Source organism: Schistocerca nitens, chromosome 1 (assembly GCF_023898315.1).
Source record: "Schistocerca nitens isolate TAMUIC-IGC-003100 chromosome 1, iqSchNite1.1, whole genome shotgun sequence".
Lineage (NCBI taxonomy): Eukaryota > Metazoa > Arthropoda > Insecta > Orthoptera > Acrididae > Schistocerca > Schistocerca nitens.
In genome coordinates, this window is record NC_064614.1 from 473,684,576 (window position 1) to 473,972,933 (window position 288,358).

Consider the following 288,358-nt stretch of genomic DNA (forward strand, 5'->3'; position numbering starts at 1 on the left):
GGGTGTAACGGATCGTGCAGCCACGTCTCGATCCCTGAGTCAACATATGGGGACGTTTTCAAGACAACAACCCTCTGCACGAACAGTTCGACGACGTTTGCAGCAGCATAGACAATCAGCCCGAATACGAAGGCTGCGGTTACCCTTGACGCTGCATCACAGACAGGAGCGCCTGCGCTGGTGTACTCAACGACGAACCTGGGTGCACGAATGGCAAAACGTCATTTTTTCGGATAAATCCGGGTTCTGTTTACAGCATCATGATGGTCGCATCCGTGTTTGGCGACATGGCGGTGAACGCACATTGGAAGCGTGTATTCGTCATCGCGTATTACCCGGCGTGATGGTATGGGGTGCCATTGGTTACACGTCTCGGTCACCTCTTGCTCACATTGACGGCACTTTGAACAGTGGACGTTACATTTCAGATGTCTTACGACCCGTGGCTCTACCTTCATTCGATCCCTGCGAAACCCTACATTTCAGAAGGATAATGCACGACCGCATGTTGCAGGTCCTGTGCGGGCCTTTCTGGATAGAGAAAATGTTCGACTGCTGCCCTGGCCAGCACATTCTCCAGATCTCTCACCAATTGTAAACGTCTGGTTAGTGGTGGCCGAGCTACTGCCTCGTCACAATACGCCAGTCACTACTCTTGATGAACTGTGGTATCATGTTGAAGCTGCATGGGCAGCTGTACCTGTACACGCCATCCAATCTCTGTTTGACGCAATGGGCAGGCGTATCAAGGCCTTTATTACGGCCAGAGGCGGTTGATCTGGGTACTGATTTCTCAGGATCTATGCACCCAAATTGCGTGAAAATGTAATCACATGTCAGTTGTAGTGTAATATATTTTTCCAATGAATACCCGTTTATCATCTGCATTTCTTCTTGGTGTAGCAGTTTTAATGGCCAGTAGTGTATCTGCCTAAACGGCAGAGAAAACGAGCCTGACGTGGAGGGGGGGGGGGGGGGGGCATCGAGGCTTAAGTCGATGAGTTCCTCACTACTTTTTTGTTTCAGGTTACATATATTTCACTTCATTTATTAAAGGAAAGAGAGGAAGTTTAACGTCTGTCTGATGTGGATTAATGTTCAAATTATAAAGACGATAAACCTTCTTAGAAATCTTCAACGATTTTCAATCGCCGTTCGAAAGAGGAAGTACTTACACGGATCTTACCTAACATACTTACTCGACAATTCTTGAGCATATGTTTCCTAACAAGCAGCATATCTCAAACTATTACTGAAATGTGTTTCTCAAAAAGTCTTAGAGATGTTTCCTACTTTAACATGGGTGGCCTCCGTGGCTCTAAGGAGCAGAAGGTCACACGCAGACTTCAGGCACGCCCTGTAATCACCGCTGACGCACTTTAACCGGTGGCATTGCTGTTCCACCACGTGGCACTCCGCCGTTGCGCAATGGTAGGCCGTTTATCTCTGAGATCCGCAGCGCCGCTTCTATCGTTTGTACTGTGGCAGCCGAGAGGCGTCTCAAGCGACGTTGTAGCGTTCGCTGAGAGACCTCACGTTGATCTATTAGCTTCCGACAGCAAAAAATGTAGCGAAGGGTTTCCTGCATTTTAGGAGGAACCGCGCCGTTGCAACAGTATCTGTGAGTACCTGGATTCGACGAAGTTACTTACCTATAAGTATGGTTATTTTTATTGCTTTACAACATTTTCAAATGCTTTAAAAGTTACACTTTGCTCTAATTGTGAGGTAGCTTTAATGTTTTAAAACGTCACACAGGCAAATGTGAGGTACGTTAAGCGTACTTCTTCAGTATTTCAATAATAAGCAGGCAACTACACCGAGCCGGCAGAAGTGGCCGAGCGGTTCTAGGCGCTACAGTCTGGAACCGCGCGACCGCTACGGTCGCAGGTTCAAATCCTGCCTCGGACATGGCTGTGTGTGATGTCCTTAGGTTAGATAGGTTTAAGTAGTTCTAAGTTCTAGGGGACTGATGACCTCAGCTGTTAAGTCCCATAGTGCTCAGAGCCATTTGAACCATTTGAACTACACCGAAAGAAATCGAGTAAAAGATGAAACTTAATTTTATTGTGTACTGTGTAGAGGTAGAAGATAGGAATAAATAAATAAGAGATCACATTATCAGCTTTGCTCATAGATTTAAACACTTACATGTCTTACAAGTTACGAACAGAGACGGAAAGTGCTTAAGGTCTCTTCCTTTAATGAAACTGTCACCAAACGCCCTCGCAAGTTTCGTCACCGTCTGTACTTTTTGAATCAGTGATTATAAAATAAAGAGTTCCACCTGAAGTTATAAAATTATTGGTAAGATTCACTCGACAACTGGATCCAAGATTTAACATTAAATTTTTCTAGCGTGACCGATAGACAACCGGGTAGCAGTTTTTATACTGACATGTAATTAGAGAGAAAAAAGTGACGAACAGAGCCCAAACTCGAGACTTCGTCGTGGCGGCGTCTGATGCGGCGCCGCACATGCGCAACACTAGCGCTGTCTGTCAGAGTATGCGCATGCGCACTCAGCCTCATACTTGCTCCGTAACCGGCGAACGCGCTTTCTTTTCTTCCGCTCTTGATTCTTCCGCAAACATCGTAAACCGCTTGTCTTATCTGCCCAGTAACAGGAGGCAGTTACATGCGAAACTCTCGTATGTTTTCTTTTTCTGCAGCTTTCGTATGGCCAGGATAGTTCAAGCATTTTTCTTTCATATCAGTATTATGGTCGAGATGGCGCAGTCGTTAGCCCACTGGACTTGTATTCGGGAAGCCGACGGTACAAAACCGCGTCCAGTCCTCCAGGTTTAGGTTTTCCGTGCTTTCCTTAAATCGCTTCAGGCAAACGCCAGGACGCTTCTTTTCACATGGCACGGCCGATTTCCTTCCCTAACCCGAGCTTCCACTCCGTCTCTAATGACCTCGTTGTCGACGGGACGTTAAACACTTATCTCCTCCTCCTCCTCCACTTTCAGCATTGGAACTACACTCCTGGAAATTGAAATAAGAACACCGTGAATTCATTGTCCCAGGAAGGGGAAACTTTATTGACACATTCCTGGGGTCAGATACATCACATGATCACACTGACAGAACCACAGACACATAGACACAGGCAACAGAGCATGCACAATGTCGGCACTAGTACAGTGTATATCCACCTTTCGCAGCAATGCAGGCTGCTATTCTCCCATGGAGACGATCGTAGAGATGCTGGATGTAGTCCTGTGGAACGGCTTGCCATGCCATTTCCGCCTGGCGCCTCAGTTGGACCAGCGTTCGTGCTGGACGTGTAGACCGCGTGAGACGACGCTTCATCCAGTCCCAAACATGCTCAATGGGGGACAGATCCGGAGATCTTGTTGGCCAGGGTAGTTGACTTACACCTTCTAGAGCACGTTGGGTGGCACGGGATACATGCGGACGTGCATTGTCCTGTTGGAACAGCAAGTTCCCTTGCCGGTCTAGGAATGGTAGAACGATGGGTTCGATGACGCTTTGGATGTACCGTGCACTATTCAGTGTCCCCTCGACGATCACCAGTGGTGTACGGCCAGTGTAGGAGATCGCTCCCCACACCATGATGCCGGGTGTTGGCCCTGTGTGCCTCGGTCGTATGCAGTCCTGATTGTGGCGCTCACCTGCACGGCGCCAAACACGCATACGACCATCATTGGCACCAAGGCAGAAGCGACTCTCATCGCTGAAGACGACACGTCTCCATTCGTCCCTCCATTCACGCCTGTCACGACACCACTGGAGGCGGGCTGCACGATGTTGGGGCGTGAGCGGAAGACGGCCTAACGGTGTGCGGGACCGTAGCCCAGCTTCATGGAGACGGTTGCGAATGGTCCTCGCCGATACCCCAGGAGCAACAGTGTCCCTAACTTGCTGGGAAGTGGCGGTGCGGTCCCCTACGGCACTGCGTAGGATCCTACGGTCTTGGCGTGCATCCGTGCGTCGCTGCGGTCCGGTCCCAGGTCGACGGGCATGTGCACCTTCCGCTGACCACTGGCGACAACATCGATGTACTGTGGAGACCTCACGCCCCACGTGTTGAGCAATTCGGCGGTACGTCCACCCGGCCTCCCGCATGCCCACTATACGCCCTCGCTCAAAGTCCGTCAACTGCACATACGGTTCACGTCCACGCTGTCGCGGCATGCTACCAGTGTTAAAGACTGCGATGGAACTCCGTATGCCACGGCAAACTGGCTGACACTGACGGCGGCGGTGCACAAATGCTGCGCAGCTAGCGCCATTCGACGGCCAACACCGCGGTTCCTGGTGTGTCCGCTGTGCCGTGCGTGTGATCATTGCTTGTACAGCCCTCTCGCAGTGTCCGGAGCAAGTATGGTGGGTCTGACACACCGGTGTCAATGTGTTCTTTTTTCCATTTCCAGGAGTGTATTTTCGAAGGAAATGTTATTTATTTCTCTATATTTTTTTATATGTCCCCCTTCCTAGTTGATCCGTCATTGCAGCAGACTGCTATATGGAGAGATAGGCTTCCGTCCGAACTGTTGACAGAGATTTTCGTTTGGCGGGGGACTGGAGCGGTGACCATTCAAGAGCGGTAAAGCAACTTGATGGATACTGAAAACGAGAAGAAGCGGACCCAAGTTGAATGCTACCATTAACGGCTGGGAGAGCATACTGGCTGGCACTCTACGTATAATAATGGACAATAACGCCGGTAAGCAGGGAATAGCACAGTGGTTCATCAGCATCGCATTGTCACCTGCGCTTGATTAGAACATACTATTAATCGACTTTTTTAATAGATCTGCTACGCAAGTCTTGTCTTTAACTAAAATCTATGACGTGTTTGCAACCCGTATTCCGCATTCAGTGACTCACCCACTCCCTGTTGAATGGCAAAAGACTCTCCCGCGACAAATTACTGTTAAGTGTTTATTTAGAGAGCACTCTTATGCAGACGGCAAATGGTTCAAATGGCTCTGAGCACTATGGGACTTAACATCTGCGGTCATCAGCCCCTAGAACTTAGAACTACTTAAACATAACTAACTTAAGGACATCACACACATCCATGCCCGAGGCAGGATTCGAACCAGCGACCGTAGCGGTCACGCAGTTCCAGACTGAAGCGCCTAGAACCGCACGGCCACACCGGCCAGCTCTTATGCAGAGATGAAGAAGCTTCCACAGGACAGACTAGGAAGAAGAGTCGCTTCAAACAAGTCTTCGGACTGAAGACCACAACAGCAACATTCACAAGTGCCTACGGAGTGCAACTGTACTCGGGCTCGTTCACTACCTATTTTTCACGTGGCTCATCCGCAAAGGGGATTGGTAGTGAACGGTTGCATTTGCGCCCCTAATACTGACTCATATATTGGCTAGCCTTTGAACAGCAGTGAATTGCATACACAGTTGTCTACACCACAATCTTGCGCAAAATGAGGTGCACTATACAAGTTCAGATTGAAACTTATTTATTTAAAACATAAAACAAACACTTAAAACTCTGTGGTCATGCATATTAAAGTTCACAAATAAATCCGATCTGGATAAATAATAATCGGTGCAATTTGTACACGTGGTTTATTGTCTCCCATCTACACACTTTCACGTTGTTCCTTCACAGTTTGGTCACATACACTGGCGTCCATGCTTACACTCGCGGCAATTTGCTGCTCCGAACTTACCACCACAACGGACAACGACCAAAGACCACATTTTCTCGCTTATATCTCCAGTCCTGAGTCGGTTCACGTGACACTTCATTAATCAAAATAATTCCTAAACATGGCCACAATTCGTTTAAAATTTTTATAAGATTTAAGTACTTAAACCTAAATTCATTATATAATTTCACACACATTTATCACCACATAATTTTATAATTCCTTGCAATTAAAAACACAAAACACTATGCAACGGAACTACGAACACTCATCAAAACACAAAACAAGTATTTTCATGTCCATTTCGCATTACACGATTTTCACTCTGCATTTAACACATAATTTTATTCTTAAGTATGGAAAATTAAAATCAGAACTAATTTATGACATGCTATCAGATTTACATAATTAGAAATAACTCCATGTTTTGGCACAGTTTCACCCTCTCCCTTCATTTAATGACGTCTTTGCACGAAATATGAGACATACAAATATTTTATTGATTGGCGACTCCATAGTGTCCTGTGCACTACGACCAGATAATGGGTATACTTGGAAGGAGAGACAGCATTGGTCGTATATTTTTGTTTATTATCGCAAAATCGATTTTCGGTCACTTAGTGACCATCTTCAGTGCTGTAATATATAACTTAAATTAGTAAGCACTGGTGTCAATAAGCTTACGGCGATCACATAGACTGCTTATTGACACCAGTGCTTACTAATTTAAGTTATATATTACAGCACTGAAGATGGTCACTAAGTGACCGAAAATCGATTTTGCGATAATAAACAAAAATATACGACCAATGCTGTCTCTCCTTCCAAGTATACAAATATTTGTCTGGCACTACAAAGATTGAAACTGAGTGGTGTCTTCATAATAAAATAATGGCTTACTTTGCAGTTGTTCTAAACATCTTTATAACTTAAATCTACTATGAAACGTTTTGATTGAAGTACACCAGCCCAACATATTATTTCTGCTGCTGCGTTTTAAATTTAAATTACGAACTGCTTGGAAGAGCTCGTTTTCACATGACTTCTATTTCAATGATCCAAGGATTCATTACAAGCACACCCTACATTATTTACTTAAGTGCAAAGTCATGTGCAGAAATTATGTGCAGTTATGTAACCAAGTAATTTAAACCATCTGAAACTGCTGAATGCTGCCTTCCCTTTATTAGGGAAAGATGAGTCTATAAATATATTGACTTGTCTTTGTGCTTTTCACATCCCATCCATTTTTCCATAGCTGATATTTGCATTGACAGCAAAGCTGCTGTGTGGCCATATTATCCCCCGTTACCTTACAGGAGTTGTAGAATAAGACCGTCTGAGAGTAACAGGAGAGACAAGCCACAGATCTCTAGAGACAGTTACTACCGTAAAATACCTAGCAGTAAGCATCCGCCGGCCAGAGTGGCCGAGCGGTTCTAGGCGCCACAGTCTGGAACCGCGCGACCGCTACGGTCGCAGGTTCGACTTCTGCCTCGGGCGTGGGTGTGTGTGATGTCCTTAGGTTAGTTAGGTTTAAGTAGTTCTAAGTTCTAGGGGACTGATGACCTCAGACGTTAAGTCTCATAGTGCTCAGAGCCATTTGAACCAGTAAGCATCCACCGCTGTAGAATGATGACATAAAATAAACAGGAGGAAAAGCAATGGAGTCTGAGATTCACTGGAAGAATCTTAAGGAAATGGATTTCACCGTTGAAAGAATTGGCTTTCAGAACACTAGTTCGACCGATTCTTTGGTATTGTTCATGAGTTTAGGACCGTTACTAAGTAGGATTAATAGAGAGGACGGAAAAGAGTAACGAAGAGGGGCGCGTTTCGCACAGTACTGTTTACAAGGCGTGAGATGCTCAACAAACTCCAGTGGCAGACACTACAAGAGAGGCCCTGTGCAACGTGAAAAGATTTACTGTTGAAATTTAGGGAGTGTATTTTCCAAAAGCGTCGGTCAACATTTTACTTCCTCCCACGTACGTCTCGGAAAAAAACACGACGAGAAACTGAAAGAACTTGCATATGATGCATAGCTTTACCGGCAACCATTCTCCGCACGCGCCATTGCCGCTGCTGATTGTAAAGTGCTTCGGGACACTAATGTATAACGTGATTACTCTCTTACTCAACCCCCACGACGAAGTCAGTGTACCACTGCTTTCTACGTCTACAGTAAATCCTGTATGTTATTGTGAGAAAGTGTTCTAAATGTTTGATTATTTGATTAGCATGTACGGGTAGCTGGACGTAGATACCAATCCGTTAATTACATAGTGGCATGTGGGAAGTCATATAAAAGTTACATCGAGGCTAGCCCACCGGCTCTTGGTAATACGCCGGGAGGATTCGCTGCCGCGTTCCCGGAAGCGAACGCTTTAACGCGTTCGGCTATCCGATCGGGACCAGCGCAGCATTTGAGAATGGAACGGGAGAGGAGCAAAATCATAACGGTGCCAGAATACCCTCGCCACACACAGTAAGGTGGCTTGCAGTATAGTAGATGCAGATGTAGATCAACGTCACGTACTTAACTTGATGAGGAGAGCGCAACAGAAGAAACTGTTAAACTGTGTTTTCAAAGACCTATGAAGGGGTTTTCTGCACATGGGCTCCCCTATACTTCGAAAAATCACACTACATTTAATCATATGCATCAAGTAGAGCAACCTATGAATGTAGCACATGAACAGAAGTCACAGCGTACAGCTGAAAGTACACTCCAAGCCAAAAAAAGTCACCACGAAGGAATTATCTGAAGGGGACGGAATTCGGCAGATGTGATCAGACAAACAAATAATTACAATTACAGGAATGTTGGATGATAAATTAAGAAGAAAGAGTTTCACAAATTGAGCAAGTCACAAACGCTTTGGTCCACCTCTGGCCCCTATACAAGCAGTTATCCGGCTTGACGTTGATTGGTCTAAGGGATATCCTGCCAAGTTCTGTCCAAATGGCTCGTTAAATCATCAAAATCCCGAGCTGGTTGGAAGGGCCTACCCATAATGCTCCAAACACTCCCAATTCGGTAAAGATCCGTTGAACTTGTTGGCCAAGGCACGGTTTGGCAAACAGGAAGACAAGCAGTACAAACTCTCGTCGTTTGCGGACGGGCACTATCTTGCTGAAATGTAAGCCCAGGATGGCTTGCTATAAAGGGCAACAAAACGGGGCGGAGAATATCGTCCTTGCCATGGGCCACAACCAAAGTGCTCCTGCTGTGAAATGAAATAGCACCTAAGATCAGCCGTGGCTGACGAGCCTCATGGCGGGCCATTAGTCTGGTTGGTATTCCAGCTCTGTCGGGACATATCCACACACCTCTTTGCTGGTTACTTGGGCTCAGTTCAAAGCGGGACTCATCAGTGAAGACAATAATGCTCCAGTCAATGAGATTTCAGTCATAATGTGCCCAGTTCCATAGAAAACGGGCTTGCTGGTATACTGAGGTCAACGGTAGTCGGCGCAAGGGACGCTGCGAGCCGCCTGTTAGTGGTCCTTGTAGTCACTAAAGCACCAGTTGCACATCGAATCGAAGATAACAAGGAATCCGAGGCTCTGGGTGCTTCTTTGACAATATTTGAATAATATTTCCGCCATTTGACTTTATACCTTCGTTATTTTATATTACTATCATGATTTCGGCATTAATCCATTATCAAATACAACGATGTTGGGTGCAAATGTACTTCGTTAAGTGAAGTCATTATCAGGATCTACTGAACTAGGTGTACCAACGTGCAGATAAGTACAAAATCAACGAAATAATTGGCAGACAGGTAGAGAACATGTTTTCCAGCCACAAAACCATTGAGCCACAGAGTGAGCATTAATACAGAAGTTAAACGTGCAGTGACCATGTAAATGAATAAACAAAATATCATGTATGACTGTGACACTATAGGCAATTCAGATAAGAGAGTACTGGCCGACCAAGTGCAACAGGCATAGAACTGGTTGATTCAAATGTCTCTGATCACTATGGGACTGAACTTCTCAGGTCATTAGTCCCCTAGAACTTAGAACTACTTAAACCTAACTAACCTAAGGACATCACACACATCCATGCCCGAGGCAGGATTCGAACCTGCGACCGTAGCGGTCTCGCGGTTCCAGACTGTAGCGCCTAGAACCGCACGGCCACTCCGGGCGGCGGCATAGAACTCCATCCCACAACTGACATCTGGTACCTGTACAACACAATGCATGCATATCTGCATGCTTGCATTCAACATCCTGGCGGATTTACTGCTTATTAATGTACCAGCATTTCACATTTGCAATGGTTTATTCGTGATAACATTAACAAGTAATCTTGCAATGTTAATCACTTAAATATGTTACCTAGACAAATGTATTCCCGCAAATAGCTGTTAACTGATGATTTATTCATGACCGGATTCGCTGCGTTGAAGCAGCATCTTCAGGAGCTTACACACAGAAAGGAAAGCGTCCTCGTAATCTATCTATTTAAAAACTTTATTAAGGGCAGACTATGAAAATAAACCCAAAGAAAAACTGCTTACCGTAGTGGCACATAGATTAGCACACGAAGATGCCCGCAACCCCATAAAGAAGGGAACTGGTCATCAAATAGTAACTGGCAGAGCATTCCGGCTGCTAGCGCAGGGGATGAGGCACTGCGGCAAAAAGAACCATAGTTAATGCAATAAATATGATTAAATGCCGTGGCTGCCCATATTACGAAGTTATATGTAAATGTATATGAGTCTTGTTCCTGGAATAAGAAATTGAAAATTTTTAGTTTTAAAGTAACACCAATGAGTCAAACTGTTATGTTTACAGGGAAGTTTTTATCAACACAAGACGGTGTCACAAACAGCAGGTCAAAAGAGCCGAGTGAAATGGCAGAGCTGGGCCCTTTGAGGAAGGACGAAGACGGAAATGCCCCGGACAGAAATGTCATGGACAGTCTGCTGGAAGCGGTGGGCACGCGCGGCCGCTTCCAGCAGCGCTTCAACTGGACATTCAACCTGCTGGTGATGACGTTCGCCGCCATGCCGTACGTCAACTTCGTCATCGCGCTCACCGTGCCCGACCACTGGTGCCACGTGCCCGGCAGGGAGTCCACCAACTACACGCAGCAGCAGTGGAAGGCCTTGCACATACCCAGGTGAGAATCGCATCTTATCCGTGAAGAGACTACTCGTATTTCAGTAACGAAATGGACGATTTGCTTCGGCTGTTGCCCAGTCCAGGTAGTACGACACTGTCTTTCTATTTTCAGACAATTACTGCGTGACGTATTCGAAACCTAAGAGCCGTTTAGTCATTATACACACCTACTCCGCTTTTCCACATAATGTCGTTTACTTCTAACGAGGAGAACACGACAGGTGCCAGAAACTTCGCTCACTGTTGTTACCGTCGAGGCTTCTTAATTTTGTGCCCCATGTTCAAAACCCGATAACTGGTTTTTATTTATTTTATTTTTTGTTGCTTTCATTTATCTACCCATGTCCGTAGAAGGTTACTACACGGATGTTTTACAGTGTATATTGATATAAAGTTGTCGTTAGTCATCTAATAATTGTATGTCCGATAGATGAATAAAAAGCAGAATGAGAAAATTATTTGAAATTGTTTTCGGTGAAATTCCTGTAGCGTATCTTGATTCATGATAAATCGCAAGCGCCAGTTTTCGGGAAAGTATTCCGTTATGCTTGGTTTGCCGTGAAATTATTGCCAATGAGCGAAATCTTCTCGAAATGTTAATGTTTCTTTCCCGAGTGAGACTGATATGACGAAATGTCATTGTGGCAAACCTGCCTTCGCGCGATGCTCGTGATGTTCGGAACATCTGTGTTTCGAATGTATCTACGATCGCTACCATCGAAGGTAACGCACCAAATCTTCCTAAAGAAAAAAAAAATGAATAAAATATAACAATTGATATAAGAATAAAATATCAAAATATGAGAATTTAAAAAGATTGTAACCTCTCAACATACCATACGCACAAATGTTACATAATAAATGTCTGCCACTCATTATGAAATCCAGTTGTAATTTTACAGTTAATATAAAGCTCCTGTATCACCTAATCTGATACGAAACATTCGTGCAGTAACCTTCTGCGGACATGGGTAGATAAAGGAAAACAATAAAAATAAAAAAAAAGCAATAACCGGGTTTCGAGCACAGGGCGCAAGATTAAGAACCGGCGACGCCAACCACTGAGCAACCAGTTCGTCTATGGATGCGGAATGCTGAAAACTTTGACCGTCGTTTCTTGAGAAACGGTAGAGTATCTACCTATAAGCCGAGACACGGGATCGCTTATTTTTACTCTTATTCGACTGAGCGAAGTTCCTGGGAAATCAAGTGATGGCACTTGTGTTTTCCTTGTAAGTACTTTTCGTAACTTCGGACTAGGTTTTCCAACCCCTCTCCATATAAGTTCTTCGTTTGGAAAATGAACAGGCAGACAGTGGTAGACGTGCGTTCCTCTTCAAATCATTGTCAACCAAGAAATTGTTTCATGTGCAAAAAGAGGTAGTAGTGCGAGGAAGCGGGTGAGAAGAATAGCAAAAAAACAAAGAACTTCCATCTGGACAACAGCGGTCCTCTTTGTATAGGTCGGTAAGCTTTTCTGTCCTCATCTTGCACACAGTTTTCGACATACGAAATTTTCCGTGTCAGTCGAGAGAAAATTCATGAATCAGAGCACCAGCGCTCAATAATCGACCAGACTGCAGGTTTTGGTGAGGTAGCTGCATAATGTTAACGTTCTAGACCTGTCACTGTGCTCATCATGTACCTACTTAAGATCGCTTTAAGGCCTCGGCAAAGCTGTCTATCAGTTGCTTCACTTATGACTGTAGGCCTATAAAGTAGGTATGTCCCCTCATGAGTATGTGCAACTTTAGATCTATTAGCACACAAAAATCGAATTGCAGCACGCAATTCTTAACTGGCGGCAGCAACGATTTTCAGGGCCATACTCGTTTGCTTTCACTCGCAAACGACTGCCGAATCAAAGTAATGACTTCGGCGCCTTCGTAAACTATCTATAAACACCGCTGCCTCCATGTATCTTCGTTTTTGTTTTTTTTTTCCTTTATTGTTATTTTTAAACCTGTTTACAGGCAGGCCAGCACCAGCATACTACGCCGCTCTTTGGCCTCAGAGAAACACAAAAGATACAAATGAAGACATTGAGAGAAAAAACATGGTGGGCATAGAAACGGAGACAAACACTTTTTAAAATACTTGGAGCCGTTCACGGGCGTAGAGTCCAAGATAAAATTTGTTCAGACACTTGGACACAGACAGAGACGAAAATTGTCACACGCGAACGTAGGTGCACGAAACGAATAACACTGAACCACTTAAGCACCAAACGACGGCACACACAGAACACGAGGCGTTGATCTCCGGCGCGCGAATGTTCACTAACCGTGTACGAGTCCGGGGACCTGCCAAGAGAGGAGGAGGGGGAGTGGGAGAGGGAGAGGGGAGAGCAGATGCCATGGGCAGCGGAGATAGGGGGAAGGGAGGAAGGGGGAGGGGAAGCCCGGGGGAAGAGGGGTGGAGGGAGGGGACGGGGGAAAAGAAAAGAGAAGGGAGGGAGGGTGCCTAAAGGAAAGGACACAGGAAATGGGGGGGGGCAGGATCAAAGTTGATAGGAGGGGTAGATGGAGGGGAGGAGGACATCATCAGGGAGGGGGAGCTGGCGGAAGCCACCTGGGAGAGGGTAAGGAGGGTGGAGATATGGAGACCAGGTGGGACGTGGGAATACAGGCGCGGCAGTGGGCGGGGGTGGGAGAGGATGGGTGAGACAAGCAGATGAGGAGGATCGAGTTTGCGGGAGGTGTACAGGATCCGTATCCTTTCAAGAAAAAGGAGGAGGTGGGGGAAGGGGATGAGATCATACAGGATCCGCGTGGGGGAGGGGAGATGGATGCGATAGGCGAGGCGGAGAGCATGGCGTTCAAGGATTTGGAGGGATTTATAAAAGGTAGGGGGGTTGGAGATCCAGGCCAGATGGGCGTAACAAAGGATAGGGCGGGTGAGGGATTTATAGGTGTGGAGGATGGTGGAGTCCAGACCCCACATACGGCCGGAAAGGAGCTTGAGGAGACGGAGTCTGGAGCGTGCCTTGGCTTGGATTGTCTGTAGATGGGGAGTCCAGGAGAGGCGACGGTCGAGGGTGACGCCAAGGTAGTTAAGGCTGGGAGTGATGGCAATAGGACGGCCATAGATGGTGCGATAGAAATCAAGGAGGCGGAAGGAAGGGGTGGTTTTGCCTACAATGATCGCCTGGGTTTTGGAGGGATTGACCTTGAGCAACCACTGGTTGCACCAAGCGGTGAACCGGTCAAGATGGGATTGGAGAAGGGAGCGCTGCAGGGTGGGGGCAAAGGCAAGGAAGGCGGTGTCATCGGCAAACTGGAGGAGGTTGACGGAGGGTGACGGCGGCGGCATGTCCGCCGTATACAAAAGGTACAGAAGGGGGGAGAGGACGGAGCCTTGCGGCACACCGGCGGAGGGGAAAAACGTGTAGGAGTCGGTGTTATGGATGGTGACGTAGGAAGGATGGTGGGAGAGAAAGGAGCCGATCAGACGGACGTAGTTAATGGGAAGGGCGAAGGTTTGGAGCTTGAAGAGGAGACTGGAATGCCATACGCGGTCATAAGCTCGTTCGAGGTCCAGGGAGAGGAAGATTTCGGAGTTACGGGAATTAAGCTGGTCGGAAAGAATATGAGTGAGGTGAAGGAGAAGATCGTCGGAAGAGAAGGATGGCCGAAAGCCACACTGGGTAACGGGAAGGAGGCGGTGCTGGCGGAGATGCTGGTGGATTCGGCGGGTGAGAATAGATTCCAGGACCTTGCTGAAGACCGAGGTAAGGCTGATGGGACGGTAGGAGGAGACGGCGGACGGCGGTTTGCCAGGTTTAAGGAACATCAGGATATGGGAGGTTTTCCACAGGTCGGGGTAGTAACTGGTGGACAGGACTACATTGTAGAGCCCTGCCAGGGTGGAGAGGAAAGAGACAGGAGCTTCCCGAAGGTGACGGTAGGTGACACGATCGTGACCAGGAGCGGTGTTGCGTTTTGTGCGGAGTGTAGCAATGAGATCCTGTGTAGTGATAGGGGCATTGAGTTCCGTGTGTGCAATGTTGTCCAAGTACTGGAAACCAGGTGCGAGGGGAGGGATAGAGGTGTCAGTTCGATCGCGGACATCCGGGAAGAGGGAGTAATCGAACTGGGGATCATCGGGGATGGAAACTACATCGGAGAGGTAGGAGGCAAAGTGATTGGCCTTACTAAGGGAGTCAGGGAAGGGGTGATCATCATGGAGAAGAGGATAGTAGGGGGAGGGTTTAGTTCCGGTAAGGCGACGGTAGACTGACCAGAACTTGGACGAGTTGATAGGTAGGGTAGCATTTAAACGGGTGCATGTCTGTCGCCAGTCCCGGCGTTTCTTAGCCGCGAGCAAATTACGAATGTGTCGCTGGAGTTGCCGGTGGCGTCTTAGTGTGTCCGGCTCACGCGTGCGGAGGAAGGCACGGTAGAGACGGCGGGATTCACGGAGGTATCTTCGTTCTCAGCTGCCAACATTTAAATACAAGCGGACAGCTTTCACTTGTCAAATACGCCCCAAATTCGTGGATGATTCCATCTAATTGGCAGTTTCGGTGACGCTTTTTCTTTGTGTTTTTTCGTGAATAACTTTTTGAGAGGGGCTTTCAGTAAGTAATGCAACACATTCATTTTCTCGGACAATTTCAGCTGAAAAAAATGCAGAATTTCTTTTGAGGCGTTGTGGCATATTTCCGCTTCAGCCCCAATCGTTTCATGAAGATGCGACAGGTGGCGGAGCTGTACGTATCCTTCAAAATGGCTTCTGTAACGAATGTGCGTCCAGGCAGAGTTTCTTTTGGTGGAAAACCAGAGCATCGCAGACATTCATAGACTCTTGCAGAATTTGGGTGGAGACCTGGCAGCGAACAAAAGCATGATGAGTCGAGAGACTCGTCCACCAGTTGGAATACTCAAAGGGATGTTCCTGCTGCGTTCCTCGCCGCCTACTTCTTCAAACCCCTAACTGCCAGCACTGCTACTGTCTACATCCGATCTAATACTTCTATTCCCTATGATTTCCTCACTCACGTCTATTGTACGCTTCCCACCTACAGTATATTACTCCTGATGACTTTAACATCCATACTAGAACCATGCGGAACTCTGTAAGTGGCGTCAGATTACAGATTCCCTCAACTGTGACACTGTCCCCGTCCCATAATACACTGTTGGACGCCTGACTGCAGAAGTCCTCGATCTAATTGGAAGTGACCACCTACGTTTCTTCCTCACCATATCCTACACACTACCTCATCCTCATGCACTCCATCCCCATCTCCGTCCGAAAATGGTCCACGACTACTCCCAAGCCAACCGGAACGCCTACTGGAAATCCATAGATACCCAGCTGGGAAGCCACCTGCTAACCTTCTACCAATCCGCCGATATGCCCCACGCCACAGCCTTTCTGCAGCAGACCTTTTCAGATGCTAGCTCCGCCCATGTGCCTATTAAAGCTATATATGCTCATCACCCCACTCTCTCATCACAAACCGTAGATCTGTATGAGTCCTGTCGCTCATATCGCTCCTTCCTCTGAATTCGTCACCAGGATATACTCACGCACCACCAGCAACTACAGCGACACATTAGAAATTTACTGGCGCCAGATATGCACCAGGCTCAATGCTACACTCCCAGTTAACTCTTCCAAGTACTGGAAAGCATTCCACTGACTTACTGGCACCCAACTCATCCCTCACTACCCGATCCTTCCCAACAACCTTCCCTTAGCTTCCTATCTCTCCAGAATCTTCTCCATCCATGATGACCCTCACTTTGACTACTTCTAATTTCCTACTGTCCATGAACAAACAGATATCACAGTCCCATTCCTAATGCCCAGCTTCTGATGCTTGAACAATGCACCAGAAACAGAATTAAACACACCAATCACAGCACAGGACATAAACAAGTACTTCACAGAAAACGCAACACATCCCCTGGTTATGACCACATGACCCACCACCACCTCAAAGAATGTCCTATTTCCTTTCTCATCACCCTTGCAGCCCTGTGTAACACTATCCTCTCCTCAGGCTACTATCCCAACTTGTGGAAAATCTCCAAAATCCCACTTTTCCTCAAGCCAAATGGACCCCCCTCTCCCCCCCCCCCCCCCCGTTATGTCCTCATAACGCCCCATCAGCTTCACTCATGTTTAGCAAGGTATTTGAATCCATCCTGCCCCATTGCATCCACCGCCATCTGCACCAACATCATCTGCTTCCTCTCTGCTGATGATCAACTCCTGAACCTCACCCATCTCCTATCCCAACGTCAACAACTACAACTCCACCATCTTTGTCTCCCTTAATATAGAGGAAGCATAGAACTGCATATGGTGTTCCGGTCTCCCTTTCAAATTGCAGACTTATGCACTTCCCATCAACTATGTACACCTTATTACATCCTTTCTCTCCAATCGCCCATCCTATGTCCTTCTTAACAACACCATTTTCCATACCTTCCATCCCACTGTAGGAGTGCGCCAAGGTTTCATTCTCTCCCCTCTCCTTTGCCTCTTATACACTGCTGATATACCCAAACCATCTCCTCCAAGACGTCTCCTTCAGGATGTTGATGATACCGCTTTCCTCACTTCTATGCTACACTCCAAAAGTCCCAACAATCCCTCCAAATCCATCTCGATCACTTTACCTCCTGGGTTAGCCAATGGCTCCCTAAGATTAATCCCTCCAAAACCGAGGCAATAATTATATGTCGCACTACACACACTTCCTGTCGCCATTATTTATACCTCATCGATTATGACTGTCCCCTCTAGCTAACTGATACACCAAGATACCTTGGACTAACCTCTGACCAGCATTCAGTGTGGAAAGCTCACCTACCAACCATCCTACTTAAAGCCCATTATAGACCAAAGCTACGAAAACTACTAACTGGCCAAACATGGGGCTACACACCTCCACCGTCCTTCACATGTATAAATCCCCAATCTGCTCCATCCTTTGCTCTGCATGGATACTCGCCATTCCCAGGTTCTATAAGTCCCTCCAGATCATTGAACGTCATGCACCCTGCCTCATTTTCTGCATCTTTTCACCTTCCCCCACAAGGATCATTTACCAACTCATCACATTCCTGCCTCACCTCACTCACATTGAACACGTCTTAACAGTCTACACCATCCACAAACTCGTCTCCAATAATCCTATCATTTCCCCTCTAGTTTCCAATCATACACTGCCGCTCCTTTACCAACCACTAACCCTCCACTACACACCCTCTATATGCTTGCCCAAAGGAACTTCAACCATCTCATCCTTCCAGATCATGAACTACCAGCTATAGGTCCAACCCACATAATCCACCCTATCAGAGCTTCCTCTTCCTCCCCTCCCCACATATCCTTACCCCTTTTGACTGTTCAACCTTTCTTTCTCCACCTACTTTTCCCAACAACTATTAGTGTCACCGGTCTCCCCCTCTGTTCCACGCCCTCTTCTGTCCCAACAGCCACTTTTACCCCATCGCTGCAATGCACCAGTCCTCCATCCTTATATTACCCCATTCCTGCCCTCTTCACCAGTCAACCTTTTCCCTTTTAACAACTGACCCCTATCCCATGGCAGGTACTTCCAATTTCTAGTGACAGAAAAGTGCTTCTTTTATATATCAGTGTTTTGGCAACATGATTTTAATCTGTGATTATTGTATTCATTTTGCCTTTTATTATTACTATTTTTAAGTACCAGTCCAAAAAGGCATCCATCACACATCTCAAAAGTTGCATTGTATTTTTCACCTTCAAAAAGTTTTAAATTATCTGTATGTATCTCCACTATTTGTTTCTTAGTTGTTCATTGTCTTTATTATTTTATTGTCCATTCGCTGAAAAGCGAGTTGACTATACCGCTCACAGCCCCCCCCCCTCCTCCCGCACGTATGGGCTGCGAAGGGATGAAATAACAGTAAAGAAAAGTCTCTCACCACCTAACATAAGACCGTAAAGAGCAATGAGCTCGGCCCAATGACGGATGCACTCGGTGGGAAGCAGTGCATGGATGACTGTCGACCAGTTGAGTGGTAACACGCAGACATTATACAGGTCCTGCCAGTAAGGTGGCGTAAGGCCATTGCAGTGAATAGAAATTATTTTGAAAAATAGAGTTTTGTAATCAAAAAGAGTGGCGAATAATATGATGTATTGAAATCCTATATAATACCAATATGGTGGGAATTTGAGGAGATGGGACCTGGATAAACTGACTAAACCAGAGGTTGTACAGAGTTTCAGGAACAGCATAAGGGAACAATTGACAGGAATGGGGGAAAGAAATACAGTATAAGACAAATGGGTAGCTCTGAGGGATGAAGTGGTGAAGGCAGCAGAGGATCAAGTAGGTAAAAAGACGAGGGCTAGTAAAAATCCTTGGATAACAGAAGAAATATTGAATTTAATTGATGAAAGGAGAAAATATAAAAATGCAGTAAATGAAGCAGGCAAAAAGGAATACAAACGTCTCAAAAATGAGATCGACAGGAAGTGCAGAATGCCTAAGGAGGCATGGCTAGAGGACAAATGTAAGGATGTAGAGGCTTATCTCACTAGGGGTAAGATAGATACAGCCTACAGGAAAATTAAAGAGACCTTTGGAGAAAAGAGAACCACTTGTATGAATATCAAGAGCTCAGATAGAAACCCAGTTCTAATCAAAGATGGGAAAGCAGAAAGGTGGAAGGAGTATATAGAGGGTCTATACAAGGGCGATGTACTTGAGGACAATATTATGGAAATGGAAGAGGATGTAGATGAAGATGAACTGGGAGATACGATACTGCGTGAAGAGTTTGACAGAGCACTGAAAGACCTGAGTCGAAACAAGGCCCCAGGAGTAGACAACATTCCATTAGAACTACTGACGGCCTTGGGAGAGCCAGTCCTGAAAAAACTCTACCATCTGGTGAGCAAGATGTACGAGACAGGCGAAATACCCTCGGACTTCAAGAAGAATGTAATAATTCCAATCCCAAAGAAAGCAAGTGTTGACAAATGTGAAAATTACCGAACTATCAGTTTAATAAGTCACAGCTGCAAAATACTAACGCGAATTATTTACAGACGAATGGAAAAACTGGTAGAAGACGACCTCGGGGAAGATCAGTTTGGATTCCGTAGAAATGTTGGAACACGTGAGGCAATATTGACCTTACGACTTATCTTAGAAGCTAGATGAAGGAAAGGCAAACCTACGTTTCTAGCATTTGTAGACTTAGAGAAAGCTTTTGACAATGTTAACTGGAATACTCTCTTTCAAATTCTAAAGGTGGCAGGGGTAAAATACAGGGAGCCAAAGGCTATTTACAATTTGTACAGAAACCAAATGGCAGTTATAAGAGTCGAGGGGCATGAAAGGGAAGCAGTGGTTGCGAAGGGAGTGAGACAGGGTTGTAGCCTCTCCCCAATGTTATTCAATCTGTATATTGAGCAAGCAGTAAAGGAAACAAAAGAAAAGTTTGGAGTAGGTATTAAAATCCAGGGAGAAGAAATAAAAACTTTGAGGTTCGCCGATGACATTGTAATTCTGTCAGAGACAGCAAAGGGCTTGAAAGAGCAGTTGAACTGAATGGACAGAGTCTTGAAAGGAGGATATAAGATGAACATCAACAAAAGCAAAACGAGGAAAATGGAATGTACTCGAACTAAGTCGGGAGATGCTGAGGGTATTAGATTAGTTAATGAGAGACCTAAAGTAGTAAAGGAGTTTTGCTATTTGGGGAGCAAAATAACTGATGATGGTCGAAGTAGAGAGGATATAAAATGTAGACTGGCAATGGCAAGGAAAGCGTTTCTGAAGAAGAGAAATTTGTTAACATCGAGTATAGATTTAAGTGTCAGGAAGTCGTTTCTGAAAGTATTTGTATGGAGCGTAGCCATGTATGGAAGTGAAACATGGACAATAAATAGTTTGGACAAGAAGAGAATAGAAGCTTTCGAAATGTGGCGCTACAGAAGAATGTTGAAGATTAGGTGGGTAGATCACGTAACTAATGAGGAGGTACTGAAGAGGATTGGGGGGAAGAGGAGTTTGTGGCACAACTTGACCAGAAGAAGGGATCGGTTGGTAGGACATGTTCTGAGGCATCAAGGGATCACAAATTTAGCATTTGAGGGCAGCGTGGAGTGTAAAAATCGTAGAGGGAGACCAAGAGATGAATACACTAAGCAGATTCAGAAGGATGTAGGTTGCAGTAGGTACTGTGAGATGAAGGAGCTTGCACAGGATAGATTAGCATGGAGAGCTGCATCAAACCAGTCTCAGGACTGAAGACCACAACAACAACAACAACCAATATGCTTTGAGAAAAAAATGGCTTTACAGTAGTAAAAAGTCAAATTGTTAAAAAGAGGAAGAGTTAAGAGACAGTAGTTGACATATTCTCGAGTGCCAATATGTATGTTCTATTTTACCGCTTTTTATTGCTGTAATGCCTCTTATACGTTATAAGGTCATTACAGACTTCAACTATTGTATCCCCCCTTTATTTTACGCTGTTTAATTAATCATTGAAAACTAGTGTATGCCTATATTAGCGACATCGGGTGAACTTACAACACAAACATCTTGTGGCTACTGTACAGCAGCTCGTTTTGAACAGAGTGCTACTGACAACATGACTCGTGCATATGCTGTTATTTATATATATTTGACGATGCTGGTGCCGATTTTGCATTTAACATTTGACGATGCCACTTTGGGTGCAGTATATTAGGACTTTGTTTTTATAAAATAGGTATACCTCTTCATACTTAAAGCGCACAAATGCATATATATGTCAGTTGTACCTTTCATTATGGTCTATTTACTGTTCTTAAGCTGTAGACAATCTGCGAGTGTATTTATGTTTTTCCCATTTTTTGCTGCACATCTGATGATGGTCATTATAGACCGAAACTGATAATCCGTTAACAAAAAGTTTGTGACCATAGACGTAAATTAAAGGAAAATTATTATATATACGGCTCACTGTTTTATTCGCGACAATGTCGCAACCTGTAAATCACTTACGATTGAAATAAATAGGAAGTACAGTGAAGCTAAGGCTAAATGGCTGCAGGAAAAATAAGAAGAAATCGGAAAAAATGATCGTAGGAAGGACTGACTCAGCATATAGAAAAGTCAAAACAACATTCAGTGAAATTAAAAGTAAGGTTGGTACCATTAAGAGTGCAACGGGAATTCCACTGTTAAACGCAGATGAGAGGGCAGAAAGATGGAAAAAGTACTTTGAAGATCTCGGTGAAATTTGGAAATTTGTGGTAAGTTCCTATGGAACCAAACTGCTGAGGCCATCGGTCTCTAGACTTACACACTACTTAATCTAACTTGAACTAACTGTAACTGACGCTAAGGACAAGGATAACACACACACCCATGCCCGAGACATGACTCGACCCTCCGAAGGGGAGGGGGGCCGGGGGGGGGGGGGGCGAGGAGCCGCACGAACCGTAGCAAGGCGCCTAGACTGCGGCGACCTCTGTGATAGGGAGGACTTGTCTCACAACGTGACAGAAGAAATTTGATTCGACATGGAAGGCATAAGAGATCCGGCGAAAAATTCAGAATTTAAAAAGAGCTTTGGAAGACTGAAGCCCAATTAAGTCAGAAGGAATAAGTTCCATCCCAGTTTCTAAAATCATTGGAGGAAGTGGCAATCAAACGACCATTCAATTTGGTGTGTAGAATGTATGAGACTGACGACATACCATCAGGCTTTCAGGAAAATATCAACCATTCAATTCCGAAAATAGCAAGAGCAGATAAGTGCGAGAACAATCTCACAGCTAGACTAACAGCTCATGCTTCCAAGTTGCTGACAAGAGCAATATATAGAAGAATGGAAAAGAAATTGAGAAACTGCTAGATGACGAGGGGTTTGACTTTAGGAAACGTAGAGGCACCAGAGAGAGAAGTCCTGATGTTGCGCTTGATAAGGGAAGCAAGACGGAAGAAAAATCAAAACACATTCACAGGATTTGTCGACCAGGAAAAAGCATTCAAAGATGTGAAATTACGCAAATGTTTGAAATTCTGAGAAAAATAGGAGTAAGCTACAGGAAAAGCTGAGTAGTATACAATATGTACAAGGTCCAAGAGAGAGCAATGAGGCTAGAAGACTAAGAACGAATCGTTCGGATTAAAAAGGATGTAAGACAAAGATGCAGTCTTTGGCCCCTACTGTTCAACCTATGCGTCTAAGAAGCATTGACGGAAATAAAAGGAAGGTTCAAAAGTGGGATTAAATGCAGGGTGAAGGGATATCAGTGATAAGATTCGCTGACGATATTGCTGTTCTCAGTGAAAGTGAAGAAGAATTACAGGATCTGTTGAACTGAATAACAGTCTAATGAGTACAGAATAGGGAATGAGAGTAAAACGGGAAAAGGCAGAAGTAATGAGAAGTAGCGGAAATGAGAACAGCGAGAAAATTAACATCAAAATTGGTGATCACGAAGTAGACGAAGTTAAGGAATTCTGATAGCTCTGAAAAAAAATAACCCATGGCAGACGAAGAAAGGAGGACATAAAAAGCAAAGGGAAAGAGGGCATTCTCGGCCAAAAGAAGTCTACTAGTATCAAACGTAACCCTTCATCTGAGGAAAAAAATTCTGAGAATTTACGTTTAGAGAACAACATGGTACAATAGTGTACCATGGATTGTAGGAAAACCGGAACAGAAGAGAACCGAAGAGTTTGAAATGTGGTGCTATAGAAGAACGTTGAAAGTTTGGTGGACTGATAAGTTAAAGAATGAAGGTGTTCTCCTCAGAATCGGAGAAGAAAGGATACATACGGAAAGCGTTGATAAGAAGAAATACGGGATGGTATGATACGTGTTACGACATCTGAGAATAATTTCCACGTTCTATAGGGAGCTGTAGAGAATAAAAACTGTAAAAGAAAACAGAGATTGAAATTTATCCAACAAATAATTGAGTACATAGGGTGCAAGTGCCACTCTGAGCTGAAGAGGATGGCACAGGCGAGGAATTCGTGGAGGGCAGCATCAGATCATTCAGAAGAGTGACTAATTAAAAAGAAATTACAGAGTGCAGATTCCACAGGTGGATGTTTATATGTGAAGTCTGTACCCTTTACAGATGCTAGAAAACATTTTATGAAAGCCCAGTGAGCCAGAAGAAAACAATGTACGACACAGTTAGCTGCTAGATCTCAGAGGTTCTTCAGCGACATGGTGAATGCCGTTTAATGTGTTGGCAAAATTCATTTGTGATTTATTTGTGTGTTGTGACATGAGAGTATCACTCTAGTGTACCCTCTGCTTAGAATGTAGTGTCACGTTTTTTTGTGACGAGGAGAGGGGAATGAAAAATTATATCGGTACCTAGGTGTCTCCCCGACTCTCTGTATTTTGGTTTAGGATTTAGACAAGAGCATCGACACGAAGCCTGCTGTTCATGTGGGCCAGCGACCAGAAGCGGTTTGCCACCATCTCCTTGCCTGTGGTCAGTAAATTACTGTGACAAACTTTTATTCCGCTATCGAGTACCTCGGGTCGTGAGCCATGACTCTATTCTGCTAGAAGCCATTTTGGCAGCTTGCGCGCCCAAAGTATCGGATATTTAAGTGCCTGCGACCCTGATGATGTATACGGGATGTGTTGTCATTTTTGTTTTGATGATTGTGAGAGAGAAGGAGATGCACGTAGTCCATTTCCTGCGGATCAAATATACGGGTTCACTAAGCTTAAAATCCCATCTAAGAGGCGAATGACCAATAACCGTGTCGCTTATACTCACTGTTACACTATGGACAGGCTTGCAATTTAAATCTCGCCTTTGAAGCGAACTGTGTCGATCAAGACGTTGCATCACTGCCTCTCCTCCCTCAACCGGCCAAATACTCACGATGTCAATGTCTTCTATCGTCCACGTTCAAATGGACAACCTGCGCTTTGGTGCTCAAAGCGCAGGTTGTCCATTTGAACGTGGACGATAGAAGACATTGACATCGTGACACAGTTCGAATGTGCATTAGCGACAACAGCAATAGGACTGCGTTTGTCCATGGTGAATTTGACTTAACGCAGGGTTCTAATGTGCTTCTCAATAACTTGATTTTGTTATTATGTTATTGTACAACGTCGGTGATGATAATTCACGTTATACAATGTTGCTTCAATCATGCTGCATGTCTGAAGACTGCGTGACGATCCACAGCTCCTCGTCGAATATTACGAAATTTTATTCGAAAATTGATAAGCTAGATGGACTGGACAGTGCAAATTCCTTTTTGAACAAAAGATTTTGCAAGAATATCTCGACTCCCAAAGTTTTACGATAACTCGAAGAATTGTTGCTCTCTAAAATGTTGTTGTGCGTAATTTATCACTACTATTCATAATTTTACAAAATGAACGTATCAAAACGAATATTTATTGAATATTTTTAGTACCACGTTCAAATATGACGCTTTATTGAAAAGATTAGTGAAACGGTAAAAAAATAAAACTTTCAACAAATTCCAGTGATCATTCGAGATAAGGGAAAATAATAAGAAAAATACTCGAAGGAGAAACTCTGAAAGCAATATTGTACGTGATGGCGCCTAGTAAGTCCAGTCCCCGTTGCGTATGACACGATGATTTTTGGTTTTGCCAAAGATTGTCTGCTACCTTTTTGTTCCTAGGTCTGTCTCCGTCTAGGTTTAGTGTAATCGACCCCGCAAATTTTCTTTATTTTAAAAGCAATGATAGTAGAGATATACGGGTAATATACGTGGAAGCACAGAGAACGATAAGCAAGGAAAACTAAAAAAGTAGTACGCCAATTAAAAACATCGCCCATCAAAGACGCGCTCTTCGCCCTTAATTTTCAGCTTGTACATCCAAGATGGATTGACCAAAATAAGGGAAAGATTCGGAATAGGTATCAAAATTCGGAATGAAAGGATTTCAGCGGTAAGGCTGACATTGCTTCCTCGTTCTAGTAAGGAAAAATTATCTGTTGAATCGAGTGAATGGTCTACTAGGCACAGAATATGACTTGATAATAAACGAAAAGAGGCGAAAGAAATGAGGAGTAGCAGAAACAAAGTTAGCGATGGACAACATTATAAGTGGGTACCGCCTAGTAGAGAAAGTGAAGGAATTCTGTTACTTTCGGAGCACAATAACACATGAAGGACGAAGAAAGAAGAGTAAGAAAAGAGGGCATTCCTCGCTAAAAGAAGTTACTAGTATCAAACTTTGGCCTTAATCTGAAGGAGAAATGTCTGAATATGAACGTCCCTTGGCTTGATCTGAATCATGGAATACGGCAAAAAAGGAAAAGAAGAGATTCGAAGCGTTTCAGAAGGGTGCTGAAAATTAATTGGATTCGAAATATTAGAAATGAGGAGGTGTTCGACAAAATCTACGAGGAAGGGAGCATGTGGAAAACACTGGCCAGAAGAAGGGATATGGTAACAAGATGTGTGTTATGGCATCAGGGATAACTTCCATCGTACTAGAGGGAACTGATGTGGACAAAAACTGTAGAGGAAGAAAGAGATTGGACTACGTACAATAAATACTATCTCGACGAATGGATTGAACCCAACTTATCAGAAAAAAATGTCATTATTCATGAGAGTCAACAAGGTAGAACTAGCCTATCGACTATGAACACCTACAACAAGAAACGCCTGTCAGGCAACCTGAAACGTAAGCACTACACATCAATTACATGATCAGAAGCCCTGTGTGCCATGGAATGTCTTTCTATTAACCGGAGAGGTCTGATGGAGAAATTGGAAGTCAGAGAGAGGATAATCCTCAGCAAGGTCCTAGGCCCGGTAGAAGAAGATGGGGAATTCAGGAAGCGGCTTAACTCGGAGGTCTACGAACATATCGAGAGGCTCTCTAACTGTGCAATAAAAAGAAGGTAGCTTTTTATAGCCATGCTGCAAGATTGCCTCCAAACAGATGTGTTCACCTTCTGGCAAAACAAGAAGGTTCGCACCACTTGGCTGACAGAAACCGAGAAGAACATTAAAGAACTGGACATAACCGATCTCCAGAACAGACAGTCTGTGAGACACACCCTGAAGGAAGTCCGAGGATTTCAGGAAAAGCCCCGAAGAAGAAGTATCCCCTGGACAGAAGAAAGGAAGGAGTTACACCGGCAGAGGATGCGACAGTACTGGGCAAAGACCGAAGCCCAACAGTTGAACAAGCGTGGTCCAAGGTAGGCCCATTCGAAATAAGAAGAAGAAATAGTTTGTGTGGCAGCTGTTGTCATACGAAGAGCTTAGCACAGAAGAGGAAGTCGTAGCGCCCCGCATCGTACCAGTTAGAAAAGTGATGACCCAATAAAAATTGTAAAATTTAAAATGTTTTCTTTAAACACCGAATTTCTTGCATTCTTACAAAGGTAGTATGTAAATCATCGACGAAAGATTCCTGATACCATAAATTTCAATAACAGATTTCTGTTTCAAACCAGTCGATATTTTATATTAAAAATCATTATTTTTCATAAATCAAAAATCCGAACTGTCAAAAATACTGATGTTTTACTTCCGCTATATCGTCATCATCGATATAGCCTGACGACCTATAGGCAACTCGATTTATCCGCTACACTCCAGAAAACTTTTCCACGTGTACTGTCGTACTAGAAAGTATTCTAACGGCCTGAAATACGTTCAGCCTATGCATCCAATATAACGTAACTTCCTTGCAGGTCCTCTAATCCCTTTCCGGCAATGTCGTTTGACTATACAAAAAGGTTGTTTACTGTAAGAGACCACTAGATAACACTGCTCTGTATAGCAATCAATCGCGGTGCAAATTAATGCCACGATACTGTAGGCATTAAAAAACACAGTATTAGCGATGAGACAGTCCTTAACGCTTGTAAAATAATATTTATTAAAATAAAGACATTTCAAAGAAAGTTACCAGTACAGTTAGTTTTCATACTGTATCATATAAATCATTCAGTAATCTTTAGTCAAAACTACATGGCTCAGCCACTTTAGTGTGACCGAAGCCTACGTTAGACGTCAATGTGCAGCAACCACTGACAAACAGCAGTTGGAGCACTAGCAGTGGAGGGTAAATAGAGCGGGACGCAGAAAACAGTGCAGTCTGAGCCGTGCGTGGCTCGTGTTCCCGCCATCATGTATTTTACAACCTGCTTTTAACGTACCTCCAACTCACTACGTTAATTTAAATTACTACTATCACTGAGTTGCTGCTTTGCCTGGCCGTTAGCAGCGCGTATCGATATATACCCTCTCGTAGTATCTTTGCTCGATGGCTGTTACTTCTCGGTCGTTGTGTGTCGTAAGCAGACCGGGTTGGCAGTTCGCGTCGCGAGTTCGGGTCTGCCAGTCGGTTGGAACGTGTCTGGAGCGCAGTCCGGACCTGCTGGTCGGGGTTGCAATGCGGTACTAGTGCAGTCGGGTTGGAGCAGTGAGGTCTGCGTCGACATGGCTCGCCCGACCATTGCCGCCACGCATCACTTGAGCCGGGCCACGGTCTTGGTGGATCGTCGGTCGGTCGTCCTACCGGACGACGCGTTTTGGCTCGCCGATCGTTCATGAATCGGCTGTGTGTGTGTGCATCGACTCCCGATTTGTCTTCGTGCGTGGTTAGTTACTGTTTTGTATCGTTCAGGTCTTCGTGCAAGTATTTGTCAGGTTGTGTGTGTAGCTGTCCTGATTTCCTTAGAGAAGTTATTTTAAATGTTGTCGGCGTACTGGCTCTGAGAGGTCGGTCGTCTCATCGGACGACGTGTAACTGGTTCTCTGAACTCTTCTGGGCCCCTTCAGAACCCGGGACTTCAAAGCTGAGTGTTGTTTTAAGTACCCAAGCCTCGTCCATTCATGTTGTGGTTCGTTTCGGTGGTTCGCTGTTGGAGACGTTTTCCTGTGAGCAACACTGAGTGTTTGTACATATTTGATTGTGGATAATTACGCCCGTAACATTTTGTGTTTGAGTTCTCATGTGAAGACTGGTGGCAAACAAGCCGTTTTGTCGGTCGGTCGTGGCTGTCCCCTGGTTGGGTTCCGACGGATCGAGTGTAGTTGTGCTCACCACCTGTCTCACCTAAGTGAGCGAGGGCAGACCGACCTCCTCCCTGGAGGCTTCTGAGTGCCGTTGTCTTTATTGTCTTTCCCACTGGTGTTTAATTATCTTGTTTCAGCTACTTAAAATTTAAGGCTTATGGTTATTTTTTCTGAAAAATTTTGCAAAATTAATTGTGGGCTTTCTGCCTTGCAACTTTATTCTTAAAATTATCTTTCAAGCTTAAACATTGCGGCCTTCTGCCTTTAAAAGATTATGGTAATATATTTTAAAATTTTGAAACTTAATTGTGGCCTTCAGCCATTTGTATTGCGCCTTGCATATGTTTGTTCTATCTGCTTTGCCTTTAGGCGTTCCACCTAGGTGTGATATATGTGTTTTGAATTATTTTATTTGCTTTGTCACTGCATTTTTATCTTGTTGGTGTATAAGATTTCTTGTTTCCAGGCCTTCAACCGTGAAAGAGTTGCATTTGGTAAAGGTTCGGCTATGTGCCGCTTTGTTGGTAAATGTGTTATTAAATTACAAAAAAATTACAATTAGGAGGTGAAACTGACCCCAACCTTATTTGGCCCTTTCCACAATCCTAATTACCTGTTCTGCCCAGTGGATTTAGCGGGCGTTTCACAGTCGTTGCCGTAATGCAACAAGGAAACGATTAATCTGACGTGCAAAAGGGCGTGATCGTTTGCTAACCCTGTAAACTGTTCGCGTGGCGCCGTGGTTAAAGTATAGCGTGCGTGGCGAAATGGCGCCGAGGCAAAAGTGGTGCACCGCCGGCCATAGATGACCGGGACGAACGACGGCTGCGGAGATGCATACGAGCAAACAGGCGCGCAACTGTTGGGCAGCTGATCACCGATATGAACCATGGCACTATCAACAGTGTCTCCTCAATGATCGTTCAGCGAACGTTGCTGCGTATGGACCTCCGCAGCATGCGGCTGTTTCCCCCATGCATGCCGACTGCTGTTCATCGGCGAAGAAGGTTGGAATTTGCACGCCAGTACAGCAACTGGACGTCCACTGAGTAGTGACAGGTGGCCTTTACACATGAATCACGTTCTATGCTACATCAGGCGGATGTCTGAAAGCAAACAGTAAAGGAGCGTTATTCCCTGGGGAATGTTTTCGTGGCATTCCCTGGTCGATCTCGTCATTCTTGAAAGCGCAATGGATCAACATAAGTATGTATCTATCCTTGGGGACCATGTCCACCCCTACATGCAGTTTGTTTCTCCTCGGCACGACAGCATCTATCAGCAGGATAATCCAAAGGGTCACACAGCTTGCAGTGTACATGCATGGTTCGAAGAGCACCAGGATGAGTTTACCATACTCCCGTGGCCACCAATCTCCCCGGATTAAAACCCAATCGGGAATCTGTGGGACACCTCGATCACGCTGTACACGCGGTGGACACTCAAACGAGCTATGGCGCTGGAGTCGGTACGTACGTTCGTATGTTCCAGAACCTCACTGACTCTCTTCCTGCAAGTCTCGTAACGGTCCGCGTAGCTGCAAAAGATGGTTATTCAGGCTTTTGCCATTTGGCCACGTTAATGTGACTGGACAGTGTAAATTCTTTTTTGAATAAAAGATTTTGCAAGAATATCAGGACTCCCCAAGTTTTATGATTACTCGAAGAATTGTTGCTCTCTAAAATGTTGCCCAAGTACCTATTAACCGTCCATCGCTGATTAACGAAATAACAAGTTAGAAAAACTGCAGCTACCAATGTCATGCGCTCCATGAAAATTTCAACGCCAAACACGAATGACTAGTGGTTTCATAGTACTCATGGGGACAAGTGGATTTATGTTCAGTTCCAAAATCACCTTTAACTGTTGTTATGTAACACGAAGGATATTAAATGTCTAAGGTATTAATGAGTAGCTAGTTTTGCCAATGTGTGAACTTTAAGTGACATCACGAACTGTTTTGTTCAGGATATGATTTCGAACCCAGCACCTATAACCAACGCTAACTAAGCAAAGCTTTCGCACCCGACCGAGACTCAAACGCGGCAAGAATCGTGATCAATGACTAGTCACAAAAAGAAGGGATATATCTAATGTTCGGCCAGTATCACTTAGCAAGTCTGTACTTGTAATTACGTGACGAGAATTATTGTAATGGGCGGGGACTCATACAGTAGTTATTATCCCTATCAAATAACCACGAAAGATGTTAAATATTGTTTCATTCAGAGGTAACAAAGCGTGTGCATGTTTAAATTTGAAATAACCTCACGTAAAGCTTTGTGTTGGATGCTTTTTAGAACCTAGCACTTAACCAGATTGTTAACTGAGCGCAATCAAATGTCAGATATCGTATTTATTCACCAGTATCGAGATGTTTCAACCTGGAACGAAGAGAGGAAAAATTATTTCTATACGGAGAATCGAACGTGGCACCTATCGCCGTTGTTTTTTAGCAGCGAATAGACATTACACATCGTTACCATTCACAAGTAGTGAGATTTACATTCTTTTGAACTAGAAATAACATGTCACAAAGTTCTGTGCGGACTGGGAGTCGCATCCTGCACATATCGTCGTTGTTGACTACCCGCAAAGAGGCGTCAATTGTCAAATTCTTTTTCACCAGTTGCTAGGAATGGCGTGTTACAGCTTCAAATGACGTAATGGAAGGTTCCGACTCTCTATCGTTATTGTTGGCTAGGCACGAAGAGATGTTAAAAATCAAAATTATTTTTTCAGTAGTAGTTAGGTGTGCAGATTGTAGAGCTTGAAATGTCATTATGAAAATTTTTGTGCCAGATCTGGAACTGAATCATCATGAAAGGATCAAATCCTACGAAAGGATAGATCCGAAGTCAAATCCCAGTCCAGCACCAATGTTTTAAACGTTTGAAGTTCCTATAAAATAAGAAATACGTACCCTTTGATCTTACCTGACGATTGGTTCGTTAATTGAACTAAAATTTCTAATGTAAGAAAGGTTGTTGGTGGCTGACTTTCTACTCATGGCAACTTTAGTCCCTGTCATGAGCGAATATAAGCCGACTCTGCTCCAGTCGACAGTGAAGGTTATCATATTTAATCGTGATTTGCAACCATGGAGCTACCGCACGTTCTTCACTTGTCGTTACCAGATATGAAGGGAGTCTGTTCGTGCTGGTTAGAAATCGTAGTCTGAAGTGGAAACTGAACCCATACCATCTCACATACCAAACTAGGATCAATCCAACACACCACTCAACTCCACATTTGGCTGGATCACGATTTTGTCATAATGGAGGATGCGCCGCACTGGATAAGAGTTAACTATTCACAAACTCAAGCTGATTCGCTGTGATTGCAATTAAAAATAATTGAAGTTCATCTGAAAATACCTATGGAGATCAAAAATAGTTCATGATGGTAAGCTAGTCGTACAAGTTCTTCATTTTAGCTATTTAGTCTGCAGTACGTATGTTTTTGGATAGGGTCCGCCTTTAGCATAACACAAATTTGTTTTTTAACCCAAGCATGTTTCACTGCAGCTGCAGCATCTTCAGCAGACCCTATCCAAAAACATACGTATTGTTAAAGCAAACACGGAAAAAAGAGCTTCAGCCCCGAGCTGATTATTAGTCTGCCCTGTCAGCTGTGACAGTGGCACGCAGATAAAACTACGTGCGTAACAAAAAAAGTACAGTAGAAGATTAGGGACACACCTCAAATTTATTCGAGTTCCATACAGAGCAGTGTTCTCTAGTAGTCTCTTACAGTGACCATTTTTATAGACAAAGGACTGTACCGAAAAGAGATCAGAGGACCCGCAAGGAAGTTACAATACGTGGGCTGCATGCATATTAGGCGGAATCATTTCCAGTTGTTTGGATTTTTTAAAGCGTGATGGTACATATATAAGGTACCACCTTCATGAAGCCACCTGCGAGGCGCACTTTATAGCACGCTTCTAGTGGCTGACAGTTCTCGCACACTATAGTTGGTGTGCGACTTGATCCTGTTCCCCCAACCGCATAACAGCATATAAGGAAAGTTGGTATGCTTCATAGTTCTTGTTCGTCCTTCGACTCCAAATGTCCGTTCCGTGCTTAGAAATTTCCACAGCTGAGTTGGTCTATCACTTGCACTAGATTAGCAGGAGCAAGGCAAGGGTTCGAGCCCGGTACTGACACAATGTGTCAGTTGTTTTAATGTACGAGGAATATTTAGTCTGATCTTCCTTTCACCTTTTGTTCCAGGAAGGAAGACAACGCGTCTTTCGAGAAGTGCCTGATGTTCAACTCGAGCAGCGACGAGCCCATTCCTTGCCAGCACGGCTGGGACTACGACCGCACGTGGTTCTCGCGGACGGCGCCCTCGCAGGAGGACTGGGTGTGCGAGGACGAACTCAAGGTGGTCAACGTCTTCTCCTTTGGACAGCTGGGCGAAGTTGTTGGAACGCTCGCCTTCGCACATATCGGAGATATGTGAGTGTCGTCATTACGACAGACGCCATAATTTCCGTTCAGACGCTTCACACTTGGCAACTACTACTGCTGAAATTATAGTACATGTAGTTTAAATGAACACTTTTTCTCTCCAATGGAGCAGCTCCTGTTTGTTTTTCAAATAGCACAATAAATTGAGACCAGTACAAAGACGTTCCAGTGGTGCTGGTTAGTTGCTTTTGTATCATTCTTTCAAAGAAAGGAAGGAAGATCTGTGTTTACCGTCCCGTCGACAGCGCAGTCATTGAAGACGGAACATAATCTCGGATTACGAAAAGAAGGAAATCAGCCGTGTCCTTTCAAAAGGAATCATTCTGGCATTTCTATGGAGCGATTTAGGGAAATCACGAACTTCCGGATGGGAATTCGAACCCTCGTTCTCCCAAATGCGAGTCCACATTCTTTTGAGACAGATGGAAATGAAATAAGCGTGTGGCACCGGCGGTCGGGAGGTCCCATTCGGGGAAGTTCGGCTGACAACTGCAAGTCTTACTTCACTCGACGCCACACTGGGCGACTTGCGCGTCGGTGATGAGGATGAAATGATGATAAGGCTAACACAGCAACCAGTTCCCGAGCGGAGAAAATCTCCAACCCTGGGAAGCGAGCACGTTACCACCCAGCTATTTTGAGACAGATGTCCTCGAAATACAAATTACTTGCAGTAGACACCAATAAATTTTATTAAACTTATACAGCTCAGGAAGTAATACAGTACAAATGAAGTTACGTAGGTGAAAATAAGGAAAAAGTGGCTTTTATTTTACTTTAAAATGTACAGGGGTTGGACAAAAATATGGAAACACCACCAGAAGTGTATACTTGAACATAAATGCCGATGCTAACCAAGCTTGAAGGTTGCGCTGTTGTATTTGACGACGTACGGCACTTGTACAACGTCCTCAATCCGTTGCATGTATTAGTCGTAGTTAGAACAGTGTTGGGTATAGATGCAAATGCGTTACGTTGAAGCCAAGTGAACTCGAATTTGGGCAAACTGTTCATGCTCGTACGGCGGCCGCTTCCGTAATCAGGGTAGCCGATGTGTTTGGTGTTTCAGGAGGCACCGTACCGAAGATTTATACCACACGTAGGTACAGCGGAAGAACATGACCCATTAGCCGCACGGGGTAGCCGTGTAGTCTGGGGCGCCTTGCCACGGTTCGTGCGGCTCACCCCGTCGGAGGTTCGAGTTCTTCCTCGGGCATGGTTGTGTGTGTTGTCCTTAGCGTAAGTTAGTTTAAGTAGAGGGTAAATCTAGAGACCAATGACCTCAGCAGTTTGGTCCCATGAGAACTTACCACAAATTTCCAAAAACAACATCATTCATTAAGTTACATGGCGGAAGAAAGTGGATTTAAGTGATCGTGATAGACGTCGTAGAAGAGGATTGTCACGAAAAATAATAGGACGATATCTGCAGAAGTCACTACAGAACTGGTTGTTGCATTCGCGAACCCTCTCATCACGGAAACAACACGAAGGGAGCTCCATAGGCAGGAAATTTGAGGCAGGGCTGGAATTCGAAAACCACATAGCAGTAATGCAAATGTCCTTGAGAGAAAACGTGGTACCGAAACCACAAACCTGGACTATGAAACAATGGAAGAATGTCATTTGGTCGGATGAGTATTGTTTCACAACTTTTTCAATTTTTGGCCTAGTTTACATCCCGAGAGCGAAATACGGCAGGGTTTCGGTGGTGATTTGAGTAGCCTTATATTGGCATTCCGTGGGCCCCATGGTTACTCTACAAGATCGTATTGCTGCGACGAATTACGTGGCCCTTGTGACTGATCAGCTCCACCCCAATTAATAATGTCTGTTTCCCAGTAATGCTGTGCTCTTAGACGACAGAGCACTTTTTCACACAGTTCGCATCGTCCAGGACTGGTTTTGTGAGCACGTTGATGAAATTTCGCATCTGCTCTGGTCACCGCCGTCACCAGATCTCAATATTATTGAGCCTGTGTGGTCTACTTTGGAGAGAAGGCTGCATCATCGCTATCCACCTCCATCATCGAGGCGCTAGTCTTGGCGTTATTTTGCAGGAAGAATGGTATAAGAGTCCCTTGAAATCCATAGAGGACCTGTGTTTAGAAATTCCGAGATGTTTTGAATGCCAACGGTTTTCCCACACCGTATTAAGCATAGCAATTTGTAGTGCTTTTAGTGTTTTCATATTTTTGTCCACCTCCATCATCGATGCGCTAGTCTTGGCGTTATTTTGCAGGAAGAATGGTATAAGAGTCCCTTGAAATCCATAGAGGACCTGTGTTTAGAAATTCCGAGATGTTTTGAATGCCAACGGTTTTCCCACACCGTATTAAGCATGGCAATTTGTAGTGCTTTTAGTGTTTTCATATTTTTGTCCACCCCTGTGGTTTTGTTCGGAAAAGATTTACATTTCACAGCACGGCCTTGAGTTGCAGACTCAAATATTTTTTTTATTATTGAGAAAGTGCATCAGTTGTTGCACTCCGAATAAAACTTCTTAGAAATATAGCCGATTTTTTAAAACTAATTCCATAATTTTCATCTACTGTCGACTTCTCTTACTTCTCTATAGTGGTACACATATGCACAATCTTCGTGTTTCTTAGCTCGAATATCATCTATATTACTGTTTCCAGAAGCTCTTTTATCAGGTTGAAGAACATGTTTGCAGTTTCAGCTCAAACGTTTACATATATTTCGATAAACACATTACTTCATAAATGATGCAGTCATATATAAAAATAAAATGGAAATAAATCGTTATATGAAGTGACAGTTCAGTGCTTCATGGGTTTAGTATAGTAAAGCCCAATAGGCGATATTCATCACGTATCTATTCAATATGGCTCTAAACGCCATGTTGTACATGAGGAAAAGATGTAGTTTTTCAAAACAACATATTTCATTCCCTAAGATTTAAGAAGAGCTATTCAAGAACTGGAAAAAAATGACATACCGATTATGGCGCCGGTGTTGCATTCATTTATGGCGTCTGTAGATCGCCTGCTCTATTTCAAAATTGTAATGAGTCAGCTGTCCCGAGCTACGCAGTCCGTACTCAAGTTGACATTTTTAACTTCTATGGGGATAGACTGCCAGACAGTACTGCATAACTAGCATACGTCAAAAGCTGTTCCAGTCCATACTCCACAACAGTTCACAGTTTTATAAATAATTGTTTCTTATAGTGAAGAAAAAATGGTTCAAATAGCTCTAAGCACTATGGGATTTAATATCTGAGGCCATCAGTCCCCTAGACTTAGAACCTAACTAACCTAAGGACATCATACACATCCATGCCCGAGGCAGGATTGGAACCTGCGACCGTAGCGGTCGCGCGGTTCCAGACTGAAGCGCCTAGAACCGCTCGGCCACACCGGCAGGCAGTGAAGTAGAAACATCGAGAACGTCTAGCGAAACAGAAAAACAAGTGGCAGCCACCTATGTTACTGCACTATGTTCGATGGCCACTGAGTGAGTGTCTACTTGAATATACACTACCGGAAAAAAAAATTAGTACACCTAGAAGGCAACGTCACGTCGATTTTGATCTGATGACAGCGAAGCCATTTGGGGGATAGTAGATGTACCGATAATGATTTCAATGTCGTCCGCCAACAGACAGCGCAGTGACGTAGCTACCAGATTGCCACATTTGTCTACCCTTTAATAGGGAATGCAAGGCTTAGTGTGGCGCAAACGTATAAAGCAAGCAGCTAACTATGCCACGGAGACGCACTCGTCTTCCTACAGCCAACTGGCGAATTGTGGCCTTCTTAGTGACGAGATCGACCTTTCGGAGAATTGCCACACAAGTAGGATGTGCTGCGTCAGTTATGCAACGATGCTGGTATCAGTGGTCACGAGAACATGCTCATACACGTAGAGGAGGTTCTGGTCATCCATGCAGCACAGAGGCCCACCAGGATCGTCGTATTGTAAGGCCAGCAGTGGCTGATCGTAAGCTACCACAGCACGTAAGTGAGGGCTTTTGAACCCAGACGTGTCAACCCGATGTGCTGCGAACCGGTTATCAGCAGTGGGGCTACGGGCACACACACGCTACAGCATAGACGTGCACGGTTCGACTGATGCCTGAAAGGACCACTTGGAAGATGGAATGACGTGCCGTGGTCTTCGGTGATTAAAGCAAATTTGCCTGCACGCAAGTGATGGTCGTTTGCGCTGATGACGTCGTCCTTATGAGCGCTGTCTCGTAGAGTTCATTCGTCCAAGCCGCATTGGTCCCATCCCAGCCTTTACGGAGTAGGGAACGATAAGCTACAACTCTCTCTCAGCTTTGGTGTTTCTGGAGGGGACGCTAATCACCTCAGGGTAGGTGCAGAACGTTGGTAGACCTGTTGTTTTGCCGTTCTTGCAACAGAAAAGTGATGTGCTGTTCCAACAGAATAATGCTCGCTCACACACTGCCCGTGAAACTGAAAGTGCTCTACAAGACGTGCAGCAACTTGTCTGGCCAGCACGATCTCCGCACTTGGCTCCAATAGGGCACGCGTGGGATATGACGGGACGAGAAGTGACTCGTGCGACTCGTCAGCCAAACACGTCTGAGAGCTACTGGCAATTGTAAATAAGCAACAATTTGAAAAGAATAACGGTTTGTGGCCCTTGCTTTGCGAAAAAGTAACCCTTTGTATGCCTCAGATAATTTTCTACTTTACCGATATTTTCCAGCCTTTTCACATAGCGCCCCCGATGTAACGAAATTATCAGTCACTCTACTTAAACAGTTCATCGTCTAGGCAATTCAACGATTAGAGAGTCCCATTTCTTTGTTCTTGCCGATTTTTGCTTGTTCATCAAATGACAACTGTTTTCCGCTGGTATTGTCATAATCGTCATTACATACACAACATTCACTGTCATTAATGGGGTCTGCATCCTATCTGCAGTAAAGGCACGTACGCACACATTAACACCGCACGGAGCCGACTGTCGTTATACCGAGTTCCAACTTCTACCACCTGAACCGTTGATGTCTTTTTATATACTGTACTACTGACATCAACTGCGATATCATTTTACTGCATTTGTCGGCATACTGGGTTTCATACCATTGCATATAGATTGTGCACAAGTATTCCAATCGAGAATATTAATTTTCCTGTGAATATCTATCCCTTTATACTGATTCAACTACCGTATGCGTTGTCGAGAGTGTCGGCTATCCCGCACGTCAAGAAACATTGCTACTCTTGAGTCGACACTCGTACAGATTCGTATTAATGAGTAAACCTAACAGAAATACGGAGACCCGTGTGATGTGTTCATCTCCTGGTGCCGGGCAGGTGGGGCCGGCGCACGGCGTTCTTCCTGTCGGCGCTGACGTCATCGGCGACGCACTGCCTGATGGTGGCCACGGCGCACTCGTACCCGCTCTTCGTGGCCGTCTCCACGCTAGCCAGCGCCACCAACGCAGCCTCCTTCCAGGCGCCGCTCACCTTCAGTAAGTGCATCTCCGTAAGCTGGACTCCTAATTTATCCAACGAGAACATGAGAAAATCTCTCGACCTGGCAGGTAGATCACAAGTGAACTCATCGTAGTCTGATGGTTGGTCTATACACTTGGCCCAACGGTAGGATACAGAGCAAAGTGCAGTTGAGAGAGGTCTGTAACATATCCATCTGCAGCTGTCGTAATTTCATCATTGGGCTCAAAACGGTACCCACCCATCAATTTCTTTAGATGTGGCAACAGGTATATGTCGGACGGTGCTACATCAGGTAAATAGGGAGGATGTTCAAAATTGAAGAAAAGAATTCTTACTTCAAATACTTCAGGTTTCCGACTGTCAAATCTCGTTTGTAGATAAGTGGATTGTCTGAAAGAAAAATGATTACTGTATTTTGCAATCCAGTTCACTTCTCGCCCATTCAAATGGTTCAAATGGCTCTGAGCACTATGGGACTCAACTGCTGTGGTCATCAGTCCCCTAGAACTTAGAACTACTTAAACCTAACTAACCTAAGGACATCACATACACCCATCCCCGAGGCAGGATTCGAACCTGCGACCGTAGCAGTCCCGCGGTTCCGGACTGCAGCGCCAGAACCGCACGGCCACCGCGGCCGGCTCTCGCCCATTCAATCTTCCGCATGGTCAAGAAGATATATATATTCAGCAGGTATTGTCTTCCCCTTTCCAACGTAATCATACCATGTCAAATGGCTCAAATTGTTCTAAGCACTATGTAACTTTACATCTGTTGTCATCAGTCCCCTAGACTTAGGACTACGTAAACCTAACTAGCCGAAGAACATCACACACATCCATGCCCGAGGCAGGATTCGAACCTGCGACCGTAGCAGCAGCGCGGTTCCGGACTCATCCCATATCACACATATGTTATATATAAGAAAATTTGTGAAATATTTTGTAGATCAGAAATCAAACCCACATATACTTAGAGACATTTATTTACTTGGATTACAGTCAGAAGTACAGCTCTAAACAAAAAACAAAAACAGGGAAGAAAATCAAACCATAAAAATCTGGCACTCTTCCAATGAATAAACAACGCGAAATGTAGTGTGAGGAGGCTATGCTAGAGGCGTTCAATGAATTCGAAAGTAAAGTTCTATATACTGACTTGGCAGAAAATCCAAATAAATTTTGGTCTTTTGTCAAAAACAAAATGTCCAGACACACTGTGGCCAAAATTGTACTGAAACAGAGGATGACAGACTAAAGGACGAAATACTAAATGTCTTTTTCCAAAGCTGTTCTACAGAGGAAGACAGCCCTATAGTTCCTTCTCTAGATTGTCACACAGCTGTCAAAATGGTAGATTTCGAAATAGATGACAGAGGGATAGAAAAACAATTAAAATCGCTCAAAAGAGGAAAGGCCGCTGGACCTGATGGGATACCTGTTCGATTTTACACAGAGTAGGCGAAGGAACTTGCCCCCCTTCTTGCAGCTGTGTACCGTAGGTCTCTGGAAAAGCAAAGCGTTCCAAAGGATTGGAAAAGGGCACAGGTCATCCCCGTTTTCAAGAAGGGACGTCGAACAGATGTGCATAACTATAGACCTATATCTCTAACGTCGATCAGTTGTAGAATTTTGGAACTCGAATTATGTTCGAGTATAATGACTTTTCTGGAGACTAGAAATCTACTCTATAGGAATCGACATGGGTTTCGAAAAAGACGATCGTGTGAAACCCAGCTTGCGCTATTCGTCCACGAGACTCAGATGACCATAGACACGCGTTCCCAGGTAGATGCCGTGTTTCTTGACTTCCGCAAGGCGTTTGATACAGTTCCCCACAGTCGTTTAAAGAACAAAGTAAGAGCATATGGACTATCAGACCGATTGTGTGATTGGATTGAAGAGTTCCTAGATAACAGAACGCAGAATGTCATTCTCACCGGAGAGATGTCTTCCGAAGTAAGAGTGATTTCAGGTGTGCCGCAGGGGAGTGTCGTAGGACCGTTGCTATTCACAATAAATGACCTTTTAGATAACATCGGAAGTTCACTGAGGCCTTTTGCGGATGATGCTGTAGAACATCGAGAGGTTGTAACAATGGAAAATTGTACTGAAATGTAGGGGTATCTGCAACGAATTGACGCATGGTGCAGGGAATGGCAATTGAATCTCAATATAGACAAGTGTAATGTGCTGCGAATACACAGAAAGAAAGATCCCTTATCATTTATCTACAATATAGCAGGTCAGCAACTGGAAGCAGTTAATTCCATAAATTATCTGGGAGTAGGCATTAGGAGTGATCTAAATAGAATGACCATATAAAATTAATCGTCGGTAAAGCAGATGCCAGACTGACATTCATTGGAAGAATCCTAATGAAATGCAGTCTGGAAACAAAGGAAGTAGGTTACAGTACACTTGTTTGCCCACTGTTTGAATACTGCTCACCGGTGTGAGATCCGTACCAGATAAAAAATGGCTCTGAGCACAATGGGACTTAACTTCTGAGGTCATCAGTCCCCTATAACTTAGAACTACTTAAACCTAACTATCCTAAGGACATCACACACACCCATGCCGAAGGCAGGATTCGAACCTGCGACCGTAGCGGTAGCGCGGTTCCAGACTGTAGCGCCTAGAACCGCTCGGCCACCTCGGCCGGCCGTACCAGAGAGGGTTGATAGAAGAGATAGAGAAGATCCAACGGAGAGCAGCGCGCTTCGTTACTTGAGCATTCAGAAATCACGAAAGCGTTACGGAGATGATAGACTCTAGTGGAAGACTCTGCAAGAGAGACGCTCAGTAGCTCGGTACGGGCTTTTGTTGAAGTTTCGAGAACATACCTTCACCGTGGAGTCGAGCAGTATATTGCTCCTTCCTACGTATATGTCACGAAGAGACCATGAGGATAAAATCAGAGAGATTAGAGCCCACACACAGGCATACCGACAATCTTTCTTTCCACGAACGATACGAGACTGGAATAGAAGGGAGAACCGATAGAGGTACTCAAGGTACCCTCCGCCACACACCGTCAGGTGCCTTGCGGAGTATAGATGTAGATGTAGAATGCATTTCACTGGTTGGTCTCTTGTTCCCACCCCACCCCCCACTCCCCCTAAAGTGCGGGCATCTGGGATATAGGGGTATTTGAATTTGACTTGTCGTCCAACTCTCGTACGAACGACAGCTGTTGTGTCGGTGTGAGCACAGTTGTGACTGTTCGGTAGTCCTCTAGCATCTTGGCACTGTCTCTTCAGTTCGACTGGATGTAGGCTCGCCTGACAATAGATCATCCTGAAATGGAGGAGTACTTTCGTACTTCAGTGATAGTAAGGTCCATGTTGGTTTCACTCTTTCAGTGGACACTGACAATTTTTGCATTTTGCGAAATTCCTATAGTATGGACATTACGTCGCAGTACATGGTAAGGCCCAATATAAGGAGGTTGTAGGAGAGCCCATATTGTGTCTGTGCGCAACATGACGTGCGAGCAATCTGTCAATGCTCTGTGCATAGCAGCGGTAACTACGTTTGTTGTTGTAGTGGTGCCTTTGCGAGATAGTCGCCAGGAATTCTCAATGGTTCTATATAAACGATGGTAGCGCCTCTGTCCAACTCTCTCGGTGACACATGATGGCGTCTTCAGTGTTCTGTGCCACCTTTCCACGATCCCGTTGCTTGCCGGGTGACAACTGGTTGTGTGGTGACGCTGGAATCCACACAGTCTAGCCAGTTCATTGAACAGATTAGATTCGAATTGTCGATCTTGATCTGTTGTAATATGTAGGGAGCACCCGGAACGTGCTAACCAATGTGCAACAAATGCTTTTGCTATTGTCTCGACTGCTACATCTGTCACTGGTGTAGCCTCTTCCCATCTCGTACATCTGTCTACTGCCGTGAGCAGGTATTTATAACCCTCTGAGGATGGAAGTGGATCCACTATGTCGAGGTGAACGTGACCAAACCTTGCCGGCGAACCTGCAGAATTTCCGACCTCTGCATGAACATGTCGTCCTACTTTACAACTCTGGCATCTTGGCGTTGTCTTTTCAATTCGAATGGGTGTAGGTTCGCCTGATCCTAGATCATCCTGAACTGTAGCAGTGCTTTCGTGCTTCGGCGATGGTAAAGTCCATGCTGGTTTCACTCTTTCAACGGACACCATGGCAGTTTTTCCATTTTGTGAAATGTCTATAGTATAATCATTACGTCGCAGTACTTGGTAGGGCTCAGATCAGAAAATTGCTTGTTCAAATCACGTCGGAGTCACCAATCATGTAGGTCAGAAATGGTTCAAAATGGCTCTGAGCACTATGGGACTCAACTGCTGAGGTTATTAGTCCCCTAGAACTTAGAACTAGTTAAACCTAACTAACCTAAGGACATCACAAACATCCATGCCCGAGGCAGGATTCGATAGGTCAGAAATAAACCCACATATACTGAGAGACATTTATTTACTTGGATTACAGTCAGAAGTACAGCTCTAAACAAACAACAAAAACAAAGACTTAACATCAAACTATCAAAATCAGCTACTCTTCCGAGGAATGAAAAATGCACTTCACTGTTTGGTCTCCTGTTCCCACAATTATGTTTCTTACTACTTCACGCTGAGACGGCTGGACGGATTAACTTACATCCTGAACTAACACATAGACTACTTTATAAAGTGTATTGTACAAGATATTTATTGCTTTGAAGAACGCGAAATGTTGAACAATAAGCTATTTACTCATTGACTTTTGAACTGGATCATACTTGTGAAAATGCTTTTATTGTTTAATATGTCCTACAAAACACGATTCAACTTAATGAATACAATGCCTATAAAATCCTCAAAGTGTTTAACCCATATTTCCATACAAGCGCATTTTAGCAGCATTACAAGCTTTTCAGCCTGTTTCTTGATCAGCCTGTACACCTTAAACGAGATCCATTACACGCGTGGAGTCATATCATCGGTACTACCTCTCCAAAGCTACAAAAAACTGCACTTCAATATTTTAGCTACTAGCTACACAGCCGTCTTCTGGAAGACTGTGCTCAAAGGGAGGGTATGTTTGTTCTCTGTTAACGTCGTGATTGTATAAAAGAGGAACTTCTATTTAAAATATTAATTTACAGTCTATAGACGAGATGTTGTGTGATATGTAATGTTAATTATTTATTTATTTGTTGATTAATAAATATGATCTTAGATGTACACTGAAGAGCAAAAGAAACTGATACACCTGCCTAATATCGTGTAGGGCAGCCGCGAGCACGCAGAAGTGCCGCAACACGACGTGGCATGGACTGGACTAATGTCTGAAGTAGTGCTGGAAGGAACTGACACCATGAATCCCGCATGGCTGTCCATAAATCCGTAAGAGTACGAGGGGTGGAGATCTCTTCCGAACAACACGTTCCAAGGCATCCCAGATATGCTCAATAACGTTCATGTCTGGAGAGTCTGGTTGCCAGCGGAAGTGTTTAAACTCAGAAGAGTGTACCTGGAGCGACTCTGTACCTATTCTGGAAGTGTCGTGTGTCGCATTGTCCTGCTGAAATTGCCCAAGTCCGTCGAAATGCACAGTGGACATTAATGGATGCAGGTGATCAGACAGGATGCTTACGTTCGTGTCACTTGCCAGAGTCGTATCTAGACGTATCAGGGGTCCCATATCACTCCAACTGCACACGCCCCCACCATTACAGAGCATCCACCATCTTGAACAGTCACCTGCTGATATGCAGGGCCCACGGATTCATAAGGATGTCTGCATGCCCCTACACGTCCATCTGCTCAATACAAATTGGAACGAGACTCGTCTGGCCAGGCAATATGCTTCCAATCATCAACAGTCCAATGTCGGTGATTTTGACGGACCCAAACGAGGCGTAAAGCTTTGTGTCGTGCAATCATCAATGATGCACGAGTTCGCCTTCGGTTCCGGAAGCCCATATCGCTGATGTTTCGTTTAATGGTTCTCACGGTGACACTTGTTGATGGCCCAGCACTGAAATCTGGAGTAATTTGCGGAAGGGTTGCACTTATGTCACGTTGAACGATTTTCTTCAGTCGTCGTTGTCCCATGCTTGCAGGATCTTTCTCCGGCCGCAACGATGTCGGAAATTCGATGTTTTACTGGATTCTTGATATTCACGATACACTCGTGAACTGGTTGTACGGGAAAATCCCCACTTCATCGCTATCTCGGATATGTTGTGCCCCATCCCTGGCGCGGCGACTATAGCACCACGTTCAAACTCATTTAAATCTTGATAACATGCCATTGTGCAGTATTAACCGATCTAACAACTGCGCCAGACACTTCTTGCCTTATATAGGCGTTGCTGACCGCAGCGCTGTATTCTGCCTGTTTTCATATTTCTGTATTTGAATACGCATGCCTGTACCAGTTTTTTTGGCGCTTTAGTGTATTTGTATTTAAGTCGATTTTAAAATTATAGATATTCTGGGGTCGATTATTACCAGACATCGATGTTCAGAGGTCGATGATGAGATAGAAATAAAAATTGATGATTTGCCAACATCGCCCATCCCTAACTGAGATAATGTCTTTTACTCTGAATTCATCAAATAACTTACAAAAACTGTGGCTTTTGAAAGAGAAGAACCTTTAGATGACAACTTCAGTCCGCCACTATAGTGACGGCACTCAGATTCCGTTCGAAATCGTAAAAAAAGGCCTGAATGGAAAGGTTTCACTTTCATTACTTTGACTGACATCAATGGGATGCAGTGTGAAAAAGTAAAATGGAGACTTTTCTACCATTTCTCAGGAACAGAAGACTGGAACTGCAGTTTAACGTCTTGATGACGTCGAGGCTATTACAAACGAACCACTTCTGATCACCGCATGTTGTTCGAACTTGCTACAGTAAATTAGTTTAGATATTAATCTCACAAGCCAGAACATTAGTCACCCATTAAAGAGCAGAGTGGTCGCTTTGGTGCGCTGGTGACGGTATAAAATTTCCAACAAATCTCTGTACATCTAATGTCATTAAATAATTCCTCCAGAAATACTATGATAACTGTCTCAAGTGAGAACATCGATTGTTAAGGTGTCACGAATTATAATTTATTCAAACACTCAGTAACAATGAACACTTTTGATGACGTTCAGCATTTCAGTTTACATGTCACAATTTGCTACCGATAGGTTGCATACTGGAACTTAAGCAATGACCGATCGCGGCATGGACACGCTATAAAAGCATTAATACGGCCACCGGACAGTGCCGACGAATGCACTATCCAAGCTCGCTTCACTTCGCCCTAGCCGAGAGACGAACTGCAACTAACTGGCACCACAAGAATAACTGGTCCCCAGCATATTGTCAACAAGCAGAGAGTAGGTTATACTGGTAGCCACGGGTACAACACGCTCAATGGAGAACTTGAGCGATAAATATATAAGTCATTAACATACGGCAAGTACATTGCCATGTGAGGACACTGTACCCTCACGAGCTCTATACCTGACAAAAGTCATGGCAGTGAAGTGATACGTATATGCCAGTTGGCTGTACGGAATCAGCGCAGTAACATGGGTGAACGTGAGACGTCACAAAATGGTAGAAATGTGCACTCGTGCTTGGACGTTCCCATAAGTATACCGTGAACAAAGTTGTGTGTTCTGTTGGTATATCAACGCGGACTGTCCAACGCGCCTCAAGACTTGGTCTACCGCCTTCAGTCATGTGACGGCTTACGAACGGTGGTCATGAAGAGACAGGAAGCGGTGACGAGCTTCATGCTGTCACGTCTTCGTATGAAGCATTTCTATAACGATTGGAATTCACGATATCCAGTGTGTTTGGCGCTACACGATAAGTTCGCTTATTTGGATAAGAGCGTATGGAGCCTGAAGATGGCAAAATGAATTGCTGAAACTGTTTGCTTTGAGAATAAAATAAAATATATTAAAGTATACGGCTGTTGGTGAAGTTTATTGACATTAAAAAGTTTCGTACCTTGTCAAAGGCAATCTCTTTCAAATCGGACAGGTGTAAATGCTGTCGGCGAGTGCAGATCCATCTCAACGTTTCCGATCGAACATTGCGAAGGGACCAGCATGCAGTGGGTATATGGAGTCGCTTACCTCGCATAAAGCCATTGATCACTAAAAAAACTAAACTCCTCCCGCACATGCCATGAAGGCCCAAAGCTACCGACTGGCCGCCGTGTCATCCTCAGGCCACAGATGTCACTGGATGCAGATACTGAGGGGCATGTGATCAGCACACCGCTCTCCCGGTCGTAGGTCAGTTTTCGAGACCGGAGCCGCTACTTCTCAATCAAGTAGCTCCTCAGTTTGCCTCACAAGGGCTGAGTGCATCTCGCTTGCCAACAGCGCTCGGCAGACCGGATGGGCACCCATCCAAGCGCTAGCCCAGCCCGACAGCGCTTAACTTCGGTGATCTGACGGGACCCGGTGTTACCACTGCGGCAAGGCCGTTGGCAAAGCCATTGATCGCAATGGCACACAGAACTGCTCGTCTTCAATAGCCAAACAACACAATCACCAGGCAGTACTGGACGCGTGTAGTGTGGCCCGACGAGTGGTGATTCCGCCTCTTTGCGAACGAGAGAGCCTCCTACCCATGGCCGAGCCTTCATCCGCACAAGCGACTTACCATCTGCCGCCCTCCCCCTCCTCCATTTTCCCTCGTAGACTTTCACCAATGTTAGTTTCCGCCACTAATTGTGATACACGCTTCATACTAATCTCGCAGCTTGTCGCCCCAAGCGGTGGCCACTAATACGTCCCGCATTAAGCCCGGGGTGGACGTACATGTTTCACAATTCATATTAGACACCTCTAAAGGTTGTAGAGGGGACGTAGTATATCAAATTTTACAAAGGAACCCATGCCCGGAAACGTCGTCCAGCGCCGCTACAGACCGTCAAAGCTATTGGTGCCGGCACCTGTAAATGTATGTATATACAGGGTGTTCCCATGATAATGTTAAAAACTTTCTGAGATGATAGAAAAGGATAAATGCATCAATTTGAGGTAAGCGTCCCCGCATCGGAAACGAACGAGTCGAAAGCTATAAGCAAAAACGGTCCTGATACCTCTGCCACTGGAATACATATACTGGTACTGTTGCTTCTCATATTGTAGGGTAGGCAACTGTCAGAGGAGGTAGTATGGACCAAAGCGAGGAAAAAATGTCTAGTAAACATGCGCTCTAAAGTGCATATGAGCACTTTTTCAATAAAGGAGATGTGTTTCATAGTAGCAAAGATGAACAATGCTCATAGCTCCTGTGGTTGTCCGCAGACGAATCTGGTTCCAGCACGATGGAGCCCCGGCTCACTTCAGTCAAAACGTCAGGAACCGCATGGACACTGTCTACGGCCAGCAGTGGATAGGACGGAGCGGCCACGGCGTTCTCGCGGTCTCCCGGTTTAACCTGCGTGGATTTTTTCTTGTGCGGTCATATGAAAAGCTTGGTGTACGAGAGCCCGTCACATCTGAAGTAGATCTAGTTGCCCGCGTGTCTGTTGCTGCTGGACATGTGATCGGCATGCCTGACGCCTTTTGTAATGCTCACCGATCCATACGCCGTAGCTGTGAATCGTGTATCACTGTTGCTGGCCGCTCTTTCGAGCAGCTCTTGTAAACTATTAATAAATTCTGGTGTCATTTGTCTTTATACGCCTTTTCAGTATCTGTGAGTCATACTGCTGTACGAGCTAGCGCTGTAATGTGTCATTACTACACACATGTTCATACTAAATCTGCTTATTTTGGTCCCCTCTTCCTGCCCTTACATTTTTGACGTATTGTTTAGGACCACTCCGTATATATAAATTCTTGAGATTTTTTATAACCAAGTTTCCCTATTATTAAATTTATAAAAATTATATATTACACATATTAAAAATACGTATATAAAAAAACGCGTATTCCAATGCAACGTTGTGTCAAAACTGCAAAGCATTCGCTCAAAAATTTTGAGAGAGTTGAGTTTAGGAACATTTATAGTTTCTGCGTAAGTACAAACGCTATGCTCGTTTCTTCAAAACTTCACATCTCCGGAACTTCTTCTCGGATTGCTTTGAAATTTTGATACAACATTGCACTCGAATATTCACGTGTCTTCACATACCTATTGGAATGCCATTTGGTATATGTGTAATATATGAGTACTAAAAGGAAAACGTTAGAAAAATGTAAATATTGGTTTGCTTAAAGTCGTTAATCCCCGAAAGTTCTTGACCGATCGCTTCTTATTTTAGATGGAACGTTGGATTCTAATACTGGCGTGTTGTTGTTAGGTACCTAATTCTTCAGTGATATATAAAGATTTTAAATAAATCGGAAAAGTACATTTTGAGATTTTTGGTAACAAAAGTTTTCCATTTATATATATATATATATATATATATATATATATATATATATATATATATATATATGGTGGTCCATTGATAGTGACCGGGCCACATATCTCACGAAATAAGCATCAAACGAAAAAACTACAAAGAACGAAATTCGTCAAGCTTGAAGGGGGAAACCTGATGGCGCTATGGTTGGCCCGCTACATGGCGCTGCCATAGGTCAAACGGATATCAGCTGCGTTTTTTTTGTTGCTTTTTTTAAAATGAACCCCCATTTTTATTACATATTCGTGTAGTACGTAAAGAAATATGAATGTTTTAGTGGGACCACTTTTTTCGCTTTGTGACAGATGGCGCTGTAATAGTCAAAAACATATGGCTCACAATTTTAGACAACAATTGGTAACAGGTAGGTTTTTTAAATTGAAATACAGAACGTAGGTACGTTTGAACATTTTGTTTCAGTTGTTCCAATGTGGTACATGTATCCTTGTGAACTTATCATTTCTGAGAGCGCATACTGTTACAGCGTGATTACCTGTAAATACCACTTTAATGTAATAAATGCTCAAAATGATGTCCGTCAACCTCAATGCATTTGGCAATACGTGTAACGACATTCCTCTCAACAGCGAGTAGTTCGCCTTTCGTAATGTTCGCACATGCATTGACAATGCGCTGACGCTTGTTGTCAGGCGTTGTCGGTGGATCACGATAGCAAATATCCTTCGACTTTCCCCACAGAAAGAAATCCGGGGACGTCAAATCCGCTGAACGTGCGGGCCATGGTATGGTGCTTCGACGACTAATCCACCTGTCATGAAAATATGCTATTCAATACCGCTTCAACCGCACGCGAGTTATGTGCAGGACATCCATCATGTTGGAAGTACATCGCCATTCTGTCATGCAGTGAAACATCTTGTAGTAACACTGGTAGAACATTACGTAGGAAATCAGCATACATTGCACCATTTAGATTGCCATCGATAAAATGGGGGCCAATTATCCTTCCTCCCATAATGCCGCACCATACATTAACCCGACAAGGTCGCTGATGTTCCACTTGTCGCTGCCATCGTGGATTTTCCGTTGCCAAATTGTGCATATTATGCGGGTTTACGTTACCGCTGTTGGTGAATGACGCTTCGTCGCTAAATAGAACGCGAGCAATAAATCTGTCATCGTCCCGTAATTTCTCTTGTGCACAGTGGCAGAATTGTACACGACGTTCAAAGTCGTCGCCATGCAATTCCTGGTGCATAGAAATATGGTACGGGTGCAATCGATGTTGATGTAGCATTCTCAACACCGACGTTTTTGAGATTCCCTATTCTCGCACAATTTGTCTGCTACTGATGTGTGGATTAGCCGCGACAGCAGCTAAAACACCTACTTGGGCATCATCATTTGTTGCAGGTCGTGGTTGACGTTTCACATGTGGCTGAACACTTCCTGTTTCCTTAAATAATGTAACTATCCCGCGAACGGTGCGGACACTTGGATGATGTCGTCCAGGATACCGAGCAGCATACATAGCACACGCCCCTTGGGCATTTTGGTCACAATAGCCATACATCAACACGATATCGACCTTTCGCGCAGTTGGTAAACGGTCCATTATAACACGGGTAATGTATCACGAAGCAAGTACCGTCAGAACTGGCGGAATGTTATGTGATACCACGTACTTATACATTTGTGATTACTACAGCGCCATCTATCACAAAGCGAAAGAAGTGATCCAACTAAAACATTCATATTTCTTTACGTACTGCACGAATATGTAATAAAAATTGGCGTTCCTATTTAAAAAAACGCAGTTGATATCCGTTTGACCTATGGCAGCGCCATCTAGCGGGCCAACCATAGCGCCATCTGGTTTCCCCCTTCAAGCTAGACGAGTTTCATTCTTTGTAGTTTTTTCGTTTGATGCTTATTTCGTGAGATATGTGTCCCGGTCACTATCAAAGGACCACCCTGTATATACAGGGTGTTACAAAAAGGTACGGCCAAACTTTCAGGAAACATTCCTCACATACAAATAAAGAAAAGATGTTATGTGGACATGTGTCCGGAAACGCTTAATTTCCATGTTAGAGCTCATTTTAGTTTCGTCAGTATGTACCGTACTTCCTCGATTCACCGCCAGTTGGCCCAATTGAAGGAAGGTAATGTTCACTTCGGTGCTTGTGTTGACATGCGACTCATTGCTCTACAGTTTGGGCAGGCATTGTTGGTGATGTCTTGATTGGGCCCCATGCTCTTCCACCTACGCTCAATGGAGCACGTTATCATGATTTCATACGGGATACTCTACCTATGCTGCTAGAACATGTGCCTTTACAAGTACGACACAACATGTGGTTCACACACGATGGATCTCCTGCACATTTAAGTCGAAGTGTTCGTACGCTTCTCAACAACAGATTCGGTGACCGATGGATTGGTAGAGGCGGACCAATTCCATGGCCTCCACGCTCTCCTGACCTCAACCCTCTTCACTTTCACTTATGGGGGCATATGAAAGCTCTTGTCCTCGCAACCCCGGTACCAAAGGTAGAGACTCTTCGTGCTCGTGTTGTGGACGGCTGTGATACAATACGCCATTCTCCAGGGCTGCATCAGCGCATCAGGGATTCCATGCGACGGAAGGTGGATGCATGTATCCTCGCTAACGGAGGACATTTTGAACATTTCCTGTAACTAAGTGTTTGAAGTCACGCTGGTACGTTCTGTTGCTGTGTGTTTCCATTCCATGATTAATGTGATTTGAAGAGAAGTAATAAAATGAGCTCTAACATGGAAAGTAAGAGTTTCCAAACACATGTCCACATAACATATTTTCTTTCTTTGTGTGTGGGGAATGTTTCCTGAAAGTTTGGCCGTACCTTTTTGTAACACCCTGTGTATGCCATGTATAAAAATATAAACGGAAAACTTTTGTTAGCAAAAATCTCAAAATGTACTTTTCCGATTTATTTAAAATCTTTATATATCACTGTAATAAACGTTACATCATTGTGATAAACGTTTAGACACATATAGACTACACACTTAGTAATGTATATAAAAAAACCATACGGTAGCGGAATGTTGTTAACAAACAGGGAAGCTGTATTTATGGCTTACTGGTTTATAACTAGAATACTACTACAGAATCTGAATTTGCATTAACAGTAAACAAATTTCAAGGTCAAAGAGAGGCGGGAAGGGGCGGATGGACAGAGAGGTGGGAGGAAATGGACACAGAAAAGGAAGAAGGAGATGGAGAGAAAGGGAGGAGGAGAAGATGGACAGAGAAAGGGGGAGGAGATGATGGACTGAGAGAGGAGGAGAGAGGATGGGCAGGAGGGGATGAGTGAGAGTGTGTGGGGAAGGAGAAAATGGACAGAGAAAGGGGGAGAAGGTGATGGACAGGGAGGGGGTGGAAAGGGGGTAGGAGGAGATGGAGAGAGAGGGGGGAGGGGGTGATGGACAGAGAGGGAGGAAGGCAGGGGATATAAACAAAGAAGGGGGAGGGGGAGATGGACAGAGACAGCAGAGAGGAGATTAGGATGTGTAACCATTTCCTAGACATGTTAGAAACGCATGCTTTCTTTTTTCTTTCTTTTCCATTTAAACGGACTGAGCCACAGCAAAGCGTTGTTGAATACAACTAGCTAGCTTATAATTACGTGAAGCCTCTAGAGTATACTGGTCTGTTCCTATAGAGAAATGCTCGATGTATCTAGCAAGTAAATAATTCTTTACTTGTACATAGAGTAACCTCGACGTACGTGCCGCCCACAGGCATGGAGGTGTGCGACGAGGAGACTAAGGGCCGCGTGATGATGATGCAGTGCCTGGCGTGGACGCTGGGCATGCTGGTCATGCCCATGGTGGCGTGGCTCTGCCGCGACTGGGTGCCCTTCATGCTCGCCACCTCCATACCACTCGGGCTCGCCGTCTTCCTGCACAGGTAAGCCGTCGCCGACAGTGTGTGTCAATGTAGCACTAAAGTACGAGAAGCGACTGAAGGCTACCTCATGCCTAACTGTTCGAGCAACTTACGTGACTTACTGCATAGGTCAGCAATTATTTTCGCAAGTTATCACCATTTAGATCAATCATCTTCCTAACTCAGAAAAGTATGTAAGAGCAATGCAGCATACCCGATAAATAGTTTCCTGCAAGCCCTCTTTCGAAAGTCATCAATCTAACCATTCCTCTGTATCTGACAAATTTGTAAATATGTTAGAAGGAATTGAAAATACACAAATAAAACTTAAATATCCTCGAAAACGACACCAGGCAAAAAGAAAAGTACCACGTCAATTTAGTAAAGGTACCAAGTGCCACTACAGATTGTGCGATACAAATTTAACCCTATGCTTACCAGAAAATTTCCACAGTGTTGCCTACCAGTCGCGCTGCTCAGATCCGTGTTGTTTAAACTGCCATAAAATGTCGCTATTTTGACCACTTATGATGTGAATGACTTTTGAAGTGTAAATACTTTTTAAATACTTTTATTTACTTAAATTTTATATTTAAAAACTTAATTCCTATAATCCATTAAATTTCGGGCATGCAGCCGCGCAAATAAAATTTCTTCTACTGATATTTCGGCCGCGTATCGTCCGGCCATCTTCAGAGAGAGTCACAAGACTGACGACAGGGTGCCAAGCACGGCCTTATATGCTCCACCGCGGCGGTACTTCGCATGCGGGTCACAGATGCTGGTCGGCGGCAGAGACATACGCTTACACATGCGCCGCCTGTGGTGAAGGCGTACGTACATTCGATGTGCTTATCGATGTTTGATCGGCGGCGGTGACACGATGACGACTTCTCTGCAATTTAATTACTCCAAGAGCCGGATTCCATGCTTTGTCCAAATTAAAACCATTATCTCTGTTTATTAAATTGTTTGCTAATCGAATTTCTATAGCTTCCTTGAATACAGATTCCCAAAAAGAAGAGGTGGATGTTAAAATCTTCACATCACTGTAATTCATGGAATGACCCGTATCAATACAATGTTCGGCCACAGCTGACTTGTCTGGTTGTAATAAGCGTGTGTATCTTCGGTGCTCCACACACCTCTCATGAACGGTGCGTGTTGTTTGACCAATGTATGACTGCTCACAATTTCCGCAAGGAATCTGGTACACACCCGCCTTACGAAGCAGTAAATCGTCCTTCATAGAGCCGAGTAAAGCCGCAATCTTCGTGGGGGGCCGGAAGATCACCTTAACACAGTGTTTCTCAAGAATACGGCCTACCTTTGAAGAAAGAGCACCCACATAGGGCAGAAACGCCCTAGATCTGAAGAAATTACCATCTTCTTCCCCATCACATACCTGCTTTTTAGGTTTTGCATCGAATGCTCTACGAATTCGTAGAGCATTCGATGCAAAACCTAAAAAGCAGGTATGTGAGGGGGAAGAAGATAGTAATTTCTTCAGATCTAGGGCGTTTCTGCCCTATGTGGGTGCTCTTTCTTCAAAGGTAGGCCGTATTCTTGAGAAACACTGTGTTAAGGTGATCTTCCGGCCCCCCACGAAGATTGCGGCTTTACTCGGCTCTGTGAAGGACGATTTACTGCTTCGTAAGGCGGGTGTGTACCAGATTCCTTGCGGAAATTGTGAGCAGTCATATATAGGTCAAACAACACGCACCGTTCATGAGAGGTGTGTGGAGCATCGAAGATACACACGCTTATTACAACCAGACAAGTCAGCTGTGGCCGAACATTGTATTGATACGGGTCATTCCATGAATTACAGTGATGTGAAGATTTTAACATCCACCTCTTCTTTTTGGGAATCTGTATTCAAGGAAGCTATAGAAATTCGATTAGCAAACAATTTAATAAACAGAGATAATGGTTTTAATTTGGACAAAGCATGGAATCCGGCTCTTGGAGTAATTAAATTGCAGAGAAGTCGTCATCGTGTCACCGCCGCCGATCAAACATCGATAAGCACATCGAATGTACGTACGCCTTCGCCACAGGCGGCGCATGTGTAAGCGTATGTCTCTGCCGCCGACCAGCATCTGTGACCCGCATGCGCAGTACCGCCGCGGTGGAGCATATAAGGCCGCGCTTGGCACCTTGTCGTCAGTCTTGTGACTCGCTCTGAAGATGGCCGGACGATACGCGGCCGAAATATCAGTAGAAGAAATTTTATTTGCGCGACTGCATGCCCGAAATTTAATGGATTATTCATTACGCCGCGAGAAGTTGAAAATGCACAATTCCTATGCTTTCACTAGTGGTTTTTATTCTTACTGCAAATTTGTGTAAGGTCTGCAGACAACAGCAGAATGTCCCAAGCATACAGGTTTGGTGCGCTTATAACATGTAATTTGCTTTTCTATTTTTCTTCTCTAAACAATATGCACATCTTCTTTTCTTAGCTGTTGGTTTCACTGCCGTTCCTGGATCCGTGCTACTAATGAATTCATTCACTTCTTTACCCCTGCTAGTTGCTTTTCCAAATTGATGATGTAAGTCCGACATCTCATTTCTTAATAATCCAGATTATGCATTCATTACACTTACATCAATCATGTTGAAGAAAATCACCAATGGCCAGGGCCTTGTTTTTCCCTTCACACTAGCATCCTATCTTTTGGTCCATGGTGTCAACATCGCCCTTTGTGGCATTGTCTGTCATTATAACTTCAGGCTTCTTTACTTATGATGATGACACGGTTGGTTGGTCATGAAGAGAGCTAAGGACTGGAATAACTTTGTTTTTCTTAAGAATATAAGAGGCTCTCATCACATCTAGTTGAAAACCAAATAAGTTAGAGTATACTTCACGTCCTTTAGGTGTAATAAAATCGGCGGGCAGTTCAACTTTGTTTTTTTCGGATAGTACCGATTAGTGTCAGATGTTTTGACAGCAAATAATGAGCTAAATTGAGAGATGTAAAAAAAATTATGACAGGTGATATTATGTTCAGACTTTTCAGATTCAATCACTTGGGTTTTCAGTACATTCTCTCTAAGTCGTACTGTTCTGGTTCCTTCCTCCTTTCCTAAATACACGTTCATCTTCCAGCACAGGATCGCTGCACTGTCACAAATTGCCCAGAACTTTATTCCTTATCTACCAGGTTTTGATCGGATGTATTGTCGAAATTAACAGCGATCTCGAAATGTAACCTACTGTCCATCCAGGATCATGCACCATCCTGGAATGTGGCATCCCTAAAGGGTAATTTCCCTCATCTCAAAAACTTCTCTGGTTCCAATTTGCTACTTGACCTGTGTTCACTTTGGGTTGCTGGATTGTCAAATTGCAACGCCCTGAGAACATCATAGAAGCGGTTGTGAGACATAATTTTACTGAAAGTAGTCGGCCATTCTCAGTATTCCAGAGCTGATGATATCTTCATTTCTTAACTTGAAAACTCCAGTCAGGAAAAGAACACCAAAGAACTTTCTCATTTCATGAATATCCATGTCCACCCAGTCCTCGTAAATGATTGAACGTTGCTTGCTAGTCCACGTACACATTTTGTCAATGAGGGATATACGAAAGAACAACATAAAAAAAGTTCTTCCTTATCACACTTACTAACCGAATAACTTAGGTCCCTGCTCTTCTTTCAAACCACTCTTCTTTCTCCGCTTGCCAGACATTCCAACTTGAGGAGCTGTAGCCCATATTTTATTCCCATAACGAGAAACAATAATTCACACTCAAGAGAATTTCCATTAAATTGTTATTCTCCATCTTTGTAAAGGGATTCTTCATTATCTCCATCTTCGTGAAGTTCTGAGTTCCCAGCGACAACTACCACATTATCATCACCATTGGAAGATTCGCGTTCACTAGGTGGGTTTTCAGAATCAGGAGACTGTTCCAGCAATTCCCCTATCTTCTCACGTGATAGTCCTCTTCTCCATAACATTTTTAGTTTGTTGAACAGACAACTGTTATGAAATAACGCACCAAAATAAACATATGGTTGTCACAAGGAGGACTGTTGAACATCTGATGTAACAGATGGTGCGAGTTCTGTACGGGAGCAAACGTGCACCAACACTTTAGCACAAAGCCATAGGTTAATTTTTATAATTGTTTCCAAAATTGTGACTAACTTAACAAATTAGGAAAACTCATAAAATTTCATTAAAATAAAATACGTAGTTACTAATAGAGAAGGTATGAAACATCACGGACGGACCTCTGAAGCCCGATGGTAGGTAGGAAGTGCACCAGACAGTGAAAAGCAAAATAAGTACGAGTAATATCCATCGACAGGCAGTGTTTGTATGTGTAATATGTGAATGAAATACTGTAGTTAAGAAACATAAGTTGACGTCAGTCCGAAAACGGCATCCATCATAAGGCAGCATAATTAGTAACAAATATCATATTTCGTAATTTGCTGCCCAATGTTATATGCCTCAGCAATTAAACGAAATGTAAATTCCTTTCATTGACATTTCTCATCAGTGCAACAATTTAAGGAAATAAATTTCCCACGAAAGATATTAATTAGTCATGTTGAAGCGACATATCTCCATAGAGCTACGAGGGAAGATCGGAAAGTAACGCACAATAATTCTATTATCAAAAAGTTTAATAGGTAACAAAACAAAATCACAATTGAACTTACATATTTTACCTAATTTTCCACACGGTCACCAACGTTCTCATCATATTTCTCCCATCGTGGTACCATTTGGTTGGAGTATAGCTATCCGCGGACTGCTGATTTCACTTCCGCTTCTGTCGCAAGGCGTTGGCCGGTCAGATTTCTTCACGGGACGAAACAAATGAAAGTCCGACGGTGCAAGGTCAGAACTGTATGGTGGATGCTGGAGAGTCTCCCACCCAAATTCGGCGACTTTCTCACGAACGAGAGTAGCAACATGGGGGCGAGCATTATCGTGAAAGAGTTTGACACCGTCAGCATTAATGTTGTGGCGTTTGTCACGAAGTGCACGACGCAACTAAACCAAAGTGTTAGTGTAGGCCGCAGCATTCACAGTGGTCCCGTGTTCAGCATATGCCAAAACACTGTCACAAGCACTTTTCTACCGGACTGAGTCACTCTGAATTTTGTTCGTACTGGGGAACCAGAACGTTTCCACTCCATAGAGGCCTGCTTGGTTTCGGGTGTGTAGCGCTACGCCAACGACTCATCGCTAGAGACTTTCTTTCAAAAAGTCGTACCCTTCTGCAGCGTAACGCTTTGAGTGGTCCAAGATTGTCATCATTCGCTGTACCTTGTGGCTGTCTGTCAGGTTCTTAGGCGGGCGCTAACTTTACGAAATTTCGACTTGTCATGAACATTATCATACACCGCATCTTGAGAAATATGGAACTGCTGCGATAAGGTGCGCAGTTGCACACCCCAGTCTTCCTAAATTGCTGCCTCAATGGCTCCAACATTCTGCGCGGTTGTAGCTGTTACCGGCCGCCCGGAGCGTGGCGAATCACTGAGGTTTACATGGTCCTCTTGGAAGAATGTACACCACATGGAGACATTGCTATGGCCCATACTGTCGTCCCCATACACGCAACTTATATCCCTGTAAATTTCACTCGGTTTATACCTTTTGGTCTTCAAATACCGAACTACACTTCGCTGCTCTTCGTCAGCTGACAACAGTAACATGCACGCCATGTTAGTTCCGTAGTTCAGGCCTCCCTCGCTAGAGCTACACATGGAAACAAAATACCCCAAACTTCAAACTACATCGTCGTAAGTTTCAACAATCCGACTGCAATACCAAGGGAGGAAAAAAAATTGTGCGTTACTTTCCGATCCTCCCTTGTATTAACGTCCATAGAGTAGACTTGTTGACAGTAATTAAAAAGGTTTCTAGCCTAACAAATAAAGAATGACAGAAAGTTCATAATACCAATTTATTTTTCAATATAATACCCGTGTACACTAATACACTTGTGGGCACGCTCTGATAACTTTTACAAATCATTCAAATAAAAGGTCTTCCATTTCGAGTCCAACGAAGCGTTTACAGCATCAATCACTGCATCATCTTTGTCAAATCGTCTTCCTTTAAGTTCTTTTTTTAGATTTGGGAAAAGTTAAAATTATGATGGAGCCAAATGTGGAGAATATGGCGGATGACGTATCAATTTGAACCCGCATTCAGGCAGAGTTTCCAGCGTTGCGAGGGCTCTGTGCCCCGATGCGTTGTCCTGATGCGAAAGAACTCCGCGCACTAATTTTCAGCGCCTTTTTTTCTTTCTCTTCTCTCAAACGGCGCAGAAGGGTGCAATAGTATGATGCACTGATAGTTACGCCCTCTTTTTTAATCCACCACAATTACCCCTTCTGCATCCCAGAAGACCGATGCTTACCGGCTGATTTTTGTACCTGGAATTTTATGTTAGTGGTTGAAAGATGTTTCCATTGTTGTATGTTGTTTTGTCTCAGGATCAAAGTGGTGAACCCAAGTTTCGTCCATTGTCACATACCTTGCAAGAAAGCCGTCTTAATCCGCTTCAAATTGCCGAACGATTTCTTCACAACACAGTACATATGCATTCAAGTCTTTCGGGACCACCGAGATGAAACTTCCCGCATTCCCAAAATATCCACAACAATGTCATAAGCACGCTCATGGCAGATTCCAAATGTTATTTCAATGTGCTGCAACACTGTTCGACGATCCTGCAAAATCGTGTCGTCAATTGCAGTCGCTGTTTCATCAGTGGCAATGGTGACAGGTCCTTGGCGCATCTTTCACACTCGTATTTCCACGTTTGAAGTCAAACACTCAGTTTTTCATTGTTGCATAAGACACAGCGCTCTCCTTCAGGGGACCACAACCTGCCTATCTAACCCCTGTTAATTTAGGCAAGTATATGACACATTTCTGAAAAAAAACTATTTGATGCAGGACCTTAATATTTTTACTGTATGTTACATGATGATAATAGAGTCAACTGTACTAAAATCTATTTTCACCAACTGCGACATAATCGCTTATACAAACAGTGATCCAATACTGTAAAATGCTTTTTTATTTCAGTCTCTGATCACAATATGCATTCTTTAGACGATGACCGGTTTCAGTCTGTAATGACCATCCTCAGATCTTTTTTATACCATGCCCATAGGATGCGGCCTATTCTACACCATACATATGTGACGATGCTATGCTGATTATATTTATATGTTTTGACGATGCCATTATGGCCTTATCACTTTAGGACATGGTGTAAAAAAGATCTGAGGATGGTCATTACAAACTGAAACCGGTCATCGTCTAAAGAATGCACATTGTGATCAGAGACTGAAATAAAAAAGCATTTAAAATCTATTTTATCCATTTTATAGTTTTTCACAAATACTTCTTTTAAATTTATTAACAAAATATATAACGTTTTTTCTGCAGAAAATATTTTTTGTGAACTTCCTAATGGGGGAATATTAATGAATGGTGCTTTTTATGTTGTACAGAGTCTCTGAAAATTTAATTCGTTTACCTATGATAGTTCCTGATATAATGGGGCATATGTACTGAAAATTTTAGTTTGCAGGAAATTGACTTTAAAGAAAAACCTTTTCAAATTTGTTACTTACAGTTAATTAAAACTATCCTGCTGCATATGATGGCCCTTCTTTGGCCTCTGGCAGGTCTTCCAGCTTCTTTTTCACCTCCCAGGATGTTTGTCTTGCTTTCTTGGCCATGTTAGACACAGACCTGTCTGCATCAGCTATCCTCATTTTATCGCAATGTTGCAGCCCAGTGATAATATTTTCACCAGGATTAATTCCTAGCTTTTTCAGTACCCAACACTTTCCAATATTACAACAATTGAATGTAATAGCAGCATCATGAACTCCTAGTTTCACTGTATGTACGCCCACAAATACAGTTTTAGGAAGGCGGTTCCAAATTATGCTGTTGAGACATTCATTTGGATTCTGTGTCTGCACATGCAGACATTTCCTTAGAAGGTGAGGATTAGCCAAGACTCTGAAAATAGGTTTAATTGCAGTAATAACAGCCGCAGGAAGAGAATGCTGGTGAGAATAAGATTCTCCAGTTGCGTGAGCCCTATTGTATTTGCACCACTAATTTTCTCCTGATGGACACAATCCATGACATGGCTTATCATCAGTAGAGGACTTATGGAAGAATATGGCCCAAACATCTCTCTTCATTGCCTCCAGATTTTCTTTTTTTCTTTTAATTGCCTGCCCATAGTATACCTGCAAGTTTTCTACAACAACTACTCGCAATCACACTTGAACAAAACTAATCGTGTGTTTGAAAGCGTGTTGTTTACAAACAGCAGAAACAAAACAATAGCGTCCGTTGCATTCCAAGGATAGCCAACACACTCGGGAGTAAAAAAAAAACCTTAAAGTGCAATGTAGGGGATATAAAGATCTAAAATATATGCAGAAAAGTGAGTGACAGAAAATGGGCGTGGCACATAAACACGCCTCGCAGGATTAGCCGAGCAGTCTAAGGCGCTGTAGTCATGGACTGTGCGGTTGATCCCGGCGGAGGTTCGAGTCCTCCCTTGGGCATGGGTGTGCGTGTTTGTCCTTAGGATAATTTAGGTTAAGTAGTGTGTAAGCTTAGGGACTGATGACCTTAGCAGTTAAGTCCCATAAGATTTGAAACGTCCCCTTAGAAAAATTATAAATGACTGTGCTTAAACCGACACACAATATTTTTAGCGCAACGCAATCTGACTTTCAAAAATCCCTACAAAAGAATGGCCCTGACTAACAATAACCTCTACCTTTCATGAATCACTTACCTCACAAAACTCTTCGTTACTTAAACTGCTGCAATACAGCAGGCGCCACTACTGCCAGCTAAATAAAAGATTCTAACTACTGAAGGCACGAATTACTGATAGGCATAGTTAGCAAATGAAAGATTTTGATAGAGAACAAGTAATGTATTTACCTTTATTGTGTAAAAGTCATAATATATATCAGTTCATGACATCCAGTCTTACAAATTTACTGTCTCTGTCCAGATCATCCGCTCTCTAAAACTCCGCCATCTCTCTCCCCACATCCACCACTGCTGGCGGCTCACCTCCAACTGCGCAACGCTACTCGCTGTTAACAGCCAACTGCCCAACACTACAATGGCGAATATTGCAACAATGCCGACCAGCCTCAGACTGCACACAGTACAGTCAGTGATTTTCATACAGAGCGCTAAACAGCCTACTTACATAGCCCCCATGCTCCCCACAAAAAATTTTACAAATTTTTTTGGGCAGTGGCCAATACAGATTTGAAAAAATTTTTCATAATTACAAAAACAAAGACATCAAATACACACACTTATTTATACAATGTTGGTCAAAAGCTAAATTTTTCCTACAGTCCGTAATGACAGTCCTGATCATTCATCACAGTAGTAATTACAGGTTTTTTTCACAAAGTCTCATTAGTAAAAGAAAATGCACATGGAAGTAGTGGATTTCCATGCTGCCTTGAAGAAGTAGTGTTGCCCTTCCAACGGAAAGACAGTGCTGACTCTTGACATGCAGACAGGTAATGGGCCACAACAGAGCAAACCCACAGGAGAGTCAGTCGAAGTTGAAGAATATTGGTAGGTAGGTCATCACAGAGCAGACCACTGTAGTCCTGTTAGAGATTACGGTGTTGGTGGGCCACCAGAGGTGCAGACCCAATGCAGTCCTTGTAGAAATAATGGTATTGGTGAGTCATCAAAGGTGTAGACCCACTGTAGTCCTTGTAGAGATGGCTAGCAGCCATCCGTTGCGACTGTGCAGGTGCACAATCACCATCGAAGAGTCTTGTGGACAATATAGCAAGTCCATGAACCACCACTTGTGCACTCACAAAATTTTTTTTTGAAATGTCCTTAGAACCAGCAATGCTGCTAACCAGTCCCTTGCTGAATTATCAACACACGTGCAAGCACTAACAGTCCTTTCTTTTCACATATTGTGCATATACTATGACGAACAGAAATGTGTGCAGTGAAATGAATGCTTACAAGTTACTTAATTTGATGAACTGGTGTAAATTACAATATTATAACATGATAATACAATTACAAAGATACAGAAAACATCATTAAAACATAGTAATACAGATAACATTCGTAGTAATACAGGCTTTACAAAAGAATAGAAATAGACATATAAATCAGTGTTACAGGAACTATGACATAAGTAAATACATAAAAGGTCAGAATAACTTTCGAAACATCAGCTTCACACGTGAGCATTAAAACAACGCAGAATAAATTATGTCTAAACATCTTTACAAAGTAAATAACATATTATAAATGCAAATTATATTTGAGGATAACAGTATTCCTCATCATAGTGAATGTTGCTGAGTATTAGAAAAATTCTAAAACATAAGTCTTATCAGATAAATACATAAAGACAAGAAGAACACAAATACACAAGAGTACACAAACACATAGCGGAATAACACCAAACGACAGGTCAGGGTTTGTTTTCCGTGTGACATTTGGTACTGCAGTCCAACCCAAAACTTAATTCCATAGATCTTTCGTCTTATTTCAACATTTGTTTCCACCAAAAAATCCTATCCAAGCATGCTCTCTGTATTTAATGTTCACATATTTCTTACCTCATAATTTATTTTCCATTATCTTACCTCATCATTTATTTCCAAGAAAATCCTACCTAAACCTATTGTCCCTAAACCCTACTTTTTTTGTTCATATCCTCTTTCAAAATCCTTTTTTGGGCAAACCATTTTCTTATAGCTTCTTAATGCATTTCATCCAATTCATCACAAATCGTTCTCTTATACAGCCTACCCCATCTTAAGCTAACTTAAATCTACTGAGCTCAGATTCTAAACTAAGGGTCGAGATATGCAGCAGCACAAAACAATTAATCAAATAGCAATGACAAAAAATGCAAATTGGCAAAGCAAGCAGCAATAAATATAAATTAGGAAAGCAAATGCAACATTACAACTAACATAAGGCAATGTGCGGCAAACAAGAAAAATAAATCAGTAGTAAAACTGGCTTAACAGAGTAATACAAAGTGAAATTTAATAGCACTATGCCTGGCAAATAGCAGCAGCAAATGCAATAACTTATATCTAAACATGACAAAGCTCAACCAGGAAAATATTACACTAAAGATGGCCATATCTAATACCTATGTCACATCTTAACACTAGAGCGATGCATCACTATAACTTACTCTACCAGACAAGTTACCAAGTCACTGACAAAAATTATGTATGCAATTCCTGTGAAGTGGAAATGTCTTTTTGTGCTCCCTTTTGATTTTTTTTTAAGTAGATTATAAAATTATTATTTACTGAATCTGCAGGCATAAAATATCTATATTAGTACATCTATTAAATTTTATTTTAACCAATGCTGCAGTGCAGCTAGAAACTAGATATTAAACGAAATGAGCAAATATATACAAAGCAATGTGTGAAACGTCATTCACTAGGCAAATGGCGTCTCCAAAGGCTGTAAAAAATTTCTCAACTAGAAAGACAATAGATGTAAAAATGTTACTCATCATTTCATTAGGCAATTTAGTAAATATCATAAATTGAGAGCTCCACAGTGTAATCATATGTTTTCAAGTTTGGGTGTGTCGTAATTGTGATGCTTTCTACAAAGAAATGTCAATAGCGAGGACAATGGCCTCTTTTTTTTCGCCACCTGTGCCTCTGAAAGGCACACACTAATGGCTTTTTGCCAGGCGACTATCACGCAGCTGGGTGCTTACAGTGCAATACGTCAAGGTGACCTACCTTCCTTACCGAAATATTTACGACATCAGTTTCCGCTACAGTGACAGTTTGGTACAAATAAAATTTCACAGGTCGAAATATTTGCGTTACAAATCTGTAGAAACAAAATCTTATAAATATAACAGTGTCCAAAAAAATTTTGGCGGCATTGTGATACATTCACGCATATACAAACATTTCATAACTCTTAAAGTACGATTCTTGGTTACCAACATCCTTTTTCACAAAACAGAGTCGCTAACCACTACTCATTATTCCTTACCTTATTACACATATACATATTCGTCGACACTTCTTCAATATTTCATCATAATAAATACATAGCATAATCACATTCCTCATATAGCATCAGCTTATTGATCATAAACATACCTCAACAGCATAATACACATCGTCATTGTAATAATAACATCATAACACCTCAGTCAAATCTCAAAAACGTCGTAGCTTTCTGCAATAACTTAAAAACCTATAAAAAATTCTCTGCTCATTTCAATAGTGTCATCTACCTCAATTGTACATTAAAAATCATGATCCCATACCAAATACGACATTCATAGCTCTCATACTATCACAGTGGTTCCGAAAAAATATGAACAGTTCACAAAGTATAGAAAAAATACAATTTCATAAGTAGTTACCTAAACATCTGTCACTGATGTAGTAAAAAAACGTTCATTTCTCTGTTAAATAATCAGATAGCTGTGTAATTCTGTGTTAGAGAAATATGGTACCGATGTGTAAAGTTGTATAAGCAAATACTATATTAGCTAGGGCTCCTTGTGCTTTCCAAACACATGGTACACAAAGTAAGCGTGTAACCCCCTGAGTATTAATGTAATTATACCCTCAGGTGTTGCAGTTTACAGCAATGGAATGAAATGTATCACGGAAAACTTTCTTTGTAATTCAAAAATCTTTAAAAATATATGTTTTAATTACAAAATTAATCACTCAAATGCGTGTCCTGTTGCGCTAAATGCGCGTCTTTTCATGCCATTTACTTTTGATGTCTTTCCAAATCGGATCTTTATCTTGTTCATGAGCAATGTCCTTTAAAGATGTGGTGATGAAGTTTTCAAATGCGACTTTCTGAATGTAAAGAAAACTGAAATTTTTCTCCAGGTTGCCTTCTGTGTTACTTTTCTCAAGCCCAGCCGGTGCGCGTGACAGTGCGTCCGCAACAATGTTCTCCTTGGCGGGAATGTAGACTACTGTGAAGTGGACTGAAATTTTTCTCCAGGTTGCCTTCTGTGTTACTTTTCTCAAGCCCAGCCGGTGCGCGTGACAGTGCGTCCGCAACAATGTTCTCCTTGGCGGGAATGTAGACTACTGTGAAGTGGAATTCTTGCAGAAACAATGCCCAACGTTTTAACCTGTCATGATTTAATTTTGAAGACATAATAAATTGTAATGCACGATGATCACTGTATTCTTTTACGTGCTTGCCAGAAAGAAAGAAACGGAATTTGTTAAATGCCCAAACGATAGCTAAAGCTTCTAATTCAGTAACGGAATAATTTTTTTTTCAGATTTTGTTAGCACTTGGCTAGCAAAAGTAATGGTTTTCTGAAGAGTAGTGTCATTTTCTATGGCTGCTTGAAATAAATGGGCACCAAGACCGACTTTAGAAGAATCCGTGCTAAGGAAGAAATCTTGTGACAGAACTAGATGAGCTAGTATTGGCGCGTTAAGTAGCGATTCTTTCAAAGAATTGAATTCCAACTGTGCCTGTTCGTCGCAGTTCCGAATAGTATTTTTTCCAGTGAGAGAACAAAGTTTTGGTGTAACTAGAATTTGCATATTCAGAAAATGACGGTAAAAATTTACGAGACCTAGAAAACTGCGGACTTGTTTTTTTGTGGATGGAACTGGAATGGCTCTGATTGCTTCTAACTTTTCAGGATCCGGCTGAATGCCTTCAGAAGAAATAATATGTCCCAAAAACCTCACCTTTGACCTACCGAATTCAGACTTTTCCTAGTTAACTGTAATTCCAGATTCTGCCAAAATACGTAACAAACTGTTGAGGATGCGATTATGTTGTTCCCATCAGGCTTTTGCTATTAGAATATCATCCACATATAAGGTGATATGACGTTTTAAGAAATCAGGTAATATGGAATTTAGCCCGCGAATGATCGCTGCCAAAGAAATGTTCAAACCAAAAGGAAGTTTCCGAAATTGATAACAAACGCCGAAACAAAGAAAAGCTGTGTATTTTCTATATTCTGGATAAAGTTCGATCTAATAAAAGTTGGATCTGAGATCAATAGAAGACAACAATTTTACACCATTAAAATTTTGAAGAAGTTCTTCCATCGTTTGCGGCCTGTCTGTTTCAGGAACGATGATAGTATTGATTTGTCTCGAATCTAAGACAAGTCTGATCGATCCATTTTTCTTCTCAATGGATTGTTGTATGAGCTCACTGCAGGCTCAATAATGCCCTCGTCAAGCATAGATTGTATTTCTGTTCTAACACGGTCCCTATAATGTGCTGGAATTATGTATGGTCTAACACAAAATTTAGTATGCTCACGAAATTGAAATCCCTTGATTGTTCCTGTTTTGTGAGTAAAAACTGTGGAATATGCTTGTAAAATCTCAAAAAAGTCCTGCCTATCAATGTCATTACAGTTCTCAATTGTTTGAATTTTATTCTGAATTAACTCATTAGGATCAAATATGCCGTCGATATCATCCCTGTTAGTACTTGCAGAATGATTGTTAGTGTCTAGTTCCGTCGATAATTCCGAACTGTTGGCTAACAGAAGGTAAAGCCGATTAATTTCCTCGTCATGGTTTGAGAGCCAATCTTCAAATTTCAAAGTTATTGACTTACCTTCTTTCTCTAAACTTATTTCAGCATCGTGAAAGTTTAAGATTGCTTTGTATTCATTCAAAAAGTCTACTCCCAATATAATTTCCGTCGACAATAATGGAACAGTAAGAAAGTTCATAGAGAAGCTGTGGCTTTGACAAAAGAATTCTAAGTTGGTTTGTTGGCGTACATCTACACTTTTTCCAACGATTGCACCTTGTAATTTAATCTTACGTAACGGAAGTGTGGGGCAATCGTTCGATTTGTTGCATTTGCTAAAGGCTGTTTCACTAATTACTGAAATGGGACTGCCAGAGTCAAGTACTGCCGTAAATTTAACGTCATTTACTGTAATGTGAATTACAGGATATGCAATGTTGTTATGTTTTACATCGTGTTCCTGGAGTAAGATGTCCCTAACGTCTTCCATTTTTACGTAATTACTAGCCACGGCAGCTATGTCATGAGCTTCATAAGTACGTTTTCTGGCTGCCAGCAGTGTGTCATTGCCTATTGTCTCTTTGTTGGCGCGCGTCGTTATTGGGATTTGGAGACCTAACTTCTACAAATTCACCTTGTCGAGAGGGCCCTGCCATGTTTGAATCCCGCCAGTTCTGTCGTTTTCTCGGTAGTTTACATAGTTTCTTTTTTGTCGGTCATGTGGTGGAGAATTTCTCCCAGAATCGTAACTGCGCGGTGGACCGTTGCGTCTGACGTTATTCTGTCTCCCTTGATAATAATTATTTTGGTTCCCATATTGTCTGTTTCTCTGATTGTCTCTGTGATAATCATTACCGCAGAGAGGTGATCTTTCCCTGTAATTGTTACTGCTCTGCCAACGGTTGTCATACGGGTGGTGTCTGTTTTGGTCACGATTTACGTTGTAAGAATAGCCTTGTCGTGTCCACTCATTATTTCTTTCATCGCAGAATTGTGATGGATGTGACCTGTAATTGTTGTGTTCCTGTTTTCGCGTCCTGCGATTGTCAGTGTCAATTTCCAAGTCTTGTAATAGTCCCTGAAAAGCTTCAATGTCGTCTTTTAATATTTTTTGTGTGTGATCTAAAATTTAAAAACCTCTCTCACACCGGCCTGATTTAGCTTCACCGATCAGGATAGTAAAAACATGCGTATATTAAGGGAATTTTCATTGACAAAGCAGGCTTATCACACAGTTCAATACTGTTCTATCCTGATTAAATTGAGCTTAACTTAAATTCCATAAGGCAGTGAAGCAATTTCGAAGTCTTGGTGCGACGAAAATTGTCAGTCGATCTCCTGGAAACATTTGTAATAATTGTTAACTTTCGGTGATCACGTGGGGAAGACCGGAGATCTGCTGGTAAGACCGTGTTAGCCTATTTATTTGAAGTAACTGGATATCTTGAGAATACAAAACGGCTGGTTCGTCCAGTGTAAATCAGACGTTCCCCACTGATTCCGTGCAACACAGCGCAGTAAGCAGACACTGTCAATAATAAACAGTTAAATAATACGCAAACACACTTACTTTAGTTTAGTTCATGTATTTAATTCCTTCTCATACACAATCTCATCAAGATGGCGACTAGCCCAACAATACATACATATACATCCTCCTTTCATGACTAATCGGCAAGAAGTCCTCTTTCTTTTCATAAGAGAAAACATAGATAGCAGAGAAGCTATTCCATGGAGTAAATGGACGCTCCAAGGAATAATTGGACTTGAAACTACTTTGCATTGATAATCGGTAAGATAAGAAGAGATATTTCGAGATATGTACTGAGTTATATAATTTATAAAATTTCTGAAAATATCGCGGAGAGACCGCTGCAAGAGACATTACATCGCCCCTCGCAGCGAGCAAAGTTGATATGTATCCACTTTGCGAGCTAACTGTTGGCTTAGCTAACTCGTTAGAAATTGTGGAACATACGTTCCTATAAATTTTAAGAAGTTAGTAAGATTTTTTTTTATTACAAGGATTGAAAGAGATTTGGTATCTTCGTTACCTAGATACCTAGTTGTTGCTTTCACGTGTACTGGGGCATACCCGCATCCCACGTACACAACCAGGGAAGATGGACATATTGTTGTTAATCAGGTCTACCTATTCAGGAACTGGCCTTCACAGGGAAAGCCCGGAAAACCTGGAGGCTTAGACCCCAACTGGGTATCACAGATGATAGGAAAGACAGAATAATTTAGAAATTTGAGTTATCTAGAATTCATAGGAAAGATAAAATCTGCCTCATAACCAAAAAAAAAAATCTTTACACATGCAAATTTTTTACAATCTTCTGAAAAATTTTCTTCATCGATGTCCTGCTGAACTGCGGTGAAACTGATCGAACAGGAACATGGAAATGGCATGGAGGACAGGCGTCGCATTCGCGTACCGGACAGGAGACATAACGGATTTGAGAGACCAGAAGGAACCTCAGGAACAGGTACTCAGGATTGTGGCATGAAACAAGGAATGGTCAACTATTAAAGATTCCTGGAAGAGAAGGGTTAGTCGAATTTCTCCATATTCATTTTGAACTCAAATATGGACCTGATCCATCCAATCGTCCATCTGAGGAATGGGAAAATCCATTCGTCTTATACTTTCCACACCTAGGTGTCTTAATCGATACTGTAGTTACACAATATCACAACTCCAGATCGGAAAACAATTTTTGAAAACATGGATAATTTCATTCATCTTCTTGAGTAAGCCGAAAGGTTCTAATCCTGGTTTTAATTTTTTTTTTTTTTTTTTTTTGGCTTTTCCAGGTGGAAGTAGATCTGAATCTTTCCTAATTTGGTTTCAAGTACGAATGTGGATAGCATGTCAGAATATTAAAAACTTTATTATTTGAGACAATTTCCAAAAAAAATTATATCTTACTCATACATGATTAAAATGAAATTTTGCTGAAAGAGAACGTTTAATTAGGTCTTGCTGCATGACCTCTCCAGCTGAAATTAATCTTAATTAGTATTTATTGACGATCAAATTTTTCTCTTTTATACTCCAAATGCCGCATTTTCTCATGAAATATATGAATGCAATATAACAATAAACAAATCCAAGTCGAAAATGACACATTATTACAAATTCAATGAAGAGCTTTCTTATTAACTCTAATTTTATAGACACACACTAATCTGGTTAATTAAATTCTCTTGAATAGAATTTAGCTCACGCCAAAAAAAAAAAAAAAACCAGCGAGTCTTTATCTGTGGACAGTAGCAATCGATTCTAATTTCCTAACGCGGTTCATTTGTTCTCCTGTGAACTGTCAGTTTACAAACACTAACTTCACACGCAAGCGCCGTATTCGATCATATAGTTTCAGTAAACTTATTCTCACTGGAGATTAACACTCCCTGAATGTATATTATTTCACACGCACAAGCGTCTTTGGTGATCCTCGTGTAGACAGATAATCCGTAAGTCTTCACAGCAGCAATAGCTACAGTTCCACTTACTTTTCTAATATTCCTATACTATCACAGAAGCAATCGCATACTGTTCATTAAACTATCACAGATGCTTGGCATGCTGTCATTTAACCTATCACAGTAGCTGAGGCATACTGTCCTTCGCACTTCATTTTTAACACCCAAATACTTCATACAGACTTTTCATTTAATTTGAAACACTTTCCTCAAAAGTACCTCTTTAGGTCTACATGGGGAAATAATCCTTTTATTCTTCCAGAATCCGAATATGCTAATACATACGCACCAGGATTCGGTATATCAACTATTATATATGGACCTGTATAAATTAGATTCCATTTCCTGATGGTCTTCTTCAACCTTGATGACTTGATGTGTCTTCTTAAAAGAATTTTTTGTCCGATATTGAAAGTCTGAATCCGTTTGATGTTTCTGTCATGGATTTCCTTTCACTGTCTTGCTTGGACTCGCATTCGGGAGGACGACGGTTCAATCCCGTCTCCGGCCATCCTGATTTAGGTTTTCCGTGATTTCCCTAAATCGCTTCAGGCAAATGCCGGGATGGTTCCTTTGAAAGGGCACGGCCGATTTCCTTCCCCATCCTTCCCTCACCCGAGCTTGCGCTCCGTCTCTAATGACCTCGTTGTCGACGGGACGTTAAACACTAATATCCTCCTCCTCCTCCTCCACTGTCTTGCTTTCTCCGTAATATTAATGAGAGCATTGCGAATTTTTTTCCCATGGCATTTTGGTGTCCTCGAGTTTAGGCAAGTTATCTACCCAAACGTTTCTTTCGTTATCTCTGAACATCAGTTCATTCGGGGTGAAGTTTGTAGAACTATGATGTAAATTATTATAAATCTGCTCAAACTCGGTCAAATAGTTTATCCAGGTAGTTTGTTTATCATGACAGTATGTTCTCATGAATCTGTTTAGTTCTCGAAAAACCCGTTCAATTAAATTCCCTTGTGGATGATAGCAAGATGTAAATATCTGTTTTATTCCTAGTTGTGATACTAATTTTCTCCATAAATATCCAGTAAATATCTTCACATTGTCGGAGATTATAGATTTTGGAATCCCTGCATGAGGAATGTAGACATTTACAAACTTAACTGCGGCAGCTCTTGCAGTTGCTGATTTTATAGGATATAGTTTAACATATTTTGTAAACACATCACAGAATCTAATAAAGTACTTAACACCACCTCTGGCTCTAGGAAGTGGTCCACAAATATCACATGATATAAGTGATCTTGGTGCTTCAGGTATTATTGAGTGAAGCGCAATTTTATTTCCCTTGTTGTCCGGCTTAGCCTTTTGACAGAGAATACATTTCTGGATGACTTTGTGCACTTTTCGCCTTATATTTGGGAAGTAACAATAATATCTAATCTTATTAGCACACTTTACAACATCCCAACATGACCCCAGGTCAAATGTGTAAACCAAATTAATCGTTCTTCATATTCTTCGGGTATGCAGACACACCACTTTGGATTTTCAGCCTTCCCAGATTTAAAAAATAAAATATTATTCACAAGCCGGTAGTATTCCAAAGTGACCATAGGATTTTGTTGATTGAATTGTCGTATTATAGCATTCCATCGTCGATCCTTCCTCTGAAGCTGAGCCATTGTCTTTCATAAATGAATATAATATAACTTGTAATTATTTTCTTGAAGAAGAAGCACTGGAAATTCTGCCTTATTATTTATATCCAGTTCAGATGTTATTCCTTCTGGAGATCTTGACAACGCGTCAGCTATAATATTTTCTTTTCCGGCTACATGAATAATTTGAAACTGATATTCTTGCAGCGCCAGCGTCCACCTTGACAAGCGAGGATGCAGCAACTTACAAGTTTGTAAAAAGGCTGGTGATTGGTGGTCACAATAAACGGCTATCCTTGAGCCATATACATAATAATTAAACCTTTTCAAAGACCAAATAACTGCTAAAGCTTCCAATTCCGTAGTGGTATATGCTCTTTCACAGGTGGATAAAACTCTGCTAGCAAATGCAATTGGACAAAAGGTTTTTACACCATCTATGTACCTAATTTGAAATAAACAAGATCCTAATCCCACATCTGATGAATCAGTGGCTAAACAGAATCTGACATTCATATCAGGGTGGTATAATAACGGAGCATTTATCAGTTGATCCTTAATTTCACAGAAAGCCTTTTCACAATCATTAGACCATTGCCATGGTACATCTTTCCTCAGGAGCCGGTTCAGTGCTTCAGAGTTCATTGCTTGAGTTTTAATAAAACGACGAAAAAATGAAGCCAAGCCTATAAAGCCCTTCAGTTGTCTTCTGTTTCTTGGAGTTGGAAAATTTTTTATCGCACTAATCTTCGCTTCTGTTGGAAGAATGCCTTTTGCATTAATCATATGTCCTAAGAATTTAATTCTCTGTAGAGAAAATTGGGATTTTTTTTAGATTTGCCGTTATACCAGTTTGTTTGAACACAGCAAAAATCCTCCTAATAAGTTGTACATGTTCCTGCCAAGTTTTAGAGGCAATTAATAGATCGTCCACAAAAATTGTTATTCGACTACGTAGTTCTGGTCCTAGGGCATAGTCCAACGCAGAAATAAAAACTCCAGAGCTGATATTGAGACCAAACGGAACGACCTTGAACTGATAGCTTCTCCCTCCATATATAAAAGCAGTATATTTTCTTGAGTCCTTGTCTAACTGCACTTGCCAGAACGAACTTCTCAAATCAATACTGGTTAAATAGGATACATCTTGAAATTTCTGTATTAACTCATCGATGTTCTCCGGATGTGTGCGCACAGGTACTATAATTTTGTTAATTTCCCTTGCATCTAATACCAATCGAACTTTTCCTCCTGGCTTTGGTACAACAAGCAACGGAGAACAATATGGGCTGTTCGACGGTTCAATAAGATTCCAGTTTAACATTTTTTGTATCTCTTCCTGAACTGGTTGTTTTAATCGCCAGGGAATGGGACAGTGTGTGCGGCAAAATGTCTTATGGGGCTTAATCTGTAATGTACAAACATATCCTCTAATAATTCCGGTCTTTTCATCGAAAACTGACTCATATTCTGTTAATATATTGAATAATTGTTCCCTCTGACTATCCGTTAGGCAATCTGACTCAGCAATCTTCTGTTCGACTGTTTGTCTGAAATCCTCTTCTTGAATTGACTTGATTGGTAGTCGGTACATATTATTATTTTCAGCACAAATCAACTGCATAGCAGCACCACGGAAATATCGCTCATACACTGTCTCCTTTCTCAGTAAGATCAGTGTAACAAATTGATCTTCGATTTTAAAATGCACCTTTCCTTCTACCAAGTCCAACTTGCAACTGCAGACTTGCAAAGTTTCAGTGCCAAGAATACAATCTACTAACAACTTTTCCACTACAAGGAATGTGCATTGTTTAGCTACATTTCCCAATTTTATCTCTATAAGCGTTTGTATCTTGACGTTCCGGGATTTTGCTCCCACTGCACCTATAACTCGGCAATTTTGTACTGGTAGGACAGGGATTTTCTTAATTTTACTAATTCTGCGAAACAAAGTTCCGGATACTACGTCTGTAGATGAAGCTGTGTCCAATACGACATTGGTTAAAATTCCTCCCACTTCTGTGATGATCTCAGACACAGGAACCCTTTTATCTTCGACTACACAGGCCTCTAAGTGTCTCGTCAATTCATCTGTCATTAATTCGCCTTCATTATATCTCAACATTGCCACGGAATTAATTTCGTTTAAAACAGGTTTGCCCCTTTTGTATTCCCTGGCCGACTTTACGGAGCATAAAGCGGCCTTCTTCAGTTTAAACGTCGATTAGTATTTCCTCTTGAATCATCTACTACTTCTGTTATGACTGGTTGTTGTTGATGACTGGTTGTGTTATTTGCTTCAAATCTAGGGTCAGAATTTCTGTACGCATTATTATTATTTGAAGACTGCTGGTTCTGGTAATCTCTTGCATTTCCAAACATTGGGTTGTATCTGCAACCCGTTCGATTGTCTCTGAATCTGCCCCTCGCAGCACTGTTATTGAAATTTCCATTTCCGTTGCAATTGTTTCCGTTGAATCTCTGACTATTCCTAGTATAATAATTATTAAATCCGTTTCCGTTCCGGTTTGCGTTTGGCGCCTCAATCGCTCTCCTCTGCATAACCGGTTGTCTTGTCCGATGTTCATCTTCCTCGATCATATCTATAGTGTCAAGCGCAGTCATGAAAGAGTCAAGGTCATGCTCATTAATATACAGCATTCTATTTCTGATGCTGGCCGGAAGTCGAGATTTTAATATGCCAATCACGTCTTGTAGAGGCATAGGCTTATCCCAATACCGCAATTTGTTTACATATTTCTCAAGGTATTTCTTTAAAGACCCACGTGAAAAGGAAAAAGGTTCTGGGTATAATACCTCCTGCCTTAAACGTTCTTGTACTCCTTCAGACCAGTATTTGGATAAAAATGCTCGTTCAAAATCTTCATATGTGTCCCAGGTTGATATCATATCAGATGCCCATATAGCTCCTGACCCCTGAATATAACCGGTCACGAAACTAACCTTTTGCCACTCACTCCAATTTTTTTTTTTTTTTTTTTTTGGCAGTACTCCCCTAAAACTTCTTATAAACACTACGGGATGAACATTTTTCTTGTCTGGGTTGTAGATCTGGAATTGACGTTGTTTCAACATTTTCTCCTCAGTATTGCTTTTACAATTACAGTCATTATGACTACCCTCATAGTGTTGTGATTGATGTTGATTGCAAAAACGAACGTGTGCATTAATGTCCCTGTCTGTACTTGGTCGGGTAAATAATGTAGCTTCATTGATAGATCTTGTTATGGGTTCATTTCCTTGCGTGAAACACAAATCTTCTGGAGATAGATTTAAAGATCTCTCATTGTTTTCTTTCCATTGTCTAAGATCTTCGCCTAGTTGTTCTTTGGCTTCTCGAAAACCTTCATTGAATAAATTTTCTTCAGAACTCTCGGTCATAGATTGTATACCTGCTCTGACCGTATGTTCAATATTGTCTGAAGAAATGCTTTGCCTTTCTAAACTTAACTGCGAGAATTTTCCCGCGAGAATGTTTACCTTATGAACAACCTCGTCTTGTCTCTCCTTTATGTTATTTACAGATTTATCCAAATTTTGGATGTCCTTCGGGATCTTGTCTTGTGATTGTCTCAAATCCTGCATATCTGCTGACATCTCATTTACTTGTTGCTTTAATTCATCTTGAACTTCAATTAATACCGGAATTACCGCCATAGAACATTGCATCTGTTCTTGTGCTTGAACTATCTGTGGAACTGACTCGACCTGCTCTTTAATAGTATCAAGCTTAGTAGCAACATACTCAGTTAGCTCTAAGCGTAACTTCTTCGCATTTTCGTTACACTGCTGAGTGACTTGCTCAATTTGAGCAGCTAATTTTAATTCTGTCTTTTCATTCTGAATTTTCAATTCTTCCGCAGTTTTATTTAATTTATCATCAAGTTTCTGAAAACTCTCTACTAATTTATTATTTAATTCCGCTTGTTTAGCTTCTAATTGCTCCTGGACTTTCACTTGATTGGCTGCTAATTGTTCATTCATTTCCCTTTTAATCTCTATTTGCGCTTTAGTTAATTCCCTTTTAGTCTCTATTTGCGCTTTAGTTAAGTCTGTTACATTTTTGGCTAACAGTGTTAACTGCTGCATGATTACAGTCAATGGGTTTATTTCGTCCTGCTCAGATGACATCGAAACACTTAAGCTTTGTTGTGGGGCCTGACTAACGCTGACGCTAGGCACTACTTCAGTTAAGCTAGCGTCTAATGTTTCACTAACCTCAGAAACAGCTGAGGGCTGTTGTGATTCGCTCTGCTGTTGCATTGCCATTTTATAAGCCGCCCTAGTACGAACCATTAATACACAGAACAACAAATATATAAAGTCACTCGCATCTGAGTTAGTAATGTCAGTGACCTAAACTTTGCATAATACTCACTTATAATAAACACTTCCTGTCCAAAGTTCAACCCAACATTCACTTAATCAATCTAATTCAAACCGATAGACATTTAAATAGTTATTCTAAATTTCTATCTACAAAATTTTAATTGTATATTGTCTGGCCTGAACGACGTTCTCGTAGGTTGTCGCGAAATTGTGACTTCTGGAACAGGCCTCGTCTTCTTTTCTCTCGTGCACATGCAACATAAAATTCACACAATGTTTAAGTAATGCTCAAAAATGAGTCCTGTCACAGTGAAGCCAAATTTAATATTTTTTGTGTGTGATCTAAAATTTAAAAACCTCTCTCACACCGGCCTGATTTAGCTTCACTGATCAGGATAGTAAAAACATGCGTATATTAAGGGAATTTTCATTGACAAAGCAGGCTTATCACACAGTTCAATACTGTTCTATCCTGATTAAATTGAGCTTAACTTAAATTCCATAAGGCAGTGAAGCAATTTCGAAGTCTCGGTGCGACGAAAATTGTCAGTCGATCTCCTGGAAACATTTGTAATAATTATTAACTTTCGGTGATCACGTGGGGAAGACCGGAGATCTGCTGGTAAGACCGTGTTAGCCTATTTATTTGAAGTAACTGGATATCTTGAGCATACAAAACGGCAGGTTCGTCCAGTGTAAATCAGACGTTCCCCACTGATCCCGTGCAACACAGCGTAGTAAGCAGACACTGTCAATAATAAACAGTTAAATAATACGCGAACACTCTTACTTTAGTTTAGTTCTTGTATTTAATTCCTTCACATACACAATTTCATCAAGATGGCGACTAGCCCAACAATACATACATATACATCCTCCTTTCACGACTAATCGGCAAGAAGTCCTCTTTCTTTTCATAAGAGAAAACATAGATAGCAGAGAAGCTATTCCATGGAGTAAATGGACGCTCCAAGGAATAATTGGGCTTGAAACTACTTTGCATTGATAATCGGTAAGATAAGAAGAGATATTTCGAGATATGTACTGAGTTATATAATTTATAAAATTTCTGAAAATATCGCGGAGAGACCGCTGCAAGAGACATTACAGTCTGCCAAAATAATATGTCGTAAATGTTCAGGCAATTTGATTAAGCAAATGCGGATGAGTTCTGAGGGGCTGTAATGGTTTGACAGGTACTGATTCTTGTGCAAAATGTCTTCAAAGTATTTCACAAGACTGGAAAATTCAGATTGTTCGAAATGTTTCATCATTATGATGCTATGTTTTACTCGGTCTTGTGTAGCTTGAGACCAATATGCTGAGAGGAAGGCATGATAAAATTCTCCTTCACTGTGACAATCGTGAATGACAGATCGCATTCTCTAAATACCTACACATAAATTCTAATCTGTGCTCTAATGGCCAGTTTGGAGGAAAACAATGAGAGAATTGATGGAGCCACTCTTGTGGATGAATGTCGTTGCCAGAATTCTTAAATTTTTTGAATTTACGTGTAGTAATGAACAGCTTATAGTCAAAATCATCGTGTCGGCGAGTCGCATATCGGTCATTGTTACGTCGTGTCGGCGGTTCCATCTCAAAATTCGGTGCACCTTGCCAATTTCTTTCATAATTTCCGAAATGCCCTGTGTTATTATTTTGCGGCTTTTCCGTATTTCTGAGTCCCTCTTCCCATGTTGGAGCGCGAGTGTCCTCTGAAATATGTAATTTTTGTATTACTTGTGCCAACTGACCTTGTACTTCGCGGATTTCTCTTTTGTGTTGCGTATTAATTTGATTCTGATTTTGTTTAAATTTCTTAATTTGTTCATACTCTTCTGTGTCAGTGATGGTTACAGGTCATCATCTACCTTTGTAGATAAGTTAGTGAACTGATCTGAAAGTTCGGCTACTTTCTCCGATAGTGAACTATTTCCTCAGTGTGTTTTTCTGAACCAAGTTTCAGAGCGTCCATTTGTGTTGAAATCGTATCTACCGTGTCCTTTAAGTTTTCCTGAGTTTTTGAAAGTTGCGTAACCGAATCGGTAGATGCAACTGAGTCAATTTTGGCTTGCACGGTGTCGTGATTTTCATGAACAATAGTTTGCAGTTCTTTTATGGCTGCTTCGTGATTCTGTAGTGTATTTTCATGACGGGAAAAAATAGGTTGGAAATGCTCACAAATTTGTGTTTTTACGTCATTACAGACTTTTTGACATTTCGATTCGATTTTATGTAACTCAGTAGTTAAATCTTCACGTGTTTGTTCAAGCGTGGTGTCTAACTTTTGAAGATTTTGTTCCATTGCGTCTAACTGTTGCTGTGTTTGTCTCTGGTGTAGTTCCATTGTGTCTAACTTTTGAAGATTTTGTTCCATTGTGTCTAACTTTTAAAGATTTTGTCCCATTTGTTTCGGATTTTGTTCAAGCGATGTGTCTAACTTTTGTAGCCTTTGTGCCATTTGTTGCATTAACTGTAATAAAAATGCACTGATGTCTGTAACATGTTCCTCAGAGCTATTCGGCAGTGCATTTGAGCCGGCAATATTCGCATTTTGAAAAGCAGAAAATGTGTCTTGACTTATTTGAGAAAACGGTGAGGACGCAAAATCTGAATCTACAATATTTGCAAGATAGTGTCCTGTCATTTCGGATTCCTGAGGCGAGCTGTTGCCGACCGATCGATCGATAATGCTTCCCTGTTCACTAATTGTTTCACTGACTACACCATTATTTGCAGCCCGCCTAATTTTCCTATGCACAATTACCAAATTACTACTTTGAACATTAGTTAATTCATTACACGGTGGCGCTAATACACTGCTTTCGTCTTCACTGTCATTTCTCAGTCTACTTTGGAGCCTAGCATTACGTTTTTCACACGCCATTATTGTCGCAATATTTCACACGATAACACAGAAAAGCATAATTTGAAGAGCAAAATAAGAAAACACATTAACATAGCACTGAAAATAATATGTAGTTAATTGCAAGCGCAGCTGCAAAATACTTGGTGCAAATATACATGCATGCCACAACTGTTTTACTGTACAACAATGAAAAACTACAAAGGAAATTCTCTCTATAATTACGCGCTAGCAATAAACAATAGCTACACTAATTACACAAACTAGAAGAAAAAATCAAAAGATTCCAGTGAGGTATCCTCGGCTAAGGGTCGACATATGAAACGTCCCCTTAGAAAAATTATAAATGACTGTGCTTAAATTGACACACAATATTTTTAGCGCAACGTAATGTGACTTTCAAAAATCCCTACAAAAGAATGGACCTAACTAACAATAACATCTACCTTTCATGAATCACTTACCTCACAAAAATCTTCGTTACCCGAACTACTGCAATACAGCGAGCGCCACTACTGCCAGCTAAATAAAAGATTCAAACTATTGAAGGCACTAACTACTGATAGGCATAGTTAGCAAATGAAAGATTTTGATAGAGAACAAACAATGTATTTACCTTAATAGTGTTCAAAAGTCATAATATATATCAGTTCATGACATCCAGTCTTACAAATTTACTGTCTCTGTCCAGATCATCCGCTCTCTAAAACTCCGCCATCTCTCTCCCCACATCCACCACTGCTGGCGGCTCACCTCCAATTGCGCAACGCTACGCGCTGTTAACAATATTGCAACAATGCCGACCAGCCTCAGACTGCACACATCACAGTCAGTGATTTTCATACAGAGCGCTACGTGGCGTTACCGATATAAAAACCTAAACAGCCTACTTACAGATTTGACACACATTTGAGCACATGAACACACGTGGTACGAAAATGCTCTTTAAATGCGCGAAAAAAAAAATTTCAGCAAAATTCTTTTGAGAGTACTTAAATAAAACCTTAATCTATCTAAATATGACGAAAACCGAAAATCGATTTTTTTCGACCTGAACTACGTTGTTGTCCCCCTAAATGTATTCCGCATGACCTCCGAAATTTCCTTGGGCGTCATTCCCTTCAAATAAAGATATTCAGTCACAGCACGGTTCTTGATCTCTCGATATTCGCCATTTTGCTTACACTATGGTATACAATGCATCCTAGCGGCGATACTAACGAAGCTGGAGCCGCGAAATTTGACTTGCGTACCCTCAAAAAGTCACCATAAAAGTAGGTGGTGTTGTTTGTGAGAGACATTACGGTAACTATCTAGGGCTAGAAACTTTTCGACCTCCCCACGAATTCGTGCAGAGCGGCGTTGTTCGATTCCTCCTCCCCCGGCCGACCGAAGTGGCCCAGCGGTTCTAGGCGCTACAGCCTGGAACCGCGCGACCGATACGGTCGCAGGTTCGAATCCTGCCTGGGGCATGGATGTGTGTGATGTCGTTAGGTTAGTTAGGTTTAAGTAGTTCTAAGTTCTAGGGGCCTGATGACCTCAGAAGCTAAGTCCCATAGTGCTCAGAACCATTTTTGAACCTCCTCCCCCTGTCCCCTCCTCCCTTTTCATTATTAGTCGTGAGCCGGCCAATTGCTCATGGCTGAGGCGTGAGCTGGAGCCAGCTCTCGCACGATCGGATCGGTGAAGAGGCCTGGCCTAGTGAAAACATTTTCGACAGTTCCCACTCTAACTGACGTCAAGAACCGGCGTTCCCGGTATCTCCGCCTGTTGCCTTCCACCTCTGCTAGACCCGTGGTGCTGGTTGCAGGCTGTTCCCGGAATCGCCGCGCTGGCTGGCCAGCCGTGGCGACCACGAGCGCTGCCTGGAGTCGTTGCGGGAGATCGCCCGCGTCAATGGCACGGCGGTGCCGCCCGGGGCGCTCCAGCAGCTGCGCCACTCCAGCGTCGGCCGCGAGAAGTCTCTCGGCGTCGCCAGCCTCTTTTCCAGTTGGAGGCTCATCCTCAACACGCTGCTCATATCCACCTGCAGGTGACATAAACTTAACTCTTATCTAAAGTCGTGCGGGATTAGCCGAGCGGTCTCGGGCGCTGCAGTCATGGACTGTGCGGCTGGTCCCGGCGGAGGTTCGAGTCCTCCCTTGGGCATGGGTGTGTGTGTTTGTCCTTAGGATAATTTAGGTTAAGTAGTGTGTAAGCTTTGGGACTGATGACCTTAGCAGTTAAGTCCCATAAGATTTCACACACATTTGAACATTTTTTTCTTATCTAAACATCACATCTCCGTTTATGTATGATCCTCCCCATCACATCACAAATAATGTTCACTCAGACCTTCTCTCTCACGGAACAGTTAATACTTTATGATACATAACATGATGTCGACATCACAACATAGTGCCATCTACAAGTTTCTGTGTTACAGTTCAACAGCCTGTTGAAACAGAGCAGAGGGTGGTCAAACGTTTTCGTCACAAAAAAAAAGAAGTGTCTGCTACCTTTAACGTAACTGCAGCTGGCTGGGATCAAATACTTGAAAGTCAATTAATGCACCAAACTTCATATAAAGTTACTGAATTACGTTGATATAATGCTGTAATAAATATTCTTGAAATTACCCACTTAAATATTAATATATCTGCAGAAAGTGAAGCAGTAGGTGAACTCATCGAACATGTACTTCACTTGACTGACCTGCATCGAAAAGATGATCTGCTGCTGTTGCTGTAGAAAAGAAAGTCCAAATCCGGGTATATCAATAACTGACCAAATTGAGCAATTTGCTCACAGTAATTTGTGCCACACTTTTTTTTCTTTTTCTTTTAATTTCGAAGAAATATACTCCCATCTTAAAGTCATCCATATAATGAGTAAGCATTAGTACATCTGAGCTAAATTGTTACGTATTTACAAATGAGACCGGCACAAGGGCCACCTCGGAAGTTCATGCAAATCTGGCATACAACACTTGTCCCGCAAGGACATTATACACATTAAGTTACAATGTCGGCGTTTATTAAAAGCAGAAAATTAATGAAGTACAATGAAATTTGACATATATCTGAACAGAAAATAACATAGTATGAATCGTAAAATAAAATGCAATTGGGCGTCGTCAGGAGTGGCCGAGCGGTTGTAGGCGATTTAGTGTGGGACCGCGTGACCGCTAGGGTCGCAGGTTCGAATCCTGCCTCGGGCATGGATGTGTGTGATGTCCTTAGGTCAGTTAGGTTTAAGTAGTTCTAAGCTCTAGGGGACTGATGATCTCAGAAGTTAAGTCCCATAGTGCTCAGAGCCATTTGAACCTTTTTTTTATTTTTTTTTTTTTTTTTTTTTTTTTTTTTTTTTTTTTTTTAGTTAGGCAGCAGATGAATCCTGTTACAGAGCATTCCCATTCACAATGCAAATGGTCAGATGTGTAGATATAACAACACATATTGCATTTAGCGGATTACATGATAAACATCGAATGTAATTTTCTTCTAGCATGTTTCCTACTTTCAGAAAAATATACTTGATTTCAATAATAACAGTCTTTCTAAAAACAGTCTAGAAGTTACTTAAAACACCAGAGGTTGAAAATACCGCTTTAGTTCTAAAGATGTTTTATTATCACACGGCCGGTTTCGGGCTCTTATAAGCCAATCTTCTGGTGTCGTACTGGAAATAGCAAGAGACGGGAGATAATTTTCAGATGCAGCAATACACATAAAAAACCAAAGATTTCATACATAAGTTATACAAACATTTGAAAACCGCCGGTCGGGCTAGGAGCTGTGAAACCTATGTCTGGCGGTCCTGTCACGGTTCGCGCGGCTTCCCCGCCGGAGGTTCGAGTCCTCCCTTGGGCATGGGTGTGTGTGTTGTCTTTAGCGTAAGTTAGTTTAAGTTAGTTTAAGTAGTTGTGTGTAAGCCTAGTTACTGATGACCTCAGCAGTTTGGTCCCATAGGTCCATACCATAAATTTCCAAACCTATGTCAGTGCGAAAGTGACACCAGACAGTACTACGGAAGCCTGCCTGGGTAGGGAAATATACAAATAACATCAGGACACTTACACTTGGTGCTGTTGAAGTGCACTAGGAAATGCTGTTGACGTGCACTAGGCGCGGAGTGCTATCTATGAGCGCACAACAGGGAGTAGCGGATACGAAAGAGGCAGTAAACTGGTAAACCAGAGTGGCAAAAGTGCTGCCATCTGTTGACGGAGAGAAGAACGCGGGGCCACTAGCCAGGCCGTCCATAATTTGAATTAGTGGTTTACATTTAAAATGAAGAAAAAACAAAAAAAAATATCTAAGATATACACGAAATAAGTTAAAAGTGCATCATGCGTAGTAAAGGGGCGTATTGAACAGGTCAGTACAGAACTGTCGTAAAACTGAGTGGGAGCTGCGATATAAAATTTATATATAAACCGTAAAGCACAATGAAACTTCCCTTTTACATGAGTGGCAAACAAGTTTTTAATTTAGTGGAGATTTATAAGTGCCAACGTGGAACAACACGCCACAGTCATCAGTTAAAAGAACATACACATGTGTCACTCCTGTTTACAAGCTCTCGTTAGTGACCTACGGGGAAAGTAGCGAAACCTTACAGTCAAGACTGTCTGAAAGTAATATGCCAATAAATAGCTAGCAGCAATAGAGCTAAAAGGACACATTAGAAGTGGGTCAATTTAAAACATGCTAACCAACAGTCGACAACTAATTGAGGTTTACATAAAATAAGACCTGAGACTATTTTACATAATGAAAGACAGGTAAATTTTTAATTAGTGGAGGCACAGATAATGCCACAGCACAATAATGCACTATAGTCATAAGACAAAAGAAAAATATGCAAATTTCTATTAAGAGAGGACAATTTTACAGCCATGTAAAATGAACTGGGCGGATCTTGCGGACCTCACTATAGAAACAGGATTAGGCCATACTTTCGTTAAGCCTATTGAAGGCTACAAAAATAATGGCAAAAAACACTGACCCAGTTAAGAAATATACATGTATGGCATAAAATAATAAGGACCAGAAAGAGAAAGAAATGAGGCTGGATACTGCTTCAAAAAAGAAAAGTTACTTAGCAGGACTGCATGCTTAAGCGCAGTTTGCTCGTTCAAAATGCCAGACAGGTCATGGCAAATGCTGCGAATGATTTCTGTTTCTTCTAAAATGTTTAAAATCTGGCCCTTACGTTGAGTATGTAGAATGCTGCAATTTATGTTTATATTTGAAATGGAATGGTTGTGATCCTTCATGTGGTTAGTGAGAACGGATTTGTAATTGTTAATATCCTGATGCTTTCTGAACCGTATGTTAAAGGAGCGGCCAGTTTGGCCTACGTATGCGGAAGGACACTCACTACACTGGATGCAATAGACTCCCGATTGTGCATAGCGACTGTGTTATCTGGTTTCGTGATACTTCAGTAGGTGCCCGACCGTATGTGGGGTGTAGAAGGCGGGTATAACCCCGTCTTTTCTAAGCCATTTGCCAATCCTGTTCTGTTAGAATTACCGTTATTAGTAGATGAAAGGGTAATCCCATACAGATCATTGGAAGCGGCCTTCGAATTCATTCGCTGATAAAGAACATCAATAACATTTGGCTGGTAGCCATTAGCATGTGCTATGAATTTAATCCAACTCTCACTGGTAATTTGAGAGAGGGACTCTGGCCGCGCGGTAAAGCATATCACGAACAGTGACCATTTTTTGCTGCTTTGGATGCACTGAAGAGCAATGAGTAATAAAACTAGTCATAGATGGTTTTCTAAATATGTTAAAGTGAGTGTAAAGCCAGAGTGGTATTCTATTTTATTTAGAAACTAGGGGTGCATTTTGTTAACGTTGTGTTGAAAAAGCTGCAGCTGGGCATTGGTCACGTTATACAAAAGTATGATGTCATCGATGTATCTTTTGTAGCATACTTCTCTTTGAAGGTGTTGTGGGTGGACTGAAGAAAACTGATGTTCAATGTGATTGATGTAAATATTACTTGTTATACTGGCAATGGGGGATTCCATGGCTGTCCTGTCGGTTTGTCCATATATAGTGTCTTTGAAGACAAAGTAATTATGGTGCAGGATAATTCTGAGCAAATGAAGGAATTCATTAATTTTTTGTGAATCTAGACGAGAGAACATTCGTAAGTTGGATTCAGTGGTAGGGATCACCTCTTTAATAGAGATATTCGTGTACATGCTTACAAATTAGAGACTTGCTAGATTCATATCAGTGGTTACAGTTACATGTTAGAGGTGTGTAATTAACTTCTCTCTGTTCTTGACGGCATGATCATCATGGAAAAAATAATGCTTACTGAGGAAATTTTGCGATTCCTTAGCCAATAAGTAATCTGGGGCATTAATGGCGTTAATAATTGGCCTTAAAGGAGCCTGTGGCATATGAAGTTTCACGACGCCCCTGAAAGTGGGCGTTCTCGGATTCATCGATGTTAAAGCTTTTTTAAGAAATGGGGTTAACGACGCATATATTTCTTTAAGTGCCTTCTTAATTTCCGCGACGAACTTAAATGGTTCAAATGGCTCTGAGCACTATGGGACTTAACTTCTGAGGTCATCAGTCCGCTAGAACTTAGAACTACTTAAACCTAACTAACCTAAGGGCATCACACACATCCACGCCCGAGGCAGGATTCGAACCTGCGACCGTAGCGGTCGCGCGGTTCCAGACTGTAGCGCCTAGAACCGATCGGCCACACTGGCCGCCCGACGAACTTATCTGTGGGTTTGAATAAGTACGTTTTGAACATATGGGCTGGAGAGGAAGTCCTGTGTTTTCCGTACGTAGTCGTCCTCGTATAAAACTAGTAATGTGTAGCCTTTGTCCTCATGTACAATTATGGCTTGGTTCTCCTGAAGCTTCCTGTTAATGTCGCGCAAAATAGATTTTTCCTGCGCACGGATATACTTCTTGTGGGGATTCCAGTGTTTCTGATTTTTATGATTTACTGTGCCAGGTTCCAGTGCATGGCTTTATTCAGTTTTTGACAGACGGAGTTTTTTGTGGGGTTATCCGATTTAGCCTGCTCCAGGACAACGATAGTATGCGCCACCAACAAAGAGGCCGTATTTTGATTAAATGGGGTTCGGAGACTATGGGCCATCCATTTATTTAGCAAACACATTTTCTCGTGAATGATGCTAGTTTGGTTCCCAAACGTATGGTAAAAAACTAAAATCACATTTAGGAGCTACTTCTAAATCAAAGTCAAACCTCACACCTAATCTTTCCAGCTTCCTGCATAAGAACTGGTAATATTATCCTTTAGACAATCAATGAGATACATAAAATGGGTATATGCGTCATCAAAAATGAAATGGGTCAGTTCCTTAGAAAATTTAAGGTGCATTACAAAGGCATTCTTATTTAAGACATTTTTTTTAATATTAACTTCTAATTTCTTTAATAATAGCAGTTTCCATGAGCTGCTGAATGTAACATGTTGAGCTACCAGTAATTCTATTAAACAGTCTTCTGATAACGTTGGGGATCATGTTATATGCTAGACACGTTTTATTAAAATTAGTAGCAGCTGAAATCAGACAAAGTCTCTTGAGAAAATTCAGAAATTAGGAATATGTTCCACATGCCCTGCTCATTTTACTGGAAACAATCCTGTTGGACGAACACCCGCAACTGAGCATTATACCAGAGGTTGAAAATACCACTTCAGTTGTAAAGTTGTATTATTATCACCCGGCCGCTTTCAGGCTCTTATAAACCCATCTTCTGGTGTCGTACTGGAAAAATCGAGAGAGAGGAGATAATTTTCATACGCAGCAATATACACAAAAAACAAACGATTTCATACAGAAGTTTTAAAGACATTTCAAAACCTCCAGTCGGGCTAGCTGCTGTGAAACCTACGTCAGTGCGAAAGGGACACCAGACAGTACTACGGAAGCTTGCCAGGGTAGGGAAATATACAAATAACATCAGGTCGCTTACAGTTGATGCTGTTGCCCCCGAGCGCCACGGTGGATGTGTAGGCGCAGTGTGCTACCTATGAGTGCACAACACGGAGTAGCGGATGTGAGAGAGACAGCAAACTGGTAAACCAGAGTGGCAAAAGTACTGCCATCTATTGACGGAGAGAAGAATCCTGGGCCACTAGCCCGGCCGTTAACAATTCGAATTAGTAGTTTGCATTTAAAATTAAGAAAAAACAAAAAAATACGTAATAAACACACGAAATAAGTTAAAAGTGCATTATGTGTAGTAAAGAATAGTATTGAACTGGTCAGTATTAAACTGTGGTAAAACAAAACAAAAGACATCATGCATTTGTATAATGGGACCAATGCCCAGCTGCAGCTTTTTCAACATAACTTTAACAAAATGCTCCCCTAGATTCTGTGTAAGATAGAATACCACTCTGGCTTTACACTCCCATTTTTAGATCTGGAAATTTCGTTAAGTAATGTTCAGATTAACATATTTAGAAAACCATCTATGACTAGTTTTATTATTCATTGCTCTTCAGTTCATCCAAAGCAGCAGAAACTAACAGATGTTCATGCTATGCTTAACCACGCGGACAGAGTCCCTCTTTCAACAGGTAATTGCCAGTGCGAGTTGGATACCATTAAATTTATAGCACATGCTAGTGGCTGCCAGCCAAATGTTGTTGATGGTCTTTATCAGCCGCTTCCAATGATCTGTATGGGATTACCTTTTTATCTACTAATAACGATAATTCTAACAGAACAGGATTGGCAAATGACTTAGAAAAGAGGGAGTTATAGCCGCCTTCTACACCCCGCATAAGGTCGGGCACCTATTGAAGCACCACAAAACCAGAGAATACAGTCGCTATGCACAATCGGATGTCTATCGCATCGAGTGTAGTGAGTGCCCTTCCACATACATAAGCCAGACTGGCCGCTCCTTTAACATACGGTTCAGAGAGCATCAGGATATAAACAATTACAAATACGCTCTCACTAACCACCTGAAGGATCACAACCATTCCATTTCAAATATAAACACCAACTGCAGCGTTCTACATACTTAACGTAAGGGCCCGGTTTTTAAATAATTTAGAAGAAATAGAAATCATCCGCAGCATTTGCCATGATATGTCTGCCATTTTGAACGAGCAAACTGCACTTAAGCACGCAGTCCTGCTGAATAACTTTTCTTTCTTCAAGCAGTGTCCAGCCCCATTTCCATCTCTTTCTGGCCCATGATTACTTTACGCCATACATGTATATTTCTTAACTGGGTCAGTGTTTTTTGCCATTATTTTTGTAGCCTTCAATAGGTTTAACGAAAGTATGGCCTAATCCTGTTTCTATAGTGAGGTCCGCCCAGTTCATTTTACGTGGCTGTAAAATTGTCCTCCCTTAATAGAAATTTGCATATTTTTCTTCTATCTTATGACTATGGTGCATTATTGTGCTGCGGCATTATCTATGACCCCACTAATTAAAAATTTACCTGTCTTTCAATGATGTAAAATAGTCTCAGGTCTTATCTTACGTAAACCTCAATTAATTATCGACTGCTGGTTAGCATGTTTTAAATTGATCCAATTTAACGTGTCCTTTTAGCGCTATTTCTGCCAGCAATTAATTGCCATATTACTTTCTGACAGTATGGACTGTAAGGTTTCGCTACTTTCCACGTTGGTCAGTAACGAGAGCATGTTAATAGGAGTGGCACATTGTTCCACGTTGCCACTTATAAATCCCGACTAAATTAAAAACTTGTTTGCCACTCATGTAAAAGGAAAGTTTCATTGCACTTTATGGTTTATACATAAATTTTATATCGCAGCTCCCATTCGGTTTTACCACAGTTCTGTACTGACTTGGTTAATACGCCCCTTTACTACGCGTAATGCACTTTTAACTTACTTCGTGTATTTCTTATTTATTTTTTTTCTTCATTTTAAATGTAAACTCCTAATTCGAATTGTGAACGGCCAGACTAGTGTCCCCGCGTTCTTCTCTCCGTCAACAGATGGCAGCACTTTTGCCACTCTGGTTTACCAGTTTGCTGCCTCTTTCGCACCCGCTACTCCCTGTTGGTCGCTCATAGGTAGCACACTGCGCCTAGTGCACGTCCACAGCACTAAGTGTAAGTGTTCTGATGTTACTTGTATATTTCCCTACCCAGGCAGGCTTCCGTAGTACTGTCTGGTGTCACTTTCGCACTGGCATAGATTTCACAGCAGCTAGCCCGAACGGCGGTTTTGAAATGTCTTTAAAACTTCTGTATGAAATCTTTTGTTTTTCGTGTGTATTGCTGCGTGTGAAAATTATCGCCTGTCTCTTGCTGTTTCACGTACGACACCAGAAGATGGGCTTATAAGAACGCGAAACTGGTCAGGTGAAAATAAAACAATTTTACAACTGAGGCGGTATTTTCAACCTCTGGTATAACGCTCAGTTGCGGATGTTCGTCCAACAGGATTGTTTGTTCCTTAAAATAGTCTGTTTACGTATTGTAATTAGCTTTTTTGTTAATAACGTGGTAATTTACACTTCACACACACACAGGAAAATGCTTTGCAATTACATAGTAAGACTCAATTTAATGCGGCTTTTTTGTTACAAATAACATCAGATTTAAAATGTGTGTCTCAGACAAAGATCGTAACCATATTTTAGCGATTTTAAGTAAATAGTATGGTTTTAAACATTCCTACCAATTACAGTGCCTGCTTAAGGCATAAAGAATATATTGTATAGGTTTATTTCATCATAAAAGTTCCAATGATGTAGTATTACCTATATTGCCCATATTTTTTTATGCTTAGGATTATTCTTGATATGTTATCAGCCTTTCAGCTAATCAGATGTGAACAAGAATCTGGTGGTAATAAACTTTAAAGAAGTGGAAAATGTAATAGCTGTTACATTTCAGCAGACACTAACTCCATTACTCAGACAAAGTCTAGGATGGGTGCATTAAGCCTACTCGAATTCCACAAGTTGCCCTTCAGGTGAAAGAGCTCTTACACATACACTAGCTGATCAAAACTGTCCGGACACTGTATGTAAGCGAAATTGAGCACTAGATGTCACGAGAGATGGACTGGCCAATATACAGGGTGCGTCAAAAGAATGTATACACACTTTGAAGCGTCATAAAAAATTTATTTCCCGTTCTACAATGTTAAATTTCTGGAAATGGAAAGCTTAAAGTCCAATTGGGAAAATAAATGTTTTTTGCAAATGTGATTAATGTTCAGACTGGTCGCCTTCAGCATCAATTTTCTGAGTACAAGTCACCACTGATTCCGTACATCGTACCAAAGTGTCCAATGAGATTTCTGCACACACCGCCTGGATTTCATTCCAAAGTGTGTCCAGGTTACGTGGTTTACGTTTGTACATCTCATCTTTTACTGTGCCCCATAAGAAAAAATCCAGCGGCGTGAGGTCTGGAGAGCGTGCAGGAAAGTCGATTGGTCCCCTGCGTCCTATCCACTGGCCTGGCACATTGTGATCCAGGTATGCTCGTACGTCCCTATGATAGTGCGGTTGGGCACCATATTGATGGAAATAAAACTCATCATTACCGTATAATGCACGAATGGGAGGGAATATGGACTCGGCAAGCATTGTTAGGTACATTTCTCCAGTAACAGTACCTTCAAAGCGGAAAGGCCCAATGAGTCCCCTTGCAGACAAACCACACCACACATTTACACCAGGCAAATTCACAGCCTTTTCAACTGTAATGTGAGGATTATCTTCAGCCCAGTACACACAATTGTGCCTATTGACAGTTCCATTGAGTTTGAATTGGGCTTCATCTGACCAAATTATGCTACCCATAAATCCCAGTTCACCTCTCACCATCTCCTGAACCCATTCACAAAATTCTAGCCTTCGATCTGGATCGTCGTCACTTAGCTGTTGCACCAGCCTTGGAATGTACACACGAAACTTGCCTTTCTTCAGAATGCGTAGCACACTACCAGCACTTACATTACTCTCACGTGCCGTTTGCCTTGAAGATTTTTGAGGCGAACGCTGAAACAGTTCCAAGACCACAGTTGTGGAATCATCACTTGTAGCTGTACGAGGTCACCCTGATCGACCTTTATGCACATCACACACTGTTCCATGAATTTCGAATTTGTCTCGTAGACGTGTAATTGTTAACCTTGAAGGTGGTTCTGTACCATACTCACTTCTCCACTGTCTTCGAACCACAGCTACATTCTCAAACTTCCAGTACCACTTAATTATCTGCTTCCGCCCTTCAAAGCTCAAACGCACGTCCGCCATGTTGCAGTTACTTCCTTGCCACTGCTGCCACCTGTTGAAGAAACATAACATTACTTTCTCACAGATATTTAACCTTGTAGAACGGGAAATAAATTGTCTATGACAGTTCAAAGTGTGTATACATTTTTTTGACGCACCTTGTATAAGGACGTGGGGAGTGATGTGTTGTTGGTAGAGTAGCAGTAACAGCCGGCAGGAGAGCTCAGTGACTTCAGAAGTGCAATAGTCATTGGACATCACCAGAGTAACGGCTCTATCAGGGACGCTTCAAACCTTCTAAAGCTGCCCAAGTCGATGTTGGTGACGTGACATGAAACTGAAACATTAAGGAACAACCATAGCTACACCAAGACCAGGCAGACTACATGTACTGACAGACTGGGACCACCTAGAATTGCAGAGGGTGGTTGTAAAAAATCGCATGAAATCAGCGGAAGGAATCACTGGCGAATTCCAAAGTCAGCAGATAGCACACAGAGGGTGCGTAGGTAGTTAAAAGGAATAGGGTACAGTGGTCGACCAGCTCCTCATAAGCCACACATTCCCGTGGTCAGCGCTAAGTGACACATTAGATGGTGTAAAGAACAACGCTGTCGACCACTGAATTACTGAAAACAAGTAATGAGCGCATGGCATTGGTGGCCGGTAGACCCCTCGCGGGGCGGTTCGGCCGCCGCTCCACAAGTTCTTTAACGCCGCTACGGCGACTTGTGAGTGAATGAGGATGAAATGATGATGAAAGACACACAACACTTAGTCATCTCGAGGCAGAGAAAATCCCTGACCCGCCGGGAATCGAACCCACGACCCCGTGCACGGGAATTGAGAACGCTACCGCAGGACCACGAGCCGTGGTCACTGAAAACAAGTGATTTGGGATGATGGATCACACTGTACACTGTGGCAATCCGATGGATGGGTTTGATTTTGGCGAATGTCTAGAGAGCGTTACCTGGCGTCATGTGTGGTGCCAACAATGAATTATGAAAAGAGTGGTGGTTAAGGTATGGTGGTGTTTTTCGTGGTTAGGCCGCGATCCCTTGTTCTGCTGAAGAAAACGCTAAATGTGAGAGGATTTCTGCTTAAGAAAACGCTAAAGGCGGGAGGGTGTAGACGCATTTCCTGAAATGGCTGCGCTACTCACATCCCTAATCAGAACCCAGCGGAACACCTCTGGGTCGTTGATTTCGCTCCAGACGCCAGCGTCCACCATCAAAACCTTGTCTATTATCGGCTCTTGAAGAAGAGAGAGCGGCAATTCCTCCGCAGATATTCAGACGCAATGAAAAACATCCAGCATAGTTGAAGCTGTCATAAAAGCGACCATAGACACACCCATATTAATTTCCACCAATAGGTGTCTGGATACTTTCGATTAGATAGTGTATTTCGAAAGTGACAAATGCATGAGAGTTTTCATTTTCATCTTAACCACTTGTTTGAATCAGCCCACCCTAATACTTACATTTTTGTGAGTAGCTTAAGAAGTAGACAAATAGAGTATTACCTCCAACTAAATAGTGTCCGCTCTGGTTTGGTACCAAAAGCTGGTAAGGAAGACAAATATTTCACCAGAACGAATCTGTAAAATAGTGGAATGGTGAAACTGCTCTACTTGAAGTGTGATTCGTACTAAATGTTATAGCTAGCTTGCAGTATCTTGTGAATAAAAGTATTTCCAATTGAAGCTCGCTTTTTGTTACTTTATTTTCTTAAATTAACTTTTTGTCGGCTTATCAGTTACAGTATTTAAAATAACGTTTTACGTTTTTTTTAATAGTATAATAGAAATATTAATTATATTACTCTTTAGCTTAACATAGCTACATTCCTTGATAGAGCTTAAAAACGTGTTGCGGGAGTGGCCAAGACAAAATAACAGATCTCTTGCTAGTTGTGCAGTTGGCCATAGGGGCAGCTTTGGCTAAATGGCCGAGTTCAGGTGTTGAGCAAATACGTGGACAAGTAAAAAATTCTATGCATAGCTTGGTGAGATAGTGTTAATATAAACGAAATGTTGGACGTACGTTCACGCAAGCTGTATTAACGAGATAGGTTAAATTTCAACTTTATCTGAATCACAGTTTTTTTTTCTTTTTTTTCATACTGCTTTTTTAAACAGTCGTGCTGTGTATTTCGTTCAAATGGATAAACTGTAATATTGTGCCTACATGAAACTACATGTTTTGGGTGGTTTTCGTAAACGTAAATTTATCTGAAGTTGTTACAAGGAGAGTGCTCATTCGTTATTCAGAGGTAAGTAATGCAAATGAGCGTCCTTCTCTTGAAGATGATCCAAGTGAAGCTTGTCCCAGAACTGCGAGCACAGAGGAAAACATGTAGCCAAGCCGAGTATGGTACTGAGCGATACTAGATAAAGGGAGTTAGGTGTTTGTATCAGAAGAAAGAATAATAGTACAGAGTACAGTTCATTTTTCATAAAGAATAGAAAGCTTTATGCAGAATGGCTGCTGCATCTGTTGAACATTGACCAATTCATAAAAGAATTTCTGTGAAGTGTTTAAATGTTTTTAAATAAATTTCCTAATTTCCTGCACCAGTTTCTTACTGTAGATGAATTGCACAAATTCACACCGTAAACGAAGCAGTCGTTAAAGTAGTGGCTGGAATCCGGTTACCCAATAGCAGAGAAAGCGAAATAGATTTCATCTACCAGGAAGATTAGGCTCATGTTTCCTGAGATCGAAATAGGTTATTCTTATTGATAACCTTTCAGATAATAAAACATTAACTAGCAGATACGAGGGTGGTTTGAAAAGTTCTCGGAATCACCACGAGAAGTTAGCACTAGCGCAATGAATTGTTCACGTGATATTCATTGGATTGTTGCCTGTAAACACGTGTCACGCCAGTGCTCTCGGAAGAGAGCTGTGGCGGTGACGTAGCTGTGTTGTTGTTCCCGTGTAGTGGTTTGCGACGATGGAAAAAAATCAAGATTCGAGCAGTGATTAAGTACTTCGTAAAAAAAGGTATGAAAGCAAAGAACATTCATGCTGATTTCCAGAATACACTGGGAGACTCTGGTCCTTCATATGCAACTGTTGTCAAGTGGACAAATGAATATAAAGTTGGTCGGGAGAGCTGCACAGTGGTCGGCCAAGCTGTGTCACTACTCCAAAAATCATTGCAAAAGTGCACAAAATGGTCATGGAAGATCGCCAATTGAAAATGCGTGAAATTGCTCGTGAAATGAAAAAATTATCCGCAAGATGGGTGCCATGACTCTTGACATCAAGACAATGAGTGCCCACACCCATGTGTCGTCACCATGGCAGAGTTACACAAATTAAGGTATGAACTGTTGCCACACCCACCTTATTCACCTGATATGGCCCCGTCAGACTTCCATCTCTTCCAAAAACTGAAATTTTGTCTTGGTGGACAAAGATTCACTTCAGACAACGAATTGATAGCCAGAGTTGAAAACTATTTTGCAGACTTGGAGGAAACTCATTTTTAAGATGGGATCAAGGCACTGGAACATCGTTGGACTAAGTGCATTAATCTACAAGGAGACTACATTGAAAAATAAAAAAGTTTCAGTGATGTAAGTACTTTTTTTCTATTCCGTTCTGAGAACTTTTCAAACCACAATCATATTTCGCAAAAATTTTGGACACACTGGAAGAAAAATCTGTGATAAGAGGTCTGGACTGCAAACCACAAATCATCTGTCTTCAGGGCAGTGCGCTTGTCCACAAGGTGCTTTGAACATAGGAAAAATTAGGACTTTTAATTACGTACTGTTAGGACATCTACCTACACACTGCAGTGATGTGCACGTAAGAGAGCGGGCAGTAGGGCGATACGCATTGGCAAGTGGCCACATACCATGTGACGCTCCAGCACTGTGGCGGCGTTTTGCCACGTTTGCCTGTAGTGTGCACTTTGGGGTGCAAGTAGAACGCTTATCACTGATTTTTATGTTACATTATGCATAAGGGTCAGTCAAATGAAAACTGAACACCCGCCACATCGGCAGCATGTAGTGGTTCCACTCAAAAGTATTACCACACCTGTTCAGACATTTATCCCACTGGGAGATGAGATGTTCAATTCCTTTTTCGTAGAACACTGATGGTTGCGCAACACATCCACGTTTGCACTTCCATGTCTGACTGAAACTGACATCCACTCATGTCTTTCTTCATGTCGCCAAAGATGTGAAAATCATAGGGTGAAAGATCTAGACCATACGGAGGATGTTACATTGTTTCCCAACAAAATTTCTGAAGCATAGCCTTCATCTGACTAGCAGTGTGGGGACGGCGTTATCATACAACAAGATGATTCCGTCCGACAGCATTCCTGGGAAGTTTAACTTTATAATGCATCACAGTTTCTTCAAAGTGTCTTCATAGTGCTGCACATTGATTGTGGTTCCATGCTCAAAGAACTGAACCAGCTGAGGGCCCTGGTAGTCAAAGAAGAAAGTCACATGACCTCAGTGGAACTTGTGAGAACAGCTTTGGATTTCTTTGGCGGGGTGGGGTGGGGTGTGTTGCTTCATAACTTCCCCCCCCCCCCCCCCCCTTACCCTGCCAATTGGTCAAAGGCTATGTTTCAGCAATTTGATTGGCAAACACTGCAACATCCTTCATAAAGCCCAGATCTTTCACTCTAAGATTTTCACATATTCACCAAACAGAAGAAAGACATGCATGGATGTCAGTTTCAGTCAGACATGGAAGTGCAAAAGTGGGTGTAGTTGTGTGTCCTTCAGCAGTTGACTGCATTCTATGAAACAGGAAATGATCACCTCATTTCCCAGTGAAATAAAAGTTTTAATACTTTTGGTGACTACTCTTGAATGAAATCATTCCATGGTCCCACTACAGCAGCTGTTCAATTTTCATTTGACTACCTGTTATATGTTGGAGGTACTTAACACCATGTGTTAATGATGGGTAGCCTGAAGTAAATGCAAGTATTACATTACGAAGCGGGCAGCAATAGTTTTCGGAGGGTTTAAATTTTTCTGTGTAGAGGTAGAAACAGAAAGAGTGGCCCAGTGCATCACCCATGTGTTGTCTAACCCTTTGCCCTCTCTCGCTACACACCGAGCGAGGTGGCGCAGTGGTTAGCACACTGGACTCGCATTCGGGTGGACGACGGTTCAATCCCGTCTCCGGCCATCCTGATTTAGGTTTTCCGTGATTTCCCTAAATCGCTTGAGGCAAATGCTGGGATGGTTTCTTTGAAAGGGCACGGCCGATTTCCTTCCCCATTCTTCCCTCACCCGAGCTTGCGCTCCGTCTCTAATGACCCCGTTGTCGACGGGACGTTAAACACTAATCTCCTCCTCCTCACTCTCTCTCGCTACATTTCTAATATTTATTTAGCTGTCGTGAATTGAATAAAGGCCATTGGAAATTATTTAGTTGTGTGCGACGAAACTATTTGCAGGTGAACAAGGGAAGAGTAAAAGCTGAGATTTTGTGCCTTTTACTAGTTCTATGCCACTGTTTGATCTTTCATTACCATTTCAAGGAGTGTTCATTGTAATTTAATAGACAGTATAGGGGAGAGTCGTGCAGTATTGCCCAGCTTAAGTTTTTCGCCTTTACTGTGTAACTGTGGTGGTTAATCAGAAAATTACAATACTATTCTCTTACCACCACAAGGCATGTTCTATGAATAGAACAGTGTAATGATTTTTATTTTTTTTATAGTACTCAGTTACATCAAAAGTAAAATAGCCACAATTACAAGGCTTGCAGAAAGTGTTTTGCATTATCAGCCTTGTCTTTTCTGTGACAATATCAGTAACTGATCACACACTCCACTCATACTTATTGAATAATAATAGAACACATAAGCATGCAAACGTATTGCTACTATTTCAGCTCAGTTCACCAATGTTTAGCTCGCTATTTTACAGAGTTCACTAATAAAATACAAAATATTCTCCTGATCCACACATCCAAAATGTGCCTAGCCTCTGCACTTGGTACACAGCACCCAGTCACATTCAAATGATCCAAACACATAATGCGCTTCTGTTAACCTATTATTTCTATAAATTCCAGTTTTCTTTGCTGCTTGTAATTGGTTTTCCAGGGCCACCCTTTGCATGTTTTACTGTGGAACACCAGACTTATGTTCAGCTTCTTAAACTCGTTCTTAGACTTTATTTTTTTTTCTGCTTTCAATCTCTTCTCTTTGGTGTGATCTTTTTCTTTTCTAATTATTGAAAAAGCTTCAGCCACCTCCCTCGTGGTTGTTTTATTGGATGTTACCTTGCTCACATTGTCATACACTTTTCATTCAATTTTCCTTTAATTTTTTTCTCATTTTCCACCATTTCAATCTGAAAAGAAGTAAGATCAAGAAAATATAATTTAAAAATTGAAATTACCTCTGGCCAATACAGAAAGACAGTCAGGAGGCCAGTATTGCATGACAAACACACAGTAGGTTATAGCCATCTTATTTGTTCTTTTGTAGAAATCATCATGGAACGTTTGTTAGATGTCATTCCTTATGTTAGTTAGTTGGTTGGTTGCATGTTCCATTGATCAGTCACATGGTATAGTAGCCGCTATGATGTGTAATGTGTCAAGTGCATAAGAAATGCACATATGCAACAAGAGTTTTTAATATATATATATTACAGAATATATTTCTATTATTTACCCCATTCCCTTATAAATGGCACCACATGCATATACAAGATTTACAGATTTATTTATTCCTATTCAAGAATTCATCTATGGTATAGAAGGAGTTGTCAAGGAGATATGATTTCAATTTATTTTTTAAGCTATTACTGTTGTCTGCCAGACATTTTATTTCATCTGGTAATTTGTCAAAAAAATTTATAGCAGCATATTTTACCCCTTTACGTGCCAAAGATAGGTTGACTAAAGGATAGTGAGTCTTTCTTTTTTCAGGTATTATAATCACGAACATCGCTGTTGTTTTTAAACTGGTCCATGTTGTTGAGAACAAGTTTCATTAGTGAGTAAATGGTCCATGAGGCTGTTGTAAGAATTCCCAATCTTTTAAAAAATATGCCTACAAGATGTGCAACTATGAACCCCATGCATTATTCTAACTACTTTCTTTTTAGCACTGAATACTTTTTGTCTAAGTGTTGAGTTATCACAAAATATTATTCCGTATGACATCAGTGAGTGAAAGTATGCAAAGTGTGTTAGCTTACTAATTTCTGTACCCTCAAAATGGGCAATTTCTCTGATTGCAAAAGTTGCTGAACCTAGTCACTTTAGAAGATTAAAAATATGAATTTTCCAATTAAGATTCTCATCTATATGTACACCCCAAAACGTAGTAGTCTCTACCCTGTCTACTGACCTCTGTTGATGTGTTATATTTATTGAAGGAACTGTACTTTTTGCAGCAGAAAATTGGATGTATTGTGTTTTTTCAAAGTTTAGAGCAAGCCCATTTGCAGAAAACCAATTAATGACTTTTCCAAATACCTTATTTGTATCATTTTCAATTGGAGTTTCTTGTACTGGATTAATAATGATGCTTGTATCATCAGCAAACAGTGTCAGTTCAGCTTCTTGTTTCAGATAAGAAGGGAGGTCGTTCACATATATCAAGAACAGAAGGGGACCCATGATTGAACACTGTGGAACACCTAATGTAATTTCACCCCAGTTAGATGAAGTGGCAAACTTATTTGAATCACTCGACCCATATAAAGAAACTTTTTGTTTCCTGTCCTGTAGGTATGACTTAAACCACTCATATGCTATTCCATTTATACCTTAGAATTGTAATTTCTGTAACATAATGTCATGGTTCACACAATCAAATGCTTTGGACAAGTCAGAGAAAATTCCTATTGGTGACATTTTACTGTTTAAAGACTCTAATGTGGACAGTGAAATTGTATATTGCTGTCTCAGTGGAATAGCATTTTTGAAATCTGAACTGTGATTTACTAAGTATCCCATTACTGTTGAGATGGCTAACCACTCGAGTACATTATTTTTTTGAAGATTTTTGAAATTGCTGTAAGCAAGGATACTGGCCAATAATTATTGACATCTGTGGTGTCCCCCTTTATGTATAGAGGCCTGACAATGGCATATTTTAACCTGTCTGGGAAAATACCCTGAGTTAGTGATGCATTACATATGTGACTCAGAACATCAGCAGTAATTACTCCACATTGTTTTAATACCTTATTAGAGATGTCATCTACTGCAACAGAACATTTATTTTTCAAAGATTTAATAATTTTACTTATTTCACAAGAGGTTGTTAGGTGAAACTTAACCTAACTAAAATTTTTCAAAACTGACTATTCCAAGTACTGCCTGGCTTTTTCTTTTGAACTATTCTCACCAATTTTTTCTCCTACACTTAAGAAACGGTTGTTAAATACATTAGCTACTTGTGTACTGTTGGTTAGGATGGTCTCATTCTCTTTAATAGTAATACTACCTACCCCAGTGGTAACTTTTCCTGTCTCCCTTTTAACAACATTCCATATTGATTTGATTTTATTGCCAGAGTTGTTAATTTCTTCTCTGACATACATATTTCTTAATTTCCTTACAACTTTTCTCAGTAAGTTACAATAATTTTTATAGTGTAATAATACTTCTGGATCTTTACTAGTTCTTGCTGTCTCATACAGTTTTCTTTTTCTTTCTGAAGACACTTTAATACCTGTAGTAATGCAAGGTTTCTATGAAAAGTGTGTGGTGTTACATTTAGTAATTTTCTATGGGAAACAATGTTCAAAAAGGGATATAAATTTATCAAGAAATATGTTGCATTTATCAGTAGCATTTGGCTCCTTATATACATCTCCCCAATTAACATTTCTTAAACTTTCTCTGAAGTGCTCTATAGATATCGGGCTGAGCAACCTCACACTTTTACTTAATGGTTTCTGAACTGTATACCCTGTTAGGTTTTGCAAGTTAATCAGTTGGGCATCATGGACTGACAATCCATTTACCACAGGGAAAGCATGTGTTTGTTTTACAGCCTCTTTCTGTACAAATACATTATCTATTAGAGTGCTACTGTCTTCAGCTATACATGTAGGCAAATTGACCACTGATTCTAAGTTATATGTTGTTAATAACACTTCTAGTTCATTTTTCCTATCAGAATTACTTAGAAAGTTTACACTGAAATCACCACAGCTTAATAACTTCTTCTTTTTGTCTGACAAACAGCATAATAGGGAGTCCAAGTGCTGATCAACACAACATTTGCTTACTTCTGAGTTTTGTATTTATACCCTTGTTTTATGAAAATGGCAACTCCTCCTTTATCCATCCTAGATCTACAAGTGTAAGATGCTAAATTATACCCATTTATACTGACACTATCCATACTGCATGACTCTCCCCTAATGTTCTGGTTTATATTTAATAATCAACCAAAAGACTTTTAATGAAATGCACTGTTTATTAAAATAACAATTTCAAAGTAACAATGCTTCAGTCCTCACTCACATTCATAATTCTCATTGCTAAATTTATTTTACTGTGGTTAATACCATTCCAGAGTATCTTTATGAAAATTACTTAGTCTGATAATCCACACCACAGTGGCTCTGCCTTTCTGCTGTGTCAGTGTATTATTCCTGTGGACTGTTTGCTTGGCCATAACTGTGGCGTTGGCAGGGGTGGTCCGCGGGAGCCGGACCACGGTCAGCTAGACAGCATCATTGGGGAGCTGTGTGGGTAGATGTCATGAAGGAAGGTTCGGCCACCGAACCTGGAAGTCGCTGAAGCAAGCCGGGCATCTTACTGGGCGTGCTGGTCGTGCGGCGACAGGTAGGCCAGAGCAACGATGACGATGTCTCCGGTGGGTGTGGCGAACACACGAAGCATGTCCAGGTCAACATTTCACCAGGTGGCAGGGAATGGCAGAGGTTGTGTCATGAGCACTGGATGAAGAGAAACACACAACAAACAGTGTATAATCATGCAGTATTATTGAGATGTCGTGGATTGTGTCCGGGGGGACAGGCACAAGCACCTCGAGTGAGGGCACGTTCAAGACGGGGAGGCGTGAGAAACCTCGACAGGGTGAGGCAGTTGATGGTGGAGACGTCGAAGGGACCAGCAAAAGGCCCAGTGGCGAGGGTGTGATCGTAGGTAAGTTCGATGTGGGGATCATGTGAGTCATTAAGGCATCAGCTGCTCCAAATGATGGATTTAGCACTACATGAGTCATTATGACAGAAGAGGGTATGGTTGGACGCAGAGTGCATGAGACCAGAGTAGCGAGCGAGGTCGGAGGAGAGCTCGACGATTGGAGCTGGAAGTCACTTGACGGAGTGTGTAAGTCCGACATGGAAGAAGGAATAGTCAGAGCGTCGTGAGCCACGACAATGAGTGGCGTGGTCGTGGCCTGAAGGGGGGGTAGAAGAAGGCTCGACATGAGCAGGCTTAAGTCTGTTGAGAGAGACTGTTACAGCTGAATCTTTCATCTGGATGCAATAGGTGTTGGCTGAGCGCCGGAAAACTCGGTATTGGCCTGTATATGGAGGTTGGAGGGGAGCACAGACAGTGTCATATCGGAGCAAGACGTACTCATAATTGTCCAGAGTTGTTGGGACGTGAACCTTAGGGCGGGCAGAGGGATATGGAGGTTGATGAAGTGGCGTCTGACGCGGTCCATGAAGGAAGGTAAGTCAGACTGAGGGAGAGAAGCGGAAGGGCTCACAAGTTCGCCAGGGAGAACAATGTTCTGGATGTATATGAACTCAGCTATTGTGCCTTTGAGGACTTCCTTATAAATTGCACGAATGCCGAGTAGCACAAGGGGAAGGGCCTCCATCCATAGAGAGTCATGGCATCGAAGAGCCACCTTGAAAGTGCGGTGCCAGCGCTCGACTAGCCCATTACTTTGCAGGTGATATGCTCTGGTACGGATTTGCCGGATGCCGCAAATGTTACAAATGCCGTTGCACAGGGCCAACTCAAATTGTCTGCCCTGGTCAGTCGTGATGATAGCTGGACACCCGAAACACAATACTCATGACTCGACGAAACCTCAGGCAACAGTTTCTGCCATAATATTGGAGAGGGGGACAGCCTCGACCCAGCGAGTTGTTCAGTAGATAGACGAGAGAAAATATAGAAAGTCGTTAGAGGGGAGAGAGGGCCGACAATGTCAATATGAATATGCTGGAAAGGCCCAGGAGGGATCGAAAAGGCATCGAGGAGGGGTGAAGTGTGCTTGTGTGCTTTGCAGCGTTGGCACGGGATGCAGGAGCGTGCCCATTGCTGGCAGTCCTTGTTGACATTTCTCCACACAAAGCGCTCTGCTACGAGGTGGACGGATGCACGAACACCGGGGTGGGCTAAATTATGCAATGCGTTGAAGACAGCTCGACGGTGTGTGGTTGGGATGAGGGGGCGTAACGTGCCCGTACTGTTGTCGCACCAGATCTCACCAGAAATGCCAGGGAAGGTGGTGAGGACGAAGTGTAGTGAAGAAGTAGAGTCTGAAATCAGTTTTTTTGTTTCCCTGTCAACGGGTTAGAGGTTAGGCAGTTCAGAGAGGTCTAACAGCGAATGGACGGCGTCGACTTGTGAAAGGAAATCAGCAACTATATTGTCAGCACCCTTTATGTGCCTGACATCGGTGGTGAACTGAGATATGAAGTCCGTGTATCTGAAGCGGCGAGGAGGCGGGTCAGCTGGCAGGGTTGTAATGGCCGCAGCCAGGGGTTTGTGGTCCATTAAATCATAGAAAGGGCGTCCCTTAGCGTCAGTCTTAAAATGCTTAATCGCTTCGTAGACTGCTAGCATCTCCCTGTCAAACACGGAATATTGGTGAGCTTGCGCAAGAAGAACTGCAAAGGCGAAGTTTGGCCATCGATTGTCTGGCTAAAGACAGCGCCGATGGCAGTATTGCTCGCATCTGTGGTGATGAAAAGCTGCGCATTGGGATGAGGATGCGCAATGGTGCAGGCCTAGGCAAGAAGATTTTTGAGGGCAGTGAAAGAGTCAGTCATAGCAGGGGTCCATGGAACGGGCCGAGATCCAGAAGTGTTGGTGCCTGCCAAGGCGTCCGTCAGTGGAGCCTGAATCTCTGCAGCCCGAGGTAGATGTCGGCGATAATAATTAACCATCCCCAGAAAGCGCCGGAGCTCTTTGAATGACGAAGGTCTGGGTAGGTTTAGTATTGTTTGTACTTTCTCAGGGGGCGGTGAAATGCCATCAGCAGAGACCCGAAAACCAAGAAAAGTGACAGCGGGTTGATGTAGCTGCAATTTGTCCTGGTTGGTCTCGATGCCTGCTGCCGCAAGAGTGTTCATAACAGTTTGCACATGTCGAATGTTGTCCTCGATGTAGGAGCTGAACACAAGAATGTCATCAAGATATGCAAAGCAGAATTTTAGGTCGAATAGCACTTCGTTGATGAAGCGTTGCCAGGTCTGGGTTGCGTTTTTCAGACCGAAGGGCATGAATCGCAACTGAAATAACCCAATCAGGGTGGTGATTGCTGTCTTCTTGATGTTTTCAGGTGCCATGCGGATCTGGTGGTAGGCCTGTTTGCAATCAATGACAGAGAATGTGGTCACACCTGCGAGGGAACTGGTAAAGTCGGCAATGTTGGGTATGGGGTAGGTGTCCATAATTGTTCGTGCATTTAGTCGACGGTAGTCTCCACACATGCGCCAGGACCCATCTTTCTTGGATGTCATATGTATGGGCGTAGACCAGCTACTGGCAGAGGGTTCAATGACGCCGGAGCTTAGTAGTTCAGAAATCTGATTTTTAAGGTCGGAGAGGCGCTCGGGACAAAGTCGACGTGGTTTACTGGAGATTGGGGCACCTGGCGTGAGGCAAAGCTTATGAACTGTGCCTTTGGTGACGACGGAAATGTTGCCGGCAGCACGGGAGGCAGTTTGTTTACAATGTGTGGCGGGCGGGGCAGGCGAGGCGTGGTCTTGGTGTTCAGAGCCACTCGGCGGATCTGACGGGAGCTGAGACGGCAAAGTGTCCCAGGAGTCAACGCGACAAGATGGCCGCCGGCCCGAAGCAGTGGCACCGTGGTTGGGTGAGCGCGGTAGAGCTCGTGAGCCTTTAGTGAGTCCATTGTCTGAGGGCGCGGCCTGTGGCAGCACAGTCAGGGGCGAAACGCTTGGTGCAACCGCACTGTTTGTGTTGTCAGTGGCAATCGCACGGCAGCGCGCAGGAGCCAAAGTTGCATAGTTTGAGGTGCTGTCCGTGAGGACAGGGTAGAAGCTGCCAGTCCAGGAACACGTGACGCTCGTCGTGCATGCGCACTTGTGTCCGGCCGAGTGTCAAACGCTGCTCTGTTAGGAGGGTGTGGCCCTGCGGAACTGTCAGTACACAATATGGCACTCTTGATAGCACAGTTGCGAGGGGTAGCAGGAGGTAAACAAACGGAGGCTCAATTGCTGGGACTGCAAGCAGATTCAGCACACTTACTGACCTTGCTGTAGTGTCTGTAATTCCTTTGCTGCATCGGAGAGCTGGAGCTGTGTTTCGTGGAGCCGGAGGGAGAGCTCAAAGTTTTCCTTGCATAGGCCAGCGACGTGTTCAAGCTCGACAAGGCACTTGTGCGTGGTTTCTTGTAACGTCATCGACAGAGATGAGCATGTACAGATGAGATGAGCCCGGACCGATTTGTCAGGGGAGGGGGGGGGGAGGGAGGGGTGGTGCTCGACGAAACACAGGGGAAGTGAGTCTTGGACAGATGATGAAACATGGTGTTTCGCACTAGGTCCAGTGAAAGTTTGTGGTGTCGCAAGAAGTCAATGCCTAGTATAGGTTCGGCCGGCCGAAGTGGCCGTGCGGTTAAAGGCGCTGCAGTCTGGAACCGCAAGACCGCTACGGTCGCAGGTTCGAATCCTGCCTCGGGCATGGATGTTTGTGATGTCCTTAGGTTAGTTAGGTTTAACTAGTTCTAAGTTCTAGGGGACTAATGACCTCAGCAGTTGAGTCCCATAGTGCTCAGAGCCATTTGAACCATTTTTTTTGAGCCTAGTATAGATTCGTCAAATTCGCACACTAAAAATGTCCACTCGAGTTTGCAGTTTGTGGAGAGTGAGACGACGTGGGAAGTTGAACCCGAGCATTGTAGTTTACTTGAATTCACGGCATTGGCGCCTATGTCCACTAGGAAAAGGTATCCTGACGAAATGTCTTTAATGTAAAGTCGTCCACAATTATCCAGTCGTTCCCAGACAGAATGGAGCACTGGGGGGTGCCTGTTATGTTGTGCGCAGGAGGCGGCACCCGGACCTACTTGTGATTGGCGTTTGGGAAGTAGCAGGGTGATCTGCAGTTCCACGCCGCCTCACCAAACCATGTGTGGAAGTAACAGTACGGGTAGTGCAGTTGCATTTCCTGCTGAAAGTTCGTTGCCAGTGGTGGTGGCCGAGGTTTGGTGGCCGCAGCAGGTTCGGTTGCAGGAGGGGGCGTGACCATGGGCGGAGCCAGTGGCATTCCAGTTGCTTGTTTACTGCTTCCCGGAGCAAGCGGAATGGTCGGCACAGTATGGCCCCACCCGCGTCCGGCCACAGGGCAATGAGCCTGAACCTGAGACTTGTCAGGTAGGCAGTGATGCATCGTGTAGCTTGTCAGCAATTGTCATTCTTTGCTCGACAGGTTCAGGAGACCTTTGAGCCAGAGCAAAGCGGATGTGAGGAGATAGTTTATCTGACCAGATAGTGAGGAGAGCTGTGTCAGAGAATACATTGGCACTGACCAGGGCACGTAGCCATCTCCAGAGCTGGGAAGTTTTGTCGTTGCCTAGTTGCTCGACACGGAGCACTTGCCGTATTGCTGCCTCAGTTGAGCGTGCAAGCCGACGTAGAACTGTCTTTTTGGCTAGAGTGTACCAGGTGGATGAGTCCAGGGCATTGACCAGGTCAGCAATCAAGTCCTCCTGGTCGTGCAGATGGGTGATGAGGCACAGAAACCTGGTTGACTCATCGAGTTTGTAATGGTCAAACAATTCGTCCACAATTTTGAACCAGGTTGTTGCTCTGTCGGTATTAAACAGCGGCAGCATCGGTAAGCATTGTAGAATGTTCGGAAGAACAGGTTGAGTTGAGTTCGTCGGGGCACTGCCTGAATCGAGCAGTTGTTGCTGTAGTATTCCAGGGGAGTGTGCCTCCAGGGGATGTGGCAACGACGACTGTTCGGGTGGCAGCGTGAAGGTGACATGTTGTGGTTGAACGCGATCTGTCGCAACACGGAAGGCCGACGAGGAAGAGACACTGTAATGTGTCAATTGCGGTTGCAGAAGCTCAACACGTTGTGGGTGTGTTCGGATTGACGCGTCGTGGAAGACTGCTACGGATGAGGCACTGGGATGTGCCAAGAACGGTAGCAGAAGCTAGACTGGAGCCGGTGCGGGGGCAAAAGGTGAGAAAAAGTTAAAAGTTTGAGAACACGTGTTAGTCCGCGGAAAGCTTGACGTATGATCAGAGCTGGGGCCACCTTTGTTGCAGGGAAGCTGTGGAGGTATGGGCTGTCCAGAAGCACAGTGTGACAAATGATGTCGAACGTGGGACGGAATGTGTGAATGTTCACTGTTCATAGTCACTCCACTCAAAACAGTGTGTGGATAAGGTGAATATCGTGGCACAAAACACTGAGGTGTAGCAGTGGGATGGAGGTGGAGGTCAGGCACAGATAACAAGTTATTGTTCCTGTTGCAGGCCGAGGTACTGAAGTAGGAAGGCATGTGCTGATGCTGAACCGAGGCAGGTGCGGGCGTGATCGGATGCTGAGGAGGTAGACCTGTGAACGAAGCAGTTCTGGCCACATGGCAGGTATCCGCGTGGTACTGCATGGATTGCAGCGTGGCAAATCGTTATCCTGGTGGTAGTAGGTTGTCCGACAAAGCATTTGCAGGAATTGGCATTGGTCCCGCACTGCACAGAGATCCGTAAGAGGTAACTGCACAGTCAATGAGGGAGGTCACATGTGGCGGGAACAAAGGCGTTTGATAGCTGGAGTCATGCGCACTCCTAACCTCACTTATTGTTGCAGACTTGAAAACGTCCGGCGAAATCGGTGGAATCGTCAAGTGAGAGGCATCGTGTTGCAGTCCTGGTGGGCGTACATCGTCCGCAACACGATGCATGTCGATCACAAAATCCGGCTTTAGGCTATGGGATGAAGTCATTGTTCAAATACTGTGTCAATGTAATACACACGAAAATAACCGATGCATAGGTTGCGGACACAGTAAAATGGCGAAAACAGATGACGTTACACCTCGGGGTCACCAGTGAGGAGGATTACCAGGTTGGTTGCACCAATGATCACACCCATTTAGCAATAGTTCATTTATTAACCTTAACACACACAAGGATCACAAAGAATTGAACTGAACATGGCAGAACAGCCAAAGATAATGCTAAGAATCCAAAGATGAATGCATATCGATGTTGGTGTTGATTTCATTGACGCCACACCCCATTAGGATTTTATGCTGTGTCATGGGTGCTGCTGACAATGGTCCACTAGGACTGAACAAATTTGTGAATCATACTCATCGAATTTCCATAGCTGTCTTATCTTCCCCTTTTAAATGCTGTACTTTTTAATGTAATGCAGATGCATTGATGGTTTGCTTGTGGTAAATGTTTCTCCTCAGTGTACCTAAATCATTCTCGACCAAGCTGTCCAAAATTGTAGTCAGCAATCCTTTTGGTAGGTCGACTTCATCAGAGCTAAAATTATCCAGTCACTGGAATCATGTAGTCTCCATCCACTACCTGCTTGCATGAGGCACTTCTGCATACAAAACAGTGTGAAGTATCAATTTCTCATTGTGTTTCAATGGCTCTATAACACAGAACATATTGTTTGGCAGTTCAGTGCCAGCACTCACCTCTCAATATTTTATCATGCAAATTGAGCTTTAAAGAACGTGTACACAGTTTATTCAATGCAACTGAGTTCAATGGCATGGTGTGAAAGATCAGTTTCTGCATGATACTTATTTAGAAAATCCAACCCCAGGATTGCATAGTATTCTTCACTGATGTCGGGTAATAGTTCCATATATTCTCAAACAGTCCTTACTGTGGATCGTAGTCTATCAAAACTCTGAGCACTTATGTGTCTCATGCCCATAACATCAACAAGTACCAAATGTAGTTGATACTGCCAGAACACATGGAAATTCATGATCCACCAAATTACAATACTAGCACCTCACTGGCTGCAAAAAGTACTCCCTACAGTTTCCTCTAAACTGTAATAAATCCACCAGTAACAAAAGGGTTCACAGATTGCACATTCCTATATGCATCACATATATCTGCCATGGCCATGACTGAAACAAAACGAAAAGGCCGTAAAAATAAAAATTTCATTCACCAACACTGTATTGCTGAAGTGCACATTAAGGCTAGAGCTGTGGTTCTGAACCCAGCTGCATATGTCAGTGACCTCTTCTAAAGGGACTTATAAAGGCAGGTGTGACAGGCCTATGAGGTGGGTGGTGGAACCACATTAGCAGAGATCAGGAGGCCAGTGATTCAACAACCTGGCCAGGGTACCAATGGAATGATGAGTGGATGCCTGGTAGTCATCATTGTTAAAACATACATTTATTGTTCATCAACTACAACAATCATGATGATACTCAGAGTGGCAAAGTCCCTTGGACATAAGCAGTAGTGACCTCTGAAGAGCTGTGGCCATCAGCACAAGGTCTGGCAGCATGCAACATTGTGCAGCTAGTGGAATCATGACAGCAGTGAGTCAGCAAGGTGGTGGCCCGCCATGTAAACTAGAAGTTGCCCTGCTGCAGAGAATGGGGTTTGTTGTGGTGTGCAGAATCAGGCCATCAACCCAGCATGGATGAAACTGTTTACAGCAGAGCAGTGTTTGCCCACATAAGCAGAGGCAGGCAGCAAGGAGTTAGCCCACACAAGTAAACATGCCTTATCAGTTGCACTACCCTGGGCTCAAACAGAAGGCCATCTTTGGAAGGTGCTCAGACCACAGCATTGTTCTCAGAACTGGCAGCAGGGTCACAACTAGCAGTGACTGAGTCCGAATGCAGAGACTGGTAGCAGCTGACAGACTTTAAAATCTCTTACTCGAAGTGAGGGGTATTTATACAGCTTGGCCCTGTCTTGTTTTGCTAAAGTACTGGTTTCTATAACATAAGAATAACAGAACCATGGCTCAGACATGATGCAATCAGGTCACCCACACCAAAGCAGTTGTGCCTTTCTGCTGCATCAATGAAATGAAATGAGCGTATGGCATTGTTGGCCGGGAGGCCCCATGTGGGGAAGTTCGGCCGCCGTATTGCAAGTCCTTTTTAGTTGACGCCACTTCGGCGACTTGCGAGTCAATGAAGATGAAATGATGATGAAAGACACACGACACCCAGTCATCACGAGGCAGAGAAAATCCCTGACCCTGCCGAGAATCGAACCCGGGACCCCGTGCGCGGGAAGCGAGAACGCTACCGCAAGACCACGAGCTGCGGACTGCTGCATCAATGCTATTATGTCACTGGCCCCTCTGCTTGGTGCTTGTGGTTACCATTTCAATACCTTGGAGATAGCACTTGTCATATCAGTGGGTAGCCCCAGACGTAATTTCAACTGGCTGGCCCAAACTGACCTGCCTCTTGCATTAGCTGTGAAAAGTGTCTCAGTTGTATTCAGGTGTGCCCAGTAAATTATTTGCAGAGTAACTATATGATCACATTATGATTGGCAAATTGTAACTCAGCATTCACAACTGATGTTGTGACATTCTCCTACTTTATTTCTTCGTTGATAGTCCTCAGTGTTGACATACTGCATTGTTGTACTGGCTGAAAAATGGGGGGTGGAAGTTCACCAATGATTACCGTAAATGGTGTATCCGACAGTTGCACAGTTGCATTTCACATTTCTTTACATTCACTGTTCACAATCCCCCAATATTACAGTTATATGGCCAGTTAACTATTGGCAAATTTTGATAAGCCTCATTAATAGATTGCAGGCAAACATCAGCATACTGCTACAGTAGTTTACTGTTGAATATCTATGAGCAGTAGAAACCTAACCACGCAGTTCACAGTTCTTGCAGAATAATATGGTACATATTGACAGTGTAATTGTTTTAACACTTGGCCTAACTGTGTTACACTTATTCCACTGTTGATGCATTATTGTTGTTCTAACCAGCACAGATCCCTCGTCTGAAAATCGGTCCTGGACTGACTGTATCAGAACCAAAAATCAGGCCTTTACATATAATCACAATAATAGGTACTGGAGCAACACATTGGTCAATGTTTAAGTTGCAGAAATTACAATTAAAATATAACTCATCCAATTAACTGAATACATCAAAAAAATTGTTCCTTTTATCTGTTTCTTCTACTACAAGGGTTAGGCTGAATTATTTGTTTAAATGATGAAATTAACAGATATAGTTATACAAACAATACTTTTGACAAAACTCGTCATTACTTTGGAATTAATTAAGGGCTAGACTTGCTAACATGTTTTCAAATACAGCCAAATAAATACTTTAAGAATCCTAGTGAGTCTTTTTCCAAATGTTTATCATTATTACAGAATTTATATTTGTTTGTAAGTTAACAATACCATTTAAGTCATGGAATAATTACAGATTTAACCCTGTAATGAAAGATATTAATTAAGAATAGTCAAAATAAATTTGGAAATCGATGACATACACAAAACTAAGCACAAAATTAGATCTGCTGTTGTATTCTTTAAAACTGAGGGCCAATCTTTCTCTTTTATGAAAATAAAGATTATACTTACATATGTTAATGGCAATAGTTAAAAGTGAAAAATGAATTTAAGAAGGCAAATGGCAAAACAAGAGTTTTCCTTTTCTAATTGTAGAATTGCTCAATAGAACCCACTCTCCTTGTTGATAGGGTGGTAAAACTGAACTTTTATTACCTATCTTTTTTGCCTATCAACTGCCTTGAATTACACTGTTCCACTCTTCTCCATGCAATTTTAAGTTGCTTTTTAAATCCTTTGACTTTATATGTGTAATTACCTGCCAGTAATTTTTTTAATTTGAATGGAGGGATCATTTTCCCCCTTCCACAACCTTTTTTTAAGAATAAAGAATAATTCACACAGCTGATGTCTAAAATGCAGCTCCTCATGTTCCTGAAGCTGTGGCAAGTCACCTCACTAAAATGTAAAAACATTGTTCTCTTCTTTGATGGCTGTTGCATCTTCATCTCCAGCTGGACAGGCTGCAACTGTAAAGTGATGGCTTAGTGATACTTACAATAGTCATCTCAATGTTGAGGTCATGACAGTGTGGCAAGGTGTTAACAGCTTGGGCAGCTGAGACTATGTCAGACAAGGCTGTCTGCATGTATGGCAGTGGAGAATGTCTTGACCACATCAGCCAGTGTGACATGCTGTAGGCATTATTGGCTGACTGTGCACCAACTAACTCTCTTCTGACAGCTAACTCTTGGTAAATGTTGCGACAAATTTACAGCTTCCTTCATAGAATGAAAGGTGGCTATCACGCAGTAAATGTGGTCATGAAGAGATGTCCTGTTAGTGTCAGAACAAAGTCAAGAAAAAAGGAGAATATGAGAGATCTCACATCACGTCATTGCTACCTGAAAGATGGTGCCAACGAGGGCTCAGGTCTAGAGCTGATGCACTTTGACAGCAGCCAATGATCAACACATGTTTCCTCACCCACACTTCCTACTGGCTACGAAGAATGGATGAAAAGTAAGCATACTGTCAGTGGATCACACTCCACAGGAGCAAACAGTCTTTACTTAAATGACAATCCTTCACTGCACATGGGTCAAAAGGAATTGCATTTCAATATTGCAGACGAAAATTTAAGTGAAAAATTAGAAATAAAAGTTAGTAATAGCCACTAGGTTGGCTAGGCAACCTGCACAGCTGCAATGTGTACTTTAGGATAATGCTAACAACTTGGGAGACCTTAATTGTTAATAAACTCATCATTTGAAAACACAACTTAAAGAATGAAGCACTGCCTGTTATTTACACTATAAAAGACATTTTTGTGTGAAATGATGAATATATATTTATTTCTACCCTGGATATGAAAAATAAATAATATAAATTATTCAAAAATTTCACCTCCCTGTGTAGGTCATCTCTGTTATAAGAAGCAGATTTGCAAATGTTGGGTTCATTCTAGTATCACCATTGTACATTAAGCACTCTGTTGTTGCTGTAGCTTCAAGCCGGAGGTATGAATAAGAATTTTTGTGTGTGTGTGCGTGTGCGTGTGCGTGCGCGCGCGCATGTGTACTTTTGCCGGGGGGGGGGGGGAGGAGGGAGAGAGGGAGGAGAGGAGGAGGAGGAGAGAGGGAGGGGGGGGAGAGAGAGGGGGGGAGAGGGAGAGAACTTTGTGAAGTGTGGCTGCAAAGTGAGTAACAAATAAATGCATAGAGATTGCTGCACATCCCAGCAGTGAGTGTTGTATGCCTTGGAAAGTGTGATGAATTGAGACAGACTGTCTTATGTTGAGGTGACAACTATGGTTGTATTCTGACAGTTTGATGGAGAAACTATTGAGTACTTTAGCATTATTTTGTGGCTGCACTTAAAGTTTTAAAAGAATGTACATAGACTCTCATTGAATGATGAGTTTTACTTTGGTATAGTATGTATAAACTCTAATATTTATTCTTGTTATTGTTTTTAAAAGAGTTTGTAAATTGTTAACAAATTGTGTGTTCTTTATAAATTTGTAGTGCTACTGCATTTGCCAGTCCTAATGTCAACACTTGTTACTCTATTGAAGAGAAGAAATCAATGCACACTGATGATAAATAATCTTTCCTATATTTATAGTATTATTGCATGTAAAGTTTTGAATGAATGATGGATGTAAAAATTGCTTTAAATAAATGAATATATGAGCAAACTATTATTTTGTCCTCATTATGTAACTTTGCCCTGGTTCTTGGCACCCATTAACACCCTGCAGACTTATTCTTACTGAAAATCACTACAGACATAAAAATCATGTGAAAATTATAGCTGTCACTATGTAGTACCATTGATACCAACCTGTGTGGTGCCACTGCTATGGACCAAGAACCTCACTATTATTTCTATTTTTGTGTACACTGCTATTGCTACAGCTTCATGTAGACTGCATTGAAATGAATAAACATTTCATGAACAAACTTATAAATTGTGCTATATCTCCTACAACTGTTAGCACACATATTGAGGAACCCTGCTAAGTATTATCCATGTTTAACAATTTGAAATAATGGAGAAAAAAGCAAGATGGCTGCTGATACATGAGCATACTAGAACTTACAGAGTGTAAATAGCCAGATACCCACTGCTATGATCATTTCAACTTCATGTAACTAGACTTAAATTTGAATCAGACTGACATCATGGAGATTCCTATAAACCTACCAGATTTATCGACAGAAAACATGGAACTATTGACATGTTACTCATATAATCTAGATTATGTTGAGCACCACAGCTCACACTAATTTTAATAATTAATGAAAACTACCAGTATGTCACCAATTTTATAACACATTACTGTACATTCTGGCCCAAGATGTGAAGTTGGTGGTCATGCATGCTTGATGTGTGCTTGCTTGTGTGTACAGATGGTATGTGTTTCTCTTTTGCTGATGAATTCTGTGGCCAAAAGCTTTTAACTGTGTCTGTCTGCAACTTAATGTATCTTCTTTATGGTAAGTAGCAATATGTCTTTTCCCACAATGTTGTTATTACACATTTATTGTTTTATGACCAGTTTCGTTCATTTAATATCTTCAGGTTGTCGAATTTTGTTAAAGCCATGACAGAAATATTCTGGTTGTCATATGTAACATTGAAGACCAAATCCAAAAACAGTTACCATAAACATTCTTCTGACTGCCTGACAGAAGTATGGTAAGCAGGCACAGCATTGTGCATATAGTGTACAGTTTTTTGCCATACACCTGCCAAGTGGTCAGCAGAATGTTTATGATCAATGGTTTTGGGTTTGGCCTTCAACATTTCATATGACAACCAGACCGTTTGTGTCATGACTTCAGCACAACCCCATAACTTGAATACCTTCGATGAACAAAACTGTTTGTAATACAATAAATGTATAATAACATAGTGAGGTGGTTTTTTTTTAATGATTAACAGTGACACATTGAACATGTTTACATCCAACAGGGGAACTGCCAGTAAGGAAAACATCATCTCTGGCTGATCGACCACTTGCAGCCAGCTGATCTAATTAACATTTCCCTAGATGACAGTGCTATATTTACAGTGTCTGAGATAGCAAAGTAGACCGTTAATTACTGTGGAGCAAGTCAGCTACACCTGTGTATGAGATTGCTAGAGTGAAATTAGCCTATGCGTCAGCACCTATGGACTTGTATACTTATTCAGCCATGTGTTCTAATTTTGACGATAGTTTCCATCACTTTTTACTAATATTGCGATACCTGTGTGGCTATACAGCAGTTGGCCTGAGTTCAGTTTAATCCGTGTGCATGGTGAATTAGTTGTGTGAATTTTTCTTTCATTTTCTTGTTGTTCAACATTGTTTTATTGTGAACTTATTGGCTTTTGTTTCATGTTGCAATGTACTTATGAATGTATAATCAGAAACTGTAGCTACAAAGGAGTGAGCCAGAAAAAAAGGTCATACTGAATCAAGGGTGCCCATACAATAGGGAGGGACCTTGACCTAGTATGGTATATTTTTAACATTTTGGGAGACGAATGTCAATTTGTAAGTAACCAAAAAAAATTTTCAGGTTTGACCACATTGAAAACCTCTTTAATACTGACTTTTAAACTGTTTTCTTGAAATAAAAACAGCTGAATATACAACATTTTTTCCTTTTCCTTAGAGCTCAGGGGGGAGGTGGAGCATGGTCTCCCCTTGCCGATAGTTATGGGTGCCCTTGTACTGAACTGGCTGATCTATATGACATTTATGACTGCACCAGGATCAGCAATGCCCAACCATTTTTAATGAGCTGGCCATCAATTTAGCCATTGATTATTATTATAAATTTTAATTATATCTCCTTATTAATTAACTAATTGCTGCAGTATTTCTAACTGTTCACTGCCAAGCATTCTGTTTCTGTTCATATGATTGGTTTTATTATGTTTTGTATTTTAAATTTTTACACAATAAAATGTCATTCTCTTGATTTGCTGAAGTTCTGCAGTGGAACATACAAGTACCTGAGCAAATAAGCATGAGCCATGTGATGTCACTGCTTCTTTGCAAATGTGTTGTGTGTGCAAGCTCTTCCTCTAGTTGACATTTTCCCACAATGTGGTGGAAGGCTACTTCCAGTGGTTAGCAGCGAGCTGTGCAAACATGGTTCACTGCCTCGCATACATATGCACACATTCTGCTAAACACACGAGACACACTAATTTACAATACATAATTTATTCATGTATAGTAAGCTCTGATAATAGAACTACCATATGGATTTAAAAACAATGTTATGGCCTATACCACTGCTTCCCAAACTGTGGTTTATGACCCACTAGTCGGTCATGAGGCCTATTCAGGAGGGGCAGTGGACAATTTTTAAAATAACTGAGTAAAATATCTTGCCGACTGAAAATACAAACTCTTATTTTAAAGGAAAGTTTTATAATCTGAGCAGTTGTATACAAAATCATTCTAAGCAAGAAACTATTGTGGCTTAATAATGTGCTCTGGGCTAAATGAGAACAGTGCAGGTGCAGGACTCATTGGTAATTGTGATAATGCAACACCACTTTCCCTTCCACTTGCAACAATATGACTCATGACTGTGAGAGCATGTTTTGTTTGATCGTTGGTACAGTGTGTGCATGCATGTTTGTTGTGGTGGCTCGTTTCATTTTATTTCACTATGGACGCACAGATTAAAACAGGATCTTGACATGAAAGACAGACTTCATGTAATTACAACAAATCTTCCACATCCAGTACAAATGCATCATGTAATACACCTAAAGGCGAGTGTGTTAGCGAAATTGATGAACTGAACTCCTTTTTGCTTTCATAAATACAAGGATGATTATTTGAAATATGGGTTTGTGTTTTCAAGATCAAGAGCCACTTCCTTAGTATGTTGTATGCTTTTAAGTACTTCCTTACAAGAGTATGAAACCCTCAAAACTGGAAAGACATTTATCAAAGAAATGTAAGTAAGTCAATCAATTTTTTTCCAAGACAAAAAATGAGAATTTTTAAAGTCAAACTCAGTGATGACGAAACCGACTTGTGGGGAATAAAATAAGCAAGCTACAATCACTTCATATCGACTGTCCTTACTGATGGCCAAAAAGTGGGCAGCTCATAGTGTAAGAGAGGATATTATTTTACCAGTGGCCAAAATAATATCTGATGCTTTATTTGGTGAAAAGCACACAAGAGTAATTGATGAAATACCCTGTGAAACACAATGGGAAAGAGAAGAATCAATAAAATGTCAGAGTTTTTAAAACAGTCCATGATCACAGTTTTCAAACAAAGTGACTACTTTTCTCTTCAGCTTGAAGAAAGCATGGATATAACCAGTGTGGCTATTCTTTTAGCTTTTGTTAGGTTTGAATTTGATGGGAATACAGAAGAAGAAATGCTCTTTTGTAAATGTTTGCCAATGACAACAACAGGGGAAGAAATTTTTAAATGTCTTGATGGCTGTATGGTAGAAAATGAAATAGAATGGACAAAATGTATTGCCCTGACAACTGATGATGCCCATGCTATATCTGGCATTTACTCAGGTTTGAGTGCCAAAGTTAGGGCATTTGCCCATTCTGTTCAGTGGACTCACTGTAGCCTGCACCAAGAGGCCCTTGTATGTAAAGGTCTGTCTGAAAGCCTTAGGAAAATCATTAATGACATAGAGAAAATTGTGAATTTCATGAAATCTAGACTTAAAAATTCAAGATTGTTTGCCATACTGTGCAATGAGATGGGCACTGAGCACAAAACACTTCTCCTGCACTGTGAAGTATGCTGGTTGTCAAGAGAGAAAGTGCTATCAAGATTATTTGATGTTCGAGATGAGCTGAGAATCTTCCTGTTGGAGGACAAAAGTGATGCAGAATCTGTTGGCAGTATTTTGGACATGTTATCTGATGAAAACTGGCTAATATGTCTTTCATACCTGAGTGACATATTCAGTACTCTTAATATCCTCAATTTACAGCTGCAAGGGAAGGATGTCCACAAGTTCTATGTTCAAGGTAAAATAGAAGCAACTATTAAAAAAACTTGAAAGATGGTCCAGTAAAGCAAAAGAGAGCTGTTCTGATGAATTCCCACTTAATTTAATGAGGAAACAGCAGCTGCCATGAAGGAACATCTTGAAGCACTGGTCTCTAGTTTCAGGTACTTATTCTGGAATAATTTTACTAGTGATCACTTAGATTTGAAGTATTCCATATTAAACATATTTATAATTTTCACATTATTCTTTTTCACCCAATACAGAAAAGTAAAAAAAAAAAATGATAGTTAGGCTGTCCCCACATAGCGAACTCAAAAGAATCTGATAGTTTCACATTAATCCCACTGATAGTTGTTTGCTTATTCAGTAGTGTTACTTAATATTGATTTCTTGTTAAAAGTATTACTTTCCAAGAATTCCTGATGAACGGCTATGCATAAGAAATCCGTTTGTTGAGGACAACCTTAAAAATTTAAAACTGTCAGCATCTGCAGAAGACTCCTTGATAGAACTATTATGTGATTCTTCTTTGAAAACTTTATTTTTAAAAATTAAGCCTTATGCCATTTTTGGTCAAATTAAAAGGAGAGTATCGAGTGTTTGCAAACATAGCTTTGAAGGAACTAATGGGGTTCATAACTACTAACTTATGTAAATATGCTTTTTCTAGCTTTTTAATAGCGAATATAGAAACAAACTTTGCATGGAAAACAATTTACGACCAAAGCTAACAAGCTTCAGTTCAGATATAGAAAGTGTCATTAACATCAAGACTAAACAATCCCACAAACCTCATTAAGTTCACCATTTAATTTGCATGAAATAAAATTTTTATGGGCCAAAATATTGTTTCTTTTCTTTAATTATGTTCCCTTCACCAGTTTCAAAATTGTTACTCAGAAAAGCATATTTTCATACAATACTAAGTTCTGTCTCATATTATATATAATTTTTATATCACTATTAACTACTTTTTAATGATTGTAGTGGTAGAGTATATGTATATGTATATACTTGGTTGAAAAAATGTTTCCAGAAAAATAGTGGGTCACATTACAAAAAAGTTTGGGAACCACTGATCTATAATATTGTTCGTAACTGCTCATGAACGACTAGTAAAAAAAATTATTTCACTTTCTAATCTTATTGTGCATAAAATTCCCTAGTCTCAGAGAAAATTAGTAATGTCAGCTTTTATACTCCAACACTGCTATAGAATTATTTTTTCATCAGTATTTTTTCAGGGTTTCAGCAAAACCATTCTGTTTTGAGATTGCAGATTTCTTGGCAATGCTTTTATTGATTTAGTACCAGAATATTGAAGTCCTTTACCAAATATTTGTAGCTGATGTGAAAGGCAACTCAGTTGTTTTCTGTTTGTTGTGTTATGGACATGAATAGTCTCATTGATCTCCAGATTTGTGATGTCTTGATATGCAGGCACTATGGTCTTGAACACATTTACAAATATCTGTATCTACCTACATACTCCACAAGCCATCATACAGAGCACAGTGAAGGATATACATGTAGTGACAATAATCTTTTCATTATTGTGATGGCAGAGTTTCCTCATATTGTCATTCCTGATTGGATACATCATCCAGGAGGGACCATGATATACAAAAGCTTTTGAAATGCATGGAGACAGTTGTCTCATTAGAAATAGCTGCCATAGAGCTTAACTTGCTGAAACCAATGTTAATCTGTTGTTTACATTTTAGCTCACTATCATTATACTTAAAGACTTAACTGAAACTATTTCTTTCACTCCTGCTTCATTCAAAAGTACAGATATGTGTTTTGTTTTATCTATTGTTGAAACCCTTGTGAATAGTTCTTTTTTTCAGATTAGTGACTAGCTCATTAATCATAAGCCTCTCTCTCTCTCTCTCTCTCTCTCTCTCTCTCTCTCTATCTATCTATCCATCTATCTATCTATCTGTCTGTCTATCTCTCTCTCTCTGGTGTGTTTCTTTTTTCTCAAGTGCCTCAAAAGTGTTCGTTACACTTAGTCATGTCATCTGCATACAGTTACTTTCTTTCAATTTCACATGTTTGTATTACATTGTTTACAAATAAATTTAACAAGATAGGAACTCCAAACATTATGCTTCTATGAAACTTCCTGGCAGATTAAAACTGTGTGCCCGACCGAGACTCGAACTCAGGACCTTTGCCTTTCGCAGGCAAGTGCTCTACCAACTGAGCTACCGAAGCACGACTCATGCCCGGTACTCACAGCTTTACTTCTGCCAGTACCTCGTCTCCTATCTTCCAAACTTTACAGAAGCTCTCCTGCGAACCTTGCAGAACTAGCACTCCTGAAAGAAAGGATACAGCGGAGACATGGCTTAGCCACAGCCTGGGGGATGTTTCCAGAATGAGATTTTCACTCTGCAGCGGAGTGTGCACTGATATGAAACTTCCTGGCAGATTAAAACTGTGTGCCCGACCGAGACTCGGAAGTTATGCTTCTATCTCTCATGTGTATATCTTCGACGGTAACATACTGTCTTCTGTCACTGAAATACGTTGTTATCCAGTCTGCTGCATACTGTGTGATTTATTATGTCAAATGCCTTGGATACATCAAGGAAAACTCCAGACATTTTCTCCAAGGCCTGTGCAAAGAATTCTGTTGAACCTTCAATTGCTGATTCTGTTGCTGTCCCTTATTTGGTACCAGTCTTGCGCTGGAATTTTTCTGTTTCAGAAAGCTTAGAGGTACAGCAATCTCTTCATTGTACCTGTCTGTGACTCATAAGTACCAATCTAGCCTTTTTGTAACATTTTTCTAACTCATTCTTAAGTATTTATTTTTATTGTTTATTTATTTATTCATCCAGTAAATCTCTACAGATTGTAATTGTAAATCTCTACAGTTGTAATTTGCATGACACACACACACACACACACACACACACACACACACACACGGGTTACATATAACTTCAATGTTTATTTTAATAGTACAATAAATAAATTATATTTATTCTTGCTTTAGCAGCAGTAGCAATTTTTGCATGTTCTTGCTTCATGTCTGTTGTACTTCACATGGTTTAAGAATTATACCACTGAATAGAAGCAGTGGGAGTATTTTCCTTTATTTGTAAAGTTATCTAGGATAGCAACCATTTAAATAAACTATGTATTCCACAGCTGGAAGAAAACTCCTCTTAGCCTTTAGACTGACCTAATAATTGAAGCTACTTAAATTGATCCATCTCTTATAAATACCTTAGCTTTGAGCTAACAGATTACAAGTGATGAGATTGTCCACTTGACATCCTTTTGCTCATCCCTTTAATGACATAAAATTCACTAGTTCTGAAAGGAGTTCATTGCAAAATTGTCAGGTTTGTTGTCCTACACAAAAGAGTTTGCTACTTAGATCAAGACTCTTAATTTAAATTATTAGTGACAGTGCTAAGCTGAATGTGTACCAAAAATATGTCACAGGATGGTGTTCGAGCTGGCATACTACAGCCTGCTACTAAATGTGACTAACTTGGAGGGTAACCCATTCATGAATTTCGCATGGCAGTCACTGGCAGAGTTCCCTGGATATGTAGCAGGTCGTTGGGTGGCTGACCACATGGGTCGTCGCTGGTCACAGGTGGGCGTCTCAGTTATTGCTGCCTTTGCCCTCTTCATTGCTGCTGCATTTGCTGCAGGTAAGCTGTTCTACTTTTTCCCAGCATAAACATCCTGTCAATAGTCATATCATCAGAATCAGTCATTTATAAAGAGATTCACTCTAACAGCTTTTTTTTGCAGCACTCATTGAACAAAAATTGATGAAAGGTTTGAGAGATGCTAATCATAAACCTTTACTGCATTTGTGATACATATGGTCACCCAAAACACACTTCTTACCAAATCAGTTCTTCCACATCTATTGTCTAAATATCAATAATAATATCTTGACCATTACACCTGTGAGTTATTTTCATATTTTCTTCTTTTGTTTCGTTCAAATTCACAATAATTTGCTTCCATGTATGACTATGCAATGTATGAATGTGCTATCAATCATTTGTAGTGAAAGATAAAACACTCATTTTTATGCAAAGATTTATTTATTTATTTATTTATTTACCCATCTATTTCTGTAGGACCAAATTGAGGATCAAATATCCAAGGTCACTGAATGTATCATACATGAAATTACAACATAGAAGTAATAACAGATGAAACAAAAAGTTTAGGAACCCAAAAAAGTCAAGCCTTAAGTTTCAGTGAACACAATCAACAATATAATGTAGGAATCAGCTTAATTTTTCACTTTCAGTTTCAATGTGAAAGCACGTGGAAGAAATGACAGTAAAGAATATATATATTGAGAGGCCAATGTCAGAATAACCAGACTAGTGAACAGGGGTCGACAAGAGGTTTGCAAACGTACACCAGTTATTGCCTGAACTGCCTGTTTCTGAGCCAAAAATAACCTTTGAGAATGGGAAGAGCTACCCCAAAATGTAATGCCGTATGACATAAGCAAATGACAATAAGCAAAGTAGACTAATTTTTGTGTCGAACAATCACTTACTTCAGATACTGTTTGAATGGTACAAATGGCAGCAATACGTCTTTGAACAATACGCTGAATTTGAGCTTTCCATGACAGCTTACTACCTAACTGGACACCTAGAAATTTGAACTGTTCAGTATCAATAATCATATGCCCATTCTGTGAAATTAAAATGTTGGGTTTTGTTGAATTGTGTGTTAGAAACTGTAAAAACTGAGTCTTACTGTGATTTAGCATTAGGTTATTTTCTACAAGCCATGAACTTATGCATGAAGTGCACTATTTGAAACAGAGCAAATGCTGCACACAACATTCTTTACTATGAAGCTAGTGTCATCAGCAAACAGAAATATTTTAGAATTACCTGCAATACTAGAGAGCATATAATTTATATAAATAAGGAACAGGATTGGTCCCAACACTGATATCTGGGGCATCCCCCACTTGACTGTGCTCCACTCAGACCCCATATCACAGCCATTCTCAGCACTGTTAATAATGACCTTTTGCTGTCTGTTGTGAAAGTTAGGGGTGAACCAATTGTGAGCTGCTACCCCTATTCCATAATTGTCCAACTTCTAGAACAATATTTTGTGATCAATACAAGCAAATGCATTAGTTCAATCAAAAAATATGCCTAGCATTCAAAACCTTTTTTTTAATCCATCCAGTACCTCGCAGAGAAAAGAGAATAACACCTTTTCAGAGGAAAGACAAATGTTTACTCCGAAATTCTCGAAGCACTACAAGGTGTGGGCAAAGAACTGATAGACTGCCAGTCTTGCAGCTGGGCCATAACATATGTGACCCTACTTTACTGGCTGCAGAAGGTTGGTCACAGGTGGCCAAGCATGTCGCAAATGTGGAGGATGCATGTAATTGGGCCACCTGATGGTCAGCCTACACTACCTGCCACTGACCACGAACCTGGTTAGGGGCGAGCAGAGGTGCCCTCATCCCAAAGGGCACATTGGAGCAGCCTAGTGCAAGGAATTCTAAAAGCATCCAAGGCAAAATCCATTTGATTACTGGAGTGAGAGTCACACTTTTTTTCAGTTAATGCCAGGTTACAGATGTCAGTCATGATAAAAATTTGAAAAAACATAACCACAAGATATATAAAAGATTTCAGAAAAATAATTTAGTTTGTCCCAACAGCACATTACAAGACAGAAAAATAAGGTAGATGAGCTTTGTATACATTTAGAAGATTTACGGAAGAGAGAGATGTTCTATGCATGACTGAACATTATGTAACAACATGGACAGAGAAGTTAAATATAGCTTCTTAAAGGCTAGAACCATTTTCATGTCTAGTCAATAAGGAGTAAAGGGAGTAGCCACACATACTGTATGTAAAAGTTTAACACAGAATCAAAAACGGTGAAGTAAGTTTTGTATTGGTTGAAACATAGAATCACATGGTCATGATTGTTTCAGAATAATAAATCTCTCATATATGTAATAGCCTAGAGATTGCAATATCATAATTGATATTTTCATAGTGGAATCATTTAGCACCATACAGTCCTACAACATGCCCATACAAAACAGAGAGGCTTAATAATGATACCAGGATACAATGTTTTGCAGCAGCAGTAGTAGTTGTCACCATTTGGTCCCCAGTGCCGGATAAAGGATTCTTCCAGACTTCTCCATGCGTCATGATCTTCAGCTATACAAATTCACACTGTTCCTACAAGTTTTCTAATGCCCATCCACCTTCTATTAAGTGGTTGACATAGTCTTTGGTGATTTATTGAAATACAGCCAAGAAGTATGTTCATCCACTTAACAATGATTTGTCTGACTACATATCATACCACCTCCATTTAATCTTTGTTAGTTGTAATTACGTATTTCCCTCAAGTCTTTTCACTGACCCACTTGTTTGTTTCCTTGTCTCTCCTGGTAGTTCCCAACATGCATCCTCCATTACTCATTGAACAACCACTAATTTAAGAATGCTTTTAACATTATAAGTCCATGTTTACAATATTGTACAATTTGTACATATGACCTGGACATGTCAAGTGTACATTTCTACCAGTAATTTTTACAATTTATTTGCTACAATTTTATTTGTTAAATGAAAGACTATGTGATATTACAAGAAGATAATGGATATCACATTGTACTTTAACCTGTAAGGTGGGTTGTAACTTCTTTCTGCAGTACTATGAAATGGAATGGAACATTGTGGGAGCAAAGTAGGAATAAATACAGACCTGTATGTTACATGCCTTAAGGATACATGCATGATACATATACATAATTATAAGGTGTAAGTGATTTTCTACTAAGAAATTAGTTAATATTTATAAACTTTTACAAAAAAAAGTCATTTGCGGTGTAAAATTTTTGCTCAAAAAGAATTTTTTCTTAATTTATGCATGAAAGCTTTTGGCATTTTTGTTCTTTTCATTCTGTCTGGTAAATTACTAAACATCATATCCCAACATGCAGGGCACTTTTATGGTAACTGGTTGTTCATGTTTCATAGTTTTCAATGTGTTCATTTAATATTAATGAACTGTTTTTGTTTAGTAGGTCTTAATGAATGATAGAGCACTATAAATGTAAACAATGGCTGTGTCGTAAGCCCAAGTCTCTTGAAATGTTGTCTTCATGGTTCATTACATCACAGTTTGCATATTATATGCATTGCCTTTTTTTGTGGTTTGAAGATATCTCTGCTGCAGAGTGAATTACCCCAAAGTACAATGCCATACTGCTGGAGTGAAAGTAGGAATAATATATTTATATAAGAACTAATTTGGTGGCTACTTTGCTGAGTACCCTTAGAATATAACACATAGTTGACAGCTTATTTGTGATACAATTGACATGAGTGCCCCAGTTTGAAATTTTCTTCAAGCCATATACATAGAAACTCAATATGGTTCACATTGGATAGTTCTTGGTTGTTTAGGGGCATGCCAGGTGAAAAGCTGCGGCAGGTTGGGGTTTCATTTCTCATGACTTTTCATCATTGTTGTCACTCTGCAGGCTGCGAATTAAAATTCACCTACCTCAGAATGGCGTCTGCTCAATGTCGCTTCACTCGGCAATGTAGATACTTACAAGATGATGTAAAAGCAGCGTTGATGAAAAACATCACCTAATATCTACAAATCTTGAGGCCACACAACTGTAGTTAAGAAAGAAAGTTCTGTAGAAATACTGTCATACAATTTTATCAGGCAGTAAGAAAATAGATTGGCTTCTGCAAAATAATGTTCGAAATTTCCACACAATAAAGTTTATTTTGTCCTTGACAGCCAAACAAAAAGTACTAGGTACTACATTTAAACTATTGGCTATTTCCTTCCAGTTGATGATTCATATACACATTTCACATGCATAGAAGCCAGAACTCTGTCCAAACTCGACCCAAATTAAACAACGTTTTCACAGTCATTAATTTCACAACTACTATGAGTTCTTACATTCGGTCCTTCTTGTGGATTTCCAAAAAAGAAACTGCTTGCCAAAAATGCTCAGTAATTGAATACTGAAACATGCCACCCAGATTCTTTGAAGGCCAATATTTCACATGCAAATATCTGTCTAACAGATTTAGTCAAAACCTCTGAAATTTCGCCAATCAGTCCTCAACAACAACTGCTATCAACTTAGCTCACCAATAACTCAAACACTAAGTAATTCTTCATCTTACACATTATTTTTACTGGCACTAGTAACATGATCGTCCGCGTTCAATGCTAGCAAGCGATCTCCTTCTTCCAGCCTCACTCCCAGTATAACTATCAGGTAATGAGCGAGAACCGTCACAATTCTGATTGGCTGACCATACTGGCTGCCAATACTTGATTGTGATCATACTCGCACCAAAACTGGTCTGCACCAATCCTTATACACAGACACATTTGCGTCGATCTGACATACAAATATTATAGTAATGTTTAATAAACGAAAACAAAAAGACAAGAATTCTCGAAATATTCTTTAGATACAGATTTTACTCCAGCCGACTTTCTGTCTGCTATGTTATGACAGCAATCACATCTAGACATACGTCATCAGTAAAGTGGGTAAATCACCTATGATCATTTTCCCATGACAGGCTTGTGTAACTCTTGCACATTACTTAAGATGGTATATAATGCAATATTGAAATTTGACGAATGTCCCACATACACACTATCATTTACTCACAGGCTCACATAACACATAATAAAATTAATATTGATTATAATAGTTCTTTCTGAAGTTATTCTAGATTTCATACTACGAAAACTGTGAGGTACTTGAAATTTTTAAATTAAATTTCAGTTAAATAATTATATACCCTGATAATTCAGGTGAGTATTTTAACTGATAACCAAAAACAAGTCATAAATTTTCCCAGGTGAATTTCCTTTCTTAAGTGCAGTTTTTTTAACTTTAAAGTAAATTTTTCTATCTCCAAAAATATGCCTGTTAGATAGCTGAGATTTGCACACCACCTTTCTATTAATAACAAAGTGCAGTATACAAATTTTGAAAGCAATCACACAAAAACTACTATCCTTTATTTAGATTCTTATATGTGGTGAATGCATGCATTCAGTAAGAGACAATGAATAGCTTTCCCATGGCAGGCAGTGACAGATGAACGTGTGTCTCTCGGGTAGGCCGCTAGATGTCAGCCCCCAAAGTTACATATAGCAGGCTATCCTAAAACAAACATTCCCTTGGAACAACTTGCGATGCTACAAGGCTAAAACCAATGTGAGTTGTTTTTTCATATACTTAGAATGAGATTGTTCTCACTCAACATTTCATTCAGTGATGACATAAGTGGTTTAATGTTTTGGTCACGGTCACCTTTGTCTGTATCTGTTACCAGAGTACGTGTGTCATCAGCAAATAGTGTCGTGTGTCCTGAAGCAAACTTTGTGTTTTTGTCATCAAAATACTGTATAACAGAAACAGTATCAACCCTAGGACTGAGCCTTGTGGTACACCATGTCTAACAGTCACTACCTCAGAGGAGTACACAGTACAACTTTTTTGTCCGTTGTTTGATAGATGTGACTATAACCATTGAGTTGCAGTTCCTCTTACAGCTTCATTAGCTAACTTTCTGAAGAGTATGTATTATGTGGCCAATAACATGAACAGCTTTAGACAGATTTATAAAAAGTACATAGTAATTTCTTTACTATCTAATGATTTAAGATTGTGCTGAGGTGCTCATACACTGCTGTGGCTGTTGTATTTGCTTTTCTAAATCCATGCTGATGCTTCAGTATTAAAGATAATCTGTTAACAAAACTTTCTATCAGGTGTAAAACAATTTCTCAGACATTTTTGAAAATGTGCTGAGTTGTGCTACAGGCTTGTAATTAGCTACATCATTTTCAGGTCCTTTTCTGTGGAATGGTTTAACTTAAGCAACATTTATGTTGTAAGGGAAAAATCAGTTTCTAAAGGATGCATCAATTATGTGAGTTAGTGGTTCCACAATGTATTCCCCAATTTCTTTAAAATTAAATCATATATTGTTACTGCCACTGGAGTATATACTCTGTAGTGCTTTTTATAGCTGTGAGCACTTCAGTGTCAGAAGTTTTGTCTGGAATCATTGATGCTTTTATGGTTTCCGCATTTGTTGGATGTTGAGTACTGGCTCTATGGCAGTTCTTCATCATCAGGTTTCCAACTATTTTACTGAAGTAGTCATTAAAAGCATGTACTATTTTTTCTGGTCCTGATGTCAACTCATCATTTAGATTTAGAGTTTTTTTTGTAGCATGTTGCTTGTTTGTTTCATTTTTCACAACTTTCCAAAAGTCTTTCATTTTATTATTAGATTATTTTATTACTTTATCATTACAGAATTGTTTGCTTGTTTAATTACTTTTTTGTTGACAGCACAGTAAACTTACAGTATGTTCTAAGCTTATCATCAACTTCCTAGTTTTTCATGTAGTTCTTGAGGCAGTGCTTGTTTGGGCCAGAGATTTTTATCCCTACTGTCACCCATGAATTTGTACATTTATTTCCAATTATCCTTGACTTCAGTGGAAATGCAGTATGTGGCTATTGGACAAATGTTTTATGAAAGGAATTAAACATATTCTCAGCAAACTTGTCTTCTTATCTCTCTAACCAGTTCTCAGTCATCAAAAGATGATTAAAAAGCTCTATATTTTCATCATTCAATTGCCTTTGCGTTGCAGTTTTTACAGGACATTGAATTTTGCTGTTTAAACTCAGTGTTAGAGTCTGGACTTCTTGGTCACTGTAATTTTGTTAATAATTTCAGCTGAGTAGTGTTGCTTATGTACATTTATGAAAATCTGATCAAGAGCTGATTTTGAAATTTTTGTGATCCAGTTATCCTCAACTCCTCTAAAATAAAAAATTCGTCAACTGGTTCTATAACTTCATTGTTAATTTTCTTCTTATACATCATTTTAGTGTATAATTGACTTCCAACTCACTTTCAAACTCATTTCTTTCAAGTCTACTTTCAACATTACATTAGTAAATTCATCCATTAGGTTAATGTTACCAGCACCAGAGGCACACATACTACGTCACTGAAAAAAATGTAGGTCCTTAAGGTACATTCCATTATCATATTCTTTTTCTCAAATTAACAACATAAAAGGTGGCAAAGGAATAACCAGAGAAGAAAAGCAGAATTGTAGAAGTACGTATGACTAAAAGAAATTCTGGTTCTGAATATAATAAAATTAATGAAAAAAAAGATGAAGAAGAAGCATTACATGAACACCAAGAGCTCAAACGGCACAACAGTATTAAGCAAAGAATAGGATTTAATGAACATACAGAATAACTATATAAAAGAATGAAAGTTGCAGACATTAAAGAGTGGTAACAGGATTACGAAAACCTGTTTCTAGAGCACTGATTATGCCAGTGATGGGATATGTAATTTAGGAGTCCGCAGGTTTATGTCAATACAAGTAAAATGTTTTTGTCATGCACTCTGTCTAAAGATGACATAGACTGCAGATTTAGATACATTCCTGCATCCTTGTGCGGTGCCTGAAGATGGTAGCCATTTGACTCAGAAATGAAATTATGTAAATTTGAAATCAATTAAGACAATCGATGGGGAAAATAAAGAAAAAGTGAGGAATATAATATTTATTTTTCTCCATGAACTCTATCAGGCGACATTCCCAATACCTTCCATCACCATCGAAGCTACAATATACTATCTTCATAAAACAGTCTGTCTGTCTCTGTACAGTACCCAATACTTTTGACCACAGAGAGTCAACAACACGCAACAGTTGCTGTGATGAGATTTTAGATCTAAATATGGCCTAAGGGCTGAAACCTATCACTGAAAACAAATAAATTTGTGTTCTAGACTGTATTATTCAGGCAATTAGAATACATAGATCACTGTGGTGTCCCCACAGCAGCATGATGCCGTCTTAAAGTACTCTGAACAGGTGTACTTTGACACACCACTCTGTTTGCAGTGTTGGTTGGTGAGTGGCCAGTCTAAATTTGTTCTGCATAAAGTGAGCCTTGAGGGTACTACCAGTGGTACTGTGCCATGGAAAGTTCAATGTGTATCAAGACTGCAGACACATACCAGCAAACAACAAAAAATTAGGTATCTATCTTTATGTTTTCAAGTTGATTATTAAATCATTGTGACTTCACCTTGTATTGATAAACTAAAGTATTACCTACACTACATCTCATTTCCAGTTACTCCCCATAGAGCATAGTACCCAAATATCTATGTTTCTGAAGCAACTGCACAGTTTTAGCAGTTGTACACTCCTTCTGTACTCCAGTTTCTTCCAAGAAAATATGTTTCTCAAAATCCCATAGGTCTGTGCACATCCCACGGTGGACCTACCCTGGTCTGACTCCCATCCTCCGATTACATTCCTTTACAATAGAACTTGTTTTCTTCTAAAAAGCTTTAGAGGCGACACTCATGTGATTTGGAAATAGCATTGCCATCCTGATTGCAGATGAAACAGATATCCAGCAACTATCCACTATCTGGCCTAATTTTACTATCTGGCCAGGTACTTGTTAGAAGGTCGATATCTTACAGAAACTGGATTTTGAATAAACTATGAAAAATTCATAAAATCAGCTTATTTAATTTGTGTGTAAAATATTCTAAATACAAAGAAGAACACAAAACCTCCAAATCAAAACACTGTTTTCTATTCATTTTAACAAAAAAAATGAAGTAGTACTTGTACTGAACTAGAAGCAAATTATGGTGAATAGGCACCAATTTCTCTGCTTTAAGAGGCAATAAGCAATTTCACTCACCTCCATAAACAAGACCAGCTTCAGAATCCTTTACTATATATTCTGCTGCAAGGTGCTGAAAGAAAAGGTCTAGCGAACATTGTCAAATTAGAGTACTGTGTAACATTAGCTGAATGCCAAGTACAGTACTAGGATCACAACTGTGATCAATTCAAACCATCTTCAGATGATAGCAAATTTCCCTTGCAATCACATTTCTTGATCATTGCACAGGCTATTATTATATTTATTTGACATCTTATTAAGGCAATCACAAAAGTGCTATGAGCTTCATGAGTCATTGTCGACTCAGTCTCCTCTCCTCTTAACAGACATTGGAGATGAGCTGCTGCTGGAAATTTCCAATAGCATCTTCTGTCAAACTTTTTTAGTTTCAAAAATCTCCAGATTGTCTCAGAAGATTGCAATCAAGTAATCTAGATCATTTAATAAGCTGAGATGACTTTCTAATGCAGCTTTCAACAAGGATCTGATGTCTGGTAGGCCAGGTGTCCTTTCTGCCTTCTCATCCTTATCTAAAAACTTATTCAGTGTCACAATGTGTGGTATTACTTCAGATATGCAAGAGAGATCAGAACTTATTCTTGTACTTTCTTCAAAGGGCTTCGGAAGTTTAACACACTGCTCCATCAAACATGACTGATGCGATATCAAATAAGTAAGTGTATCATGATCAACCACATACAACAACAAAGCTGATATCTTAAACCAGCTGATGCTCCAGCAACTTTAGCTCCTTTTGAATCACCAACAGTTTTTCTTGAGTTAAGCTCAAATGATTCAAGTGTGTTGCCGGACATCTTCCAGTAGCAATCATTTCTGCCACTGGACTCAGTTATAACCTTCTGTAGCGAATGGATAAAACAGATAGCAAAATTACATTCAGCCACTTGAAAATCTTTCACCATGTTAGTGCCACTGTTGTGAATGAGTACACGTATGTTGACTTAGTTGACTTGACTTAGTTCCTGTCGTTCCCTCTGGAACATAGGGCCATGATGAAATTCCTCCACCTGGTATGTCTCTTCACTTCACTCCTGGTTTTCCCTTCCTCTGCAGCTTCTCTCTCGATCGTCCTTTTCCAGGTTTGTTTGGGACGACCATGTGTTCTAAGTCCTTGAGGGTTCCAGTCCGACACCACCTTTTCAACAGCTCCACCTGGTTTCCTCAATGTATGCCCAATCTAGTTCCATTTTCTTTCCTTGATTTGTATATTGACTGGTTGCTGATTTGGTTCCCTCCAAAGATCTTCATTTGTCATTATATCTGGCCATCTCAAATTTAAAATATGCTGGAGACAGCGGTTGATAAAAACTTGGGAGTTGGTTTTTGATGTCACTGTCCAAGTTTTGCAACCATACAACACAACAGTCCTCACATTTGCTATTGAAAAGCTGGAGTTTGGTCTTCTTTGAGATATTCCTATTTCTCCAAACAGGGTACAGTTGTACAAACGCACCATTTGCTTTGCAGATGTGACTACAGATGTCCTCCTCAGTGCCTCCTATAGTCATGACTATGCTTCCGAGATAGAGGAAAAATTGGACCTGTTCTATGTCCTCTCCATTAATGGCCAGCCTATTCATTATGGTTGAATTTATCCACATTTCTTTCATTTTGCGAACATTTATCTTGAGGCCTGCAACTTCTTTCTCTGTCTGTAACCTTGCCAGTTTCTCTCCAATGTCTTGATATCATTGTGCCATTAAGCACATGTCATCTGCAAAATCTAGATCTTCAAGCCTATCTCGCATTCCCCATTGCACACATCTCTTCCATCCCTCATCACTCCTTCATCACATGGTCCAACACCAAAAGAAATAGTGTTGGTGAAAGAATACACCCTTGTCGTACTCCCAAATTAACTTGGAAAGGCTCTGTTAGTTCTCCATTATGTAGTCCCTGGCATTTAGAGTCTTCATATATTTCCTTGATGATGTTAATAATCTTTGTTGGAATCCCATATTTTGCAAGTGTATCCCACATGACTCTTCGACTCACAGAGTCAAAAGCCTTTTCAGAGTCAATGAAGGTAAGGTAGAGGGTGTGTTGCCACTCCGCACTTTGTTCCAGAATAATTCTGAGAGTATTGATAAGGTCCACACAGCTTCAATGTTTTCTAAAACCCGCCTGCTCTCTCCTCAGTTGTGCTTCCACAAAATCCTTAATGTGGTTTAAAATGATCCTCGAATGTACCTTACTCAATACTGACAATAGAATAATACCCCACCAGTTGTTACAGTTAGTAATATCTCCTTTTTTGGGTATTTTCATGATAATATCTCATTTCCAATCTGTTGGCAGTTTCTCCTCTCTCCATATCTTCTCTAAGAGTGTAGGGTGTACAATAACTCGACAGTGGTGTCCAAGTGTGTTTTCAGCATCCCAGATGTTATATTATCCGGTCCTGGTGCCTTCCCATTCTTGATCTGCTTCAGCACTATCCGAATTTCTGCTTTTGTGGGTGCATTTACACCAATGCTGGGACTAGGATCATTGTATTCCATTTATTCTTGTTCTTCTACCTCACCGCCAAGGTCTCTATTTAGAACTTTGTTAAAGTGTTCCTTCCACCTATGTGATTGTTCTTCATGTGTAGTTAGTATCTCCCCTTTCTTATTCGTTACTAGTCGGTTCCCCCTGAAGCATTTCTTTGAGAGCATCTTAGTGATATCATATAGTTCTCTCACATATCCTCTCTGCAATGCCTGTTCTGCTCTATCAGCCTGTTGATCTATCCATCTTCTGTGGTCCCTTCTCACACTCCTTTTCACTTCCTTAACTGCTGCTCTATTATCAGCTTGTGCCTGTGCCTTTAGTTGCCTAATCCTGCGCTGGTTTACTCTACCCTTGGCCTCCTTTCTATGGATGATCTTCCTCCAGGTATGTTTGGATATCCAATCTCTCCACAGGTGATTTTTAAAGCCATGTTGTCTCTCACTCACTTGCACAAAAGTATTCTTAACTTCTGTCCATATTTCCTCTCTATGCCCTTATCCTCAGTCATCTCCAGTTCCAGCACCTGGAGTCTATTCTGGAGTTCCTGCTGGTACCCCTCATCTATCTGTGGATCTTTAAGTTTACCTACATTGAATCTTCTATTCCTTGGCTCAAATATCTTTCTGGAAGCCAAAATCTTCATTTGGAAACTGGCAGTAACATGATAGTGGTCACTACTTGCATCTGCTCCTCTTCTATTCTGCCCATCTTCCAGGCTCCTCCTGAACTTCCTGGATACTGCGATGTGGTCAATTTGCTTTTCTATAACATGATCTGGGAATACCAATGTTACCTTACAACATCTCCGTTGAGGAAACAAGTTCCCTCCTATTACAAGGTCATGGCTTGCACAGAAGTCACTAAATCTTTCCCCATTATCATTCATTTCACCCAAGCCATGCACCCCCATTATCTGTTTCAATCCGTCATTGTTATCTCCCACCTTGGCATTTATGTCTCCCATAACAATGAGGATCTCTTTCTTGATTGGCGACACCATGGAATGTCCTGTGCACCACGACCAGATAATGGATATACTTAGAAGGAGAGACAGCATTGGTCGTATTTTTTTGTTTTATTAACCGCAAAATCGATTTTCGGTCACTTAGTGACCATCCTCAGTGCTGTAATATACAATTTAAATTGGTAGGCACTGGTGTCAACAAGCTTAGAGCGATCACATGAGTTTATGAGATCGCTCTAAGCTTGTTGACACCAATGCCTACCAATTTAAATTGTATATTACAGCACTGAGGATGGTCACTAAGTGACCGAAAATCAATTTTGCGGTTAATAAAACAAAAAAATACGACCAATGCTGTCTCTCCTTCTAAGCAGATCTCTTTCTTGCTCATTTCCTTACAGTCTCTCATATTAGGTAATAGAACTACTACTCCTTCTCAAACTCTGATGTGTCTGTGGGGGCATAGCACTGGATGAGCATCATGTTTTGAACCTTCATCTTAAATCTGGCAGTCGTGATCCTACTGGACATAGGTCTCCATTCTAGAAGGCTCTTCTTTGCTGCCTTGGTCAACAATAGCCCATCTCCATCCCAGTGTTCCTCTTCCTCTTCACATCCTGATTCACATCCTGAGTATAAAAATGCAATACCATCCGATGTCTGCATTTCACCAAACCCTGACCACCTCACTTCACTCAGTCCCAAGATATCAAGCTTCTAGTTATCCATTTCCCTGATACTCTCCCTCAATGTTTGTATATTCCAAAAGCTGATTTTCGTTTTCCTTTTCATGTCAAAAGTTGTCACCAGTTTATCCATCTGGTTTTGCATTCTCATCTCGGTTTCAGCAATCAGGTTATTTAAGAAGGGCAGGTGATTGGCCCACCATTTCTGATTGCCTTGGTGGGGCTGCCATCTTATCGCCCAGGCACTGACAATTTATCAGATGTTCAACATATGGGCTTGGCATTTCCTCCGCACCCCTATATGTGGTTTAACCGCCATCATCGGATAAGTGGGGGAAATGGAAAGGAAAAGAAAATAGATAGGCTATGGATAGGAAAAGGATAGGACACAGGTTTTGATAGGTCATTGTGGCTTGGTCTGGCTCCTCCCCTTCAGCCTGTCTGGCAAGGGTGACCCCGCTGGTAGCTACGCTACTGCCGGCATAGCCCTACGGATCCAGGGTACGTAAACCTCCTTGCCCACACGGACAGTGCTACATTAAAACGGTGTCCCCTGAGGATGACAAAAATGTTGCTTCAGTCAATGTCCCAGCAATCTGTGGTACTATTAAGTTCTCGTGCTATATTTTCTACAATGTGAGCACCTAGATAAGGCTTCACGGTAAGAACTCAGTGTTTCAGCTGAAATTCGGGAGACAACAAATGGGCTCTGAAACTTGAGAACCTGGTGGTGTTATACAAACAGGTCCAGATATCAGAAGTCTCAGAAAACATGGCAGCAACTAAAATGTTTGTTTTGGTTTTTTCCTAAATTCTGTTGTATATATTGTTGTGGCGTAACAAGCTAGTCACGCCACACTGAGAAGGAAGCCGAAAGGCACACGTACACACAAGCCGACTGGCGTCAAGTCTGGAACAGGATAAGTTATGACTGCTATAAAGAAAATACGTAGCTTTGGAATATACTTAACTTTTAATCACTCCTTGTGATACATCTCTCTTGACTATACAAATGAGACTCGTAAGATACATGCACTGTGACAATTGGCGCCTTGCTAAGTCGTAGCCATTAACTTAGCTGAAGGCTATTCTAACTGTCTCTCGGCAAATGAGAGCAAAGGCTTCGTCAGTATAGTCGCTAGCAATGTCGTCGTACAACTGGGGGCGAGTTCTCGTACGTCTCTCGAGACCTGCCGTGTGGTGGCGCTCGGTCTGCGATCACACAGTGGCGACACGCGGGTCCGACATGTACTAATGGACCGCGGCCGATTTAAGCTACCACCTAGCAAGTGTGGTGTCTGGCAGTGACACCACATATATAACGAACAATTTTTTGGGAAATGTTATCGTGGGGTAAGGCTTGATCTAGAAGTCTTGTAAATTCAGTGCTTTCTACAATAGTTAAACAATTCCAACATAATCAATTCCTTTTCTGTTGATGGTGAACATAAACTTGTACCAGAGATGTCTAAAGATGATATAGGCAAGGCAATGGCTGTATCTTCATTAATTATTTGGAATTTTTCTGTGTGTTTCATTTTCAAATGATTTTTCATAGCTGAAGGACCTACTAAAATAGTTCACTGGGTTTAAGTAAGGTTGGGAATTTTCTATTAGTATAAATGGTTTTTATAACTACATTTCACAAAACATGTGCACACACCAAACAAGTTTAATTAAACTGAGAATTCGATAAATGGATGACTTCTCATGATATTAATTATCATGTCTATGAACTAGCAACTTGTTGATCAGTGTAATAAAACAAATCAAAACAAAAAAATAAAAGACAAGCTAAGCCTTTGGTACATATCTGCTTTCTTTCTCTCTCACAGTAAATTTGAAATTGGCATAACATATAAACAGCAAACTTATTATTGTCACTGTTTATATCAATATATTCACAAATACCATTTTTGTAATTTATCTTGCTATTAACAAATTAGTTTTGGTAGTAACATCAAATAACAAGTGAAAGTGAACGCAATTTGCAACAAATCAAATAGTCTAATCAATCGATCAATACATTATTCACTTGCTTCACTTATGAATGATGATGCCCAAATTTACCCATCTCTGCCTGATCATTTATGCTTGATCTCTGCAGGCTTGCTCAGACCTACAAGTTACAATATGCTATGTGGCAATGTTAGGACAAATATCCATTCACCAAATAACTGGCTATCAACTCATGGGATGGGCAGACATTCAGTATCCAGCCAAAGAGCTATCTGCTTCATCTGTAGTCCTGATACCCAGGAGGAGAGAATCCACTCCTCTCCTGTTTACACCATGCATCTCAATAGGAACACAGGGTCAATCATGTTATAAAGTAAGGAACTCCATGTGTGGTACTGCATTAGCTACAGTCCACCTTGTCCTCTGTTGCAGTGCCTGAACTGTCATGGATATGCTCAGGTGTGACCATGTTTGCACGATTGTGCCTCATAGTGCAGAGCTATGTGAGCTATCTGCAGGCCATGGAGGCATTCCCCACATGTGTGCGACAGACGGGCACTGCTGTTGGCAATGTAGCAGCAGGTGCCCTTGTCGTTGTTGGACCATACATAGTGTACCTGGTAAGTATGTCATCAGTTCCACTGGTTTAAGTCAATTCTCTTTCTACACTTGTAACAGATCAAAGATGTACTAATTTCTTGCATAATTCATAATATAACATATACTAACTTGCTTGACTTACAGACACTTTTCTAGCAGCACAATCTTTTGTCTTAATGATGGGATTGCTGATATATAACTGCTCAAAAGCTGCTACAAATCACAAAATTCATCATAGTTGGGTCTAAAATGTGCAGCCTTACTCATTGGTATCGTAGGCGTGCTCAACACAATTTATGTCAAGTTACATGGAGGACCACACAAGCACCTTCATATATGTAGAGTATTCCTCAAACCATGTTGAGATATTATGGAACCATGAAGGTATCTGTTGGTTGTGGAGTGTTGCAGGCAAACAAACAAATATACGTGACTGAACACTGGGTTCTTGTAACGCACACCTGTGAACAACAATAGCAGATGTGTCACAGCTCATAATGCAGTGCATGTTAACATCCCTCACATGACAATACCTCCATCACAACATTGCTGAATGTTGTCTTTATAGCAATCAGGATTTAGTTTTTGATGGACTCCTACACTGCCATTAAGTCTGCATTAATGCATACTATGATTTGCCTTGCTTCACACATCAAATGGTGGCATTCCTGCAATAATTCTAATCTCTGTGTCATAAGAGATGTGGTGAGCAAAGGTATACATTTGAAGCAGTAGCTTCTCTAGTGAGGTATTAGTTCAGAGTGGTGTGGCTGTTTACCAAGTTGTTTTTCTTTTTCTTTATTTTTTTTTAATGACATGTGTATTACTGTGAAACAGCAAAAACAGTGTGTATGTAGGCAACTGCACTTACATCAAACTAAACATATGGTAGTTATATAATAAAATGACGTATTATTCACACTGTACTTCAGCACATATCAAAACTTTAAAAGATCTGACATGTATTTGTAGTTACCATTATGTCCATATATTGCATATTTAATGGAAAGAATGCATGTACATTAACTGAAAATTAGATTGTTTACATAATAGAAAATGGTATAAAGAATACATACTGTTACCACTGTTATTACACTTTACATAAATCATATCAAACCACTACATGTGTACACTGTACCATTGTACATATGCACGGCATGAAGTAAAATGCAAATTCTCAGTTTCTCAGTACTCCATTTCATAATCTCAAATGGCCGAAATTTCAGCTTTTTGTGCTTTAGGCCTGTTATCTACTGCTACTTCCTGTGACTGCCCACGTAGACACTTGACATCAACGCATTGGCTCTAGCAATGTTGGTAGTAGTAGGAGGAGGAGTAGTACACTCCTGGAAATGGAAAAAAGAACACATTGACACCGGTGTGTCAGACCCACCATACTTGCTCCGGACACTGCGAGAGGGCTGTACAAGCAATGATCACACGCACGGCACAGCGGACACACCAGGACCCGCGGTGTTGGCTGTCGAATGGCGCTAGCTGCGCAGCATTTGTGCACCGCCGCCGTCAGTGTCAGCCAGTTTGCCGTGGCATACAGAGCTCCATCGCAGTCTTTAACACTGGTAGCATGCCGCGACAGCGTGGACGTGAACCGTATGTGCAGTTGACGGACTTTGAGCGAGGGTGTATAGTGGGCATGCGGGAGGCCGGGTGGACGTACTGCCGAATTGCTCAACACGTGGGGCGTGAGGTCTCCACAGTACATCGATGTTGTCGCCAGTGGTCGGCGGAAGGTGCACGTGCCCGTCGACCTGGGACCGGACCGCAGCAACGCACGGATGCACGCCAAGACCGTAGGATCCTACGCAGTGCCGTAGGGGACCGCACTGCCACTTCCCAGCAAATTAGGGACACTGTTGCTCCTGGGGTATCGGCGAGGACCATTCGCAACCGTCTCCATGAAGCTGGGCTACGGTCCCGCACACCGTTAGGCCGTCTTCCGCTCACGCCCCAACATCGTGCAGCCCGCCTCCAGTGGTGTCGCGACAGGCGTGAATGGAGGGACGAATGGAGACGTGTCGTCTTCAGCGATGAGAGTCGCTTCTGCCTTGGTGCCAATGATGGTCGTATGCGTGTTTGGCGCCGTGCAGGTGAGCGCCACAATCAGGACTGCATACGACCGAGGCACACAGGGCCAACACCCGGCATCATGGTGTGGGGAGCGATCTCCTACACTGGCCGTACACCACTGGTGATCGTCGAGGGGACACTGAATAGTGCACGGTACATCCAAACCGTCATCGAACCCATCGTTCTACCATTCCTAGACCGGCAAGGGAACTTGCTGTTCCAACAGGACAATGCACGTCCGCATGTATCCCGTGCCACCCAACGTGCTCGAGAAGGTGTAAGTCAACTACCCTGGCCAGCAAGATCTCCGGATCTGTCCCCCATTGAGCATGTTTGGGACTGGATGAAGCGTCGTCTCACGTGGTCTGCACGTCCAGCACGAACGCTGGTCCAACTGAGGCGCCAGGTGGAAATGGCATGGCAAGCCGTTCCACAGGACTACATCCAGCATCTCTACGATCGTCTCCATGGGAGAATAGCAGCCTGCATTGCTGCGAAAGGTGGATATACACTGTACTAGTGACGACATTGTGCATGCTCTGTTGCCTGTGTCTATGTGCCTGTGGTTCTGTCAGTGTGATCATGTGATGTATCTGACCCCAGGAATGTGTCAATAAAGTTTCCCCTTCCTGGGACAATGAATTCACGGTGTTCTTATTTCAATTTCCAGGAGTGTAGTAGTAGCAGCAGCAGCAGCAGCTTTATTCATCCATAGATCTCTTTTTACAACAATATAGGACATGTCTAAGTATTTACAAATTTATATCTAAAAACTAAGATGATGTAACTTACCAAACGAAAGTGCTGGCATGTTGATAGACACACAAACAAACACAAACATACACACAAAATTCAAGCTTTCGCAACCAACGGTTGCTTCATCAGGAAAGAGGGAAGGAGAGGGAAATATGAAAGGATGTGGGTTTTATGGGAGAGGGTAAGGAGTCATTCCAATCCCGGGAGCGGAAAGACTTACCTTAGGGGGAAAAAGGACAGGTATACACTTGCACATACACACATATCCATCCGCACGTACCCAGACACAAGCAGACATTTGTAAAGGCAAAGAGTTTGGGCAGAGATGTCAGTCAAGGCGGAATTACAGAGGCAAAGATGTTGTTGAATGACAGGTGAGTTATGAGCGGCAGCACCTTGAAATTAGCGGAGGTTGAGGCCTGGTGGTTAACGGGAAGAGAGGATATACTGAAGGGCAAGTTCCCATCTCTGGAGTTCTGACAGGTTGGTGTTAGTGGGAAGTATCCAGATAACCCAGACGGTGTAACACTGTGCCAAGATGTGCTGGACGTGCACCAAGGCATGTTTAGCCACAGGGTGATCCCCATTACCAACAAACACTGTCTGCCTGTGTCCATTCATGCGAATGGACAGTTTGTTGCTGGTCATTCCCACATAGAAAGCTTCACAGTGTAGGCAGGTCAGTTGGTAAATCACGTGGGTGCTTTCACACGTGGCTCTGCCTTTGATGTGGACGGATGTGTGAAACTGGCCATTGGACAGATGGAGGTATTCCCTATACACAAATATTCCACACGTCCAGGGCCTCGCTGCGATGGAGCACTTCCTTTCACGCCGAGCACCTGCCACCCTACCTAAAACCTCTTTCCTCATTACCTTAGCTAGCTTCATCCTGACTCACAACTTCTTCACTTTCGAAGGCCAGACATACCAACAATTAAAGGGAACAGCACATCTTGGCACAGTGTTACACTGTCTGGGTTATCTGGATACTTCCCACCAACACCAACCTAACAGAACTCCAGAGATGGGAACTTGCCCTTCAGTATATCCTCTCTTCTCGTTACCCACCAGGCCTCAACCTCCGCTAATTTCAAGGTGCCGCCGCTCATAACTCACCTGTCATTCATTCAACAACATCTTTGACTCTGTAATTCCACCTTGACTGACATCTCTGCCCAAACTCTTTGCCTTTACAAATGTCTGCTTGTGTCTGTGTACATGCGGATGGATATGTGTGTGTGTGCGAGTATATACCTGTCCTTTTTTCCCCCTAAGATAAGTCTTTCCGCTCCCAGGATTGGAATGACTCCTTACCCTCTCCCTTAAAACCCGCATCCTTTCGTCTTTCCCTCTCCTTCCCTCTTTCCTGATGAAGCAACCGTTGGTTGCGAAAGCTTGAATTTTGTGTGTGTGTTTGTGTTTGTTTGTTTGTCTATCAACATGCCAACGCTTTCATTTGGTAAGTTACATCATCTTTGTTTTTAGATATATTTTTCCCACGTGGAATGTTTCCCTCTATTATATTCATATTTACAAATTTATATCAATTTAAAATAAGCTAATTTGTATACACATATATTTACAGTCTTCTAGTTAGAGACAATCATTAGATTTACTCCTGGTATACAGTTCAGGTTTTTACAAATAACTTATTAAATAATGTAATGCCACACCGTTCACTGATATCTTACTATAAGTCACTGCACACACTATACACACATTGTTTCATAACACTTCACTCACTACACACACACACACACACACACACACACACACACACACACACACACACAGAGGTGATCTCTGGCCATTTTCTATACCGCATCTTCCCATTTGCTATCCTGAAAAACTGAGCCAGCAGCCCTCCATAATGAGTGAGATGTTGAGCTCAGAAAGAGGAAGAGGTGTTAGTATTGTGCTATGCTTAGCTTGTGGGTAGGTATTTCTAGAAAGGAAAACAAAAAAGGAAAAAAACATAAAGTGAAGGTGTTATGTGGAATGTTGGATATTTTACAATCATTATTATTATTATTATTATTATTATTATCTGTATAACATTTTTTATCAAACCCCTACTCTGTTTTAGCTAAGTAATCCTTCAAGGTATAAAATGTATTGCATAACAGGTACTTTTTAGCTGCCTTTTTAAATAAGTGTATTTTGGCAATTTCTTTACTCTCTTCTGATAATTTATTGTACAGTTTTATTCCTTGGTAGAAAATGCTGCTTTGAGTTTTATGTTTATTTTTTCTTGGTAAACGTAAGTTGAGTCTAGCTCTTGTTGCATGGTCATGGACAGAGCTGTTTGTGCAGTAATTACCAATGTTATTTTTTATGTGTACAAGTGACTGGTAAATGTATTCACATGGACCAGTTAAAATCCCCAGTGTTCTGAACAGATCTTTACAATGAGCCCAACTAGTATTTTTGGTTATTATTCTTATGGCTCTTTTCTGGAGTTGGAAAATTGTGTTCATATTTTGTGCATTTGTTCCCCAAAAAAGAATTCCATAGCTACGAATTGAGTGTACATATGAATAATATGTAACTAAAAGACACTGCATGTTACACACTGATGATAGGATTCTAAGGGCATAACATGCTGATGACATTTTGTTTGCAAGTACCTTTGTGTGTTCACACCACTTCAACTGAGAATCAATATTCGCTCCTAGAAATTTTGCACTTGTTACACAGTCTATAGAGGTGCCATCTACATTTAATTTAATTTAACATTGTCATTTTTCCTTTTCAAACTGAAATTCGGGGCATTAGTTTTCTTTATGTTCAATGTCACTTTATTACTTATTGACCAATCATAAACTACCTTCAGAGTTTCATTTGCTTTCTCGGCAAGGAGCTCTCTTGTTTTTTCAGTGACTATAATATTGCTGTCATCAGCGAAGAGGATTTTTTCACCATGAGTAACACTACTGGGAAAGTCATTTGAGTATATCAGGAACAGTATTGGTCCTAATATGCTACCTTGCGGAACCCCTATATTAATGAATTTTGGTTCTGATAAATGTTTTACTAAATGTTTGGTTCTATTTGAAGTATGTATTATCCTACTCTTTGTACCCTATCTGTTAGGTATGATCAAAACCAATCATTAACTACCCCTCTTATTCTTAATGCTTCTAATTTATTTAACAGAATCTTGTGGTCAACTGTATCTTTATCAAGAGCATCAAGTACAACTTTTGTGAATTCTACTATGGCTGACTCCATATTTTTGCCACTTCAGAAACCAAACTGTGATTCGCTTAAATGATTGTATTTATTCAGGTAATTCATTAATCTGTCTTTCATAATTGCTTCTATTATTTTTGAGAATGCTGACAGCAGGGAAATGGTCCGGTAATTTTCTACGTCTTCTGCATTACCTTTCTTAAGCAAAGGTACAACTCTTGCCTGTTTAACTGCTCTGGAAATGTCCCTGATGTGAAAGATTCATTTACTACATTTGTTAAGGGGCCTTGTATAATCCCTATGCATTGTTTCAGTACACACATTGGTACTTCATCTAAGCCTACTGACTTTTTTTTATTGACTCCATTCTCTGTGGTTGGAAGTAACATCATTGTATATAGTGCAACATTATTTACAGGTGTTATATTTTTGGGGAATTTTTGCTGTAACTTCTCTGCAATACTTGAAAAATGCTCATTTCCATAGTTTGCTAAGTGCTGTGGATCATTTATTACTTTATCCCCCTCCCTTAGCAGTATGTTATTCTGTGTTTGTTTGCCTCTCCCCATTTCCTTTTTTATAACATCCCAGACTACTTTGCCTTTATTCTCTGCATTATATATTATTTTGTCATTAAATGACTTTTTTGCAGCAATCAGCACCTTCCTATAGATCTTTTTGTATCCATTATAGAAATTTAAGAATTCTTGATCATTGCACATCTTTTTCATGGAACTGAGGTGTTTAAGTGTTTGGGAGGAATTCTTAATACCTTCTGTTATCAATCTGTTTTTGTGATCTGTTGATACAGACACGGATACTTTTGGAAATGCCATTTCAAATTTCAATTTAAACAAGGTGGAGAATTTAGAGAATTTCATATTCACATTGGTTTCCTTATACCCAGCTTTGTTTGTCTAATTCTTTTGAAAAACCTTTTATTTTGATTTCTGATAGACATCGTTTTTAGGCTTGTAGTTTAGGGATTGATTCGATGCCTGACTTTACTGTTGTTATTTGACGGATATGGTCTGATAGTCTGAGATCATTTACAGCTACATCACATTTTTCCTTGTCCATATTTGTGGACACATGGTCAGTTACTGATGAAGTTGTTGTGGTAACCCCTGTTGCACATTGATGGATGTTTATGTAGGTGCTACTGGATTCATTTATGATGTTAGTGTTGATGTTAATGTCCCCACACAGAGTTATGTTCACCTTTGTACTTGAGACTTTATCTAGAACTTCTGTTAACTGTTAATTCAATAGCTGATATTTCAAAGTGTTTCTCTTCACTTACGGTACTGAGATCATGCCTTGATTTGAACTGTGTTCCTTTTCTGATATAAATGCATGATCCTCCACCACTTGAAGTAGTTCTGCAGCAAGAGTTTGCCTTTTCATACAATGATAATACTACATGTTGGATTTCTGTGTCTCTACACCAGTGCCCAGTAATACAAACTACTGTGCAGTTCAAAGATTGGAACTCAACTTCTAATAGTTGAATTTTATTTTCTATTGATTGCATGTTTTGATGGAGGATTGTCAAGTCTGTGAAATGCCTCATGTTATTGTTTTTCTTTGTGACATCTGGTATATGTGATGTTTGAGGTGTTAAAATCTGTCTTGTGAGTGTTCGGTATTTTTTAAAGTGCTGGATATACTCTTTAGGCAGGGGAACCTGTTATCTGGATTTATCCTAAAAAAGACCTACTTTTCCTACCTATGACAACAGGTATTTGACCATGTGTGGCCCGAGATCCACCCCCTATACTTTCATGAATCAGCTGTACGAACCTTCCCTTCCCAGTCCTGTTTAGATGTAGGGCATGCCTAGTGAAACCCCACCTGTTGATAGTCCCGACGGGCACCAGAGAAACATGAGCAAAGTTGGCTGTCCTCAGAGCCATCCCTAACCCCACAATGATTTGCCTCACAGCTCCATCAAGGTGTCGTCGATCATGATGCCGGAACAGCTCAACAAAGTGTACGTTGCTGCCATGAGTCAGGGAAGCTATCTTGTCCAGGTCACCACCTATGTCATATGCCCCATCCCTGTCCAAACTGTTTCCTGCCCCACCCACTATCACTACATGGTCCTCTTTTGTAAAGTCCTTACATAAAGACCCTAGGTCTTCTATCACATGACTTAGCCCTGCATTTGGCTTGAAGATACTCGTGGCCTGGTATGCTGCCCCTAAACTTTCCTGTAACTGAGGGACTACACCTCGTTCAAGGCTACTACCTAGCAGCAGCAGCAGTTTCTTCTTCCTAACACTTTGTACATTCCTAGGCTTCTTGGCCTCGGTTGAAGTGTGCTGCACATTTCCTGCTCCTCTTTCTACCTGAGGCTCTTCTCCACTTAACACTGTTTTTGTGTTGATGATAAAACTGTCAGATCGCGTACTCTTTCTTCCTATCCTACTATCAGCTGCCAGTTCCCAACCACCCTCCTCCCCCTATCTCCCTTCCTTGCTTCCTCCAACTGTGCCTGAAGGGCACAGATTTTCCCTTCCTGTTCCCCAATCAAAATGTTCCTACTGCATACTCCGCAGTTCCAGGAGAGAGCCTCTTCTGTTCTCCCAACATTCTCCCCACTGCATCCCCCCAGTGAAAATATTTCCTACAAGATTGGCAACAAATCCTTCTACTCACTACCCTATAACAGCTCCCACATTTCTAACTCATGGTCAGTTTTGAAAGAATAATTAAATATAAAGAATGTTTTAAATTTGTCAAGGATGCGAGATTGGCTGTGTGTAGACAAAAAACGACACAAAGGTCTTATGTGCGGTGGTTGTTTTTTTTTTTTTTGTACTGATTTAGAGATACAATGACAGAAGAATGAATTTGTAATTAATTTGCTTTTAGAGAATTTACGTTATCAGGCGTGTTTGGTCAGGTTTTTAAACGTTTATAACTCGGAAAATTTAGGCCTAGATCGCGTCTATTTAGCTAGTAAACAATAAGAAATATGTTAGTTAAATATGATTTAGAAACGTTTAATTACACTTTTATTGCGACAATAGATGCTGATGAAACTAGTAGCAGTCTTTTTTAAATGAATCAAGAAAACTTGAATAGAATTTTTTGTGTTTATGTCACGCAAAATTTCGGGTTATATCATGATTATCGGGACTTCAGCTAAAGAACAAGTTTTTTCAAGAACAAGCGTTGCTGGGACGCAAATATTCAGTTGTGTGACAAGAACGGACACTACACCAAGTACACAAAACAAAGAAAATATTCCTTCCACCTATGCAAATGGAGATATGGTGAGCAACAAGGAGACAGCAATGATTCCTATTTATCAAAAGTGCTTTTGCAACCTGCACTAATCTACTACACAAAAGTACAGCTGTCCTCTACCAGAAGATTGGTTTTTACACCTCAGTCCTACTGGGCATGGTATGACCTCGGGCGTTTGATCTAACTTATTCAAGGAGTTTTAGGGGGACCTACAGCTGAATGTGGATTTTGAACACTAGTGCACTTTGGCTGTTTTCACTTTAATAAATTATTTCTGAAGGTGAAAGAAGCAATAAGTGACAAAAGAATCATAGGATTGACTGTGTAGTGAACCACAGATTTTTGGATCTGGAGTCTGACTCTTATTTACAAATGTCTAGTACATAAATGAATACAAATGAACCATACATGGAGCTGTGAATAAATAGAATGAAGATCCTAATAAACTTAGGAGATGATTTGCTGGCAATAACAGATATATTAATAAGACTGAGCCAAAATGAACTTTACGCTCACTAAAAAAATTGAAAAAGAATTAGGGCCACATGTAATTAGAAGTGCCGGGTTCCACTGAGTTTTTCAACATCATATTCTATCATGATCAACATTCAACAGCACAGATCCACAGGTTCCCTGTGGGTCTCGTTTGGGATTGTACAGTGATGCATTTTATTTTGATAATTGAGAGAGGAGTTGTTAAGATGGTGGAGAAAACATAAGAACAGGTATCACATTTCCATCATTACAATGGAAACAAAATTAAATGTCTCCAGAGTGCCAAAAATCCTCTAAAAATTATGTCAAATGTCTAAGAGCCTTTTAATGCATGTTGTATTTAATGGATGATTTATCTTTCCAGAAACATGGTATATGGCCGACAGTATGCAACTGTATCAGTCTCTTAACCATCCTGTCGTGACCAGATTGTCTATTCTTCTGTGAGCTGTAATAGCCACTCATGCATGTATTCCATACTCCGTTCTCCTTAAAAGTGGTGTACTGCCACTATCCAGTCTTTGAGCAAATGTTATAAGCCTTTAGTAAAGTAATGAGAAGTAGTGTGGAAGCCACCTTGGAGCAACATGTCAACAACTGTGAGTCAATAGCCACCAGTATGGCAACATGTAGGTCACAATAACAGACACACAGAAGGATTCTGAAGCCAGAATAGCCAAACACAGCAGTAAACTGTGCCACACAGGGTAACCTTGTAGCCAGTGGTGCAATGTCACCACACCAGGGCAAGTTTCTTGTTATGGCCAATATAAAACCAGCAGCACCCCCACAACACCAGAGTTACACTGGGCAGCCGGACAAAGGGATACTACCACCAGCAGCCATGCGTTTGAAACTGGGTTGCACCTGCTGCCAGAACTAAGCCCTTCACAGGACTTGGTGCAACAGCCCAACCAACCTCCCATCTTTGCCTGTGGCCGCCAATGCTGAGTTCATCTTGGGACTACGCCATCTGACTCCTGCCAGAGGGCAGTGAGTCATACTCCATGCACAGCTGTATCCTTGTACTGCTGCAGTGATGTCAGGAGGGAGGGGATGTGGGGATCAACAACAATGCAGTAAGTTGTGTGCAGCTGACGTCAACAGCCATAGCCTCTAAAGGTGGCCAGCCTTGCATGGCACTTCTGTCAGCAACTCAGGGTGCTGGCTCAGCAGCCAGGGCAGAAGCCTCCACCCATACATCCTCAGAGAGAGGAGCATTGCCTTACTACATCATGTACTGAAGTATGTAGAAACCATTCTTAACTGTCAATAGTGTTTTCACTGGGCCCACCAGCCCATCACTCACTCCAACCCCTTTAAAGTTATGTCAGGGGTCTCGACCACACCACAATCGGTAGTGGATGGTGTGCTACCACTGCAGTATGACATCCAAGCACAAGCCTACAGTGTCATGATTTGAGATGTCAGGTTATTTTATTCTTGAGTGGTAATAGTCATGTGGGTCTAAGTTTAGAGGGCATGATTACACATGGGTTACCCTTATGAAATCAGAGGAATCAGCAGACTTATCACAGTTTAAGGGAAATTCTAGAGACGATTGTTTAGTACCTGCACATTGTATACAGTGCAATTTGCTTGGGCATTCTGTCCCTCGTGCTGAGTCTGTAGCAGTTGTTTGCTTTATGCATACTGGACACACAGCCAGGCAAATACTGGACACACAGCCAGGCAATGTAGATAGGCTTGGTGGCTCGTGATAAGACACAAATAGGTTGGTAGAGCAGTCTGCGACTCCCTGTTCTAGCTCTGTTATTAACAGATTTTTGTTTTTTGTTGTTTTTAGGTATTATTATTGAGTTATAAAGATGAAGAAGGAGGTGGCAGTGGCAAAATTGGAGAGACAGGGTGTCTCCAGTGAGTAGCCTATACAGTCATTGGTGAATCAAGTAGCTCAATTATGGGCAGTTAAAGTGGTTGCAGACATTAAATTAGCAGAGAATATCAGGAAATAGGGGTGATAATGGCACAGGCTCTAGGAGCGGATCTGGCAGTTGCTAACCTTGTTTCTCCCTTCTGTGGTAGAGTGTCTGAGAATGTGTTGGCATTGTGGAGGATCTCCGGTCACCAACTAACATAGGGGGCTGGTCTGATGAAAAAATGTTATTCATAGCAAGTTAACGTTAAACAGGGGAGGCAAAGTCGTTTGTGTGGTGTGCAGTGGCACTCTACAATGTACAGACTTTTGACCAATTCAAGCAAGGGCTAGAGCAAAGTTATAGGAAGCAGAACAGCATACGGTTTTTCCATGAGCAGTTGAGAGCAGTTTCCAAGAGGCATAATGAAGCAGATGGATTTCACAGACAAGATTATGAAATTAAATGTGCATGCTTATCTGTGAAGTTTGAATCCAGATATGTCTAGGAGGCTGCACACTGGGGTGTAGAGGATCTCCATGCAGTGGTTAGGTTAGCATTGGAGAATGAGGGAACTGATGTGTCTAGGTATAATGGATCAGAGAAGCGTGTTTGCATCAAACATAACATTTCAACAGCAATTGTGCAGGTCACGTGCAAAGACAATGCCACCAACCACAGAGGGTAATAGAGATGGCATGGACTCCAGGTGGTTTAGTGGAAATGACAGTAAGGGTGGTATGGACCAAAGGCAGCGAAACATGCATAATCAGAAAGGTGGTCTGTGTGGTATGAACTGCCTGTCAGACTCAAGGAATCATGAAGATAGTAAGTTCTGAGGTGACAGTACAGGACTCACTGGTGAGTTTAAAGCGAGTATACAGAGGTCATTTCTGATCTCTAGCGAAGTTGGACACTGCAAGATCATCAACTGGATGGAGGAGTTCACTTCTCCAGGCAACCAGACATGGTGTTATCCAGTCACAGAGGGTGATTCGACTTAGTGTTTATTGTATGGGAGTTGCAGAAAGAACTTAAGAGGCTGGAGGAGGTATCTTCAGGGAAACAACAGTTAGCAGTTAGTACTGGGAAGCCAAGAGAGGTTTAAAGCAGCACAGGAAACTGATTGAGGCATTAACACGACTAAAGGATCAGATGCAGATGTTGATTGGAGTGGTACTGCACAAATTCAGGAGAGTGAAGATGGAAGGGGGGGGGGGGGGGAGGAGAAGAGATACTCGCAGTAGATCACTGAAGACTATTTTCAGGACAGCAGATACAAGTAAGCAAACTGAATGAAACAGCAGAGGCCACAAGGGGGTTAGTTGCCTTTAAAGTTAAATTTGGAGTGGCAATTCATCTAGATTGTGGTCAACGCATGCATGCTTCCACAGATGACTAAGGAAGTCAATGGATTATGTCAGGGCCTCAGCAAGCACTCTGAAACAGTATTTGAAAGTGGAACAAACACAGATGCAAGTATTAAATGCAAGATGAAACTACTGCAGTCAATAGGGTACAGTACGTGAGATACAAAAGAGGGTTCCGAACTTGGACGAAGCTGTCCATCAAGTGCCACATGGGCAGTGAAGTCCCATCTTGCTGTCACCAGAACAGTATCTGAAAGGGTTGAGGAAGGCTCAAGGAGCATTACTGCCAGAATTACAGCTAATAGGGGAGCCAGGCAGCCAGAACTGTCTGTTCTACCACCTTAGTGCTACAGTGGATGTAACAACAGTGTGTGGTTGCACATATCAGTGAAGATATTGGTGAAAGACAAGCATGTGGTGTTTAGGTGTTACATGATGTACACTTACCCAGTGAAGTAAAGGACAACTGGCAAATTTGTGCAAGTCAGAGAGGAAGGGCTGCTTCTACTAGCAGAAGACAGGGATCGACACGTGGTGATAACCGAAGGTGAGCTCCACAGATGTCAGAGCGGCATAGTTGCCATATGACAGACTCATGAGATTACAATGAAAGGGAGCCAGTGCATCATGCCACTCTTCAGATTAAAATGGAGGGACAATGTTGCCAAAAATAGTTGATCAGGTTTGAACCATACTTCAAAAACCAGTTTACCTAGGATATACTCAGTATACGATGACATAGTGATGGTTGCTTGTTGCTGTAAGTGAGGGAACCTCATGGAAGCAAGGTGTTTAGAACTGCAAGGTAGTGAATGGTTAATCAGTTGTACTATGTGTGTAATTACAGGGGCCATGTTTCATTTACTAGATACTGTAGCGGGAGTTACTCTGTTGACTGTAATAAAGCCACAGCAGTATTGACCGGACAAACCTTTATAGAGATGTTCTCCAAACAAAACCATACCTTCCATAACAACACTTGGGAACTGAGCCTGGACGATTCAGGTCGGATGATAGCAGCACAGGAGGGGTGGATCTTTGCACAGAAATCATTGGTGTACATAGAACAGTGTCAGGATGGTATACATCCGGCAACCATGACCTTGAGTATTGCAATTCCTAGTGCAGTGATGACTCTTATTTTGCTCTGCCTAACTCATATGTACAGAGCTGTGCAAGAACCCAAGTCATGGGTAAATCAGTTCCCACAGACTGAACCCTCAAGTAATTAAGAGTAGCTGATTTAGTACTATGTACTTGTTTTACAAATTTAGGGTACAGGTAGTTACAACAGAGAACCGGGCCAGGGCAAGACTCAAGGAACCGGATCTTCTCTGTGGAGGGGGGGCACAGTAGGGCCATTATCAGGTCTTTCAGCAAAAGTTATAAGTCTTTAGCAAAGGTAATGAGAAGTAGTGTGGAAGCCACTGTGGAGCACTGTGTTAACAGCTGTGAGTCAGTAGCCACCAGTGCAGTGAGACTTGGGTCACAATAACAGACACACAAGAGGATTGCAAAGCCAAGACATCCGAGTGCAGCAGTGAAGTGTACCATACAACAGTAACTGTATGGCCAGTGGTGTGATGTCAACACACCAGGGCAAGTCTCCTGTTCTGGGCGAAGTGATTAGGCATATTTCAGTGAAACAAATGTGCACCAGAGCCATATAAAACCAGAATTTTGAGTCAGGGGATCATTTCTTGTCACCAGAAGCCAGCAACACCATGACACCAGAGCTATGTCGGACATCGAGATGACAGGGCACTGGCAGCAGCAGCTACCATTGGTTTGATACTGAGGTGTGCCAGCTGCCAGCATTACGCCCTTCACAGGACTTAGTGCCACAGCCCTGCCAACCTCCCGTCCATGCCTGCTACCATCGACACTGAGTTTCTAGTTGGAGTTGGTGCCACCATGCAAGCCTCTACCTGACTGCTGCCTGAGAGCAGTGAGTCACACCCTACTACAGCCATCTTCATTCGCCACTGCAGTGATCTGAGCAGCATGAAGGGTCATGGGGACTCCACAATGCTGAGGGATGCAGCATGCCACTGATGTCAATGACTGTAGCCTCTGAAGGTGGCCGGCCTCCCATGGATTTTCCATCAGCAATGCAGGGCACTGGCCCAGCAGCCAATAAGGAAGCTGCTGCCCATAGGTTAGCACCAGCTGAGGACAACAGAGAGAGGCTTGTTTGCCTCACTACATTGTGTAACGAAGTGAATAGTCATTCTTTACTGTCACCAGTTTTCCACCCAACCCATCAGCCCACCACTCACCCTGAACCTTTCAGTTGTTTTCTTGGTAATTGTTTGGAATGTGCATAATAGTTTTCCCTCTTTAAACTAACTCCTTAATAATCTACACAATGATTAAAGCACACAAATTTCAATAAATTGTTGACAGATCACGAATGAAGATATGGGAAAAAATGTGTCAAATGCGATTAAAAATTTAACCAAAGAGCATGGGATGCAATATAATAAAAGTGAAACACAGTTACATTTAGAACATATTTGAAACATATAAAATGTGTTTCATATAACATAAGCAATGGCAATAAATGGTCTGTATGTGTGTGTGTGTGTGTGTGTGTGTGTGTGTGTGTGTGTGTGTGTGTGTGTGTGTGTGTGTGGCAACACACAACAACACTGACATGTGCTGCCCTTAATGGTGGTGTGAAAGGGCTATACAGTAAATAGATAAATTTTCCTTTGAAAGCTGTTTTAAGTACAACATCTCAAGGATGTGACCAGCAATTCACTTCCCAAATTGAGCTGCCCACTCCAGGTGCTTTAGTGTAATCTGTCACAGGAATTTGCCCACGAGATGAGCCCTGTTCGGAACAGTGTTATCTTTCGTATGTTTAACTCATTATCTATTAAGGCAGTAACTTCACATCCTTCACCACCAAACATGTCATCTGTGCACCACAGCTCCACGTGAATAGATGCCACTTCACATGATAGCATGACCTGTCTGAAACTTCTATAACACAAATGGTTGATAACAGGTTTTACTTTCTTCACAAATGAAATCACATCTGCTGTCATTCTCAGATAAACAGGAACTCATCCATTAACACAATGATATGCAGTCCAGTGCAGATATTGTTGCTTTAATTACCAACACACTCTTGTGTTGAGTGGTGGACAGTATCCACATGGCTGGTTCAACTGTGTGGACATATCCTCCTTAAAGCCTCTACTTGCACTATTCAACATCACCTTTCTACGTGTTGCAGCAAGAACAAGCCACTGTTCGAATGGGTCCCTGGTCACAATTCTTTCGAAATGATAACAGAAACATTGGTCAGCAACGAACACCATATACCTCAGTTAATGCTGTGGCTAGAAACTGTTGTTCCAAGCTAATAACAGAATTACTATCACCTGACCAACCGGTCACATCTGTCTGAACTTGACTTGCCTGCCATTTGCCAGTCATCCTCCATCACAGTTGGTCTGGTAAGGTGATTTCGCCCATTGTTACCCCAGCTGTGTTCTCTCACTCTCATAGCACTAAATGTCCATCTACTCTCAAAATTCAGTTTTCTACCGCATACAGATGAGGCAAATGGACTGCAGTGTGATTTACAAGTGATAAATTTATTGGTACAGATGCTAACAACATTTCACAGCAATTTCTTTATGTTTTAACAAGTTATTACTGTTTTCATGTTTACACATAATTTATGTGAACTTGCATACTTTTGAAACAAACATGAGACGTGAGGAAAGCAGCTTGACCAGATGGCCTGTAGTACCATCATAGTCACAAATTAAAACCAACTCTTGCTAATATCTCACCAAATTAGTTTTTGACTTACCACACAACAGACTCCTAGGAATAGCCATAGAATCAAGTACAGAGTCACAGTGTTATGGTGGAGCTGCATGAGAGAAAATATAGTAAGACATTTAATTAGTCTTATCAGATGAAAAAAGATGGAAGTGAGTTATGGATGAGCACTAATTAAACCTAGTTTTGCGATACAGAATGCAAGTAACAAGAGTGTGGGCAAGTGTCAGTGTGGTGACCACAGGATGTCACTGCCAATGAAGGGCACAGTACTGTACCACTTCATCATCAGCTGTCAACAGGTACAGTCAGTTCCACATAAAAGTGTACGCCATAATTTTAAATGTAGCATCCGCAGCAATATCTCTGTTTAATGTCTCAAATCAGTAATCAGTGTGCTTTCGCACAGTGTATAGATAAACAGTGTGAGAGTTGAATTTTTTGTTGGTTGCAATTTAAAATGAGTGTAAAATATCTTAAGCATCACGAGGCAGTGTTCCTTGTAAATCACCCAAAGGGACCAAAGCTTTCATATGGAGCTGCTGCTAAGATTCTTAAAAAGTCAAAGACACTTGTTGCGAAGTTAGTCAAACAATATTTAGAGGTTGGAAACATGGGTGATATACCAGAGAAAGGGCTAAGGTGACAAGCTATAATCGATAACAGTGGTGATTGTATTAACTATTAGGTAATTGTGCAGTTAGTAATAACACGTATTTCCATGTAAAGATATGTTTATAACTGTGTCTTTTATTTCATACAGATAACAACGTACAATTTCTTGTGGAACTGACTGTATCAAACATAGTTTTACCTCCACAAGACCACAGTTTAATGCAAAGTTGGTGCTGGTGAAAGAAGTAAACTAAAAACAGATTCCTGTGTACTTCTGGGAGTGAATGTGACTCTCTTAGGAGCACACACAAATGTAGACCACAACAGATTAATCAGAAATTTAAATGTTAACTGTGGACTGATAACAAGCACAGAGACTTATGACTTTTAACCCTGAGATAGCAAAACAGTGATAGTCTTTCACTGTCCTTGCTTTAAGGTTCAACACTTTGTGAAGACAGCTCTGCAGAGTACCAGATGTTACAATATCTATTCACACTGAATAAACTCTTAGTAATTGCTTCAAAGCTGACGATATATAATTGTTGATATGTTGCAGGGAAAGACAGACCCATGGCTGCCATTTGCGGTACTGGGTGCAGTGACACTGGCAGGGGCTCTACTGGCATCCTTCATCCCTGAGACACTGCATGTACGTCAACCTGAGACACTGCAGGAAGCTCAAGTCTTTGGGTCTGACCAGCCATACTTCAGCTGTATAGGCATGAAGCGCAGGTGCCACGCTTCTGGATAATCATTATCAACCGTGCAGTGGGCTCTCAATGGAATCTCACAACATTTTTTCATATTTATTCTTACCTCTCATGAGCAAACTTGTTATAGGACTAAAAAACTTACTGCTAGAATGAGAGAAAATAGCTATTTCAGCAAAACCTATATCCCCCCATCCTCACAAGGAATAGATCTAAAGAAAAGGAAGGAAGATTTAGAGTTCAGTATCTTGTTGACAAAGTAGAAATGCAGCACAGTTACTGAACAACAATGGAAAACATGTTAAAAATGTGCTACTGGTTAACACCAACATCCTTAGGGCTAACAGGATTGACAAGAGGAAACAAATTCAAATTTTTCTTTGAAAGTTATACCTTGCTCAATACATACTAAGACCAAATCTTCTGAAAATCCAATTTTTTGGAAACACTATTCAACTCAAAATGTTTGAGCATGAGTTTATTATACTTGTTTGATCACATTTGGATTTCTGCTTGTTAACAGCTAACCCAATTGGGGCTTGCTCAGTTTTTTCATTCCTGCCATAAAAAAGTCTAACCACATTTACTCTTATGGCTTACATCCTGTACAAACATTTGTGAGCTGTCAATATTTTTCCCAATTTTTAGCAGAATCTAATATTTCCTGAAGCCTCACTGTATCATGATGAGAAAGATCTCTCTTGATAGCTATGTGCATTCACAGACGCTTGGAACCTATTGCTGTTGAGATATTAAATTATTTGTATTTTTGCTGATGCATCTTATAGTTTCTGAACAACACTATGTGGGCTTTTAACATGCAGCAACAGATTACTCATGAATTAATAATCAATTAAATTAGAGGTGACCTCTATCGAAAGTTTAGTTCGAACACCACAATGCATCATTATTAGGCATAGCCTCCTCATATCTTCCAACAAACTTACCCAGTCAGTTGTAATGGGGCCTACAGTTAAACATGCACTACAAACTGCAGTACAAATTGGCATTTTCACATCTACATACCACTGCCAGAGGTGAAAGAAGCAGCAAGTGACAGAGCAAATCCTAAGATCTACTGAAGTTTAAAAACCAAACTTTTAGATTTGTGATCTGACACTTCACTACTTAGTTCCACTAATAAAAATATGTGACATAAGAAGTGCACCTACCTACTAGCTGGAAATAAAAGAAGAAAAAGAAGAAGAAGAAGAAGAAGAGTACAGTTAGACAACTGACAGATACAACAGGTTAACACAAACTTTTATTTTCAGTTTATGGAACTTTCTCAAAAATTGTTCTGTGCAGAAATACAGCAACCAAGAAAAAATGTGTAGCAGTTGTAAGGGAAGAACACTCGGAAAACAGTGTGAATGAAGGTTTGTAGAGCTATAATCCTAACTTAAATCAGAGGTGGCTAACTGATGGGGCAGCAAATTGAATGTGAACAGGAATAGAAATACAAATAGGTGACACACATTAGCAGTTGCCAATTGGACCGATGAATTTATTATTGGGAAAACTCCTGGCACCAGCTGGATGACTACTGCTCATCCAGCCAGCACCATGTAGAGGCATAAGTTGTTTATGTATGGGTGTCCTCTATCTCGAAAAAAGATTACTCTGAAAGCCAACAAGTTTTCTTCCTTTTTACTGCGCACCTGTTGACATTCAACACTTCTGCTTTTTGATGAATGGTCTCCTTTGCTTCGAGTACTCACAATCTTATATGATATGGCAGAACATAACATCTTTATTATTTATCAGTAACAAATAAGACTACTGATTCAATCAATTATTAATTTACATCAGTAAAAATATTTATTTGTTATTTTTTGATAAAAGAGTATATGAATAAAAGATTAATTTCAAGCCTAAAAACATTTGTTGCTCCTATTCTTGGAGGTTTAAAAATCATAAGTACTTTTGTTGCTTTTAGTTTTATTTTCAGAAAAATTACTTTTCAAACATCTTTTCAAAATTTTGATTTTGGAAGAATTTCCACTGTTACCTATTAAAAACGCACACTGTTTTGGAATGCACTTTGAATAAAGCTGTATATTCTCCATTTTCATCAACATTTTGAAGTATAGGATTAATACTACTTGTATCACACAAATTTAGTTTATGTGCAGTGTGATAGTAATCTCATATCATGTTCAGTAATGTGTGTTGTCAATGAATGGTAAATTCTCCAGCATCTCTAGACAATCGTCTTCACCACAGATATCATCACGTTTTTCACATTCAACAGTCATATCTTCCTCTTTCTTTAACTCAACTGAACTATTGAGGGAGACACTGTGTTCTTTAAACTTTTCATGTAATTGCTACCATTATGTTACATTTATAGCACATCTTTTTGGGTCTAAACTGAATTTTTATCCTCCATATTGGCTACACAGTCATATGTAAGAACTCCAGAAAATCACTGAAATATTGGTGTTTTATATTCTCTATCAAGTTATCATAGACAGTGACTCAGAAAACTCTCTTTTGTATCTTGACTCTTGACCATATGTCAACAAATGTACACACATATTCTACATCTTGCAATGAAAATTTTATTTCTAGAACTTGTGTTGCTGTTGTGGTTTTCAATCATAAGACTAATTTGATTTAAGCACCTCTCCATGATACTCTATCCAGTACAAGCCTCCTCATCTCCAAGTAACTACTACAATGCCTGTATTCATCTCTTGGACTACCTTTACAACTTTTACCCCCACACTTCCCTCCTGTGCTAAATCAGTAATCCATTGATGTCTCAGATGTGTACAACCAACTGATCCCTCCTTCTAGTCAGGTTGTGCCATAAATTTCTCTTCTCTCGTATTCTGTTCAGTACCTCCTCATCAGTTATGTGATCTACCCATCTAATCTTCAACATTCTTCTTTAGCACCATATTTCAAAAGCTTCTATTCTCTTCTCGTCTGAACTGTTTATCATCCATGTTTCACTTGCGTACATGGCTAAATTCCATACAAATACTTTCAGAAAAGACTTCCTGACACTTAAATCTATACTCTATGTTAGCAAATTTCTCTTCTTCAGAAATGCCTTTGTACCCATTGCCAGTCTACATTTCATATCCTCTATACTTTGACCATCATCAGTTATTTAGATGCCAAAATAGCAAATCTCATCTACTACATTGAGTGTCGCCTTTCCTAACCTAATTTCCTACTCCATGCAACTGTTCTTCCAAGTCCTCTGTTTTCTCTGAACAAAATTACAAAGTCATCAGCAAACCTCAAACTTTTTATTTCCTCTCCCTGGACTTTAATTCCTACTCCAAATTTGTCTTTTGTTTTCTTTACTGCCTGCTCAATATCAAGATTGAATAACGATGGGGATAGGCTACAACCCTATCTTACTCTATTCTCAGCCACTGCTTTCCTTTCACTCCCCTCGGCTCTTGTAACTACCATCTGGTTTCTGTACAGATTTTAAACAGCCTTTTGCTTCCCGTATTTTACACCAACCTCCTGCAGTGTTTGAGAGAGACTATTCCAGTCAACACTGTCAAAAGTTTTCTCTACAAATGCTGTACATGTAGGTTTGCTTTTCCTTACCCTATCCCGCAAGAGAAGTCATTGGGTCATTATCACTTCACATGTTCCTACATTTCTCTGGAATCCAAACTCTTCTTCCCAATGGTCAACTTCTACCAGATTTTGCATCCTTCTGTAAAGAATTCATGTTAATATTTTGCAGCTGTGACTTACTAAACTAACAGTTTGGTAATTTTCACACCTGTCAGCACCTGCTTTCTTTTGAATTGGAATTACTATATTCTTCTTGAAGTCTGAGGGTATTTCACCTGTCTAACAAGTCTTGTTTGCAGATGGAAGAGTTTTGTCATGGCTGTCACTCTCTCAAGGCTATCAGTAGTTATAACAGAATGTTGTCTTCTCCCGGGGCCGTGGTTCAGCTTAGGTCTTTCAGTGCTCTGTCAAATTCTTCATGCAGTATCATGTCTCTCATCTCATCTTCATCTACATCCTCTTCCATTTCCATAAAACTGACCTCATGTATATCTCCCTTGTATGGACCTTCTATACTCTCCTTCCACATTTCTGCTTTCCCTTCATTGCTTAGGACCAGTTTTCCATCTGAGCTCTTGATATTCATACAGGTCATTCTCCATTCTCCAAAGGTCTCTCTTAATTTTCCTGTAGGCAGTATCTATCTTAACTCTAGTGATATATGTCTCTAACTCCTTACATTTGTCCTCTAGCCATCCCTGCTTAGCCATTTTGCACTTTTGTCACTCTCATTTTTGAGACATTTGTATTACTTTTTGCCTGCTTCATTTACTGCATTTTTATATTTTCTCCTTTCATCAATTAAATTCAATATCTCTTCTGTTACCCAAGGATTTCTACTAGCCCTTGTCTTTTTCCCTACTTGATTCTCTGCTGCCTTTACTATTTCATCTCTCAAAGCTACCCATTCTTCTTCTACTGTAATCCTTTCCCCTGTTCTTGTCAATAATTACGGAACGCTCCCTTGAAACTCCTTACAACCTCTGGTTCTTTCATTTTATACAAATCCCATCTCCTTAAATTCCCACCTTCCGCAGTTTTTTCAGTTTTAATCTACAGTTCATAACCAATAAATTGTGGTCACAGTCGACATCTGCCGCTGGAGATGTCTTACAACTTAAAATTTGTTTTCAAAATCTGTCTTCCCATTATATAATCATTTGGAAACCTTCCTGTGTCTCCAGATCTCTTCAATGTACACAACCTTCTTTCATTATTTTTAAACCAAGTGTTAGCTGTGATTAGATTATGCTCTGTGCAAACTTTTACCAGGAGTCTTCCCCTTTCATTCCTTTCCCCCAATCCATATTCACATACTATTTTTCCTTCTCTTCCTTTCCCTACTATTGAATTCCGGACCCCAATTACTTTTAAACTTTTATCTCCCTTAACTATCTGAATAATTTCCTTTTATCTCACCATACATTTCTTCAACCTCATCATCATCATCATCATCAGCAGCAGCAGCAGCAGAGCTAGTTGGCATATAAACTTAGACTACTGTGATGGGTATGGGCTTCAGTGTCTGTCTTGGCTACAATAATGCATTCACTATGCTGTTCATATTAGCTTATGCATGTTCCTATTTTTTATTCATTATTAAATCCACTCCTGCATTACTGATTTTTGATTCTAAATTTATAACCCTGTATTCACCTGACCAGAAGTCCTGTTCCTCTGGCCACTGAACTTCACCAACTCCCACTGCATCTAACTTTAACCTACCCATTTCGATTTTCAAATTTTCTAACCTACCTGCCTTATTAAGGGATCAGACAGTCCACACTACGATCTGTAGAATTCCAGTTTTGTTTCTTCTGATAACGACATCCTCCTCAGTAGCCCCAGCCCAGAGATCAGAATGGGGGACTATTTTACCTCAGGAATACTTCACGCAAGAGGATTCAAAAATGGCTCTGAGCACTATGGGACTTAACATCTGAGGTCACCAGTCCCCTAGAACTTAGAACTACTTAAACCTAACTAGCCTAAGAACATCACACACATCCATGCCTGAGGCAGGACTCAACCCTGCGGCCGTAGAGGTCGCGCGGTTCCCGACTGAAGCGCCTAGAACTGCTCGGCCACCAAGAGGATGCCATCATCATTTAACTATACAGTATAGCTGCATGGCCTCAGGAAAAATCACGGTTGTAGTTTCCTCTTGCTTTTAAGTCGTCTGCAGTACCAGCACAGCAAGGGTATTTTGATTGATGATACAAGGCCAGATCAGTCAGTTGTCCAGATTGTTGCCCCAGCAACTACTGTAAAGGCTGCTGAGCCTCTTCAGGAAGCACATGTTTGTCTGGCCTCTTAATATATACCCATGTGTTGTGGTTGCACCTACAGTATGGCTATCTGTATTGCTGAGGTGCACAAGCCTCCCCACCAATGGCAAGGTTCATGGTTCATGGGAACTGGAAGTCACATCACATGAAAATAGTTTATTTTCTGCTAAATATCCTTTAGCTAATTACATTTTAAGACATCCTCAAAGAAGGTTGTGCATTACATTTTTGGCAAAGTTGCATCTTCGCTGGAATACAGCAGTGCATCACATGAGACATGGTATCAGAGCAATAGACATCTTTTTTTCTGTTTACAAGTGGAGCTATTTGCAGCTGCAAAGTTGACCACCTGGGAAGAATGTTGTATGTCAATGAAAATATCGGATGTGGCTGATTTAAGTCGCACTAAAAAGGATACTGTATCATTAAATGAAAGGATAGAAAGAGTACTAGATCCGTTAAACTGGAAGCAGAATGACAATAAAAGTAGGATGAACAGAGGAAAATCTTATATTTCTACAGCCGGTAAGAAAGTCCCTGAAAAAACTACATTAAAGTGGTAAGTATAAGAACGTTGTAAATCATTGTAACGTAGCTGTATATCATTGTAACATAAATGATACTTTTTTACAACTGCCTTGTTGTGACAGGAGATATTAGAACAGCAGAGCAGGATTGTTTCTGGGCATAGCTTTCTGCCTCGGGGCCATACTTTTGCTGGGAAAAAAAAAGAGAGTAGTGGATCTCATGACTAGCTATGAATGGAATTATGTAATATCAGAAGCTTGTGTACATACATCTTTCATTACAAAGGAAATGAAAAGAATATTTTTGTTGCTGTCAATGTTCTTGAAGTAATTGTAATGTCTAACCCTAACTTGAATAGGTTGAATATCAATGCAGATGATACAAATGCACGGTATCTGTGTCTTAGTCACAATATCATTCAACTCTGGGTATGTCATTCTCTGCTAAAAACAAAGGAGAAAATCAAACTCAAGTTGGCGTCCCTATTCCTCTGCAATGCTACCTTCACAATACATTGTAAGTGTTAGTCACGGTCAGATCAGTGTAATTGCGAGTGCACTATGTCAGGGAAACTTGAATTCAATCATCAGAAAATTGTTGGCCCTGTGTGGCGGGAGCATCCTTTGTTGTATAAAGTGCTTCTTCCTCTATCGGCCAGGATAGCGAGAGCCTTGTTGGATGTGCGTCAATATCTAGATATACAATATTGGGAATATTATTTGAACTTACTTTCTGATTGAATGGTTCAATTTATTTTTCCTCCATTTAACTTGTTCTTTGTTGATGTTTCTTGTCCTACATACAACTAGTTTGTTTTTTTTCTTTAAAAAAACTTTGGAAGTTAGTTAAATAAATTCACTGCATTATTTCAGTATGACAGGTATGTTTACTCTTGCCAAGATAATATCTTCTGTTAATACTGTCCATTATTCTTGCCATTATAACAGAAAACCAGTATTCATAATTTCACAATGTACTTTTATGTTCTTACACAGAAAGCTACATAAAAATTACAATAACTTTCAAAATATTGGGAAATATCCTAAATGCACATTGCTGTTGTATAATAAATCTAGTATTACTTAACTAAACATAATAAAATGCATAAATAAGCACTACCAAAGGAAAACAGCAATAATTTTTACTTGCTTAACAATTATGAAATTGTAATAAACAACCTTCCTTAAAGGATGTCTTCATTTATACCATAATGTAAAATTTTAAAAATTGTTTAGCATTTCAATAAAAAAAAATGGATCTTCAGCAGCATTAGCATGATCATGGAACCATCACTGACAAATGTAGTTTGTGAAATATTCAGACATTTCAACACGATTTGTGACATTCTTCAACAGTTTCTATTTTAACTCGCTGAAAAAGTCAGTACTTTGAAACATCACTTCGCTTAATTCGAACAATATTTGGTCAGCAACTCATGCACCTAGCCACAATACATTTTCCTTTCGAATTTTTAATGCTGACAAATGTACTGTTGAACATGGTCAGCAATGAGGCTCAATCCTTTTCATCTACAATGACTTACCGGTATGTCGCCATTTAAGGAGAGCTTAGATTTAAAGTCTACTGATGTTTATTACAAATCACTGAATGTTTACATTGTTCATTCATTTTGTAGTATTGCAAACAAGATGCAATTGGCAGTTTTAATAAAGGAATCCACATCCATGACAAAAGTTTCAAATTTCATGCAGGAGAACCGCACAAACATAGCCCCATGCACATTCTGTATGGACGACATCATAATAAGCATCCCTGGCATCAACAGACAACTGAAAGAGTTGAAAACAATCAAGTCACCTGGTCCAGATGGAACCCCAATTCGGTTTTACAAAGAGTACTATATGGCATTGGCCCTTACTTAGCTTGCATTTATCGCAAATCTCTTGCCCAGCCCACAGTCCCAGGCAACTGGAAAAAAAGTACAAGTGACACTTGTATATTAGAAGGGTAAAAGAATGGACCCACAAAATTACAGACCAATATCCTTAACATCAGTTTGCTGCAGAATCTTTGAGCACATTCTCAGTTCAAATATAATAAATTTCCTTGAGAGGGGAAAGCTTCAGTCCACAAACCAGCACAGTTTTACAATACATCACTCGATATACTGTGTGCTACAGATGAAGGAAACAGGCAGCTTCCTTATTTCTAGAGTTTTGGAAAGCATTTGACATGGTGCCACACTGCAGACTGTAGACACAGGTACCAGCATATGGATTAGGTTCCCAGATATGCGAGTGGTTTAAAGACTTCCTAAGTTACTGAACCCAGTATGTTGTCCTCAATGGCGAGTGTTCACTGTTCATCATAGACAAGGATATTGTCAGGAGAGCCTCAGGGAAGCGTATAGGACTTCGATTATTTTCTATGTACATAACTAATCTGGCAAACAGGGTGGGCAGCAATCTGCAGTTGTTTGCTGATGATGCTGTGGTGTACAGAAAGGTTTCAAAGTAGAGTGACTGTAGGAGAAAGCAAGATGACTTAGACAGAATTTCTAGTTGGTGTGATGAATGGCAGCCATCTCTAAAAGTTGAAAAATGTAGGTTAATGCAGATGAAGAAACAACCCACAATGTTCGGATCAGCATTGATAGTTTTCTGCTTGACACAGTCACTTCGTTTAAATATTTGGGCATAATGTTGCAAACTGATTTGAAATGGTACGAGCATGTGAGGATTGTGGTAGGGAAGGTGAATGGTTGACTCTTGTTCATTGGGATAACTTTAGGAAAGTGTGGTTTATCTGTAAAGCAGACCACGTGTAGGACTCTAGTGTGAATTATTCTTGAATATTACTCGAGTGTTCGGGATCCACACCAAGTCGGATTAAAGGAAGGCATTGAAGAAATTCAAAGGCAGGCTGCTATATTTGTTACAGGTACGTTCGAACAACATGCAAGTATTACAAAGATGCTTCAGAACTCAAGTAAGATTCGCTGGAGGAAAGCAATGTGATTTTTGAGGAAATCTAGAGAACCAGAATTTGAAACTGACTGCAGAACGATTCTACTGCCACCAACACACAGTTTGCTGAAGGACCACGAAGATAAGACACCAAAAATTAGGACTTACAGCGAGGCATATAAACAGTCATTTTTTTCTCACTCTAATTGTGAGTGGAACTGGAAAGAAAATGACTAACAGTGGTACAGGCTACCCTCCACCACACTCCATACAATAGCTTGCAGAGTATGTCTGTAGATGTAGACCATTGATACAACTGAGGAAGGTATTGTAAATTAGTCTCTGTTGGCTGCATTATTGTCCTTGCCTTATTACGCACAGTGCTCCCACAAGTTAGCATTGGCAAGGAGGGAGGGTGCGAGAGGAGTACCAAGTGCAGGGGCCAGTTGAATTGGGCATTATTGGTAGTCTAAAGCCATTTGTTATTTTATACCTATTATATTGTTAAGTAAGTAAAGCCGCACTCAACTGTAAAAATGGTTGGGACACCACAGTGTTTTATCAGATATAGTACTATTCAAGATAGTAATCCATCACAGTACCCCAACTTCAGAACTGGCTTACTTATCCAGTTATAAGAGGACATGCAGTTTAAATGAGACTGCAAACCACAGTGTAATGTGGAATTCACAAACCATTGCTAAAAGTGAAAGAAGGGATAAATATCAGAAAAAAAATCATAGGAGTAGCTCGCAAGCACACCTTTCAGTTTGCAGTCTGGCCATTATTCACTGAGCCATCAAGTCATATTTCTGCATAAAGCATTAATTACCATTTATGAAACAGAAAGCTCATTGAGACACAGGGACAAACACTGGTTATACATGACAATGCTGATAGAGAAAGAAACAAACAATAAAAATGTGGTGGTAACCTATGTTATTTGTCAGGTACATGACACTTTGACCAGCGTCCGTAGCCAAGGTCACTAATGTATGCATGTGTGGTGCTGCTTGACTATAATATATGCCAGTTCAATTTCTTGTGTTTGAAAATTTTCACTGCCAGTATTTGGCCAGCATGGGGAGGAGGGATAGTGGCATCAAGTTCCTCATCATCAGTCTTTGTGCCAATGTCCTACCTTAAACTCCAAATTTCTCTGCAGAGTCTCACGGCACTATTGATGGAGTTCTGATAGTCAGATGGTGCTGTTAATCTATTCAAGAGGAGCAGGCTATGTGCTGGCACTGGGATTCACTTTCTCCCCTCCCTTTAGACATAAAAACACTAACCCAACTCTACACAGTACAAGCACTCACCACAGTCATCCATCTGACACAGATGAACACTTGACGCTTCATCACAGGTGAGAGGAAGGCAATCATGCCACCTCTACTAGGACCTTGCATAGCAAGTATATGCAGAATTGCTTCATTTGCTACCCAACACTCATTGTCAGAGTACGGGTCTCTGCTAAGTCACAAATAATAAATAGCAAATAAATATTTGTATTAACAGAAACAAATAATCTTTTTATCCATGAACAACTTATTCACAAATATTTTCTTAATTTTCTATATGTATTTGAATAATCATCTAGATATATGTTTACTCAAATAATGCCTATCTCTGTTCACAACCAACACAAATATTTTAAATGATCACCGTTAGTATGTAAATAAACATTCTAATTCTTCTGCTTGAATTGCATGAAGCCTACTGATAAGGAAATTTACAATCTTACTAACTTAAGAGACTGGAAGCACTAGTTTATCATCAGTCCTCCAATAGAAGTAACTAAACCAATAAATAAAACAAAATTTACCTTCAGCTTTTCACTAAAAAGGAAAAAAGAAAAAAAATAATTAAAGGACACTATGTAAGTCTACATGCAAGATGAAGAAGAATTATTTTTCATTATGAGTTGCACACTCACATAGATTCAGTAACAAGTCTGCAACGTTCCACTGCAAATAACAAATCAATTCTCAAAGAAAATCAATGTGTCACTTTGCTCCCACTAACAAGCTACAAGTCATACTACTTTTCTAAACTGATGTATTGTAGAAACTTACAAGATAAAGAGTCCATGGCTAGATGTTAGAGTAACTGCATTCATGATTTTAAATATCTTCTCTACATTTTTTTCTTCGGGTAACGAGTCACGTATCTCCTGTGTGTGTGTGTGTGTGTGTGTGTGTGTGTGTGATGTTGTGCCTCTGATATCTTGTGTTTGTTAAGATTTCTTCTCTTTCTTCAAACTAAATATTGTGCCTATTTGTTATTACAAAATTTAAACATGTTACATATGCCATTACTAATTTTTGCACCAAATTCAAAAAGATTTGTCATTTATTTTCCATGAATAAATACAACAAAAGGTAATAAAGTGCCTTGAGTTTTTCAATCTTACAATGGAAAGTAACTGGCCAAAAACCGATGAAAAGTAATTCTCAATATAAATGTTGTGTTTTAGATTCTAAATACAATACAGTCAGTAATTGTAAAACACAGTATCTGACAATGAATAAAATGCTTGTTTAAGTACAATGTGTGTACATACAATCAGTTCCATTACTGATAAATATTAAAATCTATGCTTTTTTCCCTTCACTCACATGTCAGACTCATTCTTCCTCTTACTCACTAACATGACTCTTCAGCATGTCACATTCTGGGCAACAACAACAACAAATGTGAGCCATAGAAAAACAGAAAATGATATAACGGCATATAAAATAAAAATATAAAAATATGTTTATGGCAAAAGACTTATCATTGTTCTCTACCTATAACTCATCAGTCACATGCTAAAAACCAAAGCACACAGTTCTATGATGATTTCTCATTAACGGCAAATAATTTCATGTTTCCATTTCAATCTGTCATCCATTTTTTCTTCTCACAATTTCATAAAGAAAATGGCTGTAATAAGCGGCTTCCAAAATGTAATTCTGTACCTGCAAAAAATGCATACAGTTAGGGTTTTTGATAGGTCTACATTACTGTATAATGCAAACATTTTACTGGTGATAACAGTTGAGTATCTTAAAGTATTCCTTTGTATTATAACTGGTTAATTAAAGACACACAACAAAAATCAGAAATTTATGATTTCTAGATGTGATTAAATGTATTTCATCAAACAGCAAAGTACTTTTAACAGCTATGTCAGACTCAAATTGAAGTAAACAGTAGTACACATTCAGCAGTAAATTTTGAATTCTCTATTAAGCTACAGGTTTTGATGTGACATTACACTGTCATCATGCCCCCGTATAAACATATAAACAACAAGATAATCAAGTACAATAATAATGTTAACTGATGAATGAACAATAGTTTGGGGCAAGTAGATATTGCCAATGCATCATATAATGGGTACATAAGAATCAATTAAGATAATAGGGAGGTTAACAGAAAATCATTGCCAAAATTTATTTAAGCAAAGCTCTCACCAATGTGGATGTAATAATTCGTAATTTATAGTGAAATCCATATAAAATAATTAAAAGTAATAGGGAACAAGTATACAATGTACCCAAGTCATATAAAAGGTACAGAATAACAAGAATCATCACAAATCCGTTGGAAGTTAACAGACAGGTAATGACAATCTCAAACAATGAATGCCATTTCATTTCTGTAATAATAAAATAATCTGCAACAGTCTGTCAGAGGTAATTGTAATGAACATTGACTGCATAAAAATACCTAAGAAATATACTAATCAGCCAAAATACGAGGGCGGTTCAGAAAGTAACCTCCGATTGGTCACAGTGTGGGTTGTGGGGGGAGTAGCGACGCCATCTGTGCGTTCACGCACTCAACAGGTCAGTCGGCATCAAGCCGTGGTCGAGTGAACGTCGTACCTGCGCTAGTTTAGTTTTTGTGGCAGTTTGAAATGTGTGCTGCAATAGAAAACCCCGCCAAATGTGAAGTGCGTGCTGTCATAAGGTTTTTTACAGCCAAAGGATATTCTGCAGCAGCTATTCATCGTGAGCTTTGTGCCGTGTACGGACCAAGAGTTATGAGTGAAGGAGTTGTCCGTGAATGGGTACGTTTATTTAAAAGTGGACGAGAAAACGTTCATGATGAAGAGAGGAGTGGTAGACCATCATTGGTGACTGACGAACTCGTTCAGACAGTTGATGCAAAAGTTCGTGAAAATCGACGTTTCTCAATGTCGGAGTTGTCTACTGGTTTTCCACAGATTTCTAAGACTCTCTTGTACGAGATAGTGACAGCAAGATTGGGTTACCGTAAGTTCTGTGCACGATGGGTGCCCAAAATTCTTACCGACCACCACAAAACTCAAAGAATGGCCTCTGCATTAGACTTTCTGTCACGTTATGAGGACGAAGGAGAACCATTGTTAAACAGAATCGTGACCGGTGACAAAACCTAGATTAAGTACGTGAACCCTGAGACAAAAGAACAATCAAAGATGTGGGCACATTCAAATTCGCCTACCAAACCAAGAAAAGCCTCGCAAGATTTTTCTGCCAGAAAACTGATGGCAACGGTGTTTTGGGATGCCAAAGGGGTGTTGTTGGTTGAATTCATGGAACGTGGTACGACCATTAATCAAGACGTGTACTGTGAAACAATAAAAAAGTTACGACGGGCTATACAGAACAAACGCCGTGGTATGCTGACTTCCGGTATCGTTTTTTTGCACGATAACGCCCGTCCTCACTCTGCTCGCAGAACAACGGCCCTTCTTGAGTCCTTCAAGTGGGACGTTATCAACCATCCACCTTACAGCCCAGACCTGGCGCCAAGTGATTATCACCTCTTCATGCATTTGAAGAAATGGCTCGGGTCACAGCGGTTTGATGACGACGAAGAGCTCAAAGATGCGGTCACAGGCTGGCTCCAGGCACAAGCGGGTGATTTTTATGCAGAAGGAATTTCAAAGCTTGTGAAGAGATACGATGAGTGCCTCAATCGCTATGGAGACTATGTAGAAAAATAGTGCAAAGATGTAGTTGTAAGATGTATATATTAAAATATTTTTATTTAACTTGGTGTATTTTTTTAAATCAACCGGAGGTTACTTTCTGAACGGCCCTCGTATTATGACCATCACTTTACTATCGATATACATCTGTCCATGCAATATCAGCATTGTCTGGCAAGGAATGACTGCTAGTCAAACACACACACGGTGCACGCAGTACCAGTGAGCATGTTGTCTGTGTGTAGAATGGGGAAGGCACACTATCTATCTGAGTCTTATTGAGGACAGAGTGTGATGGTCCAGAGGCTCAGCACTAGCATTTCGGAATTTGCAGGACATGTCAGGTGTTCTAGGAATATTCTGGTGAGTGTCTTCAACAAGTGGCAAGTGGCAAAACCAAGATGAAATCATGTAAAGACACTGTGGGGTTAGGCGGCCACTCCTCTCAACAGATTTCAGATGTCGTATGCTGGGCAGATTGTTGAAACAGGACAGGCAGCAAGCTATGGCAGAACTAACATCAGACTTTAATGCTGGGCAGAGCACAAATGTGTGTGAACATACAGTACATTGAACACTCCTAATGATGGGTTTCTGCCCATGCATGCATGCATGCATGCATGATATAACACCATGACATTGGCAACTACGAATGAAATGGGCACGTGACCATCAGCACTAGACATTGGCACAGTGGCAGGGAGTTGCACGGTCTGATTAATCCTGATATCTTCTTCATCATGCCAATGGGAGGGCACGAATCAGTCGTCATCCAGGGGAACAGTTCCTTGGCATTTGTACTGCGAGACAGAGGCCAGCTGGCGGTGGTCCATTATACTCCGGGGAACATTCATATGGGTATCCATGGGTCTAGTGGAGCTCATGCAAAGCACCATGATGGCTAAGGCATATCATACACTGGTTGCAGACCATGTACATTCCTTCACAACAATCATGTTTCCCTATACTTACTTACTGCTATGGCCACACAAACCACAGTCAGTCTTTGGCCTAACCAATCAGCATCCTCCAGCGACCTGGCTCCATGTATTCTCCTTCAGACAGCCCCAGCATACTCTTATCCTCTCTGACCTGATCAATCCATCGGAGTCATGGTCTTCCCCATGGTCTTTTGCCTCTAATATCTTCCTCCACGACCTGCCTGATGAACTGGCCTTCTTGACGCATTGTGTGTCCATACCACTTCAATCTTCTTTCTTTGATCACTGCCAGGATGACCATTGACTTGTACAGCTCCTGCAATTCACAGTTCTTTCTTTTCCTCCATTCATCTCCATCCTTCACTGGCGCAAAAATCTGTCTGAGAATGGCATTCTCAAATGTTGGGAGTTTTCTTTCCATATTTGGGTGATGGTGCAGCTCTCTGCTCCATACAAGACTACATTTTGTATTATTGTCTTGTAGATCCTGGTCTTTAAAGATCTCGATAGAAGTCGGGACTTTAACAGCTTTCCCAGAGCAAACCTTGATCTGTGTCCTGCTTGTATTCGTGCGGTAATTTTCTGGTCTATTTTGTTCCTTTCATTGAGTATAGCCCCAAGATATTTAAAGTCTTTTACCATTTCAAAGACTTTGTCCTCCATCTTCACGGATCTGTCATCATTTTCTCTCCTAACTATTAGGTATCTTATCCATATTAAACTTCAGGCCTGCTCTCATTGCCTCTTCCATTAACGTTCTTGTCATTTGAACCAAGTCTTGTTCTTTCTCTGCTATTAAAACTACATCATCCACATAGGCCAGAGTGTTGATCCTTCTTCCCAGTTGTATTCCTGTCCCTAGGCTTGCTACCTCTCTCAGGGCTCTCTTCAATACCAGGTTAAACAGAAGAGGGGAGAGGCAGTCTCCATGTTGCACTCCAGTCCTCACCTTGAACTTCGTTGATATGTTTCCATTTACTTTCACCATGCATGTTGTCTCCTGGGTGCATATCTGTCAGTTTTATAAGTTTTCTCAGAACTTGAGCCCTTTTGAGTTCTTGCCATATTGCTTGTCTATTCACACTATCATATGCTCTTTGGAAGTCCACAAAAAGGCAGTGAACTCTTTGTTAGCACTTGCCATATTGTATGTAAATGGTCTACAGTTGACTTTCCTTTTCTGAAACCTGCTTGTTGGAATCCCAGCACTTTCTTGACATGTGGCGTTAGTCACTTCAGTAACAACATGCTCAAGATCTTATAAGCTGTGCATAGTAGTGTGATTCCTCTATAGTTGCTACATCTCATTGGATCTCCTTTCTTTAGGATAGGGCAGATTAAGTGGTATAGTTTACCTATGGTAGTGGCATTTTTCAGTACGATAATGCACCTTGTCACAAGGCCAGGAGTTTGATGGAGTGGTCCCCTCCCCTCCCAACTCGCCAGACCTGAACCTGATCGAACACACCTGGGATGTGATTGAATGTTGTATCTGAGCTCATTGTTCCCTCCCTGGAATTTATGGGAATTTGGTGCCTTTTGTGTAAGAGTGTGGTGCCAACTCGCCTCAGCAACATACCAAGGCTTCACTGCTTCCATACCACAACCCATCACTGCTGTTATGTGTGCCAGCGTACCAAGGCTTCACTGCTTCCATACCACAAGATATCACTGCTGTTATCCATGCCAAAGGTGTACATACCAGCTATTTGGTAGGTGGTCATAATGTTCTAGCTGATAAGTGTACATAAAAGCTAAATAAGTTAAATCACAAATAAAAGCATAACTAGGTAAAAAGTAAAGTGATTAAAGCAAATGTAGGCAGGTAGTACCAAATCAAGTTAAAATTGCTTTTCATCAAGTGACTAATCCATGTGTAGGGTATAACACCACTGCATAATATAAAATAGGAGGGAAGTCAAGTATATGCCATTCTGTATTCCAAACCCCTAGAACTTAATCCAATCGAAGGTCGCGTACCAGAATACCGATCTAAAGATATGGCTTGCTTGTAGTTGATTTGAGCAGCCTATCAGAGTTCATTCTCTAGAATCCTAATGTGACCCAGAGTCCACACAAAGACCATCAAGCATCCACATTGTTCAAAGGCGAAAAGGAAATCACGGGTAGTCAGGAGCAAGTGATGCGTGGGTAACACCAGTCAAGAGCTTGTAAATTGCTGAAAGATTTGCTAAAGGCAAAGGACTCACCAGTGTATGAATGAATATGCTCAAGAGCATGAGAGACAGCCACCAATTCCACAGTGAAAACACTGTAGCCATCTGGCAAGGATTGGAGCTCATTACATCCTGCATGAATGTAAGCAAAGTCGGCATGACCGCAACCAATGGCCTATTAATAAAGACTACCTCTAATGGAGAAGAATTGGCAGCAGAGGGCCTCAGGATTAACCATGTCTTCTGGACCTTGTAATAGGTCAAGACAAAGCTGTGGATGGGAGATGCGCCATGGAGGTGTACGTGAGCAGGCCCGGGGAAGAGGTGGAACAGGGGCTGGATGTAAATGGTGATCGAACCCCAGACCTGGGCCACCTCCGTGAAAGGTGGATCTACACATCTGGAAAGATGAGATGATTGTCTGGGTGCTCCTGGGAAAAGCAGATGCGTAACGCATAAGCGATCAACTGTTGTTGGCACAGAACCCACAACAAAGGAACCCCTGCCTCGGCTAGGAGTCTGATCACGGGGCTAGTCAGAAAGCTACCAATTGCCAGTCATAGGCAACAGTGGTATATCAGATCCAGTATCTGTAATGTTGAAGGCGATGCTGAGCTGCATGTGAGACTCCTGTAATCTGGATGGGACTGGACCAATGCTGTGTAGAGCTGTATCAGAGCAGAGCAGGCTGCACCCCAGTTGATGTTGCTGAGGCATCCAAGAGCACTGAGGTGCGACCAACATGAATACTTTAGCTGACAAAGATGGGGAGGCCATGTCAAATGGACATCAAAGACCAGCCCCAAACAATTACAGGAAAACCTGTATGTGTGAATACGTCATCATTTGAACTTCAATAGATTTAACCAGCTATATGATCAGCAGCAGCTAAAAAGAACTTCAGAGATTGTGTTGTATTAACAATTAAAGGAAAACCTGCAACATAGTATGACTAAAACACATGAAATAATGCATATAGCAAGAGTCAAAAGTAATGTGAAAGTAAAAGAAAAATGACAAATATTGCCCTGTAGTAACATGGTAGAAATAAGCCACAAAAGTATGCGGTGCCTAAGTTTAGATTAAAGGAATAGTGATTCCTTATTGAATGAAGGCAAGTAATGCATAGAATAAAATAAGGAAAAATACAAAATCAAATAAACAATAATTCTCTTAGAATGTAAGATGTAACAACATATCAACATTCCGCATGATACAGCTATCATGAAATGAAACAAAATGCTAGGAAGTGATGTTGCTGCTTAGGAGAAGAAGAACCAAAAGAATACATGATAACAGATGGGATTACATAATTTATTGACCTACAGTTATGCTGGTATGATTATGCTTACAATGGATAGCTGCACCAAATCAGTCTTCAGACTGATGACCATAACAACATAATTTTTTTGTGGACACTTTAACGAGAAAGTCTTACGGGGGAGCTTGTACAATGGTTGCAGAACATATAACTAGATGTTAGGCCTGAACTACCATGTTTATGACACTGCCATCCTAAGCGACCAACCATGCGATAGCTGTTAGCAAATGTTTCGTGTGTTCCATTTTGCTCTGGGTTCTGCACTGCTTGTTGTTTCCTTTTTAGTGTCTGAAACAAGTGAAGAGACTAATCTTTACCCACTGTGGGGCTTGAATATGACTCTCACAACACCAGAAGGCATTGGTGATCCCTATAACAATTTGTCATTTCTGATTTTGAAGCACAGAACAAAGACGTTGACTATCAGCCCTGCAAGAGGAAGGGGGGCTTCGTTCCTTCACATCACTCTTCTCCCCTCAAGTGGTCTAAACTCTCAATTGTTTGCTCTTGCAACCACCAGCCACATTATAGTGTACGCACTATATTTCAGAATTTTTACAAGAAATTTTAAGATAAAATAATGAGAAGATCATAAAGACGATAATCTCATAGCTCAAAATGCTCTGAAAGCTAAACATACAGGCAAAACTATAAATAAAACTGAATTATTTATTTCTATTCCAATATATGAGAATGAAATTTAAAAAATAATAAGTATGCCAAAACAAAATTTATCAAGCCTAAAAGCATCCCTGTGTTCACCTTACCTCATTTTGAAAAACTTCCAGTTTGTATCACAAGTTTTGCTTGAATTTTGAAGACACTTTGCTTTGTCATATACAGGGTGGCCAGAAACAATCTGTACACATTTTAAGGGTGTTGCAGTGTAGGCTGTGCTGAGAACTAATTGTTACAAAAAAAAATTCGGCATGCTATGCCATTTATGATTTAATTAGCACTGAATTTAGCTAATCAGGCTATTGTGTGTGCAAATGCAAGCAACCTGCCAGCTACTGTGTTCCCAAACATGTTCTTTGTTTGTTCAGCTGAAGCTGTAAAAAAAATCATTGGAAACCACTGGACAGTAGTGAGGATCAAACCCGCAGCCAACAGGTCAGCAGTCTGGTGTGCTACCATCTACGCTATGAGAACAACTAACACTAATTATATCAGCTTGTGTAGTGGATGTGGGAAGCAGGAGTGGTGGTGGGGGGAAAGAATGAGCATATTTTATTGTTAACTTGCTTTAGTTTGTGCATTCAAGCAGTTGTTCTTATAGTGTATGTGGTACACACGAGACTGTTGAGCCATTGTCTTGGTTTTGATTATTGCTGCCGTCTGATTTTTAAATCACTCTCTCGTTCAGTTTGAGTACACACACACGCACACACACACACGCACACACACACACACACACACACACACACACACACACACACACACACAAATAAAAAAAAAAGATAAAATAAAGCAGGCAATACCATCTCAACAATGGCCTGATTTGCTAACTTCAATGCTACTTAAATAGGAAACAGTTATTTCTCAGCACTGCCTAAGCTGCAACATCCTTATTAATGTTTTCATACTGTTTTTGACCACCCTGTACATCCACCTCCAATTTTAAGTTGTGTCTTAATTTGTGTAATAACACAGAAACTTCTCTTCTTATTTAGCTTCAACCTTAAAACAGCTTAAAAATGTTAACAACCTTCTGTGATAAATAATCAGAATATGGAATCATAGCTCTCTTAACACAGTGTGTAGTATTCTTATTTGGTTCACGTTCAGTTTGTTACATAATTTACTCATCACATTTTAAGGGTATCCATTTGCTTTGGCTAATTGTTTGATAATATTCAGATCAGTTATTCTAGTGTCTTCACTCTTTGAAATTTTGCTTGTTCGATCAACTAAAAAGCAAAGGGCAGATTGTTTTTGGCAGTTCAGTAACTGCAGTCCACTTATTATTTTCATGTTTGCTAGTATATTCAATTATATCATGCACATTATTAAATTAGTTAACTGTCACCATAATCTTTCATTTCTCCCTTTATATCAACAGCAGGATATCATTTATGTAGCTCTTGTAGTCAAGATTTTACCAACCAAATGTTGCATATTGGCAAAAATTTTCTTTTATTGCTGACGAGCTACATCTTAAGAACAGGACATGGTTATAAGTGACATGACCACGATTTTTATTACTTTTATATGGTCGCATTCCGCCTTTTTTCCTTGACAGAATGATGACACTGTTGTGGGGATTTTGCACAGATGCATATTCATCAATGCTGTCCAAGCAATGCAGATCGTTGTTTCCAACGATGAAGACATATGCCTTTGAAACAGGCAAAATTTAGTGCTTTTGCAAAGTAAGTGCTTGAGACTACATTTTAGCTTTCAAATGTTTTCAAAGATGAAATCTCTTACCAAAGTTTTGCACATTTTAAAGAACTTACCAGGCATATTAAAATAGTGTGAGTTCAGACTTCAAACCCCTTCCATAGCATTTTTGTTAGTAATGCTGTGTTAGCTTTCAGAGATGCTACTTTTACAATGTGGAGTTTTGGACAGCAGAGGAATATAATTGGCACTACGAAGTTCCTTTTCTCTGTAGCAGTATGACAGTATAAGGCTACAAGAAGACTCTGATGTCTGCTGACTAATACATGTAATAATCTATGGGAACATGGTTTTAATGGTACAAAGAACTACTAATGGACTGATCTGATAAATAGGCTGATCTGAAGAAAATGAATACCTATGGGATGTTTTAGATCACTAGGTTCATATGAAACTGTAAAACAGGGGTCTCCAAACATTTCAGTCAAAGGACCACACTGTTTCTGCCACTCAGGCCCAAGGTCCAAGACCTAGCTACATTCTGTCTTTGATACCTGATACCCTGGTGGAACTTGTCAGTACAATTCAGAAGTTTCTGTGATGCTTACTGCTACTGCCACTCAAGTTGATACTGAGTGTCACTGCAGGAGTCATCAGGAAGTGAAATGCTTATTGTTTGATCTTGAATTGTGGTCTAATTTTATTTCATATACATTGCTACAAATAAAAACCACTTGTAAAGGTCACTGTAACGTGCTTTCATGAAACACTGTTACTTCAGTGCATAATTAAATCACAGCAAGTGGTCAGAATGTAGCGCAAGTGCATATGCTGTCAGCACTGCGGGATATCTTCCTAGCGCTTGCCATGTGGCTTAATAACGGTGACCTCTTTGTTTCCTGCAGTCACCACTGGCAGGGCTAAAGGAAAGCGAGACAGACTATAATTCATCATTCTAACATACTGTAGTGTCGAACTATGAGCAAATTTTTGTTTCAGGACCAGACAGTTATTGAGACACCTATGGCACGGGGAGCGAGGGTATACTGCATTCTGCAATTTCTGTTGGAAACTGCAGGGAAGAGCCCAGATCATTTTTTTGCTGCAGTGATAGCCAATGCATATGCTGCACTTTATGTATTAATATGACTACTTCCAACATTGCTAAATGTGTAGTAGTGATGTCTTACAGAGAGTACAGAAGTGCAGCAGTACAGCACCATTTTGAGGGTAGCAGAAACATGTGCTATCTGAAAAGCAAAACATAGTGGGACCAGTGTGACTACAGTTTCTTACTGAAGATATAGTGAGTTTAACAGTGAGAATTTAATTTAATTAAAATTCCCTTACACCAGATAAATCTAGTGTAAATCTTTACTCAAACCCTTGCTCTTAATACTATTAATTGGCATCATTTTGATTTGCAGTTCATCGCTTTTTGTGAGTATTTGTTTAAATATGGAAGAGAAATGGAAGATAGATAGTGAATGTAGAAACTTTAAAGAGCAATAAGGACATTAACATTTCACGATTGAGTGAAGTAATAAGACACGGTGTATAATTTGAAATGAAACCACATCAGTTCTCAAAGAATACAATATGAAATGTCATTATGAGTCTAACCATTCTCAGAGTTATTCCAAATTTACCTGGTGCCAACAGTTAGAAATAGATGCATGTTTGAAACGTGGTTTGAAATCTCAGCAAATGTCTTTTTCATAACTAAATGCTTAAAGCAGAAACTCATGCTAGTTCCGGCGTGGCTCATTTAATAGCAAAACTGGAGAACCTCTTATTGATGGCAAATTAACAAAGGATTGCACAAGTGCAGCAGCTGAAGAAATGTTTCCAGAAAAAGCCAGTTTATGTAAAAACACCAAACTGCCAGCAAACACTGTGGCTCAAAGGCTAAGTGATATTGTCAAAAATATATTAACTCAACTTTCTGAAAAAACTACACTCAGATTGGTTCTCTTTGGCTCCAGCTGAGTTAACAGATGTTCCAGATACTGCACAGGTGTTGATTTTTATCTGATGGGTAAACAAAACTTGCAAAGTGTATAAAGAGCTTCTTGACATTCATAACATTCATGGCACAGCTACAAGAGAAGAATTTTTTTAATGAGTAGGAAATGCTGTTCGGAACAATATCTACAATGGAACAACTTAAGGTATATCACAAATGATGATGGCAAACGCATTTGTGGAAAAAATAAAGGTCTCGCCACGCTCTTGTCAAAGGTAGTAGAAAATGACTGTGGTCAAAAGCATTAATTTTACATCACCTCATTCCTCCACAGTCTTTGTCAGAAAATGCTTGAATATGTAAGAAGTTTTACAGCCAGTCATATCAGCTGTTAATTACATAACATTGTGTGCTTTTAATCATCATCAATTTCATGAATTTACTGAAGAAATTTAGGAAAATGACTTACCATATCATACAGCTTTGCTGTGGAAAAGCTCACACATGATTTTTTGAGCTTTGAACAACAACAGAATTTTGTTTGAATGAAAGGAATCATCCTCTGCCTAATTTTCAACACAATGAGTGGTTACGGGAATTATCATTTTATATGGATTTAAGTAAACATACGAACAACTTTAAAGATAAATATTTAAATTCATCATTGCTTGCATTTTATATGGGTCTTCCACATACAGCTTTATAATACAGTATTGTAATCTTTTGTTTATAGTACATTACATCCTGTTTTACTGGAAACTTGCTTAAAGATATTTGTTTAAACTTGTGCTTCAAAATCTGCCGAAAACGAGACTTAGCATGATCATTAATTAAATTCATAACATGTGTAAATACTGCCTTACGGTCATCTTTAATGAATTCGTGTTAGTTAACGACAACAAATCAGATGGTAATTCATAAATATATATTGCAAGGGAAAGGGTTACTATGAACTGGGGAAGGAAATATCGTGCAATACTGTTGCATAAAATTTGCAACATTGTCACAGAAGCCCAAGCAATAGTACAGATGACAACAACTGATGTGCAAGGTACACTGTGAAAATAAACTACAGCCCTGGTTACAGTACTTTTTTCTCAGTCAAGTGACAGTATACTTTCCACTGGAGCTGTAAAACTTATCAGTCCTATGAATGGAAAAGGTTTTATACACTGGTGTAGAACTTCCTGGCACTTCAGAAAACGAAGCAGAAAAAAATCATCATGTTACAGAAAGATCTTCAATGTGCGGCAACACTTAATTTTTTGCTGCTTCATCTTCTCTCCCCCCCCCCTCCCTCCCTCCCTCTCTCTCTCTCTCTCATAGCCTTCTTTATCCAATCTAAGGCCATCTTTGGGGTCTTCCTCTTTTCTTCTTTCCAAAGGATGGTACAACAACATTTTCTTTGGCCATCAGTCATCTACTATTCACATGATATGTCCATACCATGTGAACTGCTGTTCTCCTGTTCTATCTGTGACACTTTCTTGGGTCTGGATCATTTCCCTAATCACTGTATTTCTTACATGCTCTTGCTGAGATACTCTGCATGATCGTTTGAGATAGTCGATTTCTAAAACTCTCAATCTGTTCCCCCCCCCCAGTATGCTCCCAGCACTAATGTCCACAGGTCGTTATAGGCTCTACAATACTTCTATAGAGCATCATATATACTTTCCAACTATCTTAGAAGATCGTAACAGAGGATTTGGGTTCTGGATTGCTGTTTTCCCATGGGCTACTCATTGCTTTATTTCCGAATTACTTGTTCCATCTTCAGATAACACACTACCCTAATATTTAAATTTTTTACGTGCCCTGATGTGCTGGCCCTCTACTTGTAACCTCCGCGCAACACAGTACTCGTTAAAGCCTGTACTATGGTAGGTGAGCGGGGTTCACCTTATGAGAAAGCATTTTTGCATAGGTATCGACCGCATGTACCTGAATGGTGGCAAATCAGACTTACACCCACTCTGTAATAACAATGATCCGTCAAGCAAGTTCAAAATGCAATTACACGTCAGGATGGACCAAAAGCAACACTGAAGATGCTACCAATTTGATAATAATACGGTCGCCAGCCTAATTAGGCATTAACTGAGTTTCTTCCCTGTACAAGTTGGTAGATATTCATGCAAAACAACAAGTAGTAACACTGCATAATATAGTAGAATTTTAGAACCAGAAAATCTATTGAACTGATAGTTTCACGTTCTGTACTGATACGGAAAAACCATGAATACATAACACTACACTATAATGTATACTACAAAACTTTATACTGTCTATCAATCTGATTAAAATCGGGCATAGGTTACCGTAGAAATATCACTTTCGTGCTACACACAAAATGTCAATTTTGATAAAGATAAAACAATGATAAATTTTGACTTTTATATTGACTCTAACTTTTGCTGGTGAAACCAATTTAGAACACTTCAGAATTCAAATGAATAAAAGGGAGGGAGGGGGGGGGGGGGGGGGGGGACCTGAAACTGTTATGATCGCTGTATTAAAAAATGATTACTGAATTTATTATGCGTTCAAGATTTCCAGTATATAAGTTACTACTCTTTTCATCTTATTTACTGCTCATTTAAATACCTTTATATCTGTCTCAAAATAATTAAACTTATTACTATATCAATATTAAAGTTATCTTTCAACTTCGTTAGACCTTCGTTATTCATTTACTGGTTCATTAACAAAACATTGCTTTAAACACCATTCTAACATAGCTAGTTCTGAAAGTAGTTATTACTAACACAAATTTTAATTTTCATTTTGGGACACTCGGATTGCACAACATTAGGAAAGGACCCTGTCTAGGTTAGTTGTGAGGATAATTAAATGATGGGAAAGTTCTGGTAAAATTTAGGTTATTATTGCTCAGTTCACTCTCTGATCCATACGAATACAGTACTAAAAGTTTCAACCTGCTTGTATCGATGTGGCGGTTGGCGGGCGACGAGATGACGAGGCACAGAGCACACATACAACCACAGCTATGGCTCTTGATTTATCCGCACTATAATTCTTCTTAGCGTCACAATACTTTTCCATTTAGTGCCTACGGAATTTTGCCATGCTGTGTGGGCGTTGGAACAGCATACCCGAGGCTCAGTGAAGCTATGTCTTCCAGGAGAGCCTCCTCGCTCCAGAAGGTGTTGCTCAAACCAATGCCAAACTCCAACTACTACTGCTGCTGAGCCAGTTGTGCCGTACAGTGCCCATGCGCATTTTCCCGCGCTCGCCTGCCATCCACCTTTTACCGCTCCCTGACAGACCGGGTATTCACCAGAGGTTTTGCATTCTACATATCCTAACACATTGCCTACGTATGGACCAGACGCACAGTTACAATTTTAAACATCTTACAACAGTTCCAAAATTTGTTACATTTCAGTTCTATCACAATATCGCTTGACATTTGACACAAACATTAATATTCACATTGAAACTTGTTTACAGTTTTCTTAACGCAATGGCATGAAACAAAAAAAAATGAAATCAGAACATCAATTACACAAATGTATCGAAAAATCAGAAGAAAAAAATTATTTATATTTACAATAGCACAGCGTCGGCGTCGTTACATACTATTACATTTTCTACATTTCTCAAATGCTTAGATATACAGTATTTTGAAAATCTACTTCCAATCCCCACTTACACCCATATTATTCCAATAATTTTCTTAACATAAAGCAGATATCATCATCTTCACTGGCCACCACTACCTGCGCAAAACAGGGTGTACAAACATTGATCCTTTGTTATCTAAATGCCCATTCTTGCACATTTCGTACTTCAGAGGTCTCAGGCTTTCTGAGTGTATATTTTAAACAGTGCAGGAGATAAGCAGCATCCTTGTTTTAATCCGTGTGTAAATGTGATAGGCTGTGACAAAATTTTATTCTCCACTTTGATTACGCAATCTGCAATCTGCACCATACCCCTTCTCAAGTCCTGTGAACACTAAATGGCTACTCAGATTCCTTTCATCTCTTTGCCATTAGCTGCCTTGAAGTAAAAATCCACTTTGCTCTTCAGCCCCCAGTGACATCCACTCTATCCTGTCTTTTAGGACTCAACCATACAGTACTAGCAACTGAGTTTGTAACAAAATCTACAATAATTTTTACATATCTTCTTACTACCTTTCGTATAAACTGGACTTAGATGAGCCAAATTCTATTCACTGGACACTACTACTCCCTCCAACATATATGCATTAAAAAACTTGCTCAGACATTCCCATAACACATTTGGCCCTTGATCCCCTAATTCTATTGGTATGTTTCCTAATCCCGGAGATTTTACATTTCTTCCACAGTTCTTCCAACTTCTGCTGTAGTTATTGGATTTATATTTCCAACAGATAATTCAGTCTCAAAATCCAATTCTATGTCCTTATACCCTGTTCTCTCTTCTATTAGTAGTGCACTGAAATTATTTTCCCGTTCTCTAATGCCAGTAGCTGTTATGTTTTCCCATACCTCATTTTCCCTGTTAATAACTTCATTTTTAACCTTCTGTTGATTTCCACACTTTTTTTCACTATACTCCAGGTCTTTCATCCTCAGTCAATTGTTCTACATTTTCTTCTTCACGTTTATCTTTTTCCATATATTCTCCATCCTCCACTGCGGGCTTTGTTTTCTTTCTTTGTTTTGTTGACCCAGCACTTCACATGATGCCTCATGAATGCATCTTCAAATCTGTTGCTAGTGATTTTCAGCATTTCCACCTTCATCAAAACTTTATAGCTAGTTTCAGTTTATGAAGAACTTTCACATTTTGATCTCTGAGACTATTTACAATACATTCTACATCTACATCTGTATCGATACCCTGCAAATCACACAATATTATTCCACTCTCGAACAGTGCACAGAAGAAACCAACACATGTATCTTTCCATGCAAGCTCTGATTTCCCTTACTTTATTATGATGATCATTTCTCCCTATGTAGGTCGGTGTCAACAAATTATTTTCGCATTCGGAGGAGAAATTTGGTGATTGATATTTTATGAGAAGATCCCGCCGCAACGAGAAACACCTTTGTTTTAATTATGTCCACTCCAAATCCTGTACCATGTCCATGACACTCTCTCCCCTATTTCTTGATTATCCAAAATGTGCTTCTCTCCTTTGAACACTCTCAATGTACTCCGTTAATACTATCTGGCAAGGATCCCACACCGCACAGCAATATTCCAAAAGAGGATGGACAAGCGTAGTGTAGGCAGTCTCTTTACTAGATCTGTTGACTCTTCTAAGTGTTCTGCAAAGAAAACATTCTTTATTCACCTCCCCCACAACATTTTCTGAGCGTTCTTTCAAACTGAAGTTCTAATTCCTTGGTATTTAGTTGAGTTTACAGCCTTTAGATTTGATTGTAATGTAACCATAGTTTAAAAGGTTCCTTTTAGCACTCATATGGATGAGCTCACACTTTTCAATATTTAGGGTCAATTGCAAATTTTCACACCATACAGATATCTTTTCTAAATTGTTTTGTAGTTTGTTCTGATCTTCTGAGGACTTAACTAGATGATAAATGACAGCATCATCTGCAAACAACCTAAGACAGCTGCTCAGATTGTCTCCTAAATCCTTTATAAAGACAAAGAACAATAGAGGCCCTATAACACTATCTTTGGGAACACCAGAAATCACTTCTGATTTTTAATTGATGACTTTCTATCAGGTACTACAAACTGTGACCTCTCTAACAGGAAATTATGAATCCAGTTGCATAACTGAGATGATATTCCATAAGCACGCTATTTGATTACAAGCCGCTTGTGAAGTACAAAGTCAAAAGCCTTCTGGAAATCTAGAAATACGGAATCAATTTGAAATCCCTTGTCAATAGCACTCAACATTCTGTGTGAGTAAAAAGGTGGTTGTATTTCACAGGAAAGATGTTTTCTAAAACTGTGTTGGCTGTGTGTGAACAGACTGTTCTCTTTGAGGTAATTCATAATGTTAAAACACAACATATGTTGCAAAATCTGCCGCGTAGCGACGTTAATGATATGGACCTGTCATTTATTGGATTACTCTTACTGCCTTTCTTGAATATTGGTGTGACGTATGCAACTTTCCAGTCTTTGGGAACGGAGCGGCTGTCTATGATTGTGAAGTACTGAGCTATTGCATGAGCATACTCTGAAAGGAAGCTGACTGATATACAGTGTGAAGCAGAACTTGGCAAGAAATTGAATATAGACTCGATATTCTTCATGCTAAAAATGATTCACATGTAGAGGTGTATTGATAATAAATAAATTAATTCTTTGAGATGCTCTACAATGTTGTGCACTTTTCATTGTCATATCTACTGTGTGGATTGTCCCCCCCACCCCCCCACCCCACCCCTGCCCCCGAGTCTTTGAAATCATGGGGTTTGAGTGGGACACCCTGCATTAATGCTGATGATGATGTTAAGGTTCTCTCATATTTTGGTAGCTTGCACAAATTTCAGCTAGAATTCTTCTAAATTATGGTCACCTTCTGATGATTTCTTCATGTCATGGACTTGCGAACCAAGGCAACTGGTTGCTGTATATGGCTCTTCTCCAATGCAGTTCGTACGAAGACTGTAAGAATGTTCTAAATACGTCAAGTGGCTTGAAATTATATCTTAACATAATCTCACAAAAGTGTTGTATTGTAAATCGTTGTGAACAATCTTACAATATACTGTAACAGCTGTAACAGACCTGGAATTTCTAAGTCATTATATCAACACATATCTAAATATATCTGTCACATTTAATGCCCAAAGTTTAACTTAGTAATGAATGCACAAATCCTTTTTCATTCTTCTTTTGTTTTTACAATTACTGATGGCACTTCTCCGAGATGTCCAAAACATCATATTCATATTTTGGAACTCCGAAAACGACTAGATTCAACAACTTTTGTAGTCAGAATAATTGTCAATTTTGAGGATATAGAAACTAGTAAGCTAACATACTTTGCACACAGTCACTCTCTGATGTCATATGGAATAATATTTTGGAATAACTCAACACTTGGGCAAAAAGTATTCACTACTCAAAGGAGAGTCGTTAGAATAATGTGTGGAGCTCATAGCCGCACATCTTGTAGACATCTTTTTAAAAGGTTAGGAATTCTTACAACAGGCTAACAGTACATTTACTCAGTAATGAAATATTTTCTCTTCAACGTGGACCAGTTTAAAAACAACAGTGACATTCATGATTATAATACCAGAAGAAAGAAAGAAAGACTTACAATATCCTCTACTTAACTTATCTTTGACAGAGAAAGGTTTAAAATTTACTGCAGTGAAACTTTTCAATAAATTACCAGATGAAATAAAATGTCTGACAGACAGTAGCAATAGTTTCAAAAACAAACTGAAATCATATCTCCTTGAAAACTCCTTCTATACCACAGAGGAATTCTTGAATAGGAATAAATAAATCTATAGGTATAATATATGCATTTTGTGTCATTTACGGGAATGGGGTAAATAAAAATTTTAAGCTTAAAAACCTCGATTCATGTGTTCACTTCTTATGCACTTGACACGTTCCACATTATAATGATTACCGTTAGATTGATCAATGGAACACATAACTAACTAAAGCCTCCAAGTAGTGATAGCACAGCAAAATAAAATGTCCACACAGCAAGGAGGTCTGCTAGGGTGCTATCGCGCCTTGTAGATATTCTGTATGCATCCCATTTCATTGATTTTACCTATACATTACAACAACCTCCAACAGTGGGCTGCTCTCACCTACTACTAAGCTAACTATGCTTTTACATGCTCACTTTTTTTCTAACATCGAGGAATACATGGTCCATGTACCTCTGGATGAGATACAGTTTGCATGCCCCCACTAAGAAAACTGTGTTGTGTAAAATATCTAATTAGACAAAATACAGTTAGTGACTTTCAATTCGTATCCACAGACAGAACATTATGCTCAAACTTGAGCTTCTTTTGCATTTAACTTCATTTCAGTCTTTGACTAAAAATGATATAATTAATTTCATTCTTTCCTTCAGTTTATATCAAATATATTCATCATTTGGGAATACTTTTACTTAGATGTCTTTAATTAAAAGGATAGATTTTTTTTCTGACCTTAAAGTATAGCTCCCCCCCATGAATCATGGACCTTGCCGTTGGTGGGGAGGCTTGCGTGCCTCAGCGATACAGATGGCCGTACTGTAGGTGCAACCACAACGGAAGGGTATCTGTTGAGAGGCCAGACAAACATGTGGTTCCTGAAGAGGGGCAGCAGCCTTTTCAGTAGTTGCAGGGGCAACAGTCTGGATGATTGACTGATCTGGCCTTGTAACATTAACCAAAACGGCCTGGCTGAGCTGGTACTGCGAATGGCTGAAAGCAAGGGGAAACTACAGCCGTAATTTATCCCGAGGACATGCAGCTTTACTGTATGATTAAATGATGATGGCGTCCTCTTGGGTAAAATATTCCGGAGGTAAAATAGTCCCCCATTCGGATCTCCGGGCAGGGACTACTCAAGAGGACGTCGTTATCAGGAGAAAGAAAACTGGCATTCTACGGATCGGAGCGTGGAATGTCAGATCCCTTAATCGGGCAGGTAGGTTAGAAAATTTAAAAAGGGAAATGGATAGGTTTAAGTTAGACATAGTGGGAATTAGTGAAGTTCGGTGGCAGGAGGAACAAGACTTTTGGTCAGGTGATTACAGGGTTATAAATACAAAATCAAATAGGGGTAATGCAGGAGTAGGTTTCATAATGAATAAAAAAATAGGAGTGCGGGTTAGCTACTACAAACAGCATAGTGAACGCATTATTGTGGCCAAGATAGACACAAAGCCCATGCCTACTACAGTAGTACAAGTTTATATGCCAACTAGCTCTGCAGATGATGAAGAAATTGATGAAATGTATGACGAGATAAATGAAATAATTCAGGTAGTGAAGGGAGACGAAAATTTAATAGTCATGGGTGACTGGAATTCGTCAGTAGGAAAAGGGAGAGAAGGAAACATAGTAGGTGAATATGGATTGGGGGGAAGAAATGAAAGAGGAAGCTGCCTTGTAGAATTTTGCACAGAGCATAGCTTAATCATAGCTAACACTTGGTTCAAGAATCATAAAAGAAGGTTGTATACCTGGAAGAATCCTGGAGATACTAAAAGGTATCAGATAGATTATATAATGGTAAGACAGAGATTTAGGAACCAGGTTTTAAATTGTAAGACATTTCCAGGGGCAGATGTGGATTCTGACCACAATCTATTGGTTATGAACTGCAGATTGAAACTGAAGAAACTGCAAAAAGGTGGGAATTTAAGGAGATGGGACCTGGATAAACTGAAAGAACCAGAGGTTGTACAGAGTTTCAGGGAGAGCATAAGGGAACAATTGACAGGAATGGGGGAAAGAAATACAGTAGAAGAAGAATGGGTAGCTCTGAGGGATGAAGTAGTGAAGGCAGCAGAGGATCAAGTAGGTAAAAAGACGAGGGCTAATAGAAATCCTTGGGTAACAGAAGAAACATTGAATTTAATTGATGAAAGGAGAAAATATAAAAATGCAGTAAATGAAGCAGGCAAAAAGGAATACAAACGTCTCAAAAATGAGATCGACAGGAAGTGCAAAATGGCTAAGCAGGGATGGCTAGAGGACAAATGTAAGGATGTAGAGGCTTGTCTCACTAGGGGTAAGATAGATACTGCCTACAGGAAAATTAAAGAGACCTTTGGAGAAAAGAGAACCACTTGTATGAATATCAAGAGCTCAGATGGCAACCCAGTTCTAAGCAAAGAAGGGAAGGCAGAAAGGTGGAAAGAGTATATAGAGGGCTTATACAAGGGCGATGTACTTGAGGACAATATTATGGAAATGGAAGAGGATGTAGATGAAGATGAAATGGGAGATAAGATACTGCGTGAAGAATTTGACAGAGCACTGAAAGACCTGAGTTGGAACAAGGCCCCGGGAGTAGACAACATTCCATTAGAACTACTGATGTCCTTGGGAGAGCCAGTCATGACAAAACTCTACCATCTGGTGAGCAAGATGTATGAGACAGGCGAAATACCCACAGACTTCAAGAAGAATATAATAATTCCAATCCCAAAGAAAGCAGGTGTTGACAGATGTGAAAATTACCGAACTATCAGTTTAATAAGTCACAGCTGCAAAATACTAACACGAATTCTTTACAGACGAATGGAAAAACTGGTAGAAGCCGACCTCGGGGAAGATCAGTTTGGATTCCGTAGAAATGTTGGAACACGTGAGGCAATACTAACCTTACGACTTATCTTAGAAGAAAGATTAAGGAAAGGCAAACCTACGTTTCTAGCATTTGTAGACTTAGAGAAAGCTTTTGACAACGTTAACTGGAATACTCTCTTTCAAATTCTGAAGGTGGCAGGGGTAAAATACAGGGAGCGAAAGGCTATTTACAATTTGTACAGAAACCAGATGGCAGTTATAAGAGTCGAGGGGCATGAAAGGGAAACAGTGGTTGGGAAAGGAGTGAGACAGGGTTGTAGCCTCTCCCCGATGTTATTCAATCTGTATATTGAGCAAGCAGTAAAGGAAACAAAAGAAAAATTCGGAGTAGGTATTAAAATTCATGGAGAAGAAGTAAAAACTTTGAGGTTCGCCGATGACATTGTAATTCTGTCAGAGACAGCAAAGGACTTGAAAGAGCAGTTGAACGGAATGGACTGTGTCTTGAAAGGAGGATATAAGATGAACATCAACAAAAGCAAAACGAGGATAATGGAATGTAGTCAAATTAAATCGGGTGATGCTGAGGGGATTAGATTAGGTAATGAGACACTTAAAGTAGTAAAGGAGTTTTGCTATTTAGGGAGCAAAATAACTGATGATGGTCGAAGTAGAGAGGATATAAAATGTAGACTGGCAATAGCAAGGAAATCGTTTCTGAAGAAGAGAAATTTGTTAACATCGAGTATAGATTTAAGTGTTAGGAAGTCATTTCTGAAAGTATTTGTATGGAGTGTAGCCATGTATGGAAGTGAAACATGGACGATAACCAGTTTGGACAAGAAGAGAATAGAAGCTTTAGAAATGTGGTGCTACAGAAGAATGCTGAAGATAAGGTGGGTAGATCACGTAACTAATGAGGAGGTATTGAATAGGAGTGGGGAGAAGAGAAGTTTGTGGCACAACTTGACTAGAAGAAGGGATCGGTTGGTAGGACATGTTTTGAGGCATCAAGGGATCACAAATTTAGCATTGGAGGGCAGCGTGGAGGGTAAAAATCGTAGAGGGAGACCAAGAGATGAATACACTAAGCAGATTCAGAAGGATGTAGGTTGCAGTAGGTACTGGGAGATGAAGAAGCTTGCACAGGATAGCGTAGCATGGAGAGCTGCATCAAACCAGTCTCAGGACTGAAGACCACAACAACAACAACAACAACAACAACAACAACAAAGTATAGCTTTCATTCTATAATCTGCAATTTAAATGACTGATTCTCGCAGATGAATAAATACATGTCCAACAGTTTTTATCTGCATAGTTCCCATCACCTTCCCTCATTCTCCCACTCATCATCAACACGACAACCCTAAAGCCACTGGAAAATAATGTAAATTATGCTCAAAAGAGAGAGAGAGAGAGAGAGAGAGAGAGAGAGAGTGTGAGTGTGTGTGTGTGTGTGTGTGTGTGTGTGTGTCTTATGCGAGTTAGCCTGTACCTAACCAGACATCTTGCAGCTGTTTACCATGAATACAGGATATACTCACCACTAGATTGGTCAGAAAAAGGAAGGATTTCATCAATAGAAACTATTGCATACGGACAGAGGAAAGATAGAGCTGGTATTCGTAATGGAAACGTACGAAAGGAAAAGATTGAGAATGAATGTGTTTATGTGAAAGGAAGAAGGAAAACAGATTCCAAAGGCTGATTCCCATGTCATCCACCACCGCGAAAGTACTTGACTGAAACGTCAGAGGATGAAAAGACTTACATGCATTACATAATGGCTTGTTTCAGCTTCACCATACAGCTCCACTAAAAGTGACCCTAAACACACCCTTACTGTACGCCAGAGTAGGTTAGTATCTACTCATGTCAGTCATCAACTATGTCATCATATCAGCTTCATTCATCTATATGTCACCATTCATTCATCACCTCACCTTTGAGCATTTGTAAACTAATAGTCACAAATATTGCTACAATGTAATATTGTATCAGCCATCTCTCAAATAATATCCTACTCAACCTCCCCTATAAAATTTATCTGCAAACCCAACTACTTATCAACAAGGCCTGTAGCAATGTCTCCAGGTGGTGTTCATTCTTAAAAGAGAGTCATGTAAGCGTAAGAGATTCACCACACCCCAAACAACCAGCAACAGCTGCAACCTCACAGAATGTCGGAGCCACTGAGGCAGCAATTTTGAACAACCAGAGTGTGCTACTGCAACCTTATTGCAGCAGTTCAACATTTCCTATGGTATGGTGAACCATGTTGTTCAATGATACATTGAAATTTTGTAAAGTTAGTGCTCACTAGATGCTTAAGAATGTGACAGACCACCACAGGGGACAGCAAATGATGACTAGCTTGGCTCACATAATGCGTTACACTGCAGAAGGGTATGACTTTCTGAAAGGAATTGTCATTGGTGATGAGCCGCAGGCGTACCACTACAGGCCTGAAACCAAGCAGGCCTCTATGGTATGGAAACATACCGGTTCCCCAACATGAGAAAAGAAATCGAAGTAACTCAATCTGTTAGAAAATTGCTTGTGACAGTGTTCTGGACTATGCATGGTGTGTTACTGGTGGACTTAGCAGAATACGGGACTGCTTTGGATGCTGCAGTCTTCATTAAAATGTTGGTTAAGTTCTGTTGCGTACTTCATGACAAACACCACAAACTTCTTCATGACAATGCTTGCCCCCATGCTGCTGCTCCTGTTTGCGAGAAAATCACCAAATTTGGGTAGGAGGTGCTCCAGCATCCACCACAAACTCCGGACCTTGCACCATCAGTCTTTCATCTGTTTGGACTCAGAAGAAATTCCTGGTTGGCTATCACTTTGTGACAGATGTGAATGTGAAATCAGCAGTCCGCAGATGGCTATACTCCAAGTAAATGAATTTCTACGAACAGGGCATATTGAAACTGGTACCATGACGGGAGAAATGTGACGACAACATTAGTAACTATGTAGCAAAATAGGTAAAAGATATAAGTTCATTTGTCATCTTTTTTTTATTACCGATTAAACCTTTTGGTAATAAAATTATCATGTGTTACTTTCCGACCTTCCCTTGTACTATTTATTATATATCAACAAGCCTTTTACTGTGTCTTCAATATTTATTTTTTTATTATAGGGATTTCCCCTCCCCCCCCCCCCCCCCCTACTCACAAAATCTGGTAATTGTTAGACCAATATTTCTACTAACAGTATCCCTTCTATTGGGTTATCTAAATATTTCTATATTGTAATACGCTACTCAATATAATTTTTATAACCACCTTTCAAACTAATTATAATGTCTTGGATCCAATAGTTCTAATACCAGTTTTTCTTATGTACTATGTGACCAGCATTTCTTCAAACTTTTCCAATCATTTAAAATCTTCTGAATGAGCAGTCCCCCATTCAGCTATATTCCCCACTAGAAAATGTAGCTTAAAAACTTTCCTTTCAGAATCTTCCCAGTTCTTGCATAATGATCTTGAAAACACACTGAGAAAATAAACAGGATGAACTTCATCCTCAGGTTTGACTTTTGGAAACTGTTTGGAGAAATTCATACCTTCCCCAACTCCATATCTTTTACTACTGCAGTAGTCAGGCTATTGTTCTCTGTAACATATCTTTTACTGATTTCATTTTCTGTCTTTTTGAATTCTTCCCACAATTTTCTGAACTGAGTGCATCTTTCTTCCATCTTGACAGAAGAATTTAGTGCAGCACTAGCAGATTCTAGTTTTTCAATTACTTTTTGTTCAAGAAAACGTTGGGGGCATTCCTCCAAACTGGTCAAAACGTGTTATTGTTTACATTTATAACGTCTTGACCCCGTTCTAATGCCTCTACCCAACCTCACACTTCTGAAATTTGGTTTTTCCATCTGTTCAAATTCCTCATCAGATATAAATGCTATCTGTTTTACTTGTTTGTATACTTCTTTAAATTGTTCCTTTAACTAAAATCTAATTAAGTCACAATGCTCTTCAGTGCTTTATGTAAACCCTTAGGTATTTAGTTAGTGTGGCCTCTGTACTGACAAACTCACCTTCTTGTAATTTGATAGTTCTTGTTTGGTAGCATCAAAATTACTTGACAGGCTATCAACTTGATTCTTCAATTCTTCACAGAGTGTTAATTCTGCCACTTAAATCAGTTTCAGTAGTATGCAATTATGTTTCTACCTTATTATTTACATTGGTTTGAACAGCATTTAAATTTGTTTCAACAGAGCTGACCTTCTTATTTAAATCAGTACAATTAGATTTCCGAGTGCTAACTAAAACTACTCTGGCATCGTATCCATGCTCCTACTGAACATGGGCCTACAAATTGAAATACATTAGCTTCAACCATTGAACCACCAACCAACAAAAAAAATTAAAAAAGAACCTCACACACTAACAAAATTTTATGTTTCATGGCTCACTGCGCTACTAGAGGGTAGCTCTCATAGCAATGAATTGCCGGTGAGAAGCTGGTCAGTCCAGCGAAAAAGATGCCATTGTCCAGTGGGATGTGGGCTGCAACTGACACTGGGATTTATTGCACCACTGTAGCTGACGACTGATGTGATGACTCATAGCATTGAAACCGACAGCTGCTTACGACTGCCACCGGTATCGTTTATCCAGCTCATCTTCCGCTTTGTGATGGGTTAATTCATTCAGTAAAAGTTCCCCAGAAACCTATAAAACTTCTTACTTCACTTTTGATTTCATTGCTGACCATTATTTACTTAGTTGTCAGGGTACTTGTTGTCTTCTGTTGGTCCATTTTAACACCCTGTATTTCAATGTTATTTTACTGGAATTTTCTCCGTATTTGCTGCAAAATCACTTACACCACTTCTACTTGTTCTCATCATGTCCCTCAGCTGATAAATGTGTTTCTTCTCCTCGCAACATATAATATTAATGCTGATAATGGGATTAAATTTCTGCAGCCTCTTGGTACCTTGCACAAGTTTTAGCTGCATGTCTTCTGAATCAGGGTCGCCTTCTGATGATTTCTTGTGTACGCATCCCATTCCATGGATTGTACCAACAAATTATAACATCCTCAAACAGTGGATTTCACACTTACTACTAAGCTACTGAGACTTTTACACCATCATCCTTTTTCTAACATCGAGGAATAGGTGGAACATGTACCTCTGGACAAGTTGCAGGTTACACCTCACACTGCACCAAAATATCCTACCATAAAAAAAAGGTGAAATGACTCACTTTTACAGAGAGATGGTTTCAAATCTTATAATAGTCACTATCAAACTACACAGGGATTGATTATATTAATTACAGATGTTGTCAGCCATAAAACAATGGCAATCTTATTTGTTCACTGCGACAATTTGACCACGTTTAACATCTTTCAATTTGTATTTCCAAGCCTGGCTGGCTGAAAGGACCTCTGCTAGTCAGAATGTGTAAGAACACAAAAATGACTATTATTTCTTAAGTACAGGACAATTTATCCTGAAAAGTTCAAAGCAAGAGAAACCGTCGTGGCTTTGGGTGACCAATACGATGTTTTAACAGTAATGCTTTATGCAAGAACACATCAACATTAATTTTCCATTCCCAGGAACAACTCTAACTTAATGTGGCAACAAAGGCTAATTCTCAAGACGAACTTACACAAGGATATAATCACAGTGAATAAAATGTGTGAAAATATGACGAACTTAAAGCAAAAATGCTGTTATTTAAAAACCATAAAATACGTCTCACAAACCCTGCTTATCTGAAGAACTAATGACAATCAAAATGAAATATTTATTTCTACTGCTTCTTACATAAGACTCAATAGGAATTAATATCTAGGTACATGTTAATAATAGCTCTATACTCAACTTTATTATGCTCTTTAAGTGATTCCCTCGGAGCATTATCCAAATAGCAGCAAAATGAAAGTGTTTCAATGGTTAAGGACTAAGAAACCCTACACGCATATACTACATACAACTAAGGAGACACATTTCAGAGACAGACACACTTCATTTCAGAAATATTTCACATTCGACTGCAACAAAGAATTCTATATTTTCCAAATAGGACATATGCTTTCATAATTCTCTGGCAACAACTTACATTATCATTTACAGTTGTGAGAGATCATCAAAATCTTCATCATATGCAAATTGTACATATCGTTTTGCACCTTCTCGAGCTAGATGATCTGCCATCTCATTTCCATGAAGACCACAATGTCCTCGTACATGGTTCTGCAAATAAAGAAGAAAACAACTTAGTTAATTTACGAATGAGATCGTGAATACATCAATAAAAAGCATTTTATGCATTGGTTCTTCAGGCTCACCCATTTCACATCAATGCCTTGCAGTTTGTTATCCAAAACAATAAGGTCATCTTTGTTTTTAACAGGTTCTCCTCCTTGTACACGCCAATCATTTTTCTTCCATTTTTTTATCCATTGTGTAATACAACTAATCAAGAAATTTGAGTCTGTGTGGACAAGTAATTTTTTGACTCCTGTAAGACCAAAACATAAATGATCTGAAGCATCATTTAAATATCTTTATCCAATAGGTGAGCAATATATGTGAGCAAAAAACTAACTAGCATGCCACATTATTCTGATTACACTTTAAGTATCACACCAATTTTCAAGTCTTACAGTAAGATACTTGTTTATTAACCTGAATGTTAAGCAGAAACAGAATCTTCATTATTGCCAGGTTCAGAAACTAAATTTTAGTTTAGTTATTATATTAGTCCCTAATGATGAGAAATCTTTAAGTTTTGTACTTGGTTGGGCATTTTTCTAGTAACTTTTCAATTACTATGATTACTAAGCTCTGACACTCCAATCTAAAATTGTGAATCTGAGAATGATTCGTTTGATTACTTCAATAAACTTTTTGCTTTAGAAATCAATGCTGGTTTCTATATTTTTTAAGTCACACAAGTTGGCCTAGTTTTTAGGTTCAAGGAGAAGAGTGCAGACTTTGTACTTGGTATTTTGCCATTCTTAATAAACGTCTCCAACGTATTGTGCAACAATTTGAAAATCTGAAAACAGGGAGCATGAGGGACACAACTTTGAAACTTTCTTAGAAATAGTTCAAATTCTAAAGACATAGTTTTGAAAAACGCCAGTTTAGATTTAAGTCTTGTTTGTGCTGATACAATGGTCATTCAATAATTAAACACACCTAACTCAGATAACTGAAATTTTTGTTAAGTGACAGTTGGCAACCTTGTAAAGAGTGTTCCTCATTTGTTTGATTAATATTCATGCAAATAATGTCTAAGGACTTAGTTACGATTGTGCATCCATTCAATGAAAATAGTTTAGAAGTACAGTGTTCTGTGACCCAATTTTTACTTGTGCAAAGTATACAATGTCAGAAATATTCTGTTGGATGAATCAGTCTTTCCTTCTCATCCCATCCAGTAAGTCTCCCCAGACCCAGGGTTCTGGGTGACTTTTCTAAACTGCATTCCTTTCCCTAAACTGCTCCAGTCCTTTACCTTCACCCCTCTTCCTTTCCCTTCAACTCTACCGCCAGAAGAAGGAGCCGCTGGCTCTTAAAACTTGTGAAAGTTATATCCTACTGTGTGTGTGTTCCCCTGCCAACGCTTGGTGAGAAGGCTTTTTACCCATCCATTTACAATATATTATCAATAATTAATCATTTTCATTGTTTGAATATCATTCAGAATTGACAAAACTCTATCAACACACAACACAGTTCCACCCACTGAGTACTAACATGTTTTAAAGGCAACACTGTTTCCCAGTTAGTTCAGTATACTCCACACAGTGGGCAGGAGAATCAGTGAAAATATGCTTTTAGCAAAAAATCATCCAAAGCCCACTTTGTAGAGCAGACTGCACTGTTCCACCGCCAACATGCAGCCCACAAACTACAATGTTAATGAGTTTTTTCAATCAGGATTCTATTCCATAATTTTCTTTTCTGTCTCAAAATTTTAAATTCGCACTAGGTCCATCCATGAAATTTGAAGAACATTTTTTGGATGTAATGGTCAGATTCCAGCAACAAAACCATTAAGAATATCTTGTGCAGTAGCTCTGAGGAAAAACACACTGTTGAAATACTCTGTACGAACTCTGAAATTGACATTTAAAAAAATCAGAAATATATCCATCTGAACTCTCTCTACAATTTTAGCTAATGATTCATCAAGACATAGGACAAATCATCACACTGATGCTACTTATTTTTAAGTTCATAAGAAAAATGGGAAGCTAGACCACAGTTCCACAGTTCATCCTACATTTGAATTTGCATTGTGTTGTACCCAGTTTGAAACTGGAAACAACTTGACTACCTGGAAATATCTGTTCGAATGTCTCTCCAGCATCTGCACAGGAGTTCATTGAGAACCTGCTATTTTCAATTTTGAAAGCCCATTGGACAGGAGTTCACTGAGATCTTACTATTTAAAAATGATTCAATTGACTGTCAAGCAGCTTTTGGCATGGACATAGTCATAGGTTTGATTGGAATTTTCTGGGTGATTGTGTTTCTACTTTAATTGTATTGGCAACATTTTCTTGACATCCCACACTGCATAAAATGAAAGGTTTTTTCAATATGTCGTACAGCAAGCTTGTACATGGTATATACCTATTCAAAAAAGCAGATAAAAATTCACTTGACGCCTTCCTGAAAGACAATCTCCACTCATTCCAAATTGATAATATAAGTGTAGACTAGATGTGGCTTAAATTCAAAGAAATAGTATCGGTAGCAATTGAGAGATTTATACCAAACAAAATTAACAAACGATGGAGCTGATCCTCCTTGGTACACAAAACAGGTTAGAACACTGTAGCAGAAACATCGAAACAAACATGCCAAATTTAAACAGACGCAAAATCCCCAAGATAGGCGATCTTTTACAGAAGACTGAAATTTAGCGTGGACTTCAATGTGAGATGCTTATAACAGTTTCCACAATGAAACTTTGTCTTGAAACCTGGCAGAAAATCCAAAGAGATTCTGGTCATATGTGAAGTATGTTAGCAGCAAGAATCAATCAATGCCTTCTCTGTGTGATAGAAATGGAGATACTATCGAAGACAGTGCTGCCAAAGCACAGTTACTAAACACAGCCTTCCGAAATGCCTTCACAAAAGAAGACGAAGTAAATATTCCAGAATTCGAATCGAGAACAGCTGCCAACATGAGTAACGTAGAAGTAAATATCCTCGGTGTAGTGAAGCAACTTAAATCCCTTAACAAAAGCAAGTCTTCTGGTCCAGACTGTATACCAATTAGGTTTCTTTCGGAGTATGCTGGTGCATTAGCTCCATACTTAACAATCATATACAACTGTTCGCTCGACGAAAGATCCGTACCCATAGACTGGAAAGTTGCACAGGTCACACCAATATTCAAGAAAGGTAGTAGGAGCAATCCACTAAATTATTGGTCCATATCATTAACGTCGATATGCAGCAGGATTCTGGAACATATAATGTGTTCGAACATTATGAATTATCTCGAATAAAACAGTCTACTGACACATAGTCAACATGGGTTTTAAAACATCGTTCCTGTGAAACACAACTAACTCTTTATTCACATGAAGTGTTGAGGGCTATTGACAAGGGATTTCAGATCGATTCCATATTTCTGTATTTCCGGAAGGCTTTTGACATGATACCACACAAGTGGCTCATAGTGAAATTGTGTGCTTATGGAATATCGTCCCAGTTATGTAACTGGATTTGTGATTTCCTGTTACAGAGGTCACAGTTCGTAGTAATTGACGGAAAGTCATCGAGTAAAACAGAAGTGATTTCTAGCGTTCCCCAAGGTAGTGTTATAGGCCCTTTGTTGTTCCTTATCTATATAAACGATTTTGAAGACAATCTGAGCAGCCATCTTTGGTTGTTTGCCGATGACGCTGTTGTTTATCGACTAATAATGTCATCAGAAGAGTAAAACAAACTGCTAAACAATTTAGAAAAGATATCTGAATGGTGTGAAAAGTGGCAGTTGACTCTAAATAACGAAAAGTGTGAGGTCACCCACATGAGTGCTAAAAGAAACTCGTTAAACTTCGGTTACATGATAAATCAGTCTAATCTAAAAGCCGTAAATTCAACTAAATATCTAGTTATTACAATTACAACAACTTAAATTGGAATGAACACAAAGAAAATGTGGGGAAGGCTAACCAAAGACTGTGTTTTACTGGTAGGACACTTATAAAATGTAACAGACCTACTAAGGAGACTGCCTACACTATGGTTGTCCATCATCTTTAGAATACTGCTGTGCAGTGTGGGATCCTTACCATAGAGAGTGACATAGAAATGATACAGGATTTGGGCTAAACGTCATTAAAATAAAGGCATTGTTCGTTGCGACAGAATTTTCTCACGAAATTCCAATCACCAACTTTCTCCTCTGGATGTGAAAATATTTTGTTGACTCTGACCTACATAGGAAGGAACTATCACCACGTTAAAATAAGGGAAATCAGAGCTCATATGGAAAGATAAAGGTGTTCATTCTTTTTGCGCACTATACGAGATTGGAATAATAGAGAATCGTTAAAGGTGGTTCAATGAACCCTCTGCCAGGCACTTAAATGTGATTTGCAGAGTATCAATGTAGATGCTGACTTTCTCTGACCTTCACTGTCTCTTCAAACTGTGTGAATCATGTTAAAAAAAAAAGCTATATGGGGAATCCTTCTGCGATTATAGCATGTTTTATAAGGTACTAGCTGAGAAACCCGGCATTGCCCAGGTCAGAATATATGGCACTGGAGAAGGCACGAGTACCATTCTAGATATGAGCATCATACAGACATATATCCCATTAAGAATATTATGAATTCAGTTATCCTGTTAGTAAGATAGTTTGGTCACAGTTCTTGGCAGTGGATGAGTGTGGTGGGCAAAAATCCACAAAATACAGAGCAATACATACTTTTAGGTATGTCTTCATAATACAGTGTCAGTGCCAGTATGGATGGAACCGAGTGAGGACTGTATAAGCGAGTATATTAACTAAAATGTTAAAGCTCAAATGTCATATACAATATATACTTTTCTATGAAAATTAAGTGTTCCACATCACACATTATACCGAGATATCTGCCAACCACAATCAACCACTTCCACCCACCACAGTATAGATGAAACACGAGGACAGGACTATCACCATTACACCGTGCCATGAAAATAGAAATATTTTCACGTATGTGGTAAAGTTCATAAGTCATATATTACTTAGCTTTATCTAAGAGTATTGCTCCATACTTTGTGGATTTGTGCCAATCACAATGATCCAGTGCCACATGCACCATGACCAAACTACCTTAATAACAGGATAACTGCATTCACGACATCCTTAAAGAAATGTACTATACATGCAAACTAAGTTGCCACTCAGTGCGGTGGCTAACCGGAGCGACCCTGAATAGGAAATGCCTTCATAGTCACTCCCACCAGCCACCGCTCCGAGTGTCAACTTAGTTTGTGCTTATGGTATGTCTGTATACATCTCATATCTACAATGGTACACGTGCCTTCACTTGTGCCATATATTCTGACCCAGGCAACGCCAGGTTTCTCAACTAGGTTAAAAAAAATGGTTATTTGATATTACATGTCATTATTAAAGTCTGAATGATGAAACTGCACAAGCATCATATTAAGTCGGATGATTGAAACAATAAAAACATTTTCACATGTACGGTAAAGTTCATAAGTCACACAATACATGGCTTTTCCTAAGAGTAACATGAGACCAAGGGCTACCAATGACCACAACCCCTCACTATTCAGTGCTCATTTAAGAGAATACAAGTATTCTGCTAATGACATTAACCAAAATATCACCATTCTCCATAAAGCAGAAAAAGGAGATTATTAAATATTCTAGAAAAAATTGAAATATATACCTATGTGACAAAAACAACCAGACAACATCCTTAACAAATAAAAAGAGCTAAGGAATAAGATGCATATACAAAATTTCAACAGTGTTTTAACCAAATAATTTTGGTTTGGAGTTTATGTCCTGCATATAAAACTGTCTAATTCGGCATGACCTGTTCTATACTCTACGTTGATACAGCAATTAGCAAAAGGCTGTCATTTACACATATGAATCCATTTCACAGATGTATATAAATATGACCTCAGAAATAACAAAAGACATGTAATGTAAGTTCTTTGACATGTCAGTTCCATGTTTACATTATGTGACAGTTATGTCAAATGTAATCAGAAATTGTCACTGCCAAAGATTTGACAGCAATATCATACACTACAAACAGTATATGAAGAACAGATTTCGTATCCTGTTGTATGCTGCAAAAGGACATAATGTAAGTAGACACATATTACTGCGACTATGTATACAGTTGTCATTTTATAGAAATTGATATACGTACAGCTGTTCGTTCCTCTGTATCAAAGGCCACTGATGATGGGTTATAAATCCAAAAACCGGTTTTGGGAAAAAACCTCTCTAGTGTGGCTCATGGTGTATAGAATATGTCCCTTAATAGTTAGTTTTGTAGTGGATAGGTTCCAGGACAATGGAATCTTCACTTGCATACAATCAATCAAGGAAGAGAGCCAGTGTGCACACATACCAGAGGATCCCCAATGGCAGTTCCATTACATAAGGCACATGCTATTAAAATCTCAGTACGCTGTTGCAGACTAAACTTAGAAATCAGCTCAGGACCAACAGTGATAGAAAGGTAAAGTTAAAAGCTCAGTTCATTCCTGAAGTGAGTCAAACTCAAAGCCTTCAATTCTAGTACTAATGACTTGTTTATTTTTAGGTCACTCTGCTCGATTGCCATGCTGGTATGGCTCATTCCTTGTCTCATTACTGCCAAAGCTGAGTTAATGACATTCTTAATTACCATACTGCTGAAGGTAAATTATAGTCACCAGTAAAAAGACAAAGAAAATAACTTGGGTAGAATTATTCTTTAAAAAGAAAATGATTCATTCATTACCAGCTTTTTTTGCTGTTTCCACAGCATAAGTTGCAGCCTGAATTTCTGCTGTGTTATTAGTTGGTCTCCCAACAACAGGTTCAGATATATTTCTGTAAAAGATAATAAAAATTTCTTTTAAAAGATAATCACTTTCTATTGGATTATCAGACATATTGCAGAAAAAGAAGTCATGGATTAAAATATTTCATGCAGTAAGTGTCCTACTGAGGAAAATCTTTATGCAGGCAAAGTATGCATTCCCAACTGAAATATTCAATTCTTTTTTATTAATAGTTCAAGCTACCTTTTCAATTTACACATTTCTGTTCAACGTTCATAAAATTATTAGGCCCCTCACTTAAAAGAAAAAAGATAGCACTATCACAGAAAATTATCTCACTAAATAAAATGAACAGCTTTTGTATCTCAGCTCCTCTCAATACATCTGATAAAACATCAGCATGAGAATAAAAACATTCAAGACATCCGCTTGCAGCCAGTAAGATGATGGTTCACTCCACAGATATGGGTCACATCATAAGGTCAACAAACGTTCCTAGCCGGAACATAAGTAAACTATTGCCAAAAGACAATACCATTATTTAAAATCCTTCCTTTTATTTTACCATCTCTTGTGTTATGCATGCAATGGCATTACACTGCTGTTTCCCTACATCTACATGGTTACTCTACAAGTCATAATTAAATGCTTGACAGAGAGCGCAAGGCAACACTTTCAAATTGTCTCTCTACAACTCCACCCTTGGTCTCTGATTTTTCCTTATTTTACTGTATTTTATTTATTTTTTTCTTATTTTATTTTATGTATGTGGAATACAACTAAATATTTTGGCACATTTTGAGGAGAAAGTTGTTCATTTTACACAGTTTGCTGCAATGGAAAACATTTTTATTTTAGTGGTGCCATTCCAACTTGCATATTATATCCATAACTCTGTCTCCCCTACTTCGTTATAACACAAAGTGAACCACACGTTTTTTAGCTTTTATAGATGTCCTCTGTCATATACAGTTAGGATCTCACACAGCACAGCAAGGTATTTTGGGCTGAAGGATTGTGTCAGGTGGTGTGGGTAGATGCAGCAAGGAGGTGGAAAATGGGAAAAGGGGTTGGGGTAAGGTGGCTGACAGCTTAGATAGGATAGGCATGTAAGGGGTAAGTGGGTTAGAAAATCGGGGACAGAGAGAGACAACAGCTGCACAGGATGTACAGAGTAGAACTTCAGAAAAGCTGGTGCTGAGAGGATGGATACACATGGCACAAGTTGTGATGCAGCCACTGAACTCAGACATGTTGTGTTCACCGGCGTGTTCCCCCACTGGACAGTCAACTCGTCCTTGGCCACAGTTTGCCAATGGCATTCATTCTGGTGGACAGCTGCTAGGTGGTCGTACCAATATAAAATGTTGTGCAGAAACTGCACCAGAGCTGGTGTATAACATGACGGCTTTCAAAAGTGGCTCGGCCTCTGACAGGATAGGATGAGGCTGTAACAGGGCTGGAGTAGGATGTGCTGGGTGGTTGAGTTGAGCAGGTCCTGCACCTGGGTCTTCCACAGGGATCTGACCTCACTGGCAATGGTTTGGGAGTGGGGTGGCCTAGGGATGGACCAGGGTGTTGTATAGATTGGGTGGGCAGCAGAATACTACTTTAGAAAGAATGGAAAGGGTTGTAGGTAGGCTGTCCCTCATTTCTGGGCATGACGACACATAGTTGAAGCTCTGGTGAAGACACAGTTTCATTGGTCCAATCCAGCATGAAATGTACTTTTCTGTAGCTGGTTCTTGGGAATAATGGGATCATTAGGGGTTTGTGAGGATATGGCACATGAAATCTTTTTGAGAACTAGGTTTTGGGGATAGTACCTGTACGTGAAGGCTTTTGGTTGGTTGGTTGGTCGATTTGGGGTAGGTGACCAAACAACGAGGTCATCGGTCCCATCGGAAGGATGGGGAAGGAAGTTGGCCATGCCCTTTCAAAGGAACCATCTTGGCATTTGCCTGAAGCAATTTAGGGAAATCACAGAAAATCTAAATCAGGATGACCAGATGCGGGCTTGAACCCTCGTCCTCCCGAATGCAAGTTCAGTGTGCTAACTAACCACTGCGCCACCTTGCTCACTGTGGTGGATTTTGAGAGATTTTCAGCAAAATGGACAAAGGAATTTTTGGCATCGCAGATACATCATCCACAGGTGGCGAGACTACATGGGAGAGATTTTCTTTATGTGGAAGGGATGACAGCTGTAGAAACACAAGTACTGTTGTTGATTAGGGCTTGATACTGACAGGGGTACAGCTTGAGCTACCAGTGAGATGGAAGTCAATATCCACGAAGACGACATGTTGGGCTTGAGTAGAACCAGATGAAGCGAATGGCAAGAGAAATATTGAGGCTGCGGAGGAATGAGGATAGGATGTCCTGGCCCTGGGTCCAGATCATGAAACACCATCGATGAAATTAAATCTGGCAAAGGGTGCCTAGGAACCTAGGAAGGTTTTCCTCTAGGTGGCCCATAAACAGAATGGCACAAGAGGATGCAATGTGGGTTACTAGGGCTGTGCTGCAGAACTGTTGAGATATCTTCCCCCCCCCCCCCCCCCCCCCAATGGAGTAGTAGTTGTTTGTAGATGTGTAACTGGTTAGATGTATAAGGAATGAGATGGTGGGTCTGGAGTCTGAAGGACATTGGGAGAGGAAGTGTTCAACAGCAACAAGGCCATGGTCATGGGGAATGCTGGTGTGTATGGAGGTAGGATGAACAATGATGAGTAGGTATCCAGGTGGTAATGGAGCAGGGATAGTCACGAGGAGAGAGTCTTTCAGATGAAGCAAAGCAACCAGCTACAACAGGACATCCAGAACTGTGAATACTTCATGTAAAGAGAGTGGTTAAAAACAAAATATACATAGTAATAAGATTTTTTTAAATGTACTTGATTCACACTTACAAGGGGTGATTGTCACCAAACCACACACCAATGCCTGCTTTAGCGCCTTTTCTTCCATTCTTTTCACAAGCTCCGTCAGTGTAGACTTCCACATAGCCTTCATTGTTGACAATGAAAGCAGAATTTGAAGATAAGTTGCCTCTGAAATTTAATGTTGACACACTGGCAACTTTCCGGCCCTCACCGGAGTCTAGTTTTGGCTGTTTCACAGAGTTATCCTCTGTGCTCTGAGTACTATATTTTCGTTTTGCTCCTCCAATGGAACTGCTGACTGAAGCAGATTTGCTACCAGAGGGCCTAAAAGTTTAGTTTATATTGACACAGTTAACAACAATGAGGTATAAAGAAAGAAATATGAGAGGGCAAGTAAGAACATGAGAGACTAGAAATATTTCCATGACATGATCAGAAAAGTGAGCCAACTATTAACAGAAAAAAAATCAGTTTCTATATGTTCTGTCAGGGACAAAATAATATTATTACATAAAAAAATATTTCAAGTGCCTTGTTACTTAAATTTTATTCTGAGGTTTGAAAAACGAAATAGTTTTTCAAACTTACACAAGAGAACAATAGACTATTTGGTCACATTGACAAGGTTAATGTACTACTAATGTAGTATATACTTGCTTCTTGAGGTTCCAACACAATTAACATGGAAGACTATGCATTATTATTAGGACTAGAGAAAAAAAATAGTTTGAATAAAAAGTACCATATTATTGCACAATAAAATTTCGCTAACACTTGGTGACCTTCTGTACAAGCTTGCAGTAGAATATGTGCAGACAAGTTGCAATCTATCACAGAACTCTTATTACAATAAAAGAATTAGTTATCACAATAGCCAATCTGCCAAAAGTAACAAATTCCCGTATTACACTTAAATGGTGTGGAAATAAGTTGTCACCATACTAAAGTTATTCATTATTCATTTGTTTAACCCTCATTTCCTTTCTAGACATGATTTTGAGGAATAAGCTTAAATTTTACACATATAATAAGTGTTTAATAAACGCTCTTCAAAATAAGAACTGCTGAAGGATCCAACACTGAGGGGGGCAGAATGATGGTATGGGTAGGTATTGTGAATCTGCATTGGTGAATAAACAGACCTCAACATCGTTTGGCATGTCCAAATATGATGGCTCAAAAACTGAAGGAATGACAACATCCAACCTTCCATTCTGCCATCTGGTAGTGCCAGCAGCAATATTTTTATGGATAACAATACAGATCGTCACACAGATTGCATACAGAAAAAGGAATCATTGAATGCTGTGGCCAGAGTGCCATTATGGACCATGTCTATGATTTGCTTGGGAGATGTTTTACTGCGAAGTCAGCATCACATAAAATCGTTCCTCACTTGGACATTGTTACTACTCTAGATGAGTGTTAAAATATCCCCCACGACATAATCAATTAATTACACAGTAGTGGAAGATTGTGATGAGGACTAAACACATATATTAGGGGGACTAATTGCGCATAATTTGCAATTTACAAACTCACTCACTAGCGCAACAATTATTCTCTCCTATCTTACATAACGTAGATAAGAAATGCAAACTATCTACATCAGTATTTTCCAGAATATTACATTGTACAGAAAACTATCTTCTCCTTGTATAATACTGGAATGATTAAACAAAATAATATTTGACATTTCACCCAATTTTCCAATAGTTTTTATCCTCAATAATACAGATAGCCATACCATATATGCAACCACATTGGAGGGATATCTGCAGAGAGGCCAGATTAAAATATAGTTTTGGACAAGGGGAAGCAGCCTTTTCGGTATTTATAAGGGCATTAGTCTGGCTGCCTGCCCAATCTGGCCTTGTAATATTAGTAAAGTCATTAGTCACTGGGAATAATAAGTCTAAGAGTTCTACAGGCTGGAACACAGAAGATTAGCTTCCATAACTGGGTAGGAAGACTGGAGAATTTAAAAATCGGAAAGATCGGCCAAAATAAGATTTAGTGGAAATTAGTAAATGTGTGAAGACAGAAAGAAAAGGACTTCAGGTCAGACGAGTCAAGTGTTATCAACACAAAATCCGAAGTAATGCTGAAGTAGAATTAATAATGAACAAGAAAACAGGAATGTGAGTAAGCCACTATTAACAACAGCATAGCAAACATGTTATTGCAGTAAGACACCAAGATAAAAGCCACCATAGTAATAAATCCATAATTCATGAAAAGACAAAGTATGTATGCTGATATAAAAGAAATTAAATGGATAGTTACGGGATTGAAAATTTAAATCTGTAGGAAGACACCAATTTGATAGTAGGAAATGGAGAGAAGGAAAAAGAAGATGCTACCTGGTAGAATTGTGCATAGAGCAAAATTTAATCACTGTTTGGTTTAAGATGCCAGAAAGAAAGTTTTGCATGTGGAACAAACCTGGAGAGGATGGAAGTTTTTGATAGATTATATAATGGTCAGACAGATATTTCAAAACCAGTTTTCAAACAGCAAATCATTTTCAGGGCAAATGTGGACTCTAGCCATAATTTATCGGTAATGAATTCTAGATAAAAACTGATGAGATTTCAGAAAGGTAGATGAGACCTGGGTAAACTGGAAGAACAACTGGTTGTAATGAGTAACAAAGGTGCATCCAGCAACAAAACATTGAAAGAGGGGAAAGGAATAGAACAAAAAAATGAATGGGTAGCTTTGAGACTGATGACAGCAGAGGATCAAAAAATCAAATCCTTTAGGACCAATAAGAACCTTCTGATAATGCAAGGTAACTTTAGTGTAGTAGGTAAAATGAAAAATAATATCAAAATGCAGCAAATGATGCAAGCAAAAGAGATGAGAGACCTAAGAAAATTGAGACTGACAGAACATACTAAAAAGGGATAAGCAGGAATGGCTGAATGGGAAATATTAAGACTTCATAAGCACACATGGTTACGAGAAAGCCACATGCTGCCTATCAGATAAATAAAAAGATCTTTGGAGAAAACAAAAGCAGCTGTAAGATTACCAAGTGCTCAGATGGCAAGCCAGTAATAAGTAAAAAAGGGAAAGCTGACAGGTGGAACGAATATATAGATTGATTATGCAAAGGAAATAAACCTGAACACAATATTAAGAAAAGGGAAGAGGAAGGAGATGAATTCCCTCAAAATTATTGAGATCCTTGGGAAACAAACCATGCCAAAACTATTCCACCTGTTATACATGATAGGGAAACAATGGAAATACCCTCAGACTTAAAACCCAGTTTCAAAGAGGTGCTAATCCACCAGTTAACAAGTCAGGATACAAAATATTGACACAAATTATTTCCAAAGACTGGCAGAAGCAAACCTTGGGAGAGATTTGCTTAGCTTCTGGAGAAATGTAGGAATATGTAAGGTGATACTGACCCCTCGTCTTAACATTGAAGGTAGATTGAAGAAAGGCAAACACGCATTTGTAGTGCTTGTAGATTTAGGGAAAGGTCTGACAATGTAGAGTAGTATACACTATTATTGTAAGTCACAACATAAAAAAACACAATATGACACTCCCAGAAAAAATATATTTCACAATCTCACAGGACAATAGCTCATAATGTATACAATGTGAAGCATAGCCACATGGCAAGACAGGTACAGTTCAGTTCTAGCTAGTGAAGTAAACAGATGATGGGAGAGAGCAGATGGAAGGCAATCGCTGGGCAATGATTGCACACATACAAGGGGCATCACAAGTGGTGCTGGGAGCTGCCTACGCAGCAGTCATGTGTAGCCACTCGGGCAAGGCGCCTCCCACTGGGAGTCATGCTTTACAACAGTAGAAGCGGAGTGACTGTCATGCTGTAGGTGCCAGAACATAAGACAACTGCCGATATCAGATATGTCGGCTGTTGCACAGCGTCTAGCTGGTAGCCCAGTGGGCTACCACATCCCACCTTCCATAGGTAAGCTGCAGGGCATCTCAGCTAGAAGACCCCTGCTTGGCCATGTGTGCAGAATTGTCCTGAACCATGCCAATGTCTTTGGAAGTGTCAGACAGACCCTCCAGTTTTACCAGCTCATGGTCCGTGCAGACATGAGTGTACAGCCAGAAAGTCACTGCCCGGCAGCACAGTTTTGAGTCTTGGTGGGTCCCATGCTGGTAGTGGAAGTCATTCCACATTTAAATTGGCTCCTGGCATGGAAGAGCGCTGCAATGATGGGGGCAGTGCCAGCATGGTCAGTACCGTAACCTGATCTTCTTCTGATATCCGATCCATCTAGGGGAGCCTACAAACAGAAAGAGATGAGAATGCAGTCAGGTTTGGCGAACAGAGCTGAGAACTAGAGGACGGGAACAGCTCATGAGGAGGAGGGGAGACAGCAGAGGCTCCAGTGAAAGAGAAACAAAAGGTGGCACCACCATGGTGTGTGTCCAATGGAGGCGGCAGTGGCCGAGTCCCTCGCCACAGCTGGCATGTCGCTGTCTGGTCCCCCAAAAGAACATGCAGTGGCCCCACTGCTGCCGGACGACTGCTGGAATCTACTTAACCTGGTGTCCAAACCCCGCAGCCACAAATAGGTGTCCAGCTGGAAGGGTGGAGACAGTGCTATGAATGACCTCACACAAGTTGGCAGCACTATATGGAGGAGTGTGTGAAACTGACAGCCATGAAGGAGTTCAGCTGGACTCTTCTCCCCAATCAGCGTCGACCTGTAGGAACTCGGAACAGAAACTGTTAGCAGCTCATCTGCAGGAATGTCTGCCACATTCTTTGTCATCTGTGTTTTTAAAGTTCACAAGTCTTTCAGCCTCACCATTTGACTGTGGGTACAAAGGTGGAGACAGCAGGTGTTGAATGCCACTTCTGCAGCAGAACTTGCCAAAAACCTGGGAGAAAAATTGTGGTCCATTGCCTGACACCAGCATGCGAGGAAGTCCTTGGCTAGTGAAAATTCTACTGAGCACTACAGCCATAACCTCTGCACTCGTTGGCCAGCAGTTGATCATGTATGGAAAATTAGAGTATACTCTGAGGACAATACGCCAGGTAGTAACCAGGAAGGGACCCACGAAGTCAGGATAACCTGCTCCCATGGGCACGAGCGAGTGTGCCAGGGTGAGAACGTTTGGTGGGAAGCTACTTGCTGTTGCTCACACTGATGACAGTTGTGGACAAGATGTTTGGCCTGTCAGTCTATGCCCTGCCAGCACACATGGCGCTCGGAGAGCAGTTTAGCTCGCAAGATGCCTCTCTGATCTTGGTGCTAGAGCCATAAGATTGTCAGGCACAGAGGATCCAGTGGGACTACCAGGGGAGACCGTTGATCCTTGGTCAGTCAGATAACTCTGTCCACCCGAATTAACCGTTGGCAGAGGTGGAAATAACACCACAATGTGTTGGAATCCTGCCTGGGAATACAGTATGGCCACCCCTGTTGTATGTACTGCTGTACCTGTTGTAAGATGGTGTCCTCGGCCATGGCTGCAGCCACATGGACCCTCATGGCGCAAAAAGTGTCCACTGCCTCTTCAACCAACTGGAAGCACAAGATCACATCTTGGTCAACTTCGGGTCAGTGTCTGTCAGGAGACAGGACAGAGCATCTGTATTAGCATGTTGAGTGGTATCTGAGAACTGTGGTGCTGCAGTCAATTCATACTTGTCGAGTCTTTCTCTCTTCCTCAAGCAGATAGGAGCGTTAAGGCTAATTGTGACTTACTGTTAGTACTGAAGATGAGTACACGATCTTGCTGGTGCAAATTAGCACTGATAGGGCAAAATAACCAATTGTCGAGTCTGATGGCCTTTACTGAAGCTGCATTTTGTGAGATTGTGTAGAGTGTAAGACAAAAATTAAGACAAAAACTAATTGATGCAAAGCCTTCCATCAGAGAAGGAACGATATCTGGAACTAGTATTATGCTCCAGTCCATGCTACAGATGAAAAATGTACAAATTTCGTCCAATGCAAACAAAATGGTTGTATTCTTGTTTATTCTATCTTCACCATAAGAAAAAATATGTGGTGTGTCAAACAAAAACTGGGTATAGAGTAATGTCACTATTAGATCCCTGCATCAAAAAAGGAGGCTGTTTCTGTATTCAATTGGTCATGGCAATTTGCGTTTTTAAGCTAACAGTTAATTGTGTAGTTTATTCATTTATGTAATTTAATAATTAATCACCATTTACAGATTGCACTTCATCCTCATGTCATGTTTTTGCCACTCTTGTTACAGACTCGGTAAGACCTCAAAAGTGGTTATACACCAGTGTAATTGTTACATGTTCTCTGAACTCTGACCACGAAGGATAAAAACATGAAATTTGGAGAGAGTGATGATCTGATACTGTAGGCATCATTTAAGAAGGTATTTTTTGAAAATCCACCCCTAAGAGAGGTGACATGACAGATGAGAGGTTTTTTGAAAATATGTCACTGATAATGCAATTCTGAAGCTAGCACATAGGAAGTATGTATTTGGTTACTCAGTCAGAAATAAAGAAATATGTACTTCAGCATTTTTGGAAATTTAACCACTATTTGGTGAAATTGTTGGTAAAAGTTTTTTGAAAATAAATCATTATTAAAAACTATAAAGCAATTTTTAAAGCTAAGGGAGGCAAAATAGGGTCTAACTGATTCACTCACTCATCACTGGCCTGCCAAAACTGCAAAGAATAGAAACTTGAAATTTGGTGGGCATCTTGCTCTTCATCTTTTGGATTTGCAGCTCTTGTATTACTTCCATGTTTTCAGTTAAAATTTTTGTATATATGTTCTGCCTTTTATGCAATAACATTGTTTTTTCTTATTATTCAAACATGTTTTGGCACCTCTGTCATCATCAGTAGGTTTTGTTTATTGAAAACTGTAAAAAGTGAAGATACATTTGGTTGTAACTGATCTAACATAATGAGTCATAAGGACAGTTTTTGTTCTTAGCAAGATTTTACATCATATGGTTTTGCAGGAACATCTGTATAGTGTCCTGCACCAATAGCTTGTCATCTGCAAACCAAATAATGTAAATGTGAATTTTATCCTTGAGTTAACACATCCCTCGATTTTTTAAAAACATGATTTTCTTATGTGTTGTGACTGATCCTCCTCCTTTTGCATTCTGAGAGCACTGCACACACATATTAAAGTACATTGCATAATTTTGATTTTACAAACACCTTTCCACTTCGCAAAACACAGTGTGAAGTATGTTGTTGTGTGTCCTAACACTGTCAGCGCTCATTTGTTCCCGACCGAGATAAACGGCAAATTTGAATTTTGTTTACTTTTATCTCTCTCTCACTCTCTCTCTCTCTCATCCATGTGTGTGTGTGTGTATGTGTGTGTGTGTGTGTGTGTGTGTGTGTGTGTGTGTGTGTGTGTGTGAGATACACTGTTGTGTCTTGCACGTGGTCACTGTGTGTTATACAATGTTTTGTGTGTGTCAGCATAGATAGAATTTCTTCAGCACAAAGATGATCATGGGGGTCTTCTTTTTAATCTGTGAATACCACTCCTGTGCAGCAAATGTAATTGAACTTTCAGAGCCATACACATCTCTATGAGTCAGGATGGGCCCCAGGCCATAGGTCCCAGGCCCTGGCCCCAGTCAGAGACATCTGCCGCCACCACCAGTTGTTTGCTCCACTGATATGTTGTGAGACACAATGCCGACAGGAGGGCCTGCTGCAGGTCTGTAATACCTAACCTCATGCCTCCCATCATACAAAAGGCATGCCCTTCTTCCACAGGTTTTCGAGCTCGTGTGCAATTGACACCCCTGGATAAATTTACCTCAATACATTATTTTTCCTAAGAATCAGCTTCAGTGTAGGCTCAATACCTTTGCAAAAGATAATGTGTCCTAATTATTCCACCAATAGCTGAGATAGGTGTGTGTGTGTGTTTGTGTGTGAGAGAGAGAGAGAGAGAGAGAGAGAGAGAGAGAGAGAGAGAGAGAGAGAGATTTTCTGAGGATGGAGGAGAGGGAGATTAGTGTTTAACGTCCGATTGACAATAAGGTCATTAGACAGAGAAAGAAGCTCAGACTGGGGAAGAATGGGGAAGGAAACTGGCCATGCCCTTTGTCAAAGGAACCATCCCGGAATTTGCCTAAAGCAATTTAGGGAAATCACAGAAAACCTAAATCAGGATGACCATACATGGGTCATGCGAGTCCAGTGTGTTAACAACTGCACCACCTCGTCTGGTGAGAGAGATTTTTTCAAGATTCCATTTAAGGACCATGGAATGGGATGGGATGGTGTGGAACAGCTGCTATATGTTTCCTAAGTGTTCTCCCATTACGACTGCTGTCACCAAAATGTCGTCTAGATAATTTATGCCGTCAAGAACGTACTGCAGTAGTTGCTCAAGGAACCTCTGAAGGATCACTGGGGCACTGGCCACCCTGAAAACTACGAGTCTGCTCCAATATAATCCATGTAGCATGTTTCCTGCCAGAACTTTGCCCAATTCCTCATCCAGGGGTAGTTGTAAGCAAGTTTCAGAGAAATAGATCGGCGAAAAATACTGGCCTCCCTCAAGTGCAGAGAAAAGCTCAACTGGTTTCTAAGTAGGATACACATCAATCCCTGACTGGAAATTCACTGTAATCTTAAAGTCTCCATACAGGCACTGTTTCCCCGACAGTTTTTTCATGCTAACCAAGGGTGTTACGCACTCACTCGCAGACACAGGTTCAGCAATATCCAAGGTTGTAAATCTATCTAGCTCGTTCTTAATGGCATCCCGCAGTGCGATTTCTTTAATATAATGTGTGTCATAAAGTCCTTCACTTATCCTAGAGCCCCAGAGGAAATATCAGAGTAATCCATAAGGAGGTTTTCCAATTCCCAAAATGGTACTTGTTCTGAGACCAGGCGGACTGAGTCGTGGATGACATGTCCAAAATTGGAAACGACGTCAAGTTCCAATAGGTTCTTTGCATGGATGCTGTGGACCACAAGGGAGGTGGAGCATCATATGATATTTTTGTACATTGCTGTGGACTGAAAGAGCAACAATCCCAACTGAGGATACATTTGAAAGTTTAACAGGGATAGAGGCATAGCACTGGTTTCAATCTGTAGGTGAATTAGATTATTGCACAAAGTGAGTGTGATGAATGGTTCCCTAGGTGACGCCACTGTCGAGTGAGATGCTGACGAAATTCCACTTATATCCATTAAGTGGTTCTCCCCCCCCCCCTCCCCCCCCTCAAGAGCACAGCAGACAGATGCAATATCTCCTTCCTTCCAACACGTCTCTCACTGTGCCCACCTGTGAGGAATGCCGGTCAGGAAGCCCAGACTTCTTGCTTTGTTTATGAGGTAAAGGCAGAGTGTGGCAGTGTTTGCACTCTACTGTTGTGCCAGTTGATGTGTCAGCAAAGTTTAATCTCTCCCCGAAGTCTGACGAGACAGCTGCTACTTCAGCTCAGAACTCTAATCAACGTCCCACAGCCTGGGAAATTTAGAAGGATTGGTCCCATTTTAAAATGTCCTCAAATTAGGGTCCTCAAATTGTACAGCCTTCTCACACACATCATTATCTGGAGCTTCCCAAATAATTACATCCTTAATCATCACCCCTTATTTACTGCAGTCACCAAAACAGCATTTCCTACGAAGTCTCTGCATTCCAGCCGCCCATGTGCAGTATGACTGATTAAGTTGTTTACAACTGATAAAATTCCACACGGCAGTGTGATACAGTAGTGTCAGTGAAAGTAGATAATACAGGACACATTTTGTCAAAAGTCATGTGTGCCACTTCCGTGAGAAAGACCAACTTACAACAAAGCTGGTACATACTGGGCGAGATCTATGACAGGTAAAGTGATTTTACCATAGCTAGATCCATTACCTGGAATATGGCAAAGTGCTACCAGAGGCACTTCTCATGGGCTTCCCATTCCTCTGCCATCTTGGCATATGGTGACAACAGGGATGGATTTGTAACCAATGGTGGGAGAGCAATGGGATGTAATGTAAGATGTAGCCATGTGGCAATAAAGGCACAGTACAGTTCTAGGTGGCATAGTAAACAGCATGATGAGCAAGAACGGATCGAGGGTGATCGCTGGACAGCTAGTGCATACCTACACATCATGTTGCAGGTGGCGCATGCATATGCCTGCGCAGCTGTTACGCATGGTCACTTGGCTGCAGTGTCTCCCCTGGTGGCTAAGCTTTGCAATACTGGATGTGGAGTGACTGTCACATCATATGTGCCAGTTGCGCAATGATGGCCAACATTTTGGTTGTATCCCAGCAGCTGACCACTGCTACCTGAAATTCTTAAGGTAGCAGGGGTAGTATGTTACCTACAACTTTTTCAGGAACCTGACTGCAGTGAAAGGAGTCTACAGACATGAAAGGGAAGCTATAGTTGAGAAGGGAGTGAGATAGGTTTGTAGCCTATGTATTGTAACTAGAACTGTACTGCACTCATCTTGCCACATAGCTACACCGTACACTGTATCCATTGTGTGATCATTCAATATATGCATTCTTTATGTTGGGAGTTACAGCATAATCGGTGATGAGTGTGGGCATTTTTCGTTTTCATTACATAACCACAGAACCAGAACAACATGACATCTTACCGGGTGCGTCGATGGAACTCATGTTACAGCAATTTCTGTTACAGCAGTTAAGAGGGGCACAAATATTAGGAAGCCTTGTTGTCCTCATTGTCCCCACCATACGCCGAGATGGTAGAAGAATGGGAAGCATATGAGAAGTGCCTCCAGCAGTAATTTGCCACATTCCAGGTAATGGATTCAATCATGGTAAAATCACTTTTCCTATCATGGATCTCGCCCGGTACGTACCAGCTTTGTTGGAAACTGACCCCTCTCACAGATCTTTGACAAACTGTGTGCTGAATTACCTACTTTCAAAGACAGTCCCATATCACACTGCCATGTGGAATTGCTCCGAGCGATGTTCGCCAAGTCACACTTTAGCTTTAAACATAATTCTGCTGCCATTCCCTAAGTTCAATGGCAGTGGTCACCAGGCCAGAATTATGATGGCAGTGTTCCACACACAGTTTTTACAGAGAGAGTGTGTGTGTGTTTGTGTGTGTGTGTGTGTGTGTGTATATATATATATATATATCAAATGAAAGTGCTGGCAGGTCGACAGACACACAAACGAACACAAACATACACACAAAATTCAAGCTTTTGCAACAAACTGTTGCCTCATCAGGAAAGAGGGAAGGAGAGGGAAAGACGAAAGGATGTGGGTTTTAAGGGAGAGGGTAAGGAGTCATACCAATCCCGGGAGCGGAAAGACTTACCTTAGGGGGAAAAAAGGACGGGTATACACTCGCACACACACACATATCCATCCACACATATACAGACACAAGCAGATGTCTGGGAGAAAGAATCAACGAAGTGGAAACAAACTGCAATCATCGAATCGCCGAGGTGACGCAGATGCAGAAACAATGCAATGAGGCGGTTAAGGGGATAGGAGATAGGCAAAACCAACTAGCTGTCAATCTGAGAAATGCTATAGCCGTGCAACGAGAAGAGGATAACAAGAGGGTTGAGATGGAGGTCAAGCAGTTACAACAGGGAGTGCAGCAATTGGAGAGCAAGACAGAAGAAATTGATAAGCGAATTAGCAATGCCACCTTAGCCATTGGGGGAGGTAAGGTCGTTACATTGATGAGCAGTGATAATCGGTGCATCCAAAATAATACAGGGCAGAAATTTAGACCGAAAGGAGGGTTGCACCCAATGATATTTATGAAATGGCTAAAAGGAGTTTTCCCGGCACACCTTAAGGACTCTGACAAGATTCAATTTGCAATAGATAGAATGGAGGGTGAGGCCTTCACTTGGGGAGTCAGGAAGAAGGAAGGGACTACTAGTTATGACCAGTTTGAAGAGGAATTCTTGAAGAAATACTGGTCCAAAAGCCATCAATGTGCAGCAATTGAGGACCTACTACACCGCAAGTCACTTAGTACATGGGGAGGAACGTTGAGAGAGTTTGCCGAACATTTGTGGGAATTGAACGAGACCTTGGAACAACCCCTGAGTGATGACGTAATGATATCAGCGATAAAAAGAAGAATGAGCCAGAGAATGCAAGAAACTGTATCCGGGAGCCTAATTGAAGATAGGGAGGCCTTGATGAAAATACTGGAACAGTTGGAATCTGTTCGATCACAGGGACACAATCAACCTAATGATCAAAACCGAGGGGGAAATAATGACCCAAGAAATCATTTTGGTAATTCGTCTAATTATAGAGGAAGAGGTGGTGGTCATAGGTACAGGAACCATGGTGGTGAACGTCAATGGAGAAATGATTGGAGAAGAAGTGAAGAACCAAGAGATCATGAGAGAAGATGGGATAGGCGAATGAGTGACACAGTGCATATAGAAGAGGAAAGTAATGACCCAAGGGATCATTTTAATCATTCATCTGATTATAGAGGAAGAGGTGGAGGAACCGAAAAAAACTGAATGACACTCCAGGTGAGGTCCGGTCAAGTGTGAGGGCTACAAGGACCCGAATAAACTTGCTAAGATATATTTAGGACATTTTGTTATTAAACGGACAGTTAAAAAAAGGGAAAGATTTATTTACATTGTGTTTTGTGATGTATTACAATTAGAATTGCACATTTCATGTCGGAGATTATCTAAGAATGAGTATAAAACCTGTAATAACTAATTTGTAGTATAGTAATTCATATGTCCTGTGTTTAAGTAATAATTTTTGAGTGTATATGTTATGTGTTTCATTCAATATTGGACTAGAGAGGACTATTGCTGGTTGATATAAAAATTGTAATTTGGACAATACGATGTTTATGAGAAGTATAACCTTTTTGTAAAAAATTGTTGTGGAGGCAGCTCACTACCGGAGTCGAGGGATTATTTAGTGAATTGTAATTTCATTAATTATTTACACTGTGTGTTTTGTTCGAATGTAGTAATGTTTAATTTCCCTTGCCGATTCTTTTTCGCCTGCGGCTCTAAAGAAGTTTTCGAGGGCGGGGATGTAAGGGGTCCGCAGGCCCTTACTACTAAGTTTGCACTCACACAGGTCGACAGGGCAACTATCGATTAGTGTGTCAGGTCGCGAGAGCGAGAGTGGAGTAGTAGTCAGTGCTGTGTTGGGTAGGTTCCCGTCGAGGCGGGCAGAGCTGTGCAGAAGCCAGCAGTTAATATAATGCAAATTACCGACAAAGGGAGTGGCCATCGCCGCGGTTTAACCCCTTTGTGTTAGTATTATACGGGAAAGTGAGAGAGTATAATTAACAGAGTGATTCAGTGATATTTGTGTGCCGTTATTGAGATTCCGCGTCTACCACGCCGGCATTATTTGGATTACAGTGTTGGATTACAATGATTGTATTTTGCGTGTGACGATTATGAATAGCGAGGAAGCCTGTGTCTAGATTAGCCGTCATTAACAGTGTATTGACGAAGGCAGTGGCTGTCTCCTTATCTTTGTGGTTTTGAGATGAATATAGGTCTTGATTAGTGAAGCTGTGTTGTTGTTCTCTTACCACCAGACATTTCATTATTGCAGCATTTGAGAAGGACAGAATGGAATGTAACAACTCCCAAGCAGTCCAATCCGATTGCCAGCCCCATTAGGTACACGGTCACATTAATTAATTACTTAATTTGGGCTGCTATTCAGATCCGCGAACGAGCGGATACACCAAATAATAAGGGAGTGTTACAACTGCCGCCACATTATCTCCTACTTTAGTGTTTTCTGTAACCCATAACCATAACTTCGTCATGAAGCTCAATCAGGCACGTACATGAGTTTTGACTTGATTCTAGACCACTTCAGGTCAAATATACTAATCTTGAATAATGACCAACTATTTCATATGGCCCGTATTGCTGGATGTTACAGATTAGATATAGACTTGTTCATAAGTTCAATCATGATCATTTGTGTGCTAAGTCAATAGGATGTTCATGCGTTGTAACCATAACTAAGCAAGTGCTTAACATTTACGTTTCAAAAAATTTTTAGACCAAGTCATAATAATGACGATGTTGGCTTTATATTATCCTTCCCACTCGTAAGTTCTTTTTAGGTGATTAAACTTCGTGCTTAAGCACAACATTTTCCTAGACAGGCCATACATTGTAAGCACGTGATTTCTTCCTCATATCATGACTAAAGAATACTTCATACATATTAAGACAGTCAATCTAAGTACGTTCTGCACAGGATAACATATACACCATTTTCCTCAGCTGTACCTTTTCTTTCACTTTACTAGTAAATCACGGTTAGGAGTTAGGTTCGTGTCTTGTCCCAACAAGTAACTATCACACAGGTGCAAACCTCCTCCATGAAAAAACAAGACCACACAATAACACCACTGGCTCCGAATTTTACTGTTGGCACTGCACACGCTGGCAGATACGCTCCAATAATGTTCATGTCTGCAGAGCTTGGTGGCCAGCGAAAGTGTTTGAACTCAAGAAGAGTGTTCCTGGACCCACTCTGTGGCAATTCTGACGATGCGGGATATCACATTGTCCTGCTGAAATTGCCCAAGTCCATCAGAATGCACAATGAACATGAATGGATGCAAGTAATCAGTCAGGATGCTTATGTATGTGTCACCTGTCAGAGTCGTATCTAGACGTATCAGGGGTCCCATGTCACTCCAACTGCACATGCCCCACACCATTACAGAGCCTCAACCAGCTTGAACAGTCCTCTGCTGACATGCAGGGTCCATATATTCATGAGGTTGTCTCCATACCCATACATGTCCATCCCCTCGATACAACTTGAAGCAAGACTCGTCCGACCAGGCAACATGTTTCAAGTCATCAACAGTCCAATGTCAGCGTTGACGAACCCAGGCAAGGCATAAAGCTTTGCGTCGTACAGTCATCAAGGGTACATGAGTGGGCCTTAGGCTCCGATATCCCATGTCGATAATGTTTCATTGAATGGTTCGCACACTGACATTTGCTGATGGCCCAGCATTGAGATCTGTCGCTATTTGCAGTAGGGTTGCATTTCTGTCACGCTGAACAATTCTCTTCAGTCGTCGTTGGTCTCGTTCGTGCAGGGCCTTTTTCTGGCCGCAGCGATGTCAGAGATTTGATGTTTTAGTGGATTCCTGAAATTCATGGTACACTCTTGAAATGGTCGTACGGGAAAATCGCCAGTTCATCGCTACCTTGGAGATGCTGACCCATCGCTCGTGCGCTGACTGTAACATGTTCAAACTCACTCAAATCTTGATAACCTGTCGTCGTAGCAGCAGTAACCGATCTAACAACTGTGTCAGACACTTGTCTTATATAGGTCCTGCCGACCGCAGCGCCGTATTCTGCCTGTTTACATATCCCTGTATTTGAACACATTTGCCCATACCAGTTTCTTCGGCACTTCAATGTAGTTCTTAGATATCTAGTAACTTTCAAATACATTACTTACAGCACAGCATTATGACAAGTAGCACCTTTCATTTTATTTATTTATTTATTTTTCCGTGGGACCAAATTAAGGAGAAGTCTCCATGGTCATGGAACGAGTCGATACATGAAATTATAACACGATATTAGAAACAGATAAAATGAAATATAAAAAAACATATTCAGGTGACAAGTCGTAAATTTAAATAAAGAAAATCAACAATGTAACACTGGAATTTGCTTAATTTTTTAGCTCTTCCAGGAGCTCCTCGACAGAATAGAAGGAGTGAGCCATGAGGAAACTCTTCAGTTTAGACTTAAAAGTGTTTGGGGTACTGCTAAGATTTTTGAGTTCTTGTGGTAGCTTATTGAAAATGGATGCAGCAGAATACTGCACTCCTTTCTGCACAAGAGTCAAGGAAGTGCATTCCACATGCAGATTTGATTTCTGCCTAGTATTAACTCAGTGAAAGCTGCTAACTCTTGGGAATAGGCTAATACTGCTAACAACAAACGACATTAAAGAAAATATATACTGTGAGGGCAATGTCAGAATTTCCAGACTATTGAATAGGGGTCGACAAGAGGTTCTCGAACTTACACCACATATAGCTCGAACAGCCCGTTTTTTAGCCAAAAATACCCTTTTTGAATCAGAAGAATTACCCCAAAAAATAATATCATACGACATAAGCGTATGGAAATATGCGAAGTAGACTACTTTTCGTGTTGAAGTGTCACTTATTTCAGATACTGTTCTAATGGTAAATAAAGCAGCATTTAGTTTCTGAACAAGATCCTGAACATGGGCTTTCCACAACAGCTTACTATCTATCCAAACTCCTAGGAACTTGAACTGTTCCGTCTCGAATATAATATGCCCATTCTGTCTGATCAAAATATCGGTTCTTGTTGAATTGTGTGTTAGAAACTGTAAAAACTGAGTCTTACTGTGATTTAGCATCAAATTATTTTCCACAAGCCATGAAGTTATTTCATGAACTACGTTATTTGATATTGTTTCAATATTACACACAAGATCCTTCACTATCAAGCTGGTGTCATCAGCAAAAAGAAATATTTTTGATTCACCTATAATACTAGAAGGCATATCATTTATATAAATAAGAAACAGCAGTGGCCCCAGCACCGACCCTTGGGGAACGCCCCACTTAACAGTGCCCCATTGGGACTGAACATCACTACCACTCTCAATATTGCGGAGAATTACCTTCTGCTTTCTGTTCTTAAGGTAAGAAGCGAACCAATTGTAAGCTACTCCACTTACTCCATAATGGTCCAACTTCTGCAGTAACATTTTGTGGTCAACACAGTCAAAAGCCTTCGTTAAATCAAAGAAAACACCTAGCGTTCGCAACCTTTTACTTAATCCATCCAAAACCTCACAGAGAAAAGAGAATATAGCATTTTCAGTTGTTAAACCATTTCTAAAACCAAACCGAACATTTGACAGCAAATTATGTGAATTTAAATGCTCCAGTAACCTTGCATATACAACCTTCTCGATAACTTTAGCAAACACTGATGGCATAGAAATAGGTCTATAATTGTCAACATTATCCCTGTCTCCCTTTTTATAAAGTGGCTTCACTACCGAGTACTTTAATCGGTCAGGAAACCGACCACTCCTAAAGGAAAAGTTACAGATATGGCTAAGTACTGGGCTAACATACATAGAACAATACTTCAGTATTCTGTTAGATACCCCGTCATATCCATGAGAGTTCTTGGTCTTTAGTGATTTAATTATTAACTCAATCTCCCTCTTGTCAGTATCATGGAGGAGCATTTCAGGTAACAGTCTCGGAACACTTTTTTCTAAGAGCGCTATATGATTCCCTGTTGGGACTAGGTTTCTATTTAGTTCAACTGCTATATTCAGAAAGTGATTATTAAATACTGTACATATATGCGACTTATCAGTAACACGGACATTCCCACTACGCTCTGATTCTATATCCTCGACCTTTCTCTGCAGACCAGCCACTTCCTTTACGACTGACCATACGGTTTTAATTTTATCCTGAGACTTAGCTATTCTATCTGCATACCACATACTTTTTGCCTTCCTAATAACATTTTTAAGCACCTTACAATACTGTTTGTAATGGGCTGCTGCATTTAGATTTTGACTGTTTCTAACGTTTTGATATAATTGCCACTTTGTTCTACAAGATATTCTTATCCCTCTAGTCAGCCACCCAGGCTGCCTGTTTGTGCTATTACCCTGTTTTGAATGTTCTAATGGAAGGCAACTTTCAAAGAGCACGAGAAAAGTCTTGAGAAAAGCATTATACAGGGTGATTCAAAAAGAATACCACAACTTTAGGAATTTAAAACTCTGCAACGACAAAAGGCAGAGCTAAGCACTATCTGTCGGCGAATTAAGGGAGCTATAAAGTTTCATTTAGTTGTACATTTGTTCGCTTGAGGCGCTGTTGACTAGGCGTCAGCGTCAGTTGATGCTAAGATGGCGACCACTCAACAGACAGCTTTTTATGTTATTGAGTACGGCAGAAGTGAATCAACGACAGTTGTTCAGCGTGCATTTCGAACGAAGTATGGTGTTAAACCTCCTGATAGGTGGTGTATTAAACGTTGGTATAAACAGTTTACAGAGAATGGGTGTTTGTGCAAAGGGAAAAGTTCTGGACGGCCGAGAACGAGTGATGAAAATGTAGCACGCAGTATCTGGAGATGTTAGAGAATTGGCTGTTCCCTCAGCTCGAACAAGAAGCACAACAATTCGTATTTCAGCAGGATGGAGCGCCACCACATTGGCACTTATCTGCCCGTAACTACCTGAACGTCAACTACCCGAGGCGATGGATCGGCCGCCAGGCAGCCCGTGACAGAGCACTTCATCACTGGCCTCCAAGAAGCCCTGATCTTACCCCCTGCGATTTTTTATTATGGGGGTATGTTAAGGATATGGTGTTTCGGCCACCTCTCCCAGCCACTATTGATGATTTGAAACGAGAAATAACAGCAGCTATCCAAACTGTTACGCCTGATATGCTACAGAGAGTGTGGAACGAGTTGGAGTATCGGGTTGATATTGCTCGAGTGTCTGGAGGGGGCCATATTGAACATCTCTGAACTTGTTTTTGAGTGAAAAAAAACCTTTTTAAATACTCTTTGTAATGATGTATAACAGAAGGTTATATTATGTTTCTTTCATTAAATACACATTTTTAAAGTTGTGGTATTCTTTTTGAATCACCCTGTATTTATCGTCTACTGTATCAGCGCTATAAACATCTTGCCACTCTTGTTCCTTGATAAGGTTTACAAAGGTCTCTACAGCAACTGGATCAGCTTTCCTACACAGCTGATGACTATATTTAACACGTGTTGCAGCACAAAAATCTTTTAGAGTTAAAATTTGTGCATCATGATCTGAAAGGCCATTCACCTTTTTGCTAACAGAATGCCCTTCTAGTAATGAGGAATGAACGAAAATGTTGTCTATGGTTGTTCTACTGTTCCCTTGCACTCTCGTTGGAAAGAATACGGTTTGCATAAGATTATATGAATGAAGGAGGTCTACCAGCATCCTTTTCCTTGCACAGTCACTTATACAATTAATATTGAAGTCACCACATATAACAAACTTTTTGTATTTCCTATAAAGTGAACCAAGAACCTCCTCTAGCTTTAGCAAAAATGTTGTGAAATCGGAGTCTGGGGATCTATAAATAACAACAGTTAGAAGTTTAGCTCCGTTAAATTTAACCACACCTGCACAACATTCAAACATCTTTTCAGTGCAGTTCTTTGAAACATCAATTGACTCAAATGGGATGCCGTTTTTCACATACATGGCTACTCCCCCACACCGCAAAGAGCTCCTCAAAAAGCTGCCAGCCAACTTGTATCCTGGTAAAGGAAGCCTCTGAATCATCTCCTTATTTAAGAAGTGTTCAGATATACCAATAATTTCAGAGTCAACATCTATAAGCAGTTCACTAACTTCATCTCTAATACCTTGTATATTTTGATGAAATATACTAATTCCCTCATTACTCGGATACCTAAGCTTTGTCAAAAGTGGTTCCTTTGTTAGAGAGACTTCCCTTAAGCAGGAATACATATCAGCTGACTTCAATCTAAAAAAGGTGCAGCTCCAACACCCACTACTGTAGGAATTTTCCCATGAGTGATCCCACCAATCCCACCTATGCTGTCACCTATAAGCTTTGCTAACCTCCCCTTCCCATACCTGTTGAGGTGCAGGCCATGTCTAGTCATTGAGCTCTGGATAAAGACCAAGGCTATGAGCTGCAATTGATAAAGGTATGACAAATAATATGAAGGTATTTAGATCATTTGGTAAGTTGCTGTAACATCATCATCTCCAGTTCCATGAAGAAACCAACCCATAAGTCAAATCCAGGTCCTTTTCTAAAGCATAATATTTTCACTGTCTTTTCCACTGAGGTGAATGAGTGGCTACTGACTTGATTGCAGTGCAATTACATACAAAAATTCATATGGCAATCTTATTAGAGTATACACACACTCCTGACCATTAAAACTAAAGCACAAAAATTTACTCATTGCGTGTATGCAGTATGGTAGGAAGAGTATGTCATTAAATTCGTAGGTGATGAAGATATACAGGGTATGAAATTTAGTAAACTGAGCTACCAACTCTGGCAGCAACAATGGCTCTAACCCAGCAGAGAACTGATATGCAAATGTCATTCCATGCTGCTTTTTCTCTGTGCCACAGTTGATTAATCACAATGGCTGCCAAGTGGTATCACCACAGTCTCTAGTCAGCTCATGACCATATGTTTTATGGGTGTGAGACCTGGATAACACAGCCTGCTGGCCACGACAACGATCCCACACCCTCTATATCTATCTAGGTCAGTACCACATTGGCCACTTCTCATATTATCTTGTTGAAAGACAATAGTACAAAGACTCCAAGATGAGAGTACAGCCATTGGCCCTAACACATCAAAAATGTAACAGCAGCTATCAAAATTACCAGCTATGTGAACCATAGCTGATCATGTTGTATGCCCAATGGCATCCCATACTATCATGCCATGTGCTTTGCCCACATGACAATTAAAAATGCTATATGTTATGTCATTCTCCATGAAGCTTCCATGAATAGATACATCCACCACAATATTGTTTGCAGAACTGGAATTCATATGAGAAGACAAAGTAGTGCCATCCCTGTGACCGATATTGTTGTTAGGTACAAAACTGCCTGTACACCTCTCTCTGTGCTGTCATGTCGAGAGAAACCAGAGCAACGGTCACTGTGCTGGCAGTCTGTCGTGCTTCAGACAGTATCACATAGTTCCTACGAATACTCACCTTGCTACACAGAAACCCATTTCCATTCAGATCGTTAAGGCAGATACAAAATTTAGCTAGAATTCGGTATAAAAATATGTACAAGATGTGGCTGTGTAATCCTCCACAGCCAAGTGAACAATACATCTGTCCTCTCTGATGCTAGTTCTGAGGAGCCCTTTGATTCCACACAGTGCTGGGTATGGCCCTTCTGAACCCACCAATTTCATATTTGCATCACGATCATTGAATACCAACCAATGCAAACAGCAATATACCACAGTCTACATAGGACACAATCTTACCACTGTCGAATTCAGACATATGCTGGTACATATTCCTCCTCCTCGTATGAGGCATAACATAATCCCATCCCCAACAACTAACATTCAAATGTGATTTCTTAATGAATAAACTGCTGTGTAATGTTTCCTTACATACAGAACGTAAATGCCATTGCTACTGTCTACTTTGTGCTGAAATACTAACTATTTGCATACCCAAGCACATAGTACACCGCATGGCAATTTGACATTTGTTGCATGTGGCCTTCAGTTTTAATAGCCAGAAGAAAGAGAGGGGATGTGACGAGTGGGGAGAGGGCAGGGGGAAAGGGGAGCAGAAAGAGAAAGCGAGAGAGAGAAAGCAAGCGCTTGTGTATATCACCGGCAGTGGCATTGGCAAAAATCATATGAAGCCTGGTTTGATACAGCTCTCCACATTTGTCTATCTGTGGAAGCCTCATCAAATACTGCAACCTAAATTCATTAAAACCTTTCCATTGCCAAACTGGCTATTCCTTGATGGCTCAGGATGTGTCCTATGAACCAGCCACTCATTTTATTCAAGCTCCGCCCTAAATTTATTTTTCCCCCAATTCAATTTAGTACCACTCCATTAGTTATCAATTCATTAATTGAATCTTCAACATTCTTCTATACCACCATATTTCAAAAGTTTCTATTCTCTTCTTGTCTGAACTACTTATTGTCCATACATCACCTCACTAAAAAACTATACTTCAGACAAACAGCTTCTGAAAAACTCATTGAAATTTATATTGCATGTTAAGAAATTACTCTTTTTCGCAAATGCTTTTCTTTTTCAATCCAGCATGCATTTTATATCTCCTCTACTTCACCCATCATCAATTACTTTGCTACCCAAAAAGTAAAACTCATCCCTCAATCTAACTTCCTCAGAACTGTCTGATTAATTTCAACTTCACTCCATTGCCCTAGTTTTACTCTTATCAATGTTCATCTTATAATATCTTTTCAAGGTATCATCCACTTCGTTCAACTGGTTTTCCAAGTTCTTAACAGTCTCTGACAAAATTACAATGTCATCAAGAAACAGCAAAGTTTTTATTTCTTCTCCCTGTACTTTAATTTCCTTCCCAAATTTCCCCTTTCTTCCCTTTACTGCTTGCTCAATGAACAGACTAACATCAGGGATAGGCTACAAACCTACCTCACTCCTTTCTCAACCATCGTTTTCCTTTCAAGTCCTTCGATTCTACTAACTGCAGAGTGGTACCTGTACAAGTTGTAATCAACCTTTTGCTCCCTGTATTTTATCCCTGCTACCATCAGGATTTGAAAGAGTGTAAAGCAGTCAACATTTTCAAAAGCTTTCTCTAAATCTACAAATGACATAAATGTAGGTTTACCTTTCTTCAACCTATCTTCTACGACAAGACATAGGGTCAGCACTGCCTCCTCTGTTCCTACATTCCTCCAAAACCCAAAGTAATCTACATCGAGGTCAACTTCTGCCAGTTTTCCTATTCTTCAGCAAATAATGCTTATCAATATTTTGCAACTACAACTTATTAACTGATGGTTTGGTATAGTAGTATTCACAAATCAGCCTTCCTTGAAATTTAAATTATTATACTCTTTTTAAGTCTGAGAGTACTTCCCAGCTCATATATGATGCACACCAGGTGGAATAGTTTTGTTCCAGCTAGCTGTCCCAAGGATCTCAAACAATTCTGATGGAATGTCATCTACTCCAGGGGTTTTGTTTCCATTTCGGTTCTTCAGTGCTCTGTCAAATTATTCTCACAGGATCATATCTCCCATCTCAAATTCACCTACTTTCTCTTCTCCTTCTATAATATTGTCCCTAAGTTTGTTTCCCTCAGATAAAACCTCTGTATATTCTTTCCACCTTTCAGCTTTCCCTTCTTTGGTTCATATAGCATTTTAAAGGTGTCATGTCAGGAAGTGTTTTCCTGAAACAAGTAAGGTGGCACTGTGGTTAGAGCACTGGACTCGCATTTGGGAGGACGCCACATCCAGCCATCCTGATTTAGGTTTACTGTGATTTCCCTGAATTGCTTCAGGCAAATGCCGGGATGGTTCCTTTGAAATCCGATGAGACAGATGACCTCACTGTTTGGTTCCCTCCCCCAAATCAACAAATCACTGAAATGGATTAATCAGTAACTCTGCCATCACGAAATTGTTTTCGACAGTTTATCACGAATGAAAATCATGTCAAAGTTCATAATTTGTTACTACAGATGAGACATGTCACTTCATGCGAGAAATGAAACGGCAATTAAAATAGTGAGTGTGGCAGCGCTGTTGCATCTGCCAAGGAGTTTATGGTCAGTGCGGATGCCAAAGGAACCATACTTACTGATGATATGGTAAGGGTAAATCTGGTGAATACAAGGCAGGTCTCCTGATCAAATGTGTCAAAAATGGGCAAGTGGAGAGGAAAAGCTGTCACCTTTCACTAAGACAACATATATGATTTGGCTATGAGAAAAATTAGGGATGTGAGCAATAATCCAGTTTATTGGCTTAATGCAGCAGTTCGTGACTTCCACCTATCCCCTAACATATGGAATTTTGGTCTGGAAAATTATTTTTAGTCCGATGAAGAGGCTATAGCCACAGACAGATATTTTGTAGCCATTACAGAAATGCACTTCAGGCACAGAATATACTCTATATTAGATAAAATACATTAACTCAACCCAAAACAAAGAGTGTTTTGTTAGCTCAGAAGTCTTTTACTGCTAAACAGAGGAATTTACATGTTACCCCCGAACTATCAAATGAAACAGAACAGTTAAACAAATGAGCAATAAAATTTTTAGGATGGAAACAATATTTTTAAAAATTAGAACAGGCAACAAATAATGTTACAGATTCATTTCTGAACCATTTACATTCATTTCTGAACCATTTACGTCTAGAACTGACTTCATCACAATACAAAAAGCTCTCCAATTCTCAACTTAGAAATATGATTCAGAAGCCCTAATTTTTATGGCAATAAGTGATGAAACTACATTATAATAGGGCTTCACTCTCTTTTGGCAAATACTCAGTTGTTAATAGTAAATAAATGCATATCATTTTCAGAGAGATTCAGAATTTTGTAAACGGAGATATATATTTTGCTCTGCCATATAAAAATGTTACCAAATTATTTGCATCCTAACTTATTCTACTATCCTCATGCCATGAGAAGTCGAAGCAAATTGTATACCAGCTGCCACCAACACTATGGCCTGAACTATCAACAATGGCCCACGTACTACAATAAAAATGAGACAGCCAATGTTGTTGGTTGGTTGGTTTAAAAGAGGGGGGAAGGGACCAAACTACGAGGACATCAGTCCCTTGTTCCGAAGGAAACAATGCCACAAGGGTCAAAATAAGACAATGAGACTTAGAACACAAAACAGAATGAAAGGAAAAAACAGAACAATGACTGAAGGGCAACAAACACTTAAATGGATAAAAGAGGTCAAGAAAACCACAAAGACACAAGAAACAGGAAGAAGAGGTTAAAACAAGAAAGCAGGTTACCATGGCTGGCTGACCATGGGGATGAAAAGCCAGCCACTCTGCAACACATTAAAACCTCCACCCTGAAAGCACTAGGGTGGAGGACACAGAGGAACAAAGGACAAGTGCTAAAACTCAAAGCAAATGATAAAACTCATCTTCATGAATAAAACGTAAAACTAAAGCTGCTGTTGAGGCATTGTCTCCCAAAACCGAAGGTAGGGTGCTGGATAAGTTAAAAATCCACCGCAGAGCGGATAAAAGTGGGCAGTCCAGCAAGAGATGGACGACCGTCATTCATGAGCCACAGTAACACCGAGGTGGGTCCTCACGGCGGAGGAGGTAACCATGCATCAGCCACATATGGCCAATGCAGAGCCGACAGAGAACCACAGAATCCCTGCTAGAGGCACACACAGAGGTCTTCCACACATTCGTAGTTTCCTTAATGGCATGCAGCTTGTTGTGCATGCTGAGGTTATGCCACTCTGTCTCCCAAAGCCACAAAACCTTGCAGCATAATACTGAATGCAGGTCAGTTTCAGAGAAGCCGATCTCCATAAGCGGTTTCTGCACAGCCTGTTTGGCCAGCCTGTCGACAAGTTCGTTGCCTGGGATTCCGACGTGACCTGGGGCCCAGACAAACACCACAGAACAACTGGACCGTTCTGGGGCATAGATGGACTCCTGGATAATCGTTACCAAAGGATGACGAGGGTAGCACTGGTCGATAGCTTGTAGGCTGCTCAAGGAGTCAGTACACAGGAGAAATGACTCGCCTGGGCGTAAGCGGATATGCTCAAGAGCACGAGATATGGCCACCAGCTCTGCAGTCAAAACACTGCAGCCATCTGGTAAAGAGTGCTGTTCTATATGACCTCCATGAACACAGGCAAAGCCAATGTGACCATCAGCTATCGAGCCATCAGTGTAAACCACTTCAGGCTCTGGTATATGTCGAGAATCGAAGTGACAGCGCAGAATTGCAGGGTTAACTGAGTCCTTAGGGTCATGTGAAAGGTCCAGGCGAAGATGTTCGCGAATGAACCTCAAGTATAGGTGGTAAAGGCAAGGACTCCAGTTCGGACAGAAGGGATCGCACACTTACTGCAACTGTAAGCCCGGACCTGGGCCACCGATGAGGGAGATGAACCACCTTAGGGGGAAAAGGAGATGCTAATTCAGATGCGTAGAAGGTCTACAAATGTGTGCAACCTAACTAGAGAGCAATTGTGCATGCCTAACTTGCAATGGAGGGACTCTGGCCTCCACCAGGACGCTGGTCACCAGACTCGTCCTAAAAGCTCCTGTCATTAGGCAAACGCCACAGTGGTACACTGGGTGAAGTAAACGCAACGCTGAGGGTGCCGCCGAACAATAAACCACACTCACATAAACAAGGTGGTATTGAACAAGGGCTCTGTACAGCTGCAGCAGCATAGAGCAATCTGCACCCCAGTTGGTGTTGCTCAGGCAGTGGAGCATTGAGGTGCTGCCAGCACTTCCGCTTAAGCTGATGGAGGTGAGGAAGCCAAGTCAATCGGACGTCAAAAACCAGTCCTAAGAATCAACATGTCTCCACTATGGTGAGTGGATCATCATTAAGGTAAAGTTCTGGTTCCGGATGAACGGTATGACGCCAACAGAAGTGTATAACACACGACTTTGCGGCCGAAAACTGGAAATCGTGGGCGCCACTCAGCAACCCCAGTACTGGTGTAACAGTACGAAATGCAGAAGTTGTCTGCATACAGAGAAGGTGAGATGGACGGTCCTACAGCTGCTTCTAGACCATTAATGGCCACTAAAAATAGAGATACACTCAATACAGAGCCCTGTGGGACCCCATTCTCCTGGATGTGGGAGGGGGGAGGGGGGGGGGGCACTATTTAAAGCACCAACTTGGACACGGAAAGTAGGAATTGACAGGAAATTGTGGATAAAAATCGGGAGCAGGCCTTGGAGATCCCACTCGTATAATGTGGCAAGGATATGATTTCGCCATGTCGTGTCATACGCTTTTCATAAATTAAAAAAACATGTGTTGGCATCTGGAAAAGACTGTTCGGTTGGCAGACTCGAGGGAAACAAGATTATCAGTGGTAGAGCTACCCTGGTGGAAGCCGCCCTGGCATGGAGCCAGTAGGCCACGTGACTCCAGGACTCAACCCAACCGCCAACACACCATACATTCCAGCAGCTTACAAAGAATGCTAGTGAGGCTGATTGGTCAATAGCTATCCACATAAGTGGGTTTTTACTGCGTTTAAGCACTGGAATGATGGTGCTCTCCCACCATTGCGATGGAAAGATGCCGTCACACCAGATCCGGTTGAAGATGAAGAGATGTCAGTTGCAGTCAGATGAGAGATGTTTCATCATCTGACCATGGATCCGATCTGGCCCAGGAGCTGTGTCGGGGCGCTGTGCAAGGGCACTGAGGAGCTCCGACAATGCAAATGGGGCGTTATAGGGTTCACTGTGGTGTGTAGTGAACAAGAGGACTTTTCTTTCCATCCACCGTCTGAGGTGTGAAAGACTGGGGGGTAGTTTTCCAACACAGAGGCTCGAGCATAGTCCTCAGCAAAATGCTCAGCAATCGCGTTTGCATCGATAGGTAACATGCCATTGATGTTAATGCCAGGGACACCTGTTTGGGGTCTGGAACCCAAACAGACATCTGATCTTCATCCAGACTTGGGAAGGTGACGTATGGCACCCAAAGGTCGAGATGTATCTCTCACAATACTCCTGCTTCCATCTTTTGATAAGCTGACAAATGCGGGCACGGAGCCACTTAAAGGCTGTGAGGCGCTCCAAGGAAGGGTGCCACATATGCCGCTGTAGAGCTCACTGACGCTGCTTAATTGCCTCAACGACTTCCGGCCTTTCGCCGGGGCCACCCTAAAGAGCGAGGGATCGCATTTTCCGCCGCAGTAACGATTGTTGTAGTCACCTGCTCAACCATCACATCGATGTTACCATGTGGGGGAGAGTCAATGGTGACCACAGAGGTGAAAGTTTCCCAGTCTGCCTTGTTTAAAGCCCATCTGGACAGGCGTCTGTGGGCCTGATGCCGGGGCAGTGACAGGAAGATGGGGAAGTGGTCACTACCACACAGGTCATCATGTGCTCTCCAGTGGATAGATGGGAGAAGTCATGGGCTAAATTAATGGCCGAATAACTACAAGCCACAATGAAATGTGTGGTGGCCCCAGTATTTAAGAGGCAGAGGTCGAACTGAGACAGTGAAGTTTCGACATCTCTGCCTCGGCCAGTAAGCATGATACCACCCCACAAGGGGTTTTGGGCATTAAAATATCCCAAAGGTAGGAAAGGTTTAGGGAGTTGATCAATTAGTGCAGCTAATACATTCAGGGGTACTGCACCATCTGGAGGAAGATATACATTGTAGACAGTTACTTCCTGTGTTGTCCTTATTCTGAGAGCCACAGCTTCAAGAGGGGTTTGAAGGGGCACAGTTTCACTACAGACTGAGTTTGGGACATAAACATAAAGTCCACCTGATACTCGATTATGGTCGCTACGGTTCCTGCAATATCCCTTATAGCTGTGGAGGGCAGGGGTCTGCACTGCCGGGAACCAGGTTTCCTGGAGGGCAATGCAGAAAGCAGGTGTAAAGCTTACCAGCTGCAGTAGCTCAGCCAGGTGGTGGAAAGAACCGCCGCAATTCCACTTGAGGATGACATCAACGGGACACTGGGAAGGCATGGAACATTCAATGAGGCAGCACTGCTGCCACTGACTTATTGCCCGAGCAGTCTATATCCATTGTGTCTGAGGGTCCGGCAAGATCTAGGTCCTCGGCAGATGCGAGAATCACCACCTTATCCCCAGAGGCAGAGCTTGTAGGTAGCTGTGGTGTGGGTGCCACCGCAATTTCCTTGGTCTTAGGGATCTTCTTTTTGGACTTTTTTCGCTGTTCCTTGGGTTGCTCTAGCTGGGAGGACTTCATTGATTCAGTCTCCGGGACTGAGGATGATCATGAAGCCCTATGCTTCTCCAGATGAGAAGTGGGGACTGGTGTCCCCGATGGTTGGGGGGGGGGGGGGGCAGTGCCCCCCAAGTGAGGTGATGCGGGAGCCTCAATTGGCTCGCTCTTAAGGAAAATTTTGAAAAATGGAGGTCAAACCCTACAGGGGACCATCACATAAAGGCTGAAATGTGAGAGACTCCTTTTAGTCGCCTCTTATGACAGGCAGGAATACCTCGGGACTATTCTAATGCCCGGACCCGCAGGAGGACTAATGTTTATCACAAGGTCTTTGCTATTTATGCAGATACAGAGGGCATACCTCTCCTCCCATGCCCCTTGCCCCCAGACAGTGGACTTCTCATGGCACAGTCATAGTAGTGAGATAAAGAACAGCCAAAAACAAGATGCACAGATCTGATTTTTCACTACTCTTTATGCCGGAAGTTTATATTTAAGATCCTAAGCACTAGGACATATCATCTAAATAGATAGCAGTAGAAGGGATCCTAATTGCTTTCAAAAAGAGAGAAATTTCCTGGAAGTGACGTACACTGCTACAACTGACAACCAGGAAATATTGGAATGCAGTTCCATGGTACATGTTTCACAAGATTATGTATTTCACTATAGTTCTTAGCAAAAATAGGAACATCACCTCTTTCCTTACTGTATCTGCAATATATTATTAAGTCATAATTACTTGCAAAATCATTTAGCTCTTCATGTAATATTGAATGTTCGACAGCTGCCATGAATGCTGACAAAGCACTTCAAACTCACTACTGGAGTTATTATTTTGGTGGAAAATGGATAATTATTGCTTAGAGAAATCCATTACATTGTCCATATTTCTCACTAGACATTCAGGTAATGTATTTGGTCTACACACACACAGCATTTGCTAGAATTATGCCATTTCATAAGGCAAAGTATCACACCATATCTGGAATGTTCACACCCTTACCATTTGTCTAGATCGAGATTACACCATACTATCTCATTTCAATAATGATGGATTAACTCCCACAAGAGGTCTACTAGTGAGCTCCAATGCTGTTAACACTTCGGAGACCAGCCGTTTACAAGAATACTGGGCCTCAGAAACTGGCCATTTATGCCTTTACTTAATGTGTTATTTGCACATACGTAATTGACATATATTAAAGAGCAAAGATACTAAAAAGAAAACCAAGCTTCAAGATATATTTTTCATATTTACTTCAGTTCTTTAACAGACTACAAATTTTAAAATACTGACAAAAACGTATAATTAACCCCTCAAAAAAAAAAAAGTGCAAGGTGAGTAAATGAGACATTTCTTTCACTTGAGCTTCCAAAATTTCTTGCTCACTCAAAAAACATGACTTACTTGTAGCAGAATTATTACAGCAAATTGAAAAAACCTAATTATGCAAATGCTATCATATTGGCTCAACCATTCGCTACAGCATACATTACTACTGTTTCTTTCAAAATAATTCTAGAAACTGACAACAGAGGACAGCAAAAGTCAAGGGACAGATAGTGAGACGTCCATACATTGTTCTCAAATGCAATCAACCATGGCTTCCATGTTGAGAAACTTAAGGCCCGACCTGTATGCAAGTCTTTTCAACACAAAGTTTGGGGCCAAGCTATGCTTGGGCTTGGTCTGTGAAGTGTTAAGCACCTGTGGCCTCTGGAAGACACAGAGAGACACAATTATACATTTAGCACACTTCAGCCTTCTAGACCAAAGCCTGGTGTCATAATTAATCAATTCCTCCAGTCCGAAGAATTCTGTCCAGGACTTCAAACAACTTGGGTGCTTCCATTCAGACATGCCAATACATGAAGTTAAATTATGTGTTCTATAATGAGTGATCACGCCATAATTCTATCAAAATATTTTGGGAATATTTAAAATTTTAACTACCCACATAAGTAACACACAAATTATTTTAACATTTTTATTTATTTATGAATAAAATAGCTTTACATAAATTGCTAGCATTATCCAGTCTTTGGTGTTACATACAGAGTGTTGTCAAATGGTCTCTGAGCTTTCATATCTCTTAGAATAGTATGGAAGTCACATTAATATATGACATTGGACATTAATTGCAGAGTAGCTGGTATACAAAGAGTGACATTTTTACTTTGTTATTTTTATAATCACGGGTCACAATCAAGTGATTAACTGCAGGGTACAACCAAGAACTTAGGTGTGTTATTGTGCATTTTTATGATGTTACGGAGATTCGTGAGCAACGGATGACTACCAAACAGAAATTTTAACAATTTATACTGCACTACTCAAAGTAAGACTCATCTTGAACTGCCGGCACGGTAGCTCAGTGTGTTCGGTCAGAGAGCCGGTTGGCCTCTGAAATAAAAAACTGAGTGGAAGGATCAACCACACAACTTGAACAGGATGTCTTGCGACGTCCGGAACGACGAAAAACATCATCTTGAACTACTTTTGGAATTGTATGTATTAATATTCACCTCATTTTTTTACCTTGCATTTCTTAAGCTCTCGTTGACTATTACATAAATGCAATGTCCACATGCCAAACTATGAGGAGATATTCCTCTTGGCATATGATTTACACACTGCTCATGTGCCCCCCCCCCCCTCCATCTCCCCCCCCCCCCCCACACACACACACACACTCGCAGAGGCTTATCTATGTCACCATTGGGCTTCTGCACTAGCTCCAATTTGAATGGTTTCGTAGACTGCTTCTGTCGCAGGACTTTCCACACTGTCATTGGAGCCATTTAGAGTTCATGGAATGCAAGATGCACCGATTTCTTTAGACTCCTTATGAATGTCTCTCGTACATGCTCCACATTCATTTCACTCACCCTGGGACATCCGCTTCTCTTTGCCAGGCACAAGTAACCCATCTTAACGAATTTGTTGTGCCAGTGATAAATGACCTTCCTTGTTGGTGACTTCTTACAGTATTTGGTTCTAAACATCCATTGAACAGCTGTAGCACACTTGTTTTTGTCGAACTCCAACACACAGAAATCCCGCTCCATACCTGAACTCGCCATGTTTGCGACTAGCGCTGACTATCAGCAAATTACCAAACTACACAGTGGCGGTATACATTAAAAAGAACTTTCTGGGTTTCTCTTCAAAATGATATATGCATGATATCTGTACAATTTTTGGTTCTTGTGCAATAAATAATTGAAAGTGTTCCTGGACTTTATGTGCATCCTGTATGTGTGAAATACATAAGATATAGGTAAAATACATGTGGCGTCTATGAAAGCAAAGCCACAGGTAAAAAGCTTCTCCTGAACTTCAGGGTTTATTTAAACCAAATTTGCTACACACACTACTTACTATACAGAAAGACATGCTGTGGGGGAAGGGGGGGGGGGAAGAGAGGGGGGGGGGGGTAGGAGGAGATGGGCACAGATAGGGGCAGGGGTAGAAGGAGGTGCACAGAGAGAAGGGAAAGGGGAATTAGACAGGAAATGAAATGGAGGAGACTGTGAGGTTTCCTGTTTGGAAGAGTTTTTATTTTTTCCAAATTTCACATTTACTGGAACTCAGCAGATAGCCAAAAACAATTCACAGCATTAAGCAGTGTCACAAAATAACATAGCAACAAGTAGGAACACAGTTCGCTCAGAAGCAGAGGTAGCAACAGGTCAGCATAGCATGATGGTCAATCACAAGAGTGGGAAGAGGAAAGCGAGCCCTGAGAAAATATCTTACTCGGCACTAAATATGTTGGGGAACCACTACTGTTCTGGCACAAAACACTGATTTTACTTTATTAAATATTAATGATTAAAGTCTTCCTTTGGCATAATGGGTACTACGAGCAGCCTACAGGTCATCAGAGGTTCAGTACAATACTAGCACTGTGCAGTAAACCAGTAAATTCAGTAAACAAATGAATATTCTTAAATTACTGAATATGTACACTGGGCTATGAAGTTTTACGATATAAGCAACGGATTTCGGCTGTACGCCAATCTTGGCAGTTCACGATAGGATGTACTCAGAGCCTGTTCACAAGTGATATGGGAAGTACATGGAACTTGTTGTTATATGATAAGTTACTTCACCACATTATCGGATTTTATTAACTTCTTGAGACAAATTGTTTCATACTACTAAACTGTTACTATTTTACAGTGTTTGCAAATAAATGCATTGCAATGGCATTCCTGGACTTATTTCATATAAATTAGCTACTCGCATCACCAATTAACATCACAGGTCACCAGCCTGCATCTTCTGAAGAATCCAATGCACTACGGGAGCTGTGTTGAGGGACAATATCTATGAGAGCTTCACAGGGAACAGGTAGGGGGAAATCCTATGTGCCAATTCCCTAAGATAATCCACAAAAGGGTCATCTTAACTAGCACAGTCTCCAGTGGGAAGTCTTGACCAGTATACTGTATGCCACCTATACCATTCTTATGGACTCACTGCTGAACTGAGAAACTAGTATGAAGACACCATCAACATTTGTCTTCAAAAACAGCCACGGTCTCCAACATGTCATCATATGACAAAATTGCACTAGTATGAAGATTTGGGATAACGAGGGGAATTTGCACATGGCATCCGTTGTGTGGGGAAAGCCCTGCTAAAATAAAATAAAAAAGTTACAGATTTATAGACAATGCACACTTTGAATTTTACACATGAACTGTTATCGAAAAAAATATGTATTAAGGATAGAAGATGCAATGTGAAATTATGAGTGCCAGAAAGAGACATCAGGAACTGAACTGTGACGTCAAAGCGACTGATGTGGCTTGGAGGCAGCAACGTTAAGTTAAAATAGTGCACGTCGCAGACTGGGAAAAGTGTGTCGTGAAACATCATAAGCTCACCTCATGGACAGTTAAACTGCATCCTTGAACTGTGAACATTTTGCAAATGAAACATAATGAATAATCTTTGAGAAGACATAGCAAGGGGGGAAAAAAGACAGTGCCAGCAGATGTAGCAAGGCCCACCATGTATCAGGAGCCAGAATGCAGTTCATCATGATGGCAGCAATATGGGATGTGCTGAGAGCACACACACTCTGGAGTTAGCAGTGAGGGTGTGGCATCGACACAATCTTCAAGCAGCCATATCATCTGTATGGTGCAGAAACTTACATCAAATAAGTCAAGGTTTACATTATTGCTAATGGTATTTGCAATTTAATAACTCATTACTGTGGTATGTAATCTATTTGAGAATAGTTAAAATAATGGGAGGCAAAATGATTATGTTAGAAATGTGAGGGTTGACTGAAAAGTAATGCCGTCACCTTCGTAACTCTTCAACAATTGGCAGCATTGGTATGCGCTGGTACTGACTTGTTCCATAGCCTCTTCTCTACAGCTGCATTTGGCAGGAAGCCTTAGCATTGAATGGTTGTGTTGTTACAGCGGTCAGTGCAATTTAAGCAACGTGCAGTCATTGAATTCTTGACAGCAGAAGGTGTCACCCCAAAGGAGATTCATCAGAGAATGAAAGCAGTTTATGCTGATTGTGTTGATATGAGTACTGTGTGTCATTGGGCAAGTATCTTTAAAGATGTTGAGGCAGTAACAAAGAGTTGGACGTCCTGTGACAGCAACCACCGAGTTTCACAAGCAAAATGTTGACAGATTGATTCAGGACAATCGTAGTATCACTCAGAGAAATTGCAAGCACAATCGGCATTTCACAAGAACGTGTGGGTCACATTATTGCTTTGCTTGGCTATCAGAAGATCTGTGCACAATGGATACCTCGGATGCTGACTTCTGAAATAAAGCGCACTGACTTGAAATTTGCCAGAAACTCCTCTCGCGTTACGAGAATGAAGGTGATGCCTTTCTCCTTTCAATTGTGACAGGAGACGAAACATGGGTACATCATCATAACCCGGAGATGAAACCTCGGTCTATGGAATATCGACACAAAGACTCACCCCAGAAAAAGAAATTCAAGAAGCAGCCCTCAGCTGGAAAAATCACAGCCACAGTGTTCTGGGATGCAGATGGTGTTATCCTTGTTGATTTCCTGGATTTTGTCTGCTTTCTGATTCGGCGTATCGCAAAATTGGTGCTGACCCTACTAATAGTGTTGAGAGAAAGACTAATAATCTCCTGAAGAAGAGTTCTTTGTCACAGGATACTATCAAGAGTCATAATTCTTACTGTGCTGTACCACCTAGATTATATGGCTTCCCTAAGGTCCATAAAGAGGCTGTCCCGTTGAGGCCTATTGTTTCTAATATTGGTGCTCCGACATATCGTGTAACTGAACATCTTGCTAGTTTGTTGAGCCCACAAATAGGTAGGTGCGAACACCACATTAGGAACTCTGCAGGTTTCTTACGTTGATTGCAGGATTTCCGATTGAAAGACTCTGATATTTTACTCAGTTTTGATGTGGTTTCTCTTTTCACTCGCGTTCCTCTCTCCGATTCGTTGCAGCTAATTGAGGTTAAGTTTGGTGTCAAGTTAACAAATTTGTTTCGACATGTGCTGACTTCCACTTACTTTTTATTCAATAGTCAGTACTACGAACAGACTGATGGAGTTGCAACGGGAAGCCCGTTGTCACCTATTGTAGTCAATTTGTTTATGGAGGACTTTGAGGAACATGCATTCTAGTCAGCGACCTTGAAACCTGCGTATTTTTTCAGATATGTAGACGATACTTTTGTTGTTTGGCTTCATGGTAGTGAGAATATAAACCGGTTTTTGGAAAACCTGAATTCAATCCACCCAAATATTCAGTTCACTATGGAGGTGGAAAAGAATGGGTGCCTCCCCTTCCTTGATGTGTTGGTCAGAATGAAGACTGATGGTACGTTGAGACATTCTGTTTATAGGAAGCCTTCTCACACTGACTTGTATCTGCAAGCTGATAGTTGTCACCATCCAGCTCAGCGTGAAGGAGTATTTCGTACCTTGGCTTACAGGGCCCATGTTATCTCAGACCCTGAAAGTTTGGCAGCTGAACTATCACATCTCAGAGTCACCTTTCATCAGAATGGTTATAGTGAGAGGCAGATCAAATGTGTGTTGCGCTATCAGCCTTCTGTGCATCGGGTGAGTGACGATAGCAACAAGGTGGCACCTTAGTCTACAGCCTTTTTGCCTTACGCAGGAAGCATTTCCAACAGGATTGGCCGTATTTTGCGGAAATATGATGTGAAATGTGTTTTTCAACCACCTTCTAAGATTAAGGATCTGTTGGCATCCGTAAAAGATGATCTTGGTTTGCGTAAGGCTGGTGTCTATCGTATTCCTTGCAGTTGTGGCATGTCATATATTGGTCAGACAATCAGGACTGTGGAAGAACAGTGTATTGAACATAAGCGTCACACACGCTTATAACAGCCGAGCAAATCAGCTATTGGAGAACATTGCCAATCCGAAAACAAAGGAAGTAGGTTACAGTACACTTGTTCGCCCACTGCTTGAATACTGCTCAGCAGTGTGGGATCCGTACCACATAGGTTGATAGAAGAGATAGAGAAGATCCAACGGAGAGCATCGCGCTTCGTTACAGGATCATTTAGTAATCGCGAAAGCGTTACGGAGATGATAGATAAACTCCAGTGGAAGACTCTGCAGGAGAGACACTCAGTAGCTCGGTACAGGCTTTTGTTAAAGTTTCGAGAACATACCTTCACCGAAGAGTCAAGCAGTATATTACTCCCTCCTACGTATATCTTGCGAAGAGACCATGAGGATAAAATCAGAGAGATTAGACCCCACACAGAAGCATACCAACAATCCTTCTTTCCACGAACAATACGAGACTGGAATAGAAGGGAGAACCGATAGAGGTACTCAGGGTACCCTCCGCCACAGACCGTCAGGTGGCTTGAGGAGTATGGATATAGATGTAGATGTAGACACCGGTCATCCTATGGAATACAACAATATGGAGATACTGGTTTGCACGTCCAGCTATTGGTTGGTTGGTTGGTTTCGGGGAAGGAGACCAGACAGCGAGGTCATCGGTCTCATCGGATTAGGGAAGGATGAGGAAGGAACTCGGCCGTGCCCTTTCAGAGGAACCATCCCGGCATTTGCCTGGAGTGATTTAGGGAAATCACGGAAAACCTAAATCAGGATGGCCGGACGTGGGATTGAACCGTCGTCCTCCCGAATGCGAGTCCAGTGTCTAACCACTGCGCCACCTCACTCGGTCCAGCTATTGGGATAGTGTCATTAAGGAAGCTGTTGAAATCAAACTATCAAGCAACCTTATAAACAGAGATGGTAGATTTTGTCTAAATGCTGCTTGGAATCCAGCTCTGTCTCTCATCAAAAAACAGAGAGACAGAATTAAGGCTACCTCACCTGTCGATTAATAGTCACTATCAATATTTCTGGTGATGGTTATCTTTGGTTGTGTGTTGACTTTGTGGTTACTTGTTCTGTGTGTGGTATTTTACTTGTTTCTCCTCTGTGAACCGAGGTATTAAATTCCCTTGCACACTGCTTCCTCCTTGCAGTTGTGCGGTGGTCGACGACGTCACCCGGCAGCAAACCCGTAAATTATTTGAATAAATTCAAAGAGTTACACCGCAACTCTGCGAACTCTAAAATGATGGCTAACGAGGGCGCGAAAGGAAAAGGGAAATGTTTTCTTGCAGCATGACAATGCCAAACCAAACACTTCACATGCCACCATAGCAGAACTTCAGAGACTGAATCTCACCGCCATATGGCATCCTCCATACAGTCCAGATTTAGCACCGTCTGACTTCCATCCGTTCCTGATAATGAAAGAAGATCTGTGGGGACATCATCATGCTTCTGATGAAGGCATTGAGAGAACTGTGAAACTGTGGTTGTGGAAACAGAATATCGACTTTTTCCATGACGGCTTCAGAAAACTTGTTCATCGTTGGTAGAAATGTATCTAATTGGCTGGTGATTATGTGGGAAAGTAAATATTTGTAATTAAAGATCACATTCTAAGGATTATTTCTACCTTTGATTTATTAAAATATTCCTATCCAAAACCAATTAACGAAGGTGAAGGCATTACTTTTCATTCAACCCTCATATGTGAGAAGCTAGGAAAAACTGAAAGAACTGTAGAAGTAACAAAATGTAATAGTGAAGAGGATGAGGATCTTCAGGCTGAGCAAAGATGAGATATTAAGGCCATTTTGTGAAAGTGGGAGAAAGATAAGCCAAGAGCCACAAGAAGACATACGAATTTTGTCATATACTGAACCACCAAAGAAACTGGTATAGGCATGCATATTCAAATACAGAGCTATGTAAACACGCAGAATACGGTGGTGCAGTCAACAACGCTTACATAAGACAGCAAATGTCTGGCGTAGTTGTTAGATTGGTTACTGTTGCTACAATGGCCAGTTATCAAGATTTATGCGAGTTTGTAAGTGGCATTACAGTTGGCACACAAGCAAAGGGACACAGCATTTCTGAAGTAGCAACAAAGTGGGGATTTTCTTGTATGATCACCTCATGAGTGTACCCTGAATATCAGGAATCCGGTAAAACATCAAATCTCTGACATCACTGCGGCCAGGATAAGATCCTGCAACGGGACAAACGACAACTGAAGAGAATCATTCAACGTGACAGAATTGCAACCGTTTTGCACATTGCTGCAGATATCAATGCTGGGCCATCAACCAGTGTCAGCGTGCAAACAAATTCAATGAAACATCATCAATATAGGCTTTGGGAGCCGAAGGCACATGTCACAGCCACAGTAAGCAAACCATTACCATGTCCACAAGCGTCTGCATTAGTATGCGTAAAATTCAGTATACATCAACAAAACGCTGAAGGGCCACGCAAGATCACTTGGCACCTACACTGTCCTTCATACTAATAGCAATATTAGCAACTGCTTTATACACTGTCAAGGGCGAATACCTTCTCTGTCAGGTGCGAACGCCTTCTCCTCCTATAATAACGTGGCATCTCTAAGTTGTTCAACGCTGCTGCAAGTGCAGCTGCTCGATGACTGACGCCATCTTTCCATATCTAACTGCAACTTCCACCTCTGGCACCTTACTAACTTCCGGTCTGAGAGCAATAGCGCGCACAATGCCTATTAAAGCTAGAGGCATCGCGCCAGTCCCACCAACCTCCCCTATCACCCCTCCTTCCATACGGCTAAGTGTTGCACAACAAATCATGAGCCGTGACTCCCAGAGGTGCCTCATACACATAGCTTCCCAGGGTGCCCCCAAGAGCTACAACACGAGAAAGAACTACAGGCTAAAGCTGTCGATAATATTGCTGTTAGTAAGAAGAACAGTGTAGATGAGCACATGGTTTTGCATGGCCCTTCAGTTTTTTATGGATTTGTACTGAATTTTACGCTTACTAACACAGATGCTAGTGGACATGGTAATGGTTTGCTTACTGTGGCTCTAGTACGTGGTCAGGGTGTATATGTGGACGAGGAAAAAAAATTCCCGGATTTCCTGGTTAAAAATACACTTTCTCCCGGTTCCCGGATGAAAATACACTTTTTTCCGTGTTAAGTAACAGTATACTTTTCCTCAGAACTGTAAAATTTATAAATCATTTCAATGGTTGTGGTTTTATACACCGGCGTAGAATTTCCTGGCACTTTAGAAAACGAAACTCAGGGGGAAAAAACACATTTTGGAAAGATGTCTGATGTGCAGCAACATGTACAGTGCATATTTTCGTATGCTTTCATAAGCCAGTCATAGTTCATGTCAAGCGATCTCGCCAGGCAATGACAGCTGTTATTCAGAGCATAGGACAGGTGTTGTAGTCAGCCAAAAGCAATATCACTGTTAAGTAGTGCGAACATACAAATAGGAAAAGGTAATGGTTTAAATTAATATACATAGCATTGCTACAAGAAAAGAAAAGCTTTTACGTGTAATACTGGTCTCTAAGATTAATAAGCTGCAAGAGAAGCTAAGCTTTCACACATAATGTTGATCTATTTCGCGCATGTTACACTTCAAGATACATCACAGTCTTCCTAAAGCCTTTGACACATTTTGCTGTTGGCAGATGCTTGTGTGAGCACTGTTTTGTTGTTGTATAAGGTGCATTTCCTTTGCAACTCAAGTTTCATTTTCTTTTTTTTTCCCCCTCTCATTTGTTTTTTTATTGCTGCAGTATTATTCTGCAGTAGCGAGATACGGTAATATTCTTTGTTAGAGTATTGGTTCTTACCAGTCAAAGTTACAAAAATTTAACTGAAAACTAAAACAATGTAAAATACCCGGAATTCTAAAAAATTTCCTGGTTTTTCACAGATCTCCCAGTTGTCCCAGGTCGTATACACTCTGGTGGTAGTAAAGTAGAGACCCATGATGACTGCAATACACAAAGCTTTATGCCTCGCCTGGGCCCATCAACACCGACATTGGACTGTTGATGACTGGAAACATGTTGCAAGGTTGGACGAGACTCATTTCAAATTGTATTGAATGGATGGACATGTACGGGTATGGATACAACCTCATGAATCAATGGAACCTGCATGTTAGCAGGGGACTGTTCAAGCTGGTGGAGGTTCTGTATTGGTGTGGGGCGTGTGCAGTTGAAGTGATATGGGACCCCTGATATGTCTACATATGACTGACAGGAGACATGTACGTAAGCATTCTGTCTGATCACCTGCATCCATTCATGTCCATTGTGCATTCCAATGGACTTAGGCAATTCCAGCAGGACAATGCAACAGCCCATATGTGCCGAATTGCTACAATCTCTTCTCAGATTAAACACTTCCGCTGGCCACCAAATTCTGCAAACAAAACATTACTGAGCATAGCTGGGATACCTTGCAACGTGCTGTTCAGAAGAGATCTCCACCCCTTCGTACTCTTACGGAATTATGAACAGCCCTGCAGGATTCAAGGCAACAATTCCCTCCAACACTACTTCAGACAATAATCAAATCTATTTCACGTCGTGTTGCAGCACTTCTGCATGCTCATGTGGGGCCTTCACAATATTAGGCAGGTGTACCAGTTTCTTTGGCTCTTCAGTGTATATTGACTTGGTGATAAGATTGATATGTAGAAAAATACATACTAGAGATTAACAGTATTATGCAGGATAGTATCAAGGGGGATGACACAAAAGAATTACATGGCATTTACTGAAATGTGCAGTTTGGTCAATTATTGGCAAAAGGAGCTCTATGAATGTAGACTTATCGACCAGAAAATTATGACCACCTACCTAATAGGCAGTATGACTAGCTCTGGCACAGATAACAGCAGTGATGTGTTGTGGCATGGAGGCAATGAGGCCTTGGTAGGTTGCTGGAGGGAGATGGCACCACATCTGCACACACACAAATCACCTAATTCCCATAAATTGAGGGACGACGACGATGAGCTCTGACGCCATTTTCAATCACATCCCAGATGCGTTCGATTGGGTTCAGATCTGGCGAGTTGGGGGACCAACACATCAACTGGAACTCATCATTGTGGTCCTTGACACATTCCATCACACTCCTGGCCTTGTGACATGGTGTATTATCTTGTTGAAAATGCCACTGCTGTCAGGAAACATTATCCTCATGAAAGCAAGGAAGTGGTCTTCAATCAGTTAACAATACTCCTTGGCCATCATAGTGCCTTGCACAAGCTCCTCTGGACCCCTGGATACCCAACTAAATGTTCCCCAGAACATAATGGAGGCATTTGTTTCCATTCTGCAGTACAGGTGTCAATGAGCTGTTCCCATGGAAGACGATGGATTAGTGCTCTCCCATTGGCATGATGAAGAAGGTAGCAGGATACATCAGAACAGGTAACACACTGCCACTGCGCCAATGTCCAGTGCCAATGTCCAGTGCCAATGGTCGCATGTCCATTTCAGTCGTAGCTGCCAATGTCATGGTATTAACATTGGCACACCATCAGATACACTTGTACTCTGCCCAGCATTAAATTCTGATGTTAGTTCCACCATCTTTTGTTGCCTATTCTATTTTACCAGTCTGCCCAGCCTACGACATCTGTAATGAGAGGTGGTCACCCATCCCCACAATGTCTCGACATGGTTTCACCTTGGTTTCGCTACATGTTGCAGACATTCACCACAGCACTCTTTGAACATCTGACAAGTTGTGCACTTTCCAAAATGCTCGTGCTGAGTCTCTGCAACATCAAAATCTGCCCTTGGTCAAACTCAGATAGAGCACACGCCTTTCCCACTATACACGCAGACTACATGCACTATGTGTGTGTGTGTGTGTGTGTGTGTGTGTGTGTGTGTGTGTGTGTGTGTGTGTCTGACAAGCAGTCATTCCTCGTCAGGAGACGCAGCTATTGCCTAGACAAGTTTATATCAATAGTAGGTTGATGGTCATAATGTCCTGGCTACCTGTTAATAATATCCAGGGGTGAGATGGAGCCAAGCATCTCAAAGAGCAGATAAATGCTGTCTATGAAAGTATAAGAAAGTGTGTTGATAATGAGGGTAAGTTGATACAGTATGTAAATGCAAAAGTAAATGCATGTAATACAGGTGCTCAAGGTAAAACAGAATTTATTGAAAAAGAGTTTTTCACAAATAGGTGAATAAAGATAAGTTGAGAAACAGGAGAATCTGGGGGGAATTTTGAAGAATGCTGTATGAGAGTCCAAGAAATCAGAATGTAAGATTTAACAGATAGTGAGGAGGAAAATACATTGGAAAGTATCTTTGGAAATGTGGGAGAATACCAGGAAATTGGAATGAGTGTTTTGGTAGAGAACGAGGAGCAGGGAATGGCTCAAGATGATGTGTACACAACAAATAAGATAGCTGAAACTGGTACTCCAATAGTGAATAGTGACGATCAATGGTCCTTGCAAAGGAGTGCTAAACTGATACTACATGATGATGGTAACAGAATGTTTCCAATATGAATCTGGTAAAGATGAAACTACCTCATATTGAGAATAGAATATTCAGAACTTCATTGGAAAAAGCATATCTAACAATGGGATACAAGTTAAAGTAAAGGAAATTAATATTATTAACAAGATGGTAAAAGGAAGAGTAAAGAATCTGATTCCAAAGTGCCTGAATGTGTTTTCAAGTAACACAAACATAATGAAAAATAACAAAAAATATGCAATGCTGTTGACATGATTAAAGTAATATACAAAGCTGTAGATGTGTGACTGAAGAATTTATTTTCAAGGAAAATACTTTCTGGATGTACAATATCAAGACAAAACGACAAGACATTATTCAATATTAAGAACAACATAAACCAGTACTATAAGAACTTTGAAGAGCAGTATATCAGGAGCAGGGTACCTTGCCAAAATCCAGTAGAAGTGACTAGAGAAAGCTGTTGGGGTATGACCAGCATGAATACCAGGTATTGGAAAAAGCACTTCTCTTGTAAACAAATAGAGATTAATTTAAAAAGTTAAATGTATATAACTGTATGTATATAATAGGAAAAGGCAATTTTATTGGAAAAAGGTCATTGTGCATAATATACTGTCTCCTGTGTTTAAATATACACAAGGCCTCCTGGGTTGAATGGCCGCATGAACAATGCACCAATAGGGGTGTAACATTCAGTGGGGCATTTAAAAGGTGGCACCCACCTGGTCATCCTGATGCGAGTGACCTCTCGGGGTGGGGCAGCCAATTAGCAAGGCAATCATCCATACATACACCACAGTGACATAAGCAGTGACGCAATGCAAGATGCCATGTTGACATGTAAAAACTGTGAATAGTAATTATTATTACAAATGAAGGAACTTGTAAAAATTTATCAGTATATTATATCTAAAACATGTTTCCCTGCTGCATGCACCTATAACAAAATGCACAATGCCTGGAACTCAGAAGGTATGGAGCCATAATAACAGAATGACCACAACTGAAATCAGTATCAGAGCCCCACTCAATAAAGAAACATGCACAGTTGGAAACTGCATAAAGAAAGCAGCCAATGATGAAACATAATGAGGGCACTGCACCAGGATCAGCAGATGTGATCAATGAGTATAACATGGTGTAAATGAAAGGAATATCACAGTACAGTGTGCCATAAAAGAACGACTGTCGAGTCATACATGTTCCTTAAAAGTGTTGTGGTGGACAGCAAACTGCTACTGTACAGCAAAAGGAGAATAAATACCCCGCATGTAGTGGTACTGGTTTTCTTGAGCGATAATGAGTCGCTAGTAAAGGCACATACTTTCATGTCTATGTCTATGTAATGACAAAATGTTAAGAAAATCTTTATGGATTTTGATTGGTTGGTAACTACACCAGAGAAAATGTGAGCAAAAAGTTTAATTTTGTGTTTATAAATTACCGTAACGAAATACTATCAAAGAACTCCATTTCATGAGAATGTAACAAATTTTGTGTTCATTGTTTGGAAATCTGAATCTAAAATATGTCATTTCCTATACTATATTACTTTGTATTAATTTTTCATCTGTCAGAAAGGGTAATGGGTATGGACAACACAAGAGTATGGGAAATGAAATGAGAATATTGTGTTGATATTTAAGAGCCTGAAAATCTGTATGTTTTTGATAGTTATGTACAATTGTAAAATCTATATTTTTTTTTTTTTTTTTTTTTTTTTTTACCCTCCAACAAGATCATCTAAAAACTTGGAGAAAAAGTTTAAGTTTACTGCATAGGAAAGAAGAAAGGACCAGTACGTACAGGTCTATGAACCATAACATTGGGACTTTATTATTTTCAAAATTGGAATTTTCTTTCTGAAACTCCAATTTTTAAAATTCCTGTTGTTATTGTTATGGTCTTCAGACCTGAGACTGGTTTGATGCAGCCCTCCATGCTACCCTATCCTGTGCAAGCTTCTTCATCTACCAGTACTTACTGCAACCTACATCCTTCTGAATCTGCTTAGTGTATTCATCTCTTGGTCTCCCTCTACGATTTTTACCCTCCACGTTGCCCTCCAATGCTAAATTTGTGATCCCCTGATGCCTCAGAACATGTCCTACCAACCGATCCCTTCTTCTAGTCAAGTTGTGCCACAAACTCCTCTTCTCCCCAATTCTATTCAATACCTCCTCATTAGTTATGTGATCTACCCATCTAATCCTCAGTATTCTTCTGTAGCACCACATTTTGAAAGCTTCTATTTATCGTCCATGTTTCACTTCCATACATGGCTACACTCCATACAAATACTTTCAGAAACGACTTCCTGACACTTAAATCTATACTCGATGTTAACAAATTTCTCTTTTCAGAAACGCTTCCCTTGCCATTACCAGTCTACATTTTATATCCTCTCTACTTCGACCATCATCAGTTATTTTGCTGCCCAAATAGCAAAACTCCTTTACTACTTTAAGTGTCTCATTTCCTAATCTAATTCCCTCAGCATCACCCAACTTAATTCGACTACATTCCATTATTCTCGTTTTGCTTTTGTTCATGTTCATATTATATCCTCCTTTCAAGACACTGTCCATTCCATTCAACTGCTCTTCCAAGTCCTTTGCCGTCTCTGACAGAATGACAATGTCATCGGTGAACCTCAAAGTTTTTATTTCTTCTCCTTGGATTTTAATACCTACTCCGAATTTTTCTTTTGTTTCCTTTACTGCTTGCTCAATATATAGATTAAATAACATCGGGGACAGGCTACAACCCTGTCTCACTCCCTTCCCAACCACTGCTTCCCTTTCGTGCCCCTCGACTCATAACTGCCATCTGGTTTCTGTACAAATTGTAAATAGCCTTTCGTTACCTGTATTTTACTCCTGCTACCTTTAGAATTTGAAAGAGAGTATTCCAATCAACATTGTCAAAAGCTTTCTCTAAGTCTACAAATACTAGAAACGTAGGTTTGCCATTTCTTAATCTTTCTTCTAAGATAAGTCGTAAGGTCAGTATTGCCTCACGTGTTCCAATATTCCTATGGAACCCAACTGATCTTCCCCAAGGTCAGCTTCTACCAGTTTTTCCATTCGTCTGTAAAGAATTCACGTTAGTATTTTGCAGCTGTAACTTATTAAACTGATAGTTCGGTAATTTTCACATCTGTCAACACCTGCTTTGGTTGGTTGGTTGGTTGGTTTTGGGGGAAGGAGACCAGACAACGAGATCATCGGTCTCATCGGATTAGGGAAGGACGGGGAAGGAAGTCGGCCGTGCCCTTTGAAAGGAACCATCCCGGCATTTGCCTGGAGCGATTTAGGGAAATCACGGAAAACCTAAATCAGGATGGCCGGACGTGGGATTGAACCGTCGTCCTCCCGAATGCGAGTCCAGTGTCTAACCACTGCGCTACCTCGCTCGGTTAACAACACCTGCTTTCTTTGGGATTGGAATTACTATATTCTTCTTGAAGTCTGAGGGTATTTCGCCTGTCTCATACATCTTGCTCATCAGATGGTTGAGTTTTGTCAGGACTAGCTCTCCCAAGGCCGTCAGTAGTTCTAATGGAATGTTGTCTACTCCAGGGGCCTTGTTTCAACTCAGGTCTTTCAGTGCTCTGCCAAACTCTTCACGCAGTATCGTATCTCCCATTTCATCTTCATCTACATCCTCTTCCATTTACATAATATTGTCCTCAAGTACATCGTCCTTGTATAGACCCTTTATATACTCCTTCCACCTTTCTGCTTTCCCTTCTTTGATTAGAACTGGGTTTCCATCTGAGCTCTTGATATTCATACAAGTGGCTCTCTTCTCTCCAAAGGTCACTTTAATTTTCCTGTAGGCAGTATCTATCTTGCCCCTAGTGAGATAAGCCTCTACATCCTTGCATTTGTCCTCTGGCCATCCCTGCTTAGCCATTTTGCACTTTCATTTTGCACTTCCTGTTGATCTCATTTTTGAGACATTTCTATTCCTTTTTGCCTGCTTCATTTACTGCATTTTTATATTTTCTCCTTTCATCAATTAAATTCATTATTTCTTCTGTTACCCAAGGATTTCTACTAGCCCTCGTCTTTTTACCTACTTGAGCCTCTGCTGCCTTCACTACTTCATCCCTCAGAGCTACCCATTCTTCTTCTACTGTATTTCTTTCCCCCATTCCTGTCAATTGTTCCCTTATGCTCTCCCTGAAACTCTGTACAACCTCTGGTTCTTTCAGTTTATCCAGGTCCCATCTCCTTAAATTCCCACCTTTTTGCAGTTTCTTCAGTTTTCATCTACAGTTCATAACCAATAGATTGTGGTCAGAGTCCACATCTGCCCCTGGAAATGTCTTACAATTTAAATCCTGGTTCCTAAATCTCTGTCTTACCATTATATAATCTATCTGATACCTTCTAGTATCTCCAGGCTTCTTCCATGTATTCAACCTTCTTTTATGATTCTTAAACCAAGTGTTAGCTATGATTAAGTTATGCTCTGTGCAAAATTCTACCAGACGGCTTCCTCTTTCATTTCTTACCCCCAATCAATATTCACCTACTATGTTTCCCTCTCTCCCTTTTCCTACTCTCGAATTCCAGTCACCCATGACTATTAAATTTTCGTCTCCCTTCACTACCTGAATAAATTCTTTTATCTCATCATACATTTCATCAATTTCTTCTTCATCTGCAGAGGTAGTTGTCATATAAACTTGTACTACTGTAGTAGGCATGGGTTTCGTGTCTATCTTGGCCACAATAATGCGTTCACTATGCTGTTTGTAGTAGCTGTATTTTTCTCAATTCAAAATGCACTTTTTTTCCCAGGTGAAAAGACAATATACCCAGGTGACAGTACATGTTTTATTTGTTAGTGGCAATACACTTTTCCTTGAAGATGCAGAACTTACCAATGTTTTGAATGGTAAAGGTTTTATACACCAGCGTATAACTTCCCAAGACTTTATAAAATGAAACCCAGAAAAAAAACAATGCATTTTGGAAAGGTTTTAGATGTGCGGCAACATGTATACTGCATATTTTCGTATTACAAATGTTTAAATACAAATTCCATCAAATACAGCATGGTAGCTTTCAAAGTGCTGAAACAAAGATTGCAATGCACTTTTGTCAGCCAGTCATAACTCATGTCAAGTGATCTCGCCATTCAATGACAGCAGATACTCAGAGCATACGACATGTGATGTAGTCAGCCAACAGCAACAACAGTATTAAGTAGTGGAAACCCACAAATAGGAAAAGTTTATTATTTAAATTTCATATACAGTATGGCTGCAAGAAAAGCTAAGCACTCACATATAATAATGGTCATAATTTTTTTTTTTTTTTTTTTTTCCCCCAAGGGTGTCATTAGGCAGGATTAAACTGCAGAAGCTGAATATTTCTGACAAGCATGATTATAAATTTCACCACTGTACACCAAACATTTTGTGCTGATATATGTCCCATCGAGCACTTCGACTTTTCCATAGAAAAGCCAATTACATGTGAAACTGCTCAAGAACTCACCTCACACTTTTTTCTTAAGAATAATTATAACAGAGGTAGTGAAAAGTCTTTACAAAATTACATGCACTGCAATAAACACAGGTAGGAACTGATAAGAAGAAATAATTATTAACCAGGGCATTAGACAAGGTTGTGGACTATCACCTACCCATATCAAACCTACCCCAACTTCGACAGCTGCCACCCCTGCCATACCAAGAAGTCCCTTCCACGTAGCCCAGCCACCTGTAGCCATCGCATCTGTAGTGACAAGTGGTCCCTCTTGAAATATACCCAGGGTCTCACTGAGGTCTTTACAGATCGTAATCACCCTCCCAGCCTTGTATAAAAAGACATCTCCTGCGCTGTATCTTTCCAGTTCCCCAACACCTCCCAAAGCCCCACCATTCGGCCACAGAGGAGCATTCCCCTCATGACTCAGCACTACCCAGGACTGGAGCAACTGAATTACATTCTCTGTCTGAGTTTCGACTACCTCTCATCGTGCCCTGAAATGAAAATGTCCTACCCACTATCCTTCCTACTCCTCCCACAGTGGTATTCCACTGCCCACTGTACATACACAATATCCTCAGCCATCCCTACACAACCCCTGCCCCCAATCCCTTGCTTCATGGCTCATATCCCTGAAATAGATGCAGATACAAGACCTGGCCCATACATCCTCCCACCATCACCTACTCAAGTCCGGTCACAAACATCACCTATCCTATCAAAGGTAGGGCTACCTGTGAAAGCAAATGTGACCTACAAGCTAAGCTGCAACCACTGTGCTGCATTCTATGTGGGCATGACAGCCAACAAGATGTCTGCTCGCATCAATGGCCACTTACAAACTGTGGCCTAGAAACAGCTAGACCACCCTGTTGCTGAGCGCGCCACCCAACATGCCGTTCTTCATTCCATTGACTGCTTCACAACCTGTGCTATCTGGATCCTTCCCATCAACAGCAGCTTTTCTGAATTGCGCAGGTTGGAACTCTGCCCTGCAATTATACCCTAGGTTCCCATAAGCCCCCCAGCCTCACCTTCATAAGTCATTGTGCTTACCCATCTAGCCCTATCCCAGTTCCCATTCCCGCACTACACAGTCCTCTATTATACAAACGCATGCAGTCTTTTCACTTCTCTCATTTTCCACTTATCCCCTCCCCCTCCCCCCTTCCCCCTCACCATCTGTTTAACCTCCAGACTGCACCTAGCTGCCCTACTCTCTCCGCACCCATCCCTCTGTGCTCCCACAAGCAGCACTTTACCATCCCCCCCCCCACCGTACCCCACTATCCCTCCCCCTCCTGCCCCAGCATAATCCTTACCCCCACCACCTGTTTGCCTCTCCCATCATGCACTGCTACTCGCAGTCTTACTTCAGCTACCAGACTCTGTGGCCGTGTGTGTGTGTGTGTGTGTGTGTGTGTGTGTGTGTGTGAGCGCGCGCGCGCGCACGCGTGCGTGTGTTGTCTATTTTCAACAATTACTATGGTGAATCTACGACCATTTGTGATGAGTGATTCTCATCAACAGGCTACATATAGCATCATTACATAATTTATCACATCCTGAGGTACATGGTACAACATGGCTAGTGAAGTGAGCTTTTTTTCTAACCAAACATGAAAACAGACTGCAGGACATTTGTGCTCCAGTGTGTGGCATGTCAACAATAAGATCAGCTATCATGTTGATGCACCCCATGGCACATTTGTCCCACCGAAACAACAATTTGACTGTATATTTGGACATCATCTGCCCCCTCTCACCACCCCAAGGATATACGCAGCCGCTGATCGCTTCATTCGCTGGCCTAAAGTGTTCCCCATGGCTGACATTAACACTGAAACAGTTGCAACCAGATTCTTCCAAAGATGGATTGACCATTTCAGAGCACCTTCGTGTATTACAACCAACCAGGCCAGACAATTAAGAGTTGCACCTATTCAAAGCACTTTCTGTCCTATGAGGCAAGAAGCACGTTATTACTACAATGTATCACTCAGCAGTGAATGGATTAGTAGAAAGCATGCACTGACAATTCATAGTATCCCTCCAGCGTCATGACTCACAACAATGGACAGAATCACTACCAATCGTAATCCTCGACCTCCGTGTATCCATCAAGGATGACTTAAAAGTCATGACTGCAGTGCTTGTCTACGGCCAACTGATCTGGCTGTCTGGCGAGTTCCTCAGCAACATACTAAACGACCTCATTGTGGCATCTGACTTCACCCATAAGCTGTGCTCACAAATTCAGCAGCTACATCCCAGTGCATCAAGGGATCACCACACTTGCTGCCCTTTCATTTTCAACATCCTCTGAAAGTTTACTCAAGTCTTTGTTGAATATGACGCAGCATGCAAGTCAATGCAGGCACCATATAATGGACCATATCCAATTATCAGCAGAGAGCAGATGATGTTTGATGTTGATGTTATGGGAACACCAACCACCACCTCCCTTGACAGAGTCAAGCCTGCCTTTAGCACCTGCTACATTGGTACAAACCCATCACCGGATAGGGCAAGGACAGGATTGACTCACTCACCACTCCATCTCCCATCACAAACCAGTCACAAGAGGTGTCAGATGCTCACACTGACTATTTGATGACAGCTTGAGCAACGTCCATCATTACAGGATCAAGATGTTACGTCTGTTTCAACAAGACATACCGCTAGCACTTAGGGAGGAGTGGTGAAGTGATTATGCTTGGCTCATAGGTATGACTACATTGCACAAAGTGTATACTCCACATCATCTAATCTCTGACAAGCATCTGCCATGCTTACATGAATAATCAGTGTTCTCGAATACTCCACGCACCCAACTTTTAATGCAGGGCATAAAAATATTGGCTTCAATTTATGTCCACAGATGATTTCCAGGACCAACAACTTACATACCAGGGCAACATTGCCAATCATGCACCATCCAGCTGAACCGCAAGATAATTGTACATCCACCCTTTCAGATTTGTGCTTAGCAATATGCCTTTCACTGATATTTTCAGAACAGTTTTCATTTTAAATATCATGTAAGGTGGTAGCATTCATTATCACCAGTTACACAACACTGCTGTACACCTTTGCTTCTCACTGGCGCCAGTTCATATCCTAATGCTGAATTCCCCTTTCTGTTCATGATGTTGTTGAGCAACATCTCAAAATAAATTAGCATTTCATCCAAGTCACCAATTTGCATCAATATATAGGAATACTAGCAGTGGAAATTTACCACATAACGGTGAAAATTCACTACTATTTTCTCATAATTGCCTGGAAGCCATTGGGGCAATGTCAGTTTTGCTCCCACCCTCGCTCACAAAGAACTTCCTTCCCGTTCCACAGTTTCTGATTTTTCCTGCTTCTTCAATAGTTTTAAATATTTCTTTAGCTGTGTATGAGCAATAATGAGAACCTGTAACCATCTTTAATGAGGTACCCCATGGTAATACTTCACTTCTAACATGCTACTGATGTGTCACAGACTGAGGCCACAACAACACTAAAGTATAATAGGATCTATTTAACAATATCAACCTTATTGCAATAAATCTGCACATCTCAGTTTTCAGGGGAAAAATATGCGTGGATTATTCATGAACATACGGTATTCTTTGCTTTTCATTAGTATTCTGTTGTTGTTGTTGGTATCTAGTTGTTCAGACTGAAAAATGTCAAGCTGCTGTTATGGTGTTTAATGTTGCAAATAAAGTAAATTTGTTTCAACCTACAGCATGTGTATGCCAATAAAGAACAGGTTTGACGATGGAAAATTCTTATTCTTTCTTAACACAATCATAGCTATCACTTTCACAAATAATGTAACACAAATGTGCACGAATGCACAAGAACAAGCACCTAAAACTCATAGTATAAGAAACACCTATTATTCTCCAAAAATTGTTGTAATTACAAATTATATTTCAATTTTCTGTTCAGTTATAAAACTGATTTGAGTAAAGTATTAAGTAAAACCACACAAAACCAAATAAAATCTAATTTATTTAACAGTATCTTCACACCTGTCTGACTGGCATGTATGACATTACATCACTTGCAAAGAACTACCCAATAAAATTTCTAAGTTTTTGTGGAATTTTTTCTTCTTGACTTCTGCTTCATTTCATGCAAATTTATATACCACCAAAATAATTTGGACACATTTACTATCCCCTACCACCCAAGTCAATCAGTATTTAAAACATCACCATAAAATACAAATATGGTAAATTTCATTTCATTCCATAAGCAACACTTCTGTCACACAGAGGAAGGCAACGATGCACCACATCCAATAAGGCCACACCCACCTTAGTAAAGCACTGTGGTTTTCCAACAAACCTAACATTGTATCAGTTACATTTCTTCACGAATAGCTCAATGTGTTCAAGAATTTATTCCTATTTTCAAGTGCAACTGATTTTCTTTCATTCATGATGAGCATGATTTCAGGTAGCTTGTGTCCATACAGATTAAAGGCCTGCTTATAGAGGCTAGCTGGGGCAGCCCCCTGACACACACTGGTGAGCCACCAAAGAAAGAGCATTATTTAAGCAATCGCAAACGAGTGCTCTGCTTATTCTTTATGATGTATTACTTTTGCCCAGTCCATGTGCTCAGTGCCACGCACAACCTATATCTTGTATGCTGCTTCTCTACAGTATTACGTTCCATATATCGTGCTTGTTCTTGCTATAGCAAACTTGACGATGAGTGGGGATTACATTTCCTCCGTGTGTTAGTGTCAGTGCTAAGTCACCTGACAAACATCTTGATGGATGATATACTTCAACATCTCACTGCCTAGCAGCAAGCTGTCACGGAAGAGCAGCAGGCTCTTGTCACCGCTTTCAATTGCGTGGCATCTGCATGTTCGCAGCAGGTTACTCTCCCATCAGTGCAGTACCAGATTATCATTTGATAAAATGTGCATGCTTCTCTCAACCTATTGCTGTGACAGAATGCATGTCATTGTGACGTGCGTACAATTTTAACATTGTCAGAAATGCCCAGACCAATCTTACAAAGCCTAGGGTGCCAAATTACACGAGTTGAGCTGTCACTGTGAATTTGTCACTAATACCAATCGCAAATCCTACACTAATCACATTGTGCATGATGTTATTATTCGTCTGGCCCCGGATCAGGAATTCTATGAAAAAGCACTTCCATGTGAGAATCAGATTCTTACGGGTGTGCTCAATACAGGACAGTCCTTTGAAGTGTCATTGGCCACAGGCGATCAAATTGCTGCGTGGGGAACAGCATCAGAAGGTGCTCAGTCAACCCCTATTAGGCACGTTGCAAGTGTTCAAAATGATGGGGAAGCCACGGCAGCAGTATGATCTCCCACCCAGCATCACATGGGGCACTGCCGGTTACAGCCACAGCAGCAACAGGCCATGTCACAGCAGCAGCCACATGCCGCCCTTCCATCTTGCTTTTACTGCTTCATCCAACACGAGCGCGCTGCATGTCCTAAGCATTGGGTGGTTTGAAACAAGTGACGAAAGAAAAGCCACACTGCATCGGTGTGTAACCGCTCTTCAAAAATAGGGGACACAATAGTAACAGTAGTACCGATGGACATTAACTACAATGACTGTTTTCCCAAAAGAATTGTTTATTGACTTGCGTGTGTTTAATAAATAGCTACAAATTCATGTGGATACAGTAAACACACAAACATACGTGGACTTGGGCTCCCCTCCCCTGACACACGTTTAACAGAAGTTGGTTAGCTACAATAAACAGCAGATTCGAATCCTAGGTCAGTTCTCTGCTCTTGTATCTTACAAACCTGTTGTTCATCCTCTCACATTCCTTGTTGCAGATCATTCCCATACAGCAGACCTGTTCAGGTTAGATGCATTAAACACTTTCAGTTTCCCCATTGCCGATGAGGTACATTTAGTGTCCGATTGATCTCCGTATCAGCAGCTGGAGTTCCTCTGCTCTGAGTTTTTGCCTCTATTTACCCCTGGACTACGTTGTGTACTCAGTTTTCAAGCCCACTTCACCAATAAAGAGTCCGCCTGCCCTCGTTTTTCTTGGGCGCGACAGGTACCTGTTACAATGAGCGACTCTGTCAAGGTCAAATTAGACCATTTGACATCACTCAATGTCATTCGGCCTGTTTCTTCCAGTGAATGGTCTACACCACTGGTCATCATTAAGAAGCCACTTCATCTCTGCAGTGACTTCAGAGTAACGATTAATGCACAGTCCATGATACACAATACCCTTTCCCCCACCCTGAAGAGTTGCCCGCAAAATTGTCACGTGGCTACTACTTTTCAAAGACTGATTTGTGAGAAAGGTACCTCCAGCTCCCCTCGGATGAGGCCACTGGACGCCTTCTCATTATCAATAGACCTTTCGGCCTATACCAGTATCAATGCTTGCCTTTTGGCATTGCTAGCACGCCCACAATTCTTCAACATTTTTTAGAACAGCTGACAGTCTCTGTAGCCAGCTGCATCAGTTACCTCAACAGTATCATTGTTTTAGGTTCTTCCAACAAAGGCCACCTTAGCAATATCCAATTGTTGTTTTCTATTTTGAAGTCTGCAGGTCTCAAGTGCAATCTTGCCAAATCTCAATTTTTTCAGTCATAAATTGAGTACTTAGGTTTTGAGGTTTCTCACACTGGGGTCAAGGCGTTATGTCACTCTGTAGCCGACCTCTGTTAAGAAACCACAGGCATTTCAAGGTAAAGTTGCATACTACCAGAAGTTTTTACCAGATGCATCCACTGTTGCTCAGTTCCTTTTGCATTAAAATATGCCTTTCTTCTAGCCCACAGCTTGTGACCAAGCATTCACTTTGCTTAAACCTAAGCTTCAATCCACCCCTCGTCTGGAAACTTTTCAGCTGGGTGAGCATCTTTGTGTTGGCTACATATGCCTCCCAGCGTGGTCTTCGCACAGTGTTGGCACACAAATACGCGGATGGTCTGAACAACCCATTGCTTATGCTTGTAAGACTTTTTTTGTGCTTAGCGACTTTATGTTGCATACATCGTGTTTTTTTTCTTGCTATAACAGCAACTATTTACAATGGTATTTTCTGTGTTGTCTACATGTGTACTTCTGTCTCACTTGCCCTGAAGTCTTTTTATGGTCTTACTCCAAACAGAAAATACAAATCTTGTGACTTTTGACACTTTAATGTTAGAAAATAATGTGCTACAATACCAGCATCATTCACATTTAAGGAACGGTACAAAATACGCCTTCGAACAGAAGGAACGAAAAATAACATATGTTTTTCTTCAAATCAGTTTATGACTCATTTGTTGATTCCAAGTTACTCCTATTTAATTGTATACAAACACACACAACATCTGAAATTTATACTTCATTAGGAACTAAAATAGGACATATGTAAGAATAATGTATAATAGATACTACAGGAACAAAAAGAATCAGTTATACTGATAAGTATCAGAAAGAGCCGGCCGGGGTGGCCGAGCGGTTCGAGGCGCTACAGTCTGGACTCGCGCGACCGCTACAGTCACAGGTTCGAATCCTGCCTCAGGCATGGATGTGTGTGATGTCCTTAGGTTAGTTAGGTTTAAGTAGTTCTAAGTTCTAGGGGACTGATGACCTCAGCAGTTAAGTCCCATAGTGCTCAGAGCCATTTGAACCAATACAAGAAAGAAGTCAAAAGCAGCCATCAAAATTAAAAACAAAAGTCAAAGTCAGTCCACAGGGCTGAAACATTCCTATTGGGAAGGTTTGGTACAAGAAAAAAACACGGTAAGTATTAATACCTCAAGAGAGAATAATCAGTGGAAACATTGAAAAAAAAAAACAGGATAAATAGAGGAAATAAATACAGGAGGGAGGCAGACATGGGTGTGGGGAAGGGGGAGAGGGAAGTGGAAGAGGTGGGGAGAGAATGCTAAACTAGAATCAAAAGTACTGTATTCACAGTGCCAACTACAATGCTACCGCATGTTACATTGTTCAGTGGTCAAGGCTAAAGCAGGCAATGAACTCAAAGTCATACTACTTCCACAAATTCCTTTGCTCCCAGAAAGGGGTCATGTTATATGGTGGATAGGGTACTGATCAAAATGTACTAGTCACTGGTTGCTATTTCAATTGTGTCTAATACAAATCCTTTCTTTTCTTTTTTTTCTTTCTCCTCAGTTAAACTACTTTAAGTACCTTCTTCATTACAAGTTATCTTTGAATCTCAACTTAAAAAAATTGCAGCAAAACACAGGTGATAGTTCTGATGTAATTAAACTGTCCTCAAGACATTTGAGTATCATCTTTATCTACAATAATGATGGAAGCTGAAGAAATGAATTCAAATTTGTGCTTTGGTTGGGACTTGAACCTGGGTCTTCTTGCTTACTAGGCAGTTATGCTAGCCATTACAACACCACAGGAAAACAGCTAACATAGCTGCATGGACTACCGTAGATCAATGCCCTCCCTAATAATAAGCATAAGATGCAAATTGAAGTTTGTGTTACAGAGGGCATTGGACTAGTGTAGTCCATGCAGCTATGTTAGTTATTGTATTGTTCTGTGGTGTTGTAATGGCTAGCATACCTTCCTAGTAAGCAAGGAGACCCGAGTTCAAGTCCTAGACATGGCACAAATTTTAATTCATTTCCTCAGCTTCCACCATTACAGGAAAAAATAAGCATTTTACATATAAACTACTATGCTTGTAGTATGCATATTATCCACACAGTGTTTTTTAAATTGAGCTTAAGAAGTACTAACCTGTTTCCAACAACTTTTGGCTTAGTTTCTTCATACAATATTTCTTTTAGAAGTTGCCTACGAGATTCAGTACCATTGTCTTTCGGAACTAACTCCGTTTTCTGTGCTTTCAAATTGATTATTTTTTCTCTGAGGAGACCAAACTCCTCTTCAAATATTTTCTCCACTTTATTTATATCATCAATTCTTGATTTTATTACAACATGATCCATGTCAGATTTATCAAAAATTTTTGATTCCATTTTAGAAAGCCTTGAATCAAGAGCTTGAAAATTCTCTCTCAATTCATCTAGCTCCTCGCGTATTCTTTTTGTTATTTCATCCTGTTTCTCTTCCAGTTGTGACAGTCGCTTGTAAATATCTGACACTGTTGCCTTCTCTTCATTATTGTGTTGGTCAGCAGCTGCGCCACTGTCTGCACGATGTTTCACAGCATTTGAAATAGCCTCAACATATATATTAGCTATCTCATCAGTCGTATAAGGACCTCTACTTGGAATCTCTCTTTTGATTGTTGTTGGGTGAGATGAATTTGTGCAAAACTGGCTTACAAAATTTCTTGCTTCAACTTCAGTGGGAAATTTCCTGTATTTTGCTCCAGGAAACTGATCTACCTGCTTCTTGCAGTCTGACCTGAAAAACAAAATTTACTCCGTCAGTAATGACACATAATTTGATGAAAGTATGTTAGCTCCATCACAATTGTAATAAAACTATTTCAACACAATAATAACAATAATTAAAATAATAATGCTAAACATTTAATTTCCTTTGCGTTGATGAGTTTACATACAAGTTTGAAAACAAATAAAAGAGCACCGACTCTAAAGCACAAAAGACTATGCAACTTCATTAATTTAAAAAGCCAATAAAAATTAAAGACCTCACAATGACACAAACACTTCACTTATTAGTTCAACACTCATCCAAATCTGAACTTCCAAATATACCTCTCCTCCAAAAACTCAACACTTTCTTCTAGAACCATCTAAGGCAATATTATTTTTCCATGGTAGTAATACAGAAGTCGGGATCTAAATCTACATTCATACTTTGTCAAGCAATGATATACCAGTTGTAATGGCTTATTCAATTTCCATTCACATATGGAGCACTGGACAATTGCTTGCTTAAATGTGTCTGTGCACACTGTAATTAATCTTATCTCCATGGCACTATTCTTGGAGCTCTGTAAGAAAGCTTTCACTGGATGGTTTGCATCTATCTCCAAGTGTCTACCAAGTTCAGTGGTTTCAGCATCTCCATGGCACCCTCCCTTGGGTCAAACAAACTTGTGGCCATTGATGCTACACTTACTTGTATACATTCAGTTTCCTGGTTAGCCCTGTGTGATACGGGGCCTACATATTTGAGCAATGTTCTGGGATGGGTTATACAAGTGTTTCGAAAGCAATCTCATCTGTAGACTGATAGCATTTCCCTACTATTCTACCAGTGACCCAAAGTCTGCCACTGATTTTCCTACAAATTATTACACCTGGGTATTCATATGAGTAGACTGTTTCCAATTGTCTTTCATGACAATGTCATCATAGGACAAGTCCACAATTTTACATTTCTGAATATATTTTACATTTCTGAATATTTAAAGCAAGTTGCCAATCTTTGAAATTTTATCAAAGTATGACTGAATATTTGCACAATTTGTTTCAGACAGCACTTCATCATAGAGTATCATATCATCTGCTAAAAGTCTGCAGTTGCTATTAATATTGTCTGCATGGTCATTAATGTACACCATGAACAGCAAGGACCCCAATAAACTTCTCTGGAGAATGCCTGAAGTTATTTCTACATCTTTCAATAACTCTCCATCCACAATGATAAGCTACATGCTGCCTACCAAAAAGTATTTAATCCAGTCACTAATTTTGCTTGAGTCACAAATTTCACTTGATACCAGATGTGATTTAATTTTCAGTAATAAGTGTAAGTGCAGAACTGAGTCAAATGCTTTCCTGAAGTCAGAAATACTGCATATACCTGACTGACTCGATCCAAAGCTTTCAGTATGTCATTTGAGAAAAGTGCAAGTTGTGTTTCACATGATTGATGTTTCCAGTATAAATGCCAGTTGGCATGGAGGTGGTCATTCTGTTTGAGATATTTCTTTTTACATTTGAGTTCAGAATTTTTTCTTAAAATTCTACAACAATTAAATGTTAAGGATATCTGATGGTAGTTTTGTGGATCATTCCTGCTATCTTTTTTACACATGGGTATTGCCTGTGCTTTAATCCAACCACTGGGCATGCCTGTGCTTTAATCCAACCACTTAGCATGATTTTTTGTTTGAGGGACATACCTTAGATTACAGAAAAACTTGGGCCAACTCATCTGCAAATGCAACATAGAATCTGACAGGAATTCCATCTGACCCTAGAGCATTGTTGTATTTTCTAGTGGCTGTTTCTGGACACCAGTGATGCCAATATTTATTTCACTCACCTTTGCGATGGCGAGAATTAAAATGGGCAATCAGAGTTGCCCCAAGTGAAATTCCCTGATATTTCCTTGATTTCCAGACATATTTTAGCATTTTTCCCTGACAAATTTTGAGATCTCAAGGGTAAGTTAAGACGTAAGTTGAAAATATGTCTTTGCAGTTACAGTACAAGAAACAATAATGCAAACGAGAAAATATCTAAAAAATTTCAAGCAGATTGCGTTTCCTGATGTGAGCAAAAATCTTAAGTACTTACATCAACATCTTTTGTAATGAACTGTTTTTAGATGGAGAAAGGCAAATGTTATAAGTGTTTCATTCAGACCACTGATGTTCTTCTATTTCAATAAAACAAAACACATTGTTGGCGAAAACACGCATTTCCTTGGAGTTGCAAGACATACTTAAAATACCTTCAGAAATAACCTCGGAAAACGTAGGCCTCTTGAAAGAAGTGTATAAGGTGGGGAAGAATTGTGTAAACCAACACTGTATATGACCGCCAATAAAATTTGGCTCTCCTATGTTCATTATTGTTGGTTATTACCCACTGTGTTATATCTATTATTTTACAGGCATTTTGTGATTTTTCTTTCAAGAAATATGTGAGTACATAGCATACAAACCACCAGCGACAAACACAATTTTCTTCTTCTTATCATCCATACTTTCTAACATATAAACCACTTTTGAAGTGCCAAAAGGTACTAGAACAAATAAAATGTCTATAAAACACCACACTGCACATTGTACTTGCAGTGAGACGGTCGCAAATCCTGAAAAGCAGCACCCATGGCCTCTGGCGTGCTGAAGAACATCTCAGTCCTGGGCCCTTGAATAAATCATGAAAATCTGCTGCATTATGCTACACACAAACAGCCCTAGACCCAGCCTGTGGGCAAATGGGTGCACTAGACCCGACAGGCAGGACCTGTACATTAGTGGGAACTGAATGGCTTTAGATCGACAGGCCTGATCCAGTACAGATACCTACAGAAATGGCCGGTGGTTTTGGCCCGTTATGGATTTCCACAAGTGTGGCTAGCTATTCAAGAGCCACAGACAACATGTTGATGAAATGAGATCACAGTGATCCATCCATGCAACAGATAACCTGTTCAAATATTCTGAGAATCAATAATAATGACGATAGGTAGCAACTCACCATAAAGATGAGTGCAGAACCATAGACAGGCATATGGAAAATACAATCACACTCTCACTACTAAATTTTCAGCCATAGCTTTTGTCAGAAAACAAGAGCACACACACATTCACACAATCACTCAGGCACAACTCGTGCACATATGACTGCCATATCTGGCTGCTGTGTTTACAGTATCTGAGTATTGGATCCAAGCAAACCACTCCTCGTGCCTCCCTGCCTCTCGACGGCAGCTGCTAGGGTAGCGGCTAGAAGTGGTGGCAGCACTGACTGCAAGCTGAAGGGGGTGGTAGGAAGGAGAGAAACAGTAGGAATGATGGAGAAGGGAAGCAGTGCACCCAGTCACAGACAATACACGACACCTCAGTAAATAAACCATTTCATCTAATGAGACAAAACAAGATCATCCCTGTATTTTTTTTTTCAAATTTCCCTGATATTTCCCTGATTTCCCTTACTTTTTTGAAATTCCCTGACCTACCCTAATTTCCAGAACCTGTAGCAACCCTGGGAATACTCCTGGACTTCCCTTTGCACAAGAACATATGGAAACTTAGATCAGCATTTCTGTCTTTGCTTTGTTACCCTCAATTTCAGTGCTGTCGTTAAGTGTCTGGACACTAACTTCGGTGTCATTAACAGCCTTTAGATATGACCAGAAATTCTTTGTAGTAGGTATTTCTGCTGCTAGGCATGTATAGTACAACTCGTTGCCAGTTCAGTGCCACCTGTGTTGTTGATCTGGCTTGTTCTGTTCAACTGCAGTGATTGTTTTTTGCGAGCGCTGTTTTGTTCTTATTTGTCTTTTTGTGATGACAAGTTTAAGTGAACAATGTGCAGCTGTGAAATTTTGTTTTCTAAAGGGTAAAAATGCTGCTGAAACTGTTTTAATGTTGAAAAAAGCTTACTGAGATGACACAATGCAAAAAAACTCAAGTGTACGAGTAGTTTGCTTGATTTAAAAATCGTGACCTGTCAATTGAGGACAAAACTTGTTCTGGACGTCCATCAACTGCCCAAATTGACAAAAATATTGAAAAACTTTGAGAGCTTGTGCTCACAGACCATTGACAGACAATTGATCAACTGTCAGAGATTAGTGGGTTATCTAGAAGCATCAAGTTAAAACATGTGTTTTGAAACAACAGCTTGAAACTGATTCAGATTTTCTGTCAAAGGTCATTACTGGTGATGAGGTGTGGTGCTACGGTTACAACCCAGAAACAAAGCAACAGTCAAGCCAATGGAAGACTTCGTCACCCCATCCAAAATAATGTTGCAATTCAAATCAAACATCAGAAGAATGCTGAGTTGCTTTCTTTATGCCTAGGGTGTAGTTCATTCAGAATTTATTCTCCCAGGTCAGACCATCAATCAAACCTTTTGTTTGGAAATTTTAAGAAGATTGTGCTACAGTGTTTGTCAAAAAAGACCCGATTTGTGGCAGACAGGAGAATGGTTCTCTCACCACGACAATGCATCTGTGTGCACAGCCATCTCTGTTACAGTTTTTGGCTAAAATTGGCATGGTTCCACTGTGCCACGCACCTTACTTGCCTGATCTGGCTCCATGTGACTTTTCCTTAGTTTCATGCATGAAAAGTAGCATGAAAGGACACCGATTTGATACCATTTAAGAAGTCAAGAAAAAAATAAGGTTGGAGCTGTCAGCCATTTCTTAAGATGACTACAAAAAATGTTTCGAACAGTGGAAGCACCAGTGGGACAAATATATTAATTGCAATGGAAAGTATTTTGAAAGGTAGGTTTCACACACTGCCCTTGTCAGCCAAATACTTTCCATTCAGCATCCCTCTAGCATTAACCTTGTGCTTTGTTTTACACCTATTATGCAGTAGTTAGCTTCTTAGATGTTACAGGGACAGCAGTATACCATGGGGGGGGGGGGGGGGTGTAGTGTCCCTTCCATCAAGAACTTTTCTACTCTGTATGTATCTATCATGTGCATGGTCAACAATTCTTTCAATCTCGGGACATAGATATATATGCTTCGGTACAGAGTTAAAGTTTTCAACGTTTTTCATTCAGATACAAGATACTTTGCTGAGCACATGAATCTTTCCACTTTGTTTTGGTTGCCCTTTGTACTTTAGTAATCACTGCTGCTAAAACTGCCTTATGGCCAGTTTTAATGTGAGCATCCCAAAAGAGAATAGGTTGTTGTATGATGAGCTTTATCTTCTATTGATATGACTGTCTTCATACAATAAAGATAAATTTGGAGTATGCTGTAAAACAGAGAATCATGATATAACGTTCCAGTTCATGGTACATCACATTGTTCAATGCACTATCACTAAAATCTGCTAACAGAATTTCTACAGCATCATACAGAGTGAACTGACAAGTAATATCCAGAATTGGTCTAACGACAGTCAGCAGTTTTGTAACCAACCTCTTTCATGTGTGAATTCCATTTTCTTAGGATTACCTGAATGAATCTCATCCTGTAAGTGCTTTTCTTACAATTACATTTATGTGAGCATTCCATGTGAAGTTGCTCCTGACATTTGGTTCCATATATTTCATGGTTGTTACAGTTTCCAGAGGGTAAAGTGCCAGTCACTGTATTTCACTACAAATTTCTGACATTGTGATTTTCCTATATACAACCATATCTTGCATGAATATCCTCACAAAGCCTCTGATGTTATCCTCTCTATCATTACCAAATACTGTAGCCACTAACAACACCATAACACAACCTCAATTACACCAGAAATGACTTTTACATTGAGTTCAATCTGCTAAGAAGTCCTGAATCAAGTCACAAAGCTTTTCCAATATTACATATAGGTACTCATTTACTTCATTAGGCCACAGTGGGGAGTTACATCTAAAACATTCCAAAAGTCAACAAACACAGTGTCAACCTCATCACCTACTGCCCCTACAACTTGTGGACGAACAGAGTGAGTTGAGCATATTTTGCTGAGCACCTTGTTCAGCCACCTGCTTGTCAAACTTGCTTATGGCAAAGTTTTGTCAGTAGTTACTCATATACCGTAGTTGGACATCTGGTTGTTGGTTATGCTTCCATAGAAAGCCTACATAAATGTCAGATTAGAATTGGCATGTAACATGTCTAGCTTCAGAGGTAGTCCTGCCATTGACAGGACGAAATATACAAGTGGAGGCCTGGAATAGAATGTGCAGCCTGTATGTATGGAACTGGTCACAACTGTGTTTTTCACATTATATTTCATAGGCTGGTGGAATGCCCTTTCAGAGAAGGTGAGATGGATAGTAACAATTTCTGGGTAAAATGATAGCTAGTTAAAATCCTCATGGGGGATGCAGTTCAGATTTTCCAGTCCATGGTGGTGCTGTGTAATGGAAGGTTCTTTGTTGCTACTTACTGTCTGTGGCTGGAATATTAATGATGACATTTTTGTGTACATACAAGCAAGATCTAAGTATCCAAACTTTGAACTCATGAGAAGAGTGTGGTAAAAAATCAAGTATTTGAATACAACAGTACAGCAGACAATGAAACTGGCTGATCACTAAACTAAAAAAGATCAAGACAGCCACTCTGCAACTTTCTAAAGTCTACAGTCTAATGCCCTAATAAACGTGACAAGCTTTACCACACTTGGCTGGCTATCAACTAAAATAGAGCATGTCCCAAGTAAGTTACATTCTGCCCTCTTATTGGGCTCTGCCAGAGTATGAAGCCCTCTGGAGAAGGACATGTCCTATAACAAGGAGGGTCAAGAACGAAATCGCTCATTATCACAATGGATGTTAAGAGGTAATTGTGAGATGAATACATACAGAGGTGTGAATATAAACAATGTATGGAAAGATAGATTGCTACTTATTGTAAAGATGACACATTAAGTAGTAAAGAGGCACAATTAAAAAGACACTTGCACAAATGTAATGTATTGCAAATACATAGAAAGAAGGATCCTTTATTGTATGATTATATGATAGCGGAACAAACACTGGTGGCAGTTACTTCTGTAAAATATCTGGGAGTATGCGTGCGGAACGATTTGAAGTGGAATGATCATATAAAATTAATTGTTGGTAAGGTGGGTACCAGGTTGAGATTCATTGGGAGAGTCCTTAGACAATGTAGTCCATCAACATAGGAGGTGGCTTACAAAGCACTCGTTCGGCCTATACTTGAGTATTGCTCATCAGTGTGGGATCCGTACCAGATCGGGTTGACGGAGGAGATAGAGAAGATCCAAAGAAGAGCGGCGCGTTTCGTCGCAGGGTTATTTGGTAACCGTGATAGCATCACGGAGATGTTTAGCAAACTCAAGTGGCAGACTCTGCAAGAGAGGCGCTCTGCATCGCGGTGTAGCTTGCTCGCCAGGTTTCGAGAGGGTGCGTTTCTGGATGAGGTATCGAATATATTGCTTCCCCCTACTTATACCTCCCGAGGAGATCACGAATGTAAAATTAGAGAGATTCGAGCGCGCACGGAGGCTTTCAGACAGTCGTTCTTCCTGCAAACCATACGCGACTGGAACAGAAAAGGGAGGTAATGACAGTGGCACGTAAAGTGCCCTCCGCCACACACCGTTGGGTGGCTTGCGGAATATAAATGCAGATGTAGATGTAGAAAGCTTTCAGCTACAGCCTTCGTCACCAAAAGAGAAATACGCACCACTGACACAAACAAGTAAGCACACCTCACGCACACACAGTGATGGGACAATCGACTGTTTTAAACAATCAATTGGTCAGTCGATTGTTTCTTCATTCAGTTGGTTTTTTCAGTCAACCAAATGAAAGTAGTCTCTGCGGCCATATCAGCTATATGAGTGTTTTCTCTCATTCAAGTGTTTGAGTGGTTTCATTCAGTGTGAGACAACTGACTAAAACAACTCTGTCATTGCATCTTCACTCACTCACCAGGTTTGATTTTATTTACATGATTTTTCAGCCTTTTCTACTATACATGAACCAACGACTATGGTTGACAACATTTTGCTAGAGACAAATAAAGTGTATTATTTCAAGGATGTGTGAAAAAAAGTGTAACACTAATAATAAGATATATTCAAAAATGTATGTATTTATTTACTGAAATACTAATTTTCATACTTGTGGCATTAAGTATCAATTTTTGGTTTGTTTAAAAGTTTGAAAGCAGCTGTTGCAGTATAAATTTGTGTATATATAAACGAACTACTACTTTTTAGCACATTTTTATTTGTCAATTTCTTGTAATTTTTTTTTCTTTTTTGTACAAATTTTGCAATTAATTTTAAAAAAGTTTCCCAGTAAGCTAGGGACTTGAAACTTTCAGCTTAACTCAGAACTTGATGGAACTGAAATATTAACTCACTTTCTCTTCTGGTGTGTGGTGGAGAGCAAGTACTTGGTGTACCACAGCTATTTCCCTGTTTTCTTGTTCCAGTCACAAATGTTTCGCAGTTAAGAATGATTGCTGCTAAGCTGGCCTGTGAGCTCGATTCTCTCTAATTTTTACCTTCATGATATTTTCATGAGGTGTGTGCAAGAGGAAGCAATATATTGGTTGACTCATAAACTGAAATAACCTGAAGCTTACCACATGGCTCAGTTACAATCTCATCAAAATGTTTAAAATCAATTGAAAAATTTCACACATACAAGCCTCAAAAGCAGAAAATAACCATTTAAATAGGAAAAACTTTTCAAATATAACATGCTTTTAAAACAGACTAATAATCTCTCCTAGCCTCATACAATTCATAATCCATACAGTCCTGAAAATTTTTGCTTGTGAATTTATAATAGTTATGACACTATCTGTAGAATTGAAAATATGGGGTGTGCAAATGCAGCCGGAGTCATAATTTTCTGTACAAAATAGTTAACCTTCCACACGTATAAATGGCTGAATATTCAAATGATTTTGCATTTGTGGAGATAATCACACACTGCCTATAAAATGGAATGCCAACTGTCACCAAAACGAGTTAAGGTTCCTTTCTTCTTCATATATCCTTAATGCTGTGGTTCCTAACCTTTCATAGACTATTACCCCTGAGTGCAATCAAATATTGGGTAGTAGTATTCCCATCCAAACCCCCCACCCCCCTCCGCCCCATCACCAATCTTAGCCCCTAATTAGAATGGAAAATAATCTCTGAGCACATTTACTTCTAAAATAGCAAAAGATGAATTATAGTTAGTTTTTGTGTTTTATTAAGTCACTGACTAATGAGTCAATCAGGTGACTAATACTGCTAGTGCCCAACAACCTCTTTTATATCTGAGTGTTTCTCAATTACTACAGATTATAAATCAAGTTCCAAATCCATTCAGTCCCGTGTTTTTATTTAGCTGTTATAGTCAACCATCTACTTTCACATCTATAAACCTTTAATACCACATTTCTTTCCTGTTTGTGTGTGTGTGTGTGTGTGTGTGTGTGTGTGTGTGTGTGTGTGTGTGTGTGTGTGTTTATTTAATACGATGAATGATGAAGCAGTTCCCCGTGCATTGTGGCTGCTACTACAGTTCCCTCTCAGATAAGAAAGCTAACCATCCACAATGAGTGTAGACACTTGTACGAAAAACGCTTCCTCTGCACTACTCTGATCCCAGCGGCAACTGTTTCACGTACAACCCCATTTCAAATCAACATAGTTCAAATGTGTGCACTATACTTACTCTTTGTAAATCACGTAATTGTTGAATTCTCTACTTTTGCACTGGCATAAAATGAAAGACTTCAGGGTTTTAATACTTTGTGTCTGGCCACAATAATAATAATCCTGTGTAAGCATTATAGTAGCCCTTATGTAGTTACTGCTGTGTCATGCTGTCAATTACTTCATTTACCTGTTTTAAAGTGAGTAATAAAGCAATTTCTGGTCTGCTGCATGAAATATCTACAACTCTGAGAATACATTTTCATCAAATATCTAGAATTTATTATGTGTAGACTCCTATGTTTCGTTTTTACGGTCATGGATGTATGGCAGTAAGCACAAAGTATGTGTGTACTTGGTGGAGTATGTGAGAAGCCTGTAACCTCCATCTCATAGTGCCAAGCATTAATGCTAGTGATTGAGAAAAAGTAATTTTTTATAACTTATATATAATCAATATTATCTTTTAAAAAAAGATAGTTCCACAAATGAAGCATAATCAAACCGTTTTCATAATCAATATTATCTTTTAAAAAAAGATAGCTCCACAACTGAAGCACAATCAAACCGTTTTCGTTTTTACCCCCTCAGAAAATCTGATTTTAGCCATCAAGGTGTAATCACACCCCGGTTGGGAACCACTGCCTTAATGGAACCATTATGGATACCTTTTTTTCCCCAACTCAATACTTCTATATTTCCCTGGATTGGTCCTAAGTTTTGAGAGCGTCCAGAGGTATTCTGTAGGGATTTTGATACAACTGTATTGGGTAAACCCAGACCTTTTTGCGTGTCTGGAGAAATTTGGTTGGTTGGAAATAAATACATTGTAATAAACCTTAGTAAAAATTCATTAAATGAGGACTGAGCCATATACTTCCTTCAATTTAGCATATTAAAATGCTTGGCTGCTCTCCTACACACACACAGTATTTTCCAAAATTATCTTTATAACTTCGATCACATATATTTTACAAATATGAATAGGTAGATAGGTGCAGTTAGCGGCATAATGTTCATGAGCATATAAAGCAGTTCCCCTCCCCCCCCACCCCCACCCCAGATTCGTTAGTAACTGGCTACCCTCCAGTGGCACAGTGTGTGGAATGGTTGGTACATACCAGATCTGACACACAGGTTCTGCAGAACCCCATCACTTCTTTTTCTTTGGGCAAGACTTGCATGACTGGTGAGCTTGCATCAGAGCTGCAGCAGCACACTTTAATGAGGACTCCCTAGGCCGGACATAGAACTGGAACATTGCTAAGTTATACTGTGTGCTACAGATGGCACACACATTTACAGTTACCATCCGCAACCCCTCCCCATTTTTTGTGACAGTCACAATTTTTCTACCTCTGTCCTGAATTTTTGCAAAAGTAATTTGGAACCTCTATTTGTACCAGATTTAACACTTATGAAATGATTTTTCAGCTGTATTGGCATGCTGTTTCCCAAACCAGTAATGTATGGAGTAGTGACTAAACACAGTTTCTTGTGGAAACTACAAAAGGAATGTTAGTGACTAAAGTGAATTATGATGAAACTTGAGCTGAATGTTTTCATATGCTGTTGACAAATACAGACATGCTAAAGAAAATTCACAGCACTGATAAATACTGTACACCTGCTCGCACTCCATCTTAAAAGCAATGTACTTTTTGTAACAAATTAATGTGATAGTTGCATTTATAACATTCAATTAAGAATTATTTTGCAATATTAAATTTTTTTAATGTGTCCTGAATTTGGATCTAGAAAATATGGTCATCTTAACATGTTGAACTCTCTTAAGCAGTTACTCGAACCTTAGGTGTGTACAAACATTATGCTGCAAACCGCACTTTTCTACCTATCACCATTCTGCAATATATGTGATCAAAACAATAAATGCCATTTTGGAACACCCTGTATTATCCACATTTTTTTACTGAGACAACGAGAAGCCACCGACTATGGGCAATCACATGCACATGCACCGTGACAATGCCCCACTCACCAGACAACTGAATATCTTAAATATCATTTGCCTTCTATTCTTTGAGCTATATAAAACTGACTTCATTTACATTCAAATTCCTTACTGTAAATTAGAACTACATTTGAATATGAATGTGTCTATAATGTGCTTTCACAAATCCTTGTTTCTATCATGTGTAGTGTATATATGCTAGTCGAATGGAGGCATGCGCCAACTGGCTTCGTCAGCACTGAAGCACAAGCAAGGAAACATTCCCCCTCTCATGTCCCCACTCCCCGCGGAACATCATGGCCATTGGCCAACTTATCATCTACAGACTGCTCATGTCTGGGAAAATAAACCAATTCGATTCAGATGTATGGGGTTTTCGAAGTTTTTGTCTGGAGTCTGCAACTTAAGTGATGACAGGCATATCCCAGAGATAGGTCAGCTTAATTAATTATGCATTAATGGCACCTGGTACAATTCAATCCACAATAATAAATGAATCAGTTTTAAATTATGAAAATAAAAATTACTCCATTCAGTACATACACTCCTGGAAATGGAAAAAAGAACACATTGACACCGGTGTGTCAGACCCACCATACTTGCTCCGGACACTGCGAGAGGGCTGTACAAGCAATGATCACACGCACGGCACAGCAGACACACCAGGAACCACGGTGTTGGCCGTCGAATGGCGCTAGCTGCGCAGCATTTGTGCACCGCCGCCGTCAGTGTCAGCCAGTTTGCCGTGGCATACGGAGCTCCATCGCAGTCTTTAACACTGGTAGCATGCCGCGACAGCGTGGACGTGAACCGTAGGTGCAGTTGACGGACTTTGAGCGAGGGCGTATTGTGGGCATGCGGGAGGCCGGGTGGATGTACCGCCGAATTGCTCAACACGTGGGGTGTGAGGTCTCCACAGTACATCGATGTTGTCGCCAGTGATCGGGGGAAGGTGCACGTGCCCGTCGACCTGAGACCGGACCGCAGCGACGCACGGATGCACGCCAAGACCGTAGGATCCTACGCAGTGCCGTAGGGGACCGCACTGCCACTTCCCAGCAAATTAGGGACACTGTTGCTCCTGGGGTATCGGCAAGGACCATTCGCAACCGTCTCCATGAAGCTGGGCTACGGTCCCGCACACCGTTAGGCCGTCTTCCGCTCACGCCCCAACATCGTGCAGCCCGCCTCCAGTGGTGTCGCAACAGGCGTGAATGGAGGGACGAATGGAGACGTGTCGTCTTCAGCGATGAGAGTCGCTTCTGCCTTGGTGCCAATGATGGTCGTATGCGTGTTTGGCGCCATGCAGGTGAGCGCCACAATCAGGACTGCATACGACCGAGGCACACAGGGCCAACACCCGGCATCATGGTGTGGGGAGCGATCTCCTACACTGGCCGTACACCACTGGTGATCGTCGAGGGGACACTGAATAGTGCACGGTACATCCAAACCGTCATCGAACCCATCGTTCTACCATTCCTAGACCGGCAAGGGAACTTGCTGTTCCAACAGGACAATGCACGTCCGCATGTATCCCGTGCCACCCAACGTGCTCTAGAAGGTGTAAGTCAACTACCCTGGCCAGCAAGATCTCCGGATCTGTCCCCCATTGAGCATGTTTGGGACTGGATGAAGCGTCGTCTCACGCGGTCTGCACGTCCAGCACGAACGCTGGTCCAACTGAGGCGCCAGGTGGAAATGGCATGGCAAGCCATTCCACAGGACTACATCCAGCATCTCTACGATCGTCTCCATGGGAGAATAGCAGCCTGCATTGCTGCGAAAGGTGGATATACACTGTACTAGTGCCGACATTGTGCATGCTCTGTTGCCTGTGTCTATGTGCCTGTGGTTCTGTCAGTGTGATCATGTGATGTATCTGACCCCAGGAATGTGTCAATAAAGTTTCCCCTTCCTGGGACAATGAATTCACGGTGTTCTTATTTCAATTTCCAGGAGTGTAATTAAATGAACACGTATACTGCTTATTTTAACTTTGGCATACCTACTCTTCACTTATCCCTGGGGATCCTCCCTCTATCAGTATAATGTAGCATTGCTTTAGTTGAACAAATTAAAGTACCGCAGTCTGGTTTCACTCAGAAGCATGAATGGATAGCTCAGTCAGCTAAAACGCTAAAGAATGGCTTCAGTTAAAAGAATGTATACATGGTTCAACTGACAGAAAAACTACTGACTGTTTTCACTTGAAAAGAAAGAATGAATAATTCAGTCAATATACATAGCTACAATGGTGTCAAATCTTTTCATTCAGTTGCTCTCACTGACTGTTTTCACTTGAAAAAATAAATTCCCACCCACCAGACAGGTAAAACTACAACCAAATGACTCAATTGTTTTCATTTGATTGCTTCCACATACTGATTTCACTAAAAACAATGAATGAGTAGTACAACCGACTGAACAGACTGTTTTCATTTGATTGCTCGATGCAAAGAATGAATGAATAATTCAAGTGATATGTGTAACTACAGCAAAATGAGTTGCTTGTTTACCAACAACTGAACAATTCTAACCTGCTGACATACTAATGCTGTCTCTGGGTGCCACTATCCAACCTGTCCTACCCCACAGTGCTCCTCCTTAAAACTCTGCCTAGCTGATCTTTTCAACTTGTCACATCTCCCAAAACTCCATACCAACATTCTACCTAATCCAGAACCGAAACTTTCCAATAACACTGTTGTTAACCTTTCCAACAAAAACCCTCAGGAACACAGAAGTTTCAGTCCTATCCAAAGGCCTCATACCCAAATTTAACCATACCAGACTTTTCAAAAACATGCTCTCCTTCTTCCGATCCCTGCTATGGAAGCACTTCTTTGTTGCCAATCCCTACAACTAAAACTCACCTTAAGACAACACTGAACTCTGCCTCTAACAGTTCATACCACCATCCAATTGTGATCCTCTCTCCCTTCCATTAAACCAGTCCCTGGTTACCACCCAGGAATTCCTTATCTCCAATTTGGCCTCATCATCCTTCTCCAGGTCCCTAAGAACACCAGCCTTTCAGCGGAAGAAAGAACAGCAACAGACAGCCTCAAAACAGAAACTGATCTGATCATCCTACCTGCAAAAAAAAGTTTCCACCACTGCCACTATGAATAGCAGCGACTACCTACCGGAAGATCTCTGTCAACTGTCTCAGTGTTCCACCTATAAACTCTGTCAGAATGATCCAACCCACAAGTCCGAAAAACCTCCAGTGCCTGCTTAAAGCCTCAGGATGTTCCCAGAACCTCTACCCTGAATCCATTTCCTCCTCACACTTATGAGACACTGCACACTCACCTTCATGCTCCACAAATCCTACAATTCTACACACACCCCAATTGTAGCTGGTTATTATGCTCCCACTGAAAGAATTTCAGCCCTCACTGGCCAACACCTCCAACCAATTGCCCAAAATCTAGACTCCCACAACAAAGATACCAACCACTTCCTTCACATACTCTCCAACGTCCCCATCCTTTACCTCCTGGACCCCTACTTGTTACTGTTGACACCACCTCCCTATACATCAACATCCCTCACATGCCCACGGTCATACTACTACTGAACACTACTGTTCCCTACATCCTTCAGACTCCAAACCCACTATCTCTTTCCTCATACATCATACATCTTACTAACTTCATCCTAACCTGCAATTACTTCTCCTTTGAAGGGAAGATGTGCAAACAAATCCACAGCACCTACATGGCAACTGCACCATTACACATATTTAGGTGAGCTAATTGGCCACCCAGTATCGGTATGAGGTAAAATGAATTTGTTGTATGGCTGAACGCTAGTGGGCCCAGGTCTCAGGGCACGCCACGGCAGTTCTGGCTCCTGGCTAGGTGACCGGTACGAATGAATCCAGGTACAAAGACTAGCAGCATTGCCTGAAATGTGGAAAATCCCGAAGCTGGGAATTTGGACGGCTGTTACTCAGATGGGCTTTGTGCAAGAGATGCTCCAAGAAATGGCGGAGTGTCAGAGATTCTTAAAGATGGCTCAGTTACAGATCTTTGAGATTCAACAATAACTCAGTCAATTACTAGCGCAAATCTGAATATGTCTGCAATCTCAGAAAAATGAGGCACAGCCAATGACACAACAGTTTTTGAGTATCTTTAAAACTGCAGAATCTAACAGTTCACCGTGAATAATCTTTTTCACAATGAACCTTAGAATTAACAACTTTCAGTTGCTTCATGCGCTTTCAACAAACGATATCTCAGATGATAACATTACACTACAGCTATCATCCCTGAAAGCCAAGTATCTAACTCTATTTTATTCATTGATTTAAAACTCTTTTATATCTTTTTCATTACGTCGATGTTTGTCAGAACATCATATTCTCCATATTTACACAGCTTATGAACTCAGCATCAATACCTCACATTTTGTCATACTTGTGTTTTTATCTAATCAACAGTTTGCTATTTAGTCAGTAACTTTATTTAAATGTTGACTGCAATTGCTATTTAAAAAAAACACACACACACACACAGTGCTAATTTAAAAGTGGCCAGTTGCATGTAGTTGACAGGGAAAAAAGAACCAAAAGACACTTCTGACAAGCAAGCCTAAATAATTGTTTAAACCATATTTAACGACAATCTGCAGTCATTTATTGTGAGCACATTTGCGCACGAATACTGGCTTGTTTATTTATGGGCAAATCTTTATTTATATTTATTGTTATTGTTCTGAATGTGACTGAACATTTATAAAATTTCTTTATTAAATATTGTTGTAATACATTAGTTTAACCTGAGAAGTGTTCAACTTGAATCAAATCATGTCTGTAGAGATTAAGGACAATGTATTTTTGGTGGGAGCGGCCTTCGGCCAATGGAAAAGCAGACAGTTGTGGAACACGACAGGTTTCAAGTGGAGTCTGGGAATTCTCAAGTGAAGAGCTCAAGGAGCAATTCTGGACACTTTATGTCCAAGTTCTTGAAGAAGGCAGAGCTGCACAATTCAGTTGTATAGGTGTTTGACTCTGGGCAGTGAATGGCCGTTACTTCAACTTCTGAAGGTACTTCATATTTCAAGAGGTCTGAATGTGCTCCAGAATAAGACTAACTTATTCCAGTTGTGTTAAGGAAGTGAGGACAGACAAAGTATGCGTTTATGTTCATTGTATCGTGCATATTAATTTGTGAATCATCATACTGAACTCTGAACTATTTTCAGCTGGTGAATGTTTAATGCACTGTGATCACAAATTGGACTTGATTTTTGTGAGTCTTTGCTGACTATTTAGTTTGGGAATTTGCTACCAGCCTTCTCAACTTAAGTTTACTTCATTTGATAAGGGTATTTTCTGTCTGTATTTTAACTGAATATCATAGGACCACTTCCCGTTTATTTGAGATGTCCTGTCTTGAATATATGTTTTATAACATAATTCTCTGTCATCTTCATCAATTACAGACTTTTAAATAGAACTCTTTTTATTAAATTGCTCACTGATCTTTTATTTTATATTTCTGTGTTTTATTAACACTCAATTCTAGCCAACACACAAGACTATTTAACTGCAAGATCACAGCTACAGGTCATTATCTGCAGTGAATTACCTGCAGGGCATGAATGCAAATGTATGCGATTCAAACCTATGACTACATTGAGCTATTCTTCTTACAATGAGCCGTGCACAGCCCCAGTACCTAAAGTATGAGTAACCACAGATAGATACGCAACTTGTCTGCTCGTACGCGACTGCTACTTAGAACAGCAACTACATTTATCAGTAACTGTTAGGTACTGTTGCATGCTGCCCTATGCCAATCTGTTTGTGGACCATCTAGTGAGACCTCCCTAGCCTCCCAAAATGCCAAAACCCTAACCTGTTTGAGGTTCATTCCTGATATCTTCATGATATGGACTCAGGATGAGGCCACTATCTTCAATTCCTTCATAACCTCAATACCTCCTCTCCCATCCATTTCACATGGTCCTCATCAACCCAGCGTGCCACCTTCCTAGATGTTGACCACATCATCTCTGACGTTCCATCCACACCTCTATCCACATTGAACCCACCAATCACCAACAGCATCTGAATTTTTACAGCTGTCATCCCTTTCACACCAAAAATTCCCTCCCATACAGCCTGTCCACCTAGGGACGGTGCACCTGCAATGACAAGATTTCCTTTACTCAGAATGCTGAGGGTCTCAGCACGCCCTTCACAGGTAGGCTCTATACCTACAATCTAGTCTGCAAACACATCTACCATGCCATTTCCCCTCACACCCCCAATCCTCCCACCACCCCCAAGAACTAGCCACAAAGGAGTGCTCCCTTCATCACCCAGTACCAGCCCAAGACTGGAACAACTGAATCACATCCTTTGCCAGAGCTTTGATTACCTATCATCAAGCCCTGAAATGAGCGAAATCTTAGCAGAGATCCTTCCCACTCCTCCTACAGTGGTGTTCCATCCCCCACCCAACCTCCACAAATCCTTGTCCATCCCTAAGCCACTCTCACTCACAACCCCTTGGCACAAGGAAGACCCAGGTGCAAGCCCTGCCCAATCCACTCATCTAGCACTTCCTATTCCAGTCCTGTCACAAGTTTTTCACCAGGATGAACAGCCACTGCAACTGGGCCATGAGGAAAGTAGCCCACCCTGTGGCACAACATGCAGCTGAACATAACTTCTCGATTTCAATGGCTGCTTCACTACACAAGTCATCTGGATCCTCCCCTCCATCATCAGCTTTTCTGAACTGTGCAGATGAGAGTTATCCTTACAACACATTCCCCTCTCCCATAATCCCAGCCTGACCTACAGTAACACACACTGCCCACACCCTCCACCCAACAATTTCCACTCCCTCTGTCCTATCACCTCCTCCCCCTTCTCGTCTCCTCCTTTCCCCACCTCCCTGTCCCACAACCTCCTGGCACTGCACCTGATGGCATTCTAGTCCCTGTACACTCCACCAGACAGCATTCCCTCCCCCCGCCCCCTTACACTACTATCCCTTCCCATTCCCCAGCCCTCCAAAGGTTGCTGCTTCCACCCAATGTGATATTTGCAGTCTGACCTGAGCTGCCAGAGTTGGCTGTCATGTGTGCATGAGGTGTGCTTGCTTCTGTGCCTTTCTTTTTTGCTGATGAAGGTTGTGGCTGAAAGCTTTGTGGCTAAATTGTGCCTTTTTGCAACTTAACATGTCTTCTTCACAGTACGTAGCAATCTATCTTCTCCCACTGTTGATATTCCTACCTGGAGTTTCCATTGTTTGATTTGAGCACACAGAGGTATGTAACACTATTACACTGTGTTTCTTGCAGGAGCCCATGGCTACTATGTCAACTTGCTTGTTTCCCCTGATTTATGTTTGACCGTGTACCCGGAGAAATGATACATTTCATCTACATCTTCATACATACTCCGCAAGCCACCATATGGTGCGTGGCAGATGGCATTTTATACCACTACTAGTCATTTCAATTCATTTTCCACTTGAAAATACAGCAAGGGATAAACGAGTGTCTATATGCCTCCGTATAAGCCTTAATTTCTCTTATCTTTGTGATCTTTATGCAAAATGTATGTTGATAGCAGTAGAATCATTCTGCAGTCAGCTTTAAATGCCCATTCTCTGAATTTTCTTAATAGCATTTCACAAAAAGCATGTTTTCTTCCCTCCCAGGATTCCCATTTGAGGTCACACAGGATCTCCGTAATAGCTGCATGTTTATCAATCCTATCGGTAATAAATATAGCAGTACACCTCTGAATTGCTTTGATTCCTTCCTTAAATTCAACGTCATGGGGATTCCCGACACTTGAGCAGTACTAAAGAAAGGTTTGCACTAGTGTTCTGTGTGTGATCTCCATTGCACATAAGCTGCATTTCCATAAAATTCTCCCAATAAACTGAATCAACCATTCTCGTCCCCTACTACTGGCCTTATGTGCTCATTCAATTTCATATGGCTTTTCAAGGTTACACCAACTGGTTCATTTGACATGACTGTGTCAGATAGCACACTACTAATGCTGTATTCAAATATTCCAGAACTGTTTTTTCCTTCTGAAAGGCATTCACTTACCTTTTTCTAAATTGAGAGCAAGCTGCCATTCATCACATCAATAGAAATTTTGTCAAGTCATCTTGTATTCTCCTACACTCACTCAGTAACGACACCTTCCCATCATCAATCTACATCTGCAGATTGCTGCTCACCCTGTCAGTCAGATCATTTATGTACATAGAGAAGATGAGCAGTCCTATCACACTTCCCTGGGGCACTCTTGAGGATATCCTTGTCTCTGATGAACACTCACTGTCAAGGACAAAGAAACTTCGAGCCATTCATATAATCCATATGCTCACACGTTTGTTAACAGTCTGCAGTGGGGGAATGCATCAAGTGCTTCCAGGGATCTAGGAATATGGACTGCCTGTTGCCCTTCATCTATGGTTCACAGGATATCACATGAGAAAAGGGCAAACTGAGTTTTAAGCAAGTGTTGCTTTCTAAATCTATGATGATTGATTCCGTATTTCTAGATCTCCAGAAGGATTTTGACACCATACCTCACATGTGGATTGTAATCAAATTGTATGCTTATGAAATATTATCTCAGTTATGCAACTGGATTCATGATTTCCAGTCAATGAGGCCACAATTCACAGTAATTAACAAAAAGTCATTGAGTAAAACAGAAGTGATTTCTGGCACTCTCCAAGGTTTTGTTGTACGCCCTCTGTTGTTCCTTATCTATTTAAATGATTTAGGAGACAATCCAAGCAGCCATCTTGGTTGTTTGCAGATGATGCTCTCATTTACCACCTAATGAAGTCACCAGAAGATCAAAAACAACTGTATAATAATTTAGATTAGATAGCTGTATGGTGCAAAAAATTGGCAGCTGACCACAAATAATGAAAAGTGTGAGGCCATTCACATGAGTGCTAAAAGGAATTCATTAAACTTCAGTTACACAATAAATCAATCAAATCTGAAGGCCACAAATTCAACTAAATACCTAGAAATTACGACCAAGGACAATTTAAATTGGAAAGAACAGACCAAAAACATCGTGGGGAAGGTGAACCAAAGACCGTTTTATTGGCAAAACACTTAGAAGATGCAACAGATCCAGTAAAGAGACTGCCTCCACTACGCTTGTCCGTCTTCTTTCAGAGTACTGCTGCACGATGTGGGACCCTTACCAGATAGGATTAACAAAGTACATCGAGAAAGTTCACAGAAGGGCAGCACGTTTTGTATTATCGTGAAATAGGGGAGGGAGAATGTTAGTGACATGATACAGGATTTGGCTGAACATCATTAAAACAAAGGTGTTTCTCACTGCACGATCTTCCCAAGAAATTTCAATCACCAACTTTCTCCTCTGAATGCGAAAATATTTTGTTGACACCAGCCTGCATAGGGAGCAACAATCATCCTAATAAAATAAGGGCAATCACAGCTCGCCCAAAAAGATATAGGTGTTTGTTTTTTCTCCATGCTGTTCGAGAGTGGAATAACAGAGAATCATTGTGAAGGTGGCTCAATGAACCCTCTGCCAGGTACTTAAGTGTGATTTGCAGAGTAGCTATGCAGATGTAGATTTGCGGACAGAAGTTTTTCTGTCTCAAAGAAATTTATTATATTAAAACTCAGAATATGTTTAAGAATTCTGCAGCAAACCAATGTTAAGGATATTGGTATGTAAACATTTGCCTGCTGGGTACAATGTCATTGAAGCTATAATGCACTGAAGTAACTGGGACAAAATAAATCTCTTTTATCTATGATGGTATCTTCTCTGCTCCAGTGCTTTCAGGATCACATGCAGATCAGTACTGAATAAAACTCACACACTGAAAAGGCAAATTCTGAAGACATTTTCACAGATAATGACACAACAGCTGATGGATTCCTCTCACTCTGAACCACCTATGTATATTATACTACTGTCTGACCCAAAGAGAAACTCTGGAAGTTTTGTTTTGCGTGGTTGGAAAGGTTACTCATACCATTTGAATTTGTTACATGCAGTTAAAATGGTAACAAGGGAAGAGCGGGTTCAATGTGATTTGCAGATGGCAGACTTTCAATCTGTTACATCCATACAATGACATTTTAGAACTCAATATGGACAACAACCACTTATGAGGAAAAACAGTTGGTTCTGAGAACTAAAGGCAGTCTGTTACAAGAAAAATCTCCTGGAAATCCACAGACCTACCAAAACAATGCTGATTGCATTAGAGAAGCATTTCAACAAAGCCCCCGTAAATGTGTTCAAGCTGCTAGCTTGCAGTTACAGATTCCACATTCAACAGGGCATGATGTGTTGCACAAAAGGCTGCTTCTAAGAGCACACAAGATTCAAATGATTCACACAATAATACCCAAAGAAAAGGTTGTATGTATGAACTTCGCATCACAAATGTTAAGAAGGATTGATGAGCCACACAGCTACCACCAATGTGTGTTTCTCTGAAGAAGTGAAATTTCATATTAGTAGATTTGTAATCAGAAACAACTGTAAAATATGGGGTAATGAAAATCTACATGTCACATGTGAATGGGGGAGGGACATCCCAAAAGTCATTGTGTGGGTTGGCTTAATATGAACATGGTGATCAGACCATTCTCCTCCTTATGATCAACAGTGGCTGGAATTTCATACATAGATATGCTGGAACAGTATGCTCTCCCACAACTAACATACATAACTACCTTCCACCAAGACAGAACCCTGCCACATTTCAGCCTCACTGTCAGGGACTTTCTGAATAGAGAAAAGCTCGAGAGGTGGACTGGCAGAGGTGAGTCAGCTGCTCAGTCTGCTAGGTCCTCTGACTTAACCCCATTATATTTTTTTCTTATGGGATTATGGGAAAAAATGTCTACCAGGTTAAGATCAACAACAATCTTCAGTGAATGAAAGATCACATAAAAAGGTTTTAATTTGGAGGGGGAGGGGGGAATAAAATGAAGTAGCGTTGCTCTACAAACCTATTCCTGTGAATAAGATAAAAAAGAGCAAAGACAATTTTTTTATCTCTTCCGGTCAGTTGCTGCAACAGGTTGTACTGGATGCTGAATACCCCTTCCACATGGAGAAGAGGCAGTTGCACGCTTTAAAATTGGTGGAACGGAAGTCCCCCACTGCCCCTCTCTGCAATCACTGTGGCATTGGAAATCTGGATGCTGAGTGGCAGACGCGATAACTCTGGTAAAACATTTCACCTTTATCTGGACAAAGTCTTTGGGCTTGTTTGGATTCATCCACTCACATTGCAACAGCAGCTCAACACCTCCCACTGCTCCTCAAAAGTCTCCCCATGGTCTCCAGTACATATGTTATCTTAGAAGAATAATTTACGATTGGTTGGTTGGAAGCTTAAGGAGCAAACAGCAAGATCATCAGCCCTCTGTCAAGAAGCAGTTCATCTGGACTTACAAGCTGTAAGCTGTGCTCTCTTGGAACTACTGAACACATTTTTGTGTTTTAGTTAAGAGAGGGGCTATCTTAGCCACATATTGGGTATAGAATCCACAGCACAAGGATTCCATTAGGCCATGGACTTTTGTTCCATTTTAACAATTTCAGCTGTTCCTCAACACCACTAACATTAGTATCTATTTCACTCGTCTTTTAAATTGCACAAAAATTAAATAGGGGCAATAGTTCTGGATTTTCCATTTGGTAAAGGAACATTTGAAAAGAGTTAAGCATTTCTACTTTTTCTTTACAACTCACAATTTAGGTCCCTGTCTCGTCCATCAGTGTCTTGACACTAACTTTGGTGCCACTAACAGCCTTTACATATAACCAGAATTTCTTTGGGTTTTGTGGAAGATCTTTCTACAGTATTCTGCTAAAGTAGTCACCGTGCTCTCTTGATACATAAATGTGTTTCATTTTGAATCTCCAGAGCTGTAGTCCCATACTTTGTTTTACACATATTACGCAACAGTTTATTTCTTTCAAAATTTCTTTACAATGACTGTGTACTATGGCAGGCACCTCCCATCATGAATTGTTTTACTGGGTACATATCTGTCCAGTGTATGGTCATTCTTTTAAATTTGATCCATAATTCCTTTACAAACTCCTGTCCTGAGCTAGACAGTTCGAGTTCCTCACTGAGATACAGTGGTGGAATTACACTGCATTACAGTGATGAAATTAGTTATTAAATCACCAATTATTACTTCATAATTTTGACTTTTGTGACTGTTTGCTTCAGGTTACATCAGTTCAATGTTGTTAAAACATCGGTTACATATGCCTGCCTTTATTGCTTTACTTGCTATCAAATTTTTTAAACAATAGCCAACTCCTTTTTACCACTGTTGTCAGCTGCAATGAAGCAGCAATATGCATACAGACATTTTAAATTGACACAGTGAAATGCAGAGATGGGTGTCAGAGGAATTGATGCCAAAGAAGACAGCTTCAATATTTGCTTATGCCTCAGTTGACCTGTCCAAGAAGATATCGTCTCAGATAAGATTTAACACATCTGCAATGTCTAGGTTACTGCAAAAATACAGGGAGAAAGTAATGCTGATTGCATGAAAGGAAGAGACTGGACAAGGGTATCTACTGTCAAATAAGGTAGACCATTGAGACTTTTTCTCACGAATTGTCACCTGTCATAAATAGAAATAAAACGAGACTGGGAAGAAATTTGTGACATCTCAGCAAATAGTAGAACTGTTGGAAACAGACTACTGGAAGATGGAGTCACTGCACATCAACCTAGAAAGAAGCCTTTATTGACAAATACTGCAACAATAGTGGCTAATATAGGCAAAAAGCACATGTGACATGGCTGCCGGAGATATGGAAAAGAGTAATTTTTAAATGAGTCGAAATTTAATCTGCACGGTCCCAATGGCAGAGGGTTGATGCATCAGAGAGTAGGTGAAGAATTTTTGCCTTCATACAAAATACCCATTTAGTCAAACATCCAGCAGGACAGATGGTGTGACGATGCATTTCTACAGACAGAGTAGGCCATCTGGACTTCATATGTGGCACAGTTAATGCAAATGTATACATCAGTATCCTTGACATGAAGCTTACAACCACAATAAGACACCAGTTTGGAAATGTTTGCTGTTACATTTTGCAGGATGAGCTTCGATGGTAAGTCCTGTGATCAATGTTATCCATCATGAAGCAGATGATTTCCCAGCGTAATTATTCCGCATTTTTACGTTTCACATAAAAACTTCCCTTACACAAAACAGAGTTCAAACATCAGAACGGCCCTGATCTCAATTCTATTGAGAATTGTTGGAAGACTAATGGAAATGCTGTCACCACAGAACACACAGGAACTGTTGGATACACTTGTGCACACGTAGTTTCATGAACTGAGTGAGGAATACATGAAGAAGTTAATTCTTTCAAAGCATACACGATACAAAGTAGTCATTACGTAACAAGTAGGACCAACCAAGTAGTAAATGGTAACAGTGCATTCAGATGAAGTAACTGGGTAGGCCTATGTACAAACACTATAATGTCAATTATTCAGTGTTTCTCCTGAGATTAACACTCACAGTTCAGAAGGCACTAATGGCCGGGAGACTGAACCTGTGGTAGTTCGGGTGCCCAGTTGCAAGTCTTTTCAGTTGATGTTGCATTGGGTGACCTGCGTGTCGATGACGATGATGATAAGGATGAAGACAACACAATACCCAGTCTCCAAGTGGAGAAAAATCTCCGACCTGGCCAGAAATTGAGCCCGGGCCCACTACACGGCAGACAGATGTGCTGAGCCCTCAGCTAAGGGGACGGACACACTTTAGAAGAAAAAAACGGATCAGATGACATATGCACCTCCACCCAGTTCCTTTAGTAAGTCTTAAAATGTAAAAAACAATTAATTTTATAAAAATAAATCAAGAGCATGGATTAAAATTGGTGCAAATTATTGCAAATGTCTGCCTCACCTACAAACGGGATGGGCACTGTCGGGGGGGGGGGGGGGGGGGGGGGGGGAGGGAGGAGGGGAATCAAGGCAATTTCACCACTGTATGGCACAATTACTTCTTTATCTAATTTACTGAACATATAAATCTTGCTACATCTTTTGGTTGCCCTTTGCACTTT

At 40.9% G+C, this 288,358-nt stretch overlaps 2 protein-coding genes and 1 pseudogene across 2 annotated transcripts in view; 1 reads left to right on the plus strand and 2 right to left on the minus strand.

The window, feature by feature from the left end:
- The first annotated feature begins 1,487 nt into the window (after positions 1-1,487).
- On the plus strand, positions 1,488-157,871 carry LOC126254250 (solute carrier family 22 member 7-like). The gene is made up of 9 exons (XM_049955300.1): positions 1,488-1,621; positions 10,467-10,794; positions 33,048-33,275; positions 38,603-38,760; positions 52,910-53,078; positions 81,769-81,990; positions 121,896-122,110; positions 137,797-137,984; positions 155,976-157,871. Exons 2-9 carry the CDS (start codon positions 10,526-10,528, stop codon positions 156,168-156,170), a joined length of 1,644 nt encoding a protein of 547 aa, XP_049811257.1. The 5' UTR covers positions 1,488-1,621; positions 10,467-10,525; the 3' UTR covers positions 156,171-157,871.
- Positions 47,112-47,229, minus strand: LOC126207723 (5S ribosomal RNA; annotated as a pseudogene).
- Positions 157,872-167,755: 9,884 nt separating the features above from the next.
- Positions 167,756-288,358, minus strand: part of LOC126251959 (ribonuclease H1) — a 121,662-nt gene continuing 1,059 nt past the window's right edge. Inside the window, exons 2-7 of the mRNA XM_049952726.1 lie at positions 261,998-262,630; positions 205,327-205,623; positions 202,372-202,463; positions 195,704-195,876; positions 195,475-195,608; positions 167,756-168,381 (exon numbers count right to left, since the gene is read on the minus strand). Of these exons, the coding sequence (XP_049808683.1) occupies positions 195,483-195,608; positions 195,704-195,876; positions 202,372-202,463; positions 205,327-205,623; positions 261,998-262,630 (1,321 nt within the window). The 3' untranslated portion in view covers positions 167,756-168,381; positions 195,475-195,482. The remainder of the gene's footprint in view (positions 168,382-195,474; positions 195,609-195,703; positions 195,877-202,371; positions 202,464-205,326; positions 205,624-261,997; positions 262,631-288,358) is intronic.

What these genes read in the sequence shown, in the direction of transcription:
- LOC126254250 (XM_049955300.1), top strand. Translation starts at nt 10,526, where the DNA reads ATGGCAGAGCTGGGCCCTTTGAGGAAGGACGAAGACGGAAATGCCCCG. An exon ending in CCAGGCGCCGCTCACCTTCA is followed by an intron (nt 38,761 to 52,909) that starts GTAAGTGCATCT and finishes TGCCGCCCACAG; the next exon opens with GCATGGAGGTGTGCGACGAG. An exon ending in TGCTGCTGCATTTGCTGCAG is followed by an intron (nt 122,111 to 137,796) that starts GTAAGCTGTTCT and finishes CCTCTGTTGCAG; the next exon opens with TGCCTGAACTGTCATGGATA.